A 245407-nucleotide genomic window follows, 5' to 3' on the forward strand; every position below is an offset into this window, starting at 1 on the left:
GGAAGATGGAATATTCTCAACTGGAGAAAAGACATCAGGAAGGAATTGCATTTACCTTGTGGCCAGATTAAATGATCTACCACCAAAAGAAATGGACACTGGGGAACTGGGTTCAATTATGGAAAAAATGGTACATTTTTGTACCTCAAAGTCTGTGACTTTGAAATTTATAAGCATTACATGGAATAGGTAGTGTTATGAAATTTACCAAGGATGTTCCCAGGAAGCCCTTGTGTAGGGAATTGAGTAAAGGGAAAAGAAAGTTGCATTTTCAATGCTTCAGGAACTTAAAATTTTGTCAGAATTAACTTTCTGCCAGAGCACAGCGGGTGAGAACTCTGTGAATATTGACACATAACAGCACCCCTAAGATGAGGGCTGGAAGCCCAAGGCCCTGACGGGGAAATCCTTAGTATTGCTTCCGTGGTTCCATTTCCTGACACTTTTAAAAGGTTGTTGAATCTCTGAATGAATTCATGAAAGAATGGCAGCAGCCATCCATTGCTTCCAGAGAAGAGAGCAGGATACTTGGGTGTAGAGCTAGGAGGGAGTTTTATTTTTCATCGCCTATCTTTTGAAATTTCACAGTGTCTCCTGTTATTTATTCAAAAATGATTAATTTCAAGACCATTGAATGCATGATATCAAGCTATTGGCAGGGGTGGGGTCCCCCATCTCCCCCTAAAATTTTTTTTGTAACTTTCCCTTTTCTTCTAAACATATACATTTTACACAATTATCAAATATCTAAAAATGAAACTGTTGTCATTGTAGAAAACAGCTACACTTATAGAGACTTCTCATGATTTTGTTTGAGCCAAACTGATGACAATCGCTGGGAAGCAGAACCTCAGCGGAGTGAGGAAAGCCTCCCCCAACGATGGCAGTTTTGCAGCTTATTTTATACATTAGAATCAGAGGAGGCGGTGCAAAGGGGGTTACACAGCATTCATTGGTGGTAGATGAAGGGGACGGGAGAAAGCCAAGCAGGGAAATCTCTGAGATCGGGCAAAAGGTAAAATGGGAGGATTCACTTCTTTTACGTCGGTGGGTACGGACGGTCACCATCCAAGGCACATGGGGATGGTATGTGGACAGCAAAGCAATGACAGGGTGGCACACTCTGGTGCTGTGGGTGTGTGACTGAGCCTTTGATGCGTCAGGAAAAGAAAATCACTCTGACTTTCCAAAGGTATGTTATCCTAGTTGCACGAAGACAACAGGTAGGCTCACTTAAAGGTAAAGATTAACCTTTACCTTTAGGAATTTTAGTGTGCAGACCACCCCATGTGGTGACTTTCACTCTCTGCGTGGGTAAGGCCCATCATCCAGGCCTGCCCTGATGTCCTCAGGATTAGTATCTGACCCCTTTTTCGTCCACGCCATTTACAAAGTCCGAAGAATGCAGTCACCATTTTGTCTCAATTTCTACACCCTTTTTCATTTTCTGTCTGCTTAGACTCAGTGGAACCCAAGAAGAGAGGTGTTAAGAAGGGAGAACAAGTAGAGCCAATGAGGAAAGAGAGGACAAGACCCTTGGGTCTGTGAAGGGTGAGGAGGGAAAGTTGCACGGGACAGCCGCTGGACCCAGTCATCAGGAAGAACTGCGGTTTCTTTCACCAGCCGCAGCTCGACTCACATCCTTGGTCCCTGCTTCTGCTTGCTCAGCTCCTGGCTTCCTCGAGGGAAAATGTGTATGTCATGGGAGCATTACCGAAGATTCTGAGTTGGAGCAAGACAGGGAGAAGACAGAAAGTTTGCATAAACCAGAACATGAGGAAACAGACTCCCTCCTCTCTGGAAAGGGAAGTGGCGAGGCAGACCCTGCAAGAGAATAGAAAGACACAGACCTGACTTCCAGAAGCTGCTCTGCAAACAGTAGCTTCTGTCCCCTGACCTGCTTGGGCTCTAGCTGCCTCACAGAAACCCAGAGAATCCTCCACTGAAAAGTCAAGTAAGGCGGTCCCGGCTCCCTGGCCTCAGGGTGAAAAAGGACTTTTTACGAAAAGAGGAGAAAGGAAAAAACAAAGCCTTCCTATTGTGCAACAGGTGAAGTTCCACTTGCCCACCACGGGACTCCTGGGTGAACTGTTTCCTCACCCAGGGTATTTGGGCCTCCGGCAGCCTTCCCTGACTTCCCTCTGTGGAATGGAGTTCCCCTCTCCCCGTTTTTTCCGCACCTTCCTGCTCAGGGGCAGGGGGCGTGGAAAAGATTCCACTGTGAGGGAGGATCTGGCCCTAATCTTGTCCTCTGTCTGGCAATAAAACCACAGACAGATCACAGCTGTGCTCTAGACTTCATTTGACAAATGAAAGGGTAGAATCTTCCAGAGAGTAATCCAAGGTCCCCCCACCCTCAGAGTCTCAAGAAGAGTCAAGCTTCCTCTTGACAGGGCTGTTGGGTTTTGTACCCTTGGTGAAGCCTCAGCCCTCCTTCTCAGCTGCTGACGCAGACCCTCCTCTTGAGATGTATCACCTCATCATAGTCCATGACCTTGGAATGCGTCCACTTCACCCTGGGTTTCTCCTGCAAGGAAGGTTGTCTCACCTTCTAGAATGTTCCATTACCTTTCACACTGAGCTTGAGGGGGCCCCTGTCAGTGACTCTTCAGTTGGTGATTGTTTTAGCTTTCTATTACTGTTGTAACAAATTGCCATAAACTAGATGTCCTAAAATAGCACACATTTATTCTCTTAAAGTTCTGGAGGTCAGGACTTTTGGTCAAGATGGTAGCATATGCAAATGCAGTGCTCACCTCCTCCCACAACCACATCAGAATTATAGCTTAACTACAGAATAACCATTGTTCAGAACCACCTGAAATCTGGCTAAATGGAACTCCTACAGCTAAGGATTTAAAGAAGCTGCATCAAGATTGGTAGGAGGAGTGAAGACACAGAACAGGCTGGTCCCACACCCATGTGTGGTCGATAAAAATTGGGAGGGATATCTCAGCTGCGGAGGTCCCTCCTGAGGAGCAAGGGGTCCCAGTCCCACACCATGCATCCCTACCCCCACCCCAGCCCAGGGTTCCGGTGCCAGGAAGAGAAGTCCCCATAACTTCTGGCTATAAAACCCAGTGAGGATTGTGGCTGAGTGAGACAGAGAACTTCTGCAGTCCCAGGCATTCCTCCTTTAGGACCTTTAGGTCCTGCACATGAACTTACTCAGACTCACTCCCTCTGAGCTCCAGAGCTGGGGCTGCAGCTCAAAAGCACCAGGAACATACTGGGAGGAACTGAATTGTCTGGCATTGGGGTGAGAGCTCCAGGGGCAGCTTTCTCCCAGACAGAAGTGCTGGCAGAGGCCTTTGTTCCTTTGTTGAGCCCTCCCCACACAGAGCTGGCAGGCAGGTGCCACATCTGAGTCTCTATCCACCTGGCTCACACTATTCACCTGGCACTGGTGATTCCCTGAGGCCCAGCCCCACTCAACTTGTGGGCCCACCCAAGCTGTTTCCAGTGGATTTTCCATATAAATGGCCTGTGCTGGCTCCTGCTTCAGATTTTCCTAAAATGTCTCAAACAAGCAGCCCCTGGCCACAGTGTGCCCCATACCTCTCGCTAAGTGGCCTTCAGCAAGTCACCTTTCAGTCCTTGGCAGTCAGTTTTCACAATATGAGAGGGCTGGATGAGATGGTCTGAGAGGTTCCTCCCAGCTTTAATAGACTACAATTCTGTGTTCTGTAGACCGAGGCTGGACGGTGCATGTAATTCTACCTCAGAGTCCTGTTCTGACTCATGTAACAGGAAGTTCTGATGGGAAGATTATTAAGGAGACATGGCTGGAGGTTCCTCCCACGACACTCCAGGACCAAGTCTGGCGTCCATTCTTCTGCCCTCGTGAGAACACTCCACCTTTGCTTTGGGCTTTAGAGAGCTGGTCCACTAACTACTCTGATCCACTTGATGACACTGGGAAAATAGACACTGTGCCCATTGTAAGTGAAAAAGCTAAGGAAGGCTCAGAGAGGGAAAGAGGGGATCTTCCAGATGTCAGACCCCGTGATGGGTGCTTTACCCATTGCTTCATAACAGCCCTTCGAAGTGGATAATGTTGCTCCCACTACAGGTGTGGACGTTGAGGCCCAGCAAGGCCAGGTGACTTTCCTAATGATACGCTGTTAATGTGATGGAGGCCCACTTCTCTGACTCTGTACCGCCTCGTTTTGTTACAGTACAAAAGGGGGGGGCCAAGGGCAACTGAGGCAATATACTATTACCCAAAAGGAACACCCCAGGTTCGTTACGTCCACCACCAGGGGAAAGACTTCTCTCAATGCCACAGATCAGTGAAAAGGAAAGGAATTTATTATTCATTTGAAATAACATGAACTAAAGTTACCCACAAATGCACACAGTCCTCCCAGCACCCTCCACGTGGCAAAAGGGAGCACTTCCAAAGCCTCGGGGTCCTGACTCTCACCCAAGCTTCATGGTCCCAACCAAGACACCAAAGCCGCGTGGTCCTAAACAGACACGTGGTCCCAAAAAGAGAGATGCCCAGTGGCTGCTGTGCCTCGTTTAAATCCCAGCGCTAATCTTCCTTTGCAGCCCCATTTCCAGCTCCTCTCACAATTGGCCACAGCTGCCAGCATTCTGGGCAGGTGTGGCCTTGTGGTGTGGTGATCTCCAAGCTCTTCTGGACCCTCTTACAAATCCCTATTTGGGGCTCCCCTCTTGGCTGCACCCTGTTACAGTTTCCCCTCCGCATTGTGCGGCTGCTGCTATTTACAACTTCTCGACAAGGTATTGAAATGATAACTGTAGCCTCACAGCTGTCCTTCTGCATCATCCTTTCATGGTGCTCTCCAAAGAGACCTACCAGCTGAGCAAGTCCAAGCACCTCTGTGCCTCAGTTTCCTCGTCTGTAAAATTGGAGGTAAGAGTCCCTACATCTAAGGGTGTTAAAATCTTTGTTGAAAGTATTAAATGAGATCTTGTCTTTAGAGCACTTAGTCCCTGTGAAGCCCTCAGTAACTGCTCATTCGTACTGTGTTTGGAAATGGCAGTGGGTCCCTATTCATAATACCAGTCAATCCCCTTTATACCAAATCAAATGAAAACACAAAGAAACTGTATTACTTTTTCTAGTTTTATTATGAAAACACACAGAATCATCTGCATTATCTGATACCCACAATAGCAGAGAAACAGTGGTAGTGGGCCATCCCCACAGGGGATAAGTGTCCTTTGGCAAAACCAACATAATTACAGAAGTAATAACAAATACAATAATACAGCACATAATAAAGATTAAATTAAGAGAAGGCACGGAGACTTCTGAAAGGAGTGGCGAACGTGGAGAGGGCGCGTCTCACGGAGAGGCATCAGGCTCAGGTGCCTTCTCCAGAGACCTGGCCCTGCGCCTGGGACGGCTCAGCTCAGCTCAAGGTCGTTCATGTAGTCCTGGACCCAGGACTCACTGGGGTTGGCGCAGATGTGTTTGTTCCTTCTGGTTTCGAATCTGTGGAAAGAGGAGCGGATAGATGAGAATCGCATGGGAGCTTGTCTGTGGTAGATCCTCCCTCTGCTTGACCACACTTCGTGCTGGACAGCTGCGGTAGGTGGTGGGACCCTTCCTGGGGTCGTACTGGAAATGGGGTCCTTGTAAGTTCCACCCTGGAGTTAGCTGTGGTCTCCAGGTTGCCCAGATTAGGAACCAATGAGTTTATGAGTAATTTTGCTCTGTCTCTCCATTCATTCCCAAGTGCCCCTAGCAATATCTTTTCCACGTGGTCTTCTAAGCATGGTTTAAGAGATCAGCTCACGTTTCCTGTGATAGCTTGCTCTCTCTCTCTCTCTCTCTCTCTCTCTCTCTCTCTCTCTCTCTCTCTCTCTGACCTTCCCTGGTTTTCTAGACTCTGGCTAATTTCCTCCCCAGGAACCCCCCATCTTCTCCCTTGATTCTCACACAGCCTCACACAAGGACTCAACAGGTAATTTCGTAACCTGTTTCTAACTGCTGTCTGGGAGGGCTTCAGCCCTGAGACCTGTCTCCCTACTGCTAGATCCTCCACCCACCCCAAACAAGCCTCTTAGCTAATCCTGCCCTTCCCCTCGCCCCCCAGGGCTTGATACTTACACCACGGCTGGCTGGGAGCAAAGGCTGCTGGTCTCGTAGTAATCCACCACATAGTTACGAGGAATTTTCCGCTGGGTGTAGGAGAAGCAGCAGGCAGTGGGAGGGTCTGAGCCCACTGGAAAGAAAGGCCCAGGTGAGATCGAAGCTCTACACACAGCTGCTCTTTTGGCTTTTAGTTACGGATATTCAAGTGGCATCTCTGTGAAGCTATCAGATCCCCCAATACGGCCCCTTGTATCCAATCCCATCCACCCTGAGTAGGAGTCTTTTTCTGAATACAGGATCCTACGGGAGCATCATGGAGCTGAACTGGGTCTCAGAGCACACATCTAACTCCCTTCATTTAACAGATGGGGAAACTAAGGCACAGAGAGAGAGATGAAATTGCTTAAACAAGCCTCCTGGTTACTATTTCTTAAGAAGACAGGAACTTGAATGTCCTAAACGTCTACTAGACACAAGGTTTAACCACAGGCTACTTAACAATCTTCCAGGCTCCCTTTGTCCCATCCCCAGATGCCACTGTTGGACCAGCCCTGACTGGAAAGATGGGCGCTGCCTACACCATGGCTCCAGAGGTAGCAGCTGAAAGGACACACTTACCTGGTGCCGAGAGCGCTGGAGAGCAGAAGACAGCCCCTAGCACAAGGAGAGAGAGGACAGTCACGCAGAGCTTCATGGTCTTGATGGAGAAGAGGCTTTTCCGGAGCTGAGACAGAACCCAGAAGCTTCAGAACCCTACTGCGCTCTGTACTCATACTGAGTTGGGATCCCCTCTTTATAGGACCTCTGAGGACTGGGACAGAGGTGGGGGCACAGGAGGGCAAGTGGAATTTCCAGGGTAGATGATGTCATGGTGCCAATAGGGAAACTGAAGCTGGCTGACAGCGAGGCCCTCATAGAAGCTTCTCTTCCCCGGGGCGATGTCATCACAGTGGAAAGAAGGAGGGGGAGGGGAGAAATGGGCTGTACCCAAGAGGGAAGTGGTACACCAAAGGCAGTGACAGAGACGGAGGAGACAATTGCAAACCCGAGAGGAAGGATGAAATGTTCACACCTGCTAGATGGGGCTTGTAGACGAGAACCATGCTTCTCTCGGTGGTTGGCACCTCCAGAAGCTGGAGGCTTCGTGTCAGTGTTTCCAGGGTTGCCACAAGCCTGGCCCCAAGAAGGAAGGGAGAGCCAGGAGTCCAGGTCATGTTGCCGGGCCTCCTTCTGCTGGGCTGAGTGACCTTAGTGCCCTACATGTTCTCTTGGGCATAAAGAGTCCAGCACTGAATGTGCAGAAGGACCCCACAGGACAGTAATCTGCTTATCAAACACTTACCATGTGCCAGGCACTGAGCAAGCTGCCTTAGACAATAAATGTCAAATGCTACCCTGACCCTGAACAGAAGTGTGATTATTGCTCAGAGGCAACAAGGACGAAAGAGCAGAGGGGAGTTCACTGATCATCTCAAGGTCCCGATCTTAAGTGGCAGTGCCTAGATTGGAAATGCGATTTTTCTGACTCTAAAACCCACTTTCTATCTAACCCATTGTCACAAATATAGAATGTGACCACAGAGAGAGAAACTGTTGCCCACTAGGGGCTTGGCCACACACAAGGCACCATCTTACTAGGGCTGATTTCAGGAGGGCAGTTGGGGCCAGTCTGCCCTAGAACAAGGAGGGAACAGAGGAGAAAAGAGAAAGCTTTCAGTGTGTTCGCTTGGACAGTAAGAATCAAGCTTGAAAGACTCAAGATAAGGAATGTTCCTTTGTAACTTATGAAGAGATCCCCTCGAACATCTAGCACCTACCTGACACAATGCATAGTCATCCCAATATTATTGACTGTGTTTCCTGTGCTGTACTTTCCATCCCTGTGATTCTTTTATAATGACCAGTCTGTACTTCTTAATCCCTTCACCTTTCCACCTTTGCAGATTATTTAAATGTCTAACCACTATGCTGTACACCTGAGACCAATAGAAAATGATATTGAATGTCAACTGTAATTGAAAAATAAAGGAAAAAAAAAAAGAATGGCCCTCTAGTGTAACCATGGGATTGGATATACTTAGCAACGAGTTCACTATGTTACAGATAAAACATTTAGTCTAAGCATGTAGGTGTTTCCCAGCCATCCTCAGAGAATCCCTCATGTTCACGGACAGCCCTGCCTGGTTTGGCAGCTGCTTTGGGCCGGGGAGGGTGGGAGGGGAGTGAGGGGGCTTCAGCCCTGAGACCTGACACCTATGTGAAGGGGACTTGGGGAAGCTCACAACGGAACACAGTGGAACAGGCAGGGGGCCAGTGAGGGTGATGAGGATGACTGCGTCAAGCTCTCTACCACCTTCAGCTCAACCGCTCTCACCCGCCCTCTCACCCGGCCCCACACTGCTACCTGCCTCTGCTCTGAGAAAGAAGAGTGAAGGGTGAAAACAGGAAACCAGGCCACCTGGTGCTGCTGTAGAGAGGTGGGTGGGGGGCAAAGCAGCATCATGGAGTACTTCAGGGTCACCTAATGCAGTACAATGTCATCCTACCTCACATCACTGCCGCCACCGCCACCTACATGCACTGCCATGCCCACACACATACGAACAGCACTTCTTTCCTCCACCCCTCTGCCCCCATCCTTTTCTTCATGTGAATCTTGCTTTGCCAGCTCTGATCTTCACCAGGACCCCTATCCCCAGCTCTAATGTTCCCTGGTCCCTGGAATCACATGTGCCAGTATCTCTTATGGTCTCTCCTGGTTGGTGGAATTTCATTGTCATATATCAATGACCTTCCTTTAAGGGAAAGAGTGTGTCCTGTGTTCCCTGGGACTTACACAGACTTGACTTTTCATGCCATTTCCACCCAACCCAATTTAGAAGTCATCTGCTTTTTTGTCAGGGAAGGCAGAGCAGAACAGAGCTCTCAGTCTATCTATGTTGTTGGCAGTGAAAGAAATAACTGTCCCTGAGATGGAATAAAGTAATGTCACATCAGGTAGAAACAAAACATCAGACCATCTCTCAGCTATCGACGGACAGTTCCAAATCAAGTCTAAATCCCACTGTGTGCTACGGAGGAGCCCTTGGCAGGGAGCACTCTGCCTACATGAGTGGGGTGTGCTGATCTTCAAACTATGGAGGGATTTTGAAGATGCCTGCTCTGGGGCATTAGGAGAATGATACCAGATAATAAGAATGGGTGATGAGTCTTCATGGAGCCACACCATGGGTCTGACTGTTGGCTGTTGCTTCATAGCCTTGGTTTGTTCTTTGGCTCATGGAGGAAACATGATTTGTTCATGAAGGTCCCAACAATAATGCTGTGTCACATGAGTGAAATTCCACACCAAGTGTACAAAGGGCTTGTGCCAGTATGTTTAGCTAAATCAGTGGCCTCCGAGATTTATACATTGAGGACATGTCTAAGTAATAAGTGATAGAGAATGATCATAAATGCCTCCTAAATGCACAACAGCAAAAAAGTCCTCATCTTCTCTAGAGAACCTTCCCTGACCTCTCCTCCTACTGAATTCTACATCTCTTTCTGGGCTCCTACAGCTCCTGAGCCACCTCCACCCATCACCTGTAATATATCTGCTTGCCTCCCACGTTGGAAAGTGAGCTCCTTGATGCAGAAAACATGTTGTGCTTATCTCTGTGTACACAGCAGGTGTTCAATAAACACTTGTTTAGTAAGTGTCCAGAGGCAGCCCAAACTACCACTTTTAGGGGAATGGGGTGTGGTAGGTAAGAGGGACTCAGGATGAAAGCTCCATTTAGTTAAGTGAAGTGAGAATAAACCAGGCATCCTGAAATTCTATTCAAAATGTGATTCCCCAGCCCTGATGAGATGAAAATTCCCCTCCTTTCCCTGCTCAAAACCCACATACCCAGTAGTTTCATTTTAAAGGATACTATTCTAGGACTTAAGTCTTTCCAGCTCAGGGGTGTGAGAAGTGACAGCAGGAATTAACCATGGTTCCAGGAAGTTCCAAATGCATTCTGCATGCCACTCACCCTCTCGGTCCAGGGAAACCTTTTACTTCCCCTCACTCGTGGTAATCTAGAGGTTTCGCCTTCTATACCCTTGGCATGCACTGTGCTCATAACTCCATTCTGAGCACTTTCACATCTGTTTTTTCATTTTGTCCACCCAGCCTCCATAATCTGCTGACAGCACTGGCAACCCCAGCAGTAATATGACCTTGCAAAGACCCTGACACTTTTTTTATGTTCCTTTTTATTTTATTTTATTTATTTTTGTATATTTTGTTGATTATGCTATTATAGTTGTCCCAGTTTTTCCCCTTTTGCCCTCCTCCACCTGGTCCCCCACTTTCCTTCTGCAATCCCCACCTTAGTTCATGTCCATGGGTTGTACATGTAAGTTCTTTGGCTTCTTTATTTGCTATACTCTTCTTAATACCCCCTGTTTATTCTGTACCTACCCAATTATGCTTCTAAATCCCTTTACCTTTCCCCCTCATCCTCCCCCTTTCCCCTCCCAGTTGATAACCTTTCAAATGATCTCCATATCTATGACTCTGTTCCTGTTCTAGCTGTTTGCTTAGTTTTTGTTTTTTAGATTCAGTTGTTGATAGTTGTGAGTTTGTCACCATTTTAATGTTCATAGTTTTGATCTTCTTTTCCTAAATAAGTCTCTTTAACATTTCATTTAAGGACTTGGTGACGATTAACTCCTTAGCTTTACCTTGTCTGGGAAGCACTTTATCTGTCCTTCAACTCTAATTGATAGCTTTGCCAGATAGAGTAAGCTTGGTTGTAGGTCCTTGTTTTTCATCACTGAATGTTTCTTACCAATCCCTTCTAGCCTGCAACGTTTCTTTTGAGAAATCAGCTGACAGGCTTATGGTAACTCCCCTGTAGGTAACTAATTTCTTTAATATTGCTGCTTTTAAGATTATCTCTTATCCCTAACCTTTGGCATTTTAATTATAATGTGTCTTGGTGTGGACCTCATTGGATCCAACTTGTTTGAGAATTTCTGTGCTTCCTGGACTTGTATGTCTATTTCCTTTGCCAAATTAGAGAAGTTTTCTTTCATTATTTTTTCAAATAAGTTTCTAATTTCTTGCTCTTCCTCTTCTCCTTCTGGCATCCTTATGATTCAGATGTTGGCATGTTTGGAGATGTCCCAGAGTCTTCTTAAACTCTCCTTGTTTTCTTGAATTCTTGCTTCTTTATTTTGTTCCGGTTGAATGTTTATTTCTCCTTATGTTCCAAATCATTAATTTGAATCCCAGCTTCCTTTCCTTCACTGTTGGTTTCCTATGGATTTTTCTTTATTCTCCTTAGTAGAACCTTCATTTCTTCCCTTATGCTTTTGTCATATTCAATGAAATCTTTGAGCATTCTGACCACCAGTGTTTTGAACTCTGCATATGATAGCTTGTCTATCTCTGTATCACTTAGTTCTTTTACTGGGACTTCCCAAAAATGTGATGTTTGATTTTTGTAAAAATTTTATTAGCTTTCTTTGTTTTCCATAAAATATACCTGCTCACCATACAAAACTTAGAAAATATAGGAAATCATAAATAAGAGAAATGAAAATTACCCAGCATTTTGTAGTTTTACATTTTATTATTATTACTAATAGTTTTTCTAGAATTAGAATATCTTATTATTGTTACTTTATATTCTTCCCTGTCATTAAAAACTCAAGAGTTAGTTAAAATTAGCATGCATGATATTTCACTGCATGTATATAGCAAAATTTTATACCAAAATTTATATTTAACCATTGTTACTTAGGTTGTCCATTCAGATTGTTCTAGATTTTCTCTATTATAAATTGAGCTGAGACTTGAGGGATAATTAGCCAGGAAAAGAATGTAGGGGTGCGGTTATTCAGGCAAAGAAAAGAGTCATGTACTTTTGAACATGTATAAAATAGATTAATTGAAATATTCAGTAATAATGATAATAGTAACTAATACATAGTGCTCACTATGAGCCAATGATGCTCTACTTTTTTTATAGATGCTAATGTATTTAATCCTGCTAGTATTATCCCCTGCCACATTAGGCAATTAAAACATAGACAGGTAAGTAACACAGTTAATCATCATACATTTGGCAATGGCACCAAAGAGGTCTGGCTGCAGAGTAAATCAGAAAAGAAAAATATGCTTATTATAAAGCATAAAATGCTTATTATAAAGCATTATATGCTTTATGTTAAAAGCTTAACAGCCAAAGTTTTCTAATGATAATGTAAAATGTCTTTTAGTTATATATATTGCATGTATTTTTTTAAAAAAAAGGTTTTATTTATTTGTTTTTAGAGAGAAGGGAAAGGAAGAAAAAAAGAGGGAGAGAAACATTGATTGGTTGCCTCTCACATGTGCCCTGATTGGGATCGAACCCATGACCCAGGCATGTGCCCTGACTAGGAATTAAACCAGTGACCTTTTGCTTTGCAGGATGATGCCCAACCAACTGAGAACCACACCAGTCAGGGCCCATAATATATGTCTTTAAACAGTAGAATCCAAGGGTTTCTCTCTTTTCCTTAGAAAATTAAGGGAATTAACCCTGGCTGGTGTAGCTCAGTGGATTGAGCGCAGGCTGCGAACCAAAGCATCGCAGGTTCGATTCCCAGTCAGGGCACATTGATGTTTCTCTCTCTCTCTCTTTCTCTCTCCCTTTCCTCTCTAAAAATAAATAAATAAAATCTTTTTAAAAATCTTAAAAAAAAAGAAAATTAAGGGAATTAAATAGTGGTTTTCCTTATTTCTTCTAAATATTAATCTCTGCAAATGTCATAGGATGTACCCATGCTTAGAATATGTCACTCCACCCTGTGATTTACAAGAAAGGAAAACTGCCTGGCTGAGTTGACACCTCATTCCTAAGATGCAGAAAAGAGACCTGCACTTTTAAGGAATTACATGGAAGCAGGGGGTTAGTATTGGTTTCCAGGAAGGTTGAAGGTAGCAGGAAATGTGGCCACAGAGGGAGGCAGAGGTCCGGTCACAGATGAGAGGCTTCCATTTCGTGTGAAAACAACGCTGAGTATTTGAAGGATTTTCAGCAGAAAGGGACAGAGACTGATTTGTGCTTTAGCAAAACCACTTTGGATGCTGCGTGATGATGGGGCAGATTTGAGAGAGGCAAACTGGAAGAAGAACTGGTTATTAGGACACTCTTACAGCTTGTTGCCATGATGAGAAATGGTGAGGGCCTGACCTCAGACAGCGGCAGTGGGAAGGGTGAGAAGCAGATACACTCATTTCAAAACACAGTAGAGTCGGTGACTGAATACAGTAGTATCCCCTTATCAGTGAGGGATACATTCCAAGACTCCCAGTGGATGCCCAAAACCTCAGATAGTACTGAGCCCTACATATACTATATATAGCTACAGTAGAAGAATATAGCTTCTTCTATACTATATACTGTTAGTAAAATCAGTGATTTATTCATTCATTTACCAAGTATTTATTAAGCTCCACTATGTGTCAGGCACTGTGGTTATCATTGGAAGTACATAGCTAAATCATGCACACAGTGAAATATAAAACTACCCAATTCTATCTGTGTGATCCTGGGATAATCATTTCACCTGGGAATGTCAATTTACCATGTAGGAAATTTCTAAGACCCTTCATAACCAATTCAACCACCTTAGCCTCCCTCAGATTATTCATTCAACATTTGCAGAGTAAGTGCATGCTTTGCATGTGTTATTTTCCAATTCAAGTAAAAACATGTAAGACAAAGGGCTATTTCCTGGATTTAGGATATATATGGAAAATTTTACATATATAATTACTAAGGTAGAATTTTGTATTCAAAAAGTCACCTTTATTAAAAGAGCAAAATTATAAGAAATAGAGATTATATAAAAAAATTCGTCATGATATTCAGATGGGGCATGACCTTGGCCTGCACCACCCAGGAAACCCCAGGGTCAACATATCCAGTGGACAGCTACAGACCACATTGTGGTGCTCCAGTAGCACCACCACACTGCCCTTTCATAGCTGATCCTCTACGGAGGGTGGAAGTTGGTGGTAAGTGGTCACAGTCAATTGTTGCAGCTGACTGGTCTGGGTAAATCCCTCCCATTGACCTGCCAACAGCAACCAAGGCTCAACTACAAGAGGAGGGTGTACTCAAACCACACAAAGGGTGCACCTTGAGTACCCAGCTGGGTGATAGAGGAGGCTGTGCCACTGGACCCTACAGGACACCTGCTACATTAGGTCACACTACTAAGACATGGAGTCAAAGCAGCTCTACCTTATATATAGAAATAAACACAGAGAGGAAGCCAAAACAAGGAGACAAAGAAACAGGACCCAAATGAGAGAATATATAAAAACTCCAGAAAAAGAGCTAAATGAAATGAAGATAAGCAATCTATCAGATGCAGAGTTCAAACTACTGTTTATAAGGATGCTCAAGGAATTTAGTGGGAACTTCAGCAACATAAAAAAGATTCAGTCAGAAACGAAGGACACACTAATTGAAATAAATAACAATTTACAGGGAAACAAAAGTAGAATGGATGAAGCTGAGAATCAAATCAGTGATTTGGAACATAAGGAAACAAAAAACACCCATGCAGAACAACAAGAAGAAAAAATAATAAAAAAAAATGAGGATAGTACAAGCAGCCTCTGGAACAATTTTAAGAGGTTCAACATTTGCATTGTAGGTGTGCCAGAAGGAGAAGAGAAAGAGCAAGAATTTGGAAATCTGAAAAAAACAGTGAAAGAAAATTTCCCTAATTTGGTGAAGGAAATAGACATGCAGGTCCAGGAAGTTCAGAGAATCCCAATTGTGATGGATGCAAAGAGGCTCACTCCAAGACACATCATTATTAAAAGGCCAAAGGTTAAAGATAAAGAGAGACCCTTAAAAGCAAGAGAAAAGAAATTAGTTACCAGAAAGTTACCAGATGAGAGGAGGGAGGAGGAGAATAGGTGAAGGGGTGAGGGGATTAGGAAGTACAAACAGGTAGTTACAGAATAGCCATGGGGATGTAAAGTACAGTATAGGAAATAGAGTAGCCAAAGAACTTATACTCATGACCCATGGACATAAACAAAGGTGGGGAGATTGCCTGAGGGAGTGAGGGGTACTGGGTGGGGGGCAAAGGAGGAAAATCAGGACAACTATAATAGCATAATCAATAAAATATAATTTAAGAATTCATCATGTTATAATTATCATGTGCTAGGATTTGGTTTAAATCCACCAATGAGACATGGTATAAATTTTATTTGAAGTCAACAGGATATGGTCTAAATTTTTTGAAGAGAAAATTACATAAATAATGCATTATAACACCATGCAATAAGTGCTGTAATCATGGAAGTAGATAAGAAGGTCCATTATCAGAAAGTGGTTGATTCAGCAGTTTCCATTTCCTTCTTCTCACCCTCCCCAATTCATAGAAGCCAGCCCTCAGAAACTGAATCACAAATATGAAAGGAGTTCCTCCCAAGAAATAAATAAGGAAATGCAATTCAGAGTATCGGTTGAGGACTGGGGCAGAGGAAGTGGGGTGAGGAGGAGGCATTGCCTATGACCTAGAGTTTCCAATGAAACAAGTGATAGATGCCATTTTTGGAACTGACTGTAACAAGAGGAGATGCCTGGATGCTGAGGCTTCAGTGAAATTGCCCTGACTGGTGTGCCTCAGTTGGTTGGGCATGGTCCTACAAAGTGAAAGGTCAATGGTTCGATTCCCAGTCAGGACACTTGCCTAGGTTGTAGATTCAGTCCCCAGTTGGGCTCTAGATTAATGTTTTTCTCCCTCTCTTTCTCCCTTCCTTCCCCTCTCTTTGAAAAACAAACAACAAACAAACAAACATTTAAAGCCTCAGTGAAACCAGCCATCCCACCTGATCTTGTCTTTGCTGCACTTCCCTCATGACCAGGATTAGCAATCAAAGGGATGGGATAGAAACACAGCCATGTGCTTTCAGAGAAGCAACTCTATAGACACAGGAAAGACAGAATTCCCAAGGTGTGGTCATACTTTGCTTATGTCTTGTTCCCTCCATTGTTCTAGCCCCTTTTGGGGGATCAAAGCCCTCTGGTTTGGCCCCAATTTACCTTCATCATCCATATTTGCTCCACCACTCCTCAGCTACACTGATGGCTCTCTCCTCCTTCTGAGCCAGCAATTTCGCATCTGTAACTCTGCATCAGCTGGACCTCTGCTGCCAGCCCATCTGTGAATGTTCAAATCCTGTGTAGCTCTCAAGACCCGACCAGAGTTCTTTCCCTTCCATGAAGCCTTCCTCAGTCCTCCCCAGGGATGTCATTGCTTCCTCCTCCTGGCATTCTGAGCTTTCATTTATTTTTCTCCTAGGAATCTTAGCACTTTCTGCTAGTTGCTGTGGTTACCTGTTTATACAGGGTAGGGCAAGAGTAGGTTTACAGTTGTAAGCGTATGAAACACAGAGTTTATTCTTGAATTATTATTTACTAATTACTGCATTATATTCCATATGAACAGTTGTTAACCTGCTTTTGCCTCACTCTGTATATACTCTACCTGCCCCCCACTAGACCTGGGGCATCTAGAGGACGACGATTAAAAAGAACTAAATCTGCCCTGGCTGATGTGGCTCAGTGGATTGAGTGCCCGCTTATGAACCAAAGGGTCGCCGGTTTGATTCCCAGTCAGGGTATATGCCTGGGTTGCAGGTCAGGACCCCAGTGGGGGGCGCACGAGAGGCAACCACACATTGATGTTTCTCTCCCTCTCTTTCTCTCTCCCTTACCTCCTCTAAAAGCAAATAAATAAAATCTTTAAAATAAGTAAATAAATAAAAACTAAATCTATTTCTCATTATATAATGTGATTTATGCTTATTCATTATATAACTATAAAATGATAAGGAATGGAGGAGGAAAAAACATACAGACCTGACTGAGAAAGTGGGCCCTTTCACCCTGCTGAAATGATGAATTAAAAAGAATAAGAAAACTGCTTTGAATTTGGCATTATTTATGTAAATGTCCTATAAGTTCCTTAAAATGGTACAGAGGAATGGAAATCAAAACTTCATTTTAGCAAAGACAGAAACTTTAGTATATTTCTCAAAATTTCCTTTCAAATTAAAATCAAACAATTGACAAGAACCTACTTTCAATCAATATTGTTACTTTAAAACAAAATGTGTTTGTAAACTTGTGAGCTGAATAGGAAAGTAAAAAATGAGAAAGCTCCGGAAAAAGAAAAACAACAAAATCACCCACCTATCTCTCACATATATATAAGACTATTGCTGCATTGGGGCATTTATTTTTGATACTTTTTATTTTTTCTATGCCTAGTATTATATACACATATATATACAATATATGGTTACAATATTTGTCATACATGTATATTTGTACAATCCTTCATCTTGTATAATGTGTACATTTTTTCCTCGTAATTTTTAAATGTTTATTCTGTGACACTTCGTTCAGCTTAAGGGCTTAATAACAAGTAAGCCAGTGGCAATACCATAATTCAGCATTCCTGGCAGAGGAGAATGTAGTCTTCCTTACTTTAGAGCTACAAAGGATGCTGGGTCAGATATATCTTTATGTTTGAAGATGCTTCCATATTTGGATTTGTTTCTTTAGAACTCTTTCCTAGAAATGTATTCTTGGAAAAGTTTATGGGTATAACTATTGTTTAGGCTTCTGGCACATTAACACCCACACCTAATGTATCTTTATGACCCTCAACCAGGGTTCGACCCAGTAACCTGAGTCACTCAGTGACTGTCAGATGAGTGGACCATTGCCAGAATCATGACCTCACACTTCCTTGTCCTCTAGTGGGGATTCCTTAATCCAGTGTCTTCTTCTGAGGGAGGCTGTGCCACCCTCCACAACATCATCACATCCACCCATTCTAGTGGTAGAGCAGCTGAGGAAGCACAGAAGTTTCAGCTCGGTGGGAAGGGCAGAGCTGGAGTGCTCATGTATAGGTCAGTTCCTATGGAACGGGACCAGCTAAGAATAGCCCTGAGTGGAGACACCCTCTTTTTCCTCTTGCTCTTGGGGGAAACCATTTCACTGCAAGAAACCAGAACAAGTCATGAGGTGTGTGCTCACACTTATAGCTCAGAGAAGCTATTCTTGGATATCCTGAGTGCCTGTGGTCACTGGGACGTGAGTTGTGCAACACAATCTGACAGCACTACCGTGCGTAAAAATTTCCCTCCTCACCCCCGGGTTCCATTTCCCCATCCGCCAGGGGGCCTATAAAGAGCAGGGAGATGGCCCTGCACTGTACAGAGACGCAGCCAGCAGCGAGTGCCCACTCCCATCTCTGCCCTCCTGACACTCAAGCTCGCACACCATCTGCTCAGCATCATGAAGGTCTCCGGGGCTGCGCTGGCCGTCCTCCTCTGCACCACGGCCCTCTGCAGCCAGGTCTTCTCGGCACCAGGTGAGTCTGCGCTGTGGCTCTGAGTGTCCCCACTCTCTGGCCACGGTCAGACCACAACCGTCTATTCTTGTGGTCTTGAGAGCCACCGAGAGAAAATAGAGAACTTCCTAAAGGGTTATAAAGCATCTTTGCTTTTTTTTTTCCCTGCAAGACTTTTATTTTCATCTTATGAAGGGGTGTAAACTAGCCTAATCCCCATGTCTGAGAGCCAGGGTGGGATAGGAAAGTAACAGTCCCATTTTATAGGTGGCAAAGTAGGGACCTAAGCCAATGAGTTTGCAAGAGGCAAACCCAGTGCTATCATTCTTCTACTAAGTCATTCTAGGTCTCCCAAGAGCTCTGTTCCTTGGATGTCTTAGGATACATGTCTGAGGTTTCTCTTTCGCTGGGTTTTGACTTCTTGGATCAGACAAAATTTCTTGAAGGGAAATGAGATCAGAGAACAGTCTGCTTGGCTGTCTGCATCACACAGAGAAGGCACCCCGAATGAAGGCTCAAACAGAAAGAAAGATGCAGACAGGAACAAGGACAGAGACAGGGAAGTTTCTGGGCAAATGTGCCCAGTGCCCTCTAGTGCCCTGGTCTCCCGGCCCACGCCCTGAGCAAGGCTGGCTTGGCCCGTGTCCTCCTCAGCCTCTCAGGAACCAGACCCAGATCTCGCCTTTTCTCCTGCACTGTAACTCAGGCTCATTCTGTCCCTTCCTCTCCAGTTGGCGCGGACACCCCGACCGCCTGCTGCTTCTCCTATGCCTCCAAGCCGATTCCGCGTAAATTCATAACCAAGCATTTTGAGACCAGCGGCCAGTGCTCCAATCCCGGCATCATGTAAGTGCCAGCTCTCCTGCCCAGCCCTGGGGAGATGGGGAGGGTGTGGAGCGGGGGGGCACAGACCGGCCAGGGGAGCCATCCCTGGAAGGCCCCATCCTCCAGGACTTCCTATCAACTACGCAGGACCCAGGTCTCCGAGGTGTGACCTGACCTGGCCAGGGGCGGCTTGCCAAGTCAGGGTGGCGGGCTGGTACGGCCCAGAAGGAAGGAAGGGGAAGAAGGAGGCGGCGGCAGCAGCAGGATCCTCGGAGGGGCTCCCTGAGTCAGTGGGAGCAGCTCCCTGGTCTGAGATCGGCAGAGAGTCCTTGAGAGAGTGAGCAGGTCCTGAGCTGCTGGGCAGAGCATGGGGCAGAGGGGCCATGGGCGGGCCCAGAGTTCCCCTGCTGAATTGTTCAGTGTGTAACCTGTCCTCTCCTCTCCACAGCTTCCTAACCAAAAGAGGCCGGGAGGTCTGTGCGGACCCCAGTGAGGCCTGGGTCCAGGAATACGTTGCTGACCTGGAACGGAATGCCTGAGCGGCCTGGAAGCTAAGAGGAACCCAGTGGCCTCGGTGGGCCAATGGGAAGCCGGGCCCGAGCCTTGGAAACACCCCTGCTACCTCCACAGCTACCTCTCCTGTGGGTGGGTTGGCACCCCAACCCACACACTGGGACTCTTCCTAACTTAAATTTCAACTTATTTATACTATTTAATTTTCATAATTTATTTTGAATGCCATGCTGTGTTTGGCACTGTTTGCTCCAAGAGACCTCAAGACGCCCTCCTCACCACCCTCCCCCGCCCCTCTACTTGCACTGCGTTTGATGACAGCTGAGTGGCCGTCATAGTTTGTTCTGGGCGGAGGTGGCGGTAAAGCCGCCACACTGACACATGTGTATGAAATGTTTCTGTTCAGTGCTGTGTTCAGCCCGGAGACATAATAATAAAAATGCTCTTTTAGAAAGTAAACTGGCTTTGAGTTTGGTTTGGTTTATCTGACGAATCAGAGTCACTGGTTGAAAGAAATAATAGGCAAAGGATGGGAAGAGAGGAAGCACAGGGAAGCGGGTGGGCGGGGGGAGGGGGAGAGGGAGAGGGGGCTGCCTCAGGGACGCTCTGCTTCATACCGGAACTCCAGTCCCGGAGCGCCGAAATCACTTGAAACATATAAAAATTATTTGAACATACGAAAGTATTTTATAAATTGAATCATAGTGTACCTGCTTTAGGAAAACTCACTACTCGAATGGATACCATTTAGAAGAGTATTTGTAGTACCTATTTATGATTAATCAAACTTTGTTAATAACAATTAGTAACATTTGATACTCTAAGATTATGTTTATTTAATTTTAGGGAGAGGGGAAGGGAAGGAGAGGGAGAGGCAGAGAAACATCAGTGTGTGAGGAAAAACACCCATTGGTTGTCTCTTGCATGTCCCCAACTAGGGACCAAACCCACATCCCAGGCGTGTGCCCAGACCAGGAATCAAACTAGGGACATTTCACCCTGTGGCATGATGCCCACCCACCTTAGCCACACATGTCAGGGCTAAGCTGAATGCTTTCTATACAGTGAGTATCTGACCCTCACAATGAGAGTATAGCTCATTGACAGAAGAGTAAACTGGGGCTGGGGCTCAGAGAGGGTAAGCAGCTTGGCCTAGATCACACAGCAAATGGTACAACTGAGTTCCAAAACTAGACTTTGTTATAACTACAGACTATGTTCTCTTTTTTTGCCATTTTTATTTTAATTGTTGTTCAAGTGCAGTTTTCTGCCTTTTACTCCCACAGACTATGTCCTTAATCAGTAGCCAAGTTATTTCCCAAAATGCCATCCACCTGTACTCAAATATCAAGCAGTGACTGTTTAAAACCATTCACATCATAATTTTTAGATATGGACCTGGGAACTGATATTTCTACCAAGCCTATCGGGTTTTCCACATGCCTGTTTTCCACATAGGGTACAAGCAGCTGAGGAGCAGAAACAGTCAAATAGGATGCAAACAGGATGTACTCTTCTGAGTACAGTGCATGTCTGTACACAGTAGCAGGTATATTGTACCTTATTTTTTACTTGAATCCATGCTTCACGAAATGAATAGCAAATATTAAGGGGAAACTCTACCAGTGTACATGTGGAGCAGGATTCTGTTGATAGGTTTACTGAGAAAGCCGAGTTATTTAATAGATGGAATTCCTGAGTTACAGTAATAACCACAGGAAGTGTCACTGAGTGAGTGTCCTTTGTCCCAAAGAAGGAAACATTCAAAGGACTCGTGGGAAAACCAAACATGTGTTCATTTTTATGAGCCATGATTATTTCATTTTGTTTGAAAGAATCTAATTTTTATACCCCAAATTTGTTTAGAATTATAGTGATCGAACTCTTTAGGGTACAATTAAACATCCTATTAAGCAAACATTACAATGCACATACTGTTTGACCTGGATATCGCTGGCCCTGATTCCATCACTAGGAATCTATTTTGTAGTAACACTACCAAGGGACAGGAATATGCTGGGTGGAGCAAATGTAGGTTTACAGCTGTTTATGGGGAGAATAATATAATAATTAATAAATAATAATACAAGGATAAACTGTGTTTCACGTACCCACAGCTGTAAGCCTGCTTTGCCCCACCCTGCACTGGCACAAGGATATTCTTTGCAGCATGGTTTGTAAACAGCAAACAAATGGAAGCAACTATCAGCCAAGGATTAAAGCAGCAGAGGACTGAGATGCCCCCAGTGGAATATTCTGCAGTCAGGAAAAAGGATAAACACCTCTACACCTATGGAAAGTGTCCATAATATTATGTGCAAAAGGTATATCTGTTTACATCTAGTATGTGCATACATACTCTACATGTATGCTACAGAACTGGATGTATAAAATGCTATTATTTTTAAAGCCACATATATATATATATTTGCAAAGGCAAATATTTGGAAAGATACATATCAAATAGCTCACTGGTTTCTTAGGGTAAATGGGATTAATACATATTTCTTTTAGGAATAGGTACTTTTCTTTTTCTCTGCACTTTCTAAATTTAATTTCTTTTTCAGTGAGCATGTCTCATTTACCTCTCTGCTCTATCTTACCCTTCCTTCCCCTACCTTTGATGGGTGATACTCTATTCATCAGAACCCTTTTCTGGTTGGATTCTGAGTGGACACAGAGAAGACAGAGCTCAGCTTGGCCATTCATAACGGTCTGTGTGCTGCAGTGGCTCTTATATAGTGAGAGCAATGCAACAAACAAGCCGTCCACCCAAGGCTTCTCCCTCTCCTCTCCCTCTCTGTCTCTCCCTCCAGCTCTCTCTCTCTCTCTCCCTCTCTCTCACACACACACACACACTCCTCCCAGGCAACACTTCACAATCCTCTTCTACGATGAGGGCCACATTCCCCTCGCACCATCACCACCCACACTGTGATACATGTGAAGGCACCATCAGGTGACTGGGAGGAAAAGCCTTTGTCTCCACAGAAGCAGTGAACCTGTTCCCTTCTCTTCCCTTTTGGCCTCCAGCATCGAGGGACAAACAAAACCTGCTCATTTACACTGAATTGTTTCTCAAGGCCCTGCAACCCAAAGCCAAATGAGAAGCTTAAAACATACTCAACATTCCCTCAATACGAGAGCTGTGAACAGAGCGACAGACCGAAGACCATTGTGAGAAAACGGGGAGGATGGAGGTCGCATTGTGAACCTGCACTAGGGCCTTTCAGAGTCACAGATGCGACTGAGATCCCTGGTCAGCATCCTGGTTGGTCTCCCCGCGAAGTGTCCTGTATGGACACATGTATGTGCTGGGGGAGATCCCTCTTTTCAGGGGCTGCCTGCCTCCTGCCCACGTGAGTTAGCAGCCTGGGGTTTGCCTTGGGTGTTGAGCAATTGATAGCCACTTGGGGCTGGTCTCGCGGTTTCTTTGGCGATGTAACACTCTTCTAATAATAGGAGGTTTCTGAACTCTTTGCTTCTGACCAGTTCTGTGGGCTAGACCACGAGAAGCAGAGGGCTTGTCCAGCCTTTTATCTTGAATTTTAACAAGGGTTGGTAATGTGTCCTTCCTAGCCCGGGCCTCCATACGGCAGTCACCCGACACATCCTACCTCTGGGCCCTTTGGTGCGAGACTCTGCCTCCCTCTTGGCCCCCTGGAGATGAGGCAATGTGCAGAAGTGACAAATATTTGATGCCCAGCACAAAGCCACATCCTCCCCACACCTTCACAAGGAGCTAATTGTCCACTTTGAGTAAGGAAGACACATATTTCATGGGATAGGGTAGGGAGGGGGTTAGGGCCACTGCTAGACCCCAGGGTTTTCTCCTGTGAAGTCTCTCACCTCCCTGCCTCTGTGTGCCCTGCCTTAAGCTTGGAGCAGACTGTCTGCCTTTATAGCCCTTCTAGACTCCAGGTTACTGGCAACAGTCAACAGGCCTTTCTCAGCAAAGCTGATTGTTGTTTTCCTTTCCTGATTTCAGGTGAGCCCATTTCCAAGTAGCCTGAACTCTTTCCTAAAGGACCTTACTGATGAATGCAAGTGGTACCTATTATATGTCAATATTCTGGATCTTACCTATCAAATTCTCTAATGTTGCAGCCTTAGTATTTGTCAAAGGGCCTTAGCACCCACCGACCGGTCACAGACCACAGTTCAACCAGCAGCAGCAACACCCTGCAAGAGCGGTTCCCAAAGGCGGTGCCCGGAGGACAGGCTGAGCAACGCCAGGGACTTGCCAGAGACCACAGTCCAAGGGTTCCTCCCTCCTTCAGCAGGCAGAACACAGTGATCTGTGTTTTAACAAACCTTAGGGGATTCCCACACAACAACACCAATAACAAAAAAAAAAAAAAAGCAGTTTAAAAGCCAGTTGCATTTAACAAGTTACTCTCTAAATTCCCTCCGACTTTTTCAGTTCAGCCAATCTCACACTTCAGTTGGGGGCTGTCACGTTTAACAGACCCTGTGTCTCTACCCAGATACAGGACTCTATTTCTCAGGAAACTTGGTAGTTTCAAGGAGGAAAACAAACAAGCCAACAAACCTAACTCTGAGAAGCTTGAATAAATGAACCTTGCGTCTCCAAGGCTGAAGGGTCCAGGGGCGGCTCTGGCTCCAGGTCAGGCTGGATGCACAGCCCTGTGATACCCCACAGGTGACATTTCCTTCTCTTTCTGAGCCCCCCCTTCTGTGTGGAAGTCCCAGGTGCCCCCCAGGGTCACATGAATCCTTGTTCATTTTCTTCAGGGAAGAGAGGGGCTGTGTCCCCCTTGACAAAAATCTCTAGGTTCTTTTGGATTTGACTAACTTAGTTCAGAATCCCTATTCCTAGCCAATCACTGTGGCTGCGGGGATGGGTTTTACTGATTTGCCTAAGCAAATCGAGGCACATTGCTGAATTGTGGGTTGGGTAAATTCCGAGGAAACTTCAAGTCTGAGGAGTATGCGGAAGAGTGGCTTCTCCAAGGAACTGTGGGTTCCTGGAATCAGGAAGGACGAAGAACAGATGCTGGTCAGGAAAAACATGTTTTCATGATAATAATGTGTTTGTTCGTCTTTTCCCTTGATATATGAAGGACACTAGCCCTTGGTATGTGAACATTTCCTCTCCTTTGCTCTCTAGATTGGAAACTCTTAGACTTCCACCTTCCTGAATGTATTTTTAAGAAGATGCTGACTTGTATACTTTTTGTCACCCTATAAATTACTACTGCCCAAATCTTAAGCTCTTCACGGTGCCAAAGTTACCACCAGAAAATGAAGCTATGTGTCAGCTCCAGACAAACAAGTGAGGGTGGAGCTGGCCCTGCCACAAACACCATCTGCCCACCTCATGTAAAGCGACAGGGATGGAGAAAATGAAAGAGCTCTCAGAACAATGAGTCATCATGACTGAGATTGCCCATAGCGAGGAAGAGGGCGGAGTCCTTTAATAGGAGGTGGCCAGAGGGGTACTGGGGAAACCTCCTATTTGCTACTTCTATTCTCCTTCTTTCCTTGGACCAACACACACACACACACACACACACACACAATATTATATGGAATTGGCCACATCCCCAGACACTGGGTGGGTCCTGATTAAAATAAGCCAATGTGCATCTTTGAGGGTTTTTTTTAACTTACCATTCATTATAACAGAAGCATTTCCCATGTCATTGCACTGTTTGTAAAGGCTCCCTAATAGACAACCAAGTGAAGATGCCATCATTTTCTTCTTCAGTTCCATATTGTAGGTGGTTTAGATTGGGTCCAGTTTTGAATTGCTATCAATGTGCTGGGTACCAAATATTCTTATGCATAAACTTTTTTCCCATATATGAAGTTCCTTACACAGGAAATAGATGCCCAACCATGGATTATCTTGATCAAAGGCTAAGATCACCTTAAGGTCCCTTGTGCACATCAGCACCCATATCCAACACATCGTCACATCCTTTTCTTTGTGCGTGTTGGGGGCCTTGGTGGGTCTCTCCTGAATGGGCAGGGGTCTGAACGGCCGTCTGCTCTGGTGACTCCTGAAGCCCAGGCTCTGCGAACACAGGTGTGTCCCTGGACGTGGTTTCAGTTGGGCTGTGCTGCTCAGGACCCGTGGCTTCATTGCACTTGTCACATCTGTGTAGTTAGAACAGCTGTGGAATAACAGGGACAGTTTCTGCTCTGCTGAGGGAAACTCTGACTAGAGAGCTCCAGTGAGAAGAAAGAACTACATGTTGCCCCAGGGTGACATCAGCATCTCACACCCCTCGCTGTGGAAACCACTTCCCCCTAATCGGCCCCAGTCAAGTGAGTACTTAGAGGTGTTTTTACGAATACCCCAAGCCCTGTGTCTACCCAAGACTCCCGTTGCACATACAAGTCAACAGGCACCACTGCACTTACAAACTTCTTTCTCAGCACCCTTGGCTTCCGTCTACCCATGGCCCAGGGCTTACCTGCTAAAGGTAGGGGACACAGCTTGGACCCCAGAAGGAAGCTGGCACCAGTGAGTCTTGGTTCCTCCCTGTCCTCCTCACGGTGGCCCTCTGCTCCCAGGCCTCCTCTGACAAGTATCCTTCTGCGGCCATTTGCTGTCGTCCCCTCCTTTCTGGCTCCGGTCAGACCACGTCAACAAAGTACTATGGACAGAGGCACCCAAGTGAAATCAAGAGCTTCTTGAAGGGTTTCCAAAATTCCCTGGGCTATTTGTTCAGCGGGCTTTTCTTTCCAAAGGAGTTTTAGCTTTCTGTTCTGTATATGTGGCAGGCAGGGTGGGGGGCTTGTCTTCTTTTGGGCATGGTTAAATGGAATACTTTTCAGCAAGAGGCAGAATCCAGCTTCACCTGCTTCCCAGTGATCGGCGGAGTAATAAGCTCACCTCAGTACCACTTTATGGGCTATTTACAAAGACAGCCTTCTGCTGGAAAAATCTCTTCCTAGACCAGATTAAGTTTCCCAAACAGTACTGGAACCAGAGACAGATTATTCAATTATCAGCACCCCCTGCAGAGAGAGCTAGAAGTCAAAGACAAGATTAGAGCAAAAATAAAAGAGAGGAGGTGGTCCAAGGCTGTGACATAAAAGGAGCCTGAATTTACCTCTTCCTGGGGACACCCCAGATGAACAGCTGCATATGGAACAATTTCCTCTGTGGGGGGGGACAACAACAGCAACCGTGAAAACTAGCTCAGCAGCTGCTTCACATCTGCCAACGAGAAAAAAGTCAGATGGAGGCAGTTAGGAGCCGCTGAGACGCGGTTCCATAATCCATAATCGTGAGGGAACTCACAACCCCAGGGGTTCTCCCTGAGGACCGAAGGGTGAGTGCCCCACATCAGTCACCCAGCTTTTGAGACCTGCACCCGAGAGACAAGCTCCCCAAACATTTGGCTGTGAAAACCAACAGGCTGCATCTGAGAGACCCAAAGGCCCAGCGCAGAAGCGGCCTTCTACAAAGTGCCCAGATTTTACATTTTGCGTCAAGGAGATTCACCTGCTGATCTTAGAGCCTTGTCCTCAGGGGCCTGGCCTGCTGGGAAGCTCTCCCGGATAGAGGCCCTGGTGGGAGCCGTTTTCACACCCTTCCCTGCCTTACTAGTGCTAGTAAGCGCCATCTGCTGCCTTCTCCTTCTCCTTCTCCTTCTCATCCTCCTCCCTCCTCCTCCTCCTTTTCTTCTTCTTCTCCTTTTTTTTTTTTTTTACTCTAGACTTTCTTTTTTTCTCATCAGGTGCCATCTTTACGCTCCAGCAGGCAGGCACCATTATCTCTGTGCTCTCCCTCTGCCGCGCCCCACGGCACCGGCGTCTCCCAGAGGGGCACTCTTACGCACGTGCAGGGCCCCGGTTTCTGCGGCTGCCACCCATGGGCTCCCCCCTGAACACCTGGCTCTGGTGGCCGCAGGAGGGTGGGGCTTGGGCTCCTGGGTCCCATGGGACTGTGACAATCAGAGAGACTGTAACCCTGGGCTGCCACTCCCAGGGCACTGCACACACAGAAGGCTGACATGCACCCAGTCTCTCCGTGAAAGAGGCCTATTTGTTTGCCCCGGGTTTCGGCCCAGCGGCAGGCTTCCGGTTAGGCACACGTGTGGAGGCTACGGTTGCTCCCAGGGAAGGGAGGCCAAGGGGACACCATCTTTGCACTCACCCCCTGCCTCACTCCACCTTGCTGGCATCTCCCCAAAAGGAGCTTATACACTCACCTGAAGCCCCAAGTTTTGTGACTCTCTCCCAGAAGACATCTCCAGATCACCTGGCTGGTAGTCAGCAGAGCACTCACTTTCGGTCCACCGGGACTGTGCGTATTTGTGTTCTTGAGAAGCTGCAGCCTGAGGATCTGGTTTCCAATCAGCCTCAGTCTGGGTGCCGACTGAGAGCCCCCTTCTCGGGGACTCTGACAGGTGCTGGCACGCCCTGAACAATGGGGAACTATGAAGAATAAATCACGCTGCTTGTACAATCTCAAAGGTTCAAAAGGCAACCAAGAGTTAGGACAGAGTTAAAGGACAAAGTTCATCTTCTACCCAAGGCCACTCCAAGACTGGGAGAAGTAACTGTTTCATCTAATACGTAGACACCAACACAAACAGAATGAGAAAACAAAGGAATTATGTCCTGAAGAAAAGAACAAAACAACACTTCTGAAAGAAATGAGATAGGAAAGAAAAAACTGGTAAAAATGAGAAATCCCAACACACTTCCAGTTCTCTCGCTCCCTAAACCCTCACTACCTAACAGTGCTGTCTCCATCTTCTTTCTTCTGACTTGGTCGCTGGGCATACGAGCTGGCTCACGTGTTCCCAAGAAAAACTCAGGCTCAGGCTGTCCCTCCCCGCAGCGTGGGCATGGGCCCCCACGCGTCTGATACTTTTTCCAAGTTTCCCCAAAGATCTCTAGCAAAACGACACACGGCTATTATGAGACCAAGTCAGAGTGGTGTAAGGGCTGGTCCTCTGGCCCATCTCTGTGGAGAGGCAGGCCATACAGGGGCAGAGCCAGCAGGACCTGGAGTAAGGAGCAGCCTGCAAAGGCATCAGCGGGTGAATGAGGGCCAATCCTAGGAAACCCAGAGCTTTGATAGGCCTGATCTGGTGGCAGGGGCCCCAGAGGGGCCATGGAGGTGTTCTGTACCCTGACCTGAGGCCTGGGAGCCAGGGAGGAGCTGCCCCAGACAGGAGGAATTGAGGAGGAAATGATAATGAGGAAACTCCCTGGATCACTGAGGAGAGGTCTAGGGATCTGAGGTTGGGGAGAAGTGGCTGAGGAAGTGGGTTGACTCCATGCTTCCCAAGGGGCAGCGGGTCAGGGAGGGGAGCAATGTGGGACCAGAATTCCCCTGCTGATTCCTCGGTTCGTATAACTAACTCTATCGCTCTTCGGAGCTTCCAAACCAAAGAGCCCAACAGGTGGGTGCCAACCCTGCTAGGTCCTGTTGAAAAGCACATCACTGACCTTGGAGCTGGGTCCCTGAGAGACCTGGAAGCAACAAGAAACCAGTTACATCTGTGGGCAGATTAGGAAGCAGACGCCTGACCCCAAGAAATGTTCCTTCAATTCCTAAGCTACTTCTAATATAGGCTGGTTACCAAGCAACGATACTCCTAATGCAAATTTTAATTTATTTAGACTGCTTTTTGTAATGTATTTCCATGTGTTCTTGACCACTTTCTGGGAGAGACCCCACTGCACCACCCCTGCTCAGCCCCTCCCATCACGCAGTGATTGACACATCCTCTGTGTGTAAGTGACTGGTTTATATTTAGCTTTTTCTAGGGGAAATTGTTCCAAAACCATCAGCAAACAAATATTTATAGAATGTTATTTACCACTTCTGCATTCAGTTGTGTGAAATAATGGAATTTTAAAAAGTAAACTAGTCTTAATTTTTTATTTTAGCAAAATATGTTATTCTACAGAATCATCAATAGTGATTTTATTGGTTTGGTTTTGTGGCAAAGTTCAGATGTCTGGATGGAAAAAATGATGGGGGACAAAGGTTAGAAAATACTGAAAATGGGAAGTGAGCAGAGAGGAAATGACAATACCGCCTGTGTCTACATATTCCTGAAAGTTAAAAGCAGAACATTCTCTTACAAAACAGTGATTATTTTATAGAATATTATGTGCCTGGTATATGACGTATATGTACTAAGTAAATTCATTCTTGATAAACATTCATAAATCAAGTTTTCTTAAGAATTATGCATTGTCCTTCAAATCCCATCGCTAAGTACTATGATTTGCCTCATGTCATAGAAGAGGAAGTTTTGTCTGAAAGTTAAAACAACTTGCCCGCAGTCATGCCGCTAACAGATGATACAACTCAGATGCACACCTGTGCCATTGTTTCTCTGAGTGCCCCAGAACCACCTGGTATGGTGGTTTAAAGTGCTCACAGTGGAATTTTTGGGTTTGGATCTGGGGTTCTAGATTTTTACCAACCCCCTACATGATTTACATGCAGACAGAAGACCAAACATGACTGAATTAATCAGTAAGGATTTACCACTCTTTCCTTAATAAGGTGCATATGGTAATATTTTTGGATACGCCCTACTCCATTTTGTTTTAAACTCTATTTTTTATTATCAAAAAGTGGAATTTTTGTAGTCAGGGCTTTTGAAGAACAATGACACTGTTTCTAGAAAATATTTCTAGAATGTGTTTTAAGAAACTCTATCTAAAGACAAAAAGGGGTAGGTGCACAGGTGTCATTGTAGCCCTGCTTGTAAAAGCAACGAAAGAGAAACAAATTTATCAGAAGAGGAACAGTTTAAAACATCATACATATGAAACCACTGAACAGGAGGAAGTACGTTTAGATGATATTAATGTGAAACTATGTATATAGAATATACATTCCAATGGGTATTGATAATCATACCAATATCTATAGATCGCATACTCGTTAACTGGAGCACTTTAAGAAAAGGCACCCCCTTGGAGCACCCAGCCCTGTGCCAGGTGCAAGACTTTGCAGGTGAAGTGCAGACTGGACTTCAGCACCCTTTGTCCACACAGCCAGGGACCTCTGTGGACATCAGCCCTGAGACCGTCCCACCAGCTCCTGCTGTGAGAGTCCCTCTAAGCAGGGATCTTCTATTGGTCGGACGAGCCCATTTTGAGAGGCAAAGGGGACACCATTAGTAATTATGCTGCCACAACTGTATAAGCTGGGATTTCCCCAGATAAGGTGGGATATGTGATTCCCCGATCTACGTGTGGTGTCATTGAAGAAGGCTCAAGCCCAGCTATCTTCCACAGGGTCACATGACCAGTGGGAAACTCACCTTGTGTGGTGGGAGTACAACAAATAAAGTTCATGCCAGGAAGATAGATACACAGACAGACAGAAACAAACAAAAGAGAGTGACCAGCCTCGTGGGTGCTACCTTTGTGGAGGAGAGGTCGTTACTTCTGCTGCTCTGGAAGGGGTCTCAAGAGGGTGACTTGTAAAAACTGGAAGGTCTGCAAGCAAAGGGACTCACTTTGCAGTGGGATATTCTAGGATGAAGGACACACTGAAGGCATGATTTATGGTGACACTTAGGCTCTCTGGATCAAGCTTTGCCTGAAGCTAATGCTACTTCCCGAAGTTAGTTATGTGAGTTAACAAGTTCCCTTTATTGGTTAAGCCAGAGTGAGTCCATTTTTCTGATACTATAACCCAAGCCACCCCTAACTGGGACAGACTGCAGTGCAGAAAGTAGCAGACCCCGGAAAGTGGAATTGGCTGGGGCAGGAGTTGAAGTCAGTGAGAACACCTCTGCCTAGCACAACGGCTGCTTACCCCCATGGCCTGTTACAGACTCTAACCACGGCCAGCTGCCTGTGGAGGTTGCATCAAAAAGGAAATTTCAAGATGTTGGAGACTGGTTATTTCTTGCATAGATCAGCAAAGCCCATTAGGAAAGATATTAACTCACTTTGAAGTTGAGAGCAGAGAAGGAAAAAATTCACTTGCTTTTAAGAGGCCCTTTCTGCTTGCTGCCTGCAAACCCAGCCGATTGAGAATCAGTGATGTGGAAGAGAAGAATTCTCTACTCTAAGCTAATGTTAGTATAAGTGGAAATGGAAAAATGGGAGAAGACTAGGAAGGACAAAAATAGTGGGGTCCATAAACAGCCTGATCCTCACCATTCTCACACCTGTCTTTTAAAAATCTATCTTTAAAAATTTTTATTTATTTATTTATTTATTTATTTCTAGAGATGGGAAAGGAGGGAACAAGAAAGGAAGAGAAACATCAACATGTGATTGGCTCTTGAGCACCACCTACTGGGGACCTGGCCAGCAACCCAGGCATGTGCCCTGACTGGGAATCGAACTGGCAACCCTTTGTTCGCAGGCTGGCACTCAATCCACTGAGCCACACCAGCCAGGGTATAAAAAAATCTATCTTTTTTTAAAAAAATAAAACAAAATGAACAATCACATTGTTTGGGAAGGCATACCTGGGATGCAGTCAGAGGCAGGGAACTAATTGTGGTGACCTCCATGCTGTGGCATTGTGTAATCAGCAGAGGGCATTGTGGAGCCAGAAGTCAGTGAAATGGGGGAGGTGTGTGGCAGTGAAAGGATTGGCCAGAGCTCCCAGGGCTAAGTGGCAAGAGGCAACCTGCTGAGTGAGAACCTGCAGGACTTGGAGTGAAGCACAGCTACACACTACTAGGCACAGACAGGCAGATGGGGTACCATCCCGGGAAGACCCAGCCCCCGGGGCCACAGCAGACATGCAGGACCATGGAGGGGTCTCTGGTGTGTTCCTGCATGGGTCCAGGTCAGCGGGGAGTGGAGGAGGAGCTCCCTCCATGCAGAGGAGGGAGGAAGGGATAGCAGGAGGAAGTCAGCCCCTATGAACAATGAAAAAAAAAGTCTAGGGACCTTGGGATTTGGGGGAATATTCCTGGCTCTGAAAATAGACAGTCTCTGAGATCTCCAGGTGAGAGAGAGAGAAAGAGAGAGAGAGAGAGAGAGAGAGAGAGAGAGAGAGAGAGAGAGAGAGAGAGCGCGCCACAGGAATTCTGCTGCTGAATTTTTCCTTTTGTATATACTTCTCCCTCACACCATTGCTTCCTCCAGATAAGAGACAGGAAAGGTCAGTGTCAATCCCAGCAAGGTGTAGGTCCAGAAATACACAAACAACAGGAATTAGATTCTTGAGGGTGTGGAACCTACAAGGAAAGCACTAGAGATGTGGACAGATTGGGCACAGGAACGCGAGCCAGACACGGTCTATGTAACCTCAGAAGCCCCTTCCAGCCGTATTCTAGGGCTCAGTCTACATTTGTTTTAAGTTTGTGTATGCTATTGCATGGTTCTAGTTCCTTTCAGTATTGAATTACGTTACTGACTAAATGTTCTGGGAGGTCTTCTGACCCCTTTTTACTTCCCTTAACGTTTCCCCCGCAGTCACATGGTGGATTTCAGGGGCTATGATGAGCTCCATCTGGGCAGGCACTGTAAGAAATTCCATGGACTGCGAGAACCCAGTTCTGGGTTCTAGGTTTGGAAAGAATAAAGTTTTTCTTCTTCTTCCCTCAATCCTGGATTGCTCCCTCCAAATTTAATTAAATACTAAATCTGAGAAGTGTGAATATTAGAGAGGGTATGGAACCCCCTCCTTCCTCCCCCTGTTGCCAGGAATGTGAACTGGTCATTTTGTTTTGGATAGAGATTGCTGTTGTCTGTAGACTAAAGCTGAACATGCAGAGCCACCTTTCTCCTGCATACATCCTGCAGATACTGCTGCAAAGGTACACAAGGAGCCATGCATGAGAATGCTCACAGAAGCCCTGCTGGCATTAGCAAGCATAAAAGGGGCAAGTGAAAAATAAATCATGGTGTAGGCATACATAGAATATCAGCCGGAATGAAAGCAAACGTATTCCAGCTACACACGGTAACATGGGTGAATCTCAGAAGCATGATATGCGAAGAGAGAAAAGAGCTGTGGAAGAATACACATGATAATGAGTCCAAAGTTCACACACGAAAAGCTAAAAATATATTGTTTAAGAGTCAAATACATGTGGAGAAACTAGAAGACAAGCAAGAGTGTAAACGATATTTGGGCTAGAGGTCAGTCAGAGGAAGGAGGGAAAGGGGACAGAACTGGAGAGGGGCCCACGGGGCGGAGGGTGCGGGGATGTCTGTCGTGTTGAGACTCTTTATTCTAAATCCACGTTTTATGTCTCCCCAATGTTAAATAAAGATAATTATCAAACTATAGAAATCAGATTGTAGAAAAGGACATTAGCATGACCCCATTTTCATTTAAGTGTATATGTGTATAATGCCTGTAATGATTACACAGAGAACAATGCCCAGACAACTACATGCTGAAATAGTGATAGTGGTAAACAGTGAGCTTTTTCCTCTTCTTTGATTTTCTTCAAAATTCTAGAAAAGGCGTGCACCATTTTGTTTAAAAATAGTTTAAATTACATATCAGAATTGATAACAAAATAAAATTGTTCCTAATATGTCAAAGCACGGGCTATGAAATTGTTGGCTTTTTAAAATTTTGGATGGGGTGTTGGTATGACCTCATCTGGGGAGAAAAAAGACAACAATAGATCCAAAAATGTTACTGTGGGGCCACAGGGGGATTTCTGCTTGCTTCTTTTGCTTGAGTATTTCTAAATTTCTCCACACTGTTGCTTTTTAAATAACGAATGCTGAAGAAAGCTTCTGTTTCATCTTGTTTCGTTTTAAGAAGGAACTGCCAAAAGACCCAACGCTTGCTTAAATTCACAGAAGACCCAATCTATAGGAAACCATTCCACGTGGCGTGGGAATGTAGCCCAACCCCCACTCTGAAAGGCCAGTGGGAAGTGAGGTCCGGAACACAGGACCTGAGTCCACGGACAGGTTCTCCCATGGGGAATCAGGCTTGCATTGTACCTACGCTGCTATGAGACTTGCTTGTGCTAAAACTCCCTCACCCTGAATTGAGGCAGCAAAATGTTTACTGCATATTTCTAAAGTAACTTCCTAAAATCTGTGCTAAACCTCCCAAGTAGGGAGTGTAACCAGTTCAACCACTTTTCCCCTTGATCTGTAACATCTTTCTCTCTGAATTAGCAACATTCTTTCCTTTGTTATCTGTAAAAGGTAATCACCTACAGTGAACCTGTGCATAGTAAATGAGGATCATCCTCCATGTACTGTACCCAGAAAAGCAACAAAAGCCTGTCCAGGCAGGGATCAGGCCCTCTCTCTCACTTAGACAGTGGCCATGCCGTCCCTTTTTCTCCACAGGACTTCTGTAGTCTGTGTGAATTTGTTCATTATGGCCACAACTCATGGATCCTGCCAGCCAGGATCCACATCATCAATCCTTCTTGTTTATGGCTGAATCTCTGGTACCTAGACAGTCTTCAGTTCATAGTATGCATTCAGTAATTATTTATAGAACAAATGAATGAGTGAGTTATGAACAGAGTGTTGACTGAACAGGTAGAAGGGCACCTCGTCTCCTATTTGTGCTTGTCCCTTCACTGTCCATTACAGTCTGGAAAGGGCATTACTCTCATAATTAAGAAGAAAATGAAGACCACCATGAGAAGGTAGATTGCATGGCATTTTACTCCTTGGTTGGATGAAGTCTTTTCTAGCAGCTGAGACAATGTACAGTTAGAGCGTGATAGTCCTGGATTCTTGGGAGGCAGAAAGGTTGTCAAATGTTGAAGACAACAAGCACACAGCAACCAGCTTTCCAAAAAAGAAGGGAGTAAGAAGATGGATTCCAGAAACTTAAGACTGGTCGGCTACCTCTGTTCTGGGCAAGATTCTCTACCTATACAATTCTTGGTAAGAAACCCTTCACTGGCACTGAAAAAAGGAAGTGTTCACTGCAAGTCAGCATGGGTGGGTACAGCTAGGACATATCAGTATAGATGGACCCACTTCCCTCTCTGGCAGCACAAACATCTGAGGAAGGCTGGACTGGAAAGAGCTATAGTCAAACGATCTGATCTCCAGCATTCAACAAAAGCACCGTGGGATCAGACAGGAAGAGTAAAATTCAGGAAGCTGATGTATACTCTATCGTGAATGGGCACCATGGTTGTACGTGCCAGTGTGCAAAACCAAAAACAAACTTTGAGGCTTAATCTTCCCCAAGTCCCCCTCCCTCACTCCAGCTCTTCTCCTTTGAACCAGGGAAGTAGAGTCAGTCAAGCAAGACTGAAGCTCCAGCAGGAGGGTGCCTGTTGCCTACCAAAGCTTGGAAGTCAGATGACTCAGTGTCATCAGCAACTTGGACTCAGGGACCCAGAGAGACCCAAGCAATTATGCAAGTCAGCTTCTCCCACCTTCCTGCCCATGTGGTTTCCCGTATCTCCCACATCCAATGTTCAGCTAGGATAGCCAAGGGGACAAAGGCCACTGTCTGCCACCCTCCCCCTCCTGTACACCCACAGTAGCCCACAGTCTGCAGGGAGGAGAAAGACAACCGCCAGAGGCATCCATCTAGGGGTCAATCTGTCTCCCTTCTTATGTCCTCAATTTGATGGGAGAAAGCAGGCAGCTCATCCCCCTCCATCCATGTAGGAGAGAGAGAGTGAAGTCTAAGAGGAAAGGAATCCATGACCTTCTCTTCATTGTTTTTCATTAAAACAGCTAACAAGTGTTCGTGTTAAATCCACACACCTACTCTCAGGACACAGCTACCCAGGGCCCCACTAGAATATGAGCCGCAGCAGCTTGCTTTGCTGCTCTCTGCAGCGCCCGCGTGAAAGGGATGGCAGTGAAATGGGATGCAGACTCATCAGTCTGCATCTCGCTTCTTCCTAGCTTTTAACTCCATCTTCTATTACCTTGTTTGTCTGTCTCCTCCACTAGAACTTGAGCACCTGGAGAGTAGGGATCTTGCCTTTCTTGTCCATCTCTGGGTCCCCAGGGCCTAGAAAGTGCCTGGCGTATAGTAAAAGGTCAATAAACATCCACCGAGTGAACAAACGTCAGCCCTGAGGAAGGTCTCAGTGTGGACACAGGAGGAAGATTTCACTCACTCAGATCGTTTATGTTACATATTCCTTTCAGTAACCATGTGTCACTTTCAATGCTTAATTATATCACTCATATGGTCCCCTAGCTCATAAGTGGTGATTTCGGGACTAAAATCAATACCTTGGACTAGCTCAAAGGTCCTGCTCTTTGGAGTTTAAATTTTTCTTTTTAGTAGAAGAACATTTTTTTGCTAACATGCTTCCCTGGAAGTGCATTATATAAAACTGATCAAAAACACAGAACCAAAACCACCACGAGATACCACCTCACTCTCATTAGTATAGCTACTACCAAAAAAACAAAAACAGAAAAGAGGTGTTGGCCAGGAGTTGGAGAAATGAGAACCCTTGTGCATTGTTAATAGGAATGCAAAAACAGTGCGGCTGCTGGGGAAAACAGTCGGGCAGTTCCTTAAAACAAAAAAGATTTACCATGTGATTTAGCCATCCCACTTCTGCGTATACATCCCAAAGCACTCATGGGAAGAGGGTCTCAAAACAACATTTGTACACCTGTCTTCACAGCAGCATTATTTGTGATAGCTAAGTGTGGAAACACAACCCAAGTGTCCATCAGCAGATGGATGGGTAAGCAGGATAGGTATGCACATACAAGGGAATATTATTCAGTGTTTAAAAGTAAAGAAATTATGACATGTGCTACAGAATGGATGAAACTTGAGGACACTCCGCTACGTGCAATAAGCCAGTCACCAAAAGACAAATGCTGTGTGATTCCAGTTATAAATATGAGCTTCCTCGAACAGTCAGTTTCTCAGAGACAGAAAGTAGAACGGTGATTTCCAATGGCTGGGAGAAGTGGGATGTGGGGAGTTATGTTTAATGGGTGTAGAGCTTCAGTTTGCAAAACAAAAGAAGTTCTGCAGATGGATTGGTGATGATGATTGCACAACGTATGAATGTGCCCAATACCACTGACCACTTAATACCACTTAAAAATACTGACAATGGCAAATTTTATATTATTTGTGTTTCACCAGCATAAAAAATAGTGAAAAAAAAAAGCCCACAACTGCTTAGTCTGCTTTTGGTGGGAGTGGAAGTGGCAGAGAGACCCATCTGCCCAGCCTCCCAGCAGGATGACCGGCTCCTCTCCATGTCGGCTCTGAAAGTCCCACATTCCAGGAGCCCCCTTCATCCCTGGCAAAGCAGGGTGGCTGGTCACACTACCTCCTAGTCTCTAAACCACGTGTTGCTGTGCAGGGACCCTGCAGCCCAAACTTAAAGGTGACAAGATACAATGGTATTTTACAGAATTGTGTTCAGTTTGGGGGTCAGGGGGTGACGGATCCGATCACTGCATTGTGAATGATGCCCTCAGGAGCTGTGCCAGTGGGTACGGCCCCTGAGTCCCTTCCAGGGACAGGAGGGGATGAAGGCACCTGCACCCTGTCCTGGCCCAAATGATATATGACACAGCCTCAGTGCCCTGCCCCCGCTCCCCAGCTTGACCGGAAGGAACTCATCCCTCAGCCCCAGGCCCCAAAGCAGTCCTGATGGAGCAGCGAGCCCTGTGCACCTTCCCTGGTTGCTAAGGATCTGACCGAGCTCCCTGTGCTGGGCAGGGAGCAGGGGCCTTCAGCTCAGCTTAGGTGAGGGGTTCCAGTCCAATCCTGGCTGGTGAGGCCCATCCATCCCAGGGGCCCCTCCAGAGCCTTCTCCCTACTCCCAGCCCCCATCAGGCCTGAGTCCACATCCCTGTCCTGTTGGGCCTGGAGCGGCTGAGACAGTGGCCGAGGCCTCTGAACCCATGGCCTCTGAACCCTGAGGATGGGCTCACCAACAAGGTTTAGCCAGCTTCTCTGGGGAATGGCAGGAGTGGAGGGCAGTCTCTGCCACAAAGCCCTTGGTCCCTGGGCTCCCCGACTTCTACCCTCAGGACACAAGCCGAATGTGAAACCTGGGGTCATCTTCTGCTGTCTACTTTTTTTTTTTTAATAAATTGACTCATGTCTTATACTTTTAGATGCGTCAGCAGTTAAAATCCTCAGAAACAGATCACTCATGCCATCTTGGATTTTTCTATCTTGTGATTTCCTGACCAGCAACCTCTTATAGTATAAAGGAGGCTCAGAGCCCAGACTTTGAGGAGTCAGAGAACCCAGAAGTCTTGAACCCAGCGCTGTTCCTGCAGCCGGTCACCAGCCAGAAGGATGAAGGCCAGCCTGGCTCTCCTAACCTTCCTGCTTGCCGTGGCCACCCTCCACTCTGAGGCCAATGAAGGTGAGAGCCACGACTTTCATTCCTCTGAACAAAGGGAACACGGTGGCAAGAGGCTGAGAGCTGCAGAGAGGAGGTGTGGGTGGTCCAGAAAAGGTTGCCTGGGGGTCCCTGGAAAACAGGTGGTACCTTTACCAGGGGCCTCGCCCCACTCCTGGGCAGGGCTCCCTTCTCCCTCCTCCAGGGAGAGGAAAACCCGCCTCTGCAGAGAGCCTCCCTGGCCCTCGGGGTCCCAGCAGAGAGAAGCTGGTCCAGAGCCTTCTAGGCTACCTGCTTAGCCACCTCCTGGGGAGCCACAGGAGCCACAACAAGCTGTCTTCACTGCTGGGAGGGGGTTTTACAACCTTGGAATTGGTTGCCAACCTTTAAAAATGGGAAACATTTAAAAAATCTGTGTTGCCTATTCCTCTTGCAAATATGGAAGACCAAGCAGACTCGAGCTGGTGTCAGCCTCTCTCCTTTCCCTGTAAGATCTGTCCAGCTGTGAGTCTGGCACAGACCCCCTCCTGGTGGTAGTAAGTCTCAATGAATATCTGTGGGACACAAGAAGACGAAGCAGCAAGTGACTCTGAAAGAGGCCGAGGTTGGCACCAGATGTCCCAGTCTCCCGGCTCACTGCCCATTCTGCCCTAAGCGGGCAAGGTTGCCTCCTGTCAGGGGCCTGAAGCCAGGAGAGAAGGAGGTACAGCGGGGGCTCTGGGAGATTTCCCAGGGAACTCCTCTCCCGAGTTGAATTCCCACCAAAGCCAGAGATGGGAAAATGCTGGGTGGGTCCTGAGCCTCTCATTGGACATCCCTACTAGTCCAGGGAAAGAGACCTATTTTCCAGGAATTTTGACTGCAACTAGCTATAGAACTCCTTAATGTTTCCCTATAATTCCAGTTATCATTGCATAACTTCTCTTCTGCAGAAGGGGTGAGGGATGCTCTCCCAGAGGGCTGCTGTGAGGAATAGAGATAAGACAGGGAGGAAGCCATGTACTGGGCCCATAGCAGAGACAATAAATGAAATCTTTTTTTCCCCCTCCAGACAACAGCAAAACAAAATGGAGAAATAATTGGCCTTATAGTCAGACAGACATAGATTCTAATTGAATTCGCTCAGCAAATAGATATTAAAAGCCTGTTCTGTGCCACCCATTCAGTGAATGTGCTGGAATCCAGGGTGGGCAGAAACAGACGCTTCTGCTGCCTGGAGGCTCCGCACGGGCCAGCTGCGGCCTGCTGTGCCTCACGCAGGCTTCCTGAGCCTCGGCCTCTTCGTCTGTTACATGGGGGAAGCGAGGCCTTTGCTGCACAGAACAATCACGGGTATATAAATCAATGTGCACGGTACTTGCCCCATCCATGTGATTTGCCATTTTAAGGATACAAACAAGTTCAGAAAGGCTGAGTGTCCTGTCCAGAGTCACGCAGCTTCAGGAGTAGAAACAAGACAAGTTCAGCGTTTTCATTTTATAGGCAAGGCTCCACTCCTCTGGGCACAAGGACCCCCTGTACCAACCTCCCCCTGAGACCTGGGAGGGAGGACCCTGTCATACACCGGGCACCAGTGCCCACCCTGGGCACTCACTCGCATTTCCACATGGGAATTCCGTCCTAGCACTTCTTAGCAAATTCTATGTTTTTCCAAAACCTAAGTCTCAAGAAAATGCAGTTGAGAAACAGTATTATAATTCTTCTGGAAGAATTAAAGTTTAACAATCAATCTGGAGATGTTACTGACTTAAAGTAATGCATTGATATCAAAAGCAAGAGCGGGCAACATTTGACACATGGAGTTCAAAGTCAAGATCAACATTTTGGGGAATCAGGACAGGAGCATGCAGGAGAGAAGTGGTCACAGTCTATTAGCCTGAAGCCCTTGCCATGTTTCAAGTGTAAGTTCACGGCCCTGTGTGCTGCTAAGTAAATGTTAGTGAGCTTCATGTTAGTGGTGTTTCAAGAAATAAGTTTCAGAAGCAAAGTAAGTCCTTAAATTGTCGATTTCAACTGTGATTCTTGCTATCAGGAATGAATATGATGTTATTTGAATAATAATATTCAATGACATTGTCCAGGATTTGAGTAATTGCTATAAGCCATAGCTCTTTATAAATGATTTAACAGATGAACTACTAAGAGAAAATATGTAAATGTCATGGAATACTGGGAGATAAAACCAGAAATGTTTGATAATTTGTATATAAAATCTAAATTAGCAAAGGCAATATCAATCTGAATGGAAAAACCAAAGTTAGGACAAGCAGACAATACATGTCCATCATTAAAAAAGGAAATGACCTTACGTGAAGCATTAGGCGCTCTGACACAGAACATGGAGATGCTTTTGGACATACTAACAACAATTCAGCCAGCATCGACACAGAGTGAAAAAAATGTTCTGTGTCCAGAATATTTGTCGCCAGAGATAAAGATTATATACAAATAGATCAATCACTGCTGCCATTCTTTTAAATGTTCATTTTTGAATGACAACTCTTAAGTATTTTGACCATTAAATAGTTGTATTTTTTCAATTTTTAAATTGTTTTTATTTTGCATTGTTTTCTTCTTGTCTTGTTTTCTATTTCTGTCTGTATCTGCCCGAGAACCTTCAACATGCTATTGAATGTATAATCTTGTCACAACACACCATAATAATAAACCTTGCATTTATTATATCTTTCATAGAAAACCTCTGAAACTTTTCGTGCAGCCCTATCATGGAAAAGTGATTCATTGTTTACTACATCGTCATTCATTATTATTTAAAAACATGAAAATAAGGTGTTATGACAAATACAGAATAATTTATGATTTTGAGAGTTCCCAGGAATTCTGATTTCTTATTCCCAAATCCGATCAGAAATTTGAAACACCGCGGTCACCGAGTCACTTCCCAGCCCTGGGAAGGGTCTGCAAAAGGAGAGGTCAGGAGGGGCTGGCAGCAGAGGGGGAGGAGAGGACTTAGAGGAGGCTGATTGAAGAGATGGAGGGAAAGAAAGAGGGGCCAGAGAGGCCAGGCCACACTCCCTCCCAGGGGCTCCTGTCTTGTCTCTTCCCCGCCCCCCACACCCCTCCCTGATGCTCTCTCTTCAGAATAGAGATACAGGTCTAAGCTTCCTTGTAGAGAGTTTCAGCATCATACAGTCTGTTTCTGCCTTGTAGGACCAACTCAGGACCAGGTTACTCGCTGCTGTTTCTCCTTCACCTCTCGGAGAATCCCACTCCGTTTTGTGAAAGATTATTACTTGACTACAACCCAGTGCCTCACCCCAGGGGTCATGTAAGTACAGCCTGGCTGATGATGGAAGGGGGTGCAAATGAAGAAAACCAGTAGGGCCCGGGAGAGGGATGCAGGGGGTTGGGACACTAAGAGGAGGCTGCTGAGGGGAGGACTTCTAGGCCTGAGCTAGGCCTTCAGGGAGGTGGTTGGAGCTGGTGCCTGTGGATAGAGAGGGTTTGGGAAAGATGGAGATGCCGCCAGGCAGTTCCACCAGGAGAGTGGGGTGGGGTGGGAAATGTGGGTGGGGGTCTCTCTGCAAGAGAGGGATGGGGAGTTTCACACTTGAAATAGAATAGGGGGTGGGATGGGCTTCTCTCCTGGCTGTAAACTCTCAGTTCCTCATCTTTCTTCTTGCTCCACAGCTTCCTCACCAGACGTGGGAGACATATTTGTGCCAACCCCAGTGATGCCTGGGTGCAGCAGTACATAGAACATCTGGAACTCCAGTAGACGTGATCTGCGGGAACTGGGGCCACCACAGCTCGGGGATCATAAGAAGACACTGCAGACTACCTCCCCTCCCCAAGCAACCCTCTCAGAGCCCAGCGTCCCCCAGGCATTGTCCTGGCCTGAATGGAAGCCCATTCTTGCTCTTCTCGGCCCCTAGGCTCTGGTGAATTCTGCTGGAGCTCTGCCATGACATCCCGCCTCAGTGGCCTGAGGGCACTTGGCTCCCAGACAGCACCTGCCTTCCCCTCGAGAGCACCCAGCTGAAATAAAATCATGCTATAGAATGGGAACTTGGTTTAAATGTGTTCTCTCCCAAGACAGCCTGGTGATTTCTTTTACTGTACAGACAACTCTGTGGTATTCACTGTGTGTCAGGTGCCACTCTAAACACTTCACTATCAACTGACCTGAACAGTGGAGCGACGGGGCAGAGCTCGGTCTGGAAGCAGGGAAAACACGTAGCCCCTTATGCAGGGCCTTACATCAAGGGAGCAGTGTGAGAACGCTGACAACCGTGTGAAATGTTGTTTATTCGCACGTGAAGTGGGCAGCTGAGGTGCACACCTAACACACCTCCTCATTCCTTTTGTCCACGTGGGGGCTGCAACTCACCCTTCTTTGAAAGCTCTTCCCCTCACCTCAGCCATTTAAAACATTCACTTTTCTTCCACCCTTCAGGACCTAGTGTAAATGGCACCCCCGGTCCTCCTTGCCCAAAGCCTCTCACACCAACCACTGAAGTGCTGTGGTCTCTTCAGAGTCTGCTGCCTAGTGTGACGGTGACTTGGATGCAACCTCGCTTCACTGGATAGAGACCAGGGGAGGGGCTCGGGGCCACTGGTGTGGTCCTGCCCTCCAACTCAGCCCCTGGGGAAGGTTCACCATGACTTTCTGCCTCAATCCTAAACTCTTGTGGGAGAGGCTTGTTTCTCCAAACTCTCATCCTTAGAGCCCTAATGCACTTGGGCTCACACTCTCACTCAGATCCCAGAGAACTGAAAACTGGTTCTCTGCAACTCTTCACATTCACTCCAAAATGGGACTGAAGCTTCAGGGGACTCTCAGATCCCAAAGCTGAGGGGACAAGAATCAGTGAGGGGTCGGGAAAGACCTTGGGCCCCTGGAAAGGGAGCACAGGGGTGAAGGGGCAGTGAGCCGTCGGGCACAAAAGATTCTCTGAAGCTAGAGGACCAAGCTGGTCAACACGGCTGCAGACAGATTGAGCAGCAGGGACACAAAGACATGAGACCCAATGCCATACAGGTAACCCACAGCCACCTACCACAGCAAGGCGAACCTGTCTACCTGCAGGATGAAGAAAGGAGCTTAAAGCACCTCCTACTCTGTGACACAAATTGTGTGAAGTGCGCTACACGATACACAGTATCATTCCATCATCCCACGTCGCTGTGGTATAGAGCTCATTTCTCCCATTTTACCATAAAGTCCATACGGGGCGCCGTCCTCCCAACATGTCTCTGTCGGGCCCCCTCCCTGGGTGATCTCCACCAGGCTCCTTACTCCCCTACAGGCTGAAACTTCCGAAATTATTCCTCCTCAGCCCAAACATCTCCACTAAGGTGTCTAATAGTTTCTCAAAATTATGTGGTCCCAAAGTGAACTCCTGAAAGCTCCCAGATCCGCACCTCCTTTGCCTTCCTCGTCTCCACAAATGGCAGCTGCACCTCTCCAGCTGATTGGCACAACAGCCTGTAGTCATCTGTGATTCTGCTCTTTCTTTCCCACGGCACATATCTTCTGCTTCATTGCATCCAAAATCTGGGCGCTCACTGCCATCTCGGCTGCCACCCCAGCACCCATTTTCTCTCAAGACAACTCAAATAGCCTCCTAAGGGTCTCCATGTGTATAATCTCAACAGGAGAGCCAATGATCTTTTTCAAACATAAGTCAGATCACGTCACTCTCCTGCTCAAAACCCCTCAATGGCTTCCTATCTCAGAGTCAGTGGAAGTCCTTGCAATGCCCACAAGGTTCTGCCCACCAGCCGCCCTACCGTCTGACCTCATCTACCTCTTCCCTCGCTTCCTCCATTCCAGTTCAATGTCTTGCTGGCTGATCCCCAGACACAGGAGGCAGGGCCAGGCCCCCGGGGTTTGTGTCTATTCTCTCTGCCAGAATACTCCTCTCCCACACCAGTCAGCTCCCTTTGGGGCTCTGCTCGAATGCCACCTCATCAGGAAGGCCTTCCTTGAACATCCTATATTACATAGCCCCTCCCTTCCCCCACATGCTTCATCCTCCTTCCCCACCTGTAATTCTACAGACAGAGCATTGTCAGCTGGCCCACCAGGGAGGCGAGGTACCTGGGTCACAGGAGGAAGAAAAGACGCTTAGGTTTGTGGAGCTCTCACTCCATGCCAGGTATTGCGTGAACACTCCATAGACAACATCTCATTTGATCCCACCACAGCCCTGGGGCCCGAGTTCCCATCTGTGAATGAAGACATGCAGGCTCAGTGAGGCTAGCACTTTGAAGTCATGTGTTTTATTAGCCATACTCTAAGAGGACAGGCCTGCCCAGTTAGCAGAAGACCACAGCTGGGGATGGCTGTTGCCATTCGGTATCAGAGTGATCAGCTCCGGGGGAACTGAGACATGAATCTTGTCTACCTGGGAATGTGGAACTGCTCCTCCAGGCTTCCTCAGGGCAGTAAGCAGCTTGCGGCTCCCAGCCCCTACTTGATCCACTTTGCCAAATGAGCAAGAGTCCCAGCCAGCCACTCCCATCATTAAGAGATCATCTCCTTTTCATTCCCATGGCTACAGCTGTGTCCAGCTCTGGTCATTTCCACCTGGAGGACTGCAGCCAGCCTCTCAACAGGTTTCTCCACCCTAGGCCTCCTGAATCCATTCTTTACACACTACTCAGAGTGCACTTACCAAAATGTAAAAGCTGCTTTCCCTGCTTAAAACACATCAAAGACTTCCCGTTGTCCTCGGAATAAAGCCTATGTCCACAGCATGGCCTGTGTATGCCCTGTGCAATCTGACCCATCTGCCTCCCAGCCCTATCAGTACTCCCTTGCCCTGCTCTCAGGATTCCAGCCACACGCAGTGCCTGACATGTGCCAGGACTTTCTGCCTCAGGACCTTTGCATGAGCTATTTCCCTCACCTGTACTTCTCTTTTCCTTTTCAACCTTACATTGCTCATTTTATGGTTAGCTTAGTTGTTCTCCTCTCAGAAAGGCATTTTCTGAGCTCCTGATATATTTCTTTCCATTTTACTGTTTATTACCGTGGGTAAGTTTATATCTACTTAAGTAATTATTTACTTATGTAACTACTTATGTAATTCTTAATCTGAAATTACTTTCTTCCCTTAACCCCAGACTTTAAATTTCAAAAATACATGAGATATCAGTGAGATGTTGGCTGGCTTACTAGAACTCAACTGGAAAACACAATAAGACTTTTTCCAAAAATAAAATAAGGTGGCAGACAATCATGCTGTCTTTGGACGGACTGGAAATAAAGAAAATTTAAAGAGTTTGTTTTCAATGACATTTGTGGCAGTAAGTTGGTTTATTACTTTAACATCATTGGTTCTTTAATAAATAATACAAGAGCAAACAAATATCAAAAATTATGTTTTTTATTGATTGGTTTTCCAGAAGAACAAGCCCCTTGATCTTTGAATTTGTTCACTGTTTCCAGATGATTGTTTCTAAGTCTCTGCCTTAAACAATTTTTTTTCTCCAGTGGGGCAGGGGGTGTGCTCCCACCTGCTGTTTTACGGCTGGCAAGCATCCCCACTGACAGAGAGCAGCAGTCAGTCAGAACACCGGCCTTGATGCTGTGACTTGGACTTGCCCAGCCAACAAAAAAAGGATTAGGAATATTCAGTTATCTGGAGTTTGAGTGTGAGTTTCTGAGTTTTTTCTTTCATCAATTTTTTCCTTGTGGACAGATTCCTAGAAAACAATTTATTTGATTAATTGCATCATGTTTGCATTTGTGGTCTGGGCAATACATTTTATTTATATTTTTAAATAAACTGACCTGATCTGGGGATCTTCAAGAGTTCTTTGTCTCTGGTGGTCTGGGGATCACCTACCAATAGCACAGCTCCCTGGGGTGGTTGAAAATATGCAGATTCTATCCTGCCAGCCCCAAACTGTGAGTTAATTGTGGCACCTGGCTGAGAAATTTTCCTTTGTGAAGGTATTAATTCTTTCATTCGCTAAAGATTAAGAAAAGTTACATATACATGCCATTTAGAGTTAACTTTTTATTAATCAAGAGACCTGAGAAGATGTCTCATTCCCACCAATCACTGAAGTTCAAAACCATTCCTGAGGGGTAGTTGGAGTCGGTATTAGTTTCCTAGGACTGCAGTAACCAAGTACCACAGACTTGGCTTCAACAACAGAAACTTATTCTCTCACACTTTTGGTGTGTAAAAGTCCAAAATGGAAACGTTGTGGTCCAGTGTGTGTGTTCTCCTCCCCCAAATTCATACGTTGAAACCCGACCACCCAATGCAATACTCTTATTTCTTTTGGCAAGCAATTAGGGTTGGATGAGATTGTGAGGGTGAAGCTAACATTCATTTCCCTTTGAAGGCCTAGCAAATAATATCTGGGACTGATGGCTGTGTATATGCTGAGTTAAATTACAATTTGTGGTTGGGCTTCCTTTAAAAAACAAATGTATACTTATGCCTTACATGATATTTTATTTTTCTTAATGACATTCAGTCTGCCTTATGTATACTTGTCCTACCTTTATAGGAAATGAAGGGTTCTACATCCTTATGTCAATCTTATATCCTCTGCATTTTTTAGCAAAATGTCTTGCATGTAGCAGTAGCAGACACTCACCTCCCCTGACGTGACCAGCTGATAGTAAACCACCTGATGTCCCAGAGCTGAAAAATGGCCAAACCAAGGCTGAGTCCTGAGTAGCTGGAGCCACCGGTGGATCAACCCCAGTGGCTGGCTGTTGTCCTGCTTGAGTGTGGTGGTGGTGGTTGCCCGGGAAGAGGGGGTTACGCCCCCTTGTTGTTCCCTCCAAACCTTCTTCCAAGGGCTGACTTGGGGCTTCCAAAGAGGGTGTGGGAGGAAATTAATACAACTTTCATACCTATTGATTTGTATTTTGTTTTGGATTTTTAATGTTTTCTTTCCTAATAAGCACATTCACATACCTTAACAATGCAAAGGTACAAGGATCTTGAAGAGATTGCTACTCTCACACATTCTTCTTTATCCTATCTCTCCTGCATCTCCTTGCTGGCTCCCCAACAGTGGGGAGTTTTTTAATTAAAAAAAGAAAACCCAAAAACCTAATGTGAACTTTCTACTAGCTTATAAGCGTGGAGAACCTACTACACCAAGACAGGGCACACATTTGTGCACGAGTTTGTGAGCCTGGGGGAAAAGAGGCCCCACCGTGAAGGCTGGCTCAGGGATCTTAATATTGACAACCCCAAAGACCTGATGGGGGGCCAGAACGGGATGACCCCCTACAGACAAAAGTCAAGTATGCTGTGCATAACTGGCACTTGGTGACCCAGGGGACAGAGCACCAGGATAAATTGTCACTGGACTGAGTAACCTACATCCCTGGAGGACGATGTGTTTTCCAGGTCTCGGGGACTGACTGGATGGGGGGCAATGAGGGAGAGAAACACCTCTTCAGCCTCGTTTGACCACACTGCTGCTGGAGGAAGTGCTGGCTGCTGGCTGCTCCAGGGAATTCTGCTTCAGCCTTGCTTTTCTTGTCTATGGCCTTTGTTTATATATATATAATACAATATATATAGTGTATACTATATATGTGTGTGTAGTATATATATACTATTTACATTTTAATTCCTTACCTCGTGGCCAGAGGCAGTTATGAATGAACATATTTTAACAGAGGAAAAACATTTATTGGTAACGGGGCTCGCTCACTCAGTGGTGGTGTCTACCAACGAAGTGGTCCTGCCTGTAGAGATGGAGCCTTCTCCCTTCTCCCTGAGGGAAGAAGCAGAAAGGCAGAGCTTTTACTCTTGAAAGGAACAATTAAACAAGTCACTGTTTCCTCCTCTTAGGTGGGAATTCTAAATTATTCCCAAGCATTTACATTTGGTCCAAAGGCTCGTCCTCGTCAGAGGAGTCCTTCTCGTGCAGCACCTGTGTCTCACTTCTCTGAGACACGGCTTTGGAAGTCCCAAATATGCTCTTCAACCTGCTCCAGAAACCGCCCGCCTGGAAAACAGATGGGGAGCCGTGAATTCTGCCTGTCCCCTGCTTTGTCCTGCCCCAGCACTTCACCCTCCTCAAATTTACCTCCATCTTGCTGCCCTGTGAACGCCTCTTATTCAGGACACTTGAGAAAAAGCCTCTTGGAGGAAAACACATACCGACAATTAGCGATTCATGCATTTTTCCATGTCTCTCACAATGTATAGCTCAGGCCTCATTAGGACTAAATGGGTACCTGGGTCCATACTCATGAGCAAAATTACTACAGACCTGGGACCTTGAAAATGATTTTTTGCATGCTGGGCTTCCAGAGATTCTCTGTGTCTGTTTAAAATAGCATGCCACGTCTCTGGGGAGCCCTCTGTATGTGGCTCAGCGTGGAGTACAGGCAGGATTTTCAACCCCACTCCCCTTCTTGGCCCTTGGCCAAGTGCCTGAAGGGCAGTGGGGGGAAATTGCACAACCACACTGGGCAGAAGCAGTTTACTCTCTCCAGAAGCATTTTACATCGGCCCCTCCCAGACTTAGTCTCACATGCATCATTTCCTGGGGCCGGGGAAAGAAGGAGCTTTTATATTTCTAGCTGATTTATCCTCTAAGTTAAATCACACCAAGTAAATGCCCGAGTCCAAATAGCAAAGTTAGCTAGCTTGTTGCCTTCCATACTGCAGGCTGTCACTGCTGACTGAGTTGTGAAATCAGTTTAAAGGTCACAACCAGCACTGAAATACAAAATATTCTTTTTGAATAGAGATGGAATAGAAAAAAATCAGAGTGCATAATGATTTTGTTTTAAAACGACTTATGTCTATATGGTGTGTGTGTACACAAAATGCAGCTGTGACACAAAATGCAGCTCATGGCTCAGGCACAGTATGACCAGCGGAGAAGTCTCCAGCTGGAAAAGCACCATCTTCTTTTGGACATAAGAGTGTGACCATAGGGCAAGGTGTTTTCTCTTTCCTCTTCTCCATTTTCTTATTATTAAGGGAAAAGACAAATTACTGTCTAAGGTCTCTCCCAGTTAAAATTCTAGGAGGTTTCAATAAAGGAAGTAGAGACAGAAGGGGCCTGAGAACCAGGAGGATGAGAAGGGAAGTTTTCCCTGGTACTTTACAGGAAGGACTCATACAAGTCACCTTTCATCATCCTTGAAGGAGACCAGTGCCCTTCCCAAAGACCACGAGGCCTTCTCTACACTTTCCCAGAGACTCCACCACCAGCAGGAACAGGTACAACCAAGTCCTCTCCCCTTGCACCTGTTTTCTTAAAGGACTAGAGACAGCAGACACATCTGTACCAGTCCCATTCTATCTCAGCTTTGGCTAGAGAGCTAATCTTGCAAAATCTAGGCAAAGCATTAGCATAAATAAGTATTCTTTCCAAATGCAGTGGTTTCCTCTCTGTAAAATGAGGAGATTGAAATAGATGAGTTCTAAGTTCTCCTCTAGTTCTTTTTATTTTTGTTTTTCACTTCCCTAGCATTTATTTTGTAATAAACTTACTCCCAAGTTTTTGTTTCTTTAGTTTCTTCTAGGATATTGTGTTTTCTGTGCGACCTCCTCTCTGGTGGAGGGACAGTCTGCTCTTCCTCAGTGGGGTCACCTCAATGTGGCAGGTCTGAGAGCTCATGCATGGGTCCATCCATCCAGGAGCTCCATAACCTCTGTGCTGTATCTCGGGAGCTGTGTTCACTGGGGTGGGCTCAATGACCAAGGAGTCTGCATCTAAACCCTCAAGTTCAACACTACTCTCTGCATTTTTAAGCATGTACGGCAAAAATTCAGTGCTCTTTTTGAGGCACCAATCCTACCCCCAGCCCCACTCTTTGGTCTGCACACACCTACCAACTTCGCCATTGTAAGGACAGAATGGACCACATTGCTTCTGTAGAGTAATGTCCTTCAGATACTTGGTGGTTTTTTGGATATGCACACCCTTGATGGCCTGGCAGTTTCACGAGTGTTCTCAAAGTGACCATGAAAATTTAAAGCTCTTGATTTGCATGATGTTGTGGGGTTTTCTGGGTCAAGTGAGTAGCAAACCATTTTCAGAGGCCACCTCAGGCCTCTTATAGGAAGAGGATGCTCCTTTAGCTCTAAAATTCTACTTCAAAAACTCAGACTAATATTTACCTTGGCTTTCCTTCTTTGCCTTCCTTGGGTGCTACTCTACCACAAATCTGTTTGGGGAGACAAAAACATAACAATTACTTATCACAATGACCTCTATCTCTAAATCTATATTTTCTCCCTTTTAAGTAAGATGATAACTTTTTTGAGGATAGGAATTTTCCTTTGATTCTTCCTCCATAATCCCTAACTTAGGATCTTGCATGGAGCTGGCAATGTATTTCATTGGCTGTTTTAGATAATATTCAGCAGATAATTCCAAATAAAAACTCTTAGAAGTAGAAAAAGAAAATAAAAGTATCTACCAGAAACTTAACAGCAGCTTTGTTTCAAGGTCAAGAACAAGAGTAGGATGCCTGTTATTACTGTTACTATTCATCATTGTTGAGGAGGTCCTAATCAATTTAACAACAACAACAACAAAAATTAAGTATTAGAAAGACACAAAACATGTTAGTATATGAAATGATGCAAAACCCAAGAAGTCTAAGAGCATCAACTAAAATTTTGTTGTCCAGTAATATGATAATTCAGTAAGATAGCTAAATCCAGAAATCAAAAGATCCACATGCAAACCTCAAGAGCTCTTCTATGTACCACAAAAGACTAATTAAAAATTAAGGAAAGGTCCCAATTACAATATCAATCAAAATGCATAAAGTACCTAGAAATAAACTTAACAAAAAATGCATAAGTCCTATGATCAAAACATTAAAACTCTTCTGAAGGATGTTAGGAAGAATGTACAACATGAAGATATCATGTTCCTAGAATGTTGTAAAGATGTCAATTCTCTGCAAATGAACCTACAAATGTAAGGCAATCCTATTCAAATTCTAAGAGTTTTTAAACAAAAACTGGCCAGCTGACATTTGGTAGAGAAAATGTGCAGGAATGGCTATAAAATATATGAAAAAGAAGATAAAAAAGCAGGAGCTTACCCTACCAGATATCAAAATATATTATAAAGAAATTGGAATTACATAGTGATACTGTTACTGGTACAAAAAAAGATAACTGGATAAACAGACTAGAGTGCAAAGATAGTACTTTAGATCAGTCAAGAAAGAATAAGCCATTCAATAAGAGATTTAAAACAATTAAATTTTCATGTAAGGGAAAAACAGACAAGCACACTAAAAACAAATAAAACCAATACTAGACAGATTTTTAAAAATATATATAAATAACAAGAAATATTATTTAAAAAGACTACAAGAAAACATCAGATACTATTTTCCTGTCGTGCGGTAAGAAGAGCCTTGCTAACACCACCTACACCCCATCAGCCATGAGATGACAGCAGACATGGTGACAGACTGACATGCATCCTGCTCCTCACAGCCCTTGCCCTCTTCTCCCCTTGATTGTTTGTTTTCTTCCTGTTGATTTATGGAACTCTTTTGACATTAAATATCTTAATGCTTTCAGTGGCTTTCATTGAATTTCAGTGTTTCAAATATTTAACAGTGTTTTTGCCTTTAAGGAGACAGTAAGAAGCACAGGCTTTGCAGTCAGGCAGAATCATTCGGGTCTTCAGTTGATCATCTCCATCTGTGGAAGAGGGTGGTGATATCGTCTGCATGGGATTGTGGGGATTGAACCAGACAATGTATGGAAAATGCTTCATCCTATGCTTGGCACAGACCTGTGCTAAGTTTGCCAATGGTGTCACAGACAAGGTGGTCAAATCTATCAAAATGTTCTGCCTGACATATCAGCCTCAGAAAGCTTTTTACCCACACCTAGGTTATAAACACATTGCTTTTATTTTCTTTTAGTACTTTTACTGGTTCTTCCTATTTTTCTTTACATTTATGCAAATACATTAAAGGTGAGAAACAGATATCTGCTGTTATTTGCCCTTCGAATAGTTAGGTAGCTGTTGTATTACTATTTGTCCATATTCTTCCACTGATGTGAATATTAAAAGGTGACATTTCAAAAGTCCTAGGAACACATGGTTCTTTCTAGCAATGGTTCACACTGTATGCTACTTCCAATAAATATTAGGTTGCATTATTCCTCATTATGGAATTGACAAAATACCTCATTCTTCTTCCACAGGCAGAACCATCACTGCCCACTACAAAACAAGACATGGCATGGTCCATGTCCTCAAAAAGCTTATCATCTAAGTGAGGAGAGGAAATAATGAAGCCGCATAAAAAAACACAAAAGTGAGATTAAATTACATAGAAATTAAATGTAGTATAGTTTATAGAAATTCTAAAAAAAGCAAAAACACTCTATGCCACCTGGAGATGTAGAGGGTACTGCCTGGACAATTGCCAGTGACTTCTTCCCAGAGGCTTTGGCAAGCTGGCCCCATGCTAGTGTCCAGCCTTGTAGGCTCAGCAATCAGACTCTCTTCACCAAGAGAGGACTCACTTTTTCTTGGGGTAGTCTCACCTTATCAGTACCACAGGGGTAACAACAAATCAGAATGCCAGCTTATGGCCTGACAACAAGAATTACATCTGTTCCATAGACACCCTCTGTGTCTACACGGTCAGTGAAATACACTCTGTAGAGCTACGCCATGCGGTACACTAAAGCACAATCAGAAGGCTACTTGGTGAGAACTGAATTAGAACAAAAGAAATCAGCTGAATCCTGTGTTTAATAGAAAAGACTGAGTCAGCAGGATCCATTCATCTCCTCACCAGGCATAGCCTGGCTAGTGGGCCTGACTCTCCACGTCTGCTGCCTGAGGTGCCATCTCTACGGTTAGGTACTGCTGGGATGGGCAATGCCCATGTCGGTCTCTTCCTCACCTTTTCTCTGCTTCTACTACTGACCTGACCAACCCTCCTGCAGACAGACATGTTTCCTTTGGCAGTTAATATATCCAGTTAAGTTTTACTTAAGTTGGGTAGACCAGGAAGCCATTTTGTCTGGACACATCTCTGCTCTGCCCCACAATGTGTTGACCCTGGAATTTCTTGGGGAGCCACCTTTTAAAAACTTGTTCACCATATTTTTAAATTCTCAGGGGAGGGAAATGCCTCACTACTGCCTACCCCCCTCAAATGTTGACAAATCTCACAGAAGGGCTAGCAAGGCTGAAATATTCAGGGAAGGCTGTGTGAGGAAATATGAACTTGAGCTGGCTTTTGAAAGATTCACAGGACTTCCACAGGCAGAATGAAATAAGGGAATTTTAAATGGGCAAAGGCACAAACAAAAGTAGGCATGGGTGTGGTATGGCCAGGTGATGGAGATAGGCTGCTTTGGCTGGACTGGAGGGCTTCCATGACAGTTGAAAAGATAAACAAGGTATTAGGTTGGATTACCAGGGAAGAGTCAAGATCGTCAGCTTACTAAATCACTCATTTAATGTTAGCTCCTGCCTGTTGGGAAATAAATCTCTGTGTAATTGAATGAAAGGGAAACAGGCAAGTTCCAGGAACCGGTGACTATGAATATGACATGCTTCAGAGAAGCCTGATGCAGGATTTAGGTGGCAGTGTTCTAACTGAACCTATTTACACACTGTGCTCTACACGCTGGAGAAGAAAGTTGCTAAGTAAATCTAATGAACTGACAAGATCACATTTTTATCTCTCAGCCATGTCCTTTCTGCCAGGGTGGCATAGCTCCATGAGGGTGGAGATTCTATATCTTTCCTCATTTTAGCCAACAAGGAAAGAAGTCAGCGGTAGGAAGAGAGTAATTGGTAATACATGAAATTGGCATTGATCATTTTGAGTTGAAGAAATTTTGCTATCATGTCAACTCTGGCCTATTAAACTTAAGTTCTCAAAAGAGTGCAGTGGTTTGTTATCTTGATTTCAACTCCACAGAGATCTCTGGGAGTGGGCCTCCTTTAAAAACCTCCAGAATAGAGCAAAGCATATCTCAGTGCTCGCAACTAGAACAAAAATATCAAGGAGGAGCAGGTGCGAAGGTGGCTTTGATTTTCAGTTTGTGGGTTCTGAATCTGTTCTAAAGACAAAATATATTTTGGAAAGCTGGATTAACTGTTGTCTTACCAAAATGAGACAGACGATTATGGTAAAACCTGTTGCTACTGCAATCACAGGTGTTGCCACGAGGACTTTGTTCCTATACACATATCCCGGCATTGGCACTTCGTTGGAACGCTTAAAAAAAAAGAAGAATTTTATAAACAAACCAAATAGATGGAAAAGATAAAAAAAGACTATTCTTAAGCCTGTTCTAAAGAATAGCTAACTATTCTTTACTACTCACCTGAAAACCCCACTCTTTCATGTGAATTGGCTTATGAGGGGGGACCCGAATATACCTGGAATTTATTTATTAAAAATTACACAATTTTTATTTATTCTGACATGTTCAAACTTCAGTCACCTTCAAAGTACTCTCCATTTGATGCAATACATCTATGGAGATGGTTTTTCCACTGCTCAAAGCAGTTTTCGAACTCATCAATTTTTATGCCTTTTAGTGCTTCTGCTGTTTTTTGTTCACCTCTTCCACATTGGAAAAACAAATCCCTTTGAGGACTTGTTTCATCCAGGGAATCACAAAAAAACTCACCTAGGGCAAGATTGGGTGAATAGGGAATGTGGAACATGGGGGTTATGACATTTTTTGTCAAAAAATGCTGAACACGCATGGCGTGGCAGGTGTGCTTGTAAATCATCCATCATGAAATAAGCAAACATGTTGAAAGTGTATTCAAAAAAAATTCACTGAAACCGTAATAGCCCCTCACCCCAATGCCAGCTAGTACACTGAAACAGATGGGTTCCTTGAACACTCACCTAGAGAGGCAAAGCTGTACTACACAAGGGGCCCACCTTCCAGAAGATAAGTCTGGGTTTTGGGGGGCTCCCTCTTGTATAGGTTCTTAAAGAACATATCATATCTGATGTGTTATGTAATCTTGGCATTAGCATTCTGGTTTCGCTTATTTATCTTGTGTGTTAGGTCTTCTTCACATCTACCCTAGGAACAGGGGCACCACTGTCTAAATCACAGGTAGCAAACACAAGCCCCACTGGCTGAATCCGGCCCTCCACCTTGTTTTATGTGGTCCTTGTTTCTACCTGGCAGCAGCACCAAGCTCCTTGCCCCTAGTTAATGAGTAGTCACATTTACACAGTCCTAAGATTACATTCAGCCCCTTGAAGGCAACTGTGAGGCTGATGTGGCCCCCAGTGAAAATGAGTTTGACAGCCCCTGGTCTAAATGAACAAAGTGGAAGATCACTGTCTTGGCCAAAGCCACGTGGCTAGGACAAGAGACAGTCTAGGAGCCTCTGGTCTTTCTGCCCTGGTACTTTCATGGTATGTCCTAACTGACTAACTGTCAGGTCTTTGTGTTTTGGGAGCTGTCCTCACCACAAGTGCCTCCTCCTCTTCCTCTTCATCCGGAGCTTCTGTTTTCTCATTTTCCCACTGATTCACATCCCACTCTGCCTTGGAAACCTTCGCTTCTTCTTGCTCACTGAGAAGCTTCATCAGGAGATCTATTCCAAAAAATAGAGTTTCCTCAATTTATTTTTGTTACTTGAACAGTAAAATTCAGGTTTAAGAGGGTACCCTGTGTTGTTTTCAAATGACTCAGGGCACATCTCCACCCTGCACATTTGAAAAAGGGAATTTAATGAACAGTAATAACATTGATTCTATATCTTCTAGATTTATCTCCAAGAAATAAGGCGATCTGTAATTTAGTGAACTAATAACATCATATTTAACATTAAAGTCTAGCTGCTCACTCAGGAAGGCTGACAGGTTGTCGTCATTTTTGTCTGAGGATGTCCTCTCTGGCTCGATCATCAGCTCAGCGCTGGTGTTCTTCCGGTCTTGTAGCACTTTTAGGAAAGAGCCTTCCTCACTTGTTAAATGTGGTTCTTCCTCCGCTAAAAAAGAAGAGGCCACTTTTGATCATGAAGGACTCATGGGACAGATTTTTGTCAGTCCACAGCCATACATCCCAGTCAAATAAATGGGGAATCAGCACATATTGGAGTGATGTTGAGAGAGGAGAAGAATAAATCCCAACTTAAACCTATGACTGGCAACACAAGAAAAGGAGAAAACGTATCCTTTTAAAGGGGGTTATTTACTCAGAACATTCCATAGTGTGAAATACAGTGACTATATCGAGGATTATTCCATTGGTTCCCAAAGGCCAATTGCCAGGTACTGAAGAAACATGAAGACTGGAAGATCCCACTCAGTTAAACTCTCTGCAGATCTACTGTGACTCCTCACATTCATGGACCCCATCCTGTCCTGCTCAGGTGCACAGGGAGCACAAGGCTTCCCCTCTCCACCTCGTTGTGTGCTCGTGTTCTTGCTACCATCACAGATGACTGTGATTAACATCCACTACTAACAGGTCCTCATCTGGGTATGCCCTTACCCACTTACTCACCAAACCATTAGTTTGGTGCCTGCTTCCACGTAGCCCAGCCCCCACAACAGAAGGCTCTATACGGAAAAAAACACTATGTCCACTCTTGCCCTTGGCTTAAATTTAGGCAGGCATCTGGGGTGTAGGTTAAGAGATTTGGCAGGTTGTGTGCCAATGTAGAAGGTTCACTACATCTGTGGAATAATTGGAATAATATGTGGGGTCCTAAAATACAGAAGGGAAAAGGCAATTTTCATCAGATGCTTACTTTGCTTTCACTTCATTTTCTTACATTTTCGGCTTTCCTTGGGGAACCAGCCAAAGCTCCTGACTGCGTGAAGGTCAAGTGTACCATTGTGCAACTGGGTTTCCATTACAGAAGAATTAAAAGTATTGCTGGTGAAGGTGAGGGTCAGAGAAGGAGTGGACGGTCTCACAAGAGGGAGGGTCTCACAAGGGCTTGCAGGGCCCAAACTGAAAGCTGGAGACCTGGACACTTGGTGATAGCACTTGACACCTTCTAATCTTGTTTTTACTCACCTGTATAAGGAGATGAAAATGCCTGTTCTGCCTACCTTCAGGGTAGAAGGGAGTAATATAAGTGGCAAAAAAAACCTGTTTTGCAAAATAAACAACTCTCCTTATAAGCAGCACAGTGTTATTATTTATGATGTACTCCCAGATCACTGCCAGAGGCCCATATTTGAGCTACCTGGGCATGAAAGCACATTTTGGAAGTTATTGAACAGGTGCCAATAAGCCTAATTTGTAGAAAAACATGTAAAAGCACCCAAGTGTTTGGTGGATAGAAAACCTTGAGCTTCAGAGCAAGTTCAGAGTTGGACAGTCTAAGAGGGCAAGAGCCCTCCCACCCACTAGAAGGGTTTGGTAGTAGCCTCTGGTAATAAAACCAGAAACTCTCAGTTTCCAAATGAAACTTTCATAAAATAGCATCACTTGTACTCTTTTTATAAAATTGCAAAAAGAGGTAGGCAGAGGCCACCACAAAATAAAAATATGTTTCTACTTGTCCAATGAGGCAAAGGGCAAATGAGACCTAATGCATCCAACACCAGTGTACAAACTGTGACCCTAATGAATGAGTTCGTTTGGAAGGAAAGCACGGAGCTAAGAGCATCACATGCACTGTATATCCGTTCATGTTAATTCCCTCTCCTCTTCCTTTCCTTTCTCTTGTTCCTTAATCTGATTTTTAACAAGGAAGCAGTTCTTAGAAGTTTTAGGGAACTCTGAAGGAATGAATACAAATAATGCAGTTACCTTATTTGTTTAAAAAGGTATCATCACCAATGAAAAATGAAAACAAATAAAAGAAAAATGAAGGAGTTTACCATTGGGCAGTGCGCACTCACCACACTGTGTCTTTGTCAGGCACTCAGTGTCGCAGTGCAGTCTGACCGTGTGGCTGACAGTCTCAATCGTGTTTTTGACTTGGCAGAGGCAGCAGGCCAAATGGCGGGGTAGGATCCTGCAATCAGAAACACAGAGAATTAAATTATTGACAACACTGTTGTTGGAGCAGGTGGAAGAGGTAGGCAGAGGCCACCACAGGGCTGTGAGGAGAAGAGTTGTCGGAGCGTACCCCCTCGACAGTCTGGTGGGCATCAGCTGGCTGTATGCTACTCTTTTTTTTTAATCCTCACCAGAGAATATGCTTATTGATTTTAGAGGAGGGGAAGGGAGGGGGAGAGAGAGAGGGAGAGAAACATCGATGTGAGGGAGAAACACCGGGGACCTCACCCAAACCCTAGGCATGTGCCCTGACTGACTGAAAATAGAACCCACGACCTTTTGATTTATGGGAAGATGCTCCAGTCAGCCAGGGCAGCCACTTGCTACTCTTGAATATTGTAAATAAATAGAGAGGAGGACAGAAGCGCCCAACAGAAGATTAGGAATGGCAGTAGGTACGGTATGCCTGGACTAAAGGTGATAGGGATTAGAGTTAAGTGATGCTGATCTGTAGTTTAATTCAGAAGCATCTCCTCCCAACCCAAAAGTCTCACTTTGGGTTGACAGTACATAAGAAGAGGGAAGACTTCTGAGAAGACTCTGGAGAAGTCCCTATCTTATAAATCCTTAATTGTGAGTAATTCCTGATTGTGAGTGGTATATGTATTAGAAATTACTCTGGGCATAAAAAAAATTGTGTGGTAAAATAATAACAGATGGCATTGGACAAACCTGGGCAATCTGAACATTCAAAAGAATAATGACAATAAGGTGTAACATAATTTAAAGAAGAACACATGAGTTTATAATGATACTCAAAAAGAATAGAGATAAACTACTATTTAAAGACTAATGCCAGCTAATAAATGTAGAAGGAATAATAGAATTAGGAAAAACAGTGTCACTTTGTAACCACCAATGTAATCATCGATCAGACACAGATTATCATTGACGCACGAATGGGTAAAAACTTGAGAGTAGAATGTTTACTGATCCCAAAGTATCATTCCACAGATTATTTATTAATCACCAAGGTAAAAGTAACTTTACAATGGAGAGATCTGGAAAATAGTATGTTCATTAAATGATCAAATTTAGCATTATGGGCCACTTGAAGTGATGAGGTAGGAAGGATCCATCACTTATATGGTATTCTTTCCAAAATAGTTTACCTTGAATCTAATCAGGAGCAACCAGACAAATCCAGGCTGTGGGGCAATTCATAAGGCAACTATCCTAGACACATCAAGAATGCCAGTGTCATAAAAGACCAAAAAAAAAAAGATAAATATTTTAGATTAAAGGAAACAAAGACAAGACATGTGATGCCTGCTCTTTGATTGGATCCTAGATCAAAACAAAATAGATTTAAAAAATATTACTGGGGGGAAAAGAATATAACTGGCTTTTGACCAAGATGGAGTAACTGGGACCAGTTTAACCTCCTGCCTAAACTAATTTAAAAACCAGACAAAATATATGTAACAATGGTTTTCAAGAAATTGGGCTTCAGGCAATGAAGGACAGCAACTCCCAAGAGATAGGAGATAAATTAAGTAAACCTGCTACTGATTGTTTCAGCTTACTGCTTTTAGTTTCCAGGTCATGATGCAGGGAAGACAAAACCCACACGGAGACTGATTAACTCCCAAAGGAGATGGATATGAAAGTTGGGGGAAACCAAGGTGACTAGAATTACAAAGCAGAATACCAGAAAACAAAAGAAGTGAACAGACAAGCACCCTGGGGATATGCAGAGACATCTCTTGAGTATTCAACAAAGTACTGGTTGGTGCATGTGTGTGAAGAATTGTTTGAGCCCAAGAAAAGAACCATGTGAAAGGATTAGAGATAAGAATAACTGCATATCACATGGTATTAGGAATAGTGCCTGTTCCAAAAAGCTAGACATTAAAAACTATAGGGTCTAAACAAAAAAGACACTGGATAGGATTATTGGCAGATTAGACACTGCAGGAGAAGGAAAGACCAGTGAATTTATAACATAGCAATACAAACTATATACAATGAAACACAAAGAGAAACAAAATAAAACAACAAAAATGAACAGAGCATCATCAGTGAGTTGTGCAACAGCTTCAGGTGGCTAATATATGTGTACTTAGAGTCTGTGAAGAGGAGGAGATTGAAAAATCTGAATAAATAATAGCTGCAAATTGTTCCAATCGGTGAACACCAAATGCCCACAAATCCAAGGGGGCCAATGAACTCCACACACAAGAATCACACCCAAAACTATACTGGAGCACATAATAATCAAATGGCTCAAAACCAACAATGAAGAGAAAATATTAAAAGCAGCCTAAGGAAAAAAACACACACACTGTAAAAGAGGAACAAAGATAAAAATTACAGTAGTTTTTTGTTGTTGGAAACAATGTAAGCCAAAACTCCTAGTGGAAAAAAATCTTTGTAGTGAAGGGGAGAAGGGGACTCAACAACTATCAAGCTAGAAATCTGTACTCAGGTCTTTCAGAAACAAAAGTAAAATAAAGACTCTCAGATATACAAAAGCTGAAAGAAATGTTAAAGAAGGTCATTTTCAGCAGAAGGAAAATGTTACCAGATGGAAATACAGATTATTACTGTATTGGTAATTGCATAGGTAAATAGATAAGACTTTTCTTATTATTTAAATATCTTTATAGATAATTAATTATTTAAACACAAAAATATAGTGTGGTGTTTCTAAGATAAGTGAAAGTAAAATGTATTGAAAACAATAGCACAAAGGCCAGGAGGAACAAATGGAAGTCACTATTGCACTATTGCAAGGTTCTTTATACTATTGAAATTAGAAATTATTTGAACAGACTGAAACTGAAACTATGAGATGTCGGCATGTGGGATATTGCTAAAGCAATACTCAGCTTCTGCAGCTTCCACCTTGAGAAATCAGAAAAAGAAGAGCAAGTTAATCACAGAGTAAGAAGAAGAAAGGACATAATAAAGATGAAAGCAGAAATTTTAACAAAATGGAAAACAGAAAAAAAAACTGAGAGGTCAGTGAAATGACGAAATAGTTCCTAGAGAAGATCAATAAAATGGATAAATCCAGATTCCTCAAGATAAATAAGACAAATGATCAATATTAGTAATGAGATGAGTGACATCACTATAGAGTATATAAATATTAAAAGGATAATAAGAATATTATAAAATATTTTGCCACTACATTGAAGATTTTCATTCCTTGAAAGACAGAAACTAATAATGTTTACTCAAGAACAAATATGTAACTTAGCTAGCACTATAAAGATATTGAATATGTAGTTTACAACCTTCCCATAGTGAAAGCTTCAAGCCCACACGGCTTCACTAGAGAATTCTACCAAACATTTAAGGAAAAAATAATAGTAATTACACACAAACTCTATGAGAAAATTGAAGAGAAGGGAATACTTCTCAACTGATTTATAAGACCAACTTTTCCCTCATCAAAACTAGACAAAGATATATTATAAGGAAAACTACAGACCAAAATCTTTCATGAGAACACAGATGCAAAAATTTTAAACAAAATTTTAGCATACAAAATCCAACAATGTAGTTAAAAAATGATATATCATGGAGTTTGTCTCAGGAATACAAGGTTGGTTTAATAGTTAAAAATCAATGTAACTTACCCAAGTTAATAAATTAAAAAGGAAAAATCATACAATCATTGCAATAGATGCATAAAAAGTGCTGACAAAATCTAACATTCATTCCTTATTTTAAAAAAAACTCAGAAAACTAGAGATAAAAGGAGACTTCCTTATTTTGATAAATGGCTTCTACAAAAAAATCCAATACCATTTTTAATCATGAAAAACAAAGTGCTTTCTCTACAAGATCAGGACAAAGGAAAGGATGCTTGCTCTCATGACTTCTATACAACACTGCACTGAAAGTTCTAGCCAGTACAGTTGCACAAGAGAAGGAAAGAAAATGTATTCAGAATGAAAAGAAAGAAGTAAAATAAACTATATTTATTTGCAGATGACATGATTATCTATGTAGAAGACCTGGTGGAATATACAAAAAGGCTAGTAAAATAAATGAGTTTATCAGGTTTGCAGGACACAGGACCAATATACAAAAAGGTATTTCTAATACCTTTCTAATATTTCTAATACCTAGCAAAGAGCAATCAGAAATTGAAATTTTAAAAATACTATTTATAATAGCAACAAAAGCATAAAACACTTAGGAATGAATCTGACAAAAGATGTAAAAGACTTGCACACTATGAAAATAAAGAATTTCTGAGCCCTGGCTGGCATAGCTCAGTGGATTGAGCGCGGGCTGCGAACCAAAGTATCGCAGGTTCAATTCCCAGTCAGGCCACATACCTGGGTTGCAGGCCCATGCCCCTCAGCAACCACACATAAATGTTTCTCTCTCTCTCTATCTCCCTCCCTTCCCTCTCTAAAAAAATAAAAATAAATAAAATATATAAAAAAAAGAATTTCTGCCCCACAAAAGACACTCTTAGGAGAAGGAAGAGATAAGCCACAGAATGGGAGCAAGTACCTATCAAATTATATTCTTAATATAAAACTTGTTTCCAGAATATGTAAAGAACCAAAACCCACTAAAAATATAGAAAAAAGATGCAAAGATATACAGATGTCAAATAAGCACATGAAAAGATACTTGACGTCATTAATCACTAGGGGAATACAAATTAAAGCTACACTGAGATACCACTATACACCTATTAAACCATCTAAAATTAAACAGACTGACCATAGCAAGTGTTGGTAAATATGAAGAAAATGAAATTCTCATACACTATATGAGAATTGTAGAGTGTAATATACTGTAGAGCGTAACATAAAAAGCTACACCCTACTTGATTTCATTTTTAAGACAGTCTGGAAAAGGCAAGACTATAGCGACAAAAATCAGATTGGTACTCGCCAGGGACTGACGGTGGGAGGAGGAACTGACTGCAAAAAAACATGGGGAGTCTTTCTGGGATGACAAAAGTATTCTGCATCTCGAATGTCATGGTGGTACACAACTACGCATTTATCAAAACTCATTAAACTCTGTACTTTTGAAGAGCGAATGTAATGAAATAAAAATTATAATTCAATAAACCCGACTTAAGAAAATAATAAAGCAAACCTACAAGACCAACTAAGTGAAAGTAAATCTAAGAAAAATCATCTCACAGTTTTTCCAGTTTAGTGCTCATCGTGAGGGTGTTCTCAACTGTTGTCAGCGACACCTGTGTTGTTCCCAGGTCCCTGAAGGAGAAGGTCCAAACGTGCATCAGATGAGCGCAATGACAAAAACTCTATGCTTAAAAAGACACTTAAAGACATCTGGTCACTTCAGTTCTGGCTCCTCTGTCAAGCCAGCTCAAAAGTTCACTTGCTATAGATGATAATTTCAGAGAGAAATTTAAATTTATTTGCATCATCAAATTAGTGATGTTGGTGAACAGTACAATCTGGTTTATTGGTTTGCTTTTTTTTATCATTATCCTACTTCTCATTCTCAATTGCATCCACCACTTCATTATTCTTTAAAAAATACATAATGTACAACTGCTTCCTTTTTTCTGTCTGAGATCAATGGTGTTTCTGCACGCTTCACATATTCCGTATCTGTACATGTTCTTCAACACCGCTCCCTTCCTCCTCTGGCTGTCTTGTCCATCTGCATTCTCTCTTAATCATTTTTCTATGCCAGTAATTTTTATGCAATAAGCCAGTTATCACTTAAATTATGACCTTTCAGTCAAAATGTAAAATACTTAATCTTTGACAAAAGTTAAAAAAAGCAGAAATCATCTCATGAGCCAAGAGACTGTCATAATACTTACAAATATTGTAATGCTGGCAATTTAAAAAGATATGAATCTTCAATAGTTGTCAGAGGATTATGATGGAGAATTCTGGAAAAAGTGCAATGAAATTAAAATTATATTTAATAATTTCATGGCATTTTCAATAATCACCATGAAAGCGTATATTCATCTTGTTGGTGCAAAACTAGAAGGTTAAAAAATTATTTTCTGTACATATAGATCACCCTTAGAATCTGTAAAGCATTCTTTTTTAGGGAACTGCCCAGGTCTCTAAATGATAAAGTGGGGAAGAGAAAGTAAAAACAGAAAAAGAAGGAGGAGGAGGAGAAGGGGAGGAAAGGGAAGGAGAAGGAGAGGAAGAGGAAGAGGAAGAAGAAGGAGAGGAAGGAGGAGGGGAAGGAGAGGAAGGGAAAGGGGGAGGAGAAGAAGAAGAAGAAGAAGAGGAAGAAGGAGGAAGAGGAGGAGGAGAAAGTAGATAGCAAAGAAAAAAAATGCCAAAAACTTTTCAGACTGAACACCCTGGAAGCAACTATGCTTATAGGAAGCTCTTGCTCTATAGAAAATAGTTATTGCAGTGTCCTCCATACAAGTTGCTTTTCTTTCATCTACAGAATTTTTTTTTTAATTCCACAGTTAATTCCACACTTAACCTATACTTTTCAAAGTTCAGACTGGGCTTATGACCAGTTAACCAATCACTATATGATGTTTTTACACATAGCTTTTCAAATGTATTTATCTTCTATTTCACTTACAACGTGTGTAAAAACTGCATTCCGTGCCAGGCCTGAAACATTCCAGAGCTCACTTCTGTGATTAAATTGCCACCAAGATTTCTTCAAAAGAAAACACAAGCAAAAGAAGACAAAAACAAAATTCTTTCAGATCATTTATCCTTTGGCAGTGATCCCAATTTATATATGGCCAAACAACCTCTATACTCCCTCAATACACTAAATAAATCTCACTGTGGAAGAAACCTGCTTATGATATATGCTCTCATGTTCATGTGTGTGATGCATTATATACAAACTGTAAGTGCTCGAACAATACTTATATTAAGTGGTCTTTGTTTTTCTAGAACAGGGTTACACAACTTAAACACTATTGACATTCTGGGCTAGATAATTCTTTGCTCTGGTGGTCTGTCCTGTGCATTGCAGGGCATTGAACAGCTCTGGCTCCTGCCCACCACATGCCAGTGGCATATTTACAGCTCTGACAACTAAAACTGCCTGTGGATATTGCCAGCCTGGGTGCAGAATCACCCTGGTGGAGGACCACTGTTGTAGAATGCTTCACTCTGACCTGTGAGATAATTCTCACACTAGCCTGTGCTACAGACAGAAAGGATTTACTATATAACTTTAGTTGCTTTCTATTAATAAAATTTTAATCTTACTTCAAAAGAAATAATAAGAAGGTTTACAAAGTTTTGTAAAAATTCTAGACATAATGGAGTTATAGTTATAACTTACAGATATTCCAAAAAAGGCAGTGTTTCAAATGTACTCTCTTCAATAAATTTTATATTATTGCCAGATAAGTCTCTAGAAAAAAGTAAAAGAAAAAGATTGCCTCAATTAGCTATTAGATACCTAAATAGTAGAAATAACTGGTAGTAATTAGAAGGGTAATAATGAATACATAGCTTTAGTTTAAACTCTAAACCTTAGGAATTGGGATTTGAACCTTCCAGAGCCCCTAACCCTGTCCTCACCTCCCTAAAAAGTCTCACCTTCGTGATCTTTATAAATAAAATACCATGTTTTGCCATATATAATGCACACTATTTTGCCCAAATTTTTGAGGGAAAAATATGGATGTGTATTATACATGGGTAGTATTAATTCTATATCTATATAAATGTTTTAAATTATTTTATTTATGCCTATGCATTAAAAGTGTAACTCTAGAAAGCAATAATGATATCTGTATGATATAATGATACCATGAATAATGATATATAATAATGTAATATCATGTAATGTCATGAATAATATCATATGCAATATCATGAATAATGATATATAATGAATAATACCCTGGAATACACTAATTGGTTTTGTTTCTAAATATAAATAAACAAAAAACTGAATTAAAAAATCAAAATGAAAGATTTTTTCCTGAAAGTTTGGGCCCAACGTGTGAGCATGCACTGTAGACAGCAAAATATAGTATACAACTATAGATCTTGATAGATTGTAAAGATAATCTTTTCTGAGAGCAGAATTGATTAGATGACCTTTTGTGGTCTCACCAAATTCAGATTATGAGCTCAAAGTTTTTATCTTTATACATAATTATAAATTTCTAATATGAAAAAGAAATAGTCTCACACTTACATACATTCCTGGTTTGGTTCTGTTTTTCTAGGCCAATTCAATACCAGAAAATAAAAGATCCCTTTCCGCATAACTTAAAAGGAAGCTGCTCCTTTTCTTAATACAGAACTTTGAACTAATTCAGAATGATACATTCTATTATATTAATAGATATTTTTTATTTTACATTGCTTTAATAATCCATGAATTTCAGTACTCCAGTTGTACAGTGGTTTTATACAACAAAAACAAAATGGTACTGCATTTTTATTTGAAAACACTCACTCTTGTCTAGTAACTATAGACTACTCTTAGAGACTACTCTCTATAGTTACTCTTATTTCCATTGATTCCAGCTTAGTCACCTGCTCTTCACCTATGTGAGTATAACTGTCTTCTGACCGGTGTTTCCATCTCTAGTCTCTCCCTTTCTAATCCATCGTGCACACAGTCACCAGATTAACATTCCAGAAGTGGTTCTTCAATACCAGCCAGCATCACTTGGGAACTTATTGAAGATGCAAATTCTCAGCTCTACTCTGGACCAGCTAAATTAGTAACTGTGGGGGTAGAGCTTGAGTTTTAACAAGCTCTTCAAGTGATTCTGTTGTGGGCTAAAGTTTGTCCTAGAGCACTGGTGTGATAACACGGTAGCTCGGCATGTTATCTTTGGCTTGGCCTTCAAAGCCCTAGATCTGGCTCTAATCTCCTATTCTCTCTACTTGTACTCTATAGATACTCAAGGTATTTTTTCTGTGTTTTGCTACCCACACACTCCTTTTGCACGCTTATTCTACCCAAGGTGTCTGTGTGATAATCCCCAAGGACTCTTCAAGGTCCTCTTCGAACAGCATTGCTCTGGTGACATCTTTGCTGATCCAACTTGAAGTGTCTTTTCTCTCTGCTGTGTTCCAAAACCAATTTACACCTCTCATTGCCTGTCTCCATTTCTTCTTTTTGGTACAGTCTTTTTTGCATCCTATTTCCTCTGAGCATAAAGTCCTTGAAAGGATGGGCTAGGTCTTGCTCACCTGCATTGTCTATCATGTTTAAAACTGACACGTGGACATATGCAAACTCAAATATTTATAAAATAAACAAATAGCTGGGAGCAGAGGGAGAAAAATGACTTTTGTAAAGGAAATGTAGTTTTATTACTTTATGGCACCCCCTTGTGTGCCATTTAGTACTTGTGCATTATGGGTTGAGCTCATATATTTATTTTCCCTTTGAGATCAGGAGTTACTAGAAGGGTAGGAGCCATGTCTTACCCATATTTATGCCTACGATACTGGGCGCAGAGCTTGGCATATTCTTTTTTAGCTTGTTTGTTGATTGGCATCTTTTAATGAATGGGAATATTTATGCTAGCATGAAATAATTAGCTTAGAAAATATTTCACAGCAGAAGTAATGAATGACCTAAACTACTGAGTAGTTAGTTACCTCATTCGTTTTCCTCCAAACTGTTTGTAAGATTTGGAACCCAGATAGTGAGATACCCAAGAAGATCAATACAAAAGTAGTTGTGCCCTGAGGTTTAAATAGTTTGATCATTCAAAGGACTATTTGTATCATATGAGGCTCTTTCTACCCACTTCCCTTAAGCCTTCTACGTTTGCAAAAATAATCTATTTGGTAAAGAGCATCATTAATTAGCTTAATAAAGATTAATGACATACACTCTCTGGATGCCATAGATAAAGGACAATAATTGAGTTTTTATAGCAAAGAACATCTCCTTCTCTCAAAATAAATAGTCACTAGGCAAGCATTTCTTCTTGACAAGAGACTGGAGAGGTTTTTATTTTGTAATTAGTAAAGTTAGGGGCCTTTGTGATATGCTCATTTAGGATAGACATTTCTAACTATTGTCCACTTAACCATCATTTTAAACATTGAAATCCTGAATACTCATCTGCTTTCTTGACAACTTAACATGTTCATAATAATACTGTTTACATAATTCATCTGCTTAGTTAAACATTTAATGTATAAATGTTAATCTAATTTAGATTAAATTGTCAAAACTTCTGGGTTAATGGCCTTCAAATTAATGTTAAGTGTTCTATATTTTTTGGTCCCATTGGGGACAATTTGAGGTTAACCTGAATTCCTCTCATTTTACTAAATCAACATTTCAAAACCTTTTCTGAAAAGGCAAGACAGCAAATATTTTAGGTTTTGTAGGCCACAGCACAGAAAGTCCTTCTCACATATTCTTCTTTGTTTCTTTCTGTTCTTTTTTTTTGTTGACAGCCCTTTAAAAGTGTGAAAATTATCCTTAACTTATGGACTGTATGAAAACAGACCATAGGCCCGATTTGATCCATGGGTCCTAAACTAAATGTAAATACAAGCAAGTGATACATGAACATTTATATAGCATATAGGTATGTATAATTACTCAGACCTTACTACCACTTTTGCTCTATAACTGAAGACTTTTTCCTGTCTATATCTTGTCTATGTAATTAAAAAATTGAAAATGCATAGGAGATATTAAATGTTCGAGATCACTGGCTGGTGAGGCTCAGTGGATTGAGTGCAGGCCTAAGAACCTAAATGCTTGTAGGCTGGAGCCCTATGCTAACTTACATAATTGTAGGTTATCTAATTTGAACCCCTTATTTATTTTATAGATAATATAACTAAAAATTCATAAATAAATAAATAAAATTAACCTACAAATATTTGAGGAAGAGCAGACCTTCAAATGATTCCTTACGTAATTCTTTTAAATTATTGTCACTGAGGATTCTGAAAAATAAAAAGGTTATTTCTGGATCAAAATGCAAAATAACTACAACTATTTATACAGAACTATGTATGCAGAAACCTGAGTAATGGTGCCATCAAAATACCCTACCTTTTATTTCATGTAAAGATGGTGATCTCTGTTGTTTTTATTGAAACCTTTCTTCTCATGTCCTCCTTTGTATCCATCTTGCTTCATCTCTCACTCTCTCTCTCTCTCTCTCTCACACACACACACACACACACACACACACACACTCCTGCTCACTCTTCTGGCCAAATCATGTATCTAATGCTTACTCTCTAGATCACAAAGTCTCTGTTAGAACCTAACTCTGGATGGTACCACCATAGGCAGAACTGCCCTTTCCTCCTCTCTTTTCCCAAAACTGATTATGGAAGCCCCATATAGAACTATATCAGAGCTGCAAGTGAAGTCATTCAATTCTCTCCCCCATTAAAAAATTCTTTTGAAAACTAAAATGTGCGTAAAACGCACACAAGATAAATACAAACACCTATATAACACCATTCCTGCTGAGGGAGAACACGACAGCATCCCAGAAGCCCCCGTGGTGCCCCTTTCCAATCACAGCCTTTCCTCTGATTCCCTTTAAGTGTGTTAGCAACAACCTGAGTGTGTGGTGCTACTTTATTTTATTTTTTTAGTGTATTTTATTGATTATGTTATTATAGTTGTCTTACTCTTTCCCTTTATCCCTTTCTGCTGGGTAGCCCCCTTCCCTCCAGAAACCCTCACCCTTAGTTCAAATCCATGGGTTATGCATATAAAGTTCTTTGGTTTCTCCATTTTCTATACTATTCTTAACATCCTCCTGCATACTACTTTCTCAACTGTAAATTGATAAAATCTTAATATAGACAATCTTTCTGATAAAAAAATTTAGCAACCAAATTGAGATTTCAAAGACTTGGTATGGAAAAAGGAATGTAAACTTTCTTATTAACAGTTTTTATATTGATTCCACCTGCAAATGACAATACTTTGGATATTTTGAAGACTTAGTGTGAAAAAAAGGAAGAATATCCTATTAATAATTTATATAATTATTATATGTTAAAATAATATTTTAGATATGAATTAAATAAAATCTATCCACATTTATTTTACTGTTTTTCTTTACTTTTAGTTTTTTAGTGGATACCAGAAATTTAAGGTTACTTATGTGGTTTGCATTATGCATCTAATGAGTAATATTCCATTGTATGACTATACCACACATTATTTATTCATTCTACCACTGGTAGACACTAACATTCTTCTAGTTTTGAGTTATTATAATGCCATTTTGAACATTCTTGTACTTGTATCCTAGTACACATTTGCCTGAGTTTCTCTAGGATATAATAGGGGTACAAAAATGTTTTCCTAACATATTATGCTATTTCAAGTTGGCAGATTGAAACATGCCAAATCTCTACCCCTCCAACCACCACTAAAATTCCTAAGAATAATGGAAAAGGCATCAAAGCGTGGCAGTGGCTCCACAAATACTCGCCTGCCAGAAATGCCCTGGAGCAGCCTGCAGTTGAGTGATTGGGATACTGCAGTAGGAGCAGCTGGCAGCACCTCAACCCCACATCTTCCCTCCTTGGACCAGGCAGCAAAGGGTATCTTCCTCCAGGTGGGAGCAACTAGTATTATTAGAAAGGGGGCAGGGTCTCCCAGAACCCTGGAGAAAGGGTATTCATTCTGTGACTAGCCAGCAGAAGGCATCTCCACCTCTTCCTATTCCCAGGAGATTCCATCAAAATACAAGCCCCAACAGTTCATTTCACCTCTCCTCTAGAGCCAGAAACAGAAGCAGTAGGATCTCAATTGCAAATTGCACTCAGGAATGAGCAAAGAACTTGAGAAAGCCAACTCCACTAAGGGCAGAAAACAAAAACAAACAGAGTGTATAGCCAATGAATCAGAGTTAACAGAAAAAGCACAAGAGGACTTCAGAATAGCATAATTAATATCCTCAGACAGATGTAAGCAGCTAATGCATGCATTGAAAAGAATCAACTCAAGATTATACAAATGAAGTGTTATCATTCATAAAAAATATTTAGTAAATGAGCAGCAGAAATGACAGTTGAATAAATTAGAAAGCTGAGAGATCGGGCCAATGAGTTCTCCATAATGGAAAAGGAAGGGAATGGGAATGATCCACAGACAAACCTGACACCTGGTCTACCCAAGGAAAGTTAAGACCTTTGCTTTATCTAGTATTGCACTACTGATTAGGAACTTGCTTGGGGTAGGGGTCAGGGGGAGTTTGTACTCATTTCTTACACCTGATGAGCAGAAAGGCACATAGCCAGTGTCTCCAAGAGTGGAGTGAGGGCGTGGTAGAGAGCCAGTAAAGCAGCAGCTCTGGGACTTCTGACCAAGATGGAGGTGTAGGTAGACACACTGTGCCTCCTCGAACAACAAAGTTAGGGACAACAACAATTTAGAAATAGAATAACAACCAGAACTGACAGAAAATTGAACTGTAAGGAAGTTGGACAACCAAGAAGTCAAAATAGACATATTCATCCAGACCGGTAGATAGGAGGGACGGGGTCAGGCAGCTGGGTGCGGGTCACGGTGGAGAGCAGAGAGCATTGGGGCAGGCATGTAAGGCATCCAGAGCACACAAGACCGCAGTGGGCGGACCCTGAGTATGCCAGCAGCAGCTGGCAGACCCCGGCCAAGGGGTGGCAACCGGCAGGCCCAGTGAGGCAGCAAGTGTGAAGCAAGGCACTGCACGCAACCCAGGATCCCAGCGCTGGGAAATAGAGCCTCAGGACACTGATTGAAAACACCTGTGGGGGTTGAGGCACAGGGAGAGAATCCCAGCCTCACAGGAGTGGTCCTTGGAAAGTCCCACCAGGAGTACAAGCCCACCCACATGGGAATTGGCACCATAGGGGCCCAGTTTGTTCAGGGGGAAGCGGCGGAAGGGACTGAGGTCCAACAGAGAGCAGAGCAAGCCCCATTTTTCCCTCTCAGGCCCTGCCCCCACATACAACGTTACAACCCAGCGACTGGGGAGCCCTGCCCTGGCGAACACCTAAGGCTCTGCCCTTCATACGTAACAGGTGCAACCAGACCACAGGAAAAAAAAAGAGAAAATGGCTCAAACAGAATTAAAAACCCCACAATCAATACTTTTAAGCAACCAAGCGATAGCCAACCTATCAGATGCACAGTTCAAAGCACTGGTGATCAGGATGCTCACAGAATTGGTTGATTTTGGTTGTGAATTAGATGAAAAAATGAAGGCTACAATAAGTGAAATGAAGGAAAATGCACAGGGAACCAATAATGATGGAATGAAAGCTGGGTCTCACATCAATGGAGTGGACCAGAAGGAAGAAAAAAACATACAATCAGAAAAGAATGAAGAAATAAGAATTCAAAAAAATGAGGAAAGGCTTAGGAACCTCCAGGACATCTTTAAACATTCCAACATCTGAATTATAGGGGTGCCAGAAGGAGAAGAGGAAGAACAAGAAATTGAAAACTTATTCGAAAAAATAATGAAAGAGAATTTCCCTAAGCTGGCAAAGGAAATAGACTCCCAGGAAGTCCAGAAAGCTCAGAGAGTCCCAGAGAAGTTGGACCCAAGGAAGAACACACCAAGGCACATCATAATTACATTAGCCAAGGTAAAAATGAAGGAGAGAATCCTAGAAGCAGCAAGAGAAAAGGAGAGAGTAACCTACAAAGGAGTTCCCATCAGACTGTCAGTTGATTTCTCAAAGGAAACCTTTCAGGCAAGAAGAGGCTGGAAAGAAGTATTCCAAGTTATGAAAGGCAAGGACCTACATCCCAGATTGCTCTATCCAGCAAAGTTTTCATTTAGAATGGAAGGGCAGATAAAGTGCTTCTCAGATAAGGTCAAGTTAAAGGAGTTCATCTTCACCAAGCCCTTCTTTTATGAAATGTTAAAGGGACTTATCTAAGAAAAAGAAGATAAAAAAACATGTATAGTAAAATGACAGCAAACTCACAATTATTAACAACCACACCTAAAACAAAAACAAAAGCAAACTAAGCAAACAACTAGACTGGAACAGAACCACAGAAATGGAGATCACATGGCAGGTTAGCAACAGGGGAGTGGGAGGAGGAGAGAGAGAGGAAAAGGTACAGAGAATAAGTAGCATTGATGGTAGGTAGAAGATAGACAGGGGGAGGGTAGGAATAGTATGGGAAATGTAGAAGCTAAAGAACTTAGGACACATGGACATGAACTAAAGGAGGGGAAAGTTGGGTGGGAGAAGGTGTGCAGGGTGGAGGGGAATGAAGGGGGAGAAATGGGACAACTGTAATAGCATAATCAATAAAATATATTAAAAAAAATATTTGTAGTTGTTAGCTCTACAGCCAGGGCTTCCTGCTTAGCTGCAAACACTTCTCAGACTATGAAGGCTATTAGTATTTAAGTAAACCTAAAATGCAAACAATAGGCCATTCTAGAATCTATTCATTTTTTTCCTTCCCTGGCTTTCTCTCCAAAGAAGTCATTGATACTTGAAATTATATCTTATAACATCTGTTCAAGTTGAACTAATAATATGACACACACTATCATGAAAAAAATGCCAGTTAATTACTTTGAGTGTCAATATTTTTTCTTAAATTACTTATGTACCTAAACTGACTTTTCTACAAATTGATTAAAAAATGATTTAATAAAAATGGGCAAAAAGGACAGGGCAAATTCAGAGAAGAAATACAAATGTTCAATATTTAAAGACATTTAAATTTACAAGTAATCAGAAAAATTCAAATTCAAATGAGAGCACTTTTATTCACCCATTAGATCAGCTGGAAAATGGAGACTCTCCCTTGGGGAGGGCAGAGGAAAATGAATGCTGTCATAGCCTATTGACTGGAGCATACGTTGGCATAACTTCTCTGAGGGCAGTTAAAATGTTACAGCAATATAGTCTTCACCCCAACAATTCCATTTCTAAATATCTATTCTGCAGAAATACCTGCCCATGTTCACAAAGATACATGTACAAGAACATTCATCTCAGCAATACATGTAACAGGAAAATTGGACATAATGTAAACATCCATCAATAGAGGGATTATTAAACTACAATACATCCATACTATAGAATATTATGTAAGAGTTTAAATGAATTGGGTAACCAGGAAGGAGACGAATCTAAGACATAGCATGAGGTGAAAGGCCAAGTCATTATTATTTATGTAAAAAAAAGAAAATTATACAACACAGCTATTGTGTTATCAATATGTAGGCAAATACATGGGAAAAGGTCTGGAAGGATATATACTAAACCCAAAGTAGTGGTTACCTTAAGGGTGGGGAATGAGGGTAGAAGCAGGGTGTTCACTATACCTGTTATTTCATTTTTATATGTGGAGAATATAATTAATGTGTTACTTGTTATAGTGAAAAACATATAAGGTTAAGTTGACTTATTTTAAAGAGGGCCTGCCAAAGTTAATTTTTAAAATAAACACAGAACTGGAATCAATAAAGATTGATTTGGGATATGAAGGCAAATACCTTTTCTCAGAGCCACTGACCTCACATTTCTGGACCAAGAAGGATCTTTCAATGCAGTTAGGGGTTTTTTTGTATTCATTTTTTGAAGAGAATATACTCACAGTTTCTCAGTCTCGTGGTATGACTTCCATATATCCTTATCAAACTGAGAAATAGAGTTGCCTTTCAAATTTCTGTGAAGAAACACAGTTAATATCTTTAAATAAGTAGATACCCCCCTTGTGGGGATTAATCAAATGCAGAAAATACCATCTTTTTAATTTCCATAGCTGTCAGCTTCCCAATTCACAGTTAGTACAGACATAATGTGGGGCCACTGGCAAAACAATGAGGCCTGTTCTCAGAACCTGAACTTCTTATCTTGGCTGGGTAATGCAAATTAATTACTTTGAATGCATTTTTCCAAAATCACTTGTGTCTAAAATTACTCTTTCTACGCTGTCACAAGGGTGGGGGCTCCTTCTTTCTCTCTGCTGCATAGTATTCCACTATGTAAACGTACCAAGTTTTTTTGACCCACTCATTTACTGATGAGCACTTAGGCTGTTTCCAGCACTTTGCTAGTGTAAGTAGCACTGCTCTGAACATAGGAGTGCATAAGTCCTTTTGAACTGATGATTCAGGATTCTTAGGGTACATTTCTAGCAGTGGAATTGCTGGGTCAAAAGGCAGCTCTATTTTTAGTTTTTTGAGGAAATTCCATAGTTTTCCACAGTGGCTGCACCAGTTTGCATTCTCACCAACAGTGTACTAGGGTTCCCTTTTCTCCGCATCTTCATAGGTGAAATAAGCCAGTCAGTGAAAGACAAATACCATATGATCTCACTCATAAAAGGAATCGAATAAACAAAATAAATTAACAAACAAAATAGAGCCAGAAGCATGGAAACATGGAACAGACTGAAAGTGACCAGAGGGGAGGGGAGAGGGGGATAACAGTGGAAAGAAGGGGAGGGGACTAGACAAAGAACATGTATGAATGACCCACGGACATGGATAACTGTGGGAATTTACTGTGGGAGTGGGGGTTGGGGTGGGCAGAGGAGGGCAAAGGGGGAAAAAGTGGGACAACTGTAATAGAATAACAATAAAAGAAACATTTTAAATAAAAGAACCAGGCCCCAAAAATGACTTCTATAAATCAACAAGAAAATAATAATTCAACAGGAAAACAGCAGAAACTTATAATTATCAGCAAGTTAACATAAAGAAGCCTTAGGCCAGGCCACACCAAAACTTTGGGTCTGTGCCTTCTGTGGAACTCTCTCCAGGTGTTAGAAGGATAATGGCAATTAGAAATGAGAGGGACTAATACCAAAAGATCTCATAGACATATTCAACAAGGAAAAGCAGAAATCACTGAGCAAAGAGTAAGGTTTTGCCTTCGTAAGGGGAAAAGAAAGAAAGAAAGAAAAAGAAAGAAAGAAAGAAAGAAAGAAAGAAAGAAAGAAAGAAAGAAAGAAAGAAAGAAAGAGAGGGAGGGAGAGAGGGAGGGAGAAAGGAAATAAGGAAGAGAGGGAGGAGGGAGTGAGGGGGGAGAAAAAAGAGACAAGAAGAGAAGGGAAGAGAAGAGAGAAGAAAAGAAAAGGAGAGATTAGAAGAATAGATGTGCACCAAAATGGTAACAGGAATGGTAGAAAGGGTTGGGTGGGGTTTTCACATTTTATCTTTTATACTGTTATGACTTTAAAAACCACCACTACCACAACACAGTGAGAATGTATCCATGAATTACACGTAAAAGAAGCTGTTAAATTCCTGTATTCGGTTTCCACCATTACCTGTGTGGATGACTTTGATTCTTTACCTGTAGCTTTGTTCTCTTCCCTCAGCAACAACTTACCTGTTCAGTTTCTATGTACATTTCTCAGGAAGGTAAGAAAAGTCAAACAGACCCCTGTCTGTCTGTCTGTCTGTCTGTCTGTCTATGTAGTGGACATTTCCACTCAACCAGAACGCTTCCTGTTGCCTTATGCTCCCCCACCCCTCAAAATGTCCAAACTGAACTCATCTCCTTCAACCTGGCTCTCCTTCCCAACTGCTGTCTGTACACCTGTAACACCACCATCACTCACCTCATTTTCCAGGATGGAAATTTTACAGGATCATATTTGAATTCTCTTTCCTGTCCATCCCATTGCCCAACTCCAACTCCAGTCAGTTACTAAAGCTTCTCAGTTTTTCCTTTATACTGTTCCCAGGATTCTCTTTCTACTCCTATCACAACCACTCAGATTCAACGCCTTCTCATTTTACCCTTAGATTTTGCTTGAGTACGCTATTGGTCTCCCTGAATCAAGCTTTCCTCTCAAGATTACCCCACATATGGAATCTAAAATAATCCTCTTGTTGTAATCAACTGTCTCTCTCACTTGAAAACTTTCAGTGGCTCTCCCTATCTCAGGGCAACTTTCAAATCCCTATAGCCAAGGTTTTTCATAATAGTATTTGTTCACTGCTTCCTAAACCAATTCTTTGGAACTGGTTTCTGTCAGACTGGTCTATTAAGCCCTGATCATCCCTACAGCCATGCCTTTGGCTAGACTGTACTCACTATTTTCTCTCTGTGTAAGAAACCATAGCCACCCTTTAAGTCCCTGCCAATGTTAGAGCTTAGCTATATAGCCTTCTGACTTTCATACCCCAGTGACCACAGATTCTGCTGAATTATAGCACCTCTGGTCTGTATCTTTGAGTACTTAATTATATATCATCTCCCTTTTTAGTCATATTTCCTTTCCTCCTACCTATTATTGTCATGTTTCATAGACAATGTCATACTTCTGTGGCTCCCACAGTACTTAGCCCTGGTTGGACACAAAGTGGGTGATTATATATACATAAAGTCAGGTGGCAAAGGTGAGTTCTGTGTATAACTGGATATATGTTAGGCACTATTATAAGTACTGTACACATATTAACTCATCTAAATCTCACAACAACCCTGTGAGGTGGTGCTATCACAATCTTCATTTTACGGATGAAGAAATTGAGCCCCAGAACTAATACATGACACAGCTGGGTTCAACCCCAGACCCTCTGGCTCTAGTATCTCTACTCTTAACCACTTTGTTGTATCACCACCAATCAGATGGAGAGAGGGTCACACTGCTGTAAAGAGGATGGAACAAAGGTGGGAGGAGAGTAGAAATTAAGGAATAAAATGATGGGGCTAAAAACATCAGTACAGAAAAATAAGCAGCTACAAGTGAAAGACTGGTAAAGGAGGGAATGAGTGATTGTAAGAAGGAGAATGAAGGAGTAGATGACAAACAGAACATAAAAACAAAAAGTCAGTCAGTGGGTTTGGAAAGATGAGGAAGGCCCAGGAAGACCTGGACGAAAAGGCTGGCATGTCAGGCAGGGTGCAGAGAACTAACAAGGAAAGGCAATTCTTACAAAGTGGTGAAGGTGCCATTGTATGTGTTGGGCTGTGGCATAGGCACTCTGTGGAGCTTCTGCTTTGGGCTGAAACCAGTACATGACAGCGTCTCATTATTGCAGGTACAGAGCTCACATACGTTCATGACAGCTTTCTGTTCAGCTGTTGGAGGACCTGTCTCAGATGACATTGGATGCTGCATTCTGATAAATTGCTCGTCCACAGTCGGACTTATCATGTCAGTCCAGGCTGAGTAATGAGTAGAAATAGTTTCTGGATGTGGAAATGTCACCTGAGGGTGTTCTGGAGGAGCTGTAGTCTGCTGCAGGGCTGTTGGATGTTCACCCTCCACAGCAACTTGCGGCTTTATGGGGAGCATCAGGGTGACAGGTTGACCTGTCATCTCATACCAGGTTGACTGCTGAGCCTGAATAGCCTCTGGATACGGAAGTGTCACCTGAGGGTGTTCTGGAGGAGCTGTAGTCTGCTGCAGGGCTGTTGGATATTCACCCTCCACAGCAACTTGTGGCTTTATGGGGAGCATCAGGGTGACAGGTTGACCTGTCATCTCATACCAGGTTGACTGCTGAGCCTGAACAGCCTCTGGATACGGAAGTGTCACCTGAGGGTGTTCTGGAGGAGCTGTAGTCTGCTGCAGGGCTGTTGGATATTCACCCTCCACAGCAGCTTCCGGTTTTATGGTGAGCCCCAGGTCCAAAGGCCGACCTGTTATCTCAGACCAAGCTAGCTGCTGAGCCTGAACAGGCTCTGGATGCGGAAGTGTCACTGCAGGGTGTTCTGGAGGAGCTGTAGTCTGCTGCAGGGCTGTTGGATGTTCACCCTCCCCAGCAGCTTCTGGCTTTATGGTGAGCCCCAGGTCCAAAGGCCGACCTGTTATCTGAGACCAGGGTGGCTGCTGAGCCCGAACAGGCTCTGGATGTGGAAGTGTCACTGCAGGGTGTTCTGGAGGAGCTGTAGTCTGCTGCAGGGCTGTTGGATGTTCACCCTCCCCAGCAGCTTCTGGCTTTATGGTGAGCTCCAGGTCCAAAGGCCGACCTGTTATCTCAGACCAGGGTGGCTGCTGAGCCCGAACAGGCTCTGGATGTGGAAGTGTCAAATGAGGGTGTTCTGGAGGAGCTGTAGTCTGCTGCAGGGCTGTTTGATGTTCACCCTCCACAGCAGCTTCCGGCTTTATGGTGAGCCCCAGGTCCAAGGACTGACCTGTTATCTCAGACCAGGGTGGCTGCTGAGCCCGAACAGGCTCTGGATGTGGAAATGTCAAATGAGGGTGTTCTGGAGGAGGTATAGTCAGCTTCAGGGCTGTTGGATGTTCACCCTCCCCAGCAGCTTCTGGCTTTATGGTGAGCCCCAGGTCCAAAGGCCGACCTGTTATCTCAGACCAGGGTGGCTGCTGAGCCCGAACAGGCTCTGGATGTGGAAATGTCAAATGAGGGTGTTCTGGAGGAGGTATAGTCAGCTTCAGGGCTGTTTGATGTTCACCCTCCACAGCAGCTTCTGGCTTTATGGTGAGCTCTAGGTTCAGAGGCCAACCTGTTATCTCAGACCAGGTTGGTTGCTGAGCCTGAACAGGTTCTTGATGTGGAAGTGTTTCCCAAGGGTGTTCTGAAGGACCTATAGTCAGCTGCAAGGCTGTAGCATCAGCCTCTGAAGTAGGCAGGGATGAAGATGATTCTGTTGTTTCAGAGAGCTTTGGAAGGACCTCCTCCCGGCTTGGAGGTTCAACTGCCTCAGGAAATTTTGCAAAATAAGCCCTGACCTCCTTTGCAGTTGCCAATAATTTAATATTCTTAGGAGGCAGTGGTGTTATCATATATGGCAACATTGGATATCGAACTCTACCTGAACCTAGAGGTGAGACTGTCATCTTAAGATACATAGAGTTTTTTGGATGCTGAGCTGGACCCTTCTGCCGGAATGGAGGAGGTTCTACACTGGCAAGAGGAAATTGCAGCAGAGCTGAACTCTTTTGCTCAATTGAAGAGTCACTATTCTCAGGAGTAGTTGGAAGCTCCTCTTGAACTCCATTCACAAACAAAGATTTTAACAACTTAGGGGATACTGCAGACTGAGTTGAGGCCTCTTCCTCGATAGAATATGGTTCTCCTACCTCAGGGACTTCTGGTTCCTGAGCTGGGATCTCCTGAGGGTTTGGAGATGGTCCGTTTTCCTCAGGTGAAATGGAGGTCAGAACAGGGTCCAGGGCCAACTTCGGAAACTGAGCTGGAGCTGCGTGGACCAGCAGCCACAACAGCTGCCACATGAAAAGGAGCCGTGGGGCCCAGAGGTACAGCCCGGACATGACGGCAGAGGTCTGAGAGACACAATGAGTGACCAAGGCAAGTGGGGCACAACAAGCCACCCACAAGCAAGTGAGGCACAGGCACCACTCAAGCAGGAGCCAACAACTGGCAGCCATGTCACAATTGGCAGCCGTGTCACAATTGGCAGCTGTGTCACAATTGGCAGCTGTGTCACAATTGGCCGTTGTGTCATGCACGTGCTCCTTAGCAACGAGGCACCCCTTCCCTGCCTCAGGTTCCAACCTTTATTTTGCCAACCTATATTAGTCTTGGGTTGAGAGTGACTGCAGGAGAGCAAGCCTTTTTACCAGAATCCCTAGAGACCAAGGGATCCTTTCCCCCCTCACGATGAGGCAGAACTGGGCCTGCATACACAGGTGGCCCCAGACTCCAGGAGTGCAGGGGTGATGGAAAGTTGTGGGGAGAGAGGGGGAAGGGGGGCAGTTTGTGCCGCAGAGCTTCCCAAGGAAGCCACAGGGCCTGGCATCCTAAGAAATTCAGAAGTGCTAGTCCAGCTCCTGCAATCTGAACTCCTACCTAAAGCTGAAATCTGAGCAACATTCTTCCTTTGGCCATACTGCTTCCAAGAAAGTCACTGACCTACAGAATAAACACCAGTGTGGGTGGCAGGAGGGGGGACACGCTTTACAGTTTAAAATGTTGCCATTTCCTCAAATCCTCAGCGTCCACACCTGATCCTTCACTCACCACTCAATTGGACAGGGGCTACCACTGAATCAGTGAGGACTCCAATATTTCTGTGGGTGGGGATCAGGAGGGTGAGTGATTCAGCCTGGGAAAGACGGTATGAGACCAGATGAACAGCCCTTCACAACGGTCAGGAAACTGTCCCCCTCCCTCCTGGCTCAATGCAGCCATTAATCTAGAAAAGTGACGATGGCCCTTTGAGCCCCCTCCCCCCGCCCCCCGCATGCGCACAGAGGGGGAAGACACTCTGGGTGTTAAAGACGGCGTGTTGAATCATTTTCTTCAGGCACTACAGCTGGCACCCAATTTACTTCCCTCACAGCCCTTTTTAGATTCTATCTTATTTTACTCCTTGTTTCCTGTCCGGCACAACCTCTAGCGTGTGAACTCCAAGAGAGAAGGGGCTGCATCTTATTCCCAGTGTCTAGCACATAATAATGGTTTTTAAATGGGACTGATTCCAGGATTGGCCTCACATAGGGTATGGCTCTCTTTGTTATATTTAGGTTTCTGGAATCTTTACTATCAATACTGAATTCCTTCCCCACATGTTTCATAGGAAGACAGATTTCTAAAGCCCAGGATAACAACAGAGCTTTCACTTTCTGTAGTCATCAGAGGTTCTACATTTCAAAATTCCAGCTAAGTATCTTCAGAAGTCTCACACGAGTTAAATTCAAGAACTATTCTATTTCAACTATGATTTATTTATTTTTTTAATTAGCAAATGCTTGACTTCAAGGTGCTGTCAGAAATTTACCAAATGTCTGTTCTACATCAGTTGTCTGGACAATCCTTCTCAAGGTATTGGCAAAGTATGTCAAAAACCTATAGGCTGACATAACTTTGAATTTTAACAATAAAAATAAATAAATGCCTTATTCAGATAATACCTCTAGCTTAAGCAAAACTAGATGATTTTTTTTTAAGTACAGGTTTTTTTTTGTTTTTTGTTTTTTAATATTTTATTTATTTATATTTAGAGATGGAAGTGAAGGAGATAGAGAGAGAGAGAGAGAGAGAGAGAGAGAGAGAGAGAGAGATCAATGTGCAGTTGCTGGGGGTTATGGCCTGCAACCCAGGAATGTACCCTGGCTGGGAATCGAACCTGGGACACTTTGGTTCCCAGCCCACGCTCAATCCACCGAGCTACACCAGCCAGGGGCAAAACTAGATGATTTTGATTTCATATTAACATGTTGTCAGCCCTATAGTAATGTCATGTGAGTACCTTACATACTCACTCACACTTTTTCTCCAAAAAAGGAAAGTACTTAATTTCCGGTGAATAAGCCTTTTTAAATCTGTAATTTTAGAAAATTAAGCTAGTAATCAAATGTCTTTACACCATCAACAGTATTATTACCTACAAAGTATTCAATAGATGAATAGAGGAATGAGTTATTTCTTATACTAGGAATTTAATGTTAGTACTTAAACCAACATTCTAGTCTACAGAAATTAAAGTACCAATAAAGCATATTCATCTTTTCGCCTTGACACTACAGCAGGAGTCCAACCCACCAATCATATTTCTTTACATGCTTTTGAAATATCTTAAACCAGTCCTAGAGTGTTTTTACTTCCAAAGCACACACACATATACACATTGACCTGATGGCCTTCTTCCCAGCCTTTATTGTCAGGGAGTACAGACCAAAACAAATCAAAACAAAACAGCAACAACAAAAAAACTAATGAAACGAGTGTTTAGCCTAAACAACTCACCGTCATGCAGTTATTCACTCTAGGCAAGTGGACATATTCTACAAGTTGAAAACACAAAGTGCATTATCCCTTTTACCATGATGTTGAGAAATAATGTATTTCACAAAGTAAAGCATCCAACAAGTTAACACCACAGGCAATAAAGGAAAATGCCTGGCAATAACAATATGAAGTAGCAGCTCAAAACACACAAATTCTGCTGCTAAACACATTCACTGGTCAAATTGCCTATCAAATCTAATTAGACCAATCTTTAGATTCCCAAATCCAAAATATTTAGAATTATGGCACCCACTGAAGAATTACCAAAACTTCATCTATTACCAGTTTTCGCCTACTAACAATCATTTATTCAACCAGTCTTCAATGAGCACCTGCTACTGCTACATGCAAGACATTTTGCTAAAAGAGGGAGGATATAAGATTGATATAAGGGTATAGAACCCTTCATTTCCTATAAAGGTAGGACAAGTATACACAAGGCAGACTGAATGTCATTAAGAAAAATAAAATGTCATGTAAGGCATAAGTATACATTTGTTTTTTAAAGGAAGCCCAACCACAAACTGTAATTTAACTCAGCATATACACAACCATCAGTCTCAGATATTATTTGCTAGGCCTTCAAAGGGAAATGAATGTTAGCTTCACCCTCACAATCTTATCCAACCCTAATTGCTTGCCAAAAGAAATGAGTATTGCATTGGGTGGTCGGGTTTCAGCGTATGAATTTGGAGAACACACACACTGGACCATGTTTCCATTTTGGACTTTTACACACTGAAAGTGTGAGAGAATAAGTTTCTGTTGTTGAAGCCAAGTCTGTGGTACTTGGTTACTGCAGTCCTAGGAAACTAATACCGACTCCAACTACCCCTCAGGAATGGTTTTGAACTTCAGTGATTGGTGGGAATGAGACATCTTCTCAGGTCTCTTGATTAATGAAAAGTTAACTCTAAATGGCATGTATATGTAACTTTTCTTAATCTTTAGCGAATGAAAGAATTAATACCTTTACAAAGGAAAATTTCTCAGCCAGGCGCCACAATTAACTCACAGTTTGGGGCTGGCAGGATAGAATCTGCATATTTTCAACCACCCCAGGGAGCTGTGCTATTGGTAGGTAATCCCCAGACCACCAGAGACAAAGAACTCTTGAAGATCCCCAGGCCAGGTCAGTTAATTTAAAAGCATAAATAAAATGTATTTATTAATGACACAATTAATCAAGTTATTTTCTAGGGATCTGTTAAGCAAGATAGCAAATCAAGTCAGGGAGGGGATGGGAGACATGTCTCACCCCTTAACTCCGTAGTCCTGAGCCTGGCCTAGCAAGATTGCCAGGTATTTTCAAAATCACAAGAAAAACCATGATAGTGCAAGGGGGGAGCCCTTGAAATTCTGTATGCATTGTTACCATGATCTGGAAAAGGCTTTAAAACTGTATATAAATGACAAGGTCTGAAGAGGGGAGGAGAAGGGGAAACGCAGAAGCTGCCTACAAGCATAAAACCCCTAAAGTCCCAATAAGCAGTGCACTCAGACTGGCTGGGTGCCTGCTTGCAGCTTCATGCTCGTGTATTTCATAAATAAATTTGCTATTTCCACTATACATGTTGTCTCTCATGTGAATTCTTTCTTCTCTTGCGGGAGAGACAAGAACCAAGGAAGGGGACCCTCCTGATTATATCCCTATAGTGTACTTTGTATCACCATGACTGTTTTTATAACTGCCTATATGAACTTCTTAATCAAAACCTAAATGACTGTTTTAAACTATTAGTAAGATACATTATGCAAATACTATATTTCATATATATTAAGACTAAACTCTCCAATTCTACTTGCCCAGCATTTTAGAATCAATTTGTTTAGGAAAATATAATCAATTTCACTAAAACTCTGGTATGTTAACTCATTTTGCACATTTATCTAATTGATGATATATCAGTGTCATCAGGTCAATGCTCGTGAAAGTTACCCTGGCTGCTGTGGCTCAGTGGACTGGGTGCCTGAGAACCGGGAGTCGCCACTTGGATTCTCTATCAGGGCACATGCCTGGGTTGTGGGCCAGGTCAACTGGTCCACATTTTCTCTCGCACATCAATGTTTCTCTCCCTCTCTTTCTTCCTCCCTTCCCCTCTCTCTAAAAATAAAAAATAAATAAAATCTGAAAAAAAAAGGAGTTATCATAGATTAGTAAGTTTTGAGTCACTTAAAAATTGTTTCACAGTATAGGAATTTTTAAAGAATAAAGTGGGTAATATTTTGGATTGAAAAGCTTTAGCTCAGATAGCATTCATTTAAAACATGGTATTTCATCAGTCCAAGAATCAAATGGTAAAAGGAAAAAAGACTCTAACTCAGGCAGCAGAACTGTGAACCAAACAGGGCTTGTTTAAAGATAATTTCAGGAGCAGAATCTTAATGAAAATCCCAGTTAAAACATTATTTTAGTAATAACAAAGTTTTGGCTCAACATAATTTTACAACATTTAGTTTTGATAGAAACATGTTTTATTATGGACAGTGAAATAGAAACAAGAGAAAACAGAGGAATCAACCATGTATTTTAAGTCCTTTTCTAGAACAACCAATGTTTATTAGGAACTTATAGCCCCACTGACAATAAATACCAACAATATCATGAAACAGTAGAAAAATTATTGTCCAAATACTGAACACCTGTAACCAAAACCCATTTTGGCTTCAAGAAAACACAGCAAACACGTACCAAATCAATAACTCCATTTACACCAAAAAACAAAAACCAGCTCAAGTTTAGAAATGAACTGGCTGGAACACACTTATTGTGTTACTGCTTTAAGAATCCCACGGAGCACCTTGTAACTCATTAACTGTACATTTTCCTTCGGGGGGAAACACGGTCCTCGCTCTGTCACATATGCATAGGGAAACCTCAAAACCCAGAGGCCGTCTGGTGGGAGAGTGATTTCTTGTTTTTCTGGGTAGAATACTGGACAGGGGGGTGGCCCTGGTTGAACCTGAAAAACACAGGTAATATAATCACTTTTCCATTTTTCAGTACGAAACACCTGAAAGGTAAATGTCTAAACAATAGTTATGTAGGGAATGGGTGCACTCCTAACTTTCATCATAGCCAAAAGTCATTATTTAGGCTCAAATATTATCCTGCTTTTCTACAAATTTTTAACGTCAAGTTCTGCCTCTGAACCAATTGATATGAACTGATGGTATGATGCAATTTAGTTTTCAAGAAAAAGAACATTAGGTATAAAGAGTATTTAAAATTAAGACTTTCTTAATTAAGTAATTATTTTGATATTATTGTGTACTATTTCAAAACAACCAAAACAAGCATCAGATCCGGGCCAGGTAGCTCAATTGGTTAGAGAATTGTCCCAATATGCCAGGGTTGAGGGTCTGATCTCCAGTCAGGACACATAAGAAGCAACCAGTCAATGAATGCATAAATAAGTGGAACAATAAATCAACGTTCCTCCTCCCTCCCCAAAATCAGTAAGTAAAAACTGAAAAGCAAACAAAACAAAGCATTAGCATTTTAGTTTCTGAAGACAAAAAGGGTTGTATATCTTACCTGAGGCATTAGTATTATCTGCAAAGGAGCATCAGGAACCACAACAAAAAGCCTCATAAGTTGAGCATAATGTGGTTTTAGCCCTCTACCCTGAGAGGATGACAGAATATATAATGGCATATCACTATTCAGGGCTTTTAAAGCTGATTCCTTTGGTCCACTCCCCAATACTTTCATTACTTTGTCAGGTCCTGAGCACATAAACCTCCGACCTCGAGAGTCTTCATATTCAAAGCCCACAAATGCCCGCGCTATGTCATCTCGCCGTCTTCCTCTCCCCATTACGACTGCGCTTCTCTTTCCAGGGATAGCTTTATTTGGAGCAGGCCAAGAATTTGTGTCTAAGTCTCCTTCATCTTCAGCTCTGGTCCTGATGACAATGTCCCAAGGCATAAGATAGTTTGTTCCTGGAATGAAGCCCTGTTGGTCCAAACCTGTATGAAAGTTGTAAGACTTAGCAGGGCCCAGTTTAACCAAAGACCAGCTTGAGAATTTGGGAAGGAGACCTTTCGGGCAATTTGAATGCAGCATGCCTGGCAGATACTCAACTGTGGATGCCTGTCGATCAACCAAGTTTGGTCTCTTCTCAGTTTTTACTTCTCCTTGACCATGAACTTCTGGATTATCTCCTCCTGCTTGTGGATCAGCTGGATAAGTACCTAAACTATCTGTGGATTGACCTAAACTCAAAGCTAAACTCAGGCTTGTGCTCTCTCCTTGGGTTTGAGGTTCTTTTTCTTTAAGTCTGTCAGCTTCTGCATCTGGAGGGGCAGAAGATTCATTTTTGGCAGGTGCAGGATCTGGAGTACTTGGTTCAAATATTGGGAAATTGATATGATCCAATTTTCCACAACATTTTTCTTCCAGAAGCTACAGAGGAAGATGAAGGGGGGAAAACTGTGACTTTTTCATTTAAAATAACACAAAGAGTTCTTCACTTAGAAAAGCAAGATCAACAATTAATGAGTAAGCAAATAAGTAAGTACATATAAAGAACTTTCCCTTGTTTACATATCACACAGCAGTCACATTTACTTTTCTGGATGTTTTACTTATGAAAATATGCATTTTTACTCAGTTGGTAGTAACAGGAAAAAGAAAAAGACATAAGAACAAAAATCCTGAATCTACCTGATAAAAGTCATAGTTAGCTGCCTTGATATCAAAGGGATCGTCTCGAGGGGCTTGTTTCCTTCCGCAATTACAGGCACCAGTGGATCGAGCTCGGCTATTGTGATACAGCACAGGAGGATTTCTTTCAGCCTCTGGTTTTTCTCCTAGAAAATATGTTACTATTAATTTCACACACACAACACAGAGTCAAATTTACTTTGCATTCTTTAGCATCTAACCCCAAAATTTCTCCGAACAGTATTTTGGAAATAAGAAAAAAAGCCCCAAAACCCAACACCAAACCTTGACTAAACACACATAAAAGAAGAAAACAGGTGACAATACATTACATTTCCTAAATAAATTTTATCATCATTATGGTGACCTTATACTTCATTTTAGTTCAACAAAAACTACAATATAAAAAGGTTGATATTTTTGAAACTTTGTATTACTTAACAGTTCTCATTTACTAATACTCTAGGGTTCATTCTTTAAATATGAGAAAATAATTAGTCATCATAGCTGATTATTTTCTTTTTTACAGCAGAAGGAGAGAACAAATCTGATGCACCTACATTTCTATAGGGCTCTTTTTAAAAATCCCAATACATAGTGAGTAAATTCTCTTAAGACAAGAATAAAAACACAGCTCATAGTTTTGATTTCAAAATTCTGAGAAAACTTTAGTTACCTGATTTAGGTAATGAGTGAAATTTATGTACACAATGTTGATCAGTTAAACTCCTCTCCTCACAGAGCTGATGACCATTGCTCCAAAACTTGTAGCAGTCCTCATGTAACTGCATGGCATATTTGTGAAAGGCTGGACCCCTAGCATGCTGACTATATACTCGCAGAGCCTGGGCGAGTTGATTCTTATGGACAGTCATCGTGTAATTATGAGGCAAATTTGACTGATAGGCACTATGAGCCATGGGTAAAGCTTTTTGGCATCGGTTTTCTGAGAATTTGGTGTCAATATCCAAAAACCCTTCCAAGACTTTAATACTGCTTAAAATCTTAGATGTTAGCTCTCCAGTGGGAGACCCCAGGTCCTCCTCTTTCCCATCAATAGCTACTTCATACAGTTTTGAAGCTGCTGAGATCCACTTCTGGTAAGTGGGAAGTTCAAAATGGGAAGGCTGTGGGTTCCTTCCCACACTATCATCAAAACCTTTCTTGCTTAGCACTAGCTCCACATGCTGCCACAGGAATTCCCGAAGAGTGAAATCCACTAGCTGCCCTGAAGAACTGGAACTGCTGCTGTCAACGTGGAAAGAAAGTTGCTGTCGGCTGTGTTGCCTCATCACTTGGTATCGCCTGGGACCAGAAAGGGGTGCAGGCACCAGCAAAGATTCAGGGTCCTTCACAGTACAATGACTCCTAAGTTGGTCCAGCAACATGCCTACTGGGTCCTCCTCCTGGCTTCCCGAAACTATGTACACAAAAGCTTGGTTGGCAGGCACAGTGAAGAGGCAGTTGATACTCTGATTAGTCAAGACACGACTTTTCCGGAAGATTCTATAAATCTGGTCCTCCAAGGCATGTTGCAATCTCCTTTTGGGAGAATGCTTCTTGGGCTTGTCTGGATGAGTTGGGTCTTGGCTCCGAGGGGGTTCCACTTTAAGGGCTCCATTGAGTTGAAAGAGGAAAAGGAGTCTAGGCGGGCAGGGTCGGCAGTTTAGTTTCCAGTCTTTGCCAACTGGACAATCCTTAATGGCTGTTTTGAGAAGGGGCAGTACTTTCTGTCTCAGTCCATCCAGGGCTCTGAATACTCGATCATAAGTGATGTCAAAAGAACAAGTGGGATGGACTAAAAGCAGGATATGACAGACGGAGAAAAGGTAAAGGAGACTGAGGCACTGCAGCTTCTCTTGATGTTTCCAGAACTCGTGTGCTTCTGCATGAGGTAAAGGGAGCCCACCTCCAGCTTCCCCGCTCTGAAGGGCCCGACAAGCCCGCAGAAGCTGGGAATTATCACAGATGGAAGTGAGAAGAAGATACAGAACTTTGCTTTCCTGATTGTAATAGGCCTGCAGAAGGCTATAGTCCTGCAAGCCTGGCTCAGTTTGGTTACTTTCCGCGGCAGCTACACCTCCCCGAACTGGATCCGCGGACCCAGCCCCAGGATCCCCGGCTCCACCAGCCTCCCCAACGGCGTCAGCCTCGGTCCTGATTCCAGGCCCTGGATCCCCAGGATCTTGGTGGCGAAAAAGGGGGAAGACCTGCCGGTCGCACACCGTGTTCACAAGTGAGAACTTCTCGGAATTCAGTCGCAGAGCCGTCTTGCCGAAGATTCCCACCACGCAGATCTCATCCTCTCGCCAAGGAGGCTCCGGTCCACCCGCCACGCTCCCTCCGCCCTCTGCAGGGGGCCCCTCGGGACTTTCAGGGTTGTTCCAGGCTGCGGATCCCATTAGAAGATCTCTCAAGCTGACCGGACCCGCCATGGTGCTGAGACTTCCCCAGAGTCCTTCCGGTCCTCCAGGCAAACCCAACCGACTCTCGTCCGGTGCTAAAATCCCTCCCCCTCTTCTTCAGCGCTTGCGTTTCTCTCACTTTTGGTTCCGCCTCCCACTCCTCTCTTTTCTCCAAGATTTTCACTAGTTCTGTACCACAGCGGTTTAAGATTTTCCTTAACTTGAGACGGTAGGAATTGAGATACCATATCAGAAAGCCAATCAGAAGCAGTTAGTTGGCATTTGAAGGAATAAAAACACGCAGAAGAAGTGTCATGTGACTTCCAAAGTATAAAAGTTGTTCAGTTTAAACTCTAGAAGCTTGCTACACCAGAGGTAATCTGCGGACCTTAGAAGAGGAAGCTTGTTAGAAACGAGTTTCCCTCATGTCTTCATGGCTTTATAGTTGTTGGGGTTTTTTTAACTGCTAATATTCCATTACCTGGATGTACTGAGGCAGGAGACAGCATAGGAAGAACTCTGAGACTGCAATACTGTCACTGGCCAGCATTTAGCCCCTGGTTGCCAGGAAACGTCTTTTACCAATTAGGTAGAATAAATAGTAAACTGAGGCAAGGAGGAGAAAGGAGACATGTCTCACATGGTAACTCAGCAGTCCTAAGCCTGGTCTGATAATATTCCCAGGTGTTCCAACATCACAAGAAATACTATGTTAGCAAGAAAGAAGGGAAGTCCTTGAAATTCTATGTAACATTTCCACTATCTGGGAAAGAAAGCCTTGAAACTGTGCTTTTATCCCAAGGTCTGAATGTGGGAGAGGGTCCCCAGTGCCTGAAGAAAGAGCCCATAAAACAACTTTGGTTAATTGCCTACCTCTGGTCACTATCTGTTTTATGAGGGAGTCCCTGATGCTTACAGAAAAAGCCCATCAGTAACTTTGGAAAGTGCCCCAATTTTAATTAACTGCCTCCTGTCATGTGTTTGTTTTACAACAAGATGAACAAATGGAGTCTGAAGCAAGGTAAGAATTTGGGCTCTCCCCACACATACCTAAGTTTGGGTGGTCACATTCCCCCAGGAAAACTGGCACCGCATTTACTCGGTAATCAATATGTAACTTTTTCCCCTCCTATCCCACCAACTATATAAATCCTGAGAACAAAGGGCTCTCTCTCTGTCTCTCTGTCTCAGGGACTCAGGGTGCTCTTGGCTCTCAGGCCACAGGGCCTTTGGCCACCTGGCCTCAGGCTGCCCAGGGGCTTGCCACCCTGGTCTTCAGCCGCTCTTGCTTATGTCACCCTGCTTTACCCTGAAACTTTGCCTTTCACCCCCTATTCTACCCAGTTCTGTTCTCTTCCCTGGGAACGGGCCACTAATAAACTGATTACATACTACTAGATTTGCTGTTCTGTAATTCTTTACATGCATCAGCAAGAAGAACCAGGTCTTTCCCGTCAACAGTACCACAGTTTATGTATCCATTCACCTACTGGGCATCCTGATTGCTTCAAACTTTTGGAAATTGTGAATAAAGTTGCTACAAACATCTGTGTGGAGGTTTTTGGGTGGATCTCCTCTTTTATTTTTGTATCTCTATTTTATACAGTGAACATTTTCATTTTCTTTTTCAAAATATTTATTTATTTTTAGAGAGGGAAATGGAGGGAGAGAGGAAGAAACATCAATGTATGGTTGCCTCTCTAGGGCTGCCTACTGGGGACCTGGCCCACAACCCAGGCATGTGCCCTACTGGGAATCGAACCTGCCACCCTTTGGTTTACAGGCCAGCACTCAATCCACTGAGCCACACCAGCCAGGGCTGAACATTTTCTTTAATTTGTAATAATATTAAAAAATTATTCCTTGAATGTGGAAAGCCTTAACTCAATATTTGATTTAGTTGATTGGAAGTATGGTGAGGTTTGTTTTTTTAAAATACTCTTAATTTTAAAGAAGAAATGGAAATTTGGTAATTTGTGTTTAATGTGTTTTCACTTGGGATGTCAAATAATGACAATAAAATAATTCGACATAGATTACTTACCCTGTGTGGCTCTGTGTTAAATTCTTATAGAAACTGTCTCATTTATGTATAATCTTATGTGTGGAATTAAAACAAAACTAACTGTAAAATCTAAGAACAGATTTGGGTGGAGAGAGGAGTGGGCAGAAGGGTGAAGGTGATCAGAAAATACATACTTCTCATTATAAGATGGAAAGTTCTGGGGATGTAATGTACAATATGGTGACTATGACGATAGTACTGTATTGCATATTTCAAAATTGCTAAGGGACTTCATCTTAAAGTTCTTATTACAAGAAAAAAATTGTAACTATATGAGGGGATGGATGTTAACTAGGTTTATTGTGGAAGTCATTTTTCAATATATACCTATATCAAGCCATTATGTTGTATGCTTAAACTAATAGTGTTATGTGCTAGTTATATCTCAATTAAAACTGAGGGGAGAGAATTATCTCATTTAATCTTCAAAGGAAGGGTGGGGCCCTCAGTTGTGATGGGTGGTGTTGGTGTTTTTAATACACTAAACTATATTTGAATTCCATTAATTATTTTCAAACAACTTTTTAAAAAAGGATTTTTATTTATTTTTAGACAGAGGGGAAGGGAGGGAGAGAAACAGCCATGTGCAAGAAGAAACATTGATCAGTTGCCTCTGGCACTCCCCCAACTGGGGACATGACCTGCAACCTAGGCATATGCCCTGACCAGGAATTGAACTGGTGACCTTTAGGTTTGCAGAACAACACCCAACTCACTGAACTACAACCAGTCAGGACTCAAATAACTCTTATTAACAAGAATTTAGAAAGAAATAGGGGTGTGTTTTTAAATTTATTTAAAATTTTCTTCTACTTGTTCCCTCTCTTCTACATGTCCAGACCTTATTTCTCTTTGAAAAGCCAACTGAAATGAAAACATCCGTATGTTCGTCCATATAAATTACATTGTGGTACTCATCACGGAGATTATTTGCTATGTTTAGTGACTTTGCTGATCTATGATTATTTTAGCCCTGGCATGGTAGCTTGGTTAGAGTGTCATCCCCATACACCAAAAGGTTGTGGGTTCAATCCATGACCTGGGTTATGAGTTTGATTGGGTTTGGGTTGGGGTGCATATGGGAAGCTAGTGATTGATGTTTCTCTTTCCCTAAAAAGAATCAATAAAACATATCCTTGGAGGATTTTAAAAAAGATTATTTTAACAATTCTTTGAATTAAAAATCCAGGAAAAACAGTGTATATTAAACCACACACATTGTACAGATTTCCCAAGTAAACAAAATGTTGACAAAACCAAATAGAAAAGACTCCTTTGGAGAAAATAGGAGAAACAACAGCTATTATACTTTGCTGAAGGGACCACAGATTGGTATAATCACTTGGAAAACCAGTTTGACAGTATCTAGAAAACAGGCACACTTTGTAATCTAACAGTTTCATAATTGCCCCAAACTAAAAGCAACACTAATGTTCATTAACAATGGAATGAATAATTATATTCACATATCAAAAAGAAATTATTTGTATTGGGTTGGCCAAGAAGTTCCTTTACTTTTTTTCCGTACACTGGCTCTAGCAGTACTTGGTTGGCTTTAGCTTCATTTGAATCAATTTTGTTAGATTGTATTTTGACAGCTGTCATATCAGCTTGTATTTTTTAAAAATCTTATCAAAACTGAATTTTTGTGCAGCCATTTTAATATTGAATATGGAAAATACACATTTTCAGCATGTCATGCTTTATTATTTTGAGAAAGATAATACAGCTGAAATGTAAAAAAATATTTGTGCAGTGTATGGAGAAGGTGCAGTGACTGACTGAACATGTCAAAAGTGGTTTGCGAAGTTTCTTGGTATTATTGACACTTTGGCCAAATAATTCTTTGCAGTGGGGCTGTCTGATGCTTTGGAAGATGTTTACCAGCACCCCTGGCCTCTACCCACTAGAAGCCAATAACAGGAGATAGCCGACATACTAAAATATCCAAATCAATTAAAGTTATTGGTGAAAATGAAAAATGTGTCTTTTATTTTACAGAAAAATTTAAACAGGTTTTTGGCCAACCCAATAGTACTGAACAATAACATGGTTAAATCTTAAAAACTAAGTGATTGAAAGAAGATATAATAATAAATAATGTATGATTTTACTAATGTAGAGTTCAGAAGCAAACAAAATAAACTAGCATTTAGGGATGCATATATAGAAGGCAAAAGCAAGAAATACTTATTGTAACAAGAGCATCAGTAATTAGAGGGAAGGGATTATACTAGCAGAGGGAGACAGAGCTTCTAAAGACATTTATAGTTGTCTCCATTTTATACAATAAATATTTCTTGCTTTTGCCCTCTAAGTATGCATCCCTAAATACTATGGTTTATTTTGTTTGCTTAACTGTACTTGAACAATAAAAATAAAAGAGAGGGAAAAAAGAAATAATTTTCACATTATAGTAATAAAAAATAAAGACATTTATAATGTCTCTTGATGGTTAGATGTGAGTTTGCTTTATAATTTGTTAATTTACATATTTGTGTTTCATATACGTTTCTGGATGTGCTATGGTTCTGGTGAAAACATTAAAAAAGAAAAATCAAAGGTTTTTATTATTGTTCTTTATCTAAACACAAAACCAGATACACCTTGTAGTTTATACTCTCTGGTTGTTATTTAGTCTCAAAGTAAACAGTGGGAGCATACAATCAGCAATGGTTTAATGAAGCCATAGCATCTGTAGGATTCTCAAATGGGCACAGTATAAAATTTGTCATAAAAGTTAGTAAATGAATGCAAGGTAGAATATATTTTAATACTGGTACAATGGCAATAGCAGCTTAACAAATATTTATCTATAGTACTTCTATAACATTTTTAATGAACCTTTATTCCATAAGAATGATCAAATCATTTAAATTAAATTGATATAATACATAGTGGTGTATGAATATTAGAAACATTATGAATGCCTTATAAAATATTTTGTACAGATATTCAACTGCTTTATTCTCAGTAAACATTCTTTTTATCCACACATAGCATACATGCAGCTAGCAGGTTAAAAGAAACTTTCACTGGAAGCACAAATATTTAACTTTATTATCTGTTGAATTTTTATCTATTAATGTGCTGTAAACATAAGTGGAGTGTCATAAAAATAAAAGTATCCCCAGGTCTGCTTTCCAATCTGGTAACTTTATAACACTGTTTGGCATCTCAAAGCAATATTTATTTGGAAAACTGCTAAAATAACTTTCTAGCCTAGGCTAGCCAGGGGGATATTTCAAAGATATCGTCTATGTAGCTGTTTCCTCTCAAGCTAAAAAGTGCAGTGAAGATGTGAAACCTTTTGGTTACTCTCCACAAAGAACTGCCATCCTTATTCCTGGAGCAGCAGTGGAGGTCACAGCATTGAAGCTAATTCGGCACTTTCAGTTACACTCACACCAGTGCGAGTTCCCCTTCTGCCCCATTAGTTACAACGTTAGTGGTGGGGATCCTTGCTGAAGCTGTAAGAGTGTCCACTGCCAAGCAGGTATATCTGACAAACTGGGGGCTCCCAGAAATCCTGGGCAACTTTGTAGGGGACTGACAGATGGGGTCATCAAATAAAATGTAGAATGCCCACTTAAATGTGAATTTCAGATAAACAGTGAATTTTGTTTTAGTATACACATGTCCCATGCAATATTTGGGACATAATTATACTAAAACATTATTTATTATTTAATGGGACAAATTTATATATAAAAGTTATTTGCTATTGATATGAATTTCAAATTTGATTAGGTGTTACGTGTCTATGTTTACTAAATCTGGCAACCCTGGACTGGCAGGAAAGAACAACAACACAGTTCGGTGTGCATTACTACTGTTACTGAATCAACAGGCTATTGAGGACAGGGTATCATGTCTTACAGCAAACCTCCTATAGTCCTCAGAGAATCCTTCACAGGGTACTGAGAAAAATGTAAGGTTTATGTTGAGCCTTAGTGAAATGTATATTTAGCTGTTCGAATGTGGACAGCAGACATAAAACAACAGATATCTCAGACTTCAGTGAGCCGGATGTAACTACCTACCTAAGATACTAGAAATCATCATTCTAATTTTTAAGGTCACATTGGATCTTCTGCTTCCCCACCTTTTGGAAAATAGTTGGGTTTGGATGAAGGATGATTTTACTTCTTAACTGTTTGTAATGAAAGGAAATCAAATCCAGAGGGTCTTTTTAATTGATCAAGTTTGTAGTACTTAATGAATGTATGAGCTTTATAGACTGAAATACTTTCTTCACAATTACCTGAAAATACCCAAGATGAATGGGAACTAGGTTATTGTCTGAGTACAAATTAGAATTATCTAGTTATATTTGAACAACCTCTCTAGTCTAAATTGATTAATTCCAGGATAAACATTGCTTTGGGAATTGTATTTTCCATTCTGTTCTCCTACTGATCATGCCAACTAGAAAGTATCCAAACACCCACTTTATACCACAGTATATATGGGCTCCATACACACTGTAATTCTTTAAATGGAATTATATATTAGACTAATTATACATACTACATTTTTAAAAAGGAGTGAGGCGATTTTATCAGCACATTTCTGGATATCACATAGAGTCAGGCAGAACTGGCACTAGTTTTACTCATCAAAGCTGCTTGTAGAAAGTGGCAGAGTTTGAGTTGGGCTTCTAGGGTGAGCCAGCTATGGAGAAAAAAAAGGGGGTCTCAATTATAATGTGGACTATGTTCCTGTAGCCAACACAGCTCTCCTTCTTCCTCACTAACAGAACCCAGACTTTGTGCAAGGCAGCAATGCATGCAGGTTCTAAAACCCCATTTTCCCAGTTTTCTTGATATAATCAGAAGTTTCTGGGTAGCAACTGTTTAAAGAGATGAGGGACAGCTTAACTAGCACACCCTCTTGTCCTCTGCCCTTCTTATTTTGCTTAGAACGGAGATGTGAGAATTCAGGAAGTACAGCCACGCTGCACCCTAATCAAAGTCACACATTAGAGATGGAAGAGCAGTGATGACATGGTGAAGCTGCTGTACAGACTGCCTACTTCCCCAATGAATATGTAGGTAGGAAAAATAAGCCCCTAGTTGGCTGAGACTCTGCAGTCAGATTTCTGTGACCTGCAGCCAAGTGCAAGACCTAACTACAGCAGTTGCTTCAGAGTTAAAGGAGAAAGGAAGCCCAAGGGCGGGGTAGGAAAAGTCATTCGATGCCCAGCAACAGGTTTTACTAGGCATCCTCCTAGTAAGTGACTAGGAGGAGCACATGTATAGCATAGATCCTAGCTGTGATTTTTGATGTTGTTGCTCAATATGTAGATATATTATTTATTATATTTTTATTTGTTTCAACATCACCCAGCCCACTATAGTTGTTATGGGGTGGGGTTTGGACAAAAAAGATCCTGGAGCTGAACAAGGAAAAGAAGGGGCTTAGTTCTTCAGGGAGGCCACTGCCCTCTACCCCTGCCCTCCACAATCTGTGGTATCACCAAGGAGGGTGATCTGGGGGTAGATCCCTACTGGATGCTCCAAGAGGAGGAAAGGAATCTGGCCACAGCTCCAAAGAATACTGTATAATGCCCAGGGCGACCATGTTGAATTAGCAAGAGGGAGACTAAGCTGTCCTGCCAAAGGCACTGATGCTTAACGAGGAAAAGGAGGGAGGACAGTGTTGGGGTGGAGAATGTCAGCAGTGGAGTTCTGTGGTGTGTCTCTGCTGCCAGAGGGACACAGAAATGTAAGCTTCATAGCCAAAGAGGCCAGCAGCCCTGTGTCCCCGTGCTCTAGCAGGGGTGGCAGAAGGAAGGCTGCTCCTTACAGATCTGATGACCAGGGAGATAGCAGAGACAAACAGGGCTTGGAAAAACCTCACACAAGGCGAGCTGATGTGTGGGATTTTGGTGAGGGCACACATGTGGAAGACAAAGAAAAAAGCTGACAAGACATTTTCCTATGAACTCTGCATGATCTGACTCCTAGCTACATCCTTATCACTGTCTGTCAAGCTCACTCTCTGTTACAGCCATACTGGCCACTTTTCAATTCCTCTGATAGGCCACAATTCCTCTTTATTCCATGACATCCATGGGGGACCCACCCCCACACCCCTTGGGCACCCTTCGCAGTTAATGACTATTCATCTTTCAAGTCTCACCTCATCACTTACTAAGGAAATCCTTCCTAAATCAGCCAGGCTAGATTAAGTTCCTTTATGGGTTCCCAAAGAATCCTTTTCCTCACAGCACTAACTTCAGTGCAAAATTATACATATATGTGAATATTTGATTAATATCTTTTTTTGCCACTAGACTGAAAGCTCCAAAACAGTAAATTTGTGTCTGTTTTGCTTGCCACTGTATCCCTGGTACTGCAGCACAGTGCCTGGCATACAGGAAGTGTTTAATCAATACTTAGGAAAGGAATTTTAAAAAACAGTCATTGCTAAAGTAAAGATAATAATCCTTGCTATCTCATATAGACTTTTATGAAGCCTAAATATGTATTTTGTAAGGCATAAAGTGCTATTTAAAAAATATTATTATTAAGAAAACTGCTTAGATTATGATTCTATATCAATGATTTTGAAGAAAGGAACACCCCCAAATTTTTTTCCCCTTAAGGCTTACCTGAAACTTTTTCCTCAAGGCCCGTGTCATTACTGGGGTAAGTCCGGTTCCTGTTTCCATATTTTCTTTATTGGTAAGTGGGGTCCCACCTGGGCTCCTTCAAATGTAATGAAAATATTAGAAACTGTGTTTTATGCCAGTTATCAAGTGGATTTAGAGTGCATAAAGATAAGAGAGTGTATTACCTTTCTACATCGACTTTTCTAAGTAGTTTCCGCAGATCTATCTGACTTTTACCAGGAGTACTGATAAAATAAAGGCATTAAAGTTAGAACTTGCTAGATTTTATCATTTTTCCCAAAGCAAAATAGTCATTTTTATAGACAGCATCCTAGAAAGTAAGAGTAGTTCTATTTGGTACATTAAAAAAATAATATGAGATGCTGATAGGAGAATAAGGTGATATAATAATTTTTATAAGCAATACCTCTTAGTTATCACATGTATAAAATCCATCTTAGAAAAAAATCAGCTATACATCTAGATGATAGATAAGGATGTTCAATGAAGAGTTACAGAAATAAGACTTCTGGCCAAAATGAAGGTGTGGATAGACACACTGTGCCTCCTTGCACAACCAAAACAAGAACAACAAATTTAAAAACAAAAAAACAACCGGAACTGACAGAAAATCAAACCATATGGAAATCCGACAACCAAGGAGTTAAAGAAGAAACATTCATCCAGACTGGTAGGAGGGGCGGAAATGGGCAGCTGGGTGGAGAGGACTTGCAGCAAGGCAGCAGGTAGTGGCTGGCGGACCAAGTGAGGCGGAGGATGGTGGAACGGGGTGTGGTATGCAAGGCTGCAGCTGGGCAGCAAGGCAGAGGCTGGTGGGCTGGGCGGTCCCACATTCGTGCGCAGATAAACCAGTAGGAACAACTGGGGAGCAAGACAGACCACACAACCCAGGGCTCCAGCTCGGGGAAATAAAGCCTCAAAGCCTCTGACTGAAAACACCTGTGGGGGTTGAGGCAGCAGCAGGAGAAACTCCCAGCCTCACAGGAGAGTTTGTTGGAGAGACCCATAGGGTCCTAGAACATACAAAAGCCCACCCACCTAGCAATCACACTAGAAGGGCCCAATGTGCTTGGGGGAAGTAGAGGAAGTGACTGAAAACTGGCAGAGACCGGAGCAAGTGCCATTGTTCCCTCTCAGACCCCTCCCCCACATATATAGTCATAAGGCAGTGACTGGGTTGCCTTGCTCTGGTGAACACTTAAGGCTCCGCTTCTTACTATGTAACAGGTACACCAAGACAAAAAAAAAAAAAAGCCCAAATGAAAGAACAGATCAAAGCTCCAGAAAAAAAACAACAACTAAGCAACTAAGAGATAGCCAACCTATCATATGCACAGTTCAAAACACTGGTTATCAGGATGCTCCAGGAATTCACTGGGTACTTCAACAGCATAAAAAATATCCAGGCAGCAATGAAGGTCACATTATGTGAAATAAAGAAAAATCTGCAGGGAACCAACAGTGAAGGGATGGAAACCTGGACTCAAATCAACCATTTGGACCAGAAGGAAGAAAGAAACATTCAACCAGAACAGAATGAAGAAACAAGAATTCAAAAATATGAGCAGAGGCTTTGGAACCTCTAGGACATCTTTAAACATTCCAACATCCGTATCATAGGGGTGCCAGAAGGAGATGAAGACAAATTGAAAACTTATTTGAACAAATAATGAGGGAGAACTTTCCCAATCTGACAAAGGAGATAGACTTTCAGGAAGTCCAGGAAGCTCAAAAAGTCCCAGAGAAGTTGGACCCAAAGAGGAACACATCAAGGCACATCATAATTACATTAGCCAAGATTAAAGATAAGGAGAGAATCTTAAAAGCAGCAAGAGAAAAGAAGAGAGTTCTAATGGGAAACTCCTACAAAGGAGTTCCCATTAGACTGTCAGCTGATTTCTCAAAAGAGACCTTGCAAGTGAGGAGGGGCTGGAAAGAAATATTCCAAGTCATGAAAGGCAAGGACCTACATCCCAGATTGCTCTATCCAGCAAAGCTTTCATTTAGAATGGAAGGGCAGACAAAGTGCTTCTCAGATAAGGTCAAGTTAAAGGAGTTCATTATCACCAAGTCCTTATTTATTATGTGAAATATTAAAGGGACTTATCTAAGAAAAAGAAGATTAAAACTATGAACACTAAAATGAGAAGAAACTCACAGCTATTAACAAACGGAACCTAAAAAATAAAACCCCTAAAACAAACTAAGCAAACAACTAGAACAGGAACAGAACCACAGAAATGGAGATCACATGGAGGGTCAGCAACAGGGGAGTGGAGGAGGAGAGAGGGGGAAAAGGTACAGAGAATAAGTAGCATAGATGGTAGTTAGAAGATAGACAGGGGGATGTTAAGAATAGTATAGGAAATGTAGAAGCCAAAGAACTTATGACACATGGACATGAACTAAAGGGGGGGATGTGGGTGGGAGGGGGGTATGCAGGGTGGAGGGGAATAAAGTAGGGGAAATGGGACAATTGTAATAGCATAATCAATAAACTATATTTTAAAAAAAGTTACAGAAATAAAAAATCCTTAAAAACCTAAATAAACTGTATATATTAAGGAAGTGAAATTATGCTTTAAACTAATGTTTAATGAGGTGGGGAAGCTCATGATACACTGACTGGGAAAAGTCATAACTGTCTCTACAGTATTATGCACAGGAATACACACATGTATACCTTAGATTTCCTTGATTCTAAGACATACTAGTCTTCATATTTTATTATTTCTGAAATTGAGCTGTTTTAAAGTTTATTTTATTGAGGTATAAGTTACTAAAATTCTTGATAGTATTTTCCCCCTCAAAGTCTATTATTAAATCAATGGCATATCTTATAATAAACAATAGATTATATCCCTAGAATAAGATCACAGTGATAAATAACAGTATGTTAACAGTGGCAATCTTCAATGATACACTTATTTGAATGATTTTTGTTTTCTTTAAACTTTTTGGTAGATACCATTTTTTCTACAGTACCCATATATAATTGTTAGAGTTAGAAAAAAACAAAAAAAACAATCATTCTGTTAAGCAGTGGCAGAGCATAATAACATGGTGTAATTCCTTACATTAAGAAGTGCGTGACTCGAGTTGATGACACTTTGGAGTTGGGCTTCAGGGTCACACGCTGCAGGTCAGAGACTGTAACTAGTGGATTCCGTGCCTTTGGTGATGGAACAAGCTTTAATTGCAAAATGAGACATCATTAAAAACAAATTAAAAATATTCAAAATGTGAAGCCCTGGCTGGCGTAGCTCAGTGGATTGAGCGCGGGCTGGGAACCAAAGTGTCCCAGGTTCGATTCCCAGCCAGGGTACATGCCTGGGTTGCAGGCCATAACCCCCAGCAACCGCACACTGATGTTTCTCTCTCTCTCTCTCTCTCTCTCCCTCCCTTCCCTCTCTAAAAATAAATAAATAAAATCTTAAAAAAATATTCAAAATGTAAATACGCTGAAACAATGTATACTGGAGTACTGAGTATGTATAAGATATACCCACTACGCCACTCAAATTTTTATTCTAAAGCTTCAAAGTACTAGTATGTCTCTACTTCTTCATTCAGACTAATGGTTGATACATAAAATGGCCTAATTAAATAACTTTGGAATCTACATAGTTTGTTGCAGAGATCCACAACTACTTAAATAAGACATCAAGTACTTACCTTGGAATAACTTCTATACATAAGGCTTGCATATTTTTTTTCTATAAAAGAACAACCAGGCTAATAGCTGAAAGGCTGTGTGTGTGGCCAATGATATCATACCTTCTTCCTTTCATCGAAACTCTGTGTTTTCTTTAGTTTCACAGTCTGTAGATCTTTAACTGTTATCTGCATGGGTCCATCTCTTTTTAATGGTACAGCCTTAAAATACATGGATAGATTAGAATTCAATTTGGATCCATGACACCTAGTCAAATGCAAATCCAAATGTAGTTTTTAAAGGCCTGGAGTTAAAAGTTAACTCTTATATACTCTAGGAACCTACCAAATTCTTTTCACTCAACCAAGAATGATACTGTTTTCAGTGCCCAAAGATACTAAAGCTATGGAAAGCATTCATCAAAAGGTGCAGCTTTGATAATGAGAGATGGACTAGTTCCTTGCAACCACGCGTCTTCCTCAGAAGTCATGACAGTAAGTCAGGAATTAAAGCAGTTCCTTGAATTAAAGTGAAAATATCTGAACTACTAGAAGTTTATCTGAACTACATAAAAAGAAGATTCAGTTCCCACAGAGCAAAAATATATAGTCAGAGAGGTATACATTAGGGCAAATATAGCAATAGGCTCTGGCTTTAACTCAGCCATTATAAATTAGCCATTATCTACAGTGAAAATTCAGCAGGTTTTAAAACAGGGCCACGCCTATTTTAGTGATTCACAAATATTCCAGTCCCCTTGGCAGGTAAGTAAATCTAATGGAGATGGGCCGTCCAGCCTGATAGCACTGTGCTTTAGGATCCGCCACCTCTTCTTCTGAGTTCACTCACTAAGCTGCCCTCTGTTCTTATTTTGGTTTCCCAGGGAGGTTTTCCTTTTGGTAAAAAGACATGCTGACAGTTTTCAAGGGAAACTAAATGGTTTAGTTGAAGAAAAATAAAGGTATGCTGAGAAACCAACAGAAATCTTCTACTCTACTGAGTTTCATTCATGTACCCTTAAAAAAAACCCCAAATCACTTTCATTTCTATATCCTGCTTTGGTGAGTTCCCAGTGGACTGAGCTTTTATAAACACAATAATTGATGTGACTAAGATATAGAGTCATAAAAAAATACAGCTTTCCTGTCAAAGTCCTTATCCCAGCTTTAAAGGGCCACCCGTCTTTGTTCCTCCATTACACACTGACAAAAGCACACCTTTACTAGATTGCTTTTTACCTGAAGCGCTTTAGTGAGATTGGACTTTCTGAGCGGCAAAGATACTGTGGGTGGTGGAGGTGGAGGCAGAGGAGGAGGCGGAGGTGGTGGAGGTGGCAGGGGTGGAGGAGGAGAGAGCGGGACAGCTGGCTGTGGCGGTGTGGCAGGAAGGACAGCCAGGGATTCTCCAGGGGCGGCTAGAGCACCGGCAGGCACATCTGCAAGTTTACCGCTCAAGTAGCAGGTCTGACCACAGCTTGGACAGGAAGAATTTTCTGAGATAGTCTGAAAGAAGGCATTACATTTAACCAAGGAATAACAGATTAATTTGGTTCTTGCTGCTGAGAATCATTATAATAATAGTTACTAATTTGAACACTTTCACAGTATACATGTGCTTCATAATATTTTGTCATTATTACTAATTTATTTTTTCATTCACTCATTCATTCATTCATTCATTCATACTATGGGTCAATGTGAGCTCAGAGTATGATGAATGCCACCTCATGGAGCTGACAGTCTGGTGAGGAACATAGACATTAAACACACACAAAGGTACTCAAAACCAAACAAAATAATAATTCAATCAGAGTAATGAAGAGTGCTGAGAGCATGAAGAGTGAGAAGCCTGGGGAGTGACATTTAGCCATAATCTCAAGGACAGATTGAGATTTACCGTATGAAGGCAGAGAAGGCCTGGGGAAAGAGTTCCGAGCAGGGAACTCTCAGAGATTCAGAGGGAAAAATTCTTAGTGTCAGGACGGGCAGGGTAGGACAAAATGGTGGCCAAGCTACAACCCGGAAAAGACGGCTGACGTCAACCCAGGGAGCCCAAACGGCCGGCTTTGCCAAAATGGGTATCTGCCTGGCAACCTGAGCCCAAAGACAACCACCAATAATATACAGCCGCTTTGTTCAAAAGGGACCAATCCCCAGCTCCCACGGAGAACCAACCCAAAATAAAACCCCGCCATATTCCCTGTTTGGGCGTGGCCTGGGGAACCTCGCCCTGGTGCGCAAACCCCAATAAAGCTCTATACTGCCTAACTTTGTGGCTGATTGGCATTTATTCCTCGGCGGATTCTAAGGAAACCTTTCCCTTAGTAGCAAGAATACTGTATATTTAAGGAATTGATAAAAAGGCCAAGGGCTGTAATGTGACTATGTTGACTAAATTTTGTATACCCCTACCCTAACCATATGTTGAAGTTTCAGTCCCCAGTACCTCAGAATGTATTTGGAGATAGGGTCTTTAAAGGGGGGATTAGGTTAAAATAAGGCTGTCAGGGTGGGCTTGCCTCCAGCCTGACTGGTGTCCTTATAGAAAAGGAAGTTTGACTATACAGGAGACACCAGGGATAGACGTGCTCAGTGAAAAGACCATGCGAGGACACAGTAAGAAGACAACCCAAAGTGAGAGGTCTCAGAAAAATAACCCAACCCAACCTTGATCTCGGACTTCTAGCCTCCAGAACTGTGAGAAAATAAATTTCTGCTGGACAAGCCATTCAGTCTGTGCTACTTTGTTATGGCAGCCCTAGCAAACAAATACAATGACCCTATGAAGTAAAACTGTGTATTAGTTTCCTGTGGCTGCTATAACAAACTATCACAAACTTGGTGGTTTAAAATAATCTAAATTCATTTTCTCACAGTGCTGGGGCCTAGAAGTCCAAAATCAAGGTGTCAGTAGGGCCTTGCTCTCTCCCAAGGCTTGTAGGAGACCATTTTGCATGTCGTGGGCCCAGCTCCCACTCAGAGATGCACAGGACCCACACCCATGGATAGGTTCTCCCGTGGGGAATCAGGCCTGCAATGTACTCAGGCCGTTATGAGTTTTGCTTTTTACTAAAACTCCCTCACCCTGAATTGAGGACATTTACTGCAAAGTAACTTCCTAAAATCCATGCTAAACCTTGCAAGGATGAGTGTAACTGGTTCAACCACTTTTGCCTTTTCATTTGCAAATATCCCTCTTCTGTGATGTGATTAGCAGCATTGGCTTCTTTGTTTTCTGTAAAAGGTAACCACCTAAAGCGAATCTGTGCATAGTAAATAAGGACCATCATGTAATGGGAGGAGAAATCCAATAAAAGGCTGTCATGGCAGAAGCCGAGGCTTTTGCTCCCCTTGAGAGAAAAGCCATGGTGTCCCTTTTCCTCCACTGGACTCGGTAGTTGGTGTGAATGTCTCATTTCATCCATAATGACACAGACACTGCGGGCTGGTGTCTGCATCAAAAGCTCTAGGGAAGAACCCCCTGCTTGCCTCTTCCAGCTTCTGGTAGCTATCAGCATTCCCTGGCTGAGGCAGTATCACTCTGATCTCTGCCTCGGTGGTCCCACCGCTCCTCCTTTTCCATGTTCTGCCCTGTGGGTTTCTTTTATTAGGATATTTGCCATCAGATTTAGGGTCTACCCAGGTAATACAGAATGATCTCCTCATCTCAAAAGCCTTAATTTTACCTGCAAAGACCTTCTTTTCCCCTAATATAGGAGTATTTACAGGTTCCAGGGATTAGGACTTGAACACATCTTTTTGGGGGCCACCATTCAGCCCACTGTAGATGGCATCATTCCCATTTCATAGATGAATAACTGGGGCTTAGAGGTGGGAGGTGATTTGCCTTCCCATCTTTGGCTAGTTCATCTTGAGGTACAAATTCTGGGAGCAGGGATATAACCTCAGAAGTTTCTCTCCAAACCAATGAGTGTGATGTTTATTCTTTGAGTTTTGGGTGTCGAGAACAGAGGCCTTGCTTAGCAGAGTTTGGAGAGGGTGGATATTTATAGGGTTTTTTTCCTGCCTATATCAGTCCAGAAAATAACACTGTGAGATTTCAGAGAGGGGCAATGTAATGTAGGCAGTTGGTTCCACTATTGATGGAAGAGTTGAGAAGCTCACAGGGGATAGGGAGGCAGCCCAGAAATTAGCAATGGCAGTAAGCTACAGATACCTTGAGACTGGAGGGACAAAGCAAAGAGCAGTAGAACCAGATCTCTGGAGCTAGCTTATCCCACAGAATCAAGCAATGGGGTAGACTTACCTTGTGGGAGCTGGAATTGGAGACAACTACAACCACTGCTGGAGAAATTGCCCAACACAGAGAATGAAAGAGAAAAACGCTCCATCTTCTCCCTCTCTCTAGTCTCTCATCAGTGTCTACCATTAGCCCCTCTACCAGGAACCAGGTGACATGGAGCTTGGAAAATATGGCCTACAGGAGCCCGCGTGGGAAACAGATGCCTCCCGGCGTCAGCATCCCTGCAATACGTGGCAGAGCCTCGAAGTGTTCAGGAGCAGATCTGAGAGCAAGCAGGTCTGGGTCCCTCCTATAGTCATTCCTTCTTCTAGCGAAAGCGCATTGGGATTCCTATGGGAGACAACCCCTTTCCTCCTTACCTAATTCCAGATTTGTGTTTTATTTGACAGTACTAACCTTCAGTGCTTCCTGGAGCTTGCACAATTCACTTTCCAACATGCAAAACCGTTGTTTCAGACTATCGAGTTCTCGGTGGCAGAACCGGGAAGGAAAGATGGTGTCTTTCAATACTTCTAAGCTCTAAAATTCAAAACCACACAAGCTTGACTCTGATGAGCAGTAAGATAAGGACAAGCAAAGAGTACAAGAAAGTGGTCTGATGCATGTTTTATAAAAACCAAGGCAGACATGACCCCATAATCTCATCTCATCTGAGCTTAGCCTGAGTGCCGTGTTGACCTAGCACACACACAGAGCAAGCGTGTAAAAAAACCAACCGTACTGCTGAAAACGGGTACGTCAGACCCATACCTGGGCTGTGCGGCTCTGGCACCAGTTGTATAGAGACCATACCCTCCTTGTCCAGAGTTTGACCGCATCTTTGAAACTGGGAAATGTGAAACTCCAGGATGATCTTAGCCAGCTTCTGCTAAGGGGTATATTTGTGGAAGAAATAATCACTCTGCAGGACAAAACCAAATAAATTTTAAAAACTCCTGAGTTGGAATAATAGCCTTTAATTAAACGACAAGCTGATTTTATAGCACAAGTCAGGAATGAAGGATAACAAAAGTCAAATTCTTCAGTAAATTCTAGAATTCTGGAATTCACATATGCAGCACATATTTGTAGAGTAAATCAACAGTAATAAATAAAATAGTAAGTAAATAGGCACCAGGGATTCAGTAATGAACAAAACAGACAAAAACCCGACCCTCATGGAGTTTACAGTCTCATGGAAGGAAGGTGAAAAATATAAATAAATAAATAAATAAATAAATAAATAAATAGCACATTTGGATTGTTAGTGAATAAATACTAATGAGAAAAAGATATAAAGAAAGAGAGGGAAAGGTGACATGTTGGATGGAGGTGACATTTTAGATAGGGTAGCCAGGGAAAGTTGAACTGAGAAGGGGACTTTTGGGGGGAAAAAACCTAAAGGAAGTAAAGAAGCTAGCAGCGCGAAAACCTGGGAGGGGAGCATTGTGGCGGGGGCAGCGGTGAGTGCGAAGGCCCTGAGGTGGGAGCTTGAGGTGGTCTGGGGAACAGCAAGGAGGCCAGGATGACTTGAGTGGAGAAATAGAAGGCAAGAGGATTAAGAAACAATGTCAGAGTCAAATCAGAAAGGCCTTGTGGGTCATACAAAGGATGTTACTTTTTACTCTGAGAGAGGAAGACATTGAAGGGCTTTATGGAGAGAAGCAACATGACATGACTTTAACAGGCTCACTGCAGAGGGGCCTAGGGCAGAAGCAGAAAGACCAGTTAGGTGGCTTTCTCAATATTCGGGAAAGAGAGAAGAGATGATATGATTACTGCTTTTTTTGAGGGCCAGTTTGTTTTAAACTTTTTCTGTAAAGACAGCTATAACAACAAGATGTACAAAGTATGTTATTGTGACACCTAGTAGTCTTTCAATAATAACATGTTTAAGCCCTGAGTCCCAGTGAATAACTGACCAAACTTCACCAAAACTAAGCTTTAAATTCTAGTCTTATACCCCTCTTTCATCGCTTCATTACCATTTTTATGCAATTAAATTTACTAGGAAAAGAGAAGATAGTTACTGTACACTTTTAACACAATTTCTTGTGATTATTACTTCATTTAGAGGCAGGAGACAGCATAGGAAGAACTCTGAGACTGCAATACTGTTAGTAGCCAGCATCTAGCATCCTGGTTGCCAGGAAACCCTTTTATCAGTTAGGTAGAATAAATAGTAAACCGAGGCAGGGAGGAGGAAGGAGACATGCCTCACATGCTAACTCAGCAGTCCTGAGCCTGGTCTAATAATATTCCCAGGTGTTTCAACATCACAAGAAACACTACCTTAACAAGAAAGAAGGGAAGTCCTTGAAATTCTATGTGGCATTTCCACTATCTGGGGAAGAAAGCCTTGAAACTGTGCTTTCATCTAAAGACCTGGAATGTGGGAGAAGGTCCACGTGCAGAAAGAAGAAGCCCATAAATCAACTTTGGTTAATTGCCTACCTCTGGTCACTATCTGTTTTACGAGGGAGTCCCTGATGCTTACAGAAAGAGCCCATCAATAGCTTTGGAAAGTGCCCCAATTTTAATTAACTGCCTCCTGTCATGTGTTTGTTTTACAAGATGAACAAATGGAGTCAGGAGCAAGATAAGGATTCGGGCTAACAGACCCCCACACATACCTAAGTTTGGGTGGTCACATTCCTCCAGGAAACCACATTTACCCGTTAATCAATATGTAACTTTTCTCTCCCATCCCACCACCAACTATATAAGTTCTCAGAACAAAGAATCCCCCCCCCCCCCCCCCCTCCCTCCCTTCCTCCGTCTCTCTCTGGCTCAGGGTGCTCTTGGCATTCTTGGCTCCCAGGCCACTGGGCCTCTAGCCACCAGGCCTCAGGCTGCCTGGGGGCTTGCCACCCTGGTCTTCAGCCACTCTTACTTTTGCCGCCCTGCTTTGCCCTGAAATGTTGCCTTTCACGCCCCCACCACTCTACCCAGTCCCATTCTCTTCCAGGGGAACAGGTCACTAATAAACTGATTATACACTAATAGATTTGCTGCTTTGTAATTCTTTACATGCATCAGCAAGAAGAACCAGGTCTCTCCTAGCAACAATTTGAACTCTTAAGTGATGGCTGCCATGCAAAATTCGAGGAAACTCAGTTAAAATTTAATTTCTGATAAATAATGAATACATTTTAGTATATTATAAAGTTGCATGAGACAATACAGAAATATTCATTGTTTATCTGAAATTCAATTTAACTGGACATTCTGTATTTTCATTTGCCATATCTAGTAACTTTATCCTAAACTGATGGGATTTTAAATGCTTTCTGTATTCTACATTATGCCTTACCTTTTTGGTGAGGGTGGCGGAGGGGGAGGTGTAATTAACTTGGACTGAAAGTGAGAGGCTTTTCTTTTTTTTGATAATCTTTTTGCTTTTGTTTTCAGCTTTCTTCTTTGTTGTTTGAACTTAAGCATGATTTCTGTAAAGAAAAAAAACTTTTAACATTTTTTTCTTAAAGAATACTATATACATATAGAAAATGTACACATCTTAAGTGTATCATTCAATGAATTATCACAAAGTAAACTAGAACACACCCTGTAACCACCACCTTGATTAGGAAATAGGTCACTACCAGCATCCCAGAAGTCTTCTGATGTAGAGAATTTAAACCCACATTTAAGCAATTGCTAGAGAGACCTTGGCTTTGACATTACATTACTAATTGTGTTTTGATTATTGTCTTGCTTTTCTTCATTAAGTTCAGTGGCTTTCCCTTTCTTTATAACAGAGAAAATAGCAATAGTTGGATAATGATATGTTACTCAAAGGAATTAACTTTGCCAGTAACATTTACTGAGCATCCACTGTAATAGGTGGAGTTGGTAATAGAAGAAAGAAAATCAGCCCTGGCTGGCGTAGCTCAATGGATTGAGTGTGGGCTATGAACCAAAGCATTGCAGGTTTGATTCCCAGTCAGGGCACATGCCAGGGTCGCAGGCCATGGCCCCCAGCAACTGCACATTGATGTTTCTCTCTCTCTTTCTCCCTCCCTTCCTTCTCTAGAAATAAATAAATAAAATCTCAAAGAAAAAAAAAGAAAGAAAATCAACCATTTACTGAATGTCCATTTACTCTTAGGCACCTCCACATACATTTTCTCAGTGAATCCTCTCTCTCCTACAAGATATTATCCCTAAGGAAGAGGATTTTTATTCTCACTTTTATGCAAGAATAAACCAAGGCTTAGAATGGTTAGATGATTTGCCCAATGTATTGCAATAATGCATTGTACTGAGTCCAGGCCTGTTGGTCTCCAAAGACCATGATCTTTCCAATGTATGGCAGTGTAACAGAATAGTAGGCGATATACAAAATAACAATTACCCCAAATCTAAAACATGGATATTTCAAAACAATTATTTTAAAGCATGATTTAAAACAACCTAGGTATCTAGTATACTTATGTTTCATTCTGGATTCTTTTCTTAAGAAAATTAAGTTAGAGCTAGCTTGATGCGAAGTTCCAGGGGCCCTCCATGGTTTTAGCTAGTTGTAGCTCCTTGAGGAACAAAGATGTCTTTCTTCAAGTAGCAGAACTAAAAATGATCTCAAGGGCTGGGCCTCCTTCCCTTCAAACTTACATTTGAATAGGAACAATTGGCCTTTAAAATACACATTCATTTCACTTCTGTTCATGTGGTAACCTTCCAGCACTTGGTATGCAGCTCTAAGCCTGCTGTGCTCTCAGATTCCATTGACTGAAAAACCTACCCCTCGCCTGCTGTGGGCTGTAAAAACTGAGAAGTTGCAGTAACTCCAAGAGCTTTGGACTTGGCAGAGGGCACCCCTAATGGCAATATGTGACAGAGCATACATCAACAGCCTTCTAAGAGTAAAGATTCTTAACAGCATCTTATCGAACTAATTGCCTGGTCTCAAATTAACAGAGCATGTTCCTTAGTTCTTAGAGGCTTGAAAGACACACTAAAAAATAGTCAATTCCGTGGTAGGCAGTTAGACAGGCATGAGCAGAGCAAGGACAATGGGCCGCATACAGTCACTAGGATGGAAAGCAACGAGAAAAACTGGGGAAACAAGGACCTTGCTTCGCTCCCAGGGTGACTTTTCCTCCCCTAGCATATTGCTGGTCCTGTGTTTTAAACCCCCTGATCTTTCCTCCGCTGGCAGAGCAGTAGTCATGTGGTTTCAGAATCCCCTTAGAGGAGGATCAAGGGGCAGGGGAATAGCCTCAATAACTCCCCATGCAAACAAACCCTTCCACCACCACCCTCTAAGCATTAACCCCTAGAGATAACATATAAGCATCAGTTGTGTTTAGCATCAATTCCAGGCCCAGAAAAGCACCAAAACCAAGCAAAGTAACGCCCACCATGCTGACATCATGACCAGCTGCGATGACTAATGTGGCTCTCTCTGTGGAACTCGCCAGCACCTTTTCCCACTGCCTTCCAGGTCTTTCTCCTAAGTTCCAAGGGCCCTTCTTTTGCCTCTATAGCTTGTTTTCTGAGCCCAATTTCTTCTAAGGCTTACTTCTTCTGCTTTTGTGACTTTCTAAATACATCTCTTATAGTTTGTCTTGGCTCTGAATTCTTTCTTAGCTAGAACTCAAGTATTGAGGTTGCTGAGCCACGGTCTGTTCTGACTTCACTTGTCTAATACCTGGTGCCGTTTCACTGCCAACAATTTCAACTTTATTATACCACTTTTTCTTTCTGCTGATATAACGGAGGTTGGTCAAGCAGGGGCAATTAAATGCAAGGGATGTCTAAAGGATTGATTGTTGGGGGGGAACAAAATAAAAATACTCTGAATGTGGATATTTGGGAAGGCATCGGAAGAAGCGCCAATCTTGTGACTGCCTAAAAATAAGGTTAAATAAACGTCATTGAATCCATGCCCATGAAGAAAGGTAACTGGAAACTTCTATCCTAGGCTCAGAGTTCACTGGTTGAGATCCCTAGAATCCAAGTCTTCCATGGTAACCTCCCCTTCCTTGTCTCCCATCTGCCCCTTTGCAGTCCTCCCCCTTCTGTTCCCTCTCTACCCTTGATGTCTAACGTAGAGAACTGGCTTCCTGCCTCCCACTTCCTTTTTTCCCTATATTCACCAATGTCTGAGTTATGAAAGTAGACTTTGCAAAGGAGTTGGACATTCTGGTTTAACTTGGTGGACTGACTCCTTATCTTTACCTCCACTCCAGTGGTGCCCTTGGGTTGGCAACTGCTACACTTTCAGGAAGTCTGCAAGTCAGTTGTTAACACACCCACTCTTAAAATTACATTCTGTAAACTTACAGTTAGATAATTTATTTTAAAAAGGAATCAGTACGCAAAATGCATCACTTCCTAATGATTTCTATGCATATAACTATTATCTATACTCTTGAGGTTGTTTTACCTTATTGTACCAATATAGTAAAAAATGCTATAGAATGCTGTATTACTGTTCATTTTTTCCCAACTCCACAGTTGTTTCACATTGGAAACTTGAAATTGGCAATGACAGGAGTATTTACACCACAAATATAAAATACTACAAATTAGGGCTTGACTTATTATTTTGTTGATTATTAACAAAGTGATTATTAACAATGTTAATAAGGCAGATTAAACTTAAAAGTGTGTCTTGTCTGTGGCCATTACATTGTGAACAGCACAAAAAATTGAGGGATATTATTCCAGTATTTGAAAACTATTATCTGATTCACCAAAGAAGTGGCTTACATAACTAAAGTGAAGCCTAACGTAAATCTGTTTTGCTTTTCTCTTACTCCATAAAAGAAAATATCAACCAACATTCATATCATCTATGGCTATCATTTAGAACACCAAAAAATAAAGAGATTCTGAAAGCTTCCCAAAGGGAGAAAATGATTAAATACAGAGAGGACTGAGAATAGAATGGCATCAGTCTTCAACAGCCACGCTAGAATTCTAAAGGAAATGTTTTCCATCCTAGAATCTGTACCTGGCCAAACTTTCAGTCAAGTGTGAGAACAGAATTAAGATAATTAACGGGAATTTTCAGGATAATAGTGACCACAAGTCTTGGGAAGACAACTTTGAAGCAGGCATAGGACAGGGGTCAGCAAGCCTCTTCTGTAAAGGGCCAGATAATAAATATTTTAGGCAGTACGAGCCATCTGATCTCTGTTAAAACCACTCAGTTCTGCCACTGTGGCACCAAAACAGTTACAGACAATTCTTAAACAAATGAATGTGGCTGTGTTCCAATAAATTTTATTTATGCCTACTAAAGTCCGAATTTCATATAATTTTCATGTGTCACAAAATATTATTCTTTTGACTTTTTTCCCAACTATAACAGATGGTAAAGCCATTCTTTGTTTATGAGACCTATAAAAACAGTAGTTTGCTGACCCCTGGCTTAGAGTGGACACAGCCAGTGAAGTGAGCAGGGGTAACAGAGGACTTCAGTAACAATGTCTCTAAGGGAAAACAAACAAAAAAGGAAATAGATAAATTTCCTAATGTATTTCTCCATTCTAGAGGAGGTGCCTGTACTTTTGTAAAGTTGGGGCCATATTACTGCTAAGTGCTTAAAAAAATAAGCATATAAAAATGGTTAGGAAAAAGTTTTACAAAGAAAAATATAATCATAGTAATACTGTATGTTCCCCTATTACACAGTATTTAATAGTGTAAGCATTGAATGCTTATTTTAAAAATCATGATTTAAGTATATTGGGTAGAAAGATAAAGTAGAAATCAGTAGTTGTCTAAATTTATATAATGTCCTAAATTGAAAAAAGAGAGAAATAGTATTATAAGCATGTAATTTAGAAACATGGAGGTAAATGCCAGAAAGAGGTAAATATCTACAAGAGTCGATAGTGTTGCCTTTGGCAAGTGGGAGTCAGGATTATAGGGAGATAATTCAGAAGACTGCTATTTTTTGTTTGTTTCTAACAATAATAGACCTTGTATTAGTAGTTGACAGTTAACCTTTGGTATGTATTATTAGCTTGAAAAATAGAATACCACCATTCTGGAACTGGGCCATCTTTTTCTTTCCTGGTGGTTGTTCCAATGCCCATGCATTCAAATTTCTCAAGAGTCATACAAAAGCTGATGTCATTTCAGAGATTATTTTTCAATGAAAAAAAATCTAAGAACTAAATCATATTTTCTCCTCTTTTCTCCTCTTTCTTCTCTGGCTGTGTGTGCTGTGTGTGTGTGTGTGAGAGAGAGAGAGAGAGAGAGAGAGAGAGAGAGAGAGAGGGAGGGAGAGAGAGAGAGAGAGAGAGAGAGAGAGAGAGAGAGAGAGGGAGGGAGAGAGAGAGAGGGAGAGAGAGAGAGAGAGAGAGAGAGAGAGAGAGAGAGAGAGACCTAGGCTGTAGGTCACTCTAATAGCCTTCTAAGTAACTACAGTAATTAGCACATGCAGAGAATTTAGAGACTATGTCAAACCTGTAAGTGTCAAATGGTGCAGTCTGAGATATTCTTAAATTAACGTTCCATTAAAAAATAATCACAGGTCTATCAAAAACTGAAGATAATTCCTACCTCAAACAGGACAGAGGACTCAGCAAACTAAGGTTTGTCTTTATTATCATTGCTTTATTAAAAAGTATTAGATACTCTACAGAGGACAATCGTACAATGTAAAGAATATACAGCAGTCTTCCTTGAGTTTAAAACACGTACACTTGTCCCCTTTCCAAGAGTAATGAGACAATTCTTTTTGCTGGTTTAGGTAAGATTCCAATTGCCAATCCTAAGTAGAAGCTCATTCTTTCATGATTACTGAAAGCATTTTGCCTATTTTTTTTAAATTGAAAAGTATTCTTCCTTCTTACCTCCCTTGTTTTGAAAAGATTTTAAGGCCAATTAAAAAGAACCTGCACCGCCCTGGCCCAGTGGCTCGGTTCGTTGTAGCATCCTCGCCTACACCGAAAGTTAGGGGGTTTGATCTTGGTCAGGGCACATACCTAGGTTGCAGGTTCCATCTCCGGTAGGGTGCAACCCGATCGATGTTTCTCTCTCTCCTTCCTTTCCTCTCTCTCTAAAATCAATAAACGTATCCTCGGGTAAGGATTAAAAAATATAGATGTATGGTTAGGTTGGAACTCGGCATACCACTTCTTAACCGCCTCAAACGTCTGCCCCGCTCCATCTCCCCTCCGAGTCCAGTCAAAGTCCCCACCTCTATAAACCTTAAGAACACAAGCAGCAACAGGCCCCGCCATGGAAGACGCGAGCCCGGGTAACAAGAGTATCCCTGCACTTACTAGTCTAAGAGCCCGGGGATTAGATGAAGTCCAGGCAGTGGCCTCGCCCTCGCCCAGAAGAAAAATTCAAAATTAAAACCTTATAGTGAAGGGACCAATCGTAGCCTCGGTCTCTCCACGAATAGTGCTCCCAGTGACGTGATAGCACAGCCTGGCTTATGATTGGCTGATACAGCACCAAGCTCCAGCCAGTCAGAGCTGAGGCGCTTCTGCTATGAATAAGGAGAAGGCGGGAGCGAGGGGAGGAGGAGAGGAAAGAAGGTGTGTCACTTCCCCTATGTCATTTGTGGAAGCCTTTTTGTAATTGGTTGGCTCTTTTTCCCTTTGCACCAGTCACAATCTTCTCTTCTGAGCCCTAACTATGAAATTGAAAGTAGAGATGAGGGTGCAACCAATGGAAAAAAGTAAGAGTATAGCAGCCAATCTTTCTGAGGCGTTTTGTGTCTTTACCCAACAGGAAAACGTGTTTCAAGAGGAAAGGCGTTACCTAGTCGCCAATGGGCGGGCGTCGGTAAAGCGGAGGAGCCAATGAGTGCAAGATGTTGAGTGACAGCTGTCCAATAGGGACCCTCAGTGCTAGTATGGTTTGCGGCTTAAGCGGCGCCGCGGCCTGAGGAATGCCAACTATTCAACATGGAGGAGGAGGTCGATAAGCTGGAATTGATGGTGAGTGTAAAGTGAAGGAGATCTACTGGCTGGTTTATTTTCCCCCCGATGGCTTCCAAAGTGGGACGCAATTTGGAGTCGCCGGAAACCCTGGGCGGCGGAGGCTGGACCAGATCTGAGTTCCCTCCCCCTGCACCAAAGGGAGTCGCCGTCGCCTGGTTTTTTAACCGCCGCGGGGGAAGGGGTTACATCCGGGAAACTGGTGAGGGAAATGGCGGGAGATGCCGAGGGTGTGGGGCCATTGAAATTTTTTGTTCCTTGCCCTCACCTTTCCGCCCCTCACGAAGCTGTAGCTGGTGTAGACGTTTGTATTAACACCAAAAATATATGACTGGAATGGTCTCAAAGCGCCCCAAGAAGGGGAGAGGTCGTTCACACTCCAGAAAAAGGGGAGGGAGGGTGGGGTTGGGTGGGGATAAACGGAGTGTGGCGGAGAGAAATCCCCTCGGGGCTGAACTGCTCGCATCCTCCAAGACCGGCTTGAAAGTCTGAGAAAGGATGCGAGACTTGCGTGCTCAACTTCCTAGCGACCAAGAAAGCCCCTAGACCAGTTTTCGTTGGGCCCAAAGTGGGCAGGCAGTCCTTGGGTAGGGGAGCGAGCGATGGGCTTCTGAATCCTGAGCTCCTTTCCTGGAGCACTGGCGGGATTGGGACGTGGAAGGCACCCTGCTCTTGAGTTGCCTAGTTTCATTCATTTGTGAAAGTAGGGGGCGGGGGCGAATAATTGGAAAACACTCCCGCTGCTGCCTGGCCTGCACGAGGGCGCCAAGCTGGAGAGCTGTCCTAATTTTCTGCAATGGGTCCTTTTCTTCACTTGTCCTCTTTATTCCCTCCCTTCCGTCCCTTGACTACTAGCTGCTAGCTTGATCGCCCGCGCTTTTTTCTTATCTTCTTAGTTCCCTGGTTTACCTTCAGTCCTTCCCCACCTCTGCGTTGCCAATTTTGTTTAATTGGGCTGGCTTCCTTTCACAACGTGCAATTTCGTGAACTCACTCGTCATTGAGCTCCTGTCGGTTTTTCGTTAAAGAAAAATGAGATGAAGTAAAGAAGTCAAAATCGTCACCCGCAATCCGCGCCCCCTTCCCCTTGCCATATCCAGGCAGTACTCCTTAGGTATCATTTGTGGCAGTGCTGCTCTCTCCAGGCTGAATCTTGGGTCACGTTAACATCTGCACGTGTAATGATCCTGGAAGAAACCGAATACCATCCTCGCCCCATACCCACCCTCAGAAAATATGGGACCTTGATATAACTTATTATTTTCTTCTAATGTATTAATTGCAAGTGCCTCATATACAAATTCGATTTGAACTTTCAGTTGTTCCTAGTGTTTTGAGTTAATTTTCTTGCGGGGGAGGGGGGCGTGTTTGGGGATAGGGAGGAAGAGAAATGGCAGAGAAGGGTTTTCTGCAGCTTCCCAAACCTGTAATAATGAACTTTTAGTTCAAAATTTTGTTATTTTTACCATTAACTGTCTCAAAAAAAAAAAGTTAAAGTACTGTAGTTTGATTCCATCAACAGGCATAAATGTGAATATTGTCTTGCCCTTCTCCCCCTATTCTGAATTCCTTCCTCCAGAGCCATACTTCTGCATAATTGTGATATTCGAAATGATACTAGTTTTGCTTTGAACAGTTTTTTCCCCCTGAAATTGGCTGTTTCATTTTGAGGTACCAATGAAGTCTTTTCTGGACTTTGCAATATATTGAGTCAATATTCTGACAGGACTTTTGTTTTTTTTTTAGATTGAGCATATTTTATTTTAAGGGGAAAATGGTTAAATGTACATCTTGAAAAGTAAGTTTTAGAAAATTATGTGATAACCAGACTCGAACTTTTAGATGTTTGAATGATGCGGTAGTTTTTAAAACAACCTTTTTAAGAGAGGAAAGAGAAGAAAGCAGGTCTTCAATTCCTTGCATCGTGAACAGTTTAGTTTCTATTCTAAAGGTAAATCATTTTTGGTGCAAACCTTCTGATTTTCAGTTGAAATATTCTAATATCTGAATTTTGTGGGCCAGGATTTGAGATCAAGACACTCACGTCCCAGCTGTCCTGAATCTGAGTTCATTTCTTCTAGGCTCAATCCAACTAGTAGCTGAACTGGACCATTTAAGGGAAGGTTAATGAAAATAATGGAAAGTGTGTTTGCATCAATCAACATTACTAATAGAGGAAAAACCTTATTGTGTATTGTAATCTTTATTCCTTATTTTTCTCCCTCACTTAGTTGGGTATTTGTCTATTTCTGGGCTTGCATCTGACTTTGAAATGGTTTCTTACCAGTTAGGAGGTTAGGATGTTAATTGGCTTGAATTCAAGGAAACCTGGTACTTACCATACATTTTTTCATCTTGGATATGCCTCCCCGCCATTATTCCATTATTATTTTCTCTGATTTTAAGTTTGAAAGAAAGGGAGATGATTTCCTCCTATGTTTAAGATGTTTTAGGGGATAACTAAAAATTTAAAATCCTCTTTCATAATATTCATTTAGGTAGTGCTAAGGGTGTTATGTTTAGGACACATTAATTCCCTGAAGTATGTAAATTCTAGATAAAAAGCCCTAAGATGGGTAAGTGCTTTTTGTATTGTAGTTTAAATTCCAGAGATAGATTGGGTATATGGAGATTGGGAAACATTATTTTACTTTTTATTTTTCTTCTTGGACATTCTTATTCAAAAGACTTGTTTTATATGGCAGTTAATCATTATAGAGAAACTATCCAACCTATCTCAGCAGAACAGAAACATTTTTCGCAACTTTGCCTTAGTAGTGATTACAACCAGTCCTAAGGTATTAACATTGCCCATGTTAATAACTTCTAAAGCTTAGGACATATTTACAAAATTCCTTTCTATATCAATATGCATGTTTTTATTTCAATATTAATCATAGATTAGTCATCAAAAAATATCACTTTGATATGGGAGCCCAATTCTTTTTTTTAACATTGATATAAATGTTTTTAGGTTTTGCATGTCTTCTGTGCAAAATGGCAATTCTTTAAATTCTTTTCTCACTGAGGCTTCAACTGCTGCAAGATGCTTTTGTGTTCCTTTCTTCAACATACTGCTAACGAATGCTCTGACTTTATTGCACTACTGTACTTTACACTAGCAGTGCAATAGTATTGTCAAAGCATCTGAAAGCAGGATCCACACCAGAATTTTGACTCTTGCCTTACATCTTCAGTATCTGTGAGTAATTTACTGAAGTCTTTGTTGCTAAAAACTTTTATTTTTTATAAAAATTTTATTACCAAAAGTATTTTAAAAAGTTGTAATTTGGAAAAATGTTTTTAGCTAATTAAAAACTCACTGTTGTAATGCATTATGAAACACATTAAGAGAATAATTTTTATAGCTAAATTTGTTATGGCTAATTTAAACGAGTAGTACTTTGTAATTTGTTTCTTTCTCTGACAGATTTGGATAGGCTTTGGCAAATCTCAGGTTTTATTTGAATTTTAAGATGAATTAGTAAGTGATGAAAACAATGTCAGTTGTATATTTACTATGATAACTTGCCCCACATCTTAATTTGTGTATTGTGTAGTTAATGCTTAAATTTAAAACTTAAGAATACTTGATTTAAAGTACTTTTTAAAAAACAAATTATGAAATATAAAGTGTGAATCCAGCACTATATTTTGTAACCAGTTTATTAAGCTACAGTTTACATACACTAAAACTCACCCATTTTAAATATACAATTTGATGAATTTTGACAGATATGTACACTCATGTAACCACCATCCCAGCCATGCTGTAGAACATTTTCATCAGCTTAAGAAAGTCTCCTTATGCCCTTTTGCAGTCAACCTCTTCCTCCCAAATTCCCTGACAACCACTGAATTTCATGTAAATGGAATTATATACAGCACACAGTCTTTGTGTCTGGTTTCTTAACATAATGCTTTTGAGATTTGTCCATGTTACATGTATTAGTAGTTGGACCATTTTTATTGCTGAGTAATATTTCTTTGTACAGAATATCATGAATTATTTATTCATTCACCATATTATCAATTTTGGCTGGTTTCTAATGTTTGCCTATTATGAATAAGTTGTTATAAACATTTTATTACAAGTCTTTATGTGGACATACATAATGTTTTTGTTTCTCTTGGGTGGCATTATAAATGTATGCTTGATTGTTACTGTAGACCAGGGTGTCCAAACTTTTGGCGTCTCTGTGCCACACTGGAAGAAGAGTAGTTGTCTCGGGCCACACATTAAATACATTGTGACACATAATCACAAAAAAGTCTCAAAATGTTTTAAGTAAATTTACAGTTTTGTGTTGGGCCACATTCACAGCCATCCTGGGCTGCATGTGGCAGGTCGGGGAGTGGGGGGCGGGCACAGGTTGAACACCCCTAAGTAGACAATAAGAGTGCTGGGGAGTCTTCTCCCACCCATCAAGGTGGTGGCAGGAGGAGAATCTTACACTGAGCATGCCAAAAGCTAGAAAGATAATTGGTTAAGAGAACAAAGCCCTCCTCTCCCTATCCCTGTAAGAACCATCTGTCGGTTAGAGAAGGAAGATGAGATGGTCTTAGGGCTGGGAGTCCACCATTCTCCCAGGTCCTGTCGCACCTAAGTAAATTTCTTTTTGCGCCAGCACCTGCCTCCTAAGTTTGGCTTTTGTGGCAGCAGGCAGCCCAACCTCCATTTTTGTTCTGTTATGTAATCCTCTAAGAAACTTTTGAATTCTCTTCCAAAGCTATATATTAGGGTTTCAGATTCTTCATGTCCTCACCAACCCTTCGTATTGTCAATCTTCTTCATTTTAGTCATTCTCATAGGTGTGTAGTTATATCTCAGTTTCATTTTGCATCTCCTTAATGGCTAATGATATTGAATATCTTTTCATGTGCTTATTTGCAATTAGTATATCTTCTTTAGTGAAGTGTCAGATCTTTTGCCAGTAGGATATAAAAGGCCACAAATATGAGCTTATTTAAAAATCAAGTGGGTGGATTGAGCGCGGGCTGCAAACCAAAGTGTCGCAGGTTCGATTCCCAGCCAGGGCACATGCCTGGGTTGCAGGCCATGACCCCCAGCAACCACACATTGATGTTTCTCTCTCTCTCTCTCTCTCTCTCTCTCTATCTCCTCTCTCCCTCTCTCCTCTCTCCCTCCCTTCCCTCTCTAAAAGTAAAATAAATAAAATCTTAAAAAAAAATCAAGTGGGAAATTTTTTTCTTTCTTGGAGCAAAGTAAAAGTTTTAAAGAATACAAAATATCTTACTTTTGTTAGTCAAACATAATACAAAATTTTAATATTAAAAATATCCCAGATAGCCCTGACCCATGTGGCTCAGTTGGTTGGGCATCGTCCTGCAAAGCCAAAGTTTGCTGGTTTGATTCCTGGTCAGGCACATTCCCAGGTTGCGGGTTCATTTCCCCATTGCAGGGAGGGGGCATGCAAGAAACAACCAATTAATGTTTCACACATCAATGTTTCTCTTCCTCTCTTTCTCCCTCCCTTCCCCTCTATCAAAAAATTAAGTAAATAAAATCTTTAAGAAAAAAAATTATCTCAGATATATATTTTTTTATTTTAAAAGATTATACTGTTTATTTTTTATCCTCACCCAAGGGCATGCTTTTTGATTGTGGATTTTTAAAAATAAATGATTGTTATTTTTAAGCCATTGAGTTTCTTGGCATTGTGTGCCACAATTTTGAAGTATGTTGGTTTAATCTAGGCTGATGTTTGAATTTCAAAACTTACTTCATTCACTAGTGTATTGACTAATCCATTCTCAGCTGTGTACTCAAGTTATATAGTAACATTAGCTCATAAGTGAAGGAAACAGTGTTCATCCTGACTGTTAATGAGTGACCAAGGGCAAAGCATGTAAAGATGCTTCTGCACCACTTCTCTTTCTGGTGCTAAGTTTCATAACATTGAGATCCCTCAATTTAGGGTTGCTAGGATTAGTAAATAAAAAATAAGATGCCCAGTTAAATTTGAATTTCAGATAAGCAATGTACACTTTTTTTTTAGCGTAAGTGTGTCCAAATAATGCATGGGACATATTTATACTAATTTTTTTTTAAAAAAGTTTTTAAAATTGTATTTCTTTCCATTACCAGTTAGTTCCCTTATATCCTGCCCCTCCACCCACCACCCCCTGCAATCACTGTTGTCCATGAGTCCTTTTTCTTTTTTGCTCATCATTCCACCCCCTAACCTTCACCTTCTCTTAGCTTCTTACACCACACACAAGAATAAATTAAAAATGGATTAAAGACTTAAATGTTAGACCCCAAACCATAAAATCATAGAATAAAACATAGGCAGCAAAATCTTGGACATTGCTCATAGCAGTGTTTTATTGAATATATCTCCCCCAGGGAAACAAAAGAAAAAACAAACAAATGGGACTACATTAAACTAAAAAGTTTTTTGCACAGCAAAGGAAAACATCAATAAAATAAAAAGACAGCCCACAGAATGGGAGAACATATTCACTGATACATCTGGTAAGGGATTAATATTCCAAATTTATAAAGAACTTAAAAAACAACACCAAAAAAACAACCCAATTAAAAAATGGTCAAAGGACCTGAATAGACACTTCTCCAAAGAGGGCATACAGATATGACCAATACACATATGAAAAGATGCTCAACATCAGTAATCATCAGAGAAATGCAAATTAAAACTACAATGAGCTATCACCTCATACCTGTCAGAATCACTATCATCAATAAAGCAACAAACAAGTGCTGGTGAGTATGTGGAGAAAGGGGAAACTTGTGTACTGTTGGTGGGAATGCAGACTGGTATGGCTGCTGTGGAAAGAAGTATGAAGATAATTCAAAAAATTAAAAGTGGATCTGTCTTGTCCTGGCTGGTATAGCTCAGTGGATTGAGTGCGGCCTGCAAATCAAAGCATCGCAGGTTCGATTCCCAGTCAGGGCACATGCCTGGGTTGCAGGCCACAGCCCCTAGCAACCGCACATTGATGTTTCTCTCTCTCTCTTTCTCCCTCCCTTCCCTTTCTAAAAATAAATAAATAAAATCTTTAAAAAAAATGGATTTGTCTTTTGACCCAGCAATCCCACTTCTGGAAACATATCCAAAGGAACCCAAAACACTAATTCAGAAGAACATAAGCACCCCTATATTCACTGCAGCTTTATTTATAATCACTAAGATATAGAAGCAGCCCAAATGTCCATCACTAGATGAGTGGATAAAACAACTATAGGACATTTACACAATGGAAAGTGGAATACTACTTAGCTGTAAAAAAGAAAAACTTTACCCTTTGTGACAGTATGGATGGACCTGGAAAACATGCAAAGTGCCATAAGCTAGTATTAAAAAGACAGATACCATATGATTTCACTTGTATATGAAATCTAACAAACTGAACTAACAAGCAAAAAAGAGATTCATAGGTATACTAATTCTTTTCATTGTTTATCTTAGATTCGAATTTAACTGGGTGTCCTGTATTTTATGTTTCAACCCTACCTCAAATGCCCTGTGAGAATGTGTTTTCATATAGTTAATCAGGGTACATTAGATTGTAATGCTTTATCTATTTATTGATCAAATAATTACCAGCTAGGACATCTTTTACCTATTGTGTATGCGGAACCGAGGTAAACAAAGTTATATGTAAACAAGCAAGAGAAATACGTAAGTAACAAAAAAATTGATTTGAAGAAAAAGTACAGTGTCTTTGAACAAATATATGTAATATTAGTCTTTTATAGTCTCTTAGCACATAAACAATAGATGCAAATAAATGTTTACACTTGGGTGAATGGGAAGGAGTAGAAGTTAGCTTTAAAAAAAGATTCCTCCTTACTACAGAATGGCATATTTATTATAAAGACTTAGAAATCCTGTTTAACAAAAGAAAAAGTATATTCTACTACTCAGAGATAGAACTAAAATTTTGAGAAAAACAGATTTCTTTAGTGATTTTATCTATCTCCTAGCCTGAGTCAGGATGACCGGGCAATACTGACTTGACTAGTTTAAAACTGTTTCCTAGATACTTTCTACTCAGACATTCAATTTTCATTTTATGAGTACATTTTCATTCTCTGAGGACTAACTCTTCCATTTTTTTTCATGGACTCAGATAAGCTGTAAAAGGGAGTGGACAGTGAACAGTATCTGCCTTTTTTTGTGCCTAGCAATATGTTTAGCATTTGTTTTCCAAAAGCAATGGCACATTTTCTGAATGACAAAAAAAAGAAAAAACACTGTCTCTTTGTACTTACTGTATTTTCCAGTTTTTCCCCTCCATCTTTAGCAGTACAGAGGTTCAGCTTATTTGGCAGTCTGCTTTGTTACCTTATCATTGACTCTAAGGCTGAAGTTACATTTCTCTTAAAGTGTTTTTTATTTTATTTTTCTTTAGACTATGGATCCTTAGAGGAGCTCCATCTCATTAGAAAAGTATATACGGATACATAAAATTGCTAATTATTAGCTAAGGTTTATAGATCCTGGCCCTCTGTAAGATTATGGGTCCCTTGCTAAGACTATCTGCTATTCAGAGGTTGAAGTGGTTTGAAATTAAGTGACTACACATCACTCATCTTTTTTTTTTAATTTATTTTTAGAGAAAGGGGAAGGGAAGGAGAAAGAAAGGGGAAGGGAAGGAGAAAGAGAGGGAAAGAAACATCAATGCCTCTCACACGCCCTGTACTGGGTACCGGGCTTGCAATTCAGACATGTGCCCTAGTTGGGAATCAGACTGGCACGACCCTTTGATTTGCAGCCCTGCACTCAATCCACTGAGCTACACCAGCCAGGGCTACATCACTTACCTTTAATCCTTTTTAGCATCTGCATAAGTTATAATTGCTGTCAAAGACATACTCCCTCAAGGTAACACCAAGTTTTTGTTTCAAGAATGTGCACTATTATAATTGTGTTCTGCAACTTAGGAATGTAGCTGTTTTGTCATATTTGATGACGTATTCTAACTTTATACTCTGAAGACTGAGTATTGTATACATATTATACAATATAATCTATTACACAATATTATTCTCTATGTATTACACAGTATAATATTTGAGCATCTGCTGTTTGCCAGGCACTATTAGAGATTAGTGATTTTAAAAAATAGCCTGACATATTGGGGACAGTGAAAGTCAGTGAGGCTAAAGTACAAAGTGTGAAGCTTCAGTGGAGAGAATATGAATGTCATCTTGTGAAGAATCATATTAAAAGTTGAAATGGCATTGGGAAGCCCTAATAATCTTTAAATGAAGAAAGACAGTAGGGAATGTACTTATGCTTTTAAAAAAAATTGCTTTAAGCCCTGGCTGGTGTGACTCAGTGGGTTGAGCACCGGCTTTCGAACCAAAGGGTCACCAGTTCAATTCCCAGTCAGGGCACATGGTTGGGTTGCAGGCCAGGTCCTCAGTAGGGGATGCGTAAGCAGCAACCACACATTGATGTTTTTCCTCCTCTCTTTCTCCGTCCCTTCCCGTCTGTCTAAATATAAATAAATCAATAAATCTTTAAAAAAATTGCTTTAAATAGTACATGCATGCAGTACATATTTATTATAATTTAACTAGAAGACATATGCAAAAAGAAAAGAGACCCTACAATTCCCTGACTATTAAGATTATGCTGTAACCCTGACTGGTGTGTCTCAGTTGGTTGGGCATTGTCCCATCCTGCAAAGTGAAAGATTGCTGGTTTGATTCCAGGTTGGGGTACATGCCTGGGTTGCTGCCTGGACTCATGCCTATCTCCCGGTTGGGGTGCATGTGAGATGCAACTGATCATTGTTTCTCTCACACATCAGTGTTTCTCTCTGTCTCTTTCTCCCTCCTTTCCCCTCTCTAAAAATAAATAATAAATAAAATCTTTTTTGAAAAAGACTATGCTGTATATTTTAGATTTTTTTGTAAATATATATATCTTTTAAATTTATTTTTAGAGAGAGGGGACGGGAGGGAGAAAGAGAGGGGAGAAACATCAATGTGTGGTTGCCTCTTGCATGCCTGCTACTGAAGACTTGGCTTGCAACCCAGCCATGTGCCCTGACTGGGAATTGAATCGGTGACCCTTTGGTTCTCAGGCCTGCATTCAGTCCACTGAGCCACACCAGCCAGGGCCTCTTTATTTTTTCTAAACCAGGTTCATTTAATGTATCATGAGATTCTGTCCCTACAGTCCATTAGGTGTCTATAGCACAATTAACATAAATAACAGGATCCTGAAAGTTTTAAGAAATTTAATGGACTACTTCAACTGATAAAACCAGTCTTACAAGGAGGAGCTCATGTGTACTACCCTAACAATTGTTTCATAAATGCCTGCAAATTAGGAACTGATGAACCTGAAGCTTGTGCCTACTGTGTCCTGCTTTGATGTTTCTGTATGCTTATAATGACATGCCTGTAACCTGGTGCTGGTGCATATTATCGCTCATTTGGTTCAGATAAGCATAAACATGGATTTGTTCTATCTGGAAGAAAGCGGATAATAGTCAACATTCTAGCAGAAATATACAAAAAACAATTGTGATTGTATAGATATTAGAAATAGTCTTCAACTTGTAGGGAACTTGAAATATTTATTCTTAAAACAGGCATTAAGGGTGGTTGGGTTCCCTGGTTGTTTGTTGTTTCAAATGGATGAGAGTTCTTTCGTCTATGTATTACCTTTTGTCATTGAGCATTAGGCTGTTTATTAAAAACTAGGGATACAAACATGAAAGATCAAGCTCTTGCTAGCAAGAAATTTGAAATCAACTGGTAGACATACCATGCAAGCAAATGATTATAATATATTACATGAAATGGTTGTCACGAGTGTATGTCCATGGTACACAGTCTTATAAGTCAGCCAGTCAACTGCTTGGGCTAGCCACTTGCTGAGCAGCCTGACACCAAGGAATAGACAAGAGTCACACAAGGTAACTATGCTATTCACTCAGCTTTTATTGAATGCAGGTTCACTCAAAGTAGAGCATCAACATAACATTAATATCCTACTCACACTAACAATCTAAGAGGAATATAACACATACACACAGCAATCAATGGGAAATAATGAACTTGAGTCCCACATTTTCAGTCTGCAGGTCCAGTAGACAGCACAGTAGGCAAGGGAGTTGTCAGTGTCTTGCAAGGAAGGATCTCTAGAACCTGGTGGTCAGAGGGCAGACCAAGCCCTCAGCCCAGCAGGGCAGAGCTTCCGACAGCAATACCAAGGGAGATGGCATGGAGCAGCACTGTAGTGTGTGGAGCTCAGCTGTCTCAGCAGTGATCTGGAGCCTGCCTCACTTATACATTGAAAGTGGTGTGCTCCACCCTTCTGTGTCTCTTGATAAGTGTCTTGACACCCCTGATGGCGACTGGGGAATTTTCCCAGGAGCCTATCTATGGTTGATACATGGCTGTTCTGCTTGGGTCCCTTAATGGCAAGTAGAGAATTTCCCCAGGAGCCTATGGGTGGCCCCCCTCTGCAAATGGGGCTGTTCTGATTATGGGTGTAGATATCTTAGGTATGTCTCCTTGCCAGCTGTGTCTAGTGTGACTTAGGTAGTTTCTCTCTTGAACCAAAGTGTCCTGGCTGACTGGCAGCTGTTTTGGTTGACATGAGTGACTCCATTTTGTTTTATATACTTTATGTTTTCTTGACTGGACCAATGCCATTTTATTGGTCCTGCTCTCCACAATGGTAGGCTGGAGCCATGAAAAAAATAAAATGTGAGTTGATAAAAGGTGTTTTTAAATCTGCATTGGAGATAGAGAAGAATGTAAGGAAATAGGTGCTTTAAGAATCTTTGGTTAGTAATATAGCTAACCTACATCTAGGAATATTAAGATACCTAATTCTCTCTTAAAACAGTGTTTCTATGGTAAATGCATTTCTAACCCTGGCTGAGTCCAGAATATACCTCTACTAACTCTTCTCACCACAGACAAGAACATCATATTTTTCCCCCTAATTTTCCTGTGGCTTGATGCTGTTGAGACAAGCTCTCTCACAAGAGGATGTTTGGAGCTTTAAGAGCACTGGTCATTTTGAAAGGCAGCACTACTGTGGCAGTGAGAGCTATGGGTTGTTTGTAAAAAAGGAGGTGTTTTTAAATTGGACTGCAATTATATTTTTTCTTGTTGCCAAATAGTTGAGTGGTATGTAAAACAGCAGGCCATTTACTTAAAGTCTTTAGCTGGTCACAATAAAGATTAGAATAACAGAATATTATACATTTATTAAATATGTAGTATGCTTTATAAAAATCAGTGTTATTTCCTAAACTATTCCTTTTCCTAGTCCCAGTCTGCTTCCAAAGATGTCCAATTAGCAGAATGTAATTTGGCTGTCTTTAGGGATTTAACATTGATTTCCATGGACTCTTCCCAGCTAAATTGCATACTTTATTTATTACTCTTAGAACTGGTAGAAAACTTTCCCCTTTTATCACTGATTTTGAAGAAAACTAGTTTCTGAAATATGAATGTCTAGGACTTTAAAAAATTCTCTAGTTTTACTTATAATATTCTTATGCTCCTAAAAATAAGAGAGGTAGCTAAAGGTAACTAAACAGCAACCTCACTGTCCACAAGGCCTCTAAGAAGCTAATTTATAACTGAGGAGGGGTATGAATGAAGTTTGTCATTATCCCTTTGTTCCTTGATCAGACACTAATTTGTTTTCGAGACTATGATAATTGGTCAATAAATTTCCTACCTGTAACTAAAAAATTTCCTATTTATCACCAGATCCTAGAATCCTATCGATATTGTCTCTGCTGCGTAACTAGCTCTGAGCAGTGCAACATTGCTTGTAGGGTTTTGGTGTTGGGGAAGAACAGCTGGCAGGCTGCAGAAACTATGTAGTTGAAACTGAAGCAACAACTGTCTTTGTTCAGGAAGGAAAGAAATAGAAATTAGTTTTCAATATAAAACATTAAAATCTGACACTCAAGATGTCAAAATTTAATATATTAGAAGAAGGAAAATTTTAATATATTAGAAGAAGATGTGTGTGTGTGTGTGTGTGTGTGTGTGTGTGTGTGTGTGTGTTTTAAGTTTTTATTCTTTCCACTAAGCATTCAAAATTTCAAGAACCAATTTTTAGGTCAGAGCTTAGCTTCATAGTAAGGTCTGAACTCTTTCCCCAGAGCAGTCTCCTAGGCTGTAGGCTACGAATATAGGCAGTTTCCCTGAGGAAATCATGTTTTGCCTTCTATAATAAATTCAGCTGTTTCCCTGATAAAGTCAAGGCAGTCCCTACTTTAAGATCATGCATGTAAAAGATGCACAGTTTCCAAAAGTTAAGAATAATTTATAGATTAACCACATTTAGACATAATCCACTTCTAACACTGTGTTCGATATCCTTTCCAACTTTTCTATATGTAAACACATGTGATTTCCCTTACAGATGAAGGTTCCATGCTAGGACCTTGGTTCAATAAATTGGGGTTATTCAGACTGCTATTTCTGTGGTGTATGTAGCCTTCCTTGTATAATTTGTAACTGTAAGCTCTGTAATTTTGGTCTATGTGGCGTATCTCTGTAGTTTTTTTGGTTAATGGGGTTGCAGATAATGGAAACTGAATATCCCTGAAAAGAAGTTTGTTCTGTTTTAACTTGAAACCACATACCAGCGATAGAAAACCACTGCCTAAGTGATGAGTGTGTCAGTGACCCTAGGGAATTCTTGAAGACATTGTTAGTTCTTGTATTAATGTATGACAGTAGCTTCTTGGTATCTATATGTTGGCTCAAAATCTAACATGTATAGAGAAATGATTTTCAAAATGCTAACTAGCTTTAAAAATTTTAATAGAACCTCGATATTATAGACCATGGAGATTTTTTATTTCCTTTTTTTTTTTCAAAATGAGTTATATATCATGTTATTAAAATACTAAAAAATATAAAGAGAAAAGAAAGAATGGTTGCAATATGATGTTTATTAATAAGCCTTTTGGTTCACAAAATAATGATTTATGCTGATTTTAGTTCCAGAAAGCTGACTCTGACCTGGATTACATTCAATACAGGCTGGAATATGAAATCAAGACTAATCATCCTGATTCAGCAGGCAAGGTAATCTGCAAAATCAGTGTCTTTTTAACAGAATATTTTATTAAAACATTTTCTGATAGTATTTCTAGTAATAGTGATTATAACAATTACAGTGTCAAGTACTAAATTAATAGAATCTTAAAATCTTTTTATGTTGGAGACTTGGTCACAGGATACTAGAACATACTATTGTAGCCATAGTCAAGGAAATTTGTGGCTACTTTTTTTTTAACCCTTAAAAATAAATACTGAATCAAGAGATATGAACCATTGTGGAAGCCTCTGACACTGTGAGAGAGAATATAGCTAACTACAGTAAGGCAGTCCTTAAATAAGAGGGGAGAGATCCTGGCAATAATGATAGTCTCTGAAGATGATGATATACTGTTACATTTGTTATGTGAACTGTGATTTTTACTTATGTTTATGTACTTAGTTATTCTAAGTTTAGGTTGCTTTAGAAATACTAGCTCTATTTATATGAAATAAGTACTTGTACACATACCTATGGAGATGAAAGCAAACAGATTTTGTGGGGTTTTTTTTAAGATTTTATTTATTTTTAGAGAGAGTGGAAGAGCGGGAGAGAAACATTAATGTGTGGTTGCCTCTCACATATCCCCCACTGGGGGCCTGGCCTGCAACCCAAGCACGTGCCCTGACTGGGAATCAAACCAGTGACCCTTTGGTTCATAGGCTGGTGCTCAGTCCACTCACCCTCACTAGCCAGCGATGAAAGCAAACAGTTTTTAAAAATTGTCTGTTAATATTTCTTTACCACTTGAATCATTAATGTTTATCTTTGATAGCACTTACCAGAAGATAAGAAATATCATATTTTACAGTTTTTAAAAAAATTATACAATTAAAATTTTTTGATTGAGTTGAAGTACAAATTAAAATAACATTTTATATAAAATTGGTAAAGCATTGTGAGGGTTTAGTTTTTACCGAACATTCTAGTTCCTTACTAGGACGATTCTAGCTCCTTAACTAACTTAGCTTTTACTTTGTTTTTCTCCTCTTTTCTCTCTGACTGAAGAACAGCCAATCAATTCTGGTCCAGTGGTACCACCAAATGACTGGCCAAAGGACTCATCTGAGTCAGTGTCTTTCAAGTACTATGTGGAAGGCATTTCATATGGTGCTGCCACTTTTCCTCCGCTTTCCACCTCTCATTTTTGTTCCACTTCCAGTTTTTTTTCTCTTCTATAACTTGTTTTAAAAATAGCTTTATTGAGCCACAGTTTACATACTATAAAGTTCATCCTTCTAAAGTATACAATTCAGTGATTTTTTAAATGGCCATTAGCAGTCACTCCTCAACCCCACCCCCAGCCAGCTACCAGCAACCACTAATCTACTTGCTGTCTCTATAGATTTGCTCTCTGAATATTTTATGTGAATAGAATCACATTTTTTGTGTGTGTTTTAGAGGTTCATGTTGTAGCATGAATCAGTACTTTATTCTTTTTTATAGCTGAATAATATTTCATTGTATGGCTATACCACATTTTCTCATTTATTCATGAGTTGATAGACATTTTGGTTATTTCCTTCTTTTGGCTACTATGATAATGCTACTCTAAACATTAATGTATAGGTTTTTGTGTGGGCATTTGCATTCATTTTTCTTGTATATATACCTAAGAGTAGACTTGCTGACCATATGGTAACTCTACATTTAATACTTTGAGGAACTGCCTATTATTTTCCAAAGCAGTTACACCATTTTACATTCTTAGCTTTTTTTTTTTTTTGGTGGTAGAATATGCATAACAAAATTTACCATTTCAACCATTTTTAAGTGGTATTAAGTACATTCACATTAAATGCAATCATTACTACCATCCATCTCCAGAACTTTTCATCTTTCCAAACCAAAACTGTGTATCCATTAAACAATAACTCCCCCATTTCCTCCCCCCCTTCAACCCCTGGCAATCACCATTCTACTTTATATCTCTATGAACTTGACTACTCATGGTGCATTAAAAAGTGGACTCATACAATATTTGTCCCTTTGTGATGGCTTATGTCAATTAGTATAATGTCCTCAACATTCATCCAGGGTGTAGTATGTATCAGAATTTCCTTTTCAGGCTGAATAATATTCCATTGTCTGTATATACCACATTTTATTTATCCATTCATCTGTCAAGGGACACTTGGGTGACTTCCATCTTTTGGATATTGTGAATAATGCTATTGTACGTAGTTGTACATATATCTGAGTCTTCGGGCTGCTATAACAAAATACCACCAAGTGGGGCCATGTAAACAACAGAAGTCCAAGATCAAAGTGTCAGTATGCCCTCTTCTCTTGGCTATAGACTTTTGATTATATCTTCACGTGGCAGAAGGGAACGATCCCTCTGAGGCCTCTTTTATCAGAGCATTAATTCCATTCTTGATCATTCTGACCTAATCACCTCCTGAAGTTCCTACCTTCTAATTCCATCTCCACGGGGGTTAGGTTTTAACCAATGAATTTTGGAAGGACACATTCAGACCACAGTAGTTATGGTTCTGCAGACACTGCTCTTGTCTTAAGTCATAGTATACTATATTTGCTTTTCCTTTCTTACACAACTTGTTTTTCTGAAGCAAATAATTTATTTTCTTTTTTCTTCAACTTGTTTAGTTTCCCTGTGCATTTATCATTAATTATTGACAAATAATTAACCCTCAGACTTTCCTAACAGAACTGTAAGACTCTTGTCAACATTTTCAGGCACATCACATGATCCCTTAGTTTCATTTTTTTCCCATTTTCTTCTGCAACCCTTCTTGTGCTATCTTTCTGCTCCAATCTGACCTGCTTAACAGGCCCCTGCATGGCTGTGTTTCTGGGGTTTCTTTACCATTGTTTCTGTAATTTCCTTTGTTTTTCTCCTAGTTTGGATCACATGTTTCATTCTTCCTTGGTTTATTTCCTTGATTGGGTGGCACACATCCTTTAGAAGCTTTTTGAGGAAGAATACACAAATGGTTAACTTTTTGAGATATCAAATGTTTGAAAATATCTTTATTTAAGCCTTATTTAAACCTCTAGTTAAGAGATGGTTTGGTTGAAGATGGAATTCTAGATTGGAGATTATTTTCTCTTAATTTTAACATTATTGCTTTGTGGTTTTTTAGCTTCCAGGGTTCTTCTTGAGAAATAGATGCCATTCTAATTTCCAATCCTTTGTTTGTGTTCCTCCTTCTGCCCTCCCCCCATCTCTCTTGGAACGTAGAGAATATTTTATCCGTTTTGTGAAATTTATTTTAGGTTACAGTATAGGTCTTTTCATTAATTGTGCTGTCACTCGGTGGGGCTCTTTAAACCTGAAATCATATGAATCTGAAGTTTTATATATTTTCTTACTCAATATACTCATAAGAAAATAAATCCTCTTTTATGGCCTTTCCTATTAGTGAGATATAGGACCTCCTGGATCTATCTTCTACTTTTCTTATCTTTTCTATTTTCATTTTTATGCACCCCCCACTACCTACTTTTTAGGATTTATTGTTTTACTGTATTTTTCCAGTTTTTCTACTGGAGATCTTTTATCCAATACAATGTCCAGAATCTAAGAACATGATGTGAAATGTACTCCTAAGAGTGAGAGGACAGGTCTCACTGTCATTGTGGGTGTGTATTGAGTAGATACACCAAAAAGCAGCTCAATATACTTTTGGTGTTATGTATTATTTCTTTGCCCATATCAAACATACCAATAAGAGTTCTTTTTTCATGCTATCTGTCTTCTGTCCCTTTCCTACTTGTAATGCTCATGCCATAGGTCCAGATCACTCTCTGTAGAATTATTTTAGCAGTCTTTAACTTAGATTTTTTTCTTCTTATTCCTTCCTGTTGGAATTTATTTTATTTTAACTTTATTTTTTTTTTCACTATTTCCATCATCAAAAGCTTACAGAAAAATCTCCAAGGAAGAAGGGAGTAGAGGGCCATGAACTGAGTCTCTGCCTATAGCCATGATGTAGGGTCCATAAAGGAGATATATGAAGAGTAGGAAGGTAATCAAGATGCTATAATTTTATGGAAATCACGACTTCATTTTAAGGCCCTGGCCAGGGAGCTCAGTTGGTTAGAGCATTGTCCTAATATGCCAAGATTGTGGGTTTGATCCCAGGTCAGGGCACATACAAGAATTGACTAATGAATGCATAAATAAAGGGAAGAACAAACTGATGTTTCTCTATCTCACCCCCCTTCTTCTCTCTCTCTAAAAATCGATCAATAAAAATTAATTTAAAAATCTTTAAAAAGGAAGAAGGTTATTAAAATTTTATTCTATAGGGCAAGCCTGACCTTTAAATTATTTAAAATAATTTGGCAAAGAATACTAGTCTATGGGTATGTTAAACTGAGGATTTATATTAAAGGACCTCAAAGGTTAGTGGCAAATGGAGTGAGAAAAATGAAACTGGTTTTGAAGTGACAACAGAGTCAAGAGAAGGAGTTAATTTTTCCCTCAGTGTTGGGAAGACTTCTATATATTTGAAGTCTCCACAAAGGGTATTGAAAAGGTTATTGAAATAATAGGAAAGTTAAGATTATGGAGGATATGAGAAGAAATAACAATAATAGTGGTAGTGTTAGGGGGTTAAATATGGATAAGAGTGTCCATAGATGTTTTTGTTTTGGGATCCAATGCCAGAAAAATGGAGTTTTTACTAGATGTTTTCTGCCTTCTCAGTAAAGTAGTTGGTAAGGTCCTATGGCAGGAAGGAGTAGATGGAAATTGAGGGAGTAGAGAAAGTTTGGAATAGCTAGTTTTGAAGAGTTTGCTAAGGAACCATCAGGGAATGAAAGGAATTACCAGTTGGCAGAAAGGACCCAGTTAAAATGAAATGTCTTTTATGGAATAATAGTTATATTCCAAAAGAATTTGAAAAACCAATTTAATATATAAATATAGTTGCTTGAGTGGGCATAATTTTATGTAGTGAAGTCAATGAACGGGCATTTATACACACTTTAGCCCCATGGCAGTGTACTTAAGAGTTTTGTAAATGGTTTCAAGTTGTCTTATTCTTTAACAACAAATTAATATAGTCCTTTGATCATCTTCTGAATAGCATTTAGAATTATATTTTAGAAATACTGTGTAATTAGTTGTTGTGAACTGTGTATCAAATATTATGAATTTAAAGTGAGCTTATTTGCTGTTTAATATTGCTTTTTCTGGGCTATTTCTATGCATAGGCTTTATTCTTTTTTAATTTTTATTTTTCAATTAGAGGTGACGTTCAGTATTATTTTATATTAGTTTCAGGTGTACAATGTAATGGCTAGACAATTATATAATTTACGATAATTCTAGTACTCCCCTGACACCATGCACAGTTATTATAATATTATTGACCATATTCCCTGTGCTGTACTTCTGTACCTAGGCTTTAAAATCCCTGCAAATAGAATTTAGGTCTTCTATTTCCCTCTTTTGTCCCCTTCTCCATCCTTGTCACACAATTGAATAATAAAATACTCACAGTGTTTGATTAAGTGGATGGTAGAATGTGTTGTATGTACTTCAATTTTAAAAGAAACTTAGTTTTTTATTTCCACAATTTAATATATATTAATTTTTTTCCTGTTGTAGAAAAATCCAGTTACACTCTTACAGGAATTGTCAGCAATAAAGTCTCGATATCAAACTTTGCATGCACGCTTTAAGCCAATCGCTGACGAGCAGAAAGAGACTAAGAGCCGCATTTGTGCTACTTTCAATAAGACTATGGCCACACTACAAGAACTACAAAAGCAAACAAACCTGGAGGTAATGCTTTCAGTTGACATGTTGGATTTTTAAAGTTTTTATTCTGATTATTGCTTTGAAAGATGAATCCTCAGTAACTTTCATTTTAAAATTCAGCAGTTAGTTTGAACTGATGATAGAAATGAGATTTTCTTGATTCCTTTTTAAATTATTATCTCCTTCTATTCTAAAATGAGCATGTGGACATGGCATGGTTGATTAGGAGGTATGCTGTCTTTAATTATGTAGTCATGGCAGAAAAGGAAGTAATACTTCTTAAATCTACCAGCTCTGTTGGTTCCATAAGAACAAGTGAGACTGACAGTGATTTTTTGTTTAGTTCCCTGTTCCTTCAGTTGGGTTGGTGATCTTAGATAAGCCTGGCCTTCCTCTCTCCCTCCATTCCCCATCCTCTCTCCTCATTTAGTGTAAAATTCCTTACACTTGTAAGCCTCTATCACTGATTTATAAAACTCTTGAGATATGTCAGTAAAAAAGAGGAATGTGAGCTACTGACCTAGACACTAAAATCTTAAACAGTCTACTGAAGGATTTGGTAGTGTTTTTATTTACTATTATGGCAAACTTGGGAGCTTTTGAAAGAAAAGATAAACTGTAGGTAGATGGAATTATAGAGTAGAACTTAATTATCTGGACAAAAGATGGCCAACATGTTTGTCTCAGGTGCCAACTACAGTCATTTCAGTGGTAATAGCTGCTTAGACTGCTGTATTAAGTAGCTGTCTCAGTGTGGCACAAAAGCTGTCTGCTGTGGGCGTGCTCCTAGGGGCAGCACTGTGGTATTTATTTGCCAACTCTGGACTAAATTATGTTGGAAGATACTTGACTTATGGGCTTGTAGGTAGAGTAAATCTCAAAGGTTGATTACCCAGGTCAATTTTATCAAGAATTCATTATATTGCCAGTGAAAATAATACCTGGTTAAAAAAGATAAAATTATACCTTAGATATTTCTGTTATGTCATGGGGAGATGAATAGTAGAGGAAGGAAGAGCAATTAAAAAGGGCACAGAGGTAGTAGGAATAGGAATTTAAAACAGTAAAGGTGGCTCTAGCCAGGTGGGTAGCTCAGCTGGTTGGAGCATCATCCCAATGCCCCAAAGTCGCAGGTTCCATCCCCTGTCAGGGCACATACAAAAATCAGCCAGTGAGTGCATGAGTGAGTGGAATAATGAATCAATCTCTTTCTCTCTCTCTCCCCCCTCCCCCTTCCTCTCTCTATCTAAAATCAATAAATAAAAATTTAAAGAGAAAAAAAACAACAGTGAGGGTGGTATCACAAACTAATACATAGAATGCAAAAAAGTATGTATATAACTTTTCATATGTACAACTCAAATAGCATATTCTTTATTGTGTATGTTTGGAGCCTGACAATAGAAGTACATACACTTGTTCTAAGGACATCTCAAAGAAAGATTAAGTGTAGTCCTGGTTGTACATATCTATATCTATCTCTCTATCTATCTCTCTATATATAATCTATATATATATGTATATATCCATCTATCTCCACACATTTATTGAAACACAGAATAAATTTGGGTGAGTAAACAAAGAGTAGAAAAATGATATTCTGAATATTTCCTAAAAATTCTTCACACTTGATCCAATGAAGGGATGGTATATTTCTGACTGAGATTACAAAGTGGTCCAGAAAAATAGTTAGATAGTGATGGGGGATTTCAGTCATCTGAATATCTGTAAAGGTCTTCATTCAGTTAAAAGAAGAAGTATCTAAAGTGAGCAATAATTATATCAAAGGTAGAAAGCTAAGGGAGTTTCACTTTGGATCAGGCAATGACAAATAAGGAAAGGTGACTTAATGATAGTTATAAAGCTTGAAAAAGGAGTCATATTTTAGAATCAGTGCTGGCTGAGTTGGAAAATGTTGGATAACTGGGTCTTGTAGTTACTATTTTAAAAAAGAGGTAGTAGTAGAAAATTCAGAGAAAATTTTTGCAACCGAAATATGGAAGAAAAGGGAATGGCATCTGTAGAGAGTTGTGTAACCAAAAGTAGTTCTATGAGCCCACAGTTTAAAGGACATGCAAGGCAGACCTTGTAAAGGAATTTCAAGTATAAAAAGAGGTATATTGGTGATAGGGACAGAACTGTGAGACTAGTCAAGAAGCCAAAGACTAGAGTGAGCTGAGGCTTCTGAAATTTAAAATAGCCAAAAGGGCCTTTAAAGTTATTTTGGGAACATGAAGAATAAGAAAGGGATAAGTATACTTAAGGCAAATTCTGTTTTGTTCATAAACGACAGAAAGTTATCCAGCCCTGGCTGCATAGCTCAGTTTGTTAGAGCATTGTCCCAATGCGCCAAGATTGCCAGTTTGATTCCCAGTTGGGACACATACAAGAATCAACCAATGAATGCATAAAAAAGTGCAGTAACAAATTAATCTTTCTCTTTTCCTTCCTCTTTCTAAAATCAATACAAAATAAATTTTTAAAAGTTGTCTATAAACAAAATCAAGGCTATAACATCAAGGTTTTTCATTTGGAAGGATAGAAAATATATTTGAATGGATAATATTCAAAGACAGCACTTGATTAATAATATTAAACTATAAATAGTGAAATAAGTACAGCAGAGGTAGAAGGGAATATATATTATGTTTTTAGTTGATATTAAGTCATTGAGGTTTAAATATGTATATGAGGTTTAAAAAATTATGAAAGTGACCACCAAACACACTAAGAAGATTAAACTTGTACTAATAGCAGAGCAACCCCCCAAAAAACAAAAAATTGCAATAAACAGAAAACAAAAAAAGCATTAAAAGTTATGTGGTATTCCACTGATACTGTATAACATTTGTGTTCAAGGAGAAAAATTTCTAAAAATATTAAACTGGTTAATTCCTAGAAGAATTCTTTGAAGATTTATTAAATAGATGGTTTGAAATCTCTAGAACAGTGATCAGAAAGAGCAACATGGATTAGTGAGAGCAAAGTCTTGCCTTAATAATACTATTTTCCTGTTTTTGAGATAGTACAAGGAAATTCTCTTAACTATTTCAGTTACAGTAAGGTGTGTGACTGTTTTTCATTTAGTCCATGTGAATTTGGAGCAAATGTTGGCTTGATCAGCCAAACCAGCTGGGACATTCAATAGCCAAATGTGGCTATATAAATTAAAATTAATTAAATAAAATGAAAAATTCAGTTCTTTATATACTGATTGGACAGTGCAGACGATTCTGTGGGACAGCACTGCCCTAGAGATTCTAATTATATGTAGTTATATGCGGTGTTCTAGATTTGGCAGTGTCTGTAGGAGATGGCCTAAAGTAGTCCCCTTATCCACAGTTTTGCTTTCCCCAGTTTATTACCTGTGGTCCAAAAATATCAAGTGGAAAATTCCAGAAATAAACAATTCATAAATTTTAAATTTCAACCTGTTCTGACTAGTGTGATGAAATCTTGAGCAGTCCCACTCGGCTTTGCCCAGGGATGGAAACCACAGCATATCCACGCTATACATGCTACTTGCCCTACCTATTAGTCCCTTTTTAACTGTCTCAGTTGTCAGACTGACTGTCCCAGGATGGCAATCCTTGTGTTCAAGTCACCCTTATTTTATACTACTTAATGCAAGAGTAGTGATGCTGGCAATTTTGACATGCCAAAGAGAGGCCAGAAAGTGCTTCCTTTAAGTGAAAGGAGTGAGTATAATTACAATAAGATATTTTGAGATAGACCACATTCATATAACTTTTATTACAGTATATTGTTATAATTATTCTATTTCATTATTGGTTATTGTTAATTTCTTACTGTGTCTTATTTATAAATTAAGCTTTATCATATATATGTATAGGAAACAACAGCATGTATAGGGTTCAGAACTATCTCTAGTTTCAGGATCCATTATCTTGGGACTACTGTATATATTTAGGCAGATTTGCAACTATTCAAGTGATTCTTTAGGTTCTACTTCCTATTATTTCCCCATATAACACTTTGTTTCAGCCAGCCTGTTTGCTGGTGCTGTGTGAAAATCCTTTACCAGTTCCCTTCAGCTTCTCTTTTCCCTTTGCTTTTGCTCCTACCTGCTTTTGTGAATACTGTTTGCTGGTTGTTTTCTCCACATCTGTTCTTCCTTCCTGCCTTACAGAGTACTGATTTTCTTGAGATGTGTGCTATTCCTCACAGCCTCAGGCCTGAGATAAATAAAGTCAGCACTATCCTCAGCATCAGTGTGTGCCTGACTGGCAAGGGGAATGGATTTGCCTTTAACTAAACTTGATTTAGGAATGGGTTTTTAACTGAAATGACTTGTGAGGAGGAGAAGTCCGGAAGTGGGAAGTAAGGAAGAGTTTCCTTGCTGCTAAGAGTGCCCTGGGAAGAGAAAACTTTTCTTCTAAACATTTTCTATAGGTGTGATCCCCAGCACTGCTAGATCTATTTTCCTGTCAGCTTGAGGAAAAAGCCACCATCAAGGATATAAGAACCATGAAATGGAAAAAAGAGTTCTGATATTCCTGAGCTGCTGAATAAACCAGCCCTGAAGTCTGCCCCCTTCTGTATTTATTGTGCAAAATAACATTTTCTTATCATTTATCCATTTTGAATGTATTTCTGTTACTTGCAGCTCAAAGCATCTTAATTATCCTTCAAAATTTAGCCCAAGTTTCTACTTCTGAGGAAGCTTCCAGGTTATTTTTGTTCACATTTCTTTATCAAAATACCTTTACAATGTGGCATGCAAATGTGACTTCTTTGGTTCTGTTAAATTATAGTCCTTAAATTATTTGATTTCCTGGTCTTCTTTCTTCAACTTAATTGCAAGTTCTTTGGAAGTTCAAACATCAAAGTACTTTGTACATAGATAGCCAAATAATCTGTTTTTTTCCTGCTTTCCTAAATTTGTGATCACATACATGGTGTGAGCTTATGGAAATATACTTATTGGTGTGATAAAGAAGGTCACAATTAGGACTTCCGGCCAAGTTGGAGGCGTAGGTAGACTCACTGTGCCTCCTCGCACACCCAAAAGAAGAACAATGATTTAAAAACAAAAAAACCCAGAACTGACAGAAAATCAAACTGTATGGAAGTCCGACAACCAAGGAGTTAAAGAAGACACATTCATCCAGACCGGTAGGAGGGGGTGGAGACAGGCAGCCAGCAAGAGAGGACTCCCAGCAAGGCAGTGGCTGGAGGACCCAGCAAGGCAGTGGATTGTGGAGAGGGGCGGCGTGGAAGGTTGCAGCTGGCCGGCAAGGAAGCTGCTGGTGGACCAGGTGGTCCCACATTTGCACGCAGATAAACCTGGTGAAACTGTGGAGCAGGACTGACCACCCAACCCAGGGTCCCAGCGCTGGGAAATAAGCCTCAAACTACTGATTGAAAACACCTGTAGGGGCTGAGGCAAGAGGGGAGAAACTCCCAGCCTCACAGGAGAGTTTGTTGGAGAGAGCCACAGGGTCCTAGAAAGTACACAAACCCACACACCTGGGAATCAGCACCAACAGGGCCCAATTTGCTTGTGGGAAGTGGGGGAAGTGACTGAAATCTTGCAGAGAGTGTAGCAAGCACCATTTTTCCCTCTTGGACCCCAGCTCCACATACAGCATCATAATCCAGCGACTGGGTTACCCCGCCTGGGTGAACACCTAAGGCTCCACCCCTCACTATGTAACAGGCACATCAAGACAAAAAAAAATGGCCCAAAGGAAAGAACAGATCGAAGCTCCAGAAAAAATACAACTAAGCGACAAAGAGGTAGCCAACCTATCAAATGCACAGTTCAAGACACTGGTAATCAGGATGCTCACAGAATTGGTTCAATTTGGTCACAAATTAGATGAAAAAATGAAGGCTATGATAAGTGAAATAAAGGAAAATGTATAGGGAACCAATAGTGATGGGAAAGAAACTGGGACTCAAATCATGGTGTGGACCAGAAGGAAGAAAGAAACAACCAAACAGAAAAGAATGGAGAAACAAGAATTCAAAAAAATGAGGAGAGGCTTAGGAACCTCTAGGACATCTTTAAACGTTCCAACATCCAAATTATAGGGTTACCACAAGGGGAAGAGGAAGAGCAACAAGTGGAAAAGTCATTTGAACAAATAATGAAGGAGAACTTCCCCAATCTGGCAACGGAAATAGGCTTCCAGGAAGCTCAGAGAGTCCCAAAGAAGTTGGACCCAAGGAGGAACACATCAAGGCACATCATAATTACATTAGCCAAGGTAAAAAGGAGAGAATCCTAGAAGCAGCAAGAGATAAGGAGACTGTAACCTACAAAGGAGTTCCCATCAGACTGTCAGCTGATTTCTCAAAAGAAACCTTACAGGCAAGAAGAGGCTGGAAAGAAGTATTCCAAGTCATGAAAGGCAAGGACCTACATCCCAGATTGCTCTATCCAGCAAAGCTTTCATTTAGAATGGAAGGGCAGTTAAGTGCTTCTCAGATAAGGTCAAGTTAAAGGAGTTCATCATCACCAAGCCCTTATTTTATGAAATGTTAAAGGGACTTATCTAAGAAAAAGAAGATAAAAAACATGCACAGTAAAATGACAGCAAACTCACAATTATTAACAACCACACCTAAAACAAAAACAAAAGCAAACTAAGCAAACAACTACACAGGAACAGAACCACAGAAATGAAGATCACATGTAGGGTTATCAACAGGGGAGTGGGATGGGGAGAGAGAGGGAAAAGGTACAGAGAATAAGTAGCATAGATAGTAGGTAGAAAATAGGGGGAGGGTAAGAATAGTATGGGAAATGTAGAAGCTGAAAAACTTATAAGTATGACACATAGACATGAACTAAAGGGGGGAATGTGGGTGGGAGGGGCTATGCAGGGTGGAGGGGAGTGAAGGGCGGTAATGGGACAAGTGTAATAGCATAATCAATAAAATATATTTTTAAAAAAGAAGTTAACAATTATCAGTCTGTAAAGATTTTTTAAAATTAAAGTATGTTTGCAGCCTTTAAAGGTTTTTGAAATAAATACCTTTTTATTTGCTTTCTAGCTGTCACCACTGACCGAAGAAGAGAAAACTGCGGTACAACAATTAAAATCTCACATGTCAGACTTATGAAGAATGGACTTGCAAAGGGGAACTCTAATAAGGAAGAGATCAATTCCAGAGAGATTTAGGAAAGTGTCTTGTTAACACTTGGTGACCACAGGTGACGGGTATGGTGAAGGAGAAGAGTTGGCCTGGGTGACTAGAAAGTGATACCTTTCAGAAGAGAAGGAAATCTCTTAAGATTAGTATCTGCCTAAGAAGGGCAGATATTAAATTTCAGCCAAAAGGATGGAATGGGAATAAAGAGATTTAATATATGTATGTACACATGCTTAGTTTTGCAATGTCATGCAGGAAAGTATTAACACTCTTGCATCTGTTCTTTTATAATCAGGGTAACACCAATGTGCTGGCCCATCATAAAAGAATGTTTATGTACTAACAGTCAGTCAAATGTGAATAAGCATGCCTTAAAAGATAGAAAAATATTTATATTATGTTACATATTATGTATATTATAGAATTTTTTATTTTTGAAAATTTTGAAGATGTGGTCACATTATCAGTGAGACTGCTATGTGACCTAGTCTCCCATAAAACCTAACTTTTGTAATAAGTTAGTTTTTCTACGAGAGCCTCACTTTTATTTTTGTCCTATTCCTTCTGTTTGCTAATGTTGAGCATGAGTTCTGCTTTCAAATGCTCTTTTAGGCTGTTCCTATTGTATTTCAATATGACCTTTGTTCTCCTTCAGCCTATACTACTGTAATTGTTCATTTTATGTAAGATATGAAATGAAATCATAAGAGCACTGGTGACCCCTACTTGCCAGTTATGTGTCTACCTTCCTCCCTCCCTCCCTTCTTTTCTTCCTTTCAAGGGGAGAGAGAGAAACATCAATTGGTTGCCTCTTGCACATGCTCTGACCAGGCACTGAACCCCCAACCCAGAAATGTACCCTGACCAGGAGTCGAAGTGCCCAACCAACACCGGTCAGGACTCCTTATTTTTTAAAAATAACTTGACGATTAGGCAATTGTCCATAGTAGGGGGCAGATCTTGATACAAATGTTAATCACAGGATTATTTATAATAGCAATACACACATCTGGCTAATAGCAGGCAAATAAGAAAATAAATCATGGCATACCTATGCAGTAAGAGGTCAGAGGTGTCTATAAATTATTAGTTAAAAGTTCTGGGAAATGCTGAATGGGAAAGGGGAAGCAGATACGTATTGCAGTCTTGAAGATTGGGCTCTGACATCCTGAGATGTGTAAATAGCCGCTTTTAAATTCCAGATGTGTGACCCTGAGCAAATCACTTAACTTTTATGTGACTGGATGGTTGGAAGCACGATGAGATGGTGTTGGATTTTGAAAGATAAAAATGAAGGATAAATGATCTTTCCATATATGTAATAAAAATGAGGCATTGAAAGGACTAGGAAAATGCATCAAATGTTTTGCCTGCAGGTTATAGAATTGCACTTTAATGTAAAATTAAAAAATTTGTTATGAGAATATTTGTTCATCGACCAACAGGGAAAACAGGATTTGGGAGAGAGAAAACAGGGTTGGGAGAGTAGCTACAGTTAAAATTGTCCTGTCTTGTTTAAATATGTCAAGAACAGAAAGTGCCCCTTTTTTTTGGCTTACACAAAAATAAGTCACACCTTTGTAACATTAATTTTATTCAGTACTCAGGCAATTGATATTAAGGATGTTCCTGTACATAATAATTGTTGTGAATTTTTCAGTCACAGCTTAATCTCCCTAAAGTATTTTTGTCCATGGCTCACGTAGTTTTTAAAAAAATTGTTCTTGCCCACTACTTATAAGAAAGTCCAAATGCTCCCTGACTGGGGTGGCTTAGTGGGTTGGGCATCGTTCCCCAAACTGGAAGGTCGCTGGTTCAGATTTGGGTCAGGGAGCTTGCCTGGGTTTTGGGCCAAGTTCCCGGTTGGGGGTGGTCAAGAGGCAGCCTGTGGAAGTTTCTCTTCCTCTCTTTTTCTCTCCTCATTCTGAAAATGAATTAATAAAATCTTTAAAAAAAAAGTTAATGCTTTGAAATTCAAGAACTTTCACGGCTATTGTTGATCCTCTACACGTTCATTCTAGGTTGGGCTAAGTGTAATAGCTGTTTGTGAACAAACCAGAAAGAAAAAAAATTAAATTCAAATTACTGTATTTTGCCGTGTATAATGTGCTCCTATACATAATGCCCACCCACATTTTTGACCCAAACTTTCAGGAAAATCTTTCAATTATTTATATTTAGAAACAAAACTGAGTATCATATTCCAGGGTATTATTTTGTCTACAGATTTGTTTTTGCTTTCTAGACTTACACTTTTAATGCATAAGCACAAATAAAATAAAAACATTTATACAAATACAGAATTAGTACTATGTACGCATAACGTGCATTGTTACCTTTCCCTCAAAAATTTGGGCAAAAGTGAGCATTATACACGGAAAAATAAGGTAAGAATTTGATGCACGTCCTAGTCTCACACCTTCAATTCCTGCAATAAACATCTCCTATGCTAGAAAATTGTAGAAAGCAGCCGCCAATATAGCTGGATACAGCTGATACCCATTTGCAATTGGTCCAGTCTCGTGGCGACAGTGCACCTCAAGCGGCAAGAAATGCAGGCTACATGGTGTGGGTCTTAACGTCTACACAATCTGTGGTCCTGTTGAACCACCCCCGAAAAAAGAAACCACCCCTCTAGGCTTCAGTCTGGAGCTTCGCTTCGATAGGCGGGGCGGGAGCCTTAAAAACCTGAGACTCTGAGTTTCCTCCCAGAGAAAATAACCACTAGCCAGGAAACCTCTGCACCACGGTTTCACAAAGTGCGGGCCATAAACCACTAGCTGCCAAAGTCGCCGAGAACCGTAGTTAAAAACGCGGATTTGGTGCGGCCCAAGCCTCTGGAATCTCGGAAACCGAATACCTAAGGGAGTGGCTCCAGAGTTTGCGTTTCCCACAAGCATCCTAGGCGACTCTGTTCTTTGGCGCGCAGGTTTGAGTTTGGTTGGGGCACCGCCCCTACCACAGGGACCGGGCACTCCCAATCGCCACGCTCCCTACCGCCTGTATAATCCTGGAGTCGAAGGCTCGCAACCCTGCAATAGCAAACCGCCAAATCTCGAGTGCGACCCCGCCCCGCGGGAACTAGGTGCCCGCCTCTCCGCCCCGCTCCCCTAACGCTGCGTCCTGTGCGCATGCGCGCCGCGCCTCCAGCTGCCCTGGTTACCGTTGGTGTTTGTGAATTCCCTGCAGCGACTTCTTTGCTGGAGACCAGCGCAGCGGTGTTTCTGCAGCGGTTCGATACGCGCGCGCCCGGCGGCTCGCGTCACGTGGGCCAAAGCTACCTCGTGGTCCCCGGCTGGCGGCTGAACCGGGAGGAAGGAGCTGCGGCCACCGCTCGCCCTCCCACAGCGCCCTAGGGCGGGCACGCGGATAAAAATGGCGAAGTGGGGGTAGTTGGCGCCGAAGCGATGGGGCGCGCTAGTGGGGCGGTCGTTGGAACCTCCTAACGTGGGCGCCGGGTTCTCCGCAGCAATTGGAAGTGGCGACCTCGGGCCGTCACCTACTAGGTCAGACCACGGACTCCGTGGGTCGCCGAGGGCCCCGCCGGGATTCGGAGGCAATGGATGAACAGAGTGTGGAGGTGAGGGGGCTTGCGGAGGTTGGTGGTTACTCTCCCCCGGCCACCCGCTGAATGCTTTTTAATGGGGTAGCCTTGCCCTAGTCCTGTCTTTGGTAGAGCACCTTACGCCGCTGCCGCTGTGGAGAGGACTGGCCAGGTGTGAAGCACGCTGTGTTTCTTCTGCAGCCCTCTGGTCCTTGTGCTCTGACCGTTTCCGCAGTCAGGTGGTGCGTATCCTGGCGTTTTCAGGTTGCCTCCGCGGGTACTCAGTCCCCACAGGGTTTTTGCAAACTACAGCCTGTGCACGGCAAAACTGCAAATTCATTAGATGGACGTGCCCTACCACTCGCAACCAGTTCTTGCGAGTTCCTGCGCGCATCCAGATCTCCCTCCCAGCGGGTAATCATTCCTCCCAGCGGTACATTTTGTAGACTTTTGCCCTTCCTGTGAATGAGGATATATATTCTTACTATCTTAATTTGGCTGTAGTTTGCCAGAACAACCTATTCTTTTTATATCTGACATTTGTAAGTTGTGATTTAAAATGGTTGGGGTATTTACGTAAAGGCTAGGAACATAAAAAAAGGATTGGTTACTGGACATAATTGTATCATGTCTAATTTTGAACTTTCCAAATATTAAGTAGGTCTTTGCTTTTTAGTAAGGGCAGCGATGGTACGGGGCACTCCACTTGAAACTAGTTCACCCAGTGGTCTTATTGCCTGCCTTGCCGCCCCCCCACCCGTGTCTGCACCTCACAGGTTCTTTCTGGTCCTGCAGAATCATGATTAGACTTGAGTAATTTTCTTTGTAATTCTTCATGTGAAGGTATTATAATGGTTTGATAACTTTACCTTGGTTTTAATTCTCTGAAGAGTTTGGAGAGTTTAATTCTCTGGAGTGGAGGAAAAATAAAGATGAGTACCATAATAATAAACTTAAAATATTTAATAACCTATATTTAATTATGTTTTCTTGTCAGTTACTTCCTAAATTAATGCATAGGAGGCTTCTTGCAAAGAAAGTACTGTTTCTTCCATTTACATGATCTTTTTTTCTTCCTAAAGCATTGGTAGAGGGGCCACCAAAATTCTCTATAGTGGCAGAATCTCAGGCTCAAATAAGTAGCTACTTGGTTGCAGCATCAGGGCAGAAGTTTGGATTTCTGGATTCTGAGTTCGTTTTTTTCTTGATCAAAGTACACTGCTATTAGAATAATCTCTTTTAAAAACTTTAAAAGAATTATAAAAAAAATTCATCCCCCTTGGGGAAATTAGAGAAAAAGTAAAAAGTTTATATTGTTCCTTTAATCATGGAATCTGCCTTTTTTTCTTACCTTTAAATGCAGGCTTTTTTTTTAACCCTTTGTATCATTAAGTAATTCAAGAAATATTTGCAGTGACTATATTGTAATTTATGTTAACTGTGATAATTTAATTAATATTTGGACATTTGGGCTAGCCAGATTCTTGCCATCATAATTAATGCTTCAGTGAAAATATATGTGCGAAAATCTGTGTGTTTGAATTTCATATCCTTTCCTTAGAATAGGAACATTGTGAAGCTTAGATGTTCTTGGATACCCTGGACCTGACAAACCAAGTGCTGATATGAACTAAGATGTTGTTGAGTGAATTACTTGAAGCATGCAGTTACTCTTGATTCAGTAGTCTAATCTTGTGGACTCTACATCTTTTATGATTTTCAGAGCATTGCTGAGGTTTTCCGATGTTTCATTTGTATGGAGAAGTTGCGAGATGCTCGCCTGTGTCCTCATTGTTCCAAGCTTTGTTGTTTCAGCTGTATCAGGGTAAGTTGTACTTTTTTTAAATTTTCTTCATTTTTTTTTTCTTATTTTAAATTTTGTGCCTTTTTAAAATGTCTTAAATGAATATTTCTTAATAGGGAGACCATCAGTGTGTATTGTTTAGTACTGTGGAGGTGAATAATCATCAAGTGATTACTGCCATGAAATGTCTGGAAACCAAAGCCCACTGTAATTTTAGTATATTTACATTATTAAATCACTGCACATTTAACAAGTGATTTACAAAGGGCTGACCTGCCTTGTGTTTGAGGTTGAGGGATATGAAGATAAATGATGAAGTGCCTGCCCTGAAGGAGTTTAAATCTAATTGAGAGAAGGGACTTTGTGTTTATATTGAAGAATGTGTACCGTCATAAAGAGGCACCAACAAAATACTGTGAGGCTCAGAGGAGGGAGAGTTTATACTTGTTTGGTGGGTCAGACCAAAAAAAAAAAAAGCTGGTAATGGGTTCGAAGGTAAAGAATAAAATCACATAATCTTATAGTTACAAGAGACCTTAGGGAGGACTATAATCCAGTGACTTTAAGGTTGAATGTAGATTAACTCCTCAAATAAAATTATAAGGAGGCTTAACAGGTAAGAACTTATTTTGGTTGTGTGTGGGGATTCAATAGCACCTCTGCAGACCATGGAAAACTCTCCTGTCCATATTATTTAGTGAATTGTTTCCTGAGAAAATCAAAGCCATCTCACATGCTCTTCACCTCAGTTTCTCTGGGGTTCCTTATTTCTGCCTAAGGAGATAAATATTCCTTTGTGAAGAGTAATACCTCTAACATATAAATCATTTGCTTCTAGTCACAGCTAGCAAACTGTGGAGCTGGATATGAACCCAGGAAGTCTGGCTCAAGAGCCTGTGGTGCTTGCCAGTGTACCATGTGCAGAAGACCTAGGTTATACACCATGCTAGTTCTCCCACTCATAAACTGAGACTCAGTCTTTCTTAACCTTGTTTCCTCAGCTATAGAAGATGGGTGATAAGAAGGTGGCATTAAGGGAGATAAACTAAAAGTAATTTAGAAACTGTAGAAATACTATCCTCTTGTAAGGTGTTACATTATTGTTAACTAGCAACTAATGCATATCTTTGTTTTTTAAAAAAAAATTTTATTTGTTGGTTTTAGAGAAGAGGGGAGAGAGGTATGGATTTGTTGTTCCCTCTCTCTCTCTCTCTTCTTCCCCTCACTGGAGGACTGTTTTTAATTTCTTTGAGAAAGAGAAAGGGAAACATCGATTAGTTTGCCTCTTGTAGGCTCCCACCTGGAGATTGAGCCCACAACCCAGATATGTGTCCTAGTCAGGATTGAACCCACAACCTTTTGGTGTACAGAATGATGCTCCAACCTGTTGAGCCACACCATCCAGGGCCATGGATTGGTGTCTTGGTTGTGCTCTGACTGCGGATCAAACTGCAACCTTGGTGTATCCAGGTGAAGCTCCAGCCAACTGAGCTACCTGACCAGGGCCTCATTGGTAGATTCTTGTATGTGCCTTGACTGGGGGATCAAACTGACACCTTTGCTGTATCTGGACAATGCTCTAACCAAGTTAGCTACCTGGCCAGGATTTATTTAAGTTTTATAAATGGTGTAACTGAAGCTAGATAAATGAAGTCATTGGCCTCTATCACTGTAGTTAATTAAGTGATAGAGTCTGGTTATGAACTCAGTCCTTTTGACAAAGGTTCAGTAGACATGTGACCTCTGGTTATTACCTTATACCTCAGTGAGTCTTCATTTCGTCATTGTTATTGCTACCTCCTCCTGTCCTTAAAGGCATATATTTCTTTCTTTCTTTTTTTAAGATTTGATTTATTTTTTAGAGAAAGGGGAAGGGAGGGAGAAAAAGAGAAACATCAATGTGTGAGAGAAATAATCAGTCGGCTGCTTCTCACAGGTCCCCAGGTGAGGACCTGGCCCATAACGGAGGCATGTGCCCTGACTGGGTATGAAACCAGTGATCTTTTGGTTTGCAGTCCAGTGTTCAACCCATTGAGCCATACCAGCCAGGGCAAGGCATATATTTCTTAAATATTGCTGCTGGCGTTCTATACTCTGAGGTGTCTGGGAAAATTTGATCTACTTTAGGACATTTGATTGACTGTTGCAGGTTTAACTCTTGTTTCTGTAAGTATGGCTCCCAAATCTGTTCCTTCAGTATTGACCTGTAAATGTCGCATCTGATTGCCCTTCCAAGCATTGTCAGCTTTTTTCCAGATCAAATTCATCCTGTTATTTCCCAAATTGACTTTTTTGACCTCTTTTTGTCCTGTTCTGCCATTCAACCTTGAAATCTCTTTGATTTTAAGTCCTGTCAGTTATCTCCTAGTGTCTCATGTGTGTCCTACTTTTCTATTCCTATTATTACCATCCTAATAGAGAAATAGAGCCATTATTACGTCGTGCTTGGATTGTTATAGTTGTCTTCTCACTCATCTCTCTGTCTTGAATCTTTTCGTATCTCTAGTCTGTTTTGTATAATGCTGCCATGTTGCTGTTTTTCAGTGATGTCACGTTTTTCCCTTCCAGACGCCTGTGATTTATTTCCTGAAGGATAAAGTCCAAGAATATATTACCCTTTTAGTCAGATCATCTGGATAATATTGTTCTAATCTTTCTTTCTAGAGTTGTCTTGATTTTTGAATGTACTAATTTGTTTCTTCAACAAGTATTAATTGCATGCCTACTTGAAGTTAGGCATTGACTTCCAAAGGAGTCGACTTACTAGTTTGTATATAGAAAAAAAATTAAGCAGGTATATATTAGATACCAGTAAGCACTATTAAGAAAATTGAAACTAAGTAAAGGATTGGAGTGGGGACATTGAGGAGGGCACAGGCAGGTTGGTAGCTGTTTTAGATAGGGTTGTTGGGGAAGGTCTCTCTGAGAAGATGACATTTGAGCAGAGACCAGAATGAAATGTGGGAGTGTTGTGAGTAAGGAAAGAAAATATCCAGGCAGAGAAATTAAAAGGGGCGAAGTCCTAGGAAAGAAATATGCTTAGTGTATTGAGAAATAGCAAAGAAGCCAGCGTAGTTAGAGCAAAGTGGACAGAGGAAGAGTGAAAAAAAGGAGATGATTTTAGAGATGTTGTTGAGGACCTTGGATTTTATTTTAAGTGTGATGGTAGCCATTGAAAGTTTTTGAATGATAATGGCAAAATGTTTTAGAAGCTATAGCTGTGGTTACTATGTGGAAAGTGGACTGTCAGCAAGTGGGAGAGGAAGTGAGGAGATCAGTTACGCTTCATTAGTGAAAGGTGAATGGTGGTTTAGACCAGAATGGTAATAGTAGAGGTGGTGAAAAATAAGTCAATTCTAGATATGTTTTGAAGGTAGAGCTTACAGATGGTATGTAAGGAAGTTTTTTATAGCATCCAGATGAATTACTGATACTCCATTCTGAAGTAGAAAAAACTTGGGAAGGAACAGATTTGAGTAGGCTATAGATGTAAAAGTTTTGTTTTTACATGTATGAAGTTTATGCCATGGCCAGGTAGCTCAGTTGGTTAGAGTGCTGTCCCGAGTTTCCAAAAATAAGGTTTGGTATCTGGCCAGAGCACATACAAGAAGCATCCAGTGAATGCATAAATAAGTGCAACAACAAATTGGTGTTTCTCTCTCTCTGTGTGTGTCCCTTTTCTTGCTCTAAAAGCAATAAATAGAAAAACTAACTTTAAATATATGAAGTTTGGGGTGTTTATTATACATTTAACTGGAGATCTTGACCGTTGGAAATGTGAATCTGGAGTTGAGGAAGGGGACTTTAGAGAGATTGAACTGTTAGTATATAGATAGTATTTAAAGCGGGGGCGGGGGGTTAGTTGAGTTCACTAGATTACCTCCTGTGGGAAGAGATTTTTAGGTCTGAGCTCTGGGTTGCTCAACCTTTAGAGGTCAGGAGGAGGAGGAAGATTCAGCAGATGATAAGAAGGAGCCTGAGTGAGGCATCACAGAATTCAAGTGAGAAACATGTTTAGAAGAGTAGGTTACCTGTGTCACATGGTTCTGGCCTGGGCATTGACTGTTGGATTTGAGAATTTGTGGGTCATTGGTGGTGACTTTGATGAGTAGTTTTAGTGGGAATGGGGAACAAAAACTTGCTGGGAGAGTGAGACAGCAATTATAAAAAACTCAGAATTTTGTAGTAAAGGAGAGAAATAAGGCTATGGTTAGAAGGGAGATGTTGAGAGTCAACATTTTTCCCTCTTTTTGAAGAAGATTTACATCTTGCTTTGACTGAACCAGTAAACAGAATAATTAATGATGCTGGAGAGATGGGGATAATTACAGGAGCAAAGTCCTTGAGAAGCTGGGCACTCCACCCAACCAAATTGTAATATCGTTCATTTCAGTGCGTTCCCTTCTCTTTCATCCCATCTCTGTTCATTTGACCATGGAAATTTAACTGCCTATGAAAGTACAAGGACTCATGTCATTGAATAAAACAAGCTAAGGTCCAGACCCTTGAATAAACGTGTCCAAAGTTTGCTAGTAGTCACCAGGATTGAACTCCCATTCCAGTTCTCTATCCATAGGTGCGCATACACACACACATACATGTACACACGTACACGTGCTCTTTCTCTGACTACATTATCTTATGTTTTCATGCTTGGTCTCCTTTAATTATCTAACTACACTTAGTTGATTCTCTTTTATGACTCATTCTCCTTTTTTGGGATTTAAACCCCCTTTTTTGTCCCCGTAATTCTCATTTTGTTTTGTTTTGATTTTTTCAGCATAAGTAGCTGAACTTAGGCAAACTATAGGCAAACTTTTATGCTTGCCTATAATTATTGACGTTCTTTTGTTTCTAATTTTGCAGCCTTTTTAAAATTAGGTATAATTGACTTAAATAAACTGTGCATATTTAAAGTGTGTGGTTTGATAAGTTTTGACAAATGTATATACCTGAGCCTGGGAAAGCATCACCACAGTTGAGATAGTGAAAATACCTGCATTCCCCCAAAGTTTCTTTGTGCCTTTTGGTAATGCCTCCTCCTGCTTGTCTTGTTCCCAGGTGACCACTGATCTGCTTTCTGTTGCTATTGATAAGTTTGGATTTTCTGGAATTTTATACAAATGGAATCTTACAATATGTGCTCTCATGTATCTGGTTTTTTTGTTTTTGCTTTTGTTCTCAGAATTATTTCATATTTACATCACGTGTCAATAGTATTCCTTTTTTATTGGTCAGTAGTAGCATTGTATTGTATGTATATGCCATCATTTATTTATGTACTAACCTGTTTTTGTTTTCTTGTTTTAAATGGGGGATAATTGACATGTAAAACATTACATTAGTTTCAGGTATACAGCACAGTTTTTTTTTTTTTAACTGAGGAGTTCTTTCTTTCTTTCTTTCTTTCTTTCTTTCTTTCTTTCTTTCTTTCTTTCCTTCCCTTTCCTTTCCTTTCCTTCCCTTTCCTTTCCTTTCCTTTCCTTTCTTTCTTTCCTTTCTTTCCTTCTTTCTTTCATTTTATTTATCTTTAGAGGGGAAGGGAAGGAGAGAGGGAGAGAAATATCAATGTATGGTTGCCATTTGTGCGTCCCCTGCTGGGAACTGGCCTGCAGCCCAGGCATGTGCCCTGACTGGGAATCGAACCACGATCCTTTGTATCACAGGCCCGCACTCAATCCACTGAACTACACCAGCCAGGCGTGGTGCGCAACACACTTCTACATTTGAGATCTGTATATGTTGCAAAATGATGATTACACTAGGTCTAGGTAACATCTGTCACCATACATAGTCACAAAAATTTTTTCTTGTGATGACTTTTAAGATCTGTTCTCTTAGCAATTTATAGTAGTATAACAGTATAGTATGGTAACTGTAGTTACCATACACGACACATTCACTTGTTGATGAACACATGGGTTGCTTTTAATTTTTTGGCATTTACATAGAAAACGGCTATGAACATACGTACCAGTCTTTGAATGGACTTAAGTTTTCATTTCTCTTGGGTAAATAATAAGGAATGAAATGTCTAGATCATATGGTAGATGTATGTTTGACTTTTTGACAAATTCTCAGGCTGTCTTCTAAAATAGTTGTGTCATTTTACATTCTCACCAGCAGTTTATGAGAGTTCCGGTTCTTCCACATTAATGTCAGCATTTGGTGTTTTCAGTCTTAAATTTTAGCCATTCTCATAGGTATGTAGTAGTACCTCAATTTTCCCCTTAAGTTCAGGAAGAAGACAAGGATGCCTACTTTTATTCTATCCAGTACCTTCTCTCCCAACCCCTGGTAACCACTATTTTTTCTTTCTCTACGAATTGGACTAGTCTAAGTACCTCATATAAGTGCAATTGTACAATATTTGTCCCTTTGTATTTACTTCTGGATTCTCTATTGGTCTCTCTCTCTTTATGTGAGTATCAAACTGTTTCGATTACTGTAGCTTTGCAGTAAATTGAATCAGGAAATTCAACATAATTTGGCTATTTGGGGTCCCTTGAGATTCTTCTAATTTTTGCTTAATTGCTCTGGCTGAAATTTTCAATATAATATTGATTAGAAGTGTTGAAAGCAGTTATCCTTGTCTTTTCCCTGATCTTAAGGGGAAAGTTTTCAGTCTTTAACCATTGAAGATGATGTTTGCTGTGGGATTTTTAAAGAAAGGGCTTATTAAGTTGAGAAAGTTCCCTTCTATTTCTTGAGTGTTTTTATCATGAAAGGATACTAGATTTAGTCAGAGGCATTTTTTTGTATCAAGCAGATGATCAGATGTCTTTTTTCCTTTGTTTTATTATGTAGTGTATTACACTGATGATTTTTGTATGTTGAACTGTTCGTGAATTTTAATAATAAATACCAGTTGGTTGTGGTGTATAATCAAGGAAACTTGAGCTCAGTCACTTGTGTAGTGTCCTGTGGTTAGTGAGTGCCAGAGCTAAGAATCAGACTGAAATCTGAATACTGTCTGAAGCTTGTGATTCTTTCTTCCCCTTAATGGAGAGAAATTAATTATTTAGTTGAATGTGGAGGAAATGCTGTAAAGACTTTTTTTAACATTGTGCATTAATATTGTTCACACCTTTGGTTTTGGTTTGGGAGAAACATTGTTTTTCCCAGAGTATTAAAATTGCCACATTTTATTTATTTATTTATTTATTTTTTAAAGATTTATTTAGCTTTGGCTGGTGTGGCTCAGGGAATTGCACGCTGGCCTACATACCAAGAGGTTCTATTCCCAGTCAGGGTACATGCCTAGGTTGCTGGCCAGGTCCCCAGTAGGGGTCATGCAAGAAACAATCACACATTGATGTTTCTCTCCCTCTCTTTCTCCTTCCCTTCTGTCTATAAATAAATAAGTAAATAAAATAAATCTTTAAAAATATTTTATTGATTGTGCTGTTAGAGCTGTCCCAATTTTTCTCCCTTTGTCCCTTTCCACCCAGCTTCCCCCACTCTGCTCTGGCAGCCCCCCACCTTTGTTCATGTCCATGAGTCATGCATGTAAGTTCTTCAGCTACTCCATTTCCTGTACTGTACTTTACATCCCCATGGCTTTTCTGTGACTATCTATTTGTACTTCTTAATCCCCTCACCTCTTCTTCCATTCTCCCACACCTCCTCTCATGTGGCAACCGTCAAAACACTCTTTTTATCCATGATTCTATCTCTGTTCTTCTTTGTTTTTTAGATTCAGTTGATAGATTTGTATTTCTTGCCATTTTATTATTCATAGTTTTGATCTTCTTTTCCTTAAATAAGTCCCTTTAACATTTCATATAATAATGATTTGGTGTGATGATGAACTCCTTTAGTTTTCCTTGTCTGGGAAGCTCTTTATCTGCCCTTCCATTCTAAGTCATAGCTTTGCTGGGTAGACTTAGCATCTCCTTTGTATGTGGTGTGATACTGCATCCTATCCAGTAATAATTAAGTCAATTAAATTCATAGAATTTGAGATTTAGTGGAGACATAATTAAAAGGTTTTGTAAAATCTTTTTACAGTTATGAGGAAACAGTTAGGTAGATGTTTAAGTTATTGAACTGTAGAACTCATAGGAAGGTTTTACTATATTGTTTATTCATATATTAGGTCTAATTTATATGTGTATAATGTATATACTTCAGAATTAGATTGCTTTTCTAAAAAGGAATTTAGTAGTACCTTAAACTTCCTTGGGATTTGGTTAGAAGTATATCATCCCTGTGGATTATGTTTGGAGATAACAGTGACAGTATCGTTATTTTTGTGAAGACTACGCACATCTTCCCTGTGAGATCCAAGTAGTCTCCTAGAATCGCTTCCTTTTCTGTGAGAGAATAGCTTCTTAGCTATTTTGGAATGGGTTCTATGCCTTGGAAGTTTGTCCTGGTCACAATGATAATGAGAAGAAAAGGGTTGTTTAACTGTTTCTACAATATAACTATATCATTAATGCAGGCACTAGAGAGTTAAACTCATTAAATTTGGTGTATAAGTATTCAGTATGTACAGATGAAAGTAATGGTGTTTCTGTAATCAAAATCTAATTTTTTTATTATTATTTTTGCCTCCTTAGCGCTGGCTGACAGAGCAGAGAGCTCAGTGTCCTCATTGCCGGTAATTGTTTTGCTATGGTTATTTGTGAATTTGGAAAATAATAAGATGGTGGAATTGGAGTGTGCCAGAGCATTAATAAAATTCTTTCTGCAGTCTGCTGCATTTCTCCTCTTTGTAAATACAGCTGGAAAGAAAAGTAATCTTTCTAGATACAGCAATGCAAACTAATTTATCTGACTTAGAATTATATAGAATGCATTAGATTGTTTACCTTCTTTTAGAAAATCATGTGTAACTTCTTATCTTACCTTTTTTTTAAGATTTTATTTATTTTTAAATAGAGGGGAAGACAGGGAGAGAAACATCCATGTGGTTGCGCCCCCAGCTGGGGACCTTTCCTGCAACCCAGGTTATGCCCTTACCAGGAATTGAACTGGTGACTTCTTGACTTGCAGGCTGATGCTCAATCCACTGAGCCACACCAGCCAGGGACCTTTTATTCTTCTAACTTACTTTTTATAATGAAAAATTTTTTAAAGGTTTCTGGTTTAAAAAGTCTTGATAGTATAGATAAGTATAAAATAAAAAGTCTTCTGACTCTGTTTCTCCCCTCCTAGTCTTCTCATGAAGTAATTATTGGGTTTGGTGTCTATTCTTCTAAACCGTTTTCTATGTATATACTGATACATATTTTTTTCTTACAACACAAATGATACAATATTCTTGCTTTTTGAATAAAAAATAGTACCTTTATTGATGTACACGTGTCATTAAAAAAAAAGTGTTTAAATAGCCCTGGCTGGTGTGGCTCAGTGGATCGAGTGCCTGCCTGCAAACCAAAGTGTCACCGGTTCAATTCCCAGTCAGGGCACATACCTGGGTTGCAGGCCAGGTCCCCAGTTGGGGGTGTGCGAGAGGCAGCTACTCACTGATGCTTCTTTCTCTGTCTGTCTTCCTCCCTCTAAAAGTAAATAAATAAAATCTTTTAAAAAATGCTTAAATAATCTATTACATGATCATACATTGATTTATTTTTATATTGAGAGACATTTAGATTGTTTCCCCTTTCGGTTATTTTAAATAATGATGCCAGACCACACCGAAGGATAGTTTTTTTACCATTTTGCCTTCCTAATAAAAGATAATGAAAGTTCCTTTTCCTCACATGCATATGAATGCTGTCTATTACCAGTATAATTTTTTTTAATTATTCATTTCTAGAGAGTGGGAAAGGGAGGGAGAAAGAGAAGGTAAGAAATATCAGTGTGAGAGAGAAACATGGATCAGTTTCCTCCCTTACGTGCCCTGACCGGGGACCAAACCTGCAACCCAGCCGAGTGGCATGGAACTGGCTGGCGACCTTTCACTTTGTGGGATGATGCCTGAATAGTTGAACCACACCAGTCAGGGCAATCTGTCATTTATTTTCATTTTGCTAAGTGGAAAATTGTATCTCATTTTTAATGTTTTTTAAAAAATGATTAAAACTGAGCATCTTTAGAAATATTTTTAGACATTTATATTTATTTTATCTTAAACTATCTCCACATCTTCTGCCAATTTTTCTTCATGTTTTTCACATTCTTTTAAGAACTGCATTATCAAATGGAACTCTGTAAAGTTGGAAATGTTTTATAACATTGCTATCCACTTCATTAGCTACATGTGGCCATTGAGCACTTCAAATATATCTGGTGTAACTGTCATGACATTTTATTTTTATTTTATTTTAATTAATTTGAATTTTATTTTATTATATTTGCATTAATTATCCTTACCTGAGGGCATTTTTCATTGCTTTCAGAGAAAGAGGAAGGGAGAGAGGGGGAGAGAGAGAAACGTTGATGTGAAAAACATCAGTTGGTTGGTTTCCTTCTCATACGTGTCCTGACCAGGGATTGAACCTGCAACCTAGGTTTGTTCCCTGACTGGGAATTGAACTTGCCACATTTCAGCCTATGAGATGATGCTCCAGCCAACTGAGCCACATTGGCTAGGGCAAGTGTGAATTTTAAATAGTCACACATGGCTAGTGGCTATCATTTTGGACAGTATAACTTTAGAATAAAGAAGAATTCAATCTATAATCTGAATTGTCAATATTTTTGTTTACTTTTTTAAATTATAACATTGACATAAAAAATAAATTACAATATACACTTTTTATTGTGTTATCGTAATAGTAATATAGCATGAATATGATTGTGAGCTCTGTTTTGAGGAATGTGTTTTCTTAATTGATCATTTCTTTTTCTAGCTTTATTGAGATATACTGTAATTAGAAAAAATTGTAAGATATTTAAAGTTATGATTTGATAAATGTATACATTGTGAAAGGATTTCCTTCCATCAAGTTAATTAACAGAGCCATAACCTCACATATTTGCCTTTAGAATGTATTTATTTTGGAAAATAATCTCAAATTCTTTAGTTAAAATGTATTTTTGTATCTTCTCTCTAGTGCTCCACTCCAGCTACGAGAACTAGTAAACTGTCGTTGGGCAGAAGAAGTAACACAGCAGCTTGATACTCTTCAACTCTGTAGTCTCACCAAACATGAAGAAAATGAAAAGGACAAGTATGTGATCGATTTCTCTGTTTAAGTATTTAGTAGGTTTTGTTTTATGTTGTTTTAATGAAATGATTGAAGGATTTATTTTTAAAGATTTTATTTTTATTTACTTTTAGAGAGAGGGCATGGGAGGGAGAAAGAGAGGGAGAGAAACATCAATGTGCAAGTGATGCATCAAGTGGTTGCCTCTTACATACCCCCAACTGGGGACCTGGCCTGCAACCCAAGCATGTACCCTGACCAAGAATTGAACCAGCAACCTTTTGGTTCACAGGCCACTGAGCCACACCAGCCAGGTCTGTGTTGTTTTTTAGTTTTGTTTTATAGGTGAACACATTTTTTTTCTGACATGGTGCAGGTATTACTATCTGGAAAGACCCTTCTAACTTTTTTTTTTAAATATTCATTGAAGGATATTTTTTTATTGCTTTTAGAGAGAGAGGAACATTGATTAGTTGCCTTCTCATATGTGCCCTGACTGGGGGCTGTACCTACAGCCTAGGCATGTACCCTGACCAGTGATGGAACTGGCAGCCTTTCAGTTTACAGGGTCAACACTCCAATCAGCTGAGCCACACTGGCCAGGGTGATGCTGCTTTCATCAGAGCCTCATGGAACTGCCACAGTTGCTAATCCCTTTTCTTTGCCTCTTGATGCCTTCTGGCTCCCTTGGGTTTGCTGAAGGTGCCTGTAGGTCATTGATTAAGAATTGTTCTCCTGGCTGGCGTAGCTCAGTGGATTGAGAGCAGGCTTCGAACCAAAGTGTCGCAGGTTCGATTCCCAGCCAGGGCACATGCCTGGGTTGCAGGCCATGACCCCCAGCAACCGCACATTGATGTTTCTCTCTCTCTCTCTCTTTCTCCCTCCCTTCCCTCTCTAAAAATAAATAAATAAAATATTTTTAAAAAAGAATTGTTCTGATAAATTTCCTGTATTTTAAAAGCTATATTCTAAATTTGATGGTATCGAAATCATACTAAATGAGCTTCCAGACAATAACGTATATGCTGTTTCTTCATACCTTTATTTTCTCTTTGAAACTTAAATTACTTATAAATAAGAATATAAAATGTAGGCCTATTTGGGTGTTTTTCTTTAAGCTCAGTGTACTTCAGTGATGAGCAGAACAAATGCAACACTGTCTCTTTAAAAGCAAGAGAAAAAATAATTTTATTGTGGTAAAATACATGCACATAATGTAAAATTCACCATCTTAACCATTTTTAAATATATAGTTCAGTAGTGTTAAGTATGTACACATTGTCACACAATCTCTATGAGGGATGCCATAACAGAATAGCACAGACTAGGTGGCGTAAACAACATGTTTACTTGCTCACAGCTTTGGAGACTGAAAGAAAGTCCAAAGTCAAGGTATTGTCATGTTCGGTTTCTGGTGAGTCCTCTCTCCTTCGCTTGGATAAGGCTTTTTCTCTGTGTCCTCATGTGGCCTTTTCACTATGTGCGTATACACTTCTGGCATCTTGTTAGGACGTCAGTCCTGTTGGGTTATGTCTTCACACTTAGGGCCTCATCTAACATCCTTAAAGGCCCTGTTTCAAGGAACATGTATAAAGGACCCATGGACAAAGCCAAAACGGGGGAGGAATGAAGGTGGGGTTGGGGGAAGTGGTGGTGGGAAAATGGAGACAACTGTATTGGAACAACAATAAAAAATGATTTTAAAAAATAATATATTTTAATAGTTTAAGCAGATAAAATTAAAGGTCAGTCTTACCAGTTAAAAGCATGTGATGTTAATTTAGGTACTTTATATGTGTCACTTTAGGGCAGCACTGTCCAATAAAAATGTGATGTATGCCACTTACATAATTTTAAGTTGTCTAGTAGCCACATTAAAAAAATAAGGAGAACTGATTTGAAAAAAGAGGCCCTGTTTCTTAGAACAGTTACATTAGGGCTTTCAACATAGAAATTGGGCAGGCAGGGTGGGTGGTACACAGTTTAGTTTATTACCAGGTCCATCTTCATTCTTTTGCAAGTAGATATCCAACTTAAGGGAAAACTTTGAATTTTATTTTTTAAAATACAGAACACTTCACAAGTTTGCGTGTCATCCTTGCGCAGGGGCCATGCTAATCTCTATCATTCCAGTTTTAGTATATATGGTGCTGAAACAAGCACGGAAAAACTTAAAAATGGAGTTCATTTTACATGAGGATCTATAATTTGTACAGTTAGTCACGTTTAGAAAAAGTATTTGTGTGTGCATATAATCTCACATAATCTAATTTGTCCAAAAATGTAGGGGCAGGCTAGAATTTATCATCCATAGCAGTAGATGCACACTGATATGCTGCAAAAATTTTAAAGTATGTACCTGACTGTTTAGTCAGGGGCACTGACTTCTCTCTCTGGGATTGTCAAATAAAATGACAACAGACAACACAGTAATAGCTATTCAGTGTGAATGAATAAAAATTGGAACTATTGTTTTTTGTCAGGTCAGCAAAAAATATATTATTTGGTGTGCCACAGAATTTTAGTAATTAGTGTATGTATTCCATGAGATGAAAAAAATTGAAAATCGCTGATCTGTAGTGATGCTAGGAAATGATGCCATATTTCTACTTTATTAAGAAACTCATTTTTCAAGTGATTCTTAGTTTTTAGAGATTAATAGTACTTGAAGAAAATTGTGTTCCAATGTAATTCTTTAGGTTAGTTTACAGAAGCCATGGAATACATTTTATATTGTTTTCTGAGATATAATTGTTTAAAATTGACCAGCTTTCCCAAACTTAGGAATTTGTTGAGGTAATTATGTTCCAATATTAATTAATTTAATTTTAACTGTATTTTTTTTCATAACATGTAGATGTGAAAATCACCATGAAAAACTTAGTGTATTTTGCTGGACTTGTAAGAAGTGTATCTGCCATCAGTGTGCACTTTGGGGAGGAATGGTGAGCAGAACAAATTCAGCATATTGTTTTAGAGACTAGAAAGCACTGAAGTAGTTGTTTGATTTAGATAGAAAATAATATTTTACTGTTTATAGAATGAAAATTAAATGATTCTGCTTTATAGCAGACAGTATCATTCCTTCTGTTATTCAAGAAAAACATCTTTTGTGGGAGGTTTTGATATGGGATGTATATTCCTTGAGTAAATATTTTCTTTTCATTGTAAACCTATAAAATGTATATCCATCTGCAAATCTTTTGTTGTAGGATCAAGGTTTGCTTTTTGTTTGTTTATTAAAGATCAGTTGATCTCATCTCCTGGCCACAATTTCCAATTTTGGTTTATTTAAAGTGGAACAACTTTGAAAAAAAATGAAAATATGAATGCAAACATCTAGATCTTATGACTTGTTTTTTAAGTTTTTCCAACCTAATTTAAATCTAGTTGGGTTTTTTTTTAACTTTTTCTTTTTTAAAGCTTTTATTTATTTTTTAGAGAGGGGAAAGGATGGAGAAAGAGGGAGAAAAATACCAAATATGTGGTTGCTTCTCATGCGCCCCCTTACTGGGGACCTGGTCCCCAACCCAGGCATGTGTCCTAGACTGGGAATCAAACCAGCGACCCATTGGTTCGCAGGCCGGCACTCAATTCAATGAGCCACACCAGCCAGGGCTAAATATAGTTTTTTAAGGTTACCTACTTTTATAAAGTCTAGAACATTCAAGTTTTCCTGGAAATAACTTTTTATTTTATATTTGTGTTGTGTTGTTTAATTAATATTGTTATATACTTACTATAGTAAGTATAATAGACATAAATAGGTTTGGGAATAAACAATAGATTTTTGGTGGGGAAAATTAGTCGCAATGGGAGCAGAAGTGGTTAGACATCTAAAAGTGCCTGTTAGCAATGAGAATTAATCATTCTTTGGTCGTCGGCATATTTTAGAGAGAGAATGGCACGCAAATTGGTTGAGTAGAGCTCCAATAAGAGAGCTTTCTGCTGGAATTTGAATACTCCTGTGCTGACTAGAAGAAATTCAGTTCCCACAATTTAGTACTTTAAATAAATGGTTTTGTAAGAAGCAGTGGAAACATTTTTTCCATATTTTAAGTGGGTGTGCAAAAATCCACATCTGTTTTTTTCTTAGAAAACATGGCTGGGTGTTTTGGTGAACAAAACAAATTATAGGAAATTTCTTATAATAGAAATTTAAGTTTTGTTTACCAATCCAGAGAGGAATAAATTACAATACTAAAATTGAATAGGAAATTAATTTTAGGTTGTCAACTCCAAAAAATACTTTTTTTAAATATAGCTGGCTTTGTAAGACTAATTTGTATGGGCCTTCTGTTTCTGCAGTAACTCTGGTAGGAGGAATAGGTTCATTGGTTTTGCTAATAGTGTGTCATGGGTCTTCCTCTCAAGTGTCTTTCTAGTTTATTCAGTTGTGCTAGAGACTGGGTATTCAGTGATTTAAGCAGCTTCTGGCTTGTTTAACAAAGTAAAGGCAGCCAAAAAGATAAAATTCAGTTGAAAATATTTACCAGTATATTAGTGTTCATAGAGTGTTAATAAAGGAATATAAATGCAGGTGAGATATACGAAAATGTTCTAAAGCTACTCTTATTAATTTCAATAGCATGGTGGACATACCTTTAAACCTTTGGCGGAAATTTACGAGCAGCATGTTACTAAAGTGAATGAAGAGGTAGCCAAACTTCGTCGGCGTCTCATGGAACTAATTAGCTTAGTTCAAGAAGTGGTAAGACTACTACTAAGAGCATTATCCCTTTTATAGTCTGTACTATGTGATTTATTTTTCATAATGTAAGTCAGATGTTGAAATCAAGATTTGAAATTTGATAGGATATATTTATAGTCAAGTCTCACCAACTTCAAACTAGCTGAGGAATTGGGATGTAAATCTCTGGCCTCTTCTGCAGTTGGAACCAGGGAATTGCCTCTGACACAGAAACTGAGAATCAGTTAGTTAAATAAGCATTGTGGGTTTTTTTATAGAATCAATATTGACTTTTAGAAAGTCATTAAGTCATTCATTCTTTGGACCCCCAGCTTTTGGGAGTTTTGTTGCCAAGGAATGAATTATTTCTGATGTCCAGGATTAGAAATCAGCAGAATTGAAAGAATAATATAAAATAATCCTCTTCAGATGCTGTATGGGTCAGAGAGTTTTGGTGAGCTATTTACCATTTATATACAATAAGCTTCAAACATTTAAATACTAAATATACTTTTGGAATGTATTTTGTTTAAAGTTGTCAGAATGTAATTGTTACTAATGAGGTTTGGGGACCATTCTTAACTTAAGATGTCATCTTTATTTTACCCCCTTCAGGAATGAAAATTCAGATCATTGTTTATAGCTTCCCTCATACAGAATGTAGTGTTTTTGAGTTGTATATATACTGTCTATAAAATCATGTGGGATATCAACAAGTGGTTGGTGTCTGTTTGGCCTTTATTTAACTACCTTTTATTTTATTAATTTCTCTGTAATGTTTTGATCATTAGGGAGGGTGTTCTAGGTTGAAATTCTCACTGCTGGTATTTATAATAATAGTAAGTATAGGAAATGCTGCTTTTTATTTTCTGAGGTATGCTATTATAAATTTTATATGTGTTTTGCAGTCTTTCAAAATCTATTTTCTTCTGAATAAAATGAAAAACTTTGTAAACTAGAGTGAGTACACATGGTTTTAAATTTTTGTAAATGTATTTTAGGGTTTTGCATGATGTGAACTGGCTTCGGTATACTTGTGTTTTCAAATAGTGGTTTCTTTCTTAATAAAAAAAGATTTTATTTATTTTTAGAAAGGAAGGGAGGGAGAAAAACATGGAGGTGAGAGAGAAACGTCAGTCGATGGCCTCTTGTATGCACCTCAGCTGGGGTTGGAACGTACAGCCTGTGCATGTGCCCTGACCTGTAATCGAACCAGTGAAACAACACCCAACCAACTAAGCCACACTGGTCAGGGCTCAGATGGTGGTTTATTATCAGAGATACAATTGGGGCTTTGAGTCTGTGTTCTATATATGATATCTAAACCAATTTTTATCATTATATACCTATCTTTTATTCATTGTTTATCGATTTATCAATTTTACTTTTTTAAACTTTTTTCTTAGTTCATTGTATACAATGTCTTTAAAGCCATGAGTTTCCTGTGATATATGAACAGTAAAAAGTATTGGCTTATAATTTTTAAAAAGGAAATCAATGGGCCTTAAGAACTGCAGTGATTACTTTAATGTCTGTTTGCTTCTGTTTTAAAAATTCTTCAATTAAAATTTTTTTTACCTGTTTATTTTCTAGGAAAGAAATGTAGAAGCTGTAAGAAATGCAAAAGATGAGCGTGTCCGGGAAATTAGGAATGCAGTGGAGATGATGATTGCTCGGCTTGACACACAGCTGAAGAACAAGCTTATAACCCTCATGGGTGAGTGTTTTTCTGTGCTGCTGGGGTCCCTGGTGCTCTGAGTCTTCTTGAGGTTCAATCTTTGAAAAGATTGGTGAGTTGCTTAGGCTAGCAAAAGATTGATTTAAGAAATAAAAGTTCCTCCTTTTAAGTGTTCCCTTATTCAAAAACATTACTCCAAATTAATGTAACTGGTTTTGTGATTCTTCAGGTTTTGTGATTTAAAAAGAACATGGTCTGATCAGGCAAGTATGCCTACTGTGTTGACTTTTTTTTTAACATGCCAAGTAGTTTCTTCAATAGTTTCTGTAATAATAATTCCTTTATCCCTCTGTGTTTCTAGTTTCTTGAGACTATTTTCCTTTGGGGGGATTCTTTTTTTTTTTTTTACAAGTTATATTCAAAGACTGTACCTTTTGCTGACATTTAACCCAAATATATGGCCAACTTACTACATTCTTTTTAAGCCACAAGTTAAATTTGGGGGAGGAATTATTTCCGAATGGTTGACTGAGTAAAAAAATTACTTTTCTAGATTTTTATAGTCTTTTTGCATAGGCAGTGACATTACTTTCTTTGCAAAGTAAATTAGCATTGTATATTTCTCAGGTGAATTTACTAGACCTAAATTGCATTTCACTTAAAATGGTAGTTAGAGTTGGTTCTGAAATCCTCTTGTCAAAGCTGCTGCAATATTAAATTGAACCTATTTTAAAGCTCTGGAAAATAATTTTAAGGTAGCTGTAATGAAGTTTTGCTTTCCTAAAATTGATTCCTTGTTATTGAAGGTATTTAGTGACAGTTAATTTCATTCTTAAACCAATAATGAGCCCGAGTGTTAGTATTTTGCTATTTTTAAATAGGTCAGAAGACTTCTCTGACACAAGAAACGGAACTTTTGGAATCCTTACTTCAGGAGGTAGAGCACCAGGTAATGAAATATTAAATGTAATAAAGTCTTTATCCTTTTTGGCCATATGAATTAAAAAATTTTTAATAGACATTATAGAAAATCAAAAGATCTGGTGATATATGTGCTATACTGGGGATTTTTATGAAATAAAATTTAGCTGATCTCAAGTTTTCTCCATCATGTTTGGGAACTAGATAAAACTAATGGAATTAGTTTTAATTTAAGGATGGAATTATTTTTACTGGGCATAGAGCATAGGGTCTAAATCTATAAATGATTAAAATCATCTGACATTGTGATTTAAATGGTGCCTTTTGAGATAGAATGTTATTGTCAGTTACTTACATGTAGTGATTCTTATCCTAAAATTAGGATTTTTATTTAAGGAAATTTTAGTTAAGTACCAAATAAATAGCAGGCATTGTTTTAGATGCTTGGAACACAGCAGTGGACAAAATAGAAAAATATCTGTCTCTTAAGAGTTTATGTTTTAGATTGCGGGTAGGTAGGTGTGAAGTGTATAGTTAGTGGTAAATAGTTATTTGACATATATTCATTTGCCTTCTTTTTTTAACGTATCATCCTTGTGTAAGGGCCAAGCTAATCTCTGTCATTCAAATGTTAGTATATGTGCTGCTGAAGTGAGCACTGTATCCACGTCTTGAATTTGGTTTTTGGAATATTTAAATTCTTCTCTATGCCTGATACATAGCTGTCTCCTGGGATTGTTATATTAATTATCATCCTAGGGATTTCCTTTACTTTTGTCTTGGGTTGAATCACATTTCCTGATTCCCATGGCTTTTGCCCTCTTGGTTTATTCATTTGTTTTGGTATTATACTTCTTCTTGTAGCTTTCCTGAAAGGATAATTAGAATAAATTTTTAAGACTGAAAATAATTTGTATTCAGTCTTTACTATTGATTGACAGTTTGGCTGGTAGCATTCAGTATATACATATTTATTTAAATGTTCTTGTTTTTCTCTTCAGTACTCCCACTCATAGTTGTACATGTTCCCTTGGCCCAGAGACTTTATTTTGTCCCCTCCAGAGAATTAAGCCAGCAACCTTCTACTAAATTGACATGAGAAATTCAAACCAGGTGAAGTAAGGGCGGGCATCTATGGATCTGTGTGGCTTTTTTTTGTAAACAGCTTTTTTGAGGAATAATCAGCATGAGATAAACTGCATGTATTTAAAGTGTATATCTTGGTAAGTTTTGACAAATGTGTATACCTGTGAAGCCATCATTTTCTCCCAAACTTTCTTTGTGGCTCTGTAAGCTCTCCTGCTTCTACCCACGCTTCCCCCTCCAAGTAATCCCCCATCTGCTTTCTGTCATTACAGATAAGTTTGCATTTTCTAGAGTTTTATGAATGGGAATGATACACATTATGTACTTGTTTTATGTCTTCTTTGAGCAAAATTATTCTGTGATTTGTTCATACATCAGTAATAGTTCTTTCCTTTTTAATTGCTGTGTAGTTTTCTATTACTACCAACTTTTTATATGCCACCATTTGTTTTCCCATTCAGCCGTTTATGGTCATTTGGGTTGCTTTTTGTTTTTGGCCTTTACAAGTAAAGCTACAGTAAACATTCATGTACAGATCTACACGTATATTTCCTTTTCTCTTGGGTCCATCCAAGAAAGAATGGCTGGGTCGAATGGTAGATGAATGGTTAACGATTTTTGTACTGCCAACTGTTTCCTGAAGTGACCGCACTGTTCGATACTTCCATCAGTAGTCTGTGAATAGAGTACCAGTTCTTGCACATCCTTGACAACATGTGATATAGTCAGTCTTTTGAATTTTAGCTGTTGTCATAGGAGTGTAATAGTATTTCATTATGGCTTTAATTTGCATTGTTCTATATCTAATTACGCATTAAAACTAAAACTTCAAAAACTAGGGTGACAGCCCATAGACTTGGAAGAGATATTTGTCATTCCTAAGACTGAACAAGAATGGGTATGTGGAATTCCTAAAGAAATACAGCTCAATCATAAATAGCTAAAACAATCTCATGAAAATTGGACAAGGGATATGAACAGGTAGCTCACAGAACCGGATGTTCAGATGACCAGTGAATGTGAAATTTCATTGATAATCTGATATGTATAAACTAAAATCACAACAAAATCCTATTTTATTCTCATATAGGCAAAATGTGTAAGTTAAAATGTAAATGTTGACAAGAATGTACAGCAAAGGGAACTAATACACTGCTGATGGAAACGAGTCTGCAAATACTGGAGAGCAGTTTGCTAAAGTTGTCAGTATGCTGTAACCAGTAATTCCAGTCCAGAGAAACTCCCACATGTGTACAAGGAACTATGCACTCCAGAGTTATTTTTAATAATGTCCATTGATAAAGAAGATAGATATATTGTATAATATTCACATGATGATATTCTTTAAAGCTGTAAAAATGAGATTATGAATATTAATAAATCACAAAAGCAATGTTAATAATGTAGGCTCCATGTTGAGATGTATATGTGTATAGCCTTATAGTCTTTATGTGAAGTGTGAAGACATTCAGAACATTGTTTATGGATATGCATAGACACACACTACTGGTAGAAACACATGTACTGTTTAGCAGTAGTAAACTGCAGTTGAAGGAGTGAGTGACTTGGAGGAAATGTGGTCAAAGAAGGATATTCACAGTATGTATTCAATAAATATTTGAACAAAAGCTCTAAGTTTTTATATTTATCATATACCAATCACATGTCATTATTCTTGATGAAATATAAGCAGCTGTCATTGAAAAGTTACAAAATCCAGTTGTAGTGAGTTTTATGAATATCATCCATCTGGCAGTTGATTAGTTTGCTCTGCTGATATAACAAAATACCACAGAGTAGGAGGCTTAAACGATAAAAATTCATTTTCTCATTTTCCTGGAAGCTAAAAGTCCAAGGTCAAGGTATTGACAACTTTGGTTTCCCCTGAGTTTCCTCTGTTTGACTTGTAAATAAATGGCTGTATTTTCTCTGTTTCCTGAAGACCTTGTCTCCAAATACAGTTATATTCTGAGGGATTGAGGACTGGGACTGCAACCTAAGAGTTTGGGAGCACACACTTAATAGTTCACAAAGCTGTTTCATGTACAGCTTCACAATTGTTAAACCCAGCAAAGCAAGCATAGCTGTTACTCCAGTTTTACACATAGACTGACTCTCAGAGTCATATAATTAGTGTGTGGCAGAAGTAGGACTTCTTGAATACAAAATGAGTAGTCTTTTAACTGCCATGCTTATTTACTAAAGTTGGATTTCTCCCTTCTTGCCTTTGGCATAGCTTAGTGTTCCCCAGCTGATAATAGGTTAAAACTTTTTTAGGTGTATTAACAGCTTAAGGTTTCTCTGGTTCCCTGGTATGTATTTGAGAAATCCTTGTTTGAAAGCTATAAACCTATAGGGGTTTGTTGATTAATATACACAGTGGATTCACTATAGCAGTCTAAAATATATCTGTAGTTGTTTAAAAGTGGATTTACCCTGCCCTGACCTGTGTGACTCAGTTGCTTGGGTGTAGTCCCGCAAAGTGAGAGGTTGTGGGTTCAGTTCCCTGTCAGGGCACATGCCTGGCTTGCGGGTTCGGTCCCTAGTTGGTTGCATACAAGAGATGGCTGGCCGGTGTTTCTCTCCCTCTCTTTCTCCCTCCCTACCCCTCTCAAAAAAATAAATCTTTTTAAAATTGAATTTACCCTAATATATGAGGAAAGAAAAGTGCTTTAAAATAAAAGACAATCAATGACTTTACTGTTAGAATGGGAATAAATACATCTACATTTTTTAATAGATTTTTAATTTTCAAGCCCACTTCAAGTCATTTTGTTTTTATCTCTTTTTTTTTTTCCCTCTATATAACCAGAACAATTTTTCTTTTCTTTGTTTATTAGGGATTTTGAGCAGCCAATGAACAGTAATTTTGTTGATTCAGGTCATTTTTTTCCTCACAGTTGCGATCTTGTAGTAAAAGCGAGTTGATATCTAAGAGCTCAGAGATCCTCATGATGTTCCAGCAAGTTCATCGAAAGCCCATGGCGTCCTTCGTCACCACTCCCGTTCCGCCGGATTTTACCAGGTACAGCACACTTTTACATTTTATTTTCATACTAAGTTTATGTGTACATACATGTACTTGTTTCAAAAAATGTTTTTCATTTTTTAAGGTGATGTTTATAGTGATGTGGTCTAGCGAATTTTAATTTATGCGTGTAAATTTGGTTTTAAAAAATCCTTATGGAATTATACACTTTTGACTGTAAAGAGAAGATGTTAGTGAATTTGGAAGTGGTTTCTTCCTGGAGCTTCATCTCCCATACATTAAAAAATAATAATTGATCACATCTTATTTCATGAGTTCTTGTTTTTAAATTATTATTAACATAACACCCTGTTAGTTTTAGGTTACAACATAATGATACCATATCTTATATATTGAGAAATGATCACCATAATAAGTCTAGTTTATAGTTTACATCCACCACCCTGTACATAGAAAAAATATTTTTCTCGTGATGAGAACTTTTAAGATCTCTCTCGATATCAGGATGCAAATATGCAGTACAGTGGTAACTGCCATCACCATGCTGTGCACCTCATTTAGATTCCTCATATAAGTGAGATCACAGAGCATTTTTCTGTCTGACTTATTTGATTTAGCATCTATGCTGTCTCATGTTCATTCTTTTATTGACCTTTTGAGCTTATTTATATCTTATTACACAGTGACTTTAACTCATTCACATGTATGTAGTCAAAAGGAAAACTCAAAAATGGATGAAATGCCAAAAGATTTTGAAAGTGACATGATGTTATCTCCATACCCTAAGAGATCTGGAAATAACCGTTGATTGCATTCTGTGTATCTTTTTAGTTTTTATCTTGGGCCATCTTAGAAGTCTTCTAAACAGTGTATTCTTTTAAGCATGTTTAGATTACCCTGTCATGTTAAAAACAGTAGTTCTTAACACTGGTTGTATGTTAGATTCACTTGGGATTCTTTTGAAAATTTAGCAGTGTTGCCTCTTACCCCAGGTCATTTGAAATAAAATCTTGATGATGTATTAGTCTGCTTTGACTGCCATAACAAAATACTCCAGACTGCATGGCTTACACAGCAGAAGTTTTTCTCCATTTGGGGGAAAGAAGTCTAATATCAGGATGCTAGAAAATTTGATTTCTGGTGAGGCCTCTCTTCTTGGCTGGTAGACAGCTGCCTCCTCACTGTGTCCTCACGTGACCTTTTCTCTGCATGCCCAGAGCTCAGTCTCTAGTGTTTTTTCCTCTTCTGAAGAAAGGAGTCATATTGGGTTAGGGTCCTGATTTAACTTTAAGTACCTCCGTAAAGGCCCTGTCTCCAAATACAGTTACCTTGGAGGATAGGGTTTCAACATAAGAATTTGGGGACACGGTTCAGTCTGTAACACTGGATACAGCTAGGTATTTGCACTGTTTTCTTTTTAACTGTCCTTAGCTTACTCCTAAGTTGAGAGTTGAAACTACTGCTTCAGAGAAATTTATTGGTGTGACAGCCTTTAGTTCATCTTACACTTTAGAGATGGTTTATGAAATACTTTCAGGAGTTTCTAGCATGTTGAGGACTGGTATGTTTAGGAAACAGCTTTTGTTATAAAAATGGTTATGTTTTTAGCTGCCTTGTGATTGTACTAGACTGGTATAAGCCAGGGTTTTTCAGCGTAGGCATTGCTGGTATTTTGAGCGGGATAATTTTTTTTGTGGGGTAGAGGGAGCTTTCCTGTGTATGGTAGGATGTAGCACTGAAAGTACTTTGCCCTTTGCATTTGTGACGGAAAACCTTTCCAGATGTTTCCCAGGGGCAGAATTGCCCATTTTAGAATCACTGGTGTAAGCCCTGGCTCCTTATCTCAGGCAAGGTCCCGAGGGTCATGGCCACCCACAGTTCTATAAACAGAAGGTCAAACCCCCTGGCCAGAACTGGGGTAGTTCTCACTGAATGATAAGTTTTTGTTTCTTTCAGAAGTTGATGCAACATTCATATTTTATTAAAACACTGAATATTATTTTAAAAACTGGGTATGTGCTACTAAGTAAATCTGGGTGAACTAAGAAGTTCACTAAGAGACCAAGGCTGCCTCTGTGAAAATGTGGTCACTCATTTCAGTTTTGGAGATTGATTGATTGATTGATTGATTGATTGATTTTGGACCATTCTATCACCAGTGGAATGGAACCAATTTTGACATAAATACCGTAAATAAAAATAAGTGTTTTCCAATTCAAAGTATGGTACATAGATCACCTGTGTCAGAGTGGTCTGTAGTGTTTTTCCAAAAATGCAGATTTCCAGGCCTGGTCCTTGGCCATCTTTGGGAGTGGTATCTGGAAAATGAATGTTGAGCAGCAAGTTATTCTGCACTGTATAAGTGAACTACTGTCTTGATACCGCTTGGCAGGCAGCTCTGCTTTAGACTTCTTGAGCGTCAGTCTCTGTCATACCCAGTGACTGTTTGGGTTTCTGTTCCCTCTCTAACCACCCAAGGAACTCAGAACCCCAACAATCCCTTGCTTTTCACCACCTTTTTTGGGGGGTAGGTGAAAGGGACTGAAATTGGGAGAGGGAAGACAGAGGCACATCAATACAGAGGAAACCACTAAAAAATAAAAAAAATGACAAGTCTGATAATCAGGGCACTTTCCGTGGGTGTAAACGTCACCGTAGGACTTCCTCTCACCAGGAATGTTTACTGTCTTACTGGAAGTTTTGGCTTATAAATTAACCATAATTTTTATTACAAACTTAGTTTGTGAGTGGTGGTATACAGGCCACAGGTGTTTGTCTGTTGATGTATTGATCCGCAAAGAAAGAGGGCCAAATAAGAAAGGCCAGCACTTACTGACATTAAGTTACATACCGAAGTTCAGATGTGCAGAGCAGTGTGTTTCTAAGCTTTGAGATCATGGGACTGGATTAAGTTCTGTCTGTTGATAGTTGGTGATTGAGTCACAAACTATGACTCTTATTATGGAAAATAAAGGGTCATTAAACAAATGCAGTGTTATTTATTAAAGACTGCACACTTGGCACTGTTGTAGGTGCTATATAGCAGACGTGAAAGAGGAACTAATAATTTTACTGATTTCATATTCAATAGTAGAAAATTGTATATTAAATTCTGATATGTGTTACTCAATTTTATACTGAGATCAGAAATTCTGAAAAGGCCTTGGAAGATAGGATTTTATTGGGTAGATGGGAATAGGGTATGTATACATGCACACTAATGTGCATATGATAAAAACTGCTATGTTTAGAGGACAGTAAAGAAATCGTTTCGACCACAATTTGTAGGGCTGTTGTTGGGGCGTTGTAGGAAATGAGACTGTATAGGTGTCCTGAGATAGAATGTAAACGACAGAATTACAAAAAAAAAAAAAAGAATGAATTCGGTGATCAAGACCAGAGCAGAGGAGGTGTAGAAATAAAGAAAACTGAGACGATAAAGTGGAATGCCCGTCATTTGCAGGCAGAGTGGTGACATCAGTACGATGGCAATAACCTCTAAGGGGGTGAAACAGATGTGAGCTGTTCAGCTACACATAATTACCATAAAATAAAGAATCATGTATTTTTTTTTAAATATTTTATTTATTTTTTTTTAGAGAGGGAAGGGAGGGAGAGAGAGAGAGAGAGAGAGAGAGAGAGAGAGAGAAACATCAATGTGCGGTTTCTGGGGGCCGTGGCCTGCAACCCAGGAATGTGCCCTGGCTGGGAATCGAACCTGGGACACTTTGGTTCCCAGCCCACGCTCAATCCATTGAGCTACGCCAGCCAGGAAGAATCATGTATTTTTCATCTATATTTTTACTGGTAAACCACTAATTTTTTTAATGCACTGTCATAGTGTGAAAATGCTATGGATGTATCTTATACATATCTTAATTTGGTAATCACAAATTTTCATGACTTGAACTTGAGAAAATATATCTGAAGATGTGAAATATCTTGCAGTTTATCTGTTTGGTAAATTTATAGTTTTATATACTAAATGTGTAACAGTGTGTTATAGTACCATGCATGACAGTGTCTTTATCATGAATGTTTAGTGACTGTGACATCAGTGGTACTCTCATGACAGAGCTACAGACTGTTCATGTGATGTGAGGGTATTTGGCCCCAAACGGACTGGTGCCTGTCTCCTGTGATTGCAGGAGGGCTTCTCTCTGGAGAAGTCAGTGTAACACTCAAGTTGCTTGAAGCAGTCTTGCTTTGCCAAGAAACTGTTAATGTGCTAGCCTGTCCTGAGGACACCCCCTTTGTGATTATGTGTTCTTATCCTATAAAACTCTGTAGGTTTGTTTGCTAGTAAATACTCTCAGAGTCTTTAGGGCCTATTAGTATTCCTCATAATTTGTTTTGAAGAAGTAAGTTTGGGGATTTATTGTGATGTCTTTAGCTCTTGCTGTTTCTTTTGGTTTTTAAATCTGTTTATATTGGTTCCATATTTCAGGTTTCCAGTCTAAGCATCAGTTTCTTCCTTTTTTTATTTTATGAGTACTGTTTAAATGTCTCTTATACTCATTTTAATACTTTATAATATATTGCCTTTTAAAAATATCTTATAAAGTATTTGTTGAGTCCCCAATTTGATTGCAAACTTTTGATGTTACCTTTTGAAGATTTTATGAATTTATTTGATTTAATGTTATTTTTGATAAGGTTTTAGAAATGTTTCCTAGGGACTTAGTTTAATAACATTTTTAAGATATCACTGAGGGACTTAACCTTGTTTTCTAACTAATTGAAATTTTAAGCGTATATAAGCCAAATAATATTATTTTGCCTTTGCTTCTTTTTAGTGAATTAGTACCATCATATGATTCAGCTACTTTTGTTTTAGAGAATTTCAGGTAAGAGTTTTTGAAAAATCTGGATTTTTATATGTATACATAAGAGTCAGGAAGGTATTATTCCAGGGTAGGATGTAGACGTAATGAACTGTGACATTGAGTGTGGTCTTAGAAGAAACAAATTGCCTGTTGGAAACACAGTGGTCATTTGTTTGGATTGGATTATTTTTTCAGCACAGATTGGTTCTCTAGTCTGGACAGAGAACCCATGTTTTAAACAAGCGGGTCCACTTAGCCTCTGGTAAGGTGGGATGAATGGGATGATTGGTAGAGATCAGTGAGTCCTTTACCCATCCTCAGAAATAAGATGGGAACAAGTCCTTTGGGGTCCAGTTTATCTCAGCTCAAAGTGAGGAACTATGGATAAGAGGCCATAGATGCAAGAAATTTGTAAGCTTTGTAACTTAACATGTTGATTATTTTAGCCATTAGTGCTTTTTCTCTAAGATTAGAAGCAAAGATCTTAAAACAAAAAGGTCCTAAGAAATTGTCTTCAGGGGCCACATACCAAAAATATAAGATCTTACCTTGGAGAGGAAAATTCCAGGTGATAATGATCAAAATAAGGTCAAACTAAGAATTTACGTATCAGTCCATATTTAATGTGTTTTTCTTAATGGGATAATTTTGTGGCTAAAATATAAACTTTCTGAGGATTTCGCCCATACGTTGTTTTAGCACATGATCTTTCGTTTTTCCATTAAAAAAAGAATTATACTACAGGGATATGGGAAGAGAAACATTTCTATTTTCTTTCTTAATGGTGAAAGACTGCTTGTTCAAATGGCAATTAAATTCAAGATACTTAGTTATTTTTTCCCTTTCTCTTAAATGTCACAGTTTTGAGGGTATTTTTAACACAAAACTGAAGATAGTGCTGAATATTTCAATATTACTAAATTTTCTTTTATTTCTGGATGTAGTATATATAAATTTATCCAATGTCATCTTGCTTAGTCACCTTCTTTTACTTTGTCCAAGGCTTGAAATAAGTAACAAATAAAGTGGTTGGTTTGGTTTTGATCTTGGGATTTGGTGGTGGTGGTGGTGGTGGTGGTGATTATTATGATTACTATGGTTATTATTTTAGCACTTTGCGCCAGAGAGCAGATCCTGTTTACAGTCCACCTCTTCAAGTTTCAGGACTTTGCTGGAGGTTAAAAGTTTACCCAGTAAGTTTTTTATACTTTCAGTAATTTTTTTAAACCCAAGGTCTTTCCTTTCAGGGTTTTGTAAGAAACCCTGAAACACTAGTTCACTCTTTTGGTGGAGTAAGGAATTAATAACAATTTTAATGTTTATGAGTTCTATTACAAATGTTATAGAAAAACGAATTAAATAGGAACAGTATGAACCCTGACATACTAAAGAATCTTATTTACTGTCTGTAGGAACATACTTATCTTTAGAAGACATGTTTAAAATTATAATTTTAAAAAACTTTTTAAAAATAAAATACAGAAAGCCATCACAACATGTTTGTTGATCGCACACTCATTGCGCATTTCCGTATGTTCCTTTGATCTGTATATTTTCTGCAAATTGACAGCTGGATCTGATGGCATGATGAGATACATAGCCTATTCCTGTCGCAAGAATGTATGCAGTAGTGTGTTCTTTTAATCACATGATGTCTAGTCACATATCTTTTTGCAGTATTGGCAGCTCTTGATGCCCACTGCCTACATCTGTCACTGCAAAATAGCAATATTCTCATGTTATTTTTTCCATTTATTTGTTATAAAACTTTTACGAAGAGGTACTTCCTTTATTATTTAGTTGCTCAATAGCAGTTCATGTAGAAGAGGCAGGATTCTTTCCTGTTATCAACCAGTTTCCCTTATTCTCTGAAAGTGATTAATTAAAATTTTAAAAACTATGAACTCACGGGTTTACACACATTTAGTCTCTTCATGTTGACTTCTGTGTCACTTTGCTTTGGCCTTAGTAGTCAACCTTCATAGTTATCGTCCTTATTTCTTCCTTGGCAAGATGCTGTAGGCTCATCTTGTACTGTTTTTATTCCGTACTTGGAACTGGCCATTTTATCCAAATAACCCTGATTTATTTCATTTGGGCAATTATATTTCAAGACCTAACTGGACAGTAGGTAGTAGATACGTTCATTCCTATCAGGTTGGTCACTGTTTCTAGGCCTTCTTAGTGAACAGAGCTAGGAAATACACAGGTAAATGCACATGGATGTTTCTGGGGACTGGTAATTTGTATTTATTTTAAAAATTATTTAGTATATTTTATTTTTAAGAGCAGTTTTAGGTTAACAGCAAAATTGAGTGGAAAATACAGTGTTACAGATACCCTTTGACCCCACGCATATACAGCCTTTCCCACTGTCAGCACATCCTGCCTGCATCAGAGCCATAGGCACATTTGTTGCAGTTGATTAATTTATGTTGACATATCATCACCCAAAATTCCAGTGTACCTTAGAGGTCAGCCTTTATGTTGTACATTTTATAGGTGTTTTATTTGTTTGTTTTGAGCCAAAGACCATACTTGGAGATAAACTGGGTAGGAGTGTGTATCCTTTTAAAAAGTACTCATGTAAGCAGATTACTGGAGACACACATAGTGGAATAATTATCTTTGCAAAATCCTGTACTGGATAGAAATGTAAACTACTTCTCAATCGCCAGGCAGAACCTTATATGACTATAAACTTAACATACACAACATAGAAATATTTATTACTTTCAACATCAAGTATTACCTTTTTCTGTTTTACTTTATTAGTATTAAATATAAAAATTTTTGTTTTATTCCTAGTGAAATTGAGTTTTTTAAAAAATATATTTTTCTTGGGGTTTTTACTTTTCTTGGTTGATTTATTTATTTTTTATTTTTAGAGAGAGAGGAAGAGAAACATCATTGTATGGTTGCCTCTTGCATGCCCCCAGCTGGGGACCTGACCCATAACCCAGGCACATGCCCTGACTGGGAATCAAACTGTTGACCCTTTGGTTCACATGCCAGCCCTCAATCCACTGAGCCACACCAGCCAGGGCTATTCTTGGTTGATTTTTAAGAGTTCCTTGTATGTTAAAACTCTTAACTCTTTTCATACGTATTGATATTTTCATATGTGTTTTTCTTAATGAACAAAAGTTTTGGATTGTTAGACTCAAATCTTTTGGCCTTTTTATTATTTCTCATTGCTTTTGAGCTCAGAAGTACTGTCCAAATCAAATAGGAGATATTACTCAGTATTTTTATTTGTTTGTTTGTTTAAGTGCACTTAATATAAATTGATCTGGAGTATATATTTCTATAACTCCTTTTTAATTTTAAGGATGGAAATGGAGTTGTTCGTGGTTACTACTTGTCTGTGTTTCTGGAACTCTCAGCTGGCTTGCCTGAAACTTCCAAGTAAGACATACAATTACATAACCATCTTTAGTGTGTGTTTACATTCATTCCTCTTATTATTTTTTAACTATTTTGTTAATTACTATTTTGTGAAGGTGTACACTGGTATGCAGTCCTGGGAATAGTGTGATGGCATAGAACGGCAGTTCTCAAATTGTATGGCTTCAGGACTCTTACACTCTTTGAATTTATTAGGTCATGGCTGGTGTGGCTCAGTTGGTTGGAGCGTTTTCCTTTTAACCAAAAGGTTGCGGGTTCTGTCCTTGATTGGGGCATGTAGGAGAGGCGGCCAATCATTGTTTCTCACACTGATGTTTCTCTCCCCCTCTCTCCCTCCCTCTTTACTTGTCTTTTTAAAATCAATAAGCATGTCCTTGGGTAAGTATTAAAAAATAAAAATAAATTACATAAAAACATATATTGGGAACCCCAAGGAGTTTTCTTTATGGGGGTTATATCTATTGACATTTTCTGAATTAGAAGTTAAAACTGAGAAGTGAGGGAGGGTATACAGTGGATCAGTGGTGATGGATGGAGACTTAAAAAAAAAATAACAGTAAATATTCTCAGGAAAAACGTGAGGAGGGGAGGGGAGTGGCTTACCAATAGCCACTCACCTCACTTTCTGGTTTGCAGGTTAATCCAAAAAAAGAAGAGAAAAAAATAAAAATTATTTTAACTTTAAAATAATAGCTTATTGTATATTAACATAAATAACATTTTCTTGAGAAAACTTTGTAAAGCAAAATACTTGGTGAAAATGTGTTCTACATTTTTGGATATCTTTGATATATGGCCTAAAAAGAAGATGATTGGATTCTCAAATCTGCTTTTATATTTATTTTGTGTGCAATAAGTTGTTTTGGTTGAAGTAAATATAAAAAATCTAGTCTCACAGATTTTGAATGTCACGTAGTTGGGAATTTTTTTAATGAGATCTGATTTATATCCCAACAAATTCACTTTATAAATAAGTGTACAATTCACTAGGTTTTTGTATCATCCCCAAGTTTACAGGCAAAAGTAGGTTTACAGCTGTGAGTATGCAGAACACAGTTTATTCTTGTACTACTTATTAATTATTGTATTATTTTTCTTTTTTTTTTAAGATTTTATTTACTTATTTTTAGAGAGGGAAGGGAGGGAGAAAGAGAGAGAGAGAGACATCAATGTGCGGTTGCTGGGGGTCATGGCCTGCAACCCAGGCATGTGCCCTGACTGGGAATCGAACCTGCGATGCTTTGGTTCCCAGCCCAAGCTCAATCCACTGAGCTACACCAGCCAGGGCTGATTATTGTATTATTTTTCTTTTTTTTCTTTTTTTTCTTTTTTTTTTTAAGATTTTATTTATTTATTTTTAGGGAGGGAAGGGAGGAAGAGAGAGAGAGAGAGAGAGAGAGAGAGAGAGAGAGAGAGAGAGAGAGAGAGAGAGAGACATCAATGTGCGGTTGCTGGGGGTTATGGCCTGCAACCCAGGAATGTACCCTGGCTGGGAATCGAACCTGGGACTCTTTGGTTCGCAGCCCGCACTCAATCCACTGAGCTACGCCAGCCAGGGCTGTATTATTTTTCTATTCAAACAACTGTAAACCTCTTTTGTCCTACACTGTATACATGTCAAAATTTACCAAGTTATATACTTAAAATATGTTTAGCTTTATTTAGTTATACCTTATGAAAGCGGTTCACTCAAAAAACAAACAATAAAAACTCCAGTGTTTTGTCTTGTATTGGATCTTTTATTTGCACGATTTTATAATCATGAATTGATCATTTGGAAACTAATGGTTTACTGAATATGCAGTTGACATATTTCCAATATCAAATAATCACATTGATATCATCTGGAAAGTCTAAAGTATTAGAAAGCTTTTAAGCTCATGTGGCATATATAAATTTTCCAGAATTATGATTTTTACAAAGCTTATGTTTTATCATTGACAACAAGTATTGACAGTTCTTTTCCATAGTTATTTTGGTCCAGAAATGTCTGTCAGATGTCTGCCATTGAATGTCTACAATTGAATACCCATTGTTTGTCAGTTCTTTTAGTCTCATGTTTCACACAAAAAAAGTAACTGATGAGCTTGTAACTCTGAAACAAAGTGATTTCCCCAGGACAACCATTGCACACCACTATTCAGTGCAAATACTTTATGTATGCTTTCCATTTTGTGACACCAAGAATTGAAGCTTAATAACATTTATCATTTTTTACTACTTGATTAAAGATGTTCTTGAAAGATAGCAATTTTTTCTCATCTGAAAGTGTGTGGCAATGAATTATATAACTACTGGTACATTTTAACCATCATTATAAAAGACAAATAACATCTAGCATTTTGAAAATAGTTTTAACTTTTTGACTCTGAAAGGATTGTAAGGACTGGCCCCCAGGGGCGCACAGCCTCCGCTTTGGCAACGTCTGGCGGAGACTGACCATAACGAAATGTGCTTGTCACCACTGGTGTGTCCAACCATGAAAATGCTAGTGATGTGGAAAGGATCCTGGTTTTGAATTGTAGGTGTGTTTAGTCAGGGCTCTGCTCCAGTTCTCCTGTGTGACTTGAAACAGTGGACTTAACTGTATTGTTATCTAACAGCTAAATATGTGCTTTGTAGCATGTACTATGCTTTACATCAGCGATTTTTCATCTTTTTCATCTCCTGACACACACAGACTAATTGCCAAAAGTCTGTGGCACACCAAATCATGTATTTGCCAGTCTGACAAAAAAATAGGTATAATGTTGATTTATTCACACTGGATGGCTGTTGTGTTGGCTGTTGTCATTTTTCAACTTGACAGTCTAAGGGAAAAGAGGTCAGCGCCCCTGACTAAATAGTCAGGTATTGCATGTTTTAAAAAATCTTGCAGTGCACTGGTTGAAAATCATGCTTGATATAATTTATTTTGCTTTGTTTCCACCTTGTGATCTGTTGGTTCTGTTAGCACTCCCGTTTCGCAGATGGGACTACAATGTCTTAGTTAAGTTATTCACTCCAGTTTATCATTGTTAAACATCATTCTGTTTACCACAGATTGTTTTTCAGTCTCCATATTCTTTGTCCTTAACCACCAATTTCTGTTTGAGTTCCTGAAAATAAGCTCTGGTGATTGGAAGAGGTTGATGTTGGGCAGAATTCCTGTAACCAGTTCAGTGATAATGGCATTTTGTTCGTGTCCCTGTCACTACCATTAATCTGGGCCTTTCTGTGTCTCTTGATTAATCTCTTTTTTGATTTACCTCTGTTTCTTGCTTTGGGAAGATTCTCCTTTCTGTCCTAACTGATACAGAGATTTTGTGACTTTTCTGTTGTCTTTGGTTTCATCTTGGTGTTTTTATTGTTGACTGTGTACACTTCAGGAACTTAAAAGTTTATATTGTCTTACAAACAGCAGTAACATCAGAGATGATGAAATACTAACATTCAGTATACTAAGGTTGAAAAAGATTAGAATTTGTGTATTGGTTAGACATTATCTAATTACCTTAATAAGACGGTTCTGTTCTGAAAGAAGCAGATATCTGTTAATTTTCTTAACACTTCAGTAATTTTAGAGAAGAGTGTTGATACTTTTTCATTAAATATTGAAATGTCATTCAATTATGGAATTAAGAGTTTAACAGTGAGGTAGTTTAACTGTCAAAATGTGGAATAAAAACTACATCATTATCCACATTTTAATATCACCTGGGACCCTGCAGAAGCACTTTCATAATTTTATTATGCTTACATTTCTCTACATAATAGATGTGTGTTAGCATACGTGGGTGTGGGTTTTCAGGAAATCTGCACTTGAATGACATCTTGGAATTGATTGTTAACAGTATATGCTGAGTGACTTGTTTTAGAGAAGGGAATTTCTTTGAGTTGTTTAAAGGAAAGAGAATTTTTCTGGGGGAGTAATTTTAATGGGACTAAAATTTTTAACAGGTGTTAAATTTATCAGGCTTTCAGTTTGATAGAAGGAAAGAATTTAAATTAGAATATTCTAATTTAAGGTTTTAGTTTTATGTAAGGTTGAGGTTGAGGTACTATGTAAATATTTTAACTTGTAGCCCTGGCTGGCGTAGCTCAGTGGATTGAGCTCAGTGGATTGAGCGCAGGCTGCGAACCAAAGTGTTGCAGGTTCGATTCCCAGTCAGGATATATGCCTGGGTTGCAGGCCATGACCCCCAGCAACTGCACATTGATGTCTTTCTCTCTCTCTGTCTCTCTCCTTTCCCTCTCTAAAAAATAAATAAATAAAAATTTTTAAAAAATATATTTTAACTTGTATTAATTGCCATCTCTATTAGAAATATAGCTTTGTATTTGCCATGATTTTAAAGAACTAATGCAGATAAAAGAATGTTCTTTTTTTCAGACATTATATTCATTTTCTTACAAAAGAACTGATTTTTCAAAAACATTTATATTGATTTTAAACTTCTACCTGCCTTGATCCTGGTTGTATTTGACCATCTGTATTAATATCTTTCTCCCTAGATTTTTTTAGTATTTTTGTTTCTCTATAGGTTTTGAGTTTTTAAATACTTTTTTTTTATCCTCAACTAAGGACATTTTTTCATTGCTTTCAGAGAGGTGGTGCAGGGGGAGAGAGGGAGAGATTGATTGATTTGTTGTTCCATATCGTGTGCCCTGACTGGGGATCAACCTTGGTGTATCAGGATGATGCTCTAACCAGCTGAGCTACCCAGCCAGGGACAGTACTCATTTTTAAAATAGTAAGAAGTTTACTTTTTAGGTGAAATTTATATGATATATAATTAACCATAACTGAGTGCATTTATATTGTTTACAGTACCACCTCTCTCTAGTTTCAGAATGTTTTCCTCACCCTAGAACACCCTATCCCATTCAGTAAACACTGCCCATTCCTCCCTTCCCCCATTCCTAGACAACTACTACAATATGTACTTTGCTTTCTTTCTGTATATTTGCCTAGTCTGGATATTACATGTAAAAGTTCATATAATATTGGACCTTTTATACTTGGCTTAGCAGTGTTTTCAGGGTTCACCCATGTTGAAGCATGTATCAGAACTTTATTCCTTTATATGATTGAATAATGTTCCATTGTGTATGTATGCCTCTATTTGTTTAACCATTCACCTGTTGATGGACATTTGGGTTGTTTTTATCTTTTGGCCATTATAAATAATTCTGTTGTAAATGTTCGTGTACAAGCTTCTATGTCCACATTAGTTTTCATTTTTTAAAAAATAAATACCTAATTGTGGAATGTGGGTGCTGGGTTATATGGTAATTCTGTGTTGAACATTTTGAGGAACTGCCAAACTGTTTTCCACAGTGGCTGTATCATTCTGTATACCTACTAGCAATTTATAAGAATTCATATTTCTCTGCATCCTCACTAACACTTAATTATTTTTCATTTATAATTGTATTTTGTAGACATCCTAGTGAGTATGAAGTGGTATCTCATTGTGGTTTTGATTTGCGTTCCCTTAGTGATATCAATGATCAGCTTCATTGATCTGAGTGGGTTTTGTAATACAACTTTTTAAATTTCCCATTCTTAAATTGGGTGGTTTGTCTTTTTGTTGGTGTAGACTGTTATGAGAATTCTTTATATATTTTGTATGCTAAATTCTTACCAGTTACATGATTTGACAAGTTTCCCCCCATTCTGTAGATTATCTTTTCCTTTCTTGATAATATCCTTGGCACAAAAATTTTTAAATTTTGTGGAGTTCAACTTACCTATTTTTTCTTTTGTTGCTTATACTTTTGGAGTCAAATCTACAAATCCATTGCCAAATTTGAATTCATAAAGATTTATCCCCGTGTCGTCTTCTGAGAGTTACAGTTTTAGCCCTTAACGTTTAGATTGTTGATCCATTTTGAGTTAGTTTTTGTAAATGGGGTTCCAGCTTCATTGTTAAAATTTGTTTGTTTTTGTTTTGTTTTGTTTTAGATTTTATTTATTTATTTTTAGACAGAGGGGAAGGGAGGGAGTAAAAGAGGGATAGAAACATCAATGTGTGGTTGCCCCTCGTGTGCCCCCAACTAGGGACCTGGCCCAAAACCCTGGCATGTGCCCTGACTGGAAATAAAACCAGTGACCCTTTGGTTCTCAGGCCAGCACTCACTCCACTGAGCCACACCAGCCAGAGCTCAACTTCATTCTTTGCATGTGGCTCTCCAATTTTTTCAGCACCAGTTGTTGAAAAGACACCTCCCCCCCCTCATTGAAAGATCTTGGCACCCTTGTCAAACTCAATTGTGCATCAGTATTTGGATTTATATCTGGACATACAGTGGTACCCTTTGTACTACATAGCTGGCCTTACAATTTCCTTAAAATCCCGACAGACATCACAGCTTTTATCTTGGTTAGTTTTTTGTGTCATCAATCTAATAACGTACAGTGAGAGACACTAATATAAAAATCATTTGGCAGTACTTAAAGAAATATGCATGATATTTGTAGGTAAAGAGTTCTAATTTTTTTCTTTTGCCTTTGCCAATAGAAATAATCAGGTTGAACTATTGTGTTTTCCTTTTAAAAATTTGCCTTTACCTCACTGTATACCTAAAACTAATACGAAGTAGTATTAAATATAAAAACTGTAGTTGAAAAGTAAAATTAAAAAGACACACAAAATTTACCTCCACCAAAAAAGTAACTTTTATGGCTACTATAGATGTAAGAATGTCCAAACTTACAGAAAATTTTTATTAAAATTTATTGAGCCCAACTGATCACATATGCTAGGGAGCAAAACTTCAGATGCTCCCAAGAATAGCAGGTTTGCAGCTACTTTTGTGCGTTTCAAATTCAGGAGGGGATGTAAGATTTAAGAAAACAAAGAGGGGAGTGGATGAAAGGATAGTTAAGATTGTGTGCTCTTGAGGCTGAATATTACTTCTGAATATTACAGGGATATTACTTCTAGGTGTGCTGACCTAGATGCGCAAGAAGAGTGACCGGAATAGCTTAAAACCTTTCACGAAAGAAGTTACAAGCCTGGGGTGTGACTACCACCATGACCTGCCCACTTAGGAATTTCTGATCAGATCACCCTGTGAGGTTACTTTCCATAGAACCCCCTGTTTTTTGTGTGTTTTTTTAAGATTTTATTTATTTTGAGAGAGAGAGAGAGAGAGAGAGAGAGAGAGAGAGAGAGAGGGAGAGGGAGAGAAACATCAATGTGCGGTTGCAGGGGCCCGTGGCCTGCAACCCAGGCATGTGCCCTGACTGGGAATCGAACCTGCGACACTTTGGTTCGCAGCCCGTGCTCAATCCACTGAACTATGCCAGCCAGGGCTGGAACCCCCTTTTTTATCCACATTAATATTGAGTGTTCCTTCTAATTATCTTTAGTTCTTCTCCTTCCTCCCTCCCTCCCTCCCTCCCTCCCTTTCTTTCTTTCTGTGGTAGTAGTGCTTTATTGGTAAAAAAAATGAGTTTGAGGACTTGAAAGTTTTATACTTTGTAAAATAGGGAAATCTGAATATATTGGCATTCCTGATATATACTTGTTTTCTGCTAGAAAAGTTTATAGGCTTAAATTTCTGAATGCACACTTAATTTATTATAACTTGAGTTGGAAAAATGAAGTAGAATATTTCGAAATTTGTTTATTTTAAAGTTGGATAGTGATAAATCTCAAAGAAAATGGCAGAATTTTTACATGTGAGGAAATAATAGGTGATGACTATATGAAAAAATCTGTAGATGTGCCAAAACAAACAAAAAGTCACTTAGAAAGTACTATTTTATACAAACGTATTTATTTACTGAGGTGATATTTTATACCTGCTGAGTAGATAAACACTGCGAGGAAAGAAGGACCTGGTGCCAGTCATGTTGTGGTAACCCATTCACATTGTTGCTGTCTTTATAAGTAGTACAGTCCCTCTGAAAGAAATGTAATTGTATATATTGATAAGTGTCTTTTCAAGTAATCATTTCATCTGTTTTTTATTCTGGTTCACCAACTATATTAATACTCTCTTTTTCAATTTGAGATATGAATATCGTGTAGAAATGGTTCATCAGTCCTGCAATGATCCTACAAAAAATATCATTCGAGAATTTGCATCTGACTTTGAAGTTGGAGAATGCTGGGGTTATAATAGATTTTTCCGTTTGGACTTACTTGCAAATGAAGGATACTTGAATCGACAAAATGATACAGTGATTTTAAGGTAGGAAACATTTGATGTTGTAGCTTTTATTATGAGGCAATAATGTCACCAGAACTTTCTTTTAAAGTCTATTCATTTAACAAAGATGAATATTGAAATTCATACTAACCATAACCTCACTGTGTTCTTAGCCATTGCATTTTAGGAGTCCTGTGTAGTTAGTGATAAGTTGTTTAGAAATGTGTTTAACATCTAGTTAGTAATTCCATAAAAAGGAAAGTACTTCTAAGGTCCCATTTATCTGTTGAACTTCTTGCAACCTCACTATTTGTAAATCAGAAAATAGTGAAAAATCACAGACTTATTTTTCTCACTTGACTTTGTTCATATTTGGACGACTGGTTTTACAAGCTTAATTTCACAAAAAGATTTTCAGATCCTTTTAGATAATAGCAAATTAAAAGTAAGGGAATAGAGATAAAAACTGAGGAAAATAAAGTGATAGTAGCTGGTGTATTATTTTCAAGAAAGGACAGGACAAACTTTCAAGCCACAAAAAAAACATTTAATGTTAGGGTAAACTTGACAAGTCAGAAGCTTTGGTCATCATTACAAGAGGTTTTAATTTGGTGATAAAAATGAGGGCTTGAGTATTTAAAAAATAGGTTCAGCCCTGGCCAGTGTGGCTCAGTTGGTTGGAGTGTCATCTTGTAACCAAAGGGTTGCAGGTTCAATTCCTGGTCAGGGCACATACCTAGGTTGCAGGTTCAATTCCCAGTCCAGGTGCTTATGATCACCAGTCTGGGCATGTGCGAGAGGCAACCAATTGATGCATCTCCCTCACATCAATGTTTCTCTCTTTTCCTCCCTCTTTACCCTCCCCTCTCTGTAAAAGCAATGAAAAAATGCCCTCGGATGAGGATTTAAAAAGATAGACTCAAATGTGTTTTGAACTGAGAGGTTGCAGTGTGTTTAACAGTTTAGAAAGCTTTCATCAAGACCATTTTAAAAGCTTTTTTCCTTTGGAGGGAGTTAGATATACTCTTAAATTTCGCTTAGTCTGAGCCCTTTGTTCTTAAGCATGCTGGATGAGTTGCTGTTACATCCTCCTTTACTATTATGTGTTTTTTATAACTTCCCTGGGAGAACAAGAAGTGAAAAAAGATTATTACATTTTTAATGTAGAAAACACATTTGTGGCTTTGTCATCTTTGGGGGATTAGTTTAGTTCCATTTTATAACCTTTTAATTTTTTGTATTTTAAAAACATTATTCACCAAAAGAAATAATTAGTTGCAATCTCACACTTTTACCTTAGAGAAGATTGCAAAATTATTCAAACATCAGCCTACAAAAAGAGCCCTTCTTACACCCTTAGTCCTCTCCTTGCTGGAGTAGTGGTAACATTGAATTTTCCTGGTGGCAATCTGTGTGGGCTTTCTTTTTTAATGCAGTTTATCCTACCTGTAGTTCTTTATTTAGGCCATCCTGTTTATAACGACTTTTTCTTACAGACTTAGTACAGGAACAGATTCCTGTTGTGTTTATCACTTATTTGGCAACATTTACTGAGTCTCTGCCTGTCATTGAGCTAATATTGAGAGTAAGAAATGGTTTTTGTCGTCAGGAAACTCAAGATAAGATGGACAGATAAAAAAAGTTTGTTCTGTAATGGAATTTTATATGTACGTATTAGAAAGTTACTTAAGGCTTTTCTATAACTACATATATATTTTTTTTTATTAAAAAGAAATTTAAAGAATTTTGTGCTTCCTGTTGTTCTAATGGCACAAATTCTAATAATATGCAGGGTTGACCATGGTTTTATTAGTCATTCAAAAATACTACTCTTCAGAAAGTCTTACCAGTGTCTTATTAGTGTATATTGTCTGGGCAGTACCCACGCAGAATGGTGATTGGGTAAATCATTCCCGCCCTCTGATGTGTGAGGATCCTTACGAGAAAGTAGAGACCTGTTGTGGATAACGGTCAGATGGTCGGCAGGTTCTTATGCTAGCTGTGAAATCCAGGAAAAGAAGTGGAATGATAGTGAACATAAGGTTGGCAAGGCCTTATGTTACAGGCTTCCAAATTAGTCTTGTATGACTCTTTATATATTACTATAATTTTTTTCGCTGTAAACGGAGTCATGTTTGACTTTGTAACAAAAACAGAAGTTTTGTTGTGTTTTGTTTTTTGTTTTAATAAGTATTAGTTTTTTTTTAAAACTATGGATAGCCCTGAATATATTAAGGTCCTGCCATTTTTCCATTAATAGGCCTTAATATAGGTACTTGTGTGGTTTTTTTTTCTTTAACTCTAGTTAAAATATACCGTATTGTAATACATGGAGAGTTTTGATTTTAAACTGCTATCTGGAAGGGTTGGGAATTTGACAATGATTTTTTTACTGGGGAGCAAGAAATACAGGAATGTGAGGTGCAAGAAGGAAGGGGAAAAAGCAGTGCCTAAAACAAACTGCCTATTTTGCTATGGTCTGACCTAGTCGAGAAAGGGGAAAGAAAGTGGGAGCTTCCTCCTCGCATTGTATGGTCCTGTTCTTCCTGACTCATGGTCAGTGTTGAATTTCAGCTAGAGTATTATAGTAAGTATGCTTTAATAGGTTAATCATGATAGGTCATGTTAATTATTTAGAAAACTACAGTAGGTTTAGACAACTGACTTACAGATGACTTTTCAGAACCTTTTTTTATTATGATTTGTGAACTGTATGTATGGATGGTGAATGTGAGGAGCTCTTGAGTTCATTTTAACTTTGGCCTTACAGTGTAATGAAACTTGACATTTTAGAATTTATAGTTATAGATTCAAGGCTTGGTTGATAATATTTTACTGTTTGGATTATTTTTCATGTGCAGCTATTCTTTTAAGGTTTCAGGTTCGTTCACCAACTTTCTTTCAAAAATGCCGGGACCAGCATTGGTATATTACTCAATTGGAGGCTGCACAGACTAGCTATATCCAACAAATAAATAATCTTAAAGAGGTAAGCAAAAAATACATATTTTGGTGGTTTAGTATTTCATTGTCTTACTGGCCTGTTAACATTTGTAATTAGATTTTGGATATTTACTGCTGTTCATAATTCTGTAGAAAAATCCACTTACCTTGTTCTTTATCCTTACCATCTTTGAACCTCTAATTCTCTACTATTCAGTAGTCACTAGTCACATATGGCTATGTAAACATAATTAAAACAAAAAATTTTTCAGTTCCTTAGGTGCACTGACCACATTTTAAATGCTTGTATTGGCAATTGCATATAAAAACATTTGCATCACTGCATAAAATTGTATTACAGCCCTGGCTGGTGTGGCTCAGTAGATTGAGCACCAACTTGTAAACCAAAGGGTCGCCAGTTTGATTCCCAGTCTGGGCTCATGCCTGGGTTGCGGGCCAGGTCCCCAGTTGGGGGTGCATGAGAGGTTAACCACACATTGATGTTTCTCTCCCTCTCTTTCTCCCTCTCTTCCCCTCTGTCTAAAAATAAATAAAAAAAAAATTTTAAACAATTGTATTACAGTAATGCTATAGTTTGAGGTTATCTCTGTGTTTCTTTCAGTGACTTTTGTATTTCTCTCCTCTGTGCTGTCTTGAATTTAGAGGATTCAAACCTATAGAACAACTGAAAGTTGCCACATCTCAAATCCTCAGCGTTGTTGAACTGAACTCTGGGGAGGGTCAGTTAATTTTTATTTTACAGGGTTGACTAAATTATGTAAGGAATGTTTCTTTTTGCCAATGGAAAATGATACAGGGTGGAAGGTTTGAAGTGCCAAGAGTGGTTAATAGATGAGGGAGGAAAATATGAATGAATACATACTTTCAGAGGTTTTCATGTTAAATGTGACACTTAAGATTGTTTCTAATTATGTAGAGTTTGCCAAGTGTATGCGTAGCTTAGACTGGATAGGAGAAGGATGAGAATAAATTGGGCAGTTTTTCTTTGTCATAGATTCCTCCGTAAGCAGAAGGTCATGAGAGAGATGGTACAAGAAATGGTTTTAGGAACATATGAATATATTGTTTCACTTAAAAAATATTTTTTGCTGTACCACAGCAAAAAATGACTCATGCTTATGACTCATGTTTATTTGTATTGCTTTTGTCTTAAAAGAGACTTACTATTGAGTTATCTCGAACTCAGAAATCAAGAGATTTGTCACCACCAGCTAATCATCTTAGCCCCCAAAATGACGACACTCCCGAGGCACGATCCAAGAAGTCTGGGTCCGCTGTTGACATCCTTCTCCCGGACGGTCCTACTTCAGCTTCTGTAAGAGAGGCCAAGGAGGATGAAGATGAGGAGAAGATTCAGCATGAAGATTATCATGTAATAATTAGACTTGTGTTTGGTATTATGTAGGGGATCAGTATGCTGAAAGTCTTGTCCGTTTATATTTATTATTAGTGTACGCCCTTCTGGAAGTGTTAAGTCAGAAGTTGCTGAATCAACATGTTGTAGGGTTTTAAAATTAATTTACTTTAGAAAATGACACTCTACAAAATAAGCTGTGGTGTGCATTCTAGAACCTATATAGGTTGTGAATTTTAAATGTTTTATTTCCATTCACTGAAACTAGTAAATACCTTACCATTGCATATGTAGATAGATGATTTATGATTTGGGAAATAGCCAGGTTTTGTCCCAGCTAAACAATACCCAGATTGAAAATTCAAGAAGTGGTTGTTTTTGTTTAAAGTAAAACAGAGATGCAGAGACAGCTTTTTGAGACTTCAGGTATACATTACAATGGAGCCATCAGGGAGAGAGACTGAAGACAAGTTTAAGGTATTGACGAAACAGCATATTTAAGGAGGTTATTAGGTGTTGTAAAGGAGCCACTCAGGTTAACCTTTTGATAGGATGAGGTGGAGGAAGGGTAGGATAGAGTTTACAGGGAGGGAAGCTGAAAGTTGGGGGGATTTATGTTTACTTGTATTTTTTTTGTGTGCATATCAGTAACAGGGTTTTACAATGACCTTGCAGGTAATAGAGGTTAGGGAAGATTTGAGGAATGATAATTTGGATTGTTACTCTGTATGGAGTCTTACTGAAAGCTGACACAATATATGAAATATTGCCGGTTACATTTAGGGCCAAGCTGAGTGGCAGCAATAAATTGTTAGTAGTACTAGGTAATGTGCTCGTGAGATTTTCTCCACAGGGCTCAGCTGCCTAGGCACGGGAGCAGAGAATTCAGAGGATTACATTATTGTTTGGTGCTTGGGCCATATTGAACTATCCTTGGAGATTAAAATCTTATTTCTTTGCGTTGCTCTAGCATGAGCTTTCGGACGGGGATCTGGATCTGGATCTTGTTGGCGAAGATGAAGTAAATCACCTCGACGGCAGCAGCTCCTCTGCCAGTTCCACGGCCACAAGTAACACAGAGGAAAATGACATTGATGAAGAAACGATGTGAGTGTCTCACACTAACCCCTGTTAAAAACCACCCGAGGGACCGTTACTAGAAGCATATTAAATAGGGCTGAAAGTGGGGACAGTTAGCATATTTTTTTGATAATCCTTATAAATAAAGGGTCTTGAAGGAAGGACTTGAATTCGTTTCCTCTCTCTCGTCCCTGGGTTCCAAGCTGAGTTAATTTTGGTTTTAAACAATTTTGCAATTATTTCATATTTAAGAAAAGTTGCCGAAAGATTAATCAAGAATTCCCCTATTTAAAAAAACTGCCCAGATTCTTTCCACAAATGGTAATATTTTTGCTTTGTTATGTTTCTCTTTTTTGCACTCTCACTATGTAATTTTTTTGTGAGACATTTGAGATTAGGTGTGTGTACTTCTCGTTATATACTTCCTAAAAACAAGTATGTTTCTTTTGTAGCTACAGTACAGTTACCGAAATCAGGAGGTTAAAATTGCTGTAATACTACAGTCTGGCCTTTTATAAATTTTGCACGTGATGGCCTTTGGTCCAGGATGCCATGCAGGGTCACACGTTACACATGTTGCTTTCAGTTAAGTCTCTTCAGTCTGCCCCAGTCTGGGCCACTTAGTCTTCTTTTTTTTTCTTCTCCCCATTTGTTTTTCATGACTTTGCCACTTTTGAGAAATAGAGAGCAGGTATTTGGTAGAAAGTTGTTCAATTTGCAGTAGTCTGATATTTCCTCACAATTAGATTGAGCTTAAGCACTTATGGGAGGAATGCTACAGAATTGGTGGTATAGCCTTTTCAGCACATCATGAGGGGGAGGTGAAGGGCCTGGGTCTGCAGTCTGTACCATTAGGGTTGATTAATTTAGACGCCTGGTTAATATGATGTTTGCCAGGTTTCTCTGCAATTATGACTTTTCCCTTTGTAATCAAGAAATACCTTGTGCAGACATTTTGAAACTGTAGACATATTTTTCTCATTGCACTTTTGTCCATTCATTTTAACATCCATTGGTAGTCCTAGCTTGGGAAAGATTATTGTGTTGATGGCCAATAACACATTGATGATCCCATTATTCACTCTACATTATTAATTGGAATTCTACTTTATGGAAGAGCTTTCCCCTCTGCCCCATTAATTAGTTGATTAATATCATTGATATGGACTTGTGGATTCTTTTATTATTAAATGGTTTAACCCATTTACTGTCGTGATTTATTGCTCAGATTATCCAAGACTTAGCCAATGGGAGCCTGTTAAAGAGCTGACTCCTGTGTCTTTTTGAGATGTCCTCCTCATTTTTTAAGTACTTTCTTATTTTCTGGCACTATTAAGACATTCCAGGTTCATCTTGTAATTTATCTGTTCCAGCCCTGGCATTAGCCAGTTCACCAAGAGTAAGGTGAGAGAGAGTATTAACTCCCTCTGTGACCTTGCTTCATTCCCACACATTACCTCAAAGTGGGTTGTTTTCACTTATCGTACCCCCTAGCATATGTGGCAGATTGTCTAAAAGGGTTAATTAGTCAAATTTGAAGCCTAAGTACCTTTAAGCCTCCAACTACAATAACGATGTATAGGTTTTTTTAATATGAATGTAATTTGGGTTATGAGTTAAGCTACTATAAACATTCATGTATAGGTTTTTTAATATGAATGTAAATCTCTATTTCTCCAAGATAATGAAACTACTATATTGTATGATAATTGAATATTTAGTTTTCTTGAAAAACTAAACAGTTTTCCAGAATGTTTGTACTATTTTGCAATTCCTGTGAATAGTGTATGAGTGATCTGCTTTCTCTGACCCCTCAACAGCATTTAGTGTTGTGACTGGTTTTTATTTTAGCCATTCTGATAGGTTTTTAATGATACCTCATTGTGGTTTTAATTTGTATTTCCATAATGGCTAACAATGTTGAACATCTTTTCATCTGCTTAATTTGCCATCTGTATATTCTTGGTGAAATTTCTCATTCTGTCTTTTGTCTGTCTGTTTTCTAATTGAATATTTTTAATGGTTGAGATTTTTAATTATGATAAAATACATATAACATAAAATGTACCATTATAACCTTTGTAAATTTTTTAACAAATTTATTTAACAAGACATTTGATTTGAAGGAAAAACTATCTAGGATTCATTTCTTTTTACTTTATTTTTTTTACCTTTTTTTTTTCCCATTACCATTTAACCTCCTTACAGCCTCCCTTCCCCCTGCAGTCGGCACACTGTTGTCCGTGTTTAGAGTCCTTTCTCCTTTTTGTTCGATCCCTCCACCCGCTAACCTCCCCACCTCCAATAGCTGGTGAGCCTGCTCTGTAATTATGAGTCTGTCTCTATTTTACTTGTTAGTTCAGCTTGTTCATTGGATTCCACCTATAAGTGAAGTCCTATTTGTCTTTCTCTAACTGGCCTATTTCACTTGGCATAATGTTCTCCAGGTCCGTCCATGCTGTCACAAAGGGTAAAACTTTTTTTCTTTTTTTACAGCTGAGTTGTGTTCCATTGTGTATATGTCCCGTAGTTGTTCTATCCACTCATCTACTGATGGACACTTGGGCTGCTTCCATATCTTGGTGATTGTAAATAACGCTGCAGTGAACATAGGGTTGTTCATGTTCGTTCAAATTAATGCTTCCAGTATCTTTGGATATACTCCCAGAAGTGGAGTCACTGGGTCAAAACACACCAGCCAGGGCGGATTTTTGGATTTTAAACCAACTTCACGTTGCTGGGATAAATTTCACTTACCTTCATGTGTAATTGTCTTTATGTTTTTGTTTGTTTTTTTAAATATTTTATTTATTTATTTTTAGAGAGGGGAAGGGAGGGAGAAAGAGAGGGAGAGAAACATCAATGTGTGGTTGCCTCTCACTTGGCCCCCACTGGGGATGTGGCCTGAAACCCAGGCATGTGCCCTGACCAGGAATCGAACCTGCGATGCTTTAGTTCGAAGCCCCTGCTCAGTCCACTGAGCTACGCCAGCCAGTGTCTTTATGTTTTGCTGGATCTCGTTTGAGAGCCTTTTTTAATGCTCTTAATGGTGTTATACATTTCTTTATGACCGTTTTACAACCTGCTTCTCTCCCAGGAAAAACTTTGAGCCACAGTTCTGGCTCAAAGCTAGAATGAGTACAGAGGTGTGCAAATTTCTCCCACTTAGAAGTTCAGCCAGTAGTGGGTGGAGGAATAGGGGCTGTCTCCTCAAATTTTTCACCTTGTCTTCTCAGGCCTGGACCTCTGTTTTATGAATGAACTGAGGCAAAGGTGACCTAGGCCCCAGTATTCTCAGTGCGCTTGTCACGGAATTGGGAGGGGAGGAAGGAAGGAGAGCGGTCTTGGTTCTGGTACCACAAGTACCACAGATTCATTGTTCTTACCAAATTTTACTACATTTTCTTGAGATGTTTTTAATTTTCTCTGCGCTCTTAGAACTCCATTGCCAGTCTTTAAATGGTTCAAACAAATTTCACTAGTGTCTTTGGAGAGCAGGTCTGCAGAGCTTTTCATGCTGTCATGCTGGGAGTGGATCTTGAGACTTTTTTAAATACCCCAAACTGGCATTGATTAGTGCTGTTCCATATAGTACTTTGTCATTTAAAATAAAAATAAAGGAATAGTGTTTTTTGGTATGAGAGACTTCGTGAGGACTTTGATAGGAGGTAACACCATTTTCTATGAAATAATATTTTAAGAAAATAGTATATGCAGTAACTTGAATATTTTTTTTAGTCTTAAAATGTAGTGTTTTAAGCCTAATTTACTGCCATTAAGTTACAAATTCTATAAAGCTGTAATCTCTTCTGCTTTACAATGGTTCTCAGATTTTCTCTTCTAAAAATTAAATGTTGCCAAGCTGCCTTGGTACCTTTTAAAGGTAATTTGACTATTAATACTACCTATACATGTGATAAGTACAAAAGTCTTTTTCTTCATTTTTGTATTTAAAAATATCCTGTTTTCACAGGAGAAAGCTATGCACTATTGTTAAAAATTCACTGAAGTGTGACAAATAATGTTAATTATACTCTGTGGGAATAATGAGTGTTGTGTATTCTTAGGTCTGGAGAAAATGATGTGGAGTACAACAACATGGAACTGGAAGAGGGGGAGCTCATGGAAGATGCGGCTGCTGCAGGACCCGCAGGTACAGAGGCCAAGCCCACAAGCCATTCTGTCTTCTCTCTACTCTCTTCTGACAGTATCGTATTTTAATATGTGGCAGCCACACTCTATATGGCTCGTGGTGTTGGAAGTGCTATGTTTTGTATATTGACTTTAGAGTATATTACTAAGGTATTTTAAACAATAATAATAGCTAACCTTTGGTATGTGTTCATATGTACCAGGCACTATGCAAGAAGCACTTTGTGTACCTTATCTCATTTACTTATAAAATTCTGTGAGGTTTTAGGCTACTGTCTTTCAAAACAGCCTCTCATATGGGTTCCTTGTATCCATTATTGCTCCCCTTCATTCTGTTACCCATAGCATGAGTTCAGAATGAGTTTTTTCCCTTCATTAATGTCTCATCATGTCACTTCTCTGCTTAGAAACCCTTCATTTGATTCCATTTACTTATAGGATAAAGTCCAAACTCGTTAGTGTAGTACACAGGCCCTTTATGCGCTGCTCCTGCTTATTTCTTTAGCCTTTACCTCTCTCACACTCCTCTGCACGTTTTTCAGTTCATCAGGTGTGCCATGGTATCTCACATCTTCACTTCCCAACATGTTGTTTTTCCTACTTTCGCTTTTATTGTATTTCTTCCTGGAAGTCCTCCTTGACTGCTTGCCCTGGGTATCTTTTCTGCTCTCTCAAATTAACCCCTTAGAGCCTATTTAACTTATATGGGGGGACCCCCCAAAAAGTCAAATTATCTTCTGGAAGGCAGGCCCTTCATAGCACAGGTTTCCCCCACTAGGTGAGTGTTTTAGGAACCCATATGTATCGGTGTACCAGTTGGAGTTGTTGTGAGAGGCTGCGTTGGGCTGCAGTGGATTTTTTTTTAAGACTCTCAGTGAGTTTGCCCATTTCATGATCACGAGGGGTGATTGAGGAGTGTACCTGCCCACACTGTGCTGAGTGTTCAGCAGTGTTGACCAAAAATGGTGTGACCTCCATGCCTCACCTTCCCTATTCATCCATTCTCAGCCCAGGTGACCCTTTTTGGTTTCCTTGGATGAAAAAAGTCCTCAACAGAAAACATTTTGCATTTTGCCGATGTGGAAGAGGTGAAACAAAAAACAGCAGAAGCATCAAAATCGATGAGTTCAAAAACTTGTGAGTGGTGGAAAAAAAGGCTCAATAGGTGTATTGATTCAAATGGAGAGTACTTTGAAGGTGACTAAAGTTTAAATATGTAAGAAAAATACACAGCTTTTTATAAACACCGGGTTTTTGGGGTCCCCCTTGTATTGAACATTCTAATTGCTTATGTAGCTGCCCATTTTGTCTTTCCCCTCTGAACTCCACGAAGCCGAGGTGATGTGCATGTTAATTAATTTTGTATCCCTAGCACTTAATGGTATAGTAGGGATCACTTAATATTTGTTGAGCTAAATGTTGAGTAAATATACTTTATTACTAAGTTTTTAATGTAATTTTCAAGGTTTTAAATACTACCAAAAAATTCAGAGGCTGTCTTGGTATAAAATAGATCGTGTATTAAGTCGAAGTTACTGAAGATATTTCAGCCTTTTTTTTTTTTAAGTTAAACTTGTGATTTCCTCTCTTAAACTATGTTCTAGGGAACTTCTTGTACATGGCATTTTTAAATACCCTGGGTACACTAGAGGTTATATTTTTCAATTAATTTATTTATTCATTCACCCAATACCTACTGAGCCCTTAACTGGAACTGGATCCTGTTTTACTCTCTGGAGCTACAGTACTGAATGCAAAGGTGTCCCTGCTTTCATGGCCTCTCTGTTCTGTAATTCTGAAATTATAATTTATCTGTTCAGTGAATATTTTTTGAGTACCTATTATAATACAGACACAAAATTCTAGGTGCTAAGAATACAATAGTGAATCAAGCAGTTAATTTTTATTTTGTGCTTTGGGGAATTTTATACATTTGGTAGGCATTTGTTGAATTTCTTCCCTATTTCAGGATTTCTGGAAAATACAATGAAAAGGACTTACTCTTAAGTAATTTATAAGCCAAAGGTGTATGGATATGTGAACAATATATATAACTGTAAGACAGTGCACATACAAAAGAATTTCTTTGTACTTGTGTACTCCCTCTTTCAGGAGGTGGAGCGTAGCTCTCCACCCTTTAATGTAAGCTACACTTCGTGGCTTGCTTCCAGATTGTACAGTGTGAAAAGGGAGGGGGAGTGGCGACCGACTCTGCTAGGGAGATCTGGCAAACACCACCTTGGCCGGGTTATCAGATTTGGAGTCATCAGCATCATTGTGTGAACAGCATGTGTCCTCGTTGTGAGGTGTTGCAGAGGTGCCCTTACATCTGTCGTCATCCCCAAAACCCATAAGCACAGTCTGACCATGAGGAAAACACCACATAAACCCCAATTTAGGGACATTCTATGAAATATCTGACCAGTACTCTTCAAAACTGCCAAAAGCAAGAAAAGTCTGAGAAACTATTACATATCACAGATCAGAGGAAGCTAAGGAGAAATGATTAACTAGATGTGATTTGCTATTTTGGTTGGGACCCTGCAACACAAGGATATCAGATAAAAATTAATGAAATACAAATAAAGTTTGGAATTCAGTTGAAAACATTTATATTGGTTTATTAGTTGTCATAAATATACCATAGTAATGAAAGATGTTAACAGTAGGGAAACTGAATATGGGATTTACAGAAACACTGAATCTTTTCACTTTTTCTGTAAATCTAAAACTATTCTAAAAACATAAGTAAACACAAGGTAGATTAGGGATGAGTTGAGGCTGAGTGTGGAATGCATTATCATCAGATGTTCATTATGAAAAATCCATTTCAAACCTGTTACTGATAATTTGGAACCACACAGTCATCTAAAGAATCATGTCAATTAAGATGTTAAGTTGTTCATTACACAGGAAAAGAGCTTTCTTATACAGAAGCTAGGAATAAGGTAAAATTCTAATTTTATTTTATAGGCAGTATTAAATAAGATGATGGCTTGAAACAAGAGTGATTTAGTGATTCAGGTGGCCACATTTCCATAAAAATAGCATTGTTTATTCAGTTATTTTCATTTAGTTACAAGAGAATTTATGTTTAAATCTGTGCCAAAAGATTGTAAGTATCGTTCTAATCTAGAACATTATCTAGTTGAATCAGCTGAGTAGTAAAAATCTGTTCTATATTTATAAGTCATATATAATTTATGAAAGTTTAATAATACTTCTTAATTAAGAACTCATAGTCCTCACTGGGCTGTATAACACACTTATAAAACAAATTGACATTATGTGAGGTTATTACTCAAAACATCCGTTATTTCAGATTAGGAATTTTTAAGGTCACTTGTTCCACAAATGTTTAGTGAATGCTCACTAGGTATCAGCCATTTTGTTGTTCATTGGGATTAAAAGATGAATGAGCACCACTTTTCCTAAGTGAGGAACCAGCACTAGCACTAGTCATTGCAAAACTTTGTGATTGTAAACGCAGATACAGGGGGTGACGCCAATATCTGCAGTGAAGAGCTACTTGGGAACGGGTGAAAAAAGTCTTCAGGGAGGTAGTGATGCTTGATCTTGCTTTTGAAAGATAAGCTAATGGTTCATAAGGGGAGCAGGAAAATCAGTGAGATAATATAAAGGCATTCCACACAGAATATGCAACATTGTTCCTTTTAGGAACTTTGGATGACTGAGACTTTAGTTTTAAATGGGGTCGGGTCAGTGTAAGATTGGTAAGCAGGAACAAGGTCATGTAATGGAAGGTCTTATTTGCTAGGCTAAGGAGTTTGGATTTTTTTTTCAGTGGAACCACTAAAGGTCTTTAAAAGTGAATGTGATCAGATTTGGTTCCATAGTGGAAGATGAATTAAAGGTGAAGTAGACAAAATTAGCTAGAAACTTCGGAAATATTACAGGAGGGAAAATTATGAGGGCCTAAAACAGTGCACTATCAGGAGGGGTGGAGAAGAACAAGCCTTTTTAGATGTGTTAGACTCCATAGGACTTGGAGGCTGTAACTGGTTGGGTTGGGGTAGGTGAAAATGTGCAGATGACTCCTTCAAGCTTCTAGGCTGTACCATTAATTAAGATAGTCCAGGAGCAGAAGATAAATATAATCTATTGGATCTGTGTAGATTTTGAGCGACCTGTGAGACTCCCAGGTGTCTGTCTTCAGACCCCACCTACCTAATTGCTTAGAAGATCTCAGGTGAGCAGTCTGGTCTAGAGCTACATGTTGATTTTTTTTAATACCAAACATAATTTTTATTAATCAGAATAAATGAGTTAAAAATCCCAAAGACTCGTCCATAATATATAAGTCTACAAATCAATCAGAAGAAGATAAGACAAACTTGTAGGGGAAAAAGGGGGAAAAGACTGGAATAGACACTTTGCAAAGGAGGCTGTTCAGGTGAGCAGTACCTATCTTAAAAGGTGTACCGGGCCTCTTTCTTCAGAGAAAGTGCATTGTGTGTCCCTGGAGGAACTCATGAATTTACATATCCTACCTGGAGTTTGTTGAGCTAAGCTCCTTGGATGGGTAGATTAATATTTTCATCACATGTAGGGAATTTTCAACCATTTTCCCTCAAATACTGTTCCTCCTCTTCCAGTATGTGTGTGTTGGCACACTTGGTGGGGTACCACAGGGACCTGAGACTGCTTATTCTCCTCGTTCCGTAATGAGGAGATGCCAAATAGAAACCACACCCACTGTAATAGTATTTTAAAAACTGGCAGCACTAAGTGTTGGAAGCATGTGGAGAGATGGAAACTCTCGTGCCCTGCTGGCTAGGACTGAAAATTGATACCACCACTTTGGAAAACTCCTGGGCAGTAGGTGCTAAAGCTGAACATACACACACCAGTGTTCCCCCAGTTCCAGCAGAAATGTGAGCTGCTGCCAGTTTGTTCTCACAAGAATATTTGGAGTAGCATTGTTCCTTTTTAGGTGTTTTTTGTGCTTTTTGTTTTTAATTTAAGGAAAAATGTAATTGATAATGAAGTAAAGGACATGGAAAAGTAGAGCAGATGACTATGAGGTAGTTAGGGAGGGGCTAGACTGCGCAGGACCTTGACTGTCGTGCTAGTGCACACAGGCACTGGAGTACAGCCAAGAAGCTGCTCGGTGTGGTGTTGCTGCAGGATGGATCTGTCTTGGCTCAGGAGGGAGGAACCTGTCACTGATCCATTTGCTTTGTCCTGAGGTGTTTTATATTTTCTCTTTGTGTGCTTCAGGAGCAGTTATCTGCTTATAATTTTCAGTAGCTTTATTCTTTGTGGCCAAAAGTTAGAAGCAACCCAGACTCTTTCCCAATAGAATAAAGAAATTGGATATATTCATATTGTAGGATGCTGCATAGTAATATAGATGAATCTCATAAACATAATGTTGAACAAAGAAGCAGAATATAAGAATATGTCCATACTTTTAATAATATTGCATTTATATAAATTTCAAAACAAGCAAAAATAATCTATGGTATTTAACACAGAATGGAGATTACATTTGGGGAGGAAGATTAATGAACAGTTTGAGGAGGCGTGTGGGGGAGGTTCTGGGGTGCCAGTATTTGGGGAACATTCTTCAGGCTGTATACTTAGGTCGTAGACACACACGTGCCCCACATCCCACAGTGGTGGCTTCTCCCAGAGAGGGAAACTGCAAATAGATGCCAAAGTCTTCGATGCCTGTGGATGTACACCACAGTTGAGCAGAAAAGATGGGGGCATGGAAAGTGAGGGAGTAGCCAAATGGCATAAACCACAAAGGAAAGGAGTTTTTGCTCGTTGGTGAGGATAATGGCCCAGAAGGGCAGTGAGGAACAGGAGACAGCATGCTAACGCTCCTTTCTATACTATGGGTTCATTTAACACAGGCAATGTCTGTTTTTAAAGAACCAGAGTCCACTGCATTGCATTACATGCCATACAGTGGGCTACTGACCTTATTTACTTACTACTCAGAATCACCCGAGTAGTGATTCTTTTTGGAAAAAGGTCTTGGATCCCACTCGTGTTCTCATTCAGTACATCTGGAGTGGAGCCCAGGAATCTAATTTTAAAAACTCCTTCAACTCTCTGATGCACAGCCTGATTTGGCAACTCCCTAATAAAGGAGAAGTGTTAAGAAACAGTTTCATGGTGGAAGGAGAAAGTTTTCTGCCAATTTTAACAGGAGTTTCAGAGGGTACAGAGACTGGGAAGAAAAATTAGTAATGGAATGATAATCCTTAGAACAGGAAGAAGTAGGAGAAGGTAAAGTCATGAGGATATGACTACAGATGAAAAACGTGAAATAATTACCCCAAAGCTTCTGAGTAATTGAACTTTACTCCTACATTGTTTCCATCTCTCCTACCTTGCACCTCTTTGAAACACTCATAAGTACTCAACTTGATTATTTTGTTATTTTTACATTACCATTGCACATTCTTCTTCAGGTAGCATTTTAAAGGTTGTGTTTCTTTAGAATATATTTAAATTGCTTTAATAAAAGTGAATTTTAACCAGTATTTTCATACTTACTACTTGCTAGGCATTACAGTAAGCACTAGAGAAAAGTCAGGTGGTTTCCTTAGCTTAAAACAGGGGTGTCACACTCATTTTCACGGGGGGCCACATCATCCTCACGGTTGCCTTCAAGGGGCTGAATGTAATTTTAGGACTGTATAAATGTGACTACTCCTTAACTAGGGGCAAGGAGTTCGGTGCTGCTGCCAGGTAGAAACAAGGTGCTGGACCATATAAAACAAGGTGGAGGGCTGGATTCGGCCTGTAGGCCTTGTGTTTGCCACCTGTGGCTTAAAGCTTAGTGCAGTATAGGTGATATAAATGTGATAAGCTGGACAAAAAGTCTGCCAAACTGTCGTGAGTCTACAGCTTTCTGTCCAAAGACCTGGAGAAGAATTCTGTTTTGGTGTCCATCTTGGGATCTGTTATACCACGGGGATCTACTTCCAGGGCTCAGGATGAGGTTGAAGGTTGCTCCTGAGTTGTGGGCAGTGACGAGGCCAGTGTGTAGTCACTGTGCTTGTATGCACCTCTCTGGCAGTCCGGTTTCTTCTGTGTGTTTCTCACCATGAAAACCAGCTAAGAGATGGGTCCACAGACAAGTATTCAAACATTAGCCAGTTTAATTTTTCTTTTAAATATACTTAAATTCATGCAAACATATATATATAGCATGCATTTTCTGTATTATTTCTTTTGCAGGTAGTAACCATGGCTATGTAGGTGCCAGTAGCAGAATGTCAAGAAGAGCACATTTGTGCTCTGCTGCTACCAGTAGTTTATTAGACATTGATCCTTTCATTTTAATACATTTGTTGGACCTAAAGGACCGGAGCAGCATGGAAAACCTGTGGGGCTTACAGCCTCGCCCGCCTGCTTCACTGTTGCAGCCCACAGGTACAGTATTAACGGCGGTTTCCCCTCTTTTGTGGTTTCCCAAAAGAACTCTTGAATTTTAATCCAAGTAGATCATCTAAGAGTTGGAATATAGTATGTTTCTGTAGCGAATTGACATTTCATTGTTCAATTAATTTTTTTCTTGTTCAAAGGTGTTTTGGGCAAAAATGTCAAAATGCCTGTAAGAAGGTTTTTTAAAATATGATTTTGTCCTGTAAATTGTATATGTAGTTGACAGTTTGATCCATATGAAGTATAGGTTTCCTCTTTGTGAATGGACTTAGGGTTTTGCAGACTTCATGAGTACCAGGACTTCCAAGTGAAACTGACTAAATTGAATATAGAAAAAGATGGCTTACTCATACGTTGGTGTTGAGTAGCCGAAAAACCTCTGCCAGTTAGCAGCAGTATTTTAAGTGCAAGGGTTATTTGTTGAAGAGAAACTGCGTTTGTGTTACTCTAATATAGTGCACACACGTGTGAGAGGTAGAGTCCAAGTCAGACTTTTTGAAACTCTCAGGCTTAGTCATTTTCAGTAGCTAATAAAGATTTACTTCTAAATCACACATTTTAAAAACCACTTTTGTTGGAAAGCTTTTAAAAGTATACTGAACATTTTTCTACCTTCTTAAACAATGGTATTATACAAAGTAAATCAGTGATTTTAATGTTTAGGTTTTTTGTTTGTGTTTTGTTTTGTTTTGTTTTTTATTGTTCAAGTACTGTTGTCCCTTTAAAGCAGTGGGGCTCATTTCTCAAACACAGTCCAACCAAGGTAGAGCCTCAGTGTAGAGAACAGAGAACTAGAGCTCTTCTGGCGGCGGGTGGATGCAGGTCTGGGTTATGTAGGCCCCTTCCTTCCTGAGGTAAACTTTCTACAGACTTCAACCAGGTGGTGCAACAACCGCCTTTTATCTGTGATCCAAGTACATTTTGTATTATATTGGTTCTTTTGTAGCACTCACCACATTGTGTATAATTTCCCCTTTTTTTCCTGAGGCATTTTTATTATAGAATACTTGAAAAATATAGAAAATTATAAAGAAGAAAATAAAAGCCACACATAATTTTTGTGATCAACAAAGAAATACCTTTTTTAAATAATGCTTATCACATTGGCAAAGGTTTCACCTAAATTGTAACCAGTGTTTGCAAAGAACTGGTGGAACAGACAAGTTCTGGTTCTGTAGGTAGGTGTGTGTGTGTTTAACCTTTTTGAAGGAAAGTTTTGTAGTAAGTTTAAAATATTTCTATCCTTTAATCATGTAACTTTACTTTTAGAGGTATATTCCAAAGAGTTTGAAACTATCCAACAAATACAGGGTGGGGCAAAAGTGGATTTATAGTTGTTTGTATGGACAATAATTAATTAATAGTAATACAAGAATAAACTCTTACGTTTTACATACTCACAACTGTAAACCTAATTTTGCCCCACCCTGTACAATTAGGGCTGAAAAATTACAATTTAGCCATGCAATAGCATATTTTATAGATGGGCAAAGTCATTTTTTTTAAACAATTTTATTTTTTTCAGAGAGTTGGGAAAGAGGGGGAGAAACATCAGTGTGTGGTTGCCTCTCACGTGTCCCCAACCAGGGACCTGGCCCACAACGCAGACATGGGCCCTGATGGAAAATTGAACCGGTAGCCCCTTGGTTGCCAAGCCAGCTCTCAGTCCACTGAGCCACATCAGCCAGGGCGAGTCACGTTTTTGAAAACCATTCAGCATCATTGGAAAAAAAAGAATGCAAAACATAGTAAGATCTTCATTCTCCAGAAAGTTAGTTTTCTATATAAAATTAATGGCATAAATGAGATGGCCTGAGTTTCAAATCTAGGTGATTAAAATGCTGATGTCAAGGAGGTTAGGAGGATGAGGGCAATAGAGAAAGAGCAAGTCTTGGATTTAAATATCTTTGAATTTGACGTACCAGTGGGGTATCTAAGTAAAGATGCCCAGTAAACAGCTAAAAATTAAGAATTGGAATATAGACAATTATTTGCCTAAACTAAGGAAGTAAGATTGCAAAAGAGAGATTTTCAAGAAAATTTTAAAAAGAAAAGGGCCAAGAACATAATGGTGGTGGACATCTGTTTTTTGCTGAGTATGAGGAAGATGAGCCAGCTGCAGAGCCTTTGTACAGGACAAAAGCCCAAGAGGAGAGAGTCATGAAAGCCAAATGAAAATAACCTACCTGTGAGAGGGTATTAAAACCTAACACTGCAGAAAGACCCAGCTTTCTTTTTATTAAAATGTTTTCTTAGGTTTCAGTGTTATTTTGGCTCGTTGTGTATTTTTTCCTTCTTGGTCTGTATGGCATACATTTCTTTTTCTTGTCTTACTGTGTTAGCTGGGAAGATACTGAAAAGGAGTGGTAAAAGGGACGTCCTTGCCCTGCTACTGATAATAGTGGGAAAGCTTCGAGTTTTTCACCATTAAGTAGGTTTTTTTATGATGTTGAGAGGTTCTCTTCTGTTCCTAGTTTTCTAAGAGTGTTTTGAGTGAGTATTGCATTTTATTATAGTAATACTGGCCTCACAAACTGAGTGGGGAAGTGTTTTCTGTGCTTATTTTCTCTGAGATTGTAGGGACTTGGTATAATTTCTTTAAATGTTTAGTAGACTTCACTAGTGTGATGCTTTCTGTTTTAGAAATTTATTCATTGTTGATTTAATTTCTTTAATGGCTATAGGCCTGTTGAGATTGTCTCTTCTTGTGTGAGTTTTGGCAGATTATCTTTCAAGGAATTGGTCTGTTACATCTGGATTTGTTGTCATAGAGTTGCTCACTGGTCCTTTCTTCGCCTTTTAACATTTATTCTTTTGTATTGAGTGAGCATCTGTTACCTCTCAGACTCATTTTGATTTCAGAAATAACTCTTTTTTCCTTCCTGCAGTAGAAAATGTATTTTCCTTTTGCCTCTCATTTTAATATTTAGGTAAGGTGAGAGCAGGTTAAAAACAACTTTAGGTACTTTGCGAAGAAGGAAAACATTGTTACTTTAGTGACTGCAGACTCAGTGACAGGGACCTAGTCTTTCTTTCTTTCTTTTTTTAAGATTTTATTTATTTTTAGAGAGAGGGAAGGGAGGGAGAAAAAGAGGGAAAGTAACATCCATGTGTGGTTACCTCTCACACGCCCCTACTAGGACCTGTCCCACAACCCAGGCATGTGTCCTGACTGGGAATCAAACTGGCGGCCTTTTAGTTTGCAGGCCAGTGCTCAGTCCACTGAGCCACAGCAGCTAGGGCAGGGACCTATTCTTATAATGTTCCATGGCACTTAATAGGTGCATCTACATTGGATAATACTTCAGTAAATCAACTTTTTTTAAAAAAAAGATTTTATTGCCCTGGCTGGTGTATAACTCAGTGGATTGAGCACCGGCCTGTAAACCAAAGGGTTACCAGTTCGATTCCCAGTCAGGGCACATGCTTGGGTTGCTCTGGCCAGGTCCCCAGTTGGGGATGTGCAAGAGACAACCACCACACATTGATGTTTCTCCCTCTCTTTCTCCTTCCCTCTCTCTAAAAATAAATAAAATAATTTAAAAAAGAAAAATATAAAATATTTCATTTTTAGAGAGAGGGAAAGGGAGGGACAAACAGAGGGAGAGAAACATTGATGCAAAAGAGAAACATCAATTATTTGCCTCTATGCACCTTGACCAGGGACCAAACTCACAACCCAGGCATGTGCCCTGACCAGGCATCGAACTGGCGGCCTTTTGCTTTGTGGAATGACACCCAACCAACTGAGCCACACTGGTCAGGGCAATAAATAAATAAACTTTTTTAATTTATTAGAATATTTATATTTTTATATACCATAATAATTTTTGACTAAGTATTTGGCAGTGTTTTAAATGATGAGCATAATAAAACCTCAGTGTAGAAAATTTGAGAAAAATAGAGAAGTGTAAAGAAGAAAGCAGTCAGTGGAATAGTTTTATAAACTTTTAGAGTTAAATATATAATACAGATTTGAGTGATTATAATGTAAACAGTATTCTAATTTTGAAGGTATGAATAAAGTTAGGATATTTGTGACTATATTTTCATTAATGGCATTTAATACATACTTTTATTACTGATACCACCTAAAGCATTGTAGTTTATCTACAGATCAAATTTGCATATTTCACAATGCAGAATGATTTCATGAATGCTGAAGTCTGTGTTAATATGAGTTCTCTCTCTCTCTCTCTCTCTCTCTCTCTCTCTCTCTCTCTCTCTCTCAAGCCTCATATTCTCGAAAAGATAAAGATCAAAGGAAGCAGCAGGCAATGTGGCGCGTTCCCTCTGACTTAAAGATGCTAAAAAGACTCAAAACTCAAATGGCTGAAGTTCGATGTATGAAAACTGATGTAAAGAATACACTTTCAGAACTGAAAAGCAGCAGTGCTGCTTCTGGAGACACGCAGACAAGTCTTTTGTGTGCTGACCAGGCAGCCCTGGCTGCATGTGGAACCGAAAACTCGGGCAGGTTACAGGACTTAGGAATGGAGCTCCTGGCAAAGTCATCGGTTGCCAGTTGTTACATACGAAACTGTAAGTGAAAAGATCCTGTTAGAGTCATTTCTCCACATGTCATTTGGGAAGCTAGAGGATGGGTTATTTTCAGAATAGTAGTACTTAAAAATCTCTCTTACAGTGAATTAATAATACAGCCTTGTGTCCCATCTGAAACAAACTATGTTTCCTCCTGTGTAATCGAGCTCTCGATTTATTGATTTTGCTAACTTTTATCGATTGCTTATTCTGTACTGGGCAGTAAATAATACAAAATCCTTAACACTTGTGGATCTTTCGTTCACGTATTTATCTGGTGGGAATTGGCCATTAACATGTGTAGACAAGTGCTGCAAGGGAAACAGCAGAAGGGCGGGCAGAAAGGAGTGTGCTCCTTTAGTGAGGGTGGGCAGAGAAAGTCTCTGAGGAGGCGGCATTTGCACTGAGGCCTGATGGTTGAGAAGGTGGCAGCTGGGCAAAGACTGGGAGCAGCGTTCGGGGTGAAGGGCAGAAAGTGCAGAGCCACTGATACAGGATTTACTCTGCCTGTTTGAAGACTTGATTGAAGATCAGGGAACACAGCAGAGGGGGAGAGTAACAGGAGGTAAGTCAGAGAGGTAGGCAGGTCTAGTTCAGGTAGGTTTTTTGTAAGACCTCCATAGAGAGTTTTGTGTTTTGTTATTTTAGGAGGAAGTGTCTAGAGAATATAAATGGGGAGGTATTTATGATCTGATTTACCTTTTACAAAGGTTACTTTGTGTGTTGTGTGCAAAAGGGCTGAGAGTGGGAGTTGTAAGACCAGTGAACAGCCTGTAACAATAGCTTGTGTGAACTATGGTGGCTTATCCCGGAGTCACTACGGTGGGTAGATGGACTTGCTCATAGTCTAGCAGCCTTTCTTGGCTGAGGTTCCCACCTTTCTTAGTTCTCCCAAGGATGGTATATAACTAACACTATTTTAGATACATAGAGAAAGACCTTAATCCATTACATGCAGTGGATAATTTTAGACCAGGAGGCCTTAATTCTTTCCCATAAGCCTAATAAGAAAGGCTGGGTGGTGTTTTAGGGAAAGAAAGAAAACTAAGAATGATGTCTTAGTTTTGGGGCTAGGAAACTTATGTCTGGTGGTGTCATTGAGATGCAAATCAAATACGGAAGAAGACAGTGTGAGGTTTGGGAAGAGGTAGGAGCAGAAAGTCAGCAGTTTTTTAAGCTTGCTAGATTTGAGAGGTCTGCTAGTAAACCTAGAAAAATGTCTGGTAGGCAGGTGAATGGTACGTAAACCTGAAACTTGAGGTCAAAAGCTGGATATCAGCAGTTGAGAGTCAGCAGTATCAGATGTTTAAAACCAGGGGCTGAATAAGATAAAATATGGAGGGAGTTCAAATGGAGAAGAGAAAATGGGGCTGTGGGGCACTTAAACATTTAAAGTCCTGGTAATGGATGGAGGAGCCCAGCAAAGGATGAAAATAGCAATCGTTGAGATACTAGAAGGGAAAATATCTCAAATATGTTAAAAAATGCATCTCAGAAAGTGGAATGGTTATACCATTGAGAGTGTGTGTAGCAGAAGAACGAATGAAGTCAGAAACCGGAGCATGATTGCGCAGCTCTACCGAGTTTCACAGTGAATCGGGTGGTACCTGGAGGGAGTGTGGGGTCAAGAAAGTTTATCTGTGTGTCTTTATTATGGTACAATATGCATAACATAAAATTTATCATTTTAACTATTTTTAAAGGTACAGTTCATTGTCATTTAAATACATTCACACTGTTGTGCAAGCATCACAGCTGTCTTTCTCCAGAACTTTTTTATCTTTCCAAAGTGAACCCTGCTCATTCCTCCTTTCCTCCAGCCCCTAGTAACCACTATTCTACTTTGTGTTTCTATGAACTTGACAATTCTAGTTATTTCATAAGTGGAATCATACAGTATCTGTCTTTTTGTATCTGGCTTCTTTCACTTAGCATAATGTCCTCAAGGATCATTTATGTTGTAGTGTGTGTCAGAATTCCATTGATTGACTGACTGACCGGGGAAGGGAGGGAGAAAAGAGGGAAGAAACATCAGTGTGTGGTTGACTCTCCTGTGCTCCCTACTGGGAACCTGGCCCACAACCCAGCCGTGTGCCCGAGACCTGGAGAATTCCCTTCACTTTTATGGCTAAGTAATATTAGTGTGTGTGCACAGGCACACCACCACTTTTTGTTTATTCACTTGTCTTTTGATGGGCTCTTGGGTTGGTACTTTTTGGCTACTGTGAATAATGTAGCTATAAACATTGGTGTTATCTCTTCAGGACTCTGCTTTCAATTTTTTCGGACATGTATGCTGAAGAGAAATTGCAAGATATGTGGTAGTTCAATTTTGAATTATTTCAGGAACCACCATATTGTTTTCCATAGAGGTGGGACCACTTTGCATTCTCACCAGTAGCGCACAGGGTTCCAGTTTCCCCACGTCTTCCCAAGCATGGGAGTGAAGTGATGTGTCATTGTGGTTTCAGTTTACACTTACATAATGATTAATGGCGTTGAGTATCTCTTAATGTGTTTACTGGCCATCTGTATCTTTTTTTAGAAAAATGCCTATAAAGTCCTTTGCCCATTTTTGCATTGGGTTGTTTTTAGTTTTAACAGTTTTCTATATATTCTGGAACAGTATATGATTTGCAGATAGTTTCTCCTGTGGGCTGTCTTTTCAGTCTGTTGTTAATGTCCTTTGACTAAAAGTTTTTAATTTAAAGGAAGTCCAGTTTATCTGTTTTTTTCCTTTGTTGCCTGTACTTTTCATATTCCAAGAAAACATTGCTAAACCCAATGTTTAAAAGAGCTTTTTCCCTGAGTTTTCTTCTAACATTTTTATAATTTTGGTTTTTATATTTGTAAATGTCTTGGATCCATTTTGAGTTATTTTTGTTTTATTCCTTTTTTAGAGATGGAGGAGGAAGGGAGAAAGAGAGGGAGAGAAACATCCATCTGTTGGTTGCCTCTTGCATGTGCCCCACCTGGGGACCAGGCCTGCAACCCAGGCATGTGCCCTGACCAGGGATTGAACCAGCGACCCTTCACTTTGCAGGACGATGCTCATCCAACTGAGCCACACCAGCCAGTGCTGAGTTAATTTTGTATGTGACATCAGATAAGGGTCCAACTTCATTCATTTGCGTGTAGATTTTCAGCTTTCCCAGCGCCATGTTGAAAGCTTTTTCTTTCTTCATTGAATGGTCTGGATACCCTTGTTGAAAATCATTGGACCATATTATACGAGGGCTTATTTCCGGGTTCTCACAAGTGTTTATCAAAACAAGATCTATTAATGCTTGGTGCTGCTGGCAGTAATCCAGCAGAAATGAATAAGAGAAGGGATAATTGCCAAATACATAAAATTCTTGTAAAATAGGATAGGATTCAGTAGAAAATGAATAAAGGTTATGATTAAGCCATTAACATAAGAAATACAGATGGACAACAAACATATAAAAAGATAGTCTCTCTAGTCGTCAAGGAAATGACCATTTCAAATCAGTAAAAATAATGCTTTTTGGATTGACTTTCTGTAAAATACTTGGTTACATATTTTTACAAATAATTCCCCTTATCTCTTGTTTTTGCTTGTTTTCTGCTAAACACAAAGTTTTTAAATAGACAAATCTATTAATAGTATTTGTGGTTTTGAGTTTAATGTTTTTATTTGGAAGGCCTCTTTAACTCCAAGTTTATAAAAACAATCCTGCCATGGCTGGTGTAGCTCAGTGGATTGAGGGCTGACATGTGAACCAAAGGGTCGCCTGTTTGATTCCCAGTCAGGGCACATGCCTGGGTTGCGGGACAGGTCCCCAGTTGGGGGCATGTGAGAGACAACCACACATTGATATTTCTCTCCCTCTCTTTCTCACTTCCTTCCCCTCGCTCTAAAAGTAAATAAATAAAGTCTTTTTAAAACAACAGTCCTTATTTTCTTTTGGTAGTATTTTATTTTTAAATTTTTTACATTTAGATCATTCCATAAATAATTTTCATAATGATGTATGAGGTAAGTCAGTGATTCTCTCCACCCTCTCCCCCTAAAAGAAACATGTTTTTTAGAGTAATCCACTTTGTCCAACAATATAAAGTGAATCTTTTATCCAGACCAAATTCCCAAATTTGCATGTTTCTGTTTTTAAATTTGTCTGTTGATGATAACCAGGTGAAATTTTGCCAGTATGCAGTTGTTTTTAACCTACAAAAACAGCGATTCAATACTGTTCAACCGGATATTTGTAGCAGTTTATATCAGACCCACACCTTCTTTTAGCTACTATAGGTTCATAATTTGTAATACTGTGATATGTTTGCCTTCGTTCCATTTTTGTTTTCACAATGTCCTTGATGGTTCTTATACATTAACTCTTCCAGAAAAAGTTTTGACTGGAATTGCATTACATTTAGTTATATTTAATTTGGGGAATTGACATCTCTTCAGTAATAAACTCTTCATATCTAGGAATGTGGTACTTTACTTCATTTCTTCAGGTCATGTGTTATATATATACAGGGAAGGACAGCAGTAGGGTTACAGCTGTTTGTATGGAACATAACAATATTAAATAAAAACCCAAGAATAAACTCTGTTTTGTGTGCTCAAAACTATAAACCTACTTTTGCCCCATCCTGTATACTTTTTCAGAGTTTTAGTTTTCTTCATATAAATTTTGTATATGTCTTGTTACATTTATTTCTAGATATGTTATAGTTCAGGTTGTACTTGTGAATGGAATTTTTCTCCCTCATAGTATTTTCTAATTTTTTTGTTACTGACATAGGAGGACTATTGGTTAAAATTTTATTTATTTATTTTTAGACAGAGGGAAGGGAGGAAGAAAGAGAGGGAGAGAAACATCAATGTGTGGTTGCCTCTCGCGCTCCCTCTACTGGGGATCTGGCCGCAACCCAGGCATGTGCCTTGACTGGGAATAGAACCAGCAACCCTTTGATTCACAGGCTGGAGCTCAATCCACTGAGCCACACCAGCCAGGGCTGAATGAAATTTTTTAATTCTGAGTTTCTCGGTCAGTTATCTTGAATTATGTAAGTAGACAGTCATACATCATCACCAAATAATCACAGTTTGTTCCTTTCTTGACTTTAATATTGCATTGTCTTAAGGTAGGACCTCAGAACAGTGTTAACTAATATCAATAATAGAATTTTTGTAATGTTTTCAACCCTGTTTAGGAAATCCGTTCTTTTTTTCTCCAGTTCAAAATGCGCTAAATGTTTCAATCAGTAGTTTTTAATCAAGTTAAGATATATCTTTCAATTCTTAACTACAGTGTAAATAGTTTCCTTTGTGTCCAGCACCATTCTAACTATTCTGAGATACATGTATTAACTCACTGAATCCCAACAGCAACTTTGTAAGGCAAGTTATTTTTATCCCCAAGTTATAGATGAAGAAACGGAGGCACAGGGCATTAAATAACATTCCCAGAGTTTCACAGTGGTAATGTGGCAGAGCCAAAAAGTTGAACTTCAGGGCCTGTGACTTTCACCATTACACCAAACTACCTCTTTTTCTACTTAATAAGGGTTCTTCGGGGATTGTGGGGTAACTGTCAAAACTGTTAGTTATTTTGTCCTATTACTTTGTTACCATAAAGAATTATATTTTTTATCTAATGTTGACCATTGTTGAAATACTGAAATGAATCTTTCTTGGGGTTTGTTTGGGTTTTTTTTGGGGGGGGGGTTGTAATTTTAAAAGATATATGGTGCTGTATTTACTTTGCTGATATTCTACCTAGGATCCTCTGCTGTGTAGCCGTAAGTAAAATTGTGCTATAGTTTTGTTCCCCTGTTTGTAACCAGTTTGATTTCTAGTGTTATGCCAGCCTCATAGAATTTCTATGCTGCAAAATTATTTAACATTATCTGCTCTTTAGAAGTTCAATGAAACTCATTTGTAAAATCATCTAGTAGTTCTTTCAGGAATAGAACTTTCAGAACTTTACCAGCCTAGTTCTTATCAGGGAAAGAACTTAAAGGACTTTAAGGACTTTATAGTTCTAAGTACTTTAAGAACTATGATTCCTTTGTGCTTATAGATCTCATTTTGCTTCTTAGATCAGTTTCCATAATTTTCCTAGAGAATTAGTTATTTTATTGGACATTTAAATTAATTGATATAAAGCTACTTACTCTGTTCTCTTAAATTTTAAAAACTTCCTCAGAATATAGGGTATTAACTTTTTCACTTATTCCATTGCTTATTAGTGTTTTCTTACTTTTTCTCTTGATTTGACCTGCCAGAGCTTGTGCATTTTGTTCATCTCCTCCAAGAGATTTATTTTGTCTGCTTTCTGTCCTTTTATTATGTTAATGTCTGCCTTTGTTTCTGTTAATGTATCTCTTTTGTTTTTCTTTTTTCCTTAATTTATATATGCTTTGCAGTAGAGAAATTTGTCAATTTTTTTTTCTCATAGCATCTTTTTTCTTTTTTCTTCTTTTTTTTTTTTTTTAAGTGTACAGTTCAGTATATTTACAACGTCGTGTGACCGACACCATTATCTAAGTCCTGGGCACGTTCATCACTCCTTTCCCCAAAGCTCTGTGCCCATGGACATTTACCACCCCTCTTCCTCTACTCCTACCCCTTGGTAACCACTAATTTATTTTGTCGGTGTGAACTTGCTTTTTCATATAAATGGAATCATACACTTGAAGTCTTTTGTGTCTGGCTTCTTGTACTTAGCATAACAATTTCGAGGGTCATCCATGTTAGTTTCTTTTTATGGTTGAATGATACTTTATTGCACTTGTTTAATCAATTGATGGACATTATGATTTTTTTATTTTCTGGCTATTTCGAATAATGCTGCTGTTGAGCAGTCATGTACAGTTTGTGTGGACAAAGAGATTTTTACTAATCTTGAATATATGCTTAGGAGTGGAATTACTGGGCTGGAAGGGAGCTGTGTTTAACTTTTTGAGGCACTGCCATACTGTGCAAAGGTGCCCCATTTTACAGTGCCATCAGCAGTGTCTTCGTGTCCTTGACAACACTTGTTACTGCCCTTTTCCTTCTTTGCTCATTGAATTGCCTTGGTTGGACTCCTTATAAAAAATAATTGACCATAAATGTAAGGGTGTATTTCTGGACTCTCAGTTCTGTTCCATTGATCCGTATTTCTGTCTCTACACCAGTACAGGACAGTCTTGATTGATTAGTGTAATTTTACAGCAAGTTTTGAAATCAGAAATGTGAGTCTTCCATTCAAGATGGTTTGGGGTGTAATTCTGGCTCTTTTGTATTTTTGTGTGAATTTTAGAATCAGTTTGTCAATTTGAGCTGTTAAGAAAAAGATAGCAGTTTTATGTGGATTTTGTTGAATCTGTAGATCAAGTTTGGGCGTACTGCCATATTAACATGTTCAGTTTTCCGATCAGTGAATCAACACACTGTTTTCTTGCCTTTATTTTCTTTCAACAATGTGTGGTCGTTTTCAGTGTATGTGTCTATATTTCTTTAATTTTTCCTGTGTGTTCTATTTAATGCTGTTGTAAATAGAACTGTTTTTTACATTTCATTCTCAGATTGTTCTTTGCTGGTGTATGCAAAAATTGCTCGTTGGTCTTGTATCCTTCTACCTTGCTGAACCTGTTCACTGTCTCTTCATGCATCTATTCTGCTTTTTAAAATTGTTTCAATTATTTTTCTAGTTTCTTGAGTCTGTGCATGTTAGACCATTTAGTATCAGTTTTTTGTAATTAAAACATTTTAAGGCCATGCATTTTTTCTGATTATTGATTTAGCCACCAACATCTTGAGGTGTTATAATTGTGGTTCATTTCTAATTCAGCATTTATTTTCTTCTCATTCCAGTAATATTTCACAGTTCCCAAATGTTTAGGAGTTATATTTTTGTTGTTAATACTGAGTTTAATTGCACAGAGATTGGACTGTATGTCTGATATGATTTATTCTATTTTATATTTAGTTTTTAGTTTTGTGAGTTAAGACTGCTTCGCAAGCAGCAAAGCAGGCATGCTTTTGGAATAAAACCCCAAATAATCCATTAGGATGAAAGCATCCTCTGTTTTGTTTTATATTTTTGACACAGATAGAATACGTTTCAGGCATGATAAGATTAAACCTTGCTCTGACTGCTTAGGTAGTGAGTTTTGTGCTGTTCATCATATTCACAAATGTTTTTAAATGTCTTTGCAGCCACAAGTAAGAAGAGTAATTTGCCCAAGCCGGCTCGGTCCAGTATAGCAGGTAGTCTGTCACTTCGAAGAGCAGTGGACTCGGGAGAAAGCAACCTGTCAAAGGGAGACTGTCAGCCTCTGTCTGAAGGTAAATTTGGAGAGTCTGGAATACAGTTTTCATGGATAAATGTCTGTTATTTGAAAGTGATCTTGTCATATAGCTTTATAGGTTTAAAGGCACCAAAAATGCTGAAACTTGATTCAGAAGTTTCTTAATCTCACAACAGAGTAGACCCATCAGTAAGAGATTGCATGTTCTGGACACCTTACTTTTAAATACTTGGCATCAGAAAGAGTGCGATCTATTTTTAAATTATTTTTTAGTTTTCTAACAGTTGAAATATATATATATATATCAATCAGTATCTTCTAAGGTGGAAACTAGAGAGAGAACTTCATATTTTCCTGTTTTCTGACTATCCCCTCCCTTTCCTGGAGGTTCCCCGGGGAGCTCGCAGGCCGGGAGCAGGCACAGCTCTCCCCGAGCCTTGGCGCACGGCAGTGTCAGCGACGTCCCACCGCCGAAGCTCGAAGACCGGCAGTGTCAGGCTTCCGGTTTGGATGCTGTTGTGGTTGCAGTCGTCAGTGGCTTGCCCGCCATGGAGAAAAGGAGGAAAATGGTCCCCTTGGGGTAAATTAAGTTCTTTTTTTTATGGAATGGAATAATAGCTTCACATTGAACAAAAGAAATTTCCACTGTGTTAATTTTTTAGCAGACAGGAAGTTCATTTGTTGAATTAAAGTGTAACTTTAAAAGTATCAAAAATCTCCCTGTTTTTCTTAATGGGATGAGATATAGTACTAGAAGTTTAGTTTAAATATGTTAGAGCTCATTTTCACTGAAGTTAAGATAATAATGGGTTGAAACCTTGTATGAACTCTGCCATAAACTCTGGGGTGTGCGAGAAGCAGTCAATCAGTGTTTCGCTCCCTCTCTCTCTCTCTGTCCCTTCTCTCTCCAAAAATCTTGGAAGGAGAGAGGGAATGAGGAAGGAAGGGAAGGGAAGGAAAGGGAAGGGAAGGGAGAGAGACGAGAAGGTAGGGAAGAGGAAGGAGGGAGGGAAAGAAGAGAGAAGACATTCTGTGTTCCTTACCCAGTTTCTTCTAATCATAACATTTTGCAAAACTGATAGAGTATCACAACTAGGATGTTGGCATTGGCACATAGTCTACCATATTATAGCCTTCATTGTGAGTCCCCTAGTGAATTTTTTAAAAATAAATTTGAAATTTAGTGTTAGACATCAGTGCCACACTTAGTCTGATGCTCAGTTTCAGGAGAAGAAAATATAGGCACAATTATCAGTGACTGAGTATACAAAAATAACAAGTTTTTTGCTTTTTCTTTAAGGGCTAATGTTAAAGGAGGTTGTTTGGAAGGAATGCAAATAACTGACTTGGAAAATAATTCTGAAACTGGGGAACTACAGCCTACACTGCCTGAAGGAGCTTCAGTTGCCCCAGAGGAAGGTAAGAAATGGTAAATCATAATTAGGTGGGAGGTAGAAATAATCTTTTTGGTGTTGGTGGTGTACCAACTTCAACTCTGCTGATTCACGTTCAATTAAATTTTTAGTATCCTGCATGTTCTTTCAGGTTCCTTATTCTTTATCTAGAAGCATAGAAGAATTTTGTGATTTTGAAGGTGTTTGAAACAGGGCTACTGTATCTTGCCCTTGCTCTGTCCTTTCTAGGTTAGCAAAATAGAACGTCAGCTTTATTGGTGATATTCAGCATTGAAGAGGGGTTTTTTTTTTGTTTTTGTTTTTGTTTTTTCTGAGTGAAACTGCCACCTTCCATCTCTGCACTTATTTGTATTTCAGTGATTGAAGAACTGCAGCTCAAAGCATACATGCAGGTGCCAGCATACTGGCTACACCTTGCGAGAAGGTGTGTGGGTGATGGCATTTTCAGGTTTTTCAGTGACAGAACATTAAACATTGTGGTCTCCCCTCTTAGTCTGGTGCTCCTGTGGTAGGCGGCATTATTTCAGTAGAAGAGATAAAATGGAAAGGACTTTTAAAATTAAGTGTTGATTGTTAAAACATTAAGACCAAAATACTGTGATTGTTCTTTATAGAAAAGACCTGTGGGGATTCGTTTCCATGTATTTAAATATATGGATCATAAATTGTAGTGGCTTAAATTTTTATAGCATGTGCTGGAATTACAGTCTCCTCTTATTCATGCAGCATTTGTGAACAGCGCTTCCAATTTGCCAGGATTGCACATGGTGCCAGTGGTCAAGTGATCTCTGAACCCGTTCTTCAGTTCAGAGTTTCTCTACCTCGGCACTACTGGCATTTTGGACCAGGTGATTCTCCTCTGCAGGAGGCTTCCCTGTGCATTGTAGCATGTTTAGCCACGTCCTTGGCGTTTAACCACGAGGTCCTGTAGTGCCGCCTCCAAGTTACAATAACCAGAAATGTTCAGACACTGCCAGATGTCTCAATAGAAGCATGAGAGCCACTGGTTGAGTTGAATGACTCTCAACCAGGAGTGACACTCCTTAAGAATTACTTGCCAGAGTAGGTCACAGTTACAGGTGGGAGCAAGTTATAGCTCTCAGGTGTACTATATATACTGTGTGCTGATGGTGGTGGGAGGGAGGCAGGGAGAGCAATAGAAACCACTGGTCAGTTGTCAAGAGAGTCTGGTTAATAGCCCGTTATAATACAGGATGATGAGGGCTGTGGAAGGGTATACGGGGAACTCAAAGAACAAGTGTGTAATAATGAAAATAATAGTATTTACTAAGTGGCATTAGTTAGTAACACATTTTCTCCTGTGTAAGGAGTGTTGTGATATAAAACACCTAAAACTCAGTAAGAAAAGCTGTGAACATGCAAATCAACAGTGCCACAGAAGTACACCCTTGCAAATGTGTTGGTTCACCACTGGCGTCTCAGTGAGCAGGCGAGAAACCAGTGAGGCTGGAAGAAAGGGGCCCAGTGGGCAGAAGGAGCTCTCGTGCCCTTTGCCATCTGCTTTGTCTGTGAGAGGAGGGTGGGGCCTTCCTCACCACTGTGGGTGTTACTCTATCAACAGCAGGAGCCAGTGCTCAAAGAACCTTTATTTTTCACACTGGTAAGCCTGGTAGGAAGTCGAGTGGGTTTCTCTTGTGTCCATGCTTAGGGAAGGTAAGACTCGCTATTTGAGCAGAACACCTAGGAGAAAATTTTCTGTCAGATCGCTGTTGGATGGTGTGTGTCTCTTTCTCTTCGTCCACCAGTCCTTCCTCCCCTTCTCTCTTTCTCAAGCTATCTGAAGAAACTTTAAAATAAGGCATTGTTTGTGTTTACTAGGTAGGAATTTAGGACTACTAAAGTGGTCTCTTAAATGTTCTTGAGTGTCAGTAAAATGTGACTTTTCTTAGACATGACAAACATCAACCAGCCTTTTCCTTTCTAACTGGGACCATGTGGGACACGCTGGTATTGATAATCTGTTCAGTGGCCTGATACTGAAAAGCTAGGCACCCCACCCCCACCCAGTTGATACCATACAGGATGCCCGTAGGTAGCCCAGTTTCTTTCTTGGTGTGTCTAAAAGTGGAGACGATAGTTTGACTAAGTTCCTGCTTAAGTAGCACTGATCCCTTTCAGTTAAGACACGGGCACCAAAACGCCCCCCCAGGGAGAAGCTGCGGCACACACCTGCTGCAAAGCTTACTGGCTGCCCACCTAGGGGGAGCGTGGAGTGATGCTCCGGCATTGCCAGTTCCTTTTGGAATACTGATTAAGTGCTTTTAACATGTTACAAAACCTCAAATCAGCTGGCTTAAACAATTTGAAAGATTTTACTCTCTTGTATTAACAAGAAGTCCCACCTAACTCTGGTAGGGCAGTTTCAGGGTTGGAAAATTTAGCCACTCGCTGTCATCAGAAACTCAGTCCCTCCCCCCCCATCTTTTATTCTGTCACTTAGTGAGTTTACTTAGCTCCGCTTGGAATGGCACTCTAGCTGCTGCTGTTCCAAACTTCATATGGAGTCGGAACCGCATTCTGGCAGTAGGGGAGGGTTAGTTCTGTGTGTCTCTACTTAACAACAGGGAAAACCTTTCTCAGAGAACCGCAGCAACTTCCTAATTTCCTCTCAGATCTCATTAGTCACTGGCAAGAAAAGGAAACTTGGCAAAGTTTAAACATTTGGTCCCCCTCCCTGGCCCCATTTCACACGGCCATGCGGAACAATATGGGGGCTCTCCTGGAAAGGAGGGAAGGCATTATTAGCCTCTGCTGTACCAAATGGTTGATGTATTTTCCAGGCTTCAGAAAGTTGAGCACCTTTGAATGAGGTAGTTGTAACTCAGAAGTTAGCATTGGACAGCACTGAGCGTAAAGCCAGTGCTCAAAAAATGTGGTAGATGATTGATACAGAAATACCCTATTTAAAATTTTACTCTAAGATGTCCCATATTGGCATCTCTGAAGCATCTTCAGTTTAATGGTACCTTACAGTTACTACCGGTGACAGCCAGTTATGTGAAAACCTGTTGACACCTTCTAGTGAGATCAAGAAAGGTCCAGTATTCAAATTTCTTATAGTAGGCAGAATATCACTGGTTTGCCTTAATCATTACTTAAATGCAGTGGGCAGGCGTGGCCGTGTACAGGGCAAGGTGCAGCAGGTAGTTTGCGGCCTGTTGCTCAATGGCAGGTAGTCTCATTCCAGACAAATGAAAGTGTTCGAGCTTTCGTTGCACTTGCTCACTCTCAGTTACTGACAGCAGTGGGTCGTACAGGACCTGTTGACCTAGTAGCTCAGCTGTTAAGCTAGAGGTCAGGAGACTAATTCATCTCTCTTACTGCATTCACAAAGCTAGGGCACTTCCAGGTCTTAGGGCTTGCTAAAAGACCGGTAGTGTTTTCTTCCCAGCATTTCCTGAATCCTGAAACAAATGAGTCAAATCAAAAACGTGGAAGTTACTCTAATTCTCCCGTTAAGGTTCATCTTAACAGTCAACACAGAAACATGAATGATTTGAAGGAGTTCACTTGCACAAAGTTGAAAGTAGAAACTGGAAGTGCAGATACTTGAAGTCAGAGGTTACAACAGGAGCGCCTTGGAAAGAAGCAATTGTAATCAAATCAGCCCTGGTTATAGCTGTTGCCATTTCATAAGTATGCTCATGGCCCTGTATGCTGCTATGTAAATATAGTGCTAATGAGTTTATACTGCGCTTTATAGGAATCCTGGGAGTGGTGTTACAAGGAATAGGAGTTTGAGAAGCAAAATAATTTCTTAAATTGGCATTTTTGACCTATGATTCTATGCAGTACCATAAACCTTGCCAAAAGTTCTAAATGTTCCATTATTTGAATACTACCCAGTAATCTTCACAGCATTTTCCAGCATTTGAATATTCACTGTAGGCTATAGTTCTCAGAAATACTGCAATACAAATTAAACATTTTTTAAAAAGATAGGTGCTGAACAAAGAGTTTGTAAAATGTATTTTTAAGACTTTTTAAATTTTAGAAAAAGGGGAAGGGAGGGAAACATCAATGTGTGGTTGCCTCTCATGTGCCCCCTACTGGAGACCTAGCCCACGAGCCAGGCATGTGCCCTGACTGGGATTCGAACCAGCAACCATTTGGTTTGCAGGCCAGCACTCAATCCACTGAGCCACACCAGCTAGGGCAAATGTAAGTATTTAAAGAATAAGTTCAGATTTGGGGAAACTCAGAGAATTTTGATTCCTTTTTGTGAATCCTGAAGGTTATTTGTTAGGAATTCAGAAACACTAGTACCAAACAGTAAAATTTGTGCCTTGAGTTTCAAGAACTCAACTGTTAGTGTTTTCAGAAGTTCCCTACAAGGCCACCAGGTGGTGGTGGTGCTTCGTGGAAGTAGCTGGTTTGGTCTCTAAACAGTGTCACTCACTGTTCACTCTCTAGAGAAGGGTTTTTTTCCCCTCCCTTTTCTTTGCTAAAGGAAGGGATTTTAGAAATGCCCATACATTGTCTATGCCTTCTGAATAGTTAATGGAGAGGTAATACTACACAAACTCTTCTTGGAAACCTGGGGAAGGGTTTACCAGTGAGGCCATCTGTAACCAGTGTTTTGTTTGTTGGAAGGTGGGTTTTTTGCCCCCTACACATTGTTTTATTAGTGGTTTAAAAAACATCATTCACGTTACCTGTTTTTATCTGAATGAGCTTTGGTAGCTTGTTTCTGAATCAAAGCAGTTGTCATTTTCCTCCATGTTCTTGATTTCCTGAGCACGAAGTTGTTTGTGCTAGTCCCTTATCCTTTTAATGTCTGCAGGGTCCATAGTGATGACCGGCTTTTATTTCTGATGCTGGTAATTTCGTTTGCTCTTTGTTTTCAGTCTGTTTGGAAGCATTTTAATTTTACTGATCTTTTCAAAGAACTACCTTCTTGTTTCATTGGGGTTTTTTTCTGTTGTTTTTCTGCTAATTTTATTTCTGTTCTTTTACTTTGGGTTTATTTGCTCCCTTTTCTAGTTTCTCTTTTGCTGTAATCCTGACCCAAGGATATGTTTATTGATTTTATGTATTTATTAAATTTTTAACTTAATCTTCATTATATTTTTTTCTATTACCAGTTAGTCCCCATATATCCCCTCCCCGCAACAGTCACCACAACTGCTCTCCATGTCTGTGAGTCCTTTTTCCTTGTTGCTCAATCCCTCCACCCCCTAACACCTCACCCCATAGCTGTCATCTGCTCTCCGCCTATGAATCTGTCTCTTTTGCTTGTTAGATCAGTTTGTTCATTAGATTCCACATGAGTGAAATCATATGGTGTTTGTCTTTCTCTGACTGGCTTATTTCACTTAGCATAATAATGTTCTCCAGGTCCATCCATATTGTTGCAAAGGATAAAATTTTCTGATTTTTTACAGCTGAATAGAATTCTACTGTATTAATGTCCCATAGTTGTTTTATCCACTTTATTGACAGAGCTTGGGCTGCTTCCATACCTTGCTGATTGTAAATAACGCTGTAGTGAACAGGGGTGCTTATGTTCTTTCAAATTAGTGTTTTGGATTCCTTTGGAATATATTCCCAGAAACGGGGGATTGCTGGGTCAAAAGGCAGATCCATATTAAATTTTTTAAAGTATCTCTATACTGTTTGCCACAGCGGCTGTACCAGTCTGCATTCACGCCGGCAGTGCACAAGGTTCCCCTTCCTCCACATCCTTGCCGGCACTTGTGTGTTGATTTATTGATGAGAGCCATTCTGACAGGTGTGAGGTGATAGCTCATTGTGGTTTTAATCCGCATTCTCTGATGGTTAGTGATGTTGAGCATCTTTTATGTCTATTGGCCATCTGTAGGTCCTCTTTGGAGACACATCTATTCACGTCCTTTGCCCATTTTTTTAATTGGGTTGTTTTTTTGGTGTTGAATTTGTGAGTGCTTTATAAGTTTTGGATATTAACTCATCAGATTTATTGATGAATATGTTCTCCCATTCTGTGGGTTGTCTTTTTATTTTGTTGATGGTTTCCTTTGCAAAAACTTTTTAGTTTGATGTAATCCCAATTGTTTATTTTTTCTTTTGTTTCCCTTGCCTGGGGAGATATGTCAGATAAAATATTGCTACAGACGGTGGCCGAGATTTGGCTGCCTGTGTTTTCTTCTAGGATTTTTATGGTTTCAGATCTAACATTTATGTCTTTGGTCCATTTTGAATTTTTGTATACAATGTACGAAGGTAGTCTAGTTACATTTTTCTGCATGTATCTGTCCAGTTTTCCCAACAAACTATCTTAAGCCATTGTATGTGCTTGTTTCCTCTATGTTTGTTGATTTTAGTGAGGAATAGAGAAAGAAACATAGAAACATTAATGTGAGAGAAAAACGTCAATTGATTGCCTCCCTCCATACGCGTCCCAACTGGGGATCAAACCCTGCGGCCTTTTAGTGTGTGGGGTGATGCTTCAGCTAACTCAGCCACCTGCCAAATCCCATTTTCTGGTTTCTCAAAGTGGATGCTTTGATCATTAATTTGAGACCCTTTTCTAATAAAAGCATATAATGCTATAAGTTTTCCTTCAAATACTGCTGTGGCCACACCCCAGAACTATTGGTATGTTGTATTTTTTATTTTTCATTAATTCTGGAAAATTCTCGGCCATTTTTTTCTTAACATATTGTCCCTCTGTTTTGTTACTTTTGCCCTCTCTGTGGCTGTTTGAACCAGTCTCTTTTTATCCCCTTGCCTCTTAACTTCTGTTGTACAGCTCTCATTTTTTCTTTTTTTAAATATATTTTATTGATTATGCTATTACAGTCGTTCCATTTTCTCCCCTTCACTCCCCTCCACACTGTACACCCTCTCCCACCCATGCCCCCCCTTTAGTCATGTCCATGTGTTATACTTATAAGTTCTTTAGCTTCTACATTTCCCATACTATTCTTACCCTCCCCCTATCTGTTTTCAACCTACAATCTATGCTACTTATTCTCTGTACCTTTTCCCCCTCTTTCCTCCTCCCACTCCCCCTGTTGCTAACCCTCCATGTGATCTCCATTTCTGTGGTTCTGTTCCTGTTCTAGTTGTTTGCTTAGTTTCTTTTGGTTTTACTTTAGGTGTGGTTGTTAATAATTGTGAGTTTGCTGTCCTTTTACTATACATGTTTTTTCTTTATCTTCTTTTCTTAGATAAGTCCCTTTAGCATTTCATAAAATAAGGGCTTGGTGATGATGAACTCCTTTCACTTGACCTTATCTGAGAAGCACTTTATCTGCCCTTCCATTCTAAATGAAAGCTTTGCAGGATAGAGTAATCTGGGATATAGGTCCTTGTCTTGCATGACTTGGAATAGTTCTTTCCAGCCGCTTCTTGCCTGCAAGGTCTCTTTTGAGAAATCACCTGACAGTCTGATGGGAACTCCTTTGTGGGTTACTGTCCCCTTATCTCTTGCTGCTTCTAGGATTCTCTCCTTCATTTTTACCTGGACTAATGTCATTATGATGTGCCTTGGTGTGTTCCTCCTTGGCTCCAACTTCTTTGGGGCTCTCAGAGCTTCCTGGATTTCCTGGAAGTCTATTTCCTTTGCTGGAATGGGGAAGTTCTCTTTATTATTTGTTCAAATACGTGTTCAATCTGTTGCTTTTCCTCTTCCCCTTCTAGTACCCTTAAAATTTGGATGTTGGAACGTTTAAAGATGTCCTGGAGGTTCCTAAGCTTCTGGGTTTTTTGAATTCTTATTTCTCCATTCTTTCCTGTTTGGTTGGTTTTTTCTTCCTTCTGGTCCATGCTATTGTTTTGAGTCCCAGTTTCCTTCCCATCACTATTGGTTCTCCATGCATCTTCCTTCATTTCTTTTATGGTAACCTGCATTTCTTCATGTAATTTGCGCCCAAAATCAACCAACTCTGTGAGCTTCGTGATCACCAGTGTTTTGAACTGTGCATCTGATAGATTGGCTATCTCTTGGTTGCTCAAAAGTACGAGTCCTAGGGCACTGATTTGTGCTTCTGTTCGAGCTGTCTCTCTCTCTCTCTTTTTTTTTTTTTTTTGGTCTGCTTGCTCTTGTTACAGTGAGGGGCAGAGTCTTAGGTGTTCACTGGGGCTGGGCACCCCAGTCACTAGATTGTGACATTGTATGTGAGGGCGGGGTCGAGAGGAAACAATGGCGGTAGCTCCGTTCTCCTGGGACCTCAGTCCCTTCCCTGGGATCCTGGGTTGTGCGCTCTGCCCTGCTCCATAATCGCCGCCTCACTGGGTCTGCCAGCTGCCGCTTGTGTACTCAGGGTCCACCCGCTGTGATCTTGCACGCCCCGGATGGCTTACACGCTCCTGGTTGCCTTATGCGCCCAGTTCTCCCTGTTCTCCGGACGCCATGACCTGCGCCCGGCTGCTCCTCTCCGCCCCTCCTACCAGTCCGGATGAACGGGTCTATTTCAACTTCTTGGCTGTCCAACTTCTATTCAGATAAATTCTCTGTCAGTTCTGGGTGTCATTCTGCCTCTAAATTGTTGTTGTTCTAATCTTGGTTGTGCGTGGAGGTACGGTGCGCCCACCTATGCCTCCATCTTGCCGGAAGTCCCTCATTTTTTCTTTAGTGTTATTAATTTTCTCACTTACATCTTTAAGTTTGCTTTTTCAACTTGCTCTAAATTCATCTACTAATGTTTAAATTTTAAGATGACCATCTTTCACTTTTAGAAAGTACTTAGTAATTTAAAAATATCTCCTTTTGTTTTCCACGTTGAGTTCTTTGTTAGATAATCTCAGCATCTCTGTCATCTCACATTAATGTTAGTTGATTGTCTTTTCCTGGTTCCTCATATGCTCAGGTAATTTTGGATGGTATGCTAGACATTTTTAACAGTTTTGTGAGACTCCAGGTCTTGTTTCAATCTGCCAGTTTGGTGGTACTTCAAATTCAGGTCTATGCTTATTTCTATTTAATTTTCAGCAACAGTTCCGAACCATTTTGGCACCAGGGACCCTTCTTTGGGGGCAGGGGGTGGGGAGGGAGGCGGAGCTCAGGCGAGCTTCCCTTGCAGCCCCATTTTTAACAGGCCTCGGACTGTGGAGCAAGTCTGTGGCCCCAGGGTGGGGGACCCCCTGCTTTTCAGAGTTTTTCAAACAGCTGCTCCTTGCGATCAGTCCAGGTTTATAGTTGCATTCCGTGGGAAAGGCTGGGTGGAATGTGCTTACTCCAGCTGACCCAGAATCTCCCCGCCCAAGGATTTTCACATTTGTTTTGTCAAATAACAGTAGCTCCCGGCCAGTTTTTATGCTAATGTCCTGAGATTTGAGCCTCAACTTTAAATTCCAAACCTAAATGACGTACACAGGCCTTAGTTTGAAATCTGAGGTGAACTGAGCCCCGCAGAAACAAGCCAAATTTCTTGCTCTCTTCCTATGTCAGTAGGCAGACTTCCTAGTCCATTCTTTCTAAAGGAACATTAGCTTTATGCATGGAGTATAGAGTTTAGTCTCGGTTTCAGTTCCCTTTCTACGATGGGTTCAAAGATTGCTTGTTTTCCTATCCCTCAGGGAGTGGGAAAGACCCTCGTGGCTGCAGTGCTGGGCCCACCGGTTTACCTACGTATTCTGGTGGCTGTGGGTTCCCCTTCTTTCTTTTAGATGTGGCTGTTTGTTAAAATAGTATTTTAAGTTTATGTTTTTCTACTATAGTTTATAAATAGAAAAACTATAGTTTTTCTACTATTTTCAGGGTTTTTGGATCACTGTGTTCTTGCAACACAGTACTTTCTATAGAATTTTTCTTTTTAAAAATCAGCTGATATACACAGATACGAAATTGGAGGCCTAAATGTAATAACAACTCATTTTTTATTGCTAGAATATGGGAATCTTTTATATGCACGTATACAAAGGTGTGTAAATGTGTATTTGAATTTATGTAACATGTTTATATTTATATGTTATAAGTTAGGAACTATTATATGTACGGCCACTTGGTATTAAGAGTTCCTGTTACTTCTTATGGCTATAGAAAAAACAGTGTGTACTTTGGGGAAAATATTCTCAGTGTAATGACATTTAGACTGGTTTTGAATGCTAACTTCAGGTAATGTGGGAAGGGTGGGTGTAGTCTCTGAGGACAAGAGTAGGGCCACTGTTCTGCTAACTAAAGTGAGCTGAAGTTTTGGGGGTTGGTTTTCCTTGTTTTGTTTGTTTGGTGTCTTGTATTACCATTCAGTGGGAATCACTGTTTAGTAAATAAGGAGGTTTTCTTTTTCCTTTCATTGAAAGTGGCTTCTTGTTAGAAACATGTTCTCCTCATCTTTCCCAGCAGGAATGAGCAGTGACAGTGACGCGGAATGTGACACTGAGAACGAGGACCAGGACGAGCACACCGGCCTGGGCGGGTTTCACGACTCTTTCCTGGCTCAGCCCCCAGACGAAGGTGCAGCACGTGGTGTCGTTTCACAGAAATGAATAAAGCCATCTCTGCCGCTGCCGCTGCTTATTTTGCTTTTATTTCTGCTCCCTCTGCTCTGGCTGCTTCTGCTGCTTTTTCTGTTGTAATAATTGTCATTCGTGAGACAGTGTGTACGGGGCAAACTCAGTGGTGAAGACTGAAAAAAATGTAGGTAGTATTTGGCTCATCAGACATCCAGTGGGCACTGCCTATTGGATGTGTGAAGCAGAGGCCGGTGACCTGCCTCAGGATAGCCCGTGACCTCTGAGAATAGCTTTTGTGTTGCGAGGAGTTGTAAGAACACACAGACACGAAGAAGCGTTTTCAGCAGAGACTGTTGGTGACCTTCAGTACTGACGTATTTACTCTGCCCCTTTATAGAAAATGTCGGCCAACCACTAGAAAGGTTTTGGAGGTTGTCGGGTTTTTTTTCTTTTTAGATACATTTCTAGTCTACTTAATAAGACAATTTTTTTAAATACTTTTTTCCAGCTCTGGCTGGTGTGGCTCAGTGGACTGAGCACTGGCCTGCCAACTGAAAGGTTGCTGGTTCGATTCCCAGTCAAGGGCACTTGTGGGGCCAGAGTTGCGGGCAAGGTCCCCAGTTGGGGGCGTGTGAGTGGCAACAGGTCAAGTTTTTCCTGCACATCGATGTTTCTCTCCCTCTTTCTCCCTTCCCCCTCTCTAAAGGTAAATAAAAATCTTATTTTTTAAAAAAAAGATAACTTTTTTCTGATTTCTTAGAAATTATGCAAATAGTGGAATCACCAATTTTTACTCCCTCTTCCTCCCAAAAAATCTCTGGAAAAAAACTCACGGAAAGAATCCTATTGTGGATATTTTTGTTTTGTTCTGGGTGTACAACATTGCGTTGAGTGTGTGCGTGTACTGCGTGCACAGCGACCGCCTCAGGGAGTTCCAGGAGCATCTCTCGCCCGTTGTTTGTCTTTTCTCTGGAGGCCGTAGTGGCCAGTCCGCATGTTCCTCCCCAGGGTTTCCTGGGGTGACAACATTGTCAGGCGTCTGCTAGTTGTCAGTTTTATAGTTGACACATTTTCCTGATGTTCTAGGGCCTTTTTCAGTACAGAGCCAAGCATTTGATCATTTTTAAGTATTAAACACTTTTAGTAATTTTCACTCTTTCTAAAAGAGCCAAATTTCAGCAAGTTTTTGAGTGCCGATAGGTGTTGGTCATGATATCTGCTTGTGCAGTTTCACTGGCTGTGAAGTTTACATGTTTACACAGTCTTCAGAGTGTGGGTCCTCATCTCCTGTCCCCTTCCCCAGCGGCTCCTAGTGTCCCCAGGAGGACGGAGAGTGGCAGTGCCTTGCACTTCCTGTTGCACATTCCTTTTCTCCTCCTTTCCCCTGTGTTTGCTCACACCTGACTCAGATCGCAAATTCTCTGAAGACAGCTTTGTTTACAACCCAGCAAATCTTTACACTTAAATACCACACTTGGTAAGATCATTTAATGACATGGAGAAGAAAATACTTGTTTTCAGAAAATGTAATCTGGTTTTAATTTTTATTTATTTTTTTTAATCTTAGATGCACATTCCAGTTTTCCTGATGATGAACAAATAGGCCCTGAGGATTTCAGCTTCAACACTGAAGACAAGAGTGGAAGGTAATTTCCAAACCAAGAGAACTGACTTGCAAGCTATCCTGACCCCGAAATGTGCTGTAAGTTGGTGCTCAAATTGTCATCTGTCAGATAATCAGATTTGGTCTGATTTTTTTTCATCATACCTACCTGAAGTAGTAATGCCGAAACTTTAGGAAGTAGCACAATTCTAGTATAAGACATTAGTACACAGGGAAAAATTAAGGGTGTGAGGGAAATTCTGTGTGATGTAATGAATAAACACTTAATCCTTAATTAATTTAGTGAAATAGTATATTTGTAAAAAGCAGTTTGCTACAACAGAAGGGCAATTAACTGCCAGAAAACGCCCCTAGAGACGGTGCGCGCGCTTGGTGGTGCTCCGCACGGGCGCCCCTCTGCTTCCGGCTAGATGCTCGGTCGTGCCCAGTGGCCCACCTTCACACTGTGCGCGTTAAACACTGCACATTTCACCATGCCCACAGGTCAGTGAAGAGAAGAATTACTTATTCGTAGGTTCTGCCCTGTAGATACTTTATGTGAGTGACTGAAGTGACACTAGACTGAATCTCCTCTGGAGTGTGCTGACTGAAGTTAACTTATCTCTTGTTTTTTCAAATGCAGGCACACTGATTAGTGGCACATACTCTTTCTGTTGTGTGACTTTTACAAATGTAATTTTAAATGAATTGAGTTGATGGAGATTGGCCATGTTCCTCGTTATATATACGTGTGTAAGATCATTTAAAATTACTTCATTGTTATGCCTCTAAAGTACAAGTGTTTAAAAGTCCTCTTCTTTATTTTTATTCACTGGACATTGATTTCAGTGTCGCTACTTCTAACAATGTACGTGTACTGCCGTGGTTCACACGGAACTGGGGTGTGAGGGTGGCTGCTACACTGCGGTTAGCCCAGAACTGTTGCCAGACTTGGCTGCTGTGCTCCTGCATTTGTGCTTGAGCTGCTGGCCTGTGGGTGAAAGTCGCACTGAAAGTTGACAAGGAAACTATTGGAAAAGCATGAATATATATATATGTGAGAGGCATCTCATCTGCTTAAATTTTAACATTGTTCACTTTTCCATGTCTAATGTCTTGCTGGTTGCTGTGATTCATGGTTTGCTCTTGTTCAAAACACTTTGCACTTTTTGCTAATAAAATGACCTTGAGAAAATATTATGCCTCTGCAATTTATTAAAAGTGGGACAGGAAGCCCCCTTTTTCTCTTCTCTTCACATTACCTGTATATTATAGACATTTGTAAGCTCTATAGACTGTTAGTTAAATGTATGAGAAAGTTAGGAGACTTATTTATAATCTCCATAACATATATGGTTACTTTTTCTCTTTAAAAGTTAATTGGAAAAATTTACTGTAATCTCAGGAAAAGTAAAAGTTTAGCATTTGTTTACTAACTTGTTGATTGGCATGCTATTGTATAGTTAATACGTAGTTTATCATGCAGTGATCTAAAACGTTACTAGTAAATTCTTTAATTTTATTTTCTATTAGATGGAAATGTACTCATGTTCATTACATTTTGATGAGGTCATATTTTTAATCCAGCCTTCTCTTTTGTCTATGTTACATTGTAATAGCTGAAAATATAATGTAAGAATTTTGCACCTTTAGTGTTGAGAGCAAACTATGAGTTTTGTTTTGTTTTTCAATGTAGAAGGGTTAGGTTTGAGAAAGCATAAACACTTGATGGGTGGTTTTGTGCTTAGTTTTATGGACACAGGGTGATTGATGGGCAGATTCTATCCCATTCATTCTGGAATCATAAGCCTAAAGACCAAAAGATTTCTTCAAAGATGAAGGGCCTGTTAGCTTTTGGTACAGGGATCTTTAGAAAGTGTAATTCCTTCCCTTGTGTCTAGCTGTGTTACAGAACTTGGTCTGCATCCAGTTCCTCTGCGGTGCCAGGAACCCTCGTGTTTTCCTTCCTCTTGGGGGGGTGGTAAGCCTGCTTTGGCTGTGCTGGACTTTAGGTAGCAGCAAGGGAAGAGGCCACTTCCTTCCCCTCTCCTCATTGGTTGTTCATGTTCTGGTCTGCATAAGATCGCCAGGTGTGCGAATGAGATCCGCACCACCCCCCCCCCCGGCCCTTCCCCCAGTTACAGCTGTTGTCACCCACAGTCCTCACAGGGACCCAGTTTCTAATCCATCGCTCCACTCTTCACCCTAACAGAGTTCCCCCCCCTTTTTAAAAAAGTTCCCTCTTTTGCTGAACAACATAGTTTGTTTAGGTCTTTTCTTCCACCATTACCTTGCTCAGTATGTAGTATTTTTATTTTTTCATCTCTGGAAAATGCCTCCTTGATACTGTTTTCTCTTAGGCCTAAAGATGTAGGAGTAATGCTTGCATTGTGCACAAGCCTGTCGTTTCCCCACAGCTGTGGCCAGCTGTGTGGTTGAACCCTCCGCTAACCTTTGAGGCAGGTACGGAGTGTGTCGGGCCCTTTGGCAGAGAAACAGGTTCCGGGAGGTTGTGTGATCCTCTCAAGGTTCCGCATCATTGACGAGGATGGAGTGCATTGCTGTCTGGTACTTCTTCCAATTCACCGCAATGGAACCGAACCCAACACTTTAAAACCTCGCTCAAATGCCTAAACATGGTCTCTTTTTTAAAACTTTATGAGATAATTTTAGATAAACAAAAGAGAGATAAAAATCTTGAGTTCCTGTACATATTTATTACCCAGCTTATCCTTTTGTTAACATCTAACATAATCATAGAATAGTGACCAAAACAAATTGGTCTTGTTTACAATATTGTTAGCTGAACTACAGAATTCATTCAGACTTCACCAGTTATTTCACTACCGCCCTTGCTCTGCTCCGGGATCCAGTCCAAGATGCCACAGTGTGTTTAGTTGTCATGTCTCCTTTGTCTCCTTCCGTCTGTGACAGTCGTCAGTCTTCCCTTGTTTTTCACGGCCTTGACATTTTTGAAGACAACCAATCACAGTTGGCTCCTGAAAAACATGGGTTTGAATTTTGCAGGTCCACTTACACTCAGATTTTATTAAGTGTGCAGCCAGCCCTCCGTATCCCTGGGTTGCACACCTGCGTGCTTGGCCAGCCTCGTATCACAAACGGTATGCCAGCTGTGGGCACTGCCCTGCAGCCTTGATGTGACGACGTGCACATCCATGGTAATGGTGACCGCAGGAGGTCCTGGAACCGGTCTCCCACGGATAGCAAGGGGTGGCTGGAAAGTTCTGGGGGGTCAGAAGTTCTGATTGCATGGGAGGTCAGTGCCCCTAACCCCACTGCCTTGTCAAGGGTTAGCTGTGTTTTATAGGATGTTTCTCTCTTTGGGTTTGTCTGATGCTTTCTGCTCAGTTGACACCACGTGGTATTGGGAAGGCTGCCTCGGGGGCCATAGCCCTTGCTGACGCGCGGGCTCGGGGCTGCCTGTTGCAGGTGTGTGTTTTGGGGGGTGTTAGTCCTGCGTCTGTGGTTAAGGAGGTGTCTGCCTGGCATTCTGCACCCATTTCCTATTTTCCCTTTGTAATCAGTAAGTGTTTGGGGCAAACACTTTGAGACTATGTAAATATTGCTTCTGCTCTAAATTAATTTTGGCACCCAGGAGTGGAACTTGCCTATAGCAATTATTACTGCACTGTTCTAATGGTAGTTTGCTGTTTTCCTGATTTCTTCTACATTTATTATTAGAACTCTGCTAGGAAAAAGTCCCTTCTTCCCCATTTGTTTTTTTCCCCCCAGCTAGCTAATTATATCACTTTGTGTTCATGGATCTCTATTTTAACTATGATCCAATACCATCGTTATTTTGCAGTTCAGTTAAAGTTTTGGCTATTTGAAGCTCTTTCGGGTTGGCTCCTGTATATTTTTTATGTTTAGCTCAGTCTCCTTCGCGTGTGCCCCCCCCACCTCCCTCTCCTTCCCTGCCCCCACAGGATGCTCCAGGCTCATCTTGTATTCTCCCTGCCCCCCCACCCTTTTTTTGGACAGTGGTGTTCGCAAAGATTTGTTGACCTATATATGTCCTTATGAGAAACAAATTTACCAACTACAGTACAGGGTTTGTGTACAGTTTTTAGCCTTTTAATGTGATGTCAAGACACTTTTCCAAAGTTATTTAGGTATTAAGATGAAAAGTTACATTAGTTCCTTTCTTCCCCAGTTTCTTCAGTGTGATTATGTGGTTCATTTGTAATACAGTTAGGTTCATCTGTTAACAGTCTGCATTTTGTCCTCCTCCACACATCCTGGTTGATTTTTAAATTTACATATATTAAAATTGCCTTTGTGGTGGGTTTTAATGGAGTTGTGTATCCGCTACCATACAGAACATTTGGATGCCCCCAAATTCCCTTGTGCTGGCCCTTTGTGGATAATCCCCCACCCTGTCCTTTCTGTCTTCCCTTTTCCAGAGTCATGTCGAGTACACAGCACAAAGCGTTTCCCTTAGCAAAATGCGCTTCATTCCTGTTTATTGCCAAGTAGTATTTCACTGTATAAATGTACCACAGTTCATTCATTTACCCATTGAAAGACATTTGGGTTATTTCCAGTTTGGGATGATTATGAACTTCATAAACATTTTGTATAGATTTGTGTATTAATATTAGTTTTCATTCTCAAGATAACATATGCTTTGGCATAGGATTGCTGGGTGTGTGATGGAGAAGTCAGTGGGCCTCCGTCCCTAGTTCTTGGGATGTAGCCTCTTAGAGCATAGAACTTCCTGAGAGAAAGGAGCGTCTTGTTTGTGGTGGGTCCTGACAGCTTCTGTTCGTGAGATGTCTTGGGATGGTGGCTAGCGATGCTAAAAGATTCGGGCTGAGTCACATGATACCAGCCTGAACAGTTCAGTCTTACTTCCAGTGAGTCGACTGTGCCCCACAAGTGAAACCCCAGTGAGGACTCGGCACTGAAGCTCTGAAGTGTGTCCCTGGGTGGCAGTGCTCCGTGTAGTCCTGCACTGGTGCACTGATCACAAGGTGTCACGTCGGGACTCGTCTAGACCTTGCCCAGTGTGTCTCCTCTTCCCTGGTTCTGGTTTGTATCTTTATAAAACGAGTTGCAAGCAACATTTTTTCCTGAGTTCTCTGAACTGTTCAAGTGAATTATCAAACCTAAGGGGCAATGGTGGGAACTCCCGAATTTGCAGCCAACTGGTCAAAAGCGGGGGTGGCCTGGGACCCCCATACCTGGCATCTGAAGTGACAGCAGTCTCGTGGGGGGCTTTTGCCATTAACCTGTGAAGTCTGTCCCAACTCCAGATAGTTAGTGTCCAGGTCATTGCACGGAGTCGGGTGATAAGTTCGTGCTGAACTTGGTTAAGACAAGGCACTGCCAAGCTGCCCAAAGGCAGCACTGCACTTGCGCAGGCCCGAGCAACATGATGAGGGTGCTGGTCGAGTCTCACGCTTGGTCCTGTCAGTATTTTTAATTTTGGTTATTCTCATGAGGGTGTAGGGATACTTATTTTGCTAATGTTTTGCTGAGGATTTTTGTGTTATATTCATAATAGATATTGGTACTGATCTGATCAGATCACTGGGGAGGGGGAGGAGGGGCTGTGGGGGGAGGCAGTCCAGGACGGGATTGGCTGAGAAGTTGAATGCCTCCGGAGCGCATGGAATTGTGGGCTAGAAAATTTGAAATAAAAGAAGGGCTCTTGGGCTCACCTGCCCTCTCTGTGTGTCTCTTCCTTGAGGGTTCCTGGATGTGCTACAGCTGCCTGCATTTCCCAATGGCCGGTATGTTAGATGGGAAGGAACTTGGGTTGCAGCCAAGGATTGGGCTGGCCTGGCAGGGTGGGGGCTGGGTTATTCTCCGTTGGGAGTTCTAAAGGGGATGAGCTCCGAGGCAAAAGTCTGTCGTTGTTCCAGGATTGTGTAGCTTTTGTATCGTATGTTGTTTCAGTTTGTAAGCCAACCCTAAGGAAATAACTAAAACTAACAAGGGGGAATGCTAGAACTCGGGTGTTAAAGAGTTTAGCCTTAATTGATAGGCTTAAGTGATTGAAGCTGTAACTAAAGAGTTCGAGGTTAGCCTTAACTGATAGGCTTAAAGTGGATATGCAGGTGGAAAGCTGTTATTCCAAAATTGTGAAGTTTTTGGATAAAGATTCTTTTCCTTTATCACCAAACCTTGGCCTCTGGACCTTCACCTGGAGGGTGACAGGGGGCAGCAGGACCCCACTTGCTATTGGTAACAATGTTACTGGCTTGTGGTTGTTTGCATCTAATTTGATGTCAGTAATGCTGATCTGATAAAGTGAATCTTTTCTGGAAGAGAATGTATAGAATTGGTGTTATTCCTTAAATGTTCTGTAGAATTTACCGGTGGAACCATTGGAAAGGCAGTTCTTGTTTTTTTTCTTAGGCATATGTTTTTGGTAATTATCCTGCTTAGTGTTCTCTGAGCTTCTTGGATCTGTGTTTTCGTATCCGTCATTATTGTGCATATGTGTAGGGTAAATGGAGGCAGGCTGGCTTCCTCACCCAGGTGTCTGGGTAGCTAAGGGAAGCAGTGTTCCCACAGCCTTGGAGGCGCCTGATAACCAGTGTTCTCATAGCCTTGAGACTGGGTTGGATAAACCATTCCCGTAACATGAAATGGGCGCACAGAATTATGCTATGTTATGTAATGTTCTGGCAGTTTTCCAGCTTTGTTCCCCTCTAGTACTTAAACAGGTAGGGACTCTCTGCTGGGGTGATGATGATGGGAGACACGCAAGGGGACAGGTGCCACAGTGGGTGCCGCGCTGGGGAGCAGGGGCCACGACGCGAGACATGCAGATACACATGCAGCTTGCAGCGTGCGTGGCTTGTCCACCCATGAATGGAGGCATGCCAGACATCCCCACGGCTCTGAATACGTTTCTGTTGCACGAACACCATGAAACTGCCTGGCCTTGGAGGGTGGCAACACAGTATGTTAAATTGACAATTTCTGGGTTTATTTTGTTTTTCACATTTTTTCCTTGTGTTTATTAGGATTTTTTATTGGCTTTTAAGTTTACTAATTTTCTCAGCAATGTAGTCTATTGATTATTCCCTTCCATGATTATTCCTAGGCCAAGCAAAAGTAGGTTTTCTAAAGCGTGATTGAACAGTGTTCTTCAATAAGGTCTATTAAGGAGTCAGGGGGCAAACTTGTCTTCAAAAAAGGAACAGCTAAACATCTTAGCACTCCAGGCAGTTGTGTCTGATAATTTGGATACATTTCTGTTACATTTCAATGATTTCACTGTATTTCATGTGGTTCTCTGACATCTTGCAGTGAGCTGCTGCTCCAGAAAGAGTGGTTCCTTTTGAACTAATTGTATTTTAGGGGGATCTTTTCAAGAACGCTTATGAAAATACTTCTTTTTGGACACATGGACAATAATGAGGGAGGTGGGGAGGGCTGGGATGGGGGTAAAAGGCAGAAAACTGTACTTGAACAACAATTAAAATTTTTAAGAAATACTCCTTTTTATTCCCTGCTTTAGCACACCCCTTTAATATGATTGAGACCTTTGCTTTTTTTTCCTCAATTCTTGGCTGCTTTCAGCTCCATATAAGATCATACTAAATGCTGAATGAATTTAAGGGAGTAAGGAAGTGAAGGATTTTCTAGGACCTAATGGGTGGGGAGAAGAGTAAGACATGCGTGGGCAAACACAAGGCCCATGGGCTGAATCCAGCCCTCCACCTTGTTTCTACCCGGTGGCAGCGCCACGCTCTCGCTTAACTGTGAAGGAGCAGTTACATTTATACAGTCCTAAAGTTACATTCGGCCCTTTAAAGGCAACCATGAGGTTGATGTGGCCCCCGGTGAAAATGAGTCTGACAGCCCCTGGCAGTAACATTGCAGTGCATTAACTAGGTTTCCTTTTTTGCACGTTTAATTCCATTCCCTGAGACTCGGGTGTCTTGCTTTATTAGCATCCTGTTCATCCCCAACCTCTTTGTGTCTGTATCTCCTGTTACTCTCTGAACAGCAAACCTCCAGGCAGAATTTCAACTGTAATTCACCTGATTATTCCCTTTCTGTTCAGTTTGAAACTAAAAGGGGAAATACTGAGGTGATAGGAAAAATCTTAGGTTGGATGCAGTTTGATGACTGAAGTAACTGGGAGATTTGAGGAACCAACACTTTGCCTTTGGCAGGTCCTGTTCCTGATCTACTTTAGGGTACTAACCCCTCCACCTCCCTCTCCTGTCCCACCCACCCCCATGTACATTTACAGGGAGAGCGTGGTTTCTGGGGAGGAAATAACAGTTACAGCAGCACTTAACAGATTTTTGAAACAATGTTCTTACTTTAAGAAAACTACCACCTAAGGATTTTATATTCAGTTCTGAGGGAATCAAAAGGACAAATGACTAGTGGCTTTAAATTGTTGGGTTTATTAAGATAGTGGCAAAATTTCAACATACTTCTTACCTGAAGGAACAGTTTTAATAAAATACGAAGGATCCTTCACGATTACAACTGAACTCAAAAGTGAGATGTAGAGGTTCATAAATTGGTAAATTTACTGGGCAAGGAATGATTTACTTCATTCGCTTCACTCTGTAGAGAATTCTTTGCAGAGAAGGGTCGTAAACAAGAGAACACAGCCTGTCCCTCACCGAAGAGCATCTGTGGGGAGTTACCAGCGGTGTATCTGGGTTACCTAACACATCAGAGTCCATCAGAGTCATTCCTTTCCCAGAACAATTGCTGTGTCAGGCTGGAGGTCCTATCTCACGTTGTATTTTCTAATTACTACAGTAAACAATCCTCAAAACAGGAGATAAAATGCTGCTAGAGGAAGTAACAGTTATTTTTGCACACAGTACCATTCGTCTGGAAAACAGTCATGTTATAATACTGGCGGTATCTTATCTTGAAAAAACCATCCAAGATGTTCACAGGTGAGAACAGAAGAGGGGGGCGTCTATCACCGTTTATGGCCTTGCTTAAGTGAGAACGACCACTGAGTGACGAAATTATGTCTAAACATCAAGATGATGTTTTAGACCACTTTCGTACAAAGCCTTGACCAGCCTTTGATGGGGAAGGAAGTATTGAACCACAGCAGTTTTATCTGAAACACTGACCGTCTTTCTGCATCATTTTCATCTGCCTGTTGGATACGGCACTTCTTACTGGCACAGTGTTCAACAATGGAGTGTGGTTGTCATGGAGATGCAGTGTGACATTATTACCACCACACAGACATTGTACCACTATAAATGTGGTTAGAACCAGACTCAGTGTTGACACTAACATTGTTGACATTGTCCCTGGAAAAGGGGTTACTTTCAAGGATCCTCTTAAATGCAACAGTAATTTTTAATTTTGTTAATTCTAGGATAGTGGATGGCACTTCTGGGGAAAGAAAATATACATACATGTGTGTTTCTCCATCCTCTTTAGTACAGACCTAATGGGGATGGGACGTTTGGTGCAACACTGCTGCTTAACTTCAGGTCTTCCTCAACAGTACCCATCCAGGAAGTCAGTAAATGAGGGGCTGATTCCCTTTGAGACTCACAGTGAATGTACAAGCAGTTGTAATTACTTCACTTGGTGACAAAGTGTATTTCCCTAACCAGTACTATACTTTCTTGTTTATGTTTGTTTTACTATTTCCTATTCTAACAAAACTTCAGCAGGCAAACAAGTTGATGCAGATCATTTTAAATTCAAAAAGGGATACTGCCACTCTTAAAAGACTGAGTGTAAAACTTTCACCACCACTAAATTACAGTGAGTAAAAGTACAAAACACATAATTCACAGACTATACCTCAGCATTAACAGTTAATATATATTATATAGATACTTTTATATCTATCTAATATTTTTACAATCACCAGATACACCATCATTAAGTACAAGTTACAGAAATGTGTAGAAACCATTAGAGGGTACTTATTGCTTACATCAGCAAGCAGCAAATAGGGCACAGAATTTGAACTGAAGGGAACTACTTTCTATCACCAGTGGCATTAAGATATAACACTGCATTTCACAAAGCACTGCTTTTATCTAGTTTATAGAACCAAGAGCAGCATATATCAGACCAATAACCACTACTTTAATATGTATTCTAGAATTTTAAAGGAATTACCTTACAAATGGTACCTAACTATATAAATATGCATGTTGTGGACAAATGAAAGTTTGCTATTTTTTACAATGTTGTTACAACTTGATCATACTAGTACTACTTTGCTTTATTTTCTAGAGGGCTACTGGTATGAGAATGGAGTTCACACTGCTTATGTAGTCAGACCTACAAGACGCAGACCCTTGAAGATGTGGTCTGTGTTCATCCCAATTCCATCCAACCATTTCTCCCAACTGAAAAAAAAAAATCACTTGTACCTTCTTTCCTTTCACTTTCTTTCTTCTGAGAAAAAACATTAGCTATAGATAAGTGTGGGGAATCTTTAAAATATTTTTTTAACTTAGCTAAATGCTTTGGACTGTAATATACTAATATTCTGCTGTTTTCTTGTTTCCTTATTGGATAATTTTATTTGAAATTGACACTGCACCTGATGGGTTATTAACAAGATCTAGACTTCAGGAAATGAAAGATGTGAGCGAGGTCCGTGTGTGGGGTGAAGCCTCGGGCTGGTGAGATGGTTCTGTCCTATAGTTGGGGCCATGTTTACTCCTTTTCAGCCTGTGTCACAAGCCTTGAGAAAAGAAGTGACTTCAAACTCAAGAGAAAACAAGTACTGAAAATCTCTACTTAGACCCAAATTTTTAAATAAACTCTGTAGATTAATGATCTGGTCATTGCTAAAGTGAAAGTTTTTACCCAAAGAATGCAACAGTCCCATTTTTAAAATCCAGGCATTTTAGTCGTCCATTACGGATCTGGGGACATCAAGTATTTGTATTGTTATGTGGAAACATACACGTTAGGCAGCAAGAGCACTCAGTGCCCCTGATGGTGTCAGTGATGAGCACTACGGCAGGCACATCCTGTCCAGTGACGCGGCTGGTCTGTGGTTGACCAGGAAGGGTAAAGTGTCATGTGGAGACATTCATGGACCTCAGAATCAGAGGCTGCTTCACTGAATGAACCTGATTGTTAGTTTATTTGCTGTATTTAGTTGAGGATATGCCTCTAACTTGAAACTACAAAAATGGCAAAGAGATCATTTTAAAATATCGAGTACAAATGAATATAGAGCTGAGAAACCCATGTCCTAGCTCTGCAGTCTGAAGTTGCATGTAACAGGACTCGGGTGTTCTCCGTTTCCAGCCAAGCAGACCGCACGCTCAGCCATCTGTCGTCTCCCTTGCGCTTGGCCTCTGGGCTCACTTTAGCCAGTGCTTTGAGCCTCTCACACCAGTGCATCCCCTTGTGGGGAACAGTTTTAGAGAAGTTGAAACTAGTATTTTTCACTTTCCAAAACCACTTATTTTTGCAAAATGGGGCACAAAACCAGAATTATCTTCTGGAGGACGGCCCCCTCTAGTTTGGGCTTCCCCCACCAGATGAGTGTTCGAGGAACCCATCTGTATCAGTGTGCTAGCTGGCCTTGTGAGAAGCTGCATTCAGCTTCAGTGAATTTTTTCAAAAACTTTCAATGCACTTACCTATTTCATGATGTGTGATATGAGCACACCTGTCTGCACTGAGCTGAGTGTTCAGCAGTTTTTGACTGAAAATGGCCTAACCCTTGTGCCCCACCCTCCCTAGGCACCCAGTCTGCCCCTAACACCTGTTTGTTCTCCCAGATGAAAAAGGTCCTCAAACAGAAACACTTTGCCAGCAGAAGTACTAAAAGGCATCAAAATCAATGAGCAGAAACTTTTCTGAGCAGTGGAAAAAGTCTTGATAGGTGTATTACATCAAATGAAGAGTACTTTGAAGGTGACTGAAGTTTAAACATTAAGAATAGAGAATTCCGGTCAGGATGGAGGTGTAGGTAAACACAGCTTGCCTCCTCACAACCAAAATTACAACTAAACTATAGAACAGTCATCACTCATAACCGTCAGAAATCAAGTTGAGTGGAAGTCTGACAACTGTGGAATTAAACAACCCACATCCATCCAGACTGGTAGGAGGGGTATAGACATGGAACGGGCTGGTCCCTAAACCACATGTGGTAGATAAAAATTTGGGAGGGATATACTGGGAGTGAGGGGTTCCAGCCCCACACCAGGCACCTCAGCCCAGGGTTCCAGTGCCAGGAAGGTAAGTCCCCGTAAGTTCTGGCTGTAAAAACCAGTGGTGACTGAGCCTATGGAAGAAACTGCTAGATTTCCAAGCAGTTCCTCTCAAAGAACCCACACACAGACTTAAGACTCCCTCTGAGCTCCAGCACCAGGGAAGCAGCTTGAAAGGCACCAGTGGCATATGGGGAGGAACTAAAGTGTTGCATCAGGGTGAGATCTGGGGGACTGCCTTTTCCCAGAAAGAACAGTGGGCAAAGACCACTGTTCCTTTTCTGAGCCCTCTTCCCACAGAACCACAGAGCTGGCTGGCAGGAACCATATCTGAGACTCCATCAACCTGGCTAATGTTTGCCCTGCCCTGCCCTGGTGCTTCCCTGAGGCCCTGCCCCACCCAGTTCTGTTAACAGTGACTTTTCCATATGAATGGCTGGTCTTGGCTCGTGCTTCACATCTTAAATCCATTCAGGAGAGCACAAGCCAGCCTCAGGGAGCCCCTGCCCCTGTACCTCTTGCTAAGTGGCCCTAGGCCTCACACTAGCAGCAGCCAGTTAAGTTTCACAGCTTGGCTCTACCTGGGAACTTCCAAGCCCAGCACAAAGAGCAGCCATCTGCAGATTGCTTTGTAGCTCATGGTGGGTGGCCCCAGGCAGAACATAACTGGGTCTCACCTTGGCCAGCACCACTGGGGAACCCCAAAGCCTGTGCACCCAGTGGACAGCTACAGACCACGGTGGAGTATTACCACCCTGCTCCTGCACGGCAGTCCCTCCACAGAGGGAGGAGGTTGGGGGTCACTAGGCACAGCCAGTCCCTGCAGCTGACTGGCCTAGGTAAATCCCTCCCACTGACCTGCCAACAGCAATCAAGACTCAACTACAGGAGGAGGGTATACTCAGCCCACATGAAGGGTGCACCTTGAGCACCCAGCTTGGGTGATAGGGGAGGCTGTGCCACTGGACCGTACAGGATACTACTACATTACACCCCACTACCAAAACAGAGACATAGCAGTTCTCCCTGATACATAGAAACAAACAGGGAGGCTGCCAAAATGAGACAAGGGAACATGACCCAAATGGAAAAAAAAAAATCTCCAGAAAAAGAACTAAATAAAAGGGAAATAAGCAATTTATCAGATACAGACTTCAACACACTGATTATAAGGATGCTCAAGGAACTTACTCAGTACCTCAACAGCATAAAAAAGATTCAATCAGAAATGAAAGCTACACCAATTGAAATAACATATTACAGGGAGTCAATAGTAGAGTGGATAAAGCTGAGAATCAATGATTTGGAATATAAGGAAGCAGAAAAGAACCAAAACAAGAAGTAAAGAAGCCAAAAAAACAAGGGTAGTGTAAGGAGCCTCTGAGACAACTTCAAGTGTTCCAACATTCACATTATGGTGCCAGAAGAAGAGAAAGCAAGAATTTGGAAATCTATCTGAAAAAATAAAGAAAACTTCCCTAATTTTCATGAAGGAAAAGACATGCAAGTCCAGGAAGAGCAGAGTCCCAAACAAGGTGAATGCAAAGAGGCCCACTCTAAGACACATCGTAATTACAATGCCAAAGGTTAAAGATAAAAAAATCTTAAAAGCAGCAAGATTAAAGAAATTACCTACAAAAGAGTTCCCATAAGACTGTCAGCTGATTTCTCAAAAGAAACTTTGGAAGCTAGAAGTGATTGGCAAGAAATATTCAAAGTCATGAAAAGGAGGGACCTACATCCAAG

General features: G+C 40.2%; 9 protein-coding genes and 2 non-coding genes across 17 annotated transcripts; 4 read left to right on the forward strand and 7 right to left on the reverse strand.

The window, feature by feature from the left end:
* Positions 1-5081: 5081 nt before the first annotated feature.
* Positions 5082-6999, reverse strand: LOC123817384 (C-C motif chemokine 4). The gene is made up of 3 exons (XM_045837061.1): positions 6689-6999; positions 6086-6200; positions 5082-5467 (listed from the first exon to the last, which is right to left on the reverse strand). Exons 1-3 carry the CDS (start codon positions 6762-6764, stop codon positions 5380-5382), a joined length of 279 nt encoding a protein of 92 aa, XP_045693017.1. The 5' UTR covers positions 6765-6999; the 3' UTR covers positions 5082-5379.
* Positions 7000-18368: 11369 nt separating this feature from the next.
* On the forward strand, positions 18369-20231 carry LOC123817439 (C-C motif chemokine 3-like 1). Its single transcript, XM_045837131.1, has 3 exons — positions 18369-18505; positions 19216-19330; positions 19758-20231. The coding sequence occupies exons 1-3, from the start codon at positions 18430-18432 to the stop codon at positions 19846-19848; spliced, it is 282 nt and encodes a 93-aa protein (XP_045693087.1). The 5' UTR covers positions 18369-18429; the 3' UTR covers positions 19849-20231.
* An 18765-nt stretch (positions 20232-38996) lies between these two features.
* LOC123816878 (regakine-1-like) lies at positions 38997-42781 on the forward strand. The gene is made up of 3 exons (XM_045836102.1): positions 38997-39066; positions 42214-42331; positions 42694-42781. Exons 1-3 carry the CDS (start codon positions 38997-38999, stop codon positions 42779-42781), a joined length of 276 nt encoding a protein of 91 aa, XP_045692058.1.
* Positions 42782-48692: 5911 nt separating this feature from the next.
* Positions 48693-55229, reverse strand: LOC123816693 (leucine-rich repeat-containing protein 37A-like). The gene is made up of 5 exons (XM_045835815.1): positions 55124-55229; positions 51132-51178; positions 49081-49135; positions 48875-48999; positions 48693-48765 (listed from the first exon to the last, which is right to left on the reverse strand). Exons 1-5 carry the CDS (start codon positions 55214-55216, stop codon positions 48699-48701), a joined length of 387 nt encoding a protein of 128 aa, XP_045691771.1. The 5' UTR covers positions 55217-55229; the 3' UTR covers positions 48693-48698.
* A 1190-nt stretch (positions 55230-56419) lies between these two features.
* LOC123816879 (leucine-rich repeat-containing protein 37B-like) lies at positions 56420-78926 on the reverse strand. Its single transcript, XM_045836103.1, has 10 exons — positions 78799-78926; positions 75501-75572; positions 69788-69859; positions 66255-66326; positions 65532-65612; positions 64792-64863; positions 64136-64210; positions 58853-58968; positions 56839-56982; positions 56420-56586 (listed from the first exon to the last, which is right to left on the reverse strand). Exons 1-10 carry the CDS (start codon positions 78924-78926, stop codon positions 56420-56422), a joined length of 999 nt encoding a protein of 332 aa, XP_045692059.1.
* Positions 78927-86106: 7180 nt separating this feature from the next.
* On the reverse strand, positions 86107-90695 carry SMG8 (SMG8 nonsense mediated mRNA decay factor). The gene is made up of 4 exons (XM_045837407.1): positions 88926-90695; positions 88250-88395; positions 87119-87988; positions 86107-86543 (listed from the first exon to the last, which is right to left on the reverse strand). Exons 1-4 carry the CDS (start codon positions 90682-90684, stop codon positions 86346-86348), a joined length of 2973 nt encoding a protein of 990 aa, XP_045693363.1. The 5' UTR covers positions 90685-90695; the 3' UTR covers positions 86107-86345.
* Positions 90696-94777: 4082 nt separating this feature from the next.
* Positions 94778-116543, reverse strand: PRR11 (proline rich 11). 3 transcript variants are annotated; one of them, XM_045836921.1, is made up of 10 exons: positions 116496-116543; positions 110567-110699; positions 108025-108175; positions 107671-107793; positions 104250-104513; positions 103134-103232; positions 102434-102546; positions 99521-99580; positions 99336-99432; positions 94778-97393 (listed from the first exon to the last, which is right to left on the reverse strand). In XM_045836921.1, exons 2-10 carry the CDS (start codon positions 110692-110694, stop codon positions 97331-97333), a joined length of 1098 nt encoding a protein of 365 aa, XP_045692877.1. In that variant the 5' UTR covers positions 110695-110699; positions 116496-116543; the 3' UTR covers positions 94778-97330. The 3 variants fall into 3 exon arrangements, with proteins under 3 accessions (XP_045692877.1, XP_045692874.1, XP_045692875.1); XM_045836918.1 differs by lacking the exon at positions 116496-116543 and adding an exon at positions 116344-116432; XM_045836919.1 differs by lacking the exon at positions 116496-116543 and adding an exon at positions 116196-116239.
* Positions 116544-117209: 666 nt separating this feature from the next.
* On the forward strand, positions 117210-136999 carry SKA2 (spindle and kinetochore associated complex subunit 2). The gene is made up of 4 exons (XM_045836799.1): positions 117210-117333; positions 119392-119395; positions 131148-131234; positions 136829-136999. Exons 1-4 carry the CDS (start codon positions 117210-117212, stop codon positions 136866-136868), a joined length of 255 nt encoding a protein of 84 aa, XP_045692755.1. The 3' UTR covers positions 136869-136999.
* Positions 137000-147258: 10259 nt separating this feature from the next.
* TRIM37 (tripartite motif containing 37) lies at positions 147259-232686 on the forward strand. 5 transcript variants are annotated; one of them, XM_045837135.1, is made up of 24 exons: positions 147259-147683; positions 149371-149472; positions 158016-158056; positions 160458-160574; positions 163408-163495; positions 165139-165261; positions 166834-166957; positions 167800-167867; positions 171826-171950; positions 176711-176761; positions 177852-177933; positions 180072-180148; positions 188153-188332; positions 191165-191279; positions 192411-192626; positions 193579-193715; positions 197756-197841; positions 205059-205253; positions 209499-209807; positions 217984-218112; positions 218463-218655; positions 219376-219494; positions 229776-229889; positions 231456-232686. In XM_045837135.1, exons 1-24 carry the CDS (start codon positions 147663-147665, stop codon positions 231536-231538), a joined length of 2895 nt encoding a protein of 964 aa, XP_045693091.1. In that variant the 5' UTR covers positions 147259-147662; the 3' UTR covers positions 231539-232686. The 5 variants fall into 5 exon arrangements, with proteins under 5 accessions (XP_045693091.1, XP_045693092.1, XP_045693093.1 ...); XM_045837136.1 differs by having other exon boundaries at positions 229779-229889; XM_045837137.1 differs by lacking the exon at positions 209499-209807.
* Positions 162612-162713, reverse strand: LOC123817839. The gene has a single exon (XR_006785538.1). It is a non-coding gene; the product is annotated as a U6 spliceosomal RNA (small nuclear RNA).
* Positions 168397-168498, reverse strand: LOC123817847. Its single transcript, XR_006785545.1, has one exon. It is a non-coding gene; the product is annotated as a U6 spliceosomal RNA (small nuclear RNA).
* Positions 232687-245407: the final 12721 nt, after the last annotated feature.

Source organism: Phyllostomus hastatus, unplaced genomic scaffold (assembly GCF_019186645.2).
Source record: "Phyllostomus hastatus isolate PE091 unplaced genomic scaffold, TTU_PhHast_1.1 phas_contig_210, whole genome shotgun sequence".
Classification (NCBI taxonomy): domain Eukaryota; kingdom Metazoa; phylum Chordata; class Mammalia; order Chiroptera; family Phyllostomidae; genus Phyllostomus; species Phyllostomus hastatus.

Excerpts from the sequence above, each read along its gene's own strand:
- LOC123817384 (XM_045837061.1), bottom strand. The coding sequence starts at position 6,764 with ATGAAGCTCTGCGTGACTGTCCTCTCTCTCCTTGTGCTAGGGGCTGTC. Across the intron at positions 6,201-6,688 it reads TCCAGCGCTCTCGGCACCAG|TGGGCTCAGACCCTCCCACT; the intron begins GTAAGTGTGTCC and ends CTTTCTTTCCAG. Across the intron at positions 5,468-6,085 it reads TGCTCCCAGCCAGCCGTGGT|ATTCGAAACCAGAAGGAACA; the intron begins GTAAGTATCAAG and ends CTCTTTCCACAG.
- LOC123817439 (XM_045837131.1), top strand. The coding sequence starts at position 18,430 with ATGAAGGTCTCCGGGGCTGCGCTGGCCGTCCTCCTCTGCACCACGGCC. Across the intron at positions 18,506-19,215 it reads CCAGGTCTTCTCGGCACCAG|TTGGCGCGGACACCCCGACC; the intron begins GTGAGTCTGCGC and ends CTTCCTCTCCAG. Across the intron at positions 19,331-19,757 it reads TGCTCCAATCCCGGCATCAT|CTTCCTAACCAAAAGAGGCC; the intron begins GTAAGTGCCAGC and ends TCCTCTCCACAG.
- LOC123816878 (XM_045836102.1), top strand. The coding sequence starts at position 38,997 with ATGAAGGCCAGCCTGGCTCTCCTAACCTTCCTGCTTGCCGTGGCCACC. Across the intron at positions 39,067-42,213 it reads CCACTCTGAGGCCAATGAAG|GACCAACTCAGGACCAGGTT; the intron begins GTGAGAGCCACG and ends TCTGCCTTGTAG. Across the intron at positions 42,332-42,693 it reads TGCCTCACCCCAGGGGTCAT|CTTCCTCACCAGACGTGGGA; the intron begins GTAAGTACAGCC and ends CTTGCTCCACAG.
- LOC123816693 (XM_045835815.1), bottom strand. The coding sequence starts at position 55,216 with ATGCCGGGATATGTGTATAGGAACAAAGTCCTCGTGGCAACACCTGTG. Across the intron at positions 51,179-55,123 it reads TAATCGTCTGTCTCATTTTG|ATTTGTGGTAGAGTAGCACC; the intron begins GTAAGACAACAG and ends CTCCCCAAACAG. Across the intron at positions 49,136-51,131 it reads GGCAAAGAAGGAAAGCCAAG|AGGCTTTTTCTCAAGTGTCC; the intron begins GTAAATATTAGT and ends TTTTCCTCCAAG.
- LOC123816879 (XM_045836103.1), bottom strand. The coding sequence starts at position 78,926 with ATGAACGTATGTGAGCTCTGTACCTGCAATAATGAGACGCTGTCATGT. Across the intron at positions 69,860-75,500 it reads TACCACGAGACTGAGAAACT|AATCCTCAGTGACAATAATT; the intron begins GTGAGTATATTC and ends TTTATTTTTCAG. Across the intron at positions 56,983-58,852 it reads CCTGACAAAGACACAGTGTG|CGGAGGAAGAACCACATTTA; the intron begins GTGAGTGCGCAC and ends CTTCTTTTTTAG.
- SMG8 (XM_045837407.1), bottom strand. The coding sequence starts at position 90,684 with ATGGCGGGTCCGGTCAGCTTGAGAGATCTTCTAATGGGATCCGCAGCC. Across the intron at positions 87,989-88,249 it reads CTAACTATGACTTTTATCAG|CTTCTGGAAGAAAAATGTTG; the intron begins GTAGATTCAGGA and ends CTTCCTCTGTAG. Across the intron at positions 86,544-87,118 it reads AGATAATACTAATGCCTCAG|GTTCAACCAGGGCCACCCCC; the intron begins GTAAGATATACA and ends TGTGTTTTTCAG.
- PRR11 (XM_045836918.1), bottom strand. The coding sequence starts at position 116,380 with ATGGAGCGGGGCAGACGTTTGAGGCGGTTAAGAAGTG. Across the intron at positions 110,700-116,343 it reads TTTGAGGCGGTTAAGAAGTG|AAATCATGCTTAAGTTCAAA; the intron begins GTATGCCGAGTT and ends TTTTCTTTACAG. Across the intron at positions 107,794-108,024 it reads GCCAGAGCCGCACAGCCCAG|AGCTTAGAAGTATTGAAAGA; the intron begins GTATGGGTCTGA and ends TTTGAATTTTAG.
- SKA2 (XM_045836799.1), top strand. The coding sequence starts at position 117,210 with ATGGCTTCCAAAGTGGGACGCAATTTGGAGTCGCCGGAAACCCTGGGC. Across the intron at positions 131,235-136,828 it reads ATCCTGATTCAGCAGGCAAG|AAAAATCCAGTTACACTCTT; the intron begins GTAATCTGCAAA and ends TTCCTGTTGTAG.
- TRIM37 (XM_045837135.1), top strand. The coding sequence starts at position 147,663 with ATGGATGAACAGAGTGTGGAG. Across the intron at positions 188,333-191,164 it reads AATGATACAGTGATTTTAAG|GTTTCAGGTTCGTTCACCAA; the intron begins GTAGGAAACATT and ends TATTCTTTTAAG. Across the intron at positions 209,808-217,983 it reads CAGTTGTTACATACGAAACT|CCACAAGTAAGAAGAGTAAT; the intron begins GTAAGTGAAAAG and ends ATGTCTTTGCAG.